The sequence below is a fragment of the Acanthochromis polyacanthus genome, chromosome 10 (assembly GCF_021347895.1).
Source record: "Acanthochromis polyacanthus isolate Apoly-LR-REF ecotype Palm Island chromosome 10, KAUST_Apoly_ChrSc, whole genome shotgun sequence".
Lineage (NCBI taxonomy): Eukaryota > Metazoa > Chordata > Actinopteri > Pomacentridae > Acanthochromis > Acanthochromis polyacanthus.
The window spans coordinates 4,694,989-4,983,346 of NC_067122.1; the positions used below are offsets into that span (position 1 = coordinate 4,694,989).

At 40.4% G+C, this 288,358-nt stretch overlaps 3 protein-coding genes and 2 long non-coding RNA genes across 6 annotated transcripts in view; 2 read left to right on the forward strand and 3 right to left on the reverse strand.

Moving 5' to 3' along the window:
• Positions 1–5,497: 5,497 nt before the first annotated feature.
• On the reverse strand, positions 5,498–38,879 carry mtnr1al (melatonin receptor type 1A like). The gene is made up of 2 exons (XM_051954490.1): positions 38,064–38,879; positions 5,498–11,753 (listed from the first exon to the last, which is right to left on the reverse strand). The coding sequence occupies exons 1-2, from the start codon at positions 38,356–38,358 to the stop codon at positions 10,984–10,986; spliced, it is 1,065 nt and encodes a 354-aa protein (XP_051810450.1). The 5' UTR covers positions 38,359–38,879; the 3' UTR covers positions 5,498–10,983.
• Positions 15,458–16,261, forward strand: LOC127535776 (uncharacterized). The gene is made up of 2 exons (XR_007944612.1): positions 15,458–15,581; positions 15,799–16,261. It is a non-coding gene; the product is annotated as an uncharacterized LOC127535776 (long non-coding RNA).
• Positions 38,880–80,284: 41,405 nt separating the features above from the next.
• fat2 (FAT atypical cadherin 2) lies at positions 80,285–232,399 on the reverse strand. The gene is made up of 29 exons (XM_051954476.1): positions 232,089–232,399; positions 201,373–204,639; positions 199,001–199,312; positions 186,719–186,777; positions 183,945–184,256; positions 182,507–182,714; positions 167,111–167,250; positions 165,229–165,291; positions 163,741–163,953; positions 162,877–163,087; positions 157,485–161,152; positions 155,553–155,949; positions 152,312–152,511; positions 150,561–150,714; positions 148,729–148,962; positions 141,902–142,291; positions 127,682–127,893; positions 126,321–126,458; positions 126,068–126,211; positions 121,329–121,526; positions 118,986–119,586; positions 117,812–118,012; positions 113,247–113,404; positions 104,380–104,833; positions 99,403–99,556; positions 96,025–96,124; positions 95,757–95,908; positions 93,931–94,199; positions 80,285–84,214 (listed from the first exon to the last, which is right to left on the reverse strand). Exons 2-29 carry the CDS (start codon positions 204,629–204,631, stop codon positions 83,718–83,720), a joined length of 13,098 nt encoding a protein of 4,365 aa, XP_051810436.1. The 5' UTR covers positions 204,632–204,639; positions 232,089–232,399; the 3' UTR covers positions 80,285–83,717.
• On the forward strand, positions 104,749–118,325 carry LOC127535775 (uncharacterized). Its single transcript, XR_007944611.1, has 2 exons — positions 104,749–104,867; positions 113,229–118,325. It is a non-coding gene; the product is annotated as an uncharacterized LOC127535775 (long non-coding RNA).
• Positions 232,400–285,250: 52,851 nt separating the features above from the next.
• Positions 285,251–288,358, reverse strand: part of lman2 (lectin, mannose-binding 2) — a 12,531-nt gene continuing 9,423 nt past the window's right edge. For both annotated transcript variants that reach the window (XM_022206028.2, XM_022206027.2), the window contains exon 8: positions 285,251–287,450. In XM_022206028.2, coding sequence (XP_022061720.1) covers positions 287,290–287,450 — 161 coding nt within the window. In that variant the 3' untranslated portion in view covers positions 285,251–287,289. The remainder of the gene's footprint in view (positions 287,451–288,358) is intronic.

The following is a 288,358-nucleotide window of genomic DNA, read 5'->3' on the forward strand; positions in this document are numbered from 1 at the left end:
ACCAGCCTGACACCATGTCAGAGAACCGTTCATACTCGATGCCAGTCGCTTCAGCTGTCGGTGGTTTTAACGTTTCGGTAGATGGTTGTGCGTCTTGTGGATAGACTGTATATATAGATGGACGTAGCATCTGGCTCAAGAATTGAAGCCAACCCGGAAGTGTCAAAAACTTGCAATATCACACCGTCCGCTAGGGTTGGCTCCAAAAAGCTTTTGCTCCATAGACCCCAATTCATTTTTGGAAAAAATAAAATTTGATAGACTGATGTTCCACAGCTCAGGATTTTTTTCCTGTTAGTTTTCATGGTCAAAATGAGAGATCAGGTGGCCGATCTTAAAATAAATCAATACTGAATTTTAAATAAATCATTAAAGTTGGCGGAGCCAGGGGGCGTGGCTATACTTGATAGACAGCAACAGAAGCCTCTGCGGTAAAATGTGGGGGGGATAAGAGAGTTCTCAGCCAATCCTGCCCCTAGTTGCTCTCCGGTCCAGTCTGTTTGATGACGCTTTTTACGTCACTGGCTCCAAAAAATCCAAAACGGCGACCAGGAAGTAGCAAAATCCGGGCTTCATTTTCTCGCCGTTGAAACCAACAGGTGACGTCACGGTTAGTTTACGCCTGGTCTTGTGATTAAAATGTGACCTCAGCACTCTGGCAGAGGGTAAAGTTGGCAGCTGCATTGTGAATGGCATCGACCTGAATCACAACCGACGAACTATACGTCGTCTGACGGCACAAAGCCTCGTGATTCAGTCAGCGCAAACCATTTTCAGATGCCAACACCACAGAAACAAAAGCTCCTTACTCTGTAGCTAAGCTGTACTTTCTGACCTTGTCTGTTGTCTATAGGAGCGTATACCTGTTAAGTCACTGTGTTATACACACTGATTTCACAAAAGTTTCAGAGGGCTTTGTTTAGGTAAAAATGGGGGAAACAGACAGTATACTGCATAAAAGATGGACATAGCCTCCATGATATCACCCATTGTGTTGTGGACTGTCGTTTTGAAGTCTCAGGTTTGAAGTATTTTTTTTAAACGAGAAATAATAAGTGATGGGAGGATCTGGCTGAGAACTTGTGGACATCACAATGAAGCCCAGCCCTAAAACATATCCTGATTTATCGTCTATTTTTCTTCTGAGCGGGACCACAGTTTCCAAAATGAACATCACACTGTACTGAAGGAGAGAGTGAAATTGTAACTGAAGATAAACTCATGAGAAAAATGTTTACAGAGGTAATAAATCAAGCATACAATTCTTCTTGCTACATTTCTGCTCCTGTTTTTAGGAAGTATGCAGGTTTAAGGCATTTTTACTTCCAAATACCCTGAGGCTACGTCCATCTTTGATAATCAATCTATGAGCTCAAATTTGAGGGGGTTACTGGCCTGTTTTCAGTCAAACTACTAAGTGCTAACTGACAGTTAAAATGCAACATGAAACCCTTCAGAATTTAGCCAAAGTACTTTACAGAATTTTGTTTTAGGTCCCAAATTACAAGCAAGCAAACTCAGAATGAAATCTGAGCGACATATTTCCTGAATTCTGTCTCACTTGACTCCTAATCATTTACCAGATGAAGGATTGGCTGATGTGTTGCTAATGACCGAAACTTTCTAATTTGATATCAACTGACCCTTTTCTCATCAGATTCAGTTTAATACTTTAAGTTATAAGATTGGCTTACTCCATAGAAACATCAAGACTTTTTCTTTCCTATTTTATGCTCGCCTCCTCTCACCTTAATGTTTTCCTCCACTCTCCCTTCCCTTTTCTCTACCTTCTACCTTTTGTTGGCTGCTCTTGTCTTTCTTCCATCTCCTTCCTCCCCATCACTCCCGCATCTCCCATTTCGACTGCATTCATCTCCCCCTGCTCTGTTCCTTCCTCCCCCGTCCTCCTCCTCTTTATTTTAATCTCCACTCTTTCAGCTCGCGCCGCTTCCTGCAGCACTGATCTGTGCAGCATCACATCAAATCTTGCTAGAAAGCCTGCCAGGATTTGCACCGTCCTGCAGTGAGATCCTTCACGCCGCTGGAGCGTTCCATGTGTTTACTGGCACATCAGGATAATCTGGTGCCTAATGTCTGCGCTATATTCATGTCTAAATTCTTCTGTTGAATTCGAACAAGCCCGTTGGTGATGCTGTCTCTGTCTTATTCTTCTGGTCTTCAATCCAAACTGGAATGAAAAGACACATTTTGGCTTTAAGTTTCTGAAAGTTTGAACCGTTTGATCAATGAGACACATACTCTGTGTCATGAGAATTACTTTCAAGTTTCCTGTGATGGAATACAAAGATTTTTGTATATTGAATGGATGTAACGGCTGGAATGTTGATACTGAACTCAGATCCAATAGATTACTGCCACTTTTAGACTGCTTATTATTATACATGTGTTTAACTCAGTGAATCTGGGGACAACACACATCACAGCAACTATACAAGACACTGAAATTTCCCAATGAGATAGTCATGTATGCAGAGACAAATGGACAAACATGTGGTTTCTCTCGTCAGCCTGATTATTTGCCTTACCCGCCACCTACAATTCTACAATTCTACAGTTTCATTTAGCAGACGCTTTTGTCCAAAGCGACGTACAACACAAGCAAGAATTCAGACATAAGGAAAAACCTGTAGTAAGTGCAAAAAGTGCTTCAAGTGCGATTGGTCAAAGGTGTTGCCATCAAGTTGCAGAAGAATTGCCAACCCCCCCACCACCACCACCACCACCACCTCCCCCCCCTTTTTAATTTTATTTTTTCTTTGTCAGCGCTAAATAAATGCTGGGTTTTGGACCACCTGACTTATTCTACCCCTAAGGTGGAGTCAGATTAAGTGCCAAGGTGTTCTCTAAACAACTGAGTCTTCGATTGTCTTTTAAAAGTAGAAAGGGACTCAGTAGAATGCACAGAGTTTGGTAATTTGTTCCACCATTTGGAAACAACAGAGGAGAAGAGTCTCGCTAGAGATATCGAGGGTTTTGGACCACCTGACTTATTCTACCCCTAAGATGGAGTCAGATTAAGTACCGAGGTGTTCTCTGAACAATTGAGTCTTCAATTGTCTCTTAAAAGTAGAAAGGGACTCAGCAGAACGCACAGAGTTTGGTAGATTGTTCCACCATTTGGGAACAACAGAGGAGAAGAGTCTGGCTAGAGATATCGAGCCGTGCTGGGCTGGACACCTTCACTATATCTGGTCATTCCAGAGTTGGAGGACAATTTACGTCCCACCCACATCAAACTTCAAACAATCCATGTACAAAATACTAAAACATGCAGTTGTTGTGTAAATGTACTTGTCCTGAGACCACACATGATACATGATATGCTGGAAGTAACACCATCAAACAGTTATCTAAAAGAATGGGTAGAGCAAAGCTGTGTCCTCTCTTCTATTTTTCATATTTTCGTGACATTGTCAGCCTTGATTGAATGTCTCACTCTACCTCATGCAGCTCTGTTATGCATATTATAAGGATGAGACAAATTCTTTTTACTTTTCTCCATCACTCAGTTTGTCCTCTTGGTCAGCAGTAACAGCTAGCTAAATATCTAGCTTCTACTCCTGAGAAAAGCTAACATTAGCATGGATTAGCAATCCTGTTACTGTGATTAGAGTAGGGTTAGCAAACAAATAAAACGAAAAATAAAGATAATACCACTGATGTGTAAGCTGAGCCAATCAGGCCTTTGATAGTTTATTACCTATTATTGACGAATATGCAGCAAAAAAAATTGTAAAAGAGAAGGTTTATTTTTCAATTTCCAAATGTCCTTGAATTCTGGAATGACCCATGCATTTTCCTGCTTCACATCCTGCTTGGTGACCCTTAAAAATGCCAATACTGGCTCCCTTACCTTTTTACCTAATTTGGAGCCCTGCATGTGGCCAGTTTTTGCAATTTGACAGCAAAAATGAAGACCTGACCAAATTAGACATCCTTTGTCAGTTTTGAAGACAGGAGTCAGGGTTTTGCAGTTAACAGAGTAAACACATGAATCTATTGGTGAGTGGATCAGCGCGCTAATTAGCTAATTAACGGTGTAGTAAGCTTGACCGGCAGCCTGTTGTGGCTGGAACAGAATGCCATCTCTAGCTGACAAAGTTTTCACCGCTGGCTATTTTGTGAAAGACTTTCAGGCAAGCTGTCTCACTTCGGGTTGGAGACTTAAATCTTGCAATTGACAGTTGCAGCAGAGCAGATTATTCGAGGCGTTTACTTGATTTTGTAAAGACACTCTAATCTTCTGTCACCTCCTCTGCCGTCTTATCTAACTGCCCCCTCCGCCTTCACTCATATCGGTTCTCCTCTCCCTGATTTCCCTCCTCGCTTCCCTTTATCTCGCTCCCCATCGTCCCTTTTGATTCCTTTCCATCTCTCTTCTCCCCTCGGCGAGGACGATAGTTTACCAGCGGTGTTGCCCCCGGCGACAGCTCCTCTAAAGCGAGAGGACAGCTGTCAGATCGTCCTGTTACCGCGGCAACCAGCCTCAGACAACAGAAGATGGTGTAAGGATGGAATGTGTTTCGCTGAAGAGAAACCAGACAGCTGTCAGTCTGCTGGGAGGTTCCCGCAGACGAAAATTATAGAGAAAGAAACTTGAAGTGATTTATATCGTTCACCAGCTTTTCTCCTCCTTTTAACTGTTGCCGTCTTTACTGTCAAACTTCTTCAGCACTCATCTGTCAAATCATAACCCAGATGTGGTGTTTTGTTCGTTTGATAACCCCTCTGTTCAAACATGGTCTTGATGTTTCTGTAAAACTTCTGCAAAATACACTCAAGTGAATGTACAATATGCTATCACGGCTACATGTTCTCAAAGTCACAAAAGAATAACCAATGATTGAGGTGTTTTATAGGCTTTGTTGTAAAACTCAAACAGATGCACATGATTTAAAGACGATTACTGTTAACTTGTGACACTTATACCTGTCTAATAAAACTTTTTCTGTCGTAGGTCTATAGTTTCTCATTTCGCATCATATTCATGGTGTTTCTAAAGGGTCAGTCTTGTGTCCATTACTGAACATCAAAGTATTTTAACCCAATTTACTGACCGACTTTTGAATATTAATTTGTGGACCTGTCAAAATTCCTCAGCCTTTATGATGACAACATTGAAATGCTTGTTTGTCCAATCATACTGCATTAGGCCAACTGCTAAACATTTGGATGTCTCATTTCATGCTGGCCTTTGTTTTAAAGTCAAGATGCTTCAGTGCTGTTCTTTCACCTTAAGTTAATTTAAAAAAAAAACATCCTTCCAATCATTTAAGGATCTTCACAGATGTGAAGAAAAAACACTATTTGACCACAACAAAACTGCCTCTCTGTTGGTAGAAATGTTCAAACAATAAGCCCATTTTCAGCACAGAATTAAATATGAAATGTTTCTCAGCTGTGGCGAGCTTCGTTTACAGTAAACAGCGATGCGGAGTTGGAAGCAGCGTGGAAATAAAGCGACAAAGCCGACGGCTCACAGTGAACGTTCTTTTATTAAGACATGTTTTCGGGGGCTTGGTGGGTTTCTTTTGTCTCATCAACATTACAGACATTCAGAGGAAACATTCTCCACGGCGATGTGCAAAACAGCGTATGAAAGGAAAACAGGTACATTCTCATTTACTGTTGGCTTCCATTGCAACTGGCTGGCCTTCAGCCACAGACACAGACACATTGTTTATTATATTTTCTTTTTTTTAACTGCTCCAAACACACAGACGACAACAAGCTTAGTTCATTGCATTGATTTTAAGCACTAAAAAGAAGAAAAATGAGATCTTTCGATGCACACGACTACAGGTGAAAGGCAGATGCTATACTTTTCAGTCCTCAGTGGGCCAATTATATCTGCTGCTGTCCTCATCTGGCTTTTCTAACCAGCCCACACCAGGGGTCCATTTAATGGCTGCAGCTCCTGTGGATGTAATTTCACATCTATCTGCACAAGGAAGGTGGGTTTCAACACTGTGAGCTCATTCTTTGATTTAATATTTCATTTTCAAAGAAAAACAAACCATTTTTTCAGCCTTCAGACTGATTTCTTTCAATCCCTGGGGTCATTAACTGATAGGAAAATTTTGATCCTTTGGTTTATAATTCATGACTATAACTCAGTATATAATCTGATACAGACTGAAGTAATAGTTACATGCGATCTATATGTCTAAATGTCTTGCTTGCTTTCTTGCAAACATTTAGATTCTCGTGTATGTTTATGTTGCAGTTAGTTAGCCTAGCTTATCACAAAGACTGGAAATGGAGGGAAACTGCACATCTGGCTCTGTGTGAAGGTAACAAAATCCACTTTCTAGCTATTTGTAAGCTAACTAATTACACTATTTCATTTGGTTTCCATGGGAAGTCACAGCTCCCTTCCAGGAAAGTGTTCCCTATAGGTGTAAATTGTAAGTTTTGCCTCATTTTTGTATGAAATAGGCAACAAAAAGAAAACAAAATCATCAGGTTAGCATTTTCCTTCAGCTTCCAGTCTTTATGTTACGTAAATCTAATCATAATCTGGCTCTAGCTTCATCTACTTTATCTAACACTTGTCATGACGACAAATAAATGTCCTTTAGCAATGTTTTTAAGCGGAAAAAATGACAACCCTATGGAGTTGATGGAATTCCCATGTTAAGGTCAGACACCGTAGGCAAAATCAGCTTTTTCATGCACCGGCTAATTTTGAGATTTTGGATATTTTGCTTTCATGTCACATTTCAGAGGAATGGAAAGAAAACATCCAAAAATACTCACATCTCAGTGTTTATACTTTGGCTGTTTGAGGCTGTAGATTCCCGTTGCAAGACAAATCTTCAAAGGCAGTTTCCCCAAATTATTCTAATTTCAGTAGCAACCAAAATTTCCTGTTTAGTTCCTGTCTATGTTCTGGAGGATTTTACAAAGAGGTTTGTTCATATATTATTCATAGCCTGCTTCATATAACATTTTATTTGTTAAAACATCACAAAAAAGGATTTCTTTTTCCTATCTATTAATAATATTTTCTTCTAATTTATGGAGAAAGATAAAGAGACGTCTAAAAACCCCCTCTATAAAAGCCTATGACTGAACTTTAAACATGGCTTTATCCAGTGATCAGACTTCTGTTCCAGAAATGCATGCAGTTTTACAGATGTAACAGCTCATTTGCATACTTAAACATACCATCACATAAAACTTGTAATACAAAACAATAATGTAAGTAATACACTGGGAAAGTTTAACTTTTTCTTCACCTTATTCACCTGTAGTGTCTCCTTAGTGACTTAGTTAATCAGTTAAAAATACAAGTTGACATTTATTTGTTAAATATCTTTCACTTTCTTGCTGAAATGAGATTGATGCTGGTTAGAGCAGCTTGGCATAAAACTGATCTGACTCATGTCCAGCGGTAACAAAGTCCATCAGCTAGCGCCTGTCAAGCTGTCCTATAAACTTCCCAAATTCAGTTTCATATGTTACGATGTTGTTTTAGCTGTAAATTACCCAGCTAGTGCTCACGGATTGAAACTAAAGAGCATTTCTCTTTAAATTTAAATTTCTTAACTAGGTTTGGAAATGGCAACATTTTGGCACGGAAATGGAGCGAAGGCATAAACACACTTCCAACAGCTGGCCCTGTTGCCAGTTTAAGAACCCTTAGTGGACCTTGAAACTGGGGAAGAACTGATCCCAGAGCAGCTGGATCCACACACACACACACACACACACACACACACACACACACACACACACACACACACACACACACACACACACACACTGTGAGCTCATTAAAATGGGTCTGAAGCACAGGCAGATTATCACAGCAGCAGCAGCACTCCGCTTATTCATACACAGGCTATATTAATCTTCCACTTTCCAGGAGTGTGAAACACAGTGATGTGGTCAGAATACCGTTCAGAACAACTGCAATTTAATTATTTATATTCAACATTTTATTTTCTCTTGCATTTTTTTTTTTTTTTTGCTTGTAATTCTTGTGATTTATATTCAGATTTGAAGGGTAAAGTAGATGCGCTCGCTGCTGGGCGGGAGCTGAGCGCAGTGAGCGAGCGCTGTCGAGTTTTTGTGTGTTTTGGGAGCTCAAGCTAGGAGTCTGAATGAACGAGGACACAGTATTGCTTCTGAATGGCAGCGACACCGTGTTTCTATCCTCCTGTTTCTGCTCGTTTTAGAGCACGCAGACACGCCTGTGAGGAAACATGTTCAGATGGGATTAGAGCAGGATGCAGCAGAAGCACAGAATCCTTCACAACTGTGCGTGTTCGTGTCCCAGGTATAAGGAGGCGGTCGTGCGACGAGGCGAGACTGTCCTGGAGGACAAACAAGTCGGTGCCTCGGGGGAACAAAGCAACACAGCTTTCAGCAGAGAGGAACAACTCCGGAGGTGGTGAAGAGTTTTTGTTTTCCAAGTCATAGTTTCAGAAGTTGGCACTAAAAGTCCAGTCCAAGTCTTTAGCTTTGAGTCATTGCGGGCTTCTAAAGTACCAATTAAAGTTTTGCTGCTGTTGATTTGTTTCAACCAGCAGTTTTATGCTAGTAATTATCAATAAACCTTGAAAATTCAATCAACACATCTTTTCCTTCTTACCTTCTCTCAATGAAATGTGACAAAGTGGAGAAAGGGATAAATTAGAGGCTGTTATAGCAGTTTGTGTGTCTTATTAGACACTGTTGGGCACTGTTTGCTGATTTTGCATGAGAACTCATTGCGCATGAGGCACAAAGAATAACCCACAGATTGCATGTATGTACGTAAAGGTGAGCATAGCGAGGCTTGTGGTCAGCAGCATTGTAGCTATTTCACCCGTCACTCTGGACCAGGGGAGTAGGTTTTGGTTTTGCTGGAATATTTGGTGGTGTGAGCTTCTATTGGGAAATTTTGAGCATCAAACACTCCATTTGATGCATTCTGCTGAACTTCTATGAACCAATTTCTGCCCCGTAACCACAGGGTGTCCCTAAAGTCTGGACGCATGGGGAATCTCATAATTTGTTTTTCTTTGTCAACAGCAGAAATGCTTGAACTTGTGGAAGTGAAGGATGGACATATTGAAAGATAGTAGATGAATTTAATTCACGCCATCCAAGTAGAATTCCACTTGGCTTTTCCATGGTGGTGAAGGTGGTTAAAAAGTTTAAAGGAACGGGCAGTGTTATTGACAAACCCCATTCTGGATGACCAGCTGAAACTAAAGAACTGGTCATAGCTAAAACTCATACTAGCTCCAAAAAGTCACTTCTCTAATCCTAACCATAACCCTAACTTTTGATATGTCCATTTGCGATGTCTAAATTTGGCACATGCGCACTTTCTGCTCTCTGCAACCTGGACTGGGATCACATCTGATCATTTGTCTGATTCATTTATTTATTACAGACACCCTGGTGAACTAAATGGCAGCTTTCTGAGCCTTCTATCCCTATTAGCCAAGCCATATTTTACAGCACATCTATTAGCCGGCACCAGTTTAGTAACAGCAACCCTAATGAATTAACTGCTGAACTGTGAATGACATCAATTAGGGTTTTTTTTTTCAAGCCAGCAACTAGTGGCAGTCTGTCCATGTACACTTTAAGGTTCTTCCACATTGATTCCATCCTCATAAGAGGAAATGTTTGAATCTTAGTGAACTTACTTAGAGCTTGAAAAAGCTTTTTTCATGTGCACAGTATCATCGCAGTGTGGATCTTGTTAGACAAACTGACTGCTTTCCTTTCTTTTCATCTCACAATCAGAAGGTATCCAGTTTTTCTTGTGTTGATTTGAATGTATGGAGTTGGGATTATGGTTGGTACAGCATGTCTAACGGCAGCTCCATTGATTACCAGCACCGTCACAATACTTGACTGGTTCATGGACAGAACACAATGTTGCTTGTAATTCCCATGATCGTGGAAGAACAAGGTGTGCAGGCTATGAAATTACATCATAGATCCATTCTTTTATAAAGAATTTTCCGGCATTTATAAAGGAGAGAATTGTCTCGAAACCTCTCAAATCACTGCTGTGGAATTTTTACTTGTTTTTTTTAATATCTTTGTGCTTGTGAATCTAATCAAGTCATTTCAGGTCCGAGAGTCACTGGTCGAAGTCCTTCATCCTTTTCTCCCTTTTTGTCTTTCACTGTTCTTGGCTCAGTGCTCAAAAATAATTCATATTGAATTTAAAATATCCAAGTAATTACTGTAAATAAGCAGCCAAGAAGACTCTCGGCTCCTATTGGAGTTCATGTTAGATGTCAGTGTTCGAAATGTAGCATCTTCAATTGCTTCTTACTTCAATACACTACTCAAATCTCCCAGAAGCACCTGTTTGTTTGTTCTTTCATCATCTTTGTCATTTTGTCTTCAGTAAACAATCAGGAAACAGAAACAGGCCTTTTAAAAAATCACAGTATTGGAGGATTTCTGCCTCGAATCTAGTTCACAAAGGATGTTATGCATCAAAATGAATCCAATGAAAGAATCACAACGTTTTCAGAACCCAACATCGAATTGAAGTAGGAAGTTGGTTAAAAACATAAGTAACAACTCATCAACGGTAATTCATGACTTCATTAGCAAAGAAAGTCGTGAAGAAACACATTACTAAGTTAGGAGTTTCTCCCAAATTCTGGTCTCTGCCTCCCTTTCTGCATTTTTTAAGTCTCTCAGTTTCCCTGAAGGCATCACTGATAACTCAGTGTGGCCTCATTTATTTCGCTTCGTCTCCACCCTCCACCTCTCCTCCTCCAGCTATTAAAGTTCTTCTATTTTTCTCACTCAAAGTGTTCTTATTTTCCTCTGCCACAGCTCCTTATTTGTTTTATTTTCCTTCCATTAGTCCTGTTTTCTTCTCTTTGTCAAGGTCAAGTTCTTCGTTTTCTCTTTCTCATGGCTTTTTAATGGTGTTTTCTTGTCATTTAAGTGAAAATAAACCCTATTTGTAGCCTCTGTTCTAAGCGCTTCATTTCAGCAGTGGAACTTGAAGATGATCAGAACGATCCTCTTGTACTCCTTCCTGAAGTTGTGGTTCAGGACGCCGTAGACGACGGCATTGAGACAGCTGTTGAAGTATGCCATAAAGTAGCTGGCCGTGAACAGCCACTCCGGTATGGCCCGGCTCAGCCTGGAGTCCAGCGCCACCGCCAGGCCGATCAGGTTCAGCGGCGCCCAGCAGACGGCGAAGAGCACGAACACCACAAACATGGTGAGGAAGTTGCGGAGGTCGTGCGGCTTGATTTTTGGCCGCGAGTCCGGCTTGACCCTCCGCCTCACCTGTATGACCAGGATCCAGATGCGCAGGTAGCAGTAGGTGACGATGCCGATGGGCAGGATGAAGTGCACCACCACCACCGTGATGGTGTACAGCGAGCTGACCGACTGGGCGAAGGTGCAGGAGTAGACCCGTGGGTCATACTGCAGCGACTCCACGAACCAGTTGGGCACGATGGCAAGGATGGTGAGCGCCCACACAAGCACCACGTAGCACATGGTGTTGCTGTTGGAGAAGAGTTTGTCATACTTGAGGCTGTGGCAGATGTAGCAGTAGCGGTTGATGGCGATGCCTGTGATGTTGAAGATGGAGCCGATGACGCTGAGGCCCATGAGGAAGCCACTGATCTGACAGTGGATGTAGCCGGCGATCCAGCCGTCGTGGAAGATGGCCGTCAAAACCAGCGGGTAGGGATAGATGGCGACCACCAAGTCAGCAAGGGCCAGGCTCACAACAAAGGCGTTTCCTGCATAGCAAGAAGACAACAACAACAAAAAAAGAAGTTAAGTGAAGTTAAATCTCTACGTGAGTCAGCATATGGATGAATCAAATTAACAACACAAGGAGTTCATAAAATCACACAAAATGCATGCTGGACAAACCTCAACCACCTCCACTCAGAAGATGTTTATTATATGAGTGACTGCATGATGAAATAAATCAAGCCAGTTCCTAATCAAGAAGAAACCAAGAACCAAGAATTATGACCATGAATGCACAAGACCTACCACCCTTTGTTAGAGTGGCCACTGTTAAAGGGGTGGTTGCTATGTGGAGAAGTACAACGGAGTTCTGGTCAGGCAGAGACCTCAAGGAATTGGATCACGCTAAAAATGGACTCCTGTCGAAAGGGAGAGAAATATTGGAGTGGAAAAGAATAGAAAATACGTGTGTGGTCTGTTGGAGACTGACCACCCTAGCGGTGCAATGGAAAGGACTCGGACAGGAGAAGCCAAACCAGGTCAGAACAAGAAGAAGAAAGTTGAAAGATCCACCCAAAACCGATCATATAGGTGAAGAACAGTCATCTATATCGTTCACAAGACACTCGTTGAGGAGGACAGAATCCTAAACATTGACGTTTACAGAAAACCTTCACAAACACCATCATTTCCTGTTTGATTTATAATCTGGGGCTAATCGGGACTTTACAGCACCGAGCTGAGAATGCCCCATGCAGACTTGTACTTAAATCTCCACGAATGCTATAAACTGTGTTGCTACTTCACAAAACTGAAGACCTTAAGGGGATAAAATGAAAATTCATTCACTAATAACGGAGATAATGCAGAGTTTTTTTTTTACCACAACCAAGGCCATTTAAAGCTCTTGTTCACTGATTGTATTTAGCTTTTTCAATATATAGATCTGTGTGAACACAATATCTTGTTTTCATTTGAAGGATAACTAATTTCTGGATGTGGACAACCAACCACAATCGCCTTCCATGATGTGAAAGAATTCATTGACCGATTTCTATTCAGTCTTTCAGTGCCTGTCCATTCCTTTATAACAGTTCTGCTACCTCCCTTGCATATCTGTTTGTGCTGTCTCAGCCTCCCTCCATCCTGTTTCCTCTCTCCTGGTTCTTTTGGTGAGGATCTGCTCCTACCAATCCTAAAGCCTTTTCCCCCACAGCAGCTGTTTAACTTATTTCTCATGAGCGTCACACTTGTTTTCTTCTTTAATGAACAAATCGTGGTCCTCTTGGCGACAGTGTGGTCCTTGCTCATAAACAGGATCTTAGACAATTATTCCATTAACCGATTATCAGGAGAATAGCTCGCAGTTAGATTTTGATGACCGGCTACTTGTTTAGTTTGTTTTTCAAGTTAAAGCAGTTAAAAATGCCCCAAATTCTCAGTGTCGGCTCCTCTACGTAGCACACCGATTGACTACATCAAATAATATTCTGCAGAATAATTGATGATGAAAATCTGCAGCTTGCAAGTTCCTCTTACGGAGCTGATTCTCTAACAGCATTAGGAAGGCTGCCAGCGGAGATCGTCTTTTCAGATGAGCATCAGTTTCTGATTGTGGAAGTGCAGCAGAGCAGCAGAGGGTTCTCTTTGAAACATGACTCACAGCTCCAACGATGAAAAGCACCGAAAGCAGACGCCGCGTGAAATTAATCGCTTTCTGTCTGAAAGTCCACACTGGAGAAGTTAACTGACAATTTTTCTTAATTTATTATGATTTATGGTGCAAAAACACCAAACATTGTTCTGTTCTCAGATTCTCCAGCGTGGGGATCTGCAGCTTTTCTTACTTTTATATAATTGGAAATTCAATAACTTTGAATTTTGTATGATTATTTGACAAATTACAATATTATATTATATTATATTATATTATATTATATTATATTATATTATATTATATTATATTATATTATATTATATTATATTGGAGAAGCCCAGGGACCTATTCCCAAGTTCTAGTTTATTGGTTTAGATATAACTTTGCATTGCGTTGGTGTCATAATATTGGCAATTGCATTAACTTAACGTTGTTGATTATTAAAACTCAAACTGGCTGTTTTTGTTTTGAAGACTTAAATATTGTGAGTAATAGCAGTTCAAAATTTTAAAAAATTTAGTTAATTAGACAGATTTTGTTCACTAAGGCTACCTCATGAACAAAAACATAAAAATGTCAAATATTAATGAAAAAAATCTAATTGGAGGAAGTAAATTTCCTTAAATATCTGTCAGCTCATAATTTTGTGCACTTAAAAATTTATTTTATATAATGTGAAATTTTTCAGTTGCAACAATTTAAGTTTTACGAGGAAGCATCTATTGTGCCAACCATATTTTTTTACAGTGCATACCCACATATTTCTAGTAGCTACCGACTTTAAACACACAAAGCCTCTCATGCACATCATGATTCTGTCAATATCAAATGGGAAAAAAAGGGGTTTCCTTCAGCATGCAGCATCTATTCCTTCTTTTTGGAGAGATGTAGAGGCAGCTCGCAGGTTTCAGGGCAGCAAATGTAAAAACAACATAACAAGGTGTAAAAAAAGTTCCTTCAGAAAAGCTGCTGAATGGAGCAGAACACAAACAAAAGCCAGACAAAAGAAGGAGCACCGAGCGCAGAGCGATTGTGAACAGGAAGAGCAAACAAAAATAACAAGTCTTAGACAAGTAAACAGACGCGCCGTCGGCAAGCAAACACCACGGAGGCGAGCTCCCAGTCGGATCACATTCCCCTGCAACTTCACTTTAATAGCATCTGGATCATTAAGCTCTCCAAACCTCATCACTGCTGTTTTAATGGCTCCACCGTCATTACAGTCTAATGAATACAACTGTCCAAAGCTACTTGTGTACACATTCAGTCCAACAATCTGCACTCTAATCACTTTAGACAGCGCCAACGCACGCCGTCCAAAAAAGTTTATAATAATAGACGGTTGTTGTTTCCCTGGAGAGGCCTGAGCACAAGCTTGGAGCCACAGTCGCAGGTGGATTACATTTTATTCCAGCCAAATACTGTATTCTTTGAAAAAAAAAAAAGAGCTGATGTGTTGTAAAGGTCTGTCTCCCACATAGGGAAATAAAGTTTGAGGGCCTGATTTAGGAGCTTAACATTTACCTGCTGCCCCGAGTGAACCGTGCTGCATTTCAATTCTATTTTCTCACCGTCATTGTGCAAAGCTTCCTTCATGAAACCGTCCTGTGTCTGAGCTGCATTAGTATTGCAGGCAGCTTTCTACCTCAGACATACAGTATTTAGCCTGAAGTGTAATGGATTCTCCGGTTCAGGTAGGTTCCTTCAAGCAAAGTTGTTTTTGTAACCCAAACTGAGCCGCTTGTTTTGGTAATTCCATCCATTGTTCTTGTCATGTCCCATTCCAGCTGATTTTAAACACGTTTAGATAAAATTCTCTCTGTCATCAATGGGAAAACTAACTATAAAGACTAAAAAACTGTTGTAAACGTGTTTACCTTTGTTGCAGAGTTTATATACGGCTGTTTTCATCTGGAATAAACTGTCAAAACATACAAAAAACACAACTTCATGTCCGTGGTAACAGCGAAGATGTGTCTTGTATCTTGTAAATGAAGGCATATCTAATATCCCTTTACATATTTGGTAACTAAACTGTAATTTAGGTGATTTATGTATGGGTTTTATGTTTGAAAGAAAGAAATGGTCTCTTCTGCAACAGACATAACTCTCATGGATGAGTAATTTGAATTAATAACTTGCATTTCAGCTACAATGTGAGGACTGCAGATACTTTTTTAGCAAGTGGAAGGTTCCTTTGAAGCTGTTTCAACAGGTAAAAACAAATGGATTTATTTTGATAATTAACTATAATATAGATGTTTTCTTTAGGACTGTTTGACTCAGATATTAATAATACGTTACAGTTTACATCCATCATATGGAGGATTAAAGGAAAACACACAATCATTAACTAATATCAGTTATCCTTTATTAAGTTACTGATCAATTATGGTTTACTCGTTTGTTCCTTTTTTCTGACTCACCTGTAGGACTAATGTTTGGGAGGAAACCGGCCAGCACTTCCTGGACTTATGCAGCCTCAGAGTGACATCACTGGGCCATACCAAGTTCTCTTTTTTGATTTGGATGTTTCTTTTGTATTAAAAGCCATCAGTCAGTGTTGATTTCATGAGTTTAGCTTTCAGGGAGTCATTTAGAAATGCCTGCAAGCTTGTAGTGTGTACAATGACGTTGTTTACAGATTTGTTTGCGTTCAGGTAGTAGAATCTGCCACCATTCTGTATGATAGTAGAGCTTAAGTGAGTAGTTGTGAACTGAGCAGCATATATAAAGAGTAAAGATTGTGTTTCCTCGAGGGAGGTGAAGCTGTGATGCCAAAATGTGACTTGTTTTGAGTAATTACAAGTTAATTTCGAGATCATTTTGTGTTGGTTTAAGTCTCACATTAATGGAGAGGCACTGCAAAATAAAATTTCCCCTCTTTTACACACAGTAAGTGTGCTGAGTCTGCCTGCCTACCACCTTCCATGACCTTTTTGATCAGACTACTCTACAAACGGCGCAACAGCTGTAGATGCATATAAACTGGGTGATAGAGTTGACCTTTCACAAGACCCCTGTCTTTGCAACAGCAGTGCCAACATGAAAAACACTTGTTGAGAATTCCTCTATTCTGTTTGGCTCAGATCATCCAAACTTCTGTTCTGCACATCCACTACATGCATACATACACACGGCAGATGGTGTTAAATGAAATTTGACTTGACGCACTAAAACAGTTTGACATGTCGGATGACGCATCGTCTGACAGCGATCCGGTTCCATTAAAGTTTGACATTTCAGGCCTTAAGCAGGATGTCCAATCAGGACAAAATTAAAAATGCCCCGTGTGTGAAATTTCAAGGTTGGCCGCAGCTGAATTAAAACCCTCCGATGGCTGAGAGGTGTGTCTCACGTCTCAGCGGCTGCTGAGGTAATGGATATGTTTTGGTGGAAGCTTTTATCAAAGTGCATACTTGGAGGGAATGTGGTCGTGAGCTGCAGCGGACTTAATAACACCTTGTTCTACCTGCGTTCGCTATTTATCACCCCTCGACTCCATCTTCATAATGAAGAAGCTTCATCGTTGATATTCTGGACGACAACACTTCGTCTGCTGCACGTCAGAGTTGGGGAAGAGCTGTGGCTCCCAGCACAGAGGCAGGGGACTTGTTAGCCGCCAGTCAATATGTATTAGTCGTTTGGTTCTGTCTTTATTACTGCGTTTGCCCTTTGCAACAGTACCTCTCCTCTTGTGTAAGCTGGAGCTATATGTTAATAAGAGAGGAAGAAGATTGCTGTTAGGGTTAGAGGTTCAATTCCCCGTGCAGTTCAATGACTGAGGAAGACATTACGACGGCATGAGTCAGTCTCATTATAGCCATTTGTGTTATAAATCTATAGGTGGATTGTTCCTGAAGGTGTAAAATTGTATATATTTACTATCTGACATCCACACTGTGAAAAGAGAAAATAAGTCCACAATGGAAAAAAAGGTCAGCTGTTAAAAGCAGAAATATTTGCTGTCTAAGCAGTGAAGTTATAAAAAGAAGCATATTTATACATAATATATATTGCTGGTGTAAAGGAAAAATTACTCTTTTCTCTTTCTAAAGTGTTTCCTTGCAGCTGTTCGCTGACATCATGCCAAAATTATCTTCTGACAGGCAGAGACTGTAGGAGGAAGACATGCCAGGACTCTCTGCTCTGGTCAAGATTAGATATTGTCTATTCTGACGTGACTAAACAGATGAGTTATCTCCATATTGGTCTGTAATCTAAAGACCAATATGGATTCAGGGAGAATCCTCAGAACTGATGCTAGCGTTGCTTGCATGTACTGCTGCTCTGTTGGTGTCACTTCTCCTGATGCCAGCAAACCTTCCTCACAACTTAAGTCATCTGAGTATGAAGTGTGTCTCTCTGTGTCTGCCTCCTCATCCTCTCTAGACCTTGCTGAACTTCCACAAGTGCTGGATTATTATTATCAAAATTATGGATTACGCTTTCTAGAGCAACTCACATCGTCACATCGTCGGTAAAGGACTTTACGTCAATAGGTGCTTTGAGGTATTTCATCGTTATACAAACAGCTTGACCACGAAGAATATTCCACATAAACATGCTTTCTTCATATAAGCCAGCTTGGCAAAACCTAAAACCCCAGTCAGAGATAATGAGTGGCTGTCAACTTTCCTCGTTTACCAGGTTTTCCTCATGTTTCACGAGTCATATGACTACTTCTGCACTAAACGGGCCAATCGTGTGATGCCTCCTCCAGTCAGGAGGAACATGTTGCAATAGAGAACTATGAAGAATATATAAGAAAATGATTCCAACAAATAGCATGGTGGTAGAAAATACCTAATCATATAAGATAATGTATTTGTTAACCACTGACAGCTGGACATCAGAGGTCTTTACCTGCAGAGACGATGTCCTGCAATGAAATCACTTTAGTCTTTGGTCAAATCAAAGTGAAATTAACGCTACTGATTGAATATTCTCTGTGTGATCTGATCTGTTTTCTACCATGTGCAACACCAGCAGAATAAAACAGATTGGTTCAGCAAATCAGGACTAAGTATAAAAACACATTCATGCATTTTCTGCGTCCTGTGGAAACTTGATGCACACACTTACTCCTGCTTTGAATCTCAAAACTCCAAAGCAAATCTAGACAAGTTACAAGAGAGCCACCTTCAGGAAAACTGTGGCTTTAAGCTCACCATAACTGATAATTCATTAATCCCACTTTGTATTGCAACTATTAGGATGGTTGGTGTCCAAGTAGCGCTTGTTGATGCCTCTCCAGCCTCTGCCAAGATGTTCTTGATGATCTACTGCCTGTCTTAGTGGTTGAGAAAGGGGGAAGAGGCCTGTAAGAACCCTACAAGGTACTTCCACTGGTTTGCATCATCTCCATTCATTGTCACAACACTGCCCAACACTGTGCGTTATCGTCTTCATTTGTTGTTTCAAGAAACAGAGCAATAAATGGACAAGGGAAGATTATACATTCAGGAAGCTTCTGGTCCTTTTCTGATCCCTCCAGCCCATCTGTCAAATGAAGCTGCTTTTTCTCCTCTACTTTAACAGAGCCAATAAGCTACATAGTTAGTTGTCACGTACATGCTTCCTGGATCTCTGTGCAGATGTCCAGGAGTCTTTTGCTCCCAGAACTTGAACATAGCACCGGCACCACCAGAGCTTTGGACAGCAGCTTATTATTAGTAGTAGTGTGGAAAAAATAAAAACTATTTGTCAACTGAAGATTTTGGAAAGTGCAAATACAGGCGGGTAACATGGTTAGTTTAATAATCAAAAGAATAAGCATTATTATTGTTTCTGTTCTATTTCTGTCAAAAATTATTGTATGTGATGTAGGTGTAAAAACCTCAGGTTATTAATAATGTGTTTTAGCCAGTATTTTGAGCCAGTCCCTTAATTTGCCTTTTCTCTCAGGAGAATTAGTACCTCAAATTGGCCACAAGGTGATTGTAGAAGGCCGTTATTGTCTCTAAGATTGAATTTGACAGGCTTGTTTAGTGCGCGAAAAAGTGCTAGGGGTGGTCATCTTACCGAAATATCTTTTCTCTCTTGCCTGAACCCAGTCCAGTGTGGATGCTACGATTGAGCTAGAGATGGATTTACTTAGAAACCGAACCATAAAAGTGGTATTTTGACACCGAAGTTAACCCCAGAAGTTACAGAAGTATAGATGAGAATCATCACACATCAGAGATAGAAATCGATACTCCGGTGAGTTACGGGTGTTCAAGGTTTTACGGTAGCATGCTAACGCTAGCAAAGTGAAGCTAAAAACGGGAAACACGAGAACAGTAGTCTGTCTAAAAAAAAAAACACTCGGGATAACATTAATAGGAATGAAATGATTTTCCATTGATGCTGTTAACTGTTTAATGTGTTTACTGAGCTGTATGTTGTTGCTACTTGAATAATTTACTGTGTAATTTACTGCATCGCCACTCGACAACTGGCTAGTTAAACGCTGGACATGTTCAAATGCTAAAGTTCCTTGGAGCTGGACTGTGAGTTACTGAGTGCTAGTAATGTGTTATCTGTAACAATGTGCTGCCTTATCGGCTGTAGGCTGAAGGAAGAATGTAGTTAAATTCAGGAGGTTATATTGTTTGTCTATGATATGTTGTATTTTTATGTGTACAGCCTGTTACGAGCCAAGACAGGAGTGGCAGAATGGTGACTTTATTGGACACTTGTTATGGATTGTATGAGTAATTGCCCTGCACATCAGTGTAGGCTGTTTTTTTCTTGAGGATTCTCTTCAGCGGGACTTCTATCTTCATCCATCTTCCACTGTGCTGATGTCCATCCACGTCCATATCTCCATCTCCATCATGCTGGAACCCACCATCACCTTGGATCGTCTCATCGGACATTCATTATAAGGTGGCAGTAGGATTTTTTCTGAATGCACTCAACATTTTTTCTGTTTTATTTATTTTTTGTTTTGTTGCCCAGAGGTTCGGGGTTTAATTTGCCTGGCCGGCCAGTTGTGAGGGGAAAAAGACATTTTAATCCTTGGTACTGTTGGTGAACTGGATTGCAATTATTGCAAACTGTCATTAGATCCAATGTTTTGGTGGTTTCAACATTCATGAGCTCAATTTTATACGTAGGTTCAATATACTTTTTTCCTAAAAATTTGCAATCAGTTGTCATCGTGTGTTTTTGGGGTGACTGTATTTCTAACAAAACTCCCTCCCAAACCTAAATTGCACCTTAAGGTGCTCGAACCGATAGGGAGGGTTACACAGGGATTGGGTTTAACAAAGACATGCTATCCAGCTGTATTATGGGAAGTGTAGGATCCAGTTGGGATATCTCAGTTTCTATCTGGTTTACTTTTTAACTTGAAAGGGTCTCCCATGAATCCTCCAAGTGCAAAACATTACACATCAGTTCTTCCCAACACATTTAGCACCAGGAGAGCTCCCTAATGATAAATGAAACTCAACCCGCTATGCTAATCAGCCTGTTCATTAAGACAAATGACTTAATTAGCAAAGATTCCTATCACTGCAGTGTGATCTTTGCCTCTTTAACGCACTGAGAAGTTACAGTAGTTTCAAAGACATCGGTTTTTCCACATTGAAATGTAAATGTATGCAGTGAGCAGCGCCAAAATCTAATCAGATCATCTGCTCTGCAGAGGGAGCAGCGCTGTGAACTTTTTCCTGTAACGTGGTGCTTCTGAGCTGCTGTGTTCATAACGGCGTGCCCCACACAGAGGATGACAGCAGCATGGTGGAGCTTCTAGTAACAGCAGAGAGACTGTTTTGAAGCGAGTCTCAATTTTGTTCCTTCACTCCACTTGTGTGTTTTATTTGTTTTTCTCAGCAGAACCGCCGCTGCTTCTGATCCTGACGGCAGCTCAGACCGTCGCTGCTGCCGGCACCTCGTTGAAGTGCAACAGCAAACACACACTGTCACCCACAGACCGAGATCAGGCTTCGGATTCCAGGTAAAAATAGTCACTTTTTCTGGCAACTGGCATCCTTTGCATTTGGAGTATTGTAGAGATACATGAGCTTGTGCTGCTGGTTATAAAGCTGATGTTGGGAGCATTTAAAGCAGGGGTGTCAAACTCTTAGGTCAGGGGCAACATTCAGCCCAATTTGATCTAAAGTGGGCCAGACCAGTAAAACCAAAGCATAACTTACAAATAGCACCAAATTTTCCCCTTTGTTTTAGTGCAATAAAATTCATTCTGAAAATGTCAGAGTTTATGAACTATCTTGCTACAAAACATTATGAACAAATTAAAATTTCTGAAGAAAAATTAGTGCAATTTCAATGAGAATAGCACTCAAGAGTGCAGTACTCCCCCAAGACTGCTCAGTTGTTGTATTATTTCTGACGGCTGAAGTCTGGATAAAATTCATGGCAGAAATCACAACATTATAGAATGGGGCCATTTAATATAGATGTACCCATAAACCGAATGACCCTGAGCACAGGCGTGTGCTATGCATGCGTACATTATGACCAGATACCGAATTGCATGACCTAAATATGTAGCAGGCAGTGGGAATTGATGATACTCGGAAACACCCCCACAATTTCATCAATTGTTCCTTGTATCATTTCCGACGGATAAGTCCTGATAAGTCCGCCCCAGCTGATTTGTAGTAGGATCACAATCATGTGATTGTCAGCAGGCAGCTGACGAAGCGTTCACTTGTCATAGCTGTGGTGCCGCCGTGTTGCTATCTTGCAATGATACAGAAATCTTTAACAAATCCATGGATCCAGACTATAAGCTGCAATAAATCTAATGAGATGGTCCTTGTGTCATTTCTGACCTTCACTGAAAATTTCCTCCAAATCCGTCAGTCCATTTTTAAGTGGTGTTGCTAAAAGACAGACAGACAGAAGGACAAACGTTCGCCCATAGTCGCATAACTCCATTGTGTTCCTTGGCGGAGTAACAACATTATGTCTCAGTTCATCATTTACACATTGCGACTTACAGATCACAGTGTATCTACAAAGACCCCATCACTAAGAAAACAAAAACAACCTCCAAGCAGAAACTGTCATGCTGTAAAGGGCTAGTTTTTTTAGTATTTTCACCCTGCTATAATACACGCCTGCTTATTTCGCCTCTCTGTATGAAAATGTTTCACCATAACTGGTCCCCCAAACACTAATTTGCAGGGACACCATCACTGCATCCTGGGCTCAGCACCACACAAGAAGGTGGCGAGTGGTTTACAGAGATGCAAACAAGCCAGAGCTTTGTTTTCCTACAATGATGATATAAGGTGCAGCCAGGATATTCTGTGGATATACAGGACTGGGCTTTCTTGGTTCTAGTTTAGGTCTTAACAGTACCTGAAGCAACTTGTCCACAACACAGAGCTGTTTTTTAGACAGCGGCACTATATGCCCACAATCATCCGAAAATGACAGAGTTGACCATAATGGCTGAAACTACAAACTCCTTTCATAAGAATTACCGCGGAAGATTAGTTTGAACACCTTGTTCTAGTACAAAGTGAAGACCGGACATACTTAGAACCCTGTTTGTAATTCATGCTGTCTCCAGCTCATCAGGGCTGATGCTAGCCACCTAAACGCTTTACATCAGCACAGCATTTGGCTGCTGCTGAAGCTCCTCAACCTTTGATCAATGGATGGCTTCGGTAGTTAATGGAATGACGCCGTCTGTAGTGGAGAAATGCATTAAGAAAGCTGATGAAGAACACAAGAAGGCTAATAGGTCTTTGTATTTTATTTGTGTTCAAAGAAATATTCATTTGAGTGAGTTGTGATAATGCTCAGATTTGTATTCTGTAAGCACTTTCCTTGGCAGAGAAGTGTGCTTTTTTTTGTTCCGGATTTGCTCTCATATTGTCCAAAGAAGCGACTTCTGTTTCAGTCCTTAAAGGTAGCAGAACACCGGCTGGCAGAGGACCAAACTCGGCACATATTCACCCCTGTGCAACTGCCTTAAGAATATGCTTCTTTGGGGACCCCATAGCCAAACGCTCATGAAACATACAATGATATATAGTAAAGGTCCAGCCAGCTGGGAATCAAACCAGGGACTCACTGTGGATGGCATTTGTGCACTCATTCCACTGCTCCGTGTCCCCACATTTCCTTTGTCTCAGCAGCTCCTGTACTATATAGGGAAATACTAAAGCAGTAATCGTAAAAAAGTGCTTTCCAATTCTGTGTGCGCTCCAGCTGGCAGCCCGACAAGTTACAGTTCACCTTTGTTAATTTATTCTGCAAATTTGGACAGTCAGCCAATAGAATACGTTATCTTCAGGCATCTCGTTTTCAAAAGTGAAGGACACGCCACCCAAAATGTGCATCATCATCTTGATTTGCACGAAATGACACGATACGACTGCAGTGTCACCCTCGTAAAGAGTTTAGTCGCTGCTGATGCCTCGTTCCTGCTGTCAGCCTGTGAATATCCCTCATGTGGACACTGAAGTGGTGATCATGACCGAAAAGCTCAGGTTTTTCATGGAACTGCCTCAAAACCAGGCAAATATGTGATCCCACATCAGATAAGCTACATTATTTTTGGTTATTAAAGTATTTATTATTAAAGTATATTGTTGTTTAATGGATATCGTTATTGCCTTTTTATCGCACAAATGTTTTGAGCCGCAAATCTTTCCCATTCCTGCTGTCCATCCCATTTATCAGAAATAGGACATTCGTTAACGGAAATCTGCTGCGCATTTATTGGGAAAGCAGATGAAGCCTTGTTGTTGTGGAAGCTTGCTGATCGGTTCATGTCAACCATATAGCTGCTTCCTCAAAAAGTTGGTTTCCTGACTAGTTTAACGTTAAATTGTACATTTAGCTACCGTCTTGTTTCTCCTCACTGGGAAAATTGTCACCAGCTGCGTTTCCACTACCCGTAGATATGCGCAAAATGTAAATAGCGCAAAAAAAACTGGTAATGGAAACACCTGAATTTCGAAAAAGGACTAAAATATCGCTAAAAAGTTTTTACGCTCTCATGAGGTGGTTTTTTTAGACGTTTCGATATTGAAAAATATCGCAAAAGCGCAATGGAAACACTTTTTCTGCAATTATACGTCACAGGACGTGACGTACCTGGTCACATGACCAGTTCTCTCGGAGTAAACATGGCGCGGTACGTGTGGACAGAAGAGGAGACCGAGACTTTTCTTGCCATTATTCTTGAGAAAAACATCACTGCCATACGAGACAGCAAACAGCAGAGGAATGCAGAGTGTTAGAAGGAGATAGAAGCGGAAATGAGGGTTTTGGTTTTGGGCGTCCATCTTCCTGCAGTGAAATCTCGCGGGATGATATTTTACGAGAGTTACGATGCTTCTGCCCAGAACAACCTTCAATGGAAACACGTTCAAAGCGCAAATATACTTTGTCGAAATTTTAGAAATATCCCTTTTATTTTGCGAAAAACTGTAATGGAAACCCAGCTACGGTTAGACTCCACTGTATGCACAGGGGATCCAGACGGAGCTAAACCTCCCTGATCAACAAAACATCAAATCCTCTGCACCTGGCTTTCAAACCTACAGAGAGTCAGGTGTTTGATATCCAAATATGAATGTGGACGTTAATGTCTGTGAGGTACGATCTGAATTTCACTCCAATGACAGAAGCAAACGCTGTGGATGAATTTCTGAAACAAATTTATTTCAGGAGTCAGGATCTGAGGGAGCAGTGTTAAAGATGAGCGGGTTGTTGTGTCTGAAATGCCTCCAGCAGCAGCAGCAGCAGCAGCAGCGTCCTCGCCAGTGCAGACAACAGACAGAAATACGGCGAATGATAAAGCATCTGAGCTGTTAAAGGAAATTAGACAAAATAAATCACGGCGCCGCGGCAGCCCAGCCGAGCGTCTAGAACCTCGGGCAGGTGTGCGACAGCAGCGGGACGAGGTCGGGCAGGTGGCTGGGATCAGGTCAGCCTCATCAGACATGTTGTCAGGGAGAAAACAGAGGCCGTGACTTCATGTCGCACGCCGCAGCCGAGCACATGCCTTCGGTGCTCGGGAGACGTTCGCTGGGTTTTGAAGCTTCCTGCCAGCTGTTGTTGTTGTTGTCAGAGCGTCTCTGCTCTCTGTGGATCAGGAAGTGTTGGTACTGTGTCTGATTATTTGGAGGTAACCAAAGCTAAAACTCCAGATGCAATAGATTTGAGCTGAAAGCCAAGTCCTGGAGCGAAGCAGTTCCTAAACTGAGGGTTGGGAATCCCCAAAAGGTCATGAGATGATTTCCAGAAATCAAATATAACTAAGAAATATCACATCTTTCACATTATTGTTGTAAATTTAAATTGTCTCCTTAGTGCTACGGTTAACATGTGGAAATGATTAATTTTAAGTAGGAATCCGGGCCAAATAAGACATATTTTATTATTCGTTATTGGCTTTAATCTAAGCCTGTTCTTTAATTTTATCTGCTGATGGAGGTCTTTAAACATAACAGAAGTCCTTGTCATGGTGCCTGTTGCTAGCTTAACCCTCTTCAATGCTGTAGTCCAATTGATGTCTCCTAATCTACAACACACTTTCTGATATGCATGTAGAGAATACAGGTGAACAGTAACTCTTTTCCTCCTCCTTCCTGTCATAACATCTACTGCCACTAGAGGGCACTCTCACAATCCAAACCGTAATAAGCTTGAATGGAAACATAATTGGAAAGTCTTGAGTTGAATGTGTCATTTGAAAATCTCAACAGCAGCGTCTCTTTCCTTAACACAGTGTAAACAGCTTTAATAAATACTAACACAAAACGGAACCATGCGAGAGCTTGTGAAAGTGATAAAGTTAATCAAAGTAAAAGTTGTCAAATTAAAAGTTTTTTCAAAGTTTTCAGCAGGTCAGTTGTTCAGCATTTCGAAGACGTTCTGCAGTTGTTGTGTGGATTCGGTCAGACTGATGAAAACTTCATTCCTGGTGCAAAGGCAGTATCTACAAGCTTACCTTGTAAATTATTTCAATCCAAGGAGCCATAATGTGAAAAAGCATTTCTGCCAATTAGACTCTGAGGACACAAACATCTCTGACCTGTTTGCAGCTTCTTTTCAAAGCTGCTGCTTTCCAAAAAATCCTGCACACAGTTTTAATTTCTACCTTTTGGCCTCTGTGGATTTTTTTTATCAACACAAACAGCCATCTTAATGGGTGACTCTCTTTATCTGTCCCATGATATAACACTTTAAGAAGCTACATCAGCCATTATGCACCATCATTACCAGTGATTTTATAATTCTTTCCAAATGCAAAACACCTTAAATGGGTCCCAGCATTTACTAAATTGGTAAATCAATTAAGTAAAGTGTCACATTAGAGAGAAAAAAAACACCTGGAGCTCATTTTTAACAATTTAAAAGGCTACAAAGTGAAATAGAAGTTGAGCTTCATTTCAGTGCTTTGCTACGGAAGCCTTTCTACTAATTGTGCATCACTTAGCCCCCTCTGCTGCACTAAGCCTCAAACCAATGTTTTAACCCTCTCTTTCAATACAAACAGGGTTCACGTTATACTTTTAGCAAGCATTTGGAACTCTAATTTCTGGAGGTTGGTAAAAGTTCTCTCCTATGATTTTTTTTTAAATTGCTGGATGACCTTGACCAACCACTTTTCATTTAATTTCATTTTTTTCGTTTACAACAAAAATTGTGACGGATTAAATGGCAACAGAAGACCAACAGAACTGTAAGTTGACTTAAAGAAAAGTATAAATTGTTGTGGAAGTTCAGTGAAGTTGAGAGAAGTTGAGGAGGCAGACACAGAGAGACACACTGGAGACTCAGATGATTTAGATTGCGAGTAATGTTTACTGATATCAGGAGAAGTGTCACCGACAGAGCAGCAGTACATGCAAGTTCTGAGGATTCTCTCTGATCTTCATGCATATATTGTAGTGGGGAGAGGGGTCAGATTTAGATTACAGACCAATATGAAGACAGTTCATCTAGTTCGTCACATCCAAATAGAAACCATCTAATCTTGATCAGAGCAGAGTGTCCTGACATATCTTCTCTCTACAGTGTCTGCTTGTTGGAAGATATTTTGGGATAACATCAGCTAACAGCTGCAAAGAATGTTGCACCCAGATGTTTTCCAGTAAAAATATTAGGATTGGCATTACGCCACAACCAAACAAGCGTAAATACTGTGGTTAAGACCCTAAAATGTTATTAATGGTGTGATTTCACATGACTAATTTACATATTAGGGATTGAAACCCTACAAAAATGATGTGATGACTTGTGGAACCAATCCATTCGACTCTCATGGTTTTGTGTCACTATCTGCCCTCAGAATTGGCCCAAACCCAACCAGAAAGTCAGGCTGTCCAAATGTACTTCAAATATAATCATTAAAACAGTAATCCACAGACAAACGCACTAAATTTGTGCTTTTGAGTGTTAAAAAGGTTCCATTCTGTTGTTACATGGTGTTCACAAAGGAGGCCAAACAGGTAATTTGCTTCTTGGAAATCGAACGGGAGCTAATTAGCGAAGTCCTGTTGTGCTGCAGTTACTGGTTGCCTGTCCTTCAAGTGCTCTAAAAGCTGAAGAAGATGCTTTCACTGCAGCGAGTACCACACAGCCTTTTCCAAAAGTGTGTTATCTGAAAACCCAGAGGGAAGTTTCCATAAATATTACTTTCGCCCGCTGGCCAGCTGTGACCTTGCTGGGGCGAGCGCACTCACCCAGCGCTGAAGCTGTAACGGTTTAATGACGGGGTGGTGTTGAACTTTACACCTCATCTTCTCCCGAACTCTATAGTTAACCAGCAGGACTCATTCAGAGAGAAGAAAAGGAGAAATTAACTGTGGTATCTACCCTCAAGGCCTTTTAAGTATGAAATCAATTTGTGGATCCATCAGTGAAACTCCCACGGCCGACCATTTTGCTACGGGTTAGCAACTTTTACACAGACATTACCATTAGTTTCTTAAATAGTTTGGCCAGAGACGATGCAGTTGATCTTTTAGCAGCTTCCTGGTCTCTGAAAGCTGGTGTCTGTGCTCTGCAAATGAGCCACAAAAGAGGGTTTTTAAAAGTCAGCAGCAACACTTGTAGTGGGATCATTTGTCTTCAGGCAAATATAGCATTTCCTGATAGCTCTTGAACACACCACCAGAGAACCAGGTCGACTGCTCCCATGACTGATGGTATATAAAGTACCTGTGGCATCATGGCCGCCTTTAGTCTCTGCTTGCTGGTTCCCACATGCTCCTTTATGACTCTGAGGTTGATTTAAGTTGAGATTGTTTGAAGGGTTTGTCTGTTTTCAAGAGTTTAGTCATTCAGATGCGAGTGATGATTAGGTTGCATTTGACATTCTGCTGTTTGGATTTGTGACGCCAAGTTTGTCTGCTGATTCCATTCTAGCCTGCATAATCAAGACACCATTATACCAAGTACCTGGCAGGTCACAAACATCCAGCTGCAGTTTAAAGTTTTACACATCAGCTCCTGTTAAACTTTTACAAAGAAATAAGCGACACTTTTGCCATCTTCAGCAGCAACCTGAAAGATTTAAAAGCTGGAAGAATAAAAGTTAAACTGTTGATGTGTTGATGTTTGTTGATGTGTTTTCTTGTTTTTTGTTGTATTGTGGGTTTTAATTTTGCCTTTGCATGTGCTAGCTGTGTCTTAGTATGCTCTGTTAGCCTTTGATCTGAATTTTGGATTGAGCCAACTGGTTTCTTTTGGTAACTTAACCCCCTTTTAGTGGATCTGGTTGCCAGCTGATGGTGGAGTTAAGGCTTTCTAGTGTGTTTTTTCTTTCACAGGCTGTCGTGGGGCATCTTACCTTTAACCAGTTTGGAGTGGTTGTGAAATGCTGTGAGCTCACGAGTGGTTGGTGGTTTGACACTCCACGAACACTTCAGTAATTGGCCACTTTCCCCCTGCTGGCTTCCATCTGCCCATTTTATTCTGGAAGCGCTTCTTCCTAAAATTATTTTACCAGGAATCCAGCATCCACTTGTTATGCAACCAATTACCAAGTAAATGTAATTTCTTCTGATTTTAAACCACGTCTCTGTCTTCTCTCAGTTAAAGAAATTGTGTGACAAATGTGTGACTAAGGTGGTAGTCCAGATTTAACATAGTAGTTCTTGTGTAAAAATGACAGAAGACATTAGCTGCAAATTGTAAATTTGTAAAGCTATACATTTAAAATTATTTCTAGAGCATGACAAATTGTTTTGCTCATAAAGTAAAATACTATGTAGCTCATTGTTCTTTTGCCATTTTGTGTCTCGTTTTTGTAATGTTTTGTCTTGTTTTTTTGTCTGGCTTTTGTCATTCGTCTCATGTTTTTGACATTTTGTTTCTCATTTTGTCTTGCTTGTGATTTTTGTCTTATTTTTGGCTTTTTGTGTCTTTTTTTTGTCTCGCTTGTGTAGTTTGTCCATTTGTTTGCCGCCTTGTGTTTGGTTTTTGTCATTTTACATCAGATTTTTGTAATATTTTGTCTTTTTTTTTGTCTGAATTATGTTTTGCTCATAAAGGAAAATGTATCGTTCAGTTCTAGATACCTGTGAATGTGCTTTGTGCTTATTTAGATAAACTGTGATCTGTAAGTTTTAATGTGTAAATGATAAACTGAGGCATAGTATTGAACTTATTTTGTTAAGAAATTTCAGGTTGTTCATGATGTTTTGTAAAGAGATAATGCCTTTAAATGTGAACATTTTCAGAATGTACCTTTTTTTGCACTAAAGCAAAGGGAAAATTTAGAGTTGTCATTATTTATGGGTTATTATGCTGTGACTTTACTGATCTGGTCCACTTGAGCTCAAATTGGGCTGAATGTGGCCCCTGAACTAAAACGAGTTGAACACCCTTGCTCTCATGGTTCATTTTAATGTCTTATTTGGGAAAACTATAGTTGTCAAACAACTGAACAGAGAACATTTACCATTTTACTGTTTAAGTGTCAGGTTTCTTGGGATATACTGACCACATTGGTAGATTGTGCCACAAGAGCTTCTGGGGATTTTTGTTTTGCTGCAGACTTTTAGAATGACACGCTTTGTTCAGATTACGTAGTGACTCAACGCTGTAAAATGTTGGCATGCAAGCTTTAACAAGAGCAGGGCAGGTACTGCTGTAGAAAGGACCGGTTGTCAGGGCAGCTGTGAACTCAGGTAATAGATCAGTTTGTCTGCTAATTGCCGGCTTGCCGATTCAGTCTCTGGCCCTTCCACTTTATAAAGTCTTTGGATCATTGTCGGGCAGCGCACTGAATTCTAAGTTGCTCCAGATTGCGAATGGGTAAATAAGAAGCACATTGTAAAGCACTTTGTACAACCATGCTTGGTTTAAAAGGCATTTAAGGCCAATGCATTAAAGGGAGTGCAATGTGTTCAATTAGATTACACAGGGAACTTAAATTCGTTAGTTAGCATGACTTACCTGCCATGGGCTGCTCATTTTAGATGACTCTGTCTGCTATCTGCATGTCACCATGTTCAAAATTACCTTTATTAAGCGAAACATCAACCCAGGAAACTGCTACACTAAAAAATTCAGATTTTGCAAAGGTTTTTGTTTGTCCTTTTTTGTGTGGATTATCCATTTTAATGACTGCTCATCTCCTTGTGTGCAAATGTGCAACAAAAAGACTTTCACTTCTCACTATTTTGAGTGATCACTGAAGCTGCTTCCTTTACTTAACTCTGCCCAAATCAACTGTGACTGGTCTGAAGAAATGCAAACAAAACCCCACATAGCAGAATGATGTTGAGGTGCAGTTAGATCATCTTGTGCTACAGAATAGACTGGCTACAGCAGGACTAAATCACAATTAATATATTATTATATCAAACTAGCACATCAAAATGATGTTTAAAACAAGTGGGGAATTTTTATCTTGCAAGCACCCACATGGATCAGTGGTGGGATTACGTTCCCTGAGTTACTTTATGGAGTGTAGAAACATTACTAGATAAACTAAATGTATCACTCGTGTGGTGGTAACTGTGCTGTTTTATATCAAGTAGTGCAGTTGCATTTTCCTAAGCATTTCTGAAGTTACAAGCACAGCAAAGCATTTAATGCAGTTTGAAATAAACTCACCAACCAGCTGACCACCATATGTCAAAAAATAATGTGTCTAAACATAAGCAAGCTGTACTGTAGCAGATACATGTCATATTTTACACCTCAGAGCTCGTTTTCTGGTTTTATCTGCCAGCTGTGAACATTTATCAAGCCGCTGACAATAAATCTGTGTGTTTGTTCTTAAAGCCCCTCTCTGGTCATTGATCGAACCCCTGAAAGTTCATCTCTGTGCATCAAAGTTACATATAGACTGTGTTTCAACAAATATAATTGCTTTAAAATATCTTATATGTAACTACGTTATTGCGTTCTACGATGTGTAGATCTATGAAGTTCTTGAAGCTCTTCAGCACCCCCAGACCTAAATATAGCTTCTATCTGTACGTTTAAATGTGGTCATCAGACCCCCCAAACAGCTCGCTGCCACCTTCTGCAGCGAACTCCCTGATTTACATAATAAGCTTCATTAGGTGAAAGCTTCAGGGCTCCTTGAAATCCCTCAAAGTGATCTGCTATGCCATGCCACCACGAAACTGAAGGTCAGAGAAGAATCATGAGCTTATTTTCCAAGCAAATCCCCTCAATTGGTGGTATTTCAGCACAGACCCCCTTCCTGCTGGTTTCCAGCTGTCAAACTGGTTGGTTCTAGATTCAGCATAACGCTCAGAGAGCAGCCATCTGCTGAGCTTCCCTTCTTACGACGCAGAGAGTGACACCACCCACCATCCCGACGCTTAAAACTGACCAAACTCCATCTGCGAGGGACTGCTGACATTCATCACATGACGTAAATATTTGAGTATCACAGATGAAGAATTATCGCGCTGCTTTAGAACAGATAAAGTAAGTAGTTTTAGGAAGTTGTTCTGTCGTCAGTTAGAGGATTTCAGACTGCTTTTAATCCAAAGTCTCCATCAAGAAGTTTTCAGCCACTAGTTACATCATTGACAAATGCTCTGATGAGTCTTAAAAGTTGAGGTGTTGCCATTTCATGTGGAAATGGTGCCGTTTCTGGAAATTAAAATAGTTTTTCAGTCGAGAAGCTCTTAATTGGTTGGGTAGTGTGGTCAGTTCTGTTGACACAAGCTACATTTTCTGAAGTTTCGAGCACAGCGGAGCTTTCAACATGCTCTCATTTACATGAAGGTTTACTCAATGTGCCTGAGTTTAGTTAGTGCAAACTGGCACACAAAAAGGCACAAGGATGCAAAAAATGAAACATTTGATGCACAAAACTTTCTAAGTAAGTATGCCCAGACACCTGTTTAATGTGACCCCTTCAGTATTTGAGCAAAATCGAAGTCCATGTGATTGTGACAAATGCGTAGTCTTCGAACACTAACAGCTAACTACAAGGTAGCTACATGTTTTTCACCATACATGGATAAAATAGATAAAATTATATGTAAATAATGTATCTTCTGATCCTTTAAACTACTTTTGCCATGGTTTGCAGCATTTCTCTGGATGCATCATCAGTGAAGTGAGGCTTTGTTTACTGTAGCGTAGCGACTGAAACATGCTACTCAAGCTTGTCAGGTGCTCGTCTACCTGTTGTCGCTGTCTGCTGCCAGTTGGGGGCAGCACCAAAGATGTGTTGAACAACTGGAAATGTGGACAACTCTTGTTTGTGTTCATGCTGTTGTTGGTCTGTTTGTTTTTTTTCTCACAATGGAGTGAAACCTGTTGTATCAGACGTCACAAATGTCGTATAAACATATACATTGTTCATCACACTGAGAGACCCTTTATCATTTCTGGTTTGAGGCGGCAGGCGGCAACATTCAGGGGTGAAAAATGAAGCCACTGCCCAAAACCTTCAGTCCCTCCAATGGTCACTTGAGGCTGGCTCAAAAGCCAATTCAATCCCGATGTTAAACTAGCCAGCATTACCACAGAAATAAACAGGACACAGCCTCATATAAAAACAGTTATGGTCTCTATAGCAAATTTTTCCTTTCATGATAACAGTTTGAGATGTACATTTTTATATAACTCACCTATTTAAGTTGTATTAAGGCTAAGAAAATATGCAGCTCCACTCACACTTGACTGGGAGTTTGGAGAAGTCGGGTTGCCAGCATGCTTTCGTCTGAAGCCATCACACTGAGCTTCGCTGAAGATTTGTCCGTCTTTAAATACATTCTATGGTTTGAGCCAACTTTTCAGCTAACCATTTTTTGACCTCTGCATTATGCAGTGTCATCGCTGAAGGTCGACGCACCGTTAGGTTGCTGTAAGACTGCATGCAAGTGCATCTTTGTAGCCTCTGCATTAATTGAATTCCCATAATTCCTCACTTTGTGTACATGGGGATCTACACAAACAGACAGTAAATCCTCCGTCAGTGGCAGCTAAGCTCTGCAGGTAGCTTGCCAATCAGTAATGTTTCCGACCATGGCGATATGACAGACATTCCTTTTATCCAATAATTAACAGCTGGGAGCATTAATGTGCTAAGAAACACAAAGGAAAGGAGCATGAAAACCACAACCCTAGAAACAACAGAGTAAAAGAAACAAGTTTTGAAGTCTTCAGAAAACTGCTTGGCAAATGGTCTGTGACGGCGGAAACGCACTCACATTTGCTCAGCCCCAAGGATCCACACAGTGGGCCACGAGGAGCAACAGCGAATGTAAACATCAGCTTCTTTGTTTGCAAGAAAACTCCACATGCAGCCTCTGGATTCTGAAAGGGCAACGATGCATAAAGAGGCACAAAAAGCAGCAGTGTGCTTCAACTTGCATGACTGTTTTTGCGTTTTTCCCAAGCCGTCTCTCCTTCAGTGTTTAAAGAATAAACATACCAACTTTTCCCCGCTAAGTTCTGAAATGAGCTTTGCTGCACATATGCTCACGCCACACCAAACAAACAAACTGCGAGGCGGGGAATGCACCTGTTCGCAGATGTTTCTTAAGCTTCATCTTCTACTTTGTGCTCCAGTAAACACTTTGTAAAAGATGGAATACAAGCAAACGCAAACCCTGAGTTTTCTTAAAAGGAAGGAAAATCCAACTAACATCTCCACATAATAGTTTTTCCTCTGAGTTTTCTGTAATACGAGATGATGTTAAAGATGTTTCAGGAAGCTCTAATGCATCTGAGCTGCAGAGGTGCTTTTCTGGACCTACAATCTAAAGACACTGTGTAGCAGCTGGAGCCCTGCTTGGTGCTATTTGCGGTGTCTGCAGTGCTAATGAAGGAAAGATGTGTTTAAAAATGCATGTTCATGAATGGATCTGGGTGACATTTTGAGATCATCCTGAGCCCAGTCTTCTGTGGATTACTGTGTCCAGGTGAGAATGTCCTCTGCTTCAGAAAAGGTTGAGCGCCGCTGATCCGCTGGCCTCGAGGCCGGTCGAAACAGTTTGACTCATTCCAGTTGCTTTCCAGCCACACAGAGCTTGAAAACTGGTTGATTTTTAGGTGTTTTTTTGTAGCCCGGGCAGGTGAAATAAGCATTTGAAGATTATGAATATAGGCAATCTGTCAGGTTTGCGCAGATGTGGAAACGCTGACATGATGAAGTGTAACAGGACTAAACTGATGATGGGTTAATGTGTCTCTGATGGGGCAGATGGAGATGGGAGATGGGTGTAGTGGGAGGCCAGGAAAATGGAAAAGAAAGAGAATAATTCACCAGTAGGAGAGGGGAAGGAGCGGGAATTGAAAAAACAAGAAGATGAGAGGCCTGACGGGACAGGAGAGGAGGACAGAAAAGAGTGATAGAGGGGAGAGGAGAGTCATTTAAAAGTGAGGAGAGCGGAGAAAAAAGAGAGGACACAGAGGAGAGTGGAGGAAAGGTGAGAAGACGAGTCTAAAGGAATGAATCAAGTGGAAAGGACAAGAAAGGCAGGATCGGAGATGGGAGAAGAATTGGAAAGGCAGAAGATAAATTGAGACGAGGGTGGAGGAGATGGGATAAAAGGGGAGCAGGGGAGAGATAAGGGAGCAGGAAGGGAGATCAGATGTCTGAGGAGGTAGAGAATAAATGAGAGGGGTGAACTATTCATCCAGTTTTCCAACCCCAATCGTTACGCTCCCGCTCGGGGATCCCAGGGATCCAGCGGCGCATTGATGGAACGGCAGCAAACAGGCGATTCATCTTATTTTGACTGATGCTACAGGACAGCTTTGATGAGCTAAAGGGAATGACAGAATGTGCGCTGATTTATGCTAATTTATCACCATGACAAAGGTGGAGCTGTGGAGTGTGAATGACTGGAAGCCGCACATTTCAGGTGACAGAAAATTATCTTGGATAGAGGTGAAGATGATTAACTTCCAAACTCCGCCAACTCTCAAATCCCCTTCAGTTTCATTTCTTTTGATCTGTTCAGACAGATTTTTTTCTGATATGGTGTTTCTACAGGTGAGAGGTTTGTGTTGCATTGTGGCAGTAGCTCAAACAGGGTGCATTTAAATGAAAATTCGTGCAAGTTTAGAATTCTTGACATCTTCTGTGGGTCAGAACGAGGCGAGATTTGGCTACGGAGGGCGCACAAAACATCTTTTTGAAAGATGTTTTTCAGGGTGAAGTGGGTCAGAGATACTGACTGGCACTCAACACCTGAAAACATTCACTTTTGGGACATTTGGCCCGTTAAATCAGGAAGAAGCACGTCAAGAAATATGTGCAAAAATAGCTTAAAAATACCTTGCGATCTTTAATTTTGCATTCTTTTAAATAAGCATCTGAAGAAAAGAAGAATTAGTGAGCTTCAAGATGGGCTTTTGGTACAAAGCTCTAGAAAGATACTGTTTGTTCTTTAATTAGAAATGCAGGAAAAGCAGGAACCAGGTGAAGAAATTACCTTTAAACCAAGCAGCTGCCAACTTTTTGTTCTTGAAAGCTGCTCAACTTTCAAGGCGATTGCACTTTTAAATTAAGAAAACGTATATGAAGGAAAACGTAAAATCTGGCATTGATTACTGTCATGGCTTCACATTCTTCTGTGTTGTAGCTGCAGGGTTAGGGATCTGACACGTGTTTATCGCCTTGTCCATTGCTTTTTCTACTTCTACGCTGGCTGCTGTACCAATGCGACTGCACCTCTGGGATTCATACCCAAAAGTCCTGTTTTAGTCAGACTTTAAGGACTGATCTGTTTTTACAGAGGTGTAAAGATGAGCTGCTGAAGGGGAAACGCTTTGCTTTCCAGGACCTCTCCTGCTTTTATTTTCCCACATGCGATCTTCTCAGTGCAACCTCCTGTTGATCTGAGTCCATTAGCACACAATCTGTGCTTCACTAAGTGTCATTCGAGGCTTTTACGTTCACTTGTTTTCCAATTCCTACATCCTGTGAATTGACTTTCCTGTTGCTGCTGGAGCTCACAGGACCTTCAACGCTGCAGGATGAGCATAAACGGCACAACAAGTCATCATATTATTGTTTTATGAGAGCAAAATCTTCACCATGCACTTGATATTTTCTACTTGGGACGGTCCTGTGTGAACATGCTGCAAAGCTAGGAATCACAATTAGAGCCCAGATTGATTTTCATTGTGTGTATGTTTGAGTCATCTTCAGTGCCCGGGTTATTTATGCACAGCAGTAGCTCTTGAAGGTTTGTAGTCGGTCTGGGGGCTACTATCATCAGATTTACACATCGATCAGTGACTTGCCAAGCACGGCTGGACCGAGAGCCAGAAACTCGTATCAGAGCCGGTGTCACACACTGATGGTGACAAATTTTCTGTCGGCGTTGCATTTTTCTAAAACCACGATAACATGTCAGCGTCGGGAGAGCGAACATCTGCGACAGCCGAGCAGCTTGTCGGAGTGTCTTTGAGTGAAATGTCAAGGTCTCCCAGAGTGACAGCAGGCAGGAAGGATGGAGAAAGTTACAGAGCGGAGGAACACATCTGAAACCTGATCTGCCCTGTTAATAATGTCACAAAGGAGCGAGGACAGCTGCAGAATGATTTCATATCACTGGGCAGGTTCACTTGACATTGTAGTTGCTTCTGCTAGACAGTTATTTATACAGTACATTTAAAATAGCTGCTGTTGCAACCAAGTGCCTTTTGGGTAAAGATAGAGAAAGTATTATTGGTGTTGCAAATTATCTTACAAGTTTAAATACTGGGGTTATAACCATGTAGAGTTATTTTTGATATGAATTTGCTTGAGTAATGTACATATTTAGGATTTAAGTCCTAAAAAAACTATACAAAATACTACTTTAACTGGTTGTAATACATTGTATATTATATTCAGATGGTAAATCCTACTAATATTTTTTGTTTCACAATACTGAATGTAAAAGGACATGGTAATATTTGTTTTTTTTTCAATTTCTTATAATGTCCCTGCAGGAAAATAGATGTTATTCCATGTGATAACTCAAGATATCAGGCTCTTTTTTTTTTCTTTTTTTTTTAAAAAGGATTTTCAAGTTTTTAAAGATTTAAAGGTAGCTATTGGAAAAATATAGGAATATGCAAAACTGTTGGTTTAACTTCACTACAAGCGCATCAGTGGCACTTCCTCCGAAAATGGAATAAAGTTTAGCAATAAACTCCTCGATAATAATAAATTGTAGCTACTGTGTGGATTCCACGTTGTCTTTACAGTGACCACAGAGTGAGCTCATTTGAACTCTCTCTGTGGAGTTTCGTCAAACATCTGTCTCCAACAAACGCTCAAAGCACGCACCTGCCTTCCTGAGTTTCCTGTTCCTGAACACGGACACGATGACCAGCAGGTTCCCGATAACATCCACCACGATGGTCGTGATGAGGACGCCCGCCAGCAAGGTCACCACCCAGGGGAAAGACTGGTGCTGCTGACCCGGGGCCCCTTCCTCCCCTGCGGGCGTGGTGTTGCGGGGCCCCAGGGTCCCCTCCACCATGGTAGGCTCATGGTCCTCCAGGGACATCAGTTGCGGAAGGTGCCACGGGTCGACGAGTCGCATCGGGTCGTGGCCACGGAAGGTCGGTCCATTCAGCATAACGCACGGAGGTCAGACTAAGCGCAGCCTGGAGCTGTGTGCATGGCTGCGCGCAATGGCACCGGAGCAAAACGTCCTTTACGCACCCACGTCTCCAAATGAGGCATAGCGGGACATTTCAGCGAAACTACTTCAGTTTTGTCTTTGATCAGTAACCAGTCACAATATGGCCATTTAGCATTCACCAGAAATCTTCCCAGCCTCCCTCCTAGTTCCAATTAAAAGTGGAAAAATGAATGAAAACCGCTTCTCAGATCAGCCGCTTCGCGATGATCGCGTCATGCTGCGCAGCTGGAACGACGTTTCCGCTCCCAGTCTTCATTCACAAATCCGCTCTGTGATTCATGGCGCTTCATTGAGCTGCAGATGCCGCCGCCGTGTCTGTCAGCCTGCCGGTTTCACGGTCATTCACACTCACGTGCTGAGAGCAACTTCAGCTCTGAGTCTCTGCAGAGCCGCTTTGCGCGCCTTATAGCATCCAGCGGCAGTGCGCGCGCTCTCTCTCCCTGCCTCACCCTCTCTCTCCCTGCCTCACCCTCTCTCTCTCTCTCCCTGCCTCACCCTCTCTCTCTCCCTGTCTCCCCCCTTTCTCTCTGACACAGTTTCCGCCTATTTCTGACACACAATCGCTCCTCATTCACCACAGATTCGCTCTGTTCTGTTTCTCGGTTTTTATTCCTCCTCCTTCTCTTTCCAGGGTTTTGATCCATCCTGATGTTCTCTTTCTCATTCTACTACAAAAAATATTAATAATAACTTTCCGCTGATGCCCTGAGAGATGCTCACATTTATTTTATTTTTCTTCTGCATGAAGTTTGATTATTTTTCCTTGGTTTTGTAAACACATTAAGTAAAATGCTCTTTGTCTTTGCTGCTTTTGGATAAATGTTCCTCATTCATGAAACTGTAACTCGTCCCATTGTTACGCTTCATTGTTTCAGGTGTCTTATGAGCAAATTTATAAATATTAAACCGAGTTGGTAGAACTCAGGTCTCGATCACAAAGAATTAAAAAAATTATTAGTCATGGCGTATGTCTGCAGGTCAAATCAGTGGCTGTACATTATGAAGATGTTTTAGTTTGCAGGTAACTACAGTTGAAGTTAAGGATGATTGCAGTGGCAGCACCATCTAAATACAGTATGTATGCTCACAGAAAAACAAAAAACAACTTTTTATGTTACAGTTTAAAAAGTTTGTAATTTTGTTAACATTTAATCGTAATTTGTAGAATTGATCAGTTTGTTGAATTAAAATGAAATCAGAAAAATATTAATTTACATATTAATGTAAAAAAAAAAAAATAGGTCAAAACGGTTAATGTCAAAATGTTTGACCTTAAAATTTCGCCAATAGACCTCATTATTAAGCAGGTCAGACCCGCTACAACAAAACAGAACAGTGTGAAAAGTTTTGTTCATTCACACCGTTAGTATTTTCAACAGCCAGCTGTTCATGGACTTTTTTCCCTTTAACTGTATTTTTTTTTTAAACTGGTGTTTTTGCTTTTAACACTTGGCTGTATTTTTGCAATATGATGTGCACCATCAGACATATTTAAGTCTGGAGAAAGTCATGTCATTCTCAGTATATTTCTTATCTCCCGCTTCATTTCCTGAAACGTTTCCTTTTAAATTGCTGATCTAAAGAACCCGATTTTAACTTTAGCTGCTGTATGTATGTGTGTGTGTGTGTGATCTATATGGTTGGATTTGCTGAAGGATTAGCCTGTGTGTGTGTGTTTTAAGTGCCTGTGATATCGTATCAGATTTAAAGTGGCCTATCATAAATTACAGAGGCCACTGTAAACTGTCTCCTGAGTGTGCCTCAGACACATTATGCAGCTGTACAGAGTAATAATACCACAGGAGATATTTGGCTGTTGGATGACAGCCAAGCAGCTAATGGCAGATAAAAAAATGTTAAGGCCATTATTATAAAGCACCCTTCACTGTAATTGCCTTTTAAATTTTGCTTTAGGAACAGTCAGAAGGTGAAAAAGCCCTGATGCCGATCTTAAACTAATATTTGCTTCCAAACCTTATCTAAAAGTAAAAGGATGTTTTATTTTATCCTGTCTTGAAGGGAGCAGGTTCAAGGGGGCATAACTGGATTTCTTTCCAGAGTTTGTTTTAAACTAAAGGAATAAATAAAGACAGCTGGAGCAGCCTGAGTTTCTGAAGGTGGTGCTGTTTTCTCTGTTTACCTTCCTCATTCGGACCCTACGCTCTTCCATAAGTGGGTCAAAACTGACCTGTATGAGGTTCAATGTGCTTTTACACCATTTTTTTTGTCATTTTGGTTAAAAATAATCATTTCTATTATTGTTTGTATTCCATTTTTTCCACACAGGAATGATTTCATGTTTGAAATATGTTTATTTTTCACTTTGTAACAGATTTTGAACATTTTGTTAGTTGAAAAGGAAGAATATTACACAGAACAACAGAAAAATGTCCACATCCATTTTGTGACATTTTTTCATTCTTTCCATCCAGCTTTTAACTTCTCCATCCCTCTAAGTTTGCATCACCTCTTGTTAGGGCTTGGTAGGACTTCTTTAGTAGGATATCTAAGCTAACAGCAGTAACTTCATGTGCGTGTCTCGTTCTCGACATGAGATGCCTTAAGATACGAGTCTGCTGTGACTGCCGAAGCAGCTTTGTCTTCAACAAGTGCCTCCACTCACCCACAGTCTTTGAGCCAGCCTCCAGTCACTTTGAGTCCAGTTGTCTCAATACGCACTCCTCCTAGGAATATGATGACTTTATCCTCACCAAAGCTATCTGATCAGGTCCACTGCACATGCGAATTACAACTCCTTTCCGAATAATGACTTTATATATTATTTTTTTCCATTTTGGTGCCATTTTGGGTGCCATGTTACATTTATGGGTCACAATGAATTTTTGCTGTTTTTAAAACCTCGAAAATTGATTCTGCACCCAAACAAGCCACAAAATCAATACCCAGCTTAACAAAATCAGCTCAGGGTTCGGAGAGAATTTTTTCTGACACAAAGCATATTGAAATGGCCGCCATAGTTGACAGGGGGCTTTACGTTTTTGGCTCCATATCCAAAAATATTCTCTGAACCATCAACGGTAACTATGCCAAATTTCATACTTTTACCTAAAAATGCACAATTCTTAGCCGCACTTACACATATCTGCCTAGCTATATATGATATTATCAGTGATAAAGAGCTTGGGGTAGTGACACAAATATCACAGTTTCTTTCAAAGTATAAAAGATGACTTAAAAAAATTAAAAAGGAATGATATCTGTAACACGTTTTTGAGGAATAGCTGGAATATGAAATGGCAAAATGACTGCAGCAGTGTTATGATGAGAAAATCAGAAAATTCCAGGACATATGGCATCACACTTGGAAGATTTTTAAATCCAAACTGAGTTCTTGAGGTAGACTCAAAACATCCTCTTTTTTCATCTCATTTCTTTATTTATTTGGACAAGACAGTGCATATTAATGAGTGTACAATCTCATAAGTTTACACAAAATTGTAGTAAATAAGCTGGATTTAGCACAAGGCTGATTTCCATCCGTTGTTCCAAGCATAAAAGAAAAACATGCAAGCTTACAGATGCGTGAAAACAACGTAGTAAAACAAAGACAATGGCAAGAAATGAATTCTGGCTACCCTAAAATGCTATTATTTTAGTAAAGTGCTTTCTACGCAGAGCCTGTCAATGTGCTTATAGTTAAAGTTCGTAATTTTCGAAATTTGCTTGTAAATTTAACCTTTATGTTTGTTGTTGTTTTTTTGCCAGTGTTTTAACTGTGTTTTGTCGTTGGTGCCTCCTATCTTGGCCCAGGACTCCCTTGAAGAAGATCTTCTTGGCGTCACTTGTTTATGGCTCCCGTCATTGGTAAATTCAGTGTAAAAGTTTCCAGAGATGCAAAGACAGAACAGAAAGGTGGTTTTCTACAGTATGTATCTTAATTATCAGATTGCAGCAGTGTCTGAATGGAAACCCACTCAGGACAAACTTTATATCGTTCAGCTTCTCTCCTGCTCTCTGTGCTCACGTATACGGCATTTAAGTCCAAAATCCTGATGATGCTTTTTCTTTCTGTTGTCAGACAGATTTTCTATTTTTTTTTAATTTTCTGCTACTAAAGTTAGAAAACAATCATACATTAAGGAGAAAGCTGTAATTGTTCCTGGTTTTTGTTTCTTTTCACTGCTATGTTGCACGTCTTTGTGTATAATGCTGCTTTTTGTGAAAATCTGATAAAGATTGAAATGTCTTAGTTCAACCTACAAATTCAGTACAAGAAATCAACTAATACAGTGATTTATAACAATGCTGCCAACAGGCAATTAAAATAATTAAAATAATATCAATCTTTAGATTAATTGAAAGAGAAATAGATGTCAGAAGCAGCCCTTGTTGAATCTATGAGTGAACATTAAAGTGTTCTGTCAAAGGCTTATTGTATTAGTTTTTAGCAAACCCTGTAGCTGCTGTAAACATGAGGAATTTGTCATCTTTACGAGCTCAGCAGTTTAACTTTATCATCCAGGGCTCCTGTTCAGAGGTGATACAAAGGATGTGAGTCCAGCTCTCTGCTGTTCACACTGAGCTGGGCTTTTAGGTTTCACCATTCCCGGTGAGCCGTGAGGTGACAAATGAACAAAGTTTTCAAAAAAAATTAATTTTAGCCCATCACAGGAGCTCTCAGATGAGTTGTTTGTGAAATATCACACACAGGCCCCAATCTCCTGATTTTTTAAAAAAGATTCATCACTGCTGTATTTCATAATGAGCCTCTGAAGCCCCAAAAGATAATAGAATTTTATCTTTACGCACAAGGTCTGAGCTTATTCCCATTCATAATTATCTTGTGCAAATAAGATAAAAATAATTCATCTTTCCGGACTCGGAGGGCTATGTGTGTTGGCACAGGATTTTGCTGTTTAATTATAGTTGGACTGGCCGGTTGGGGCTCTGTAGCTCCTCATCAGCAGCACAAATTTGAGCCTCGGGGCACCCTGCAGCTGAACGGCAAAATTGCATTGTTGGACCTCTCTCTGCCCTGTGTGCTGTCATCTGTCCGGAGTCAGTAACAAAGACATAAATATGCCCAAAAATACTTTAATTGACAAGTAAAATGCATCAGTGGCCGAAGCCCAACTGGTGCCGGTGAACCATAACATTAAAACCAACTGCCTAATGGTGTGTAGGTCCACCAGAACAGCTCTGACCCATTAATACACTTTAATAGGTAAACCTTTGTGTCCATTTCTTACTGTGTTTGTCTAAATAAAATGAACCTAAATGGTTATTTTGCATTTTTAGAGAAAAATCAACCATTTTAATCCAATTGCTTAATTGTGAAAATAGTCTACTTACTATTATTAATATTATTATCTCTGTGGGTGTTCTGTGGTGTCTATCAGCAAAAAGTTTGGTTCCTGTGGGTCGGAGTCTCTGTGGATTATTAAGTAAGTAAACACCTTGAGCTCTTGGTCGTGTTCCTCAGTGGCAGGGGCGTCAAACTTTGTTTACTTCAGGGGCCACATTCAGCCCAGTTTGATTCTAAGTGGGCTGGACTAGTGACATCACAGCATTATAACCTATAACTAACGACAACTCCAGATTTTTCACCTTTGTTTTAGTGCAGAAAAAGTGTATTCTGAACATGTTCACATTTAACAAACTATCATTTTACAAAACATTATGAACAGTTATATTTCAACAATATTATGCCTCATATTTATACACATTACAACTTCAGATTACAGAGTATCTACAAAGGCACAAAACATTTAGTTACAGGTATCTGAAACTGAACAATATATTATTTCGCAACTTGTCAAGATCTAGAAATGATCTTAAATTAATGTTCATTTCCACATCTGCATAGTAATCCTGACCACCTGAACTGACACACCACACAAACTAAAGTGGGGACTATTAAGGGAAAGGGAAAGTTGTCTTGCGGGCCGGTTTTGGCCGCATGTTTGACACCTCTGCTCTCGGGCTTACTGAGCAGGGTTTGCACTTTTCATTGTCCTGCTAGGGAGATGTAACAGCTCCCGAGGAGTGCAGTTTTCATGGGAGAAATGTGCATCATCTGCACAGTGTTTAGACAACATCTGCATGCAAACCACTGGATTGTAACAAGAGGATCAGCTTCTCCTCTTAGTGGATCTAATGTTGGACATTACTTTATCCTCAGGCTGTGCTGCCTGAGGTTAGAGTAGTGAACCACCATCAGCACGATAAAATGAAGCACAAATTGCAAACGTTCTGAGAAATGAGACTATTTCTAATGGAATGCATACCTGGCATACAGTCTGCTTATGAACATGTTGTTAATTATGTATTTTCTGTGCTAATTCTTCAATTACCAGTTACAGACAGGTCAGTTTTTTCTCTTATTGTAATTTATCTATTTATATTAACATTTTCAAAATTGATCTACGGACAATTTTGAATCACCAATTAACCTCTGCATGTTTTTGGACTGTGGTAGGAAGTTGGAGAACCCCTTGAGAAAACAGGGAGAACATACAAACTCGACACAGAAAGACCCGAGGCTGGGAATCAAACCCAGGACTTTCCCAGCTGTGAGGCTACATTGCTAAAGACTGTACCAACATTTACAGCATTAACACATTAACAGACTGGTACAAAAAACTGTTTTGATCTCGATAGCAAATTTCTGATGACTGTGCAGTTGGTGAATTTTTTCATAAGTCACCCGTTTAAACCGCATTAAGAGTTACATTTATGCATAATATAATTGCTGAGCCATTTTCGGTGACATGTGGGAGCCATTGTAAGACAGTCTATGGCCCAGAAAATGCCTCAGTTTTACTCATGTGTCACTTTGTATGGAGTCAGGCACTGCCAATATAGTGATGGCAGGAAAATTGCTCTTAAGGAAAGCCAATAGGCACGGCAGTGGATGGTTTAGTGTGTAAAACTGAACTACGTACGTATCCAGATGTAGCTACAAGCAATAATTGCAAAGCTAATGTGACTGACTCACTGCTTAACTAGTTTGCCTTGACCCTTATTCGCTCCGGTCTAGCCCTATCCTGTCACCCTCTACCTCACTATCCGCTAATGTCTTGTCATGATTAGTATCCCCACCGGACTCTGACGGAGGTCCTCAAAGTAACCGTGAATTATATTTTGACAGACTGTCTTTCTGCTTCCTTATCTCTGCCAACTTTGCCCAGAGAGCTGCCGTCTGTCTCAGCTCTCTGCAGGCCTCAGTTTAGGAATGGGTGTCTGCAACTTAAGCAATAAAAAAGAAGCCACTTACTTGTTCGTGTTATCAACAGCTGCAGCCCCGGAGGAAATATCATTCTTCCAAAATGGAATCCCAGAGCTTATCTGATCTGTTGGTTCGAAATCTGCTGTAGGTGTTCTGTTGGGTTGACTGTGGAGGCCAAAACATAAGATTCACATCATTTTAATGCTCATTAAACCACTCAGTGAGCCCTCATACCCTACAGATGGATGTATCACCATCCTGGAAGAGATTACTCCCATCGGAATAGAAATATCACAGGTTAAAGGTGATCTTTTAGAAGAACTTTGTATTGATCTGCAGTGACCCTTCCCTTTAAGGGGACAAATGGACCCAAACATTATCAGCAAAAGGGTTCTGGTTTTCCCTTTAATTTCTCATCGGTCTGTACAGTTTGGCTGATAAATGAAACACCAGACATGCAGGGGCAGAATTTGGGTGCTACAGATGTGGTTTGGTGTGTTTTCAATCCCAAGCATCAGTGTGTTTATATCAATAATAGTGATGACCCTCACAGGTCAGCGACACATCTGCTACAAGTCCAATTTTCAAATGGTTCTAGCAGTAATGCACTGCTTTATATTCAACATGCGCATGAGAGCTGTTCTTACCTGTGCAGTAGGCAAACTTCCAGATGTGCCCGTGAGCTGCTGTTGCATCACATAAAGCAAGAGTGTATTTTAATGTCAGTTTAACACTGAATATTATCTTAAGGCTGGTTTTATGTTAAACTGCAGGAGTTTTAAATCCTACCACATTTTGAAAGCAGATTGCATCACACACATAAAGAGCAACTTCACAGATATTCTTCTGTCTTATCTCAGACATGCACACGCTTCTAGTCTGCAAAATAATGGCACATCAAACTCTACATGATATGAAGATTATGGTGGCGAGGGATGGATACTTTTTTCATCCTCTTGGGGAAATTCTTGGGGAAAAGTAGGAGCAGCCAGCGGGCATAGCACCACCTCAGATGATCTAATGAGGAAGCAGATGTACACAAAATGGTGCAACAACTTTACAGCAACCAGTCTGGATGACAAAATGTTTGGGCAATGCAGTTACCATGGTTTGTCTGTTCTTCACCAAGAACTGGAGGTTAGATTTTAGTCATCAGTTTCAATAAGTTTAGTTAAAGTTAGCATCACGAGCTACAAGGTTTAGCTTCTGCTCCTCTGGCACTCTTCTGATCATCTGAACCAAGCTAATTTTAACTTGTAAATATCAAACATGTTTAATATTACTGAGTGACCGTAATGAATCTGGGAGCAGACTAGATCAGTAAACTCCTCACATGACCAACTAAACTGGGCCCAACACTGGTTAAGACCAAGACTTCTTACAGATTCCCACAGATTTCTCTTACACATGGTTTGGAAAGTGAAACATGTCAATCAGCCCAAACCTCCTATAGGCTGAACCCATAAACCCACTTTTTCTATCAAACTATATTCAGCTGGCAAATGTCTAAGAATAAAAATGAGGGCATTTTAAAAGCACTACTGACCTGATTAAGGGATCTGAGGAAAGCCACGAAACACAGTAGGGTTTTTTTCTGGTTCAGAATGTCTTTAGAGGGGTGGCTGTGTGTCAGTAAATGTGACTGGTCTGAGTTTAATGAGTTTGTGACCATTACATGACAGAAACAAATGTCATTTTCTGTTATTTCTGACCATTTGATAATCAAAAAAAATAATCCAAAAAAAATCTATAATGAAACTATAGCAAAACTGGCTACAAGATAAAGCATTTTTGTGTATTTTGGCATTAGTGATTTTCGCTTTGCAGCTGTATAAAACCTCTTTAAGAGGTTGCCATGCAGGAAAAGCCCTGTATAATGTGAGTGAAGAATCTGTTCCAAGGCTGGATATTTGTTATTAGCATAGTTACAAATAATTTACAGTGGGAAAACTTGTAATGGCACTTCATGCTGTCATGTTTTACTTGCTCTGCAACTCTTCCCTTTTTTTTTTGAGCTTTGGGGGAAAAAAATGCACAAAATGGATACTAACGTTTTGCATTGGCTGAATCACAAATGGAGCACAAATTTAGAGAGCTATATATAACAGCACATACACTGGGGTTACAAGAATGTGTGGGTTGGAGTCAACAAGGAGATAGAGCTAGACCATTGGCAATGGTCCAAAACAAAAGAAGAAGAGTGCTGGGGTGTAGGAAGACAAGATGGTGCCCAGAGAATCTGAATCATTCATTTCCACATCAAACGCAACGTTCGGCAAGTCTTTGGGTTTTCATCCAAACAGGCCAAATACTCTTGTCGTCTTCATCTGACATTCACTTTGTTGGTGCTTTAAACGCCGAGTTCTGCAGTGAATAATGTGGTCCGGTGTGTATTCGCTGCATGTAAGCAGTCACCAGCACACATTACACACCCAGGATGTGCAAATGCACCTGATCTTCTTTGGGATGATTGACTAAACACTGTGAGCTTCGTGATTGTTGACTGAGAGACACATTCCCGTGTGATACACCTAAAGAAAAACTCATATACACAGATGAAAAAACTCAGCGGTTGCACCCCATTTACATATTCCATCTCCTCGTGAATCATGCATAAATAAGGCTACATTGATTTCAGAGCACGTTCACACTCAGCATGTTCTGAGAGGTTTATTTAGACCCCGAGGCGTTTGCGCCACGAGTTCAGTCAAAAAGCAACAGAGACTCACCTGAAAATGGTAAATCTATGTATGATGACCAGCTGTTGGGCTTTTTAGAAAAAAGAAGACAAGAATGACGAAAGCGTGGACTGAGTTCAAAGCCAGTGAAAGATCAGAAAATCCCCAAAGTTGATTTATTTTGTTGCAGATGCTTCACTGCAGCAGCGGGGGTGCATACTTTAACAAGTGTTATCTTGTTTTTGAACTTAAGCACTTAAATAAGTTGGTAGTTGCTACCTTCAACAGAAATCTATGAGGAAAATCTGGTTCAAAACTACTTTGTTCATGATGGATTGTGATCACGATTGCAAACAGTCGATGTCTGTTAGATGTTTATACACCAGAGACGACTTCTTGCTGTAGCTTTTGTATGAGCACAACAAGGATATTTGAGAGTATATTATTCAACACTGGTAACTGGTCACCTCCCTCCTTTTACCAGAAGCTGCCTGATTTTGTGGAAACTCAGCAGCTAGAAGTAAAGGAGCATCACCCTGTGGAGTATTATGAAGAAAGTCATTTTAGTTTAAGGATCGGCTGTATTTAGAACAACCAGAGTCCATAGACGGGGAGCTACATCAAATAGAAGACAAGACTCTGAGAGTGAAAGCAGAGGAAAGAAAATGATGATTTTCCTGCACTTGCTGCTCAGTCACAGAGAGAAATTGTTGCTGCCATGAGTGGAACCTGTTGATTTCAAGCACGTAAAACCTTCACGTGTCTTTGGATGAGAACAACCCCTGCTGTGGAACTACAACTTATGAAACTGCTGCTTTGATAAATATCCAAGGGAAAGTGTTTCAAAATGAACTGGAACAATCAGCTAAACGGAATTCTCATTCTCTATACCAGGAGTGTCAAACATGAGGCCTGCGGGCCAAAAGCAGCCCACCAGAGGGTCCAATCCAGTCCACAGGATGATGTGATGGACTTTTAAACACTGACTAAACCTGTATCTTCTTGAACAAGAACACAAAAACATTCATCTATTTTAAGTGTCTTAACAAGCAACCGGCACTGTCATTATAACGTTTTAAAAGCTTGTGTAATTTTGTAGCTGTCTAATAAAGTGCTCTGAATTACTGATTGTGAAAATGTCATGCAGAAAGCATATGTATACTCTACTAAGTGGAAACTTATTACTGCAAACATGCCAATCCTTAGCCTAGCCGCGCTAGACAACCCATGGCAATGAATTTAATTCTCTGCCAGGGTCGGTCTAGTTACCCTCGGTAAGCCTCGAGGTTGGATGCTCCTAAAACTGGCCAATGAATCACCATGAAGTATAGAGTCAGAAGGCGGGCGTAACTAAGTGACGACAGAGGCGTGACGATTCTGACAGAAACAATCGGAAACAACCATAGAAACAAGGATAGACAAGAAGATGGCTGCGCACAATAAACAGTTATCTTTCGACTCGGTTTTGGCCTCTGCCCTTAAAGATTTGAAGCTAAAATTCAACTTGAAAGATAAACAAAGGATAAGATAAGAAAGATAAATAAGGCTTCACTGAACTCCAGCATCCTCTGATTTCCGGCGCTCTCGGAACTACATCAGCCTGTTCGTTGCGCTGATTGGTTGTATACCTACCCAATTGCTGTAGAGTGATTTGAAAGACAACCTTTTAGCCCGCCTCCCTCCCTGTCGAGAGTTCCTAGACCCTTGCGTCTTCAGACCTGGGTCTAGCGCGGCTAGGCTAGCCAATCCTTCCAATTTTCTTGAAACCACTTCCTTGTCCTGCTTTTAGTAAGTATCTAAACTCTTTAAAAACTAAAAAAGGAGATTATAGAGAGGAGTTGTTTGCTTATGGGTTTGATTTTGCTAATGGAAAGAAAAGTGAACCAATAAAACATATTTATATTTAATATATAAACTGAATCATAACAGTAATGCTTCCCTGTGTATATTTTATGCTTTGAATACAGGCCAAGGTCTCTACACTGAGCTGCTACCTGTTGCATTCAGAATGCATCACACATGATGCACTGAAAGCTCACATAGAAATGTCTCAACACAAACATCCTCTTTCTTACAGATAAATATGTAACAGCTGTGACACTTTTAGCGACCTCTCTTATTGACTCGACATATTTCATGTAATTCAGGACCATTTTGCTGCCGTAAATCGCCCATTGTTTCCATTGTATACGGAGCTATAGGTGCACAACAATGAGGGATGTTTTTAGACTATATTTGTCAGAAATGGCTGCCGCCTGATGGGAATGGCATGGGGCTGTGAAATCATTTTTTTCTCACCTTTGACCCTTCCCTCTGTCCTCTTGGCTCATTACTGCCCTACCAAATTGTGCATGAATTGCTGTGCCGTTTCCACAAAACAGATTTATTAAAGTCCCACAGCAGAACTCAGTCTCACACGATGATCACCGACAAACATGCAAGCACAGATACACACATATTCCCATGAATTCTTAAAATGCACGTACGCATGCTGCTGCAGAGCTGTGTGAACTACATTAGTGCTCTACATTAGCATTTGATTTTACCGAGTTCTAAGAATCAGTGCGGTGCGTGGCTGTGTTTGTCTGAGAGAGCGAGGCGGGAGTTTGTTCGTTTCAAAGCATCTACAAACGGAGACACAGTCTTACTTTTTATTATGATAAGTAGAGTCCAAATCTGCATATTCATAAGCATCGTTAGGCTCTGAACCATTCATGATCTATGTATTGATTATACCCAATCAGGTGTCCGGGTTTTATTTTAATTTCACAGCTCCACTCTGGGCATATACATACATACCTATTAGTGGCTAATGAATAAATCAGCAGAGAGACACGAGTGCAGATACTTTCATATAAGTCACAGGTGTTACTGAATGGTTCAGTTGATGTAATGTGATGTGTGCAGTCTTTAGTCACCTTGACCAGATCCAACCTGTGTGAGATTCTTGAGAGATCTGTCACCACTGTCATCATCAGTATCATCATCATGCCATCATCATCAGCATCACCATCATCTTCAATGTCATCATTGTTAATATCAATATTATCATGAATATCAATATCATCATCCTCAATATCGATATCGTCATTATCATCAGTATCTCCAGTATCATCATTATCAATATCATTATGGCCAATATCATCACCACCAGTATCATCATCACCACTATCATCTTCATCAATGTCAACTTCATCAATATCATCATTGATATCACTAATATCATCATCATTGTCGTCATCGTCAACTCCAATATCGTCAATATCGTTGATATCGCCATCAATCATCCTCGACATCCATCATCATCATCGACACCCAACATCATCGACATCCGTCATCATCATCGACATCCATCATTATCATCATCATTGACATCCATCATCATCATCATCGACACGAATCATTATGAATATCCACCATCATCATCATCATCGTCATCGACATCCATCATCATCATCATCGACATCAATCATCATGAATATCCACCATCATCATCGACATCCATCATCGACATCCATCATCATCATCGACACCCAACATCATCGACATCCATCATCATCATCGACATCCATCATTATCATCATCATTGACATCCATCATCATCATCATCGACACGAATCATTATGAATATCCACCATCATCATCATCATCGTCATCGACATCCATCATCATCATCATCGACATCAATCATCATGAATATCCACCATCATCATCGACATCCATCATCATCATCGACATCCATCATCATCATCGACACCCAACATCATCGACATCCATCATCATCATCGACATCCATCATTATCATCATCATTGACATCCATCATCATCATCATCGACACGAATCATTATGAATATCCACCATCATCATCGACATCCATCATCATCATCATCGACATCAATCATCATGAATATCCACCATCATCAGCGACATCCATCATTATCATCATCATTGACATCCATCATCATCATCATCGACACGAATCATTATGAATATCCACCATCATCATCGACATCCATCATCATCATCATCGACATCAATCATCATGAATATCCACCATCATCATCATCATCGACACTCAACATCATCGACATCCATCATCATCATCATCGACACCAATCATTATCATCATCGACACCAGTCATCATGAATATCCACCATCATCATCGACATCCATCATCATCATCGACACCCATCATCATCATCGACATCCACCATCATCATCATCGACATAATTAATCATTGTTTAAGTTCAGCAAAGCCAGGATTTCTTTGCGTTGTCTCTACCAAATCTGAACCCCACTCAGAGATGATGGATTTCACAGTGGTGTCTATCAACATTCTTTGTTTACCAGGTTTTATCAGGCTCTGAGCATCTTATTGTAAAACTTGGCATTTGATGCATCATGTGATAATTAGAATACACAGCACTGTTAATGCAAATGATGCAAAAGCAGAAAGCAGCTAGCAAATTGGTAATCAAGTAAGAAACCATATTTATATTCTCAGTGCGGCAGCTCATTTCTACCATGACAGCTGCACATTAGAGCTCCCAAACTTTCAATTTCATACATTTAAACATGATCCTCAGGAAGTGCATTTAATTAATATATTCATTAACTTTTATTTAACCAGGAGAAATCCCATTGAGGTTGAGGACCTCTTTTCCAAGGGAGTCCTGGATAGGAGTCCAAGATAGGTAGGAGAAACTGTCAATTTACTGCAAAAAAAAAAAAAAAAAGTATATATTTGAACTGGTATCAAGAGGCCTCTCATTTACAAAATGTGTTAGTTCAGCTGTTGGGCTTTTTTTGGGGCTTGTTTCCACAGAGCTGGTTGCTTGTTTCTATCGTGAGATCTGGCGGCTCTGGTCACTACATGCATCTTTTACATACAGTTTACGATCACAGCAATTTTTTTTCGTTTTCTGTAGTTTTCCAATATGATAAATCTTCCTCTTAAATTTAAGATCCGCTTAGATCTGATGACAGAGGTTGCTTTAAAAATGAACTCTTAGGGATTGTCGTCTCCCTTCGCCTGCGTAACAGTGGTTAGATTAACTCATCTCTCATAAACACACACACACACACACACACACACACACACACACACACACAGGTGCAGTGGCCGCTCTAAGTGGACAATGAGGACGACACCCGAGGTGCTGAAATAATTGAAGCTGTTTGATGTCTCATCAAATGTTATTCACCCACATGCACACACCTTTGACACGCACACACACTCACGCATATGTATGTTAACGTTTTCCCATGAGTATGATGAACACTAAAACACACACATACTAGCAGGATCACAAGTGAAGACTCGCACACACCTCAGCTGTGCTCGATAGACGCCTCATCCCTGATGCTGTTCAGGGAACTTCAACAGACGGGTGTCTAATGCGGCCTGACAGGCGTGTGTGTTTGTGTGTGTTAGACGTCTGTGTGCGTTTAAGGGTGGATAGATGGCTTTTAAAAGGAGAAAGAAAATATACTGACGGTGTAAGAAAATGCAAACTGAGTCATATTCATTGTTGCAGAAGGTGTGCCGCTGATTTGCATGAAATAATAATGTTGGTGCAGTGTCTGTTGAAATTCACAGTCCTTTTTTTTGCAAAAACATCTCCCCAGAGGTAGACTGAAGCAGCTCATTTCTAGCCAGCTATGCATGGGCTTTTCCCTTATTCGCCCTGCGATTAGATTGCATAGCGATAAGAAAATCTCAAGATAACTGTTTGCACAAGACGAGGAGTCTATCAGCATGATAGTGGCTCTGTGAGGCTATACTCAGAATATATATTAGTATTTTAATGGTCGCTGTGTTATTAGGATGTTAGAATGCTAATGTAGTCAAGGGATTATAGCTAAAATATGGTCTGCACTAGTGGAGAGAGAAATGTATTCTATGTATCGGGTTATTTAATGAATGACTGAAGTGGAGTGTATGTGCTCATATTCAACTTTATATTATCTCGAATCTTCATATATACATAGAGAGAGGTTAAGTCTAATCAGATTGGAAACTCCCTGTTGCAGTTTTGGGAAAAACTGAATTAAAGGAGAAATTCGGGGTTACACAGGAACCTTGAATTTCTCTTTTCCTGTGTTCCTGTGTAACCCTTAGTAGTGGACGTGCCCCTCAGCTGGGGTTATCTCACAGTCTGACATTAAAACCATCTTCAACACAAAGCAAATAAGTGAGTCCTTGATGGAAAACCAAGAGTCCTGTAACTGTACTCAGAAAAAGTAGAAGCGCTCAAAATGATACAAGCTACGCTGAATGTATGCGATGAATTCGTACCACGTGTTGGGTACTGAGGCAGCTGTGCCATGTAGTGCGGTTAAGGTGCATCTTATCTGTAAATAAGTGGCACCATAACATTTCAAAAGCATTACATATTGTATGAAAGTGACAGTATAACGGTACAAGTCGACTTTGTTAAGTAGCAGTGACTTAAGGAGTCCATAATGAGCCCCAATACAAGATGATCAACATGGGCCCCACCCATCACAACAAAATACACTTCCCTCCAAAAGTACTGGAACAATGAGGCCAATTCAGACATTTGGGTTTGACATCAAACAATGAATATGAGACAAGAGATCAATATTTCAGCTTTTATTTCCAGGCATTTACATCTGGATTTGATACACTATTTAGAAGATAGCATTATCTGTAACGGAACAACAATTTTTTAGGTGAGCAAAAGTATTGGAACAGATAGACTCCAAATAGATTAAAGTGAATAAGACTTAATACTTAACTGCAATACCTCCATCAAGCCTGACCCAGTGACATTGTCAAAATGCAAATCTATAGGATTTACGTCTGGAGATTAACTTGCCAAGTCTAAAACTTTCCACTTCTTGGCCCTGATGACTTCCTTTGCTATTTTGGGTCATTATCTTGATCTCTCAATCAGTTTGGTTGCATCTTTCTTTAAACTGACAGACAGAATGTTTCTGTAGACCTCTGAGTTCATTTTGCTGCTGCCATCACACGTTCCACCATCATTGAAGATGAGTGAGCCTGTCCTAGAAGAAGCCATGCAAGCCCAAGCTATGACATTACCTCCACTGTGTTTAACAGATGAGCTTTATGTTTGGTATCACAAGCAGATCCTTTCTTTCTCCAAACTGTAGTCTTGCCATCACTTTTGTAAATTTCATTTTTGCTTCATCAGTCCATAAATCTTTGCCCCCAAATTTTTGAGGCTCAATCTTTACTTTTTGGCAAATTCCAACCTGGCTTTCCTATTCATTTTGCTAAATAGTGGTTTGCATCTTCTGGTGTAGCCTCTATACTTTCGTCCATGAAGTCATCTGCTAATAGTAGATTGTGATTCCTTCACTGCTGCCCTCTGGAGGTTGTTGCTGATGGCACTAACAGTTGTTTTAGGGTCTTTCGTTACAGCTCTCACAATGTTTCTGTCGTCAACTGCTGCTGTTTTCCATGTTCTCTCATTCGTTATGTGTTTTGTGATTAGCATGGCAGACAAAGTGCAATTGAGGTTAACTGTTATGATCAGTTATTGAGGTATTTGATGATAAACCAAAGCATTTGACTAGATCAAAGATGTCTAACATTCTGTTTGAATGTCTGTTCAAGATTTTGCAGTAATCCAGTGTTGTTGAGACCACAGACGTCACTTAAAACTACAATTGTCAATCTCCTGGTGGTACTAAAGGAAATTTCAGTGGCATAATCTGACTAATTTCAAATTTCTTTCAGAAAATTCATCTGTAAATCACCGTAGCAACTAAAAGATAATCACATCCTAGCTAACTTTCTCTGGTAGTGGGGCCATGTGAGGATCTAGTTTCTGTAATGAATATTCCCAAATAATTCTTGTTAAATCAAATGCCCAAAAACTAATGGGCTATGACGAGCTGGTATTAATTATGCTGGATGTTTTCTGAGGCTCCAGGCGTAACGTAATGAAGCTGCCACGTGCAGTGAGCTGCACACTTGACACGACACGTACAGACAGAAGCAGAGGTCACGGCTCGTTTTTGCTCCGGGGTCTTCTGGTAGATCAATTCAGCCTTGGCGACAGCAGCGACGAGCTCAGCACTCTGCATGTACAGATAAGCATAGAGATCAAATGCTGTCTACGTCTGGACACCTCTCCTCCTTCGACCGATCTGTGGAACGAATAAATCATCACAATCCTCCATGCTTTGGCATTTGAACATTGCTTGTTTTAAGTTTTTTTTTTTAGCTGTAACAACCATGCTGTTATTGGTCTGCAGAGTTGAATCTAAAAGTTTAGAATTAATCAGAATATGAATACTCATTTTTGGCCTCTAGGAGAAACATATTTCTGATTCTATTTTGTAAATTCAAAGTTTGCTAACTTGCTTTTTACTGGAGATTTTGTTCGTGTTCGGCGGCCTCTAATGAGAAGTTGGGTTGCAGAATGAAAGCGGAAAGAGTGAACCTTGGGAATATTTTAAACATTTTTGGTCTCGTTATTTTGTGCAAAGAAAATTGCACAGTGTCAGAAAGCTTTCAGGTTATTTCGTTCATCTAGACTTTCAAAATTTACCTTTCCCTTCCACCTATCCAATGCATGAAGGTGTGCTGCCCTTTAAGGTGCACCGTGGAATAATTTGAGTCGTACAGGGTGCAATTATTCTCATTAGATATCCTCACGGTGCTGCAAAAAACATGAGAATGGTGAACACTCTTTGGTCACAGTTAAAGTCCTCAGATTAAAGGAGAATCAGCAACATGTTTAATAAATGGAATTAACTTCAACTTTCTTGTGCCCAAATTTAACAATGTAAACGTCAGACGTGAAAATAAAACACAATAATCACGTCATAGAAATATGTAAAACACACACAAACTCATTTGAATCATATTGTCCGTCACTGACAGCAGAACATAAAACAGGAAGTACGCCCAGCCATTATCAACAGCTCCAATTATTGGTCGTTAAACAGGACCTCTCTCGTCAACCTCTAGCATTAGATGAGTCACCCTGAGCCTTTAGCAGTTTGATAGCCTGAGAGACAGATTCATTTTTGACTCAAGCTCTCGTCAGTAATTTGACTCGGTAAAAAGCAACAATGACACACTTTTTTGAGAACCCGGAGGGTTTTCAAACTGTTGATGACAAATGAGCTGCTTTCTGTCTTTATATATATATATTTTTGACAGAGTTCATACTTTTGTTGTTGATGATGGTTTCAAATTAATACAAAATTAATATTAGAGATAATGAAATTTACTAAGTACATACATGGATGCTATCTTGATTGTATCGGTGCAAACCAACCAGGCCTCTTCTGTCAGATTTTGCTTGTGTTGTCAATATTCCAACTTTACATTAGACAGATCTAATTGGTACCATCCAGTATTTTAATTATAATAAATCATTTCTTCTATAAAACTCAGGTTGAACATCTCACTGGATTCTTGTTATAAAGAACCTCTGGACCAGACAGTTCTTCAAGATCTGGAAGGCTGCTGTGAGAGGCTTCCCCGGATTAAATGTTCAATAATATTGTTGTGTCTGTGAAGATTCTCAGTCTTCCAGCTCATGGAACTCATCGGAGCTTCAGTAAAAATCAACTGAACTTCTCTTGTAGATGTTTGAAGACAATTCAAATCTCTTCCAAGAGGCTTCTTCAGTTCTCAACTGAGAAGTGAAACGTCTTCAAAAACTTGCGAGAGAAGTCCAATATTGTTGTGTTTGTCCTTAAGTTAGTGATATGTGCTTTGATTTAAAAAAAAATTCCAAAATATCTCCCACAAGAGATCTTGATCTTAACTATTTATTCATTTTTATTTATTTTCTGGTGACTGACTTCACTCAGTCAACATATTTTGTTTTATTGAAAAGAACCGGTCCTGACCAGTTCCCAGCAAGTATGTCTGCACAGTTTACGTTGCAATTTAGTATACCATATTGTATTCTGTATTTTTGCACTCTATTTTTGTTGTCATATTTCTCTGTTTCATCTGTAGCTGTTGTGTCAAGTAAATAAAGGTGATTTTTTTTAATTATTAGTGGTATTCCTCAAGTGATTTCTTTTAACTAGCCCTGCTTTGTCGTATTAATTGCTAGTTATTTTGATCCTAACATTTTTGGGTCTGTTGTCCAACTCAGCCTTGTGTGATGCTTTTTGTATTTTTTTTGTAATATTTTTGATCCGTTAAAGGTATTTTATCTGTTTGGAAATTAAGAATGTGTATTTGGATAGGTGCATATAGTTTTCCTTTATAAGTTTATGATTTTAATGTTTCTTTTATTTGAGTTTTTTTTTTATTGGAGGCTCTTTTTTGGGGATTTGATGGCTTGTATAGTTGTATATCTACAAGTGGGATGTTTGCCATCTTACATTGTACTGTTTTTCCTCAGCTCATCACACACAAGAGCTCAGAGACCATAAGAGATCAATGAAAACTTTCTCTTCTATCACAAGTTGCCCTTTTTATTTCACACAAACATTTAAATGTTATAGAAATGAGAGAGACTGCAGAATCTTAGTGCAGTTCATTCATCATTAATACCACTTTCTGGGGAAAAAATATACATTCCCACTAAATTTTGTTGCTTGGTTTTGGGTTTATACTCATTTCCTTTGACAGTCTGTAGTGTACAACAGCATCTGGAACTTTGAGAATTCATTTGTGCATGGATGAGAAGTTATTGCAAATAGTATTTAACATTTATGACATTAACAAATGAACACTCAGATGCATTCATCGCTGTTTTGTCAGTGTTTTCCACAAAACTGGTATAAATGCAGAGCCTAGAGACATCATAAACGAGGGTGTCATGGCGCAGGTGTTTTCCGCTGCCTTCGGGCTAACAGCCGCCAGCGATCCTTTATCACTTTTTAACACAGTGGGGTCAGTGGCAGCCGTCAAGTCTTCCCAAAATCCCCCATCCATTGTCCTCCCCACCTTCTGCTGTGGCCATCTTTGACTATAATACTAAGAAAATGAAGTATAATGAATAACTGAGCTTGCAAAGACAATCGTCACTGAAATTTCACAACTTCATCAACGTGATCATAGCTGCACTGCATCTGCAATGTGATTGCATAATTGTCATCTCAATTATGAGAGGATTTATCTGTTTTTTTTGATGTGTTAATTATGGTATACATGCTGAGAGTGCAGGAGGAGATGGAAGCACTGAGGCATGAGCTGAGCACAAACATTTTTATCTGGAAGAAGACACTTATCGTACGTTCATCATCATAATTGTATTCCCTCATGCTGGTATGTTAAAAGCAAATATAACTTCCTACTGAAGGCTCAATGTATTTAAAGCTGTTGAAACGAAGGTTCATGCCAGACAGAGGTTGCCTCAGGAGGTACATGAGATCACTGATGCTGTAGACCAGACAAAAATAAAATGAGAAGAATTGAAAACGTCAGAAACATCCTCCGTTTTCACTGTTGTCAAAGTGAACACCATGAGCTGATTCTGAAATACAAACTACAGTCATCAATTTTTCAGAGTTTGCCTATTTGTCCTAGAGATGTATTTAGCTGCTTTACAGCTGATATTATGATGTGCATCATCAGACAGTGTAATTTTGGCATTGTCAGAGATTTTGTCGCTCAGTTTTACATTTAATTTTTTGGCCTTTTGTTGGCTTTATTCGATAGGTCAGTGTAGAGAGGCAGACTCAGAAGTAGGGAGAAGAGTGGAGGGAAGACCTGCAGTAAACGGCCGTGATCTGGAATCAAACCGCTGCGTTGGGAGCTATAACCCATGTTTATGGGTCGCCCGCCCATTCAACCCATTGAGCTATCTGGGCACCCAACGTTCACGTATTTTTGTGTCAATTCGAAAATCAGTCTTGTGGTTCTGATATACAACCCTCTACCATCGTCTGCTCTTTGGGAACACTCCAGCTTCTCAGGTAACAATGATGGTGCACAAAAACATGCAAAGGGCAGAAGCTGTATGCTCTTCATTTCAGATTTTCAGATATTGCATGAGTGGTACAAGAAAAACAGTGAGTGCTGTGCAAACACAATGACTTGTGACATCTAAGAAGTCCCATTTTTCAACATTTCAGCTTGTAAGCTGTACCAGCCCCTCATAAACAAACATAAATTAGTCTTTTTCTGTGTCATTGCTCAGTTGGGAAAGCTGTGCACAAACTTGTTTATGGAAGAATTTACAGATGTTTCCTAAATGTCTGACAGTTTAGCGTGTGATCGATGATGTGCTCAGACAATTGTGTGAGCAAAAATTACTTCAAAATCATGATTATTATTCGTCCCAGCTCTTGTGCGTTTGCCATTGTAATCAAATGTTGCCATTTCTTCCTTCACCGATTCAGTCAGTATCTTTCTCACTGCACCTGCGATCATCAGGTGTGTCTGAGTCAAACTTCATATATTTCAGCTCAACATACCTGCTAATCTCGCTTCATAGCACAACCCGCTGGTTGTTTCCTGGCGACCATTTTGCATTTTTTGTGCCATTTACCTGCTTATGTGTCAAAGACCTTGCGTGACCTTTCCTTTTCTTCTGTCTGTCCATTTCTTTGGTTGACTTGTTTAAATGGTGTCAGTAAGGAAGCAGGCAGATGGTTGTTATGTGCGTTGCCAAGATGTGTGACGATGTGATTTCCTGTGTGCGAGTTCTTCTACCAGGAATGCTGCAGTGGCAGTAAGAGTCCAGAATTGTGCGAGGTCCATCGGGTCATTTGTGTTTGTGTTATTACCACTTGTTATGTTGACTGTTCGCGGCGAGCCAAAATGACCTCGAGGCCACGGAAATGCAGAATGTGCATCCAAACACATTATATCTGATTGCACATCTGTGCTGTAGTTGCGTCTGGCTTTTAAGGCGTAAATTCCATGCCTCGGTGTGACTACATCATGCCTGTTAGGGTGCGAACTCACAAACATGTAGTGTTGTTTCTTGTCTGTGAACTCGTCACCTGGCGTATGAACGCCCGTGCAGTCTGACACCAGCGATCTGATGTGTTTTCACTGTGTTTGCTTCTGTAGTTGACACAAGAGTGATTGACGGCTGGTCGGAGAGGACAGGTGGCTCCACAGCTGGGGTCTAAAGACATGCAGTGTGTTGTTTCCCGTCAGCAGCTGAAGTGTGTTGTGTTCCTGTAATCTGGTTCATTAAGTTCATAAAACTGTGGCTGGTTGACGTTAATGTAATGTTCTGGAAACTTAAATGTAATTAAAACATTAACGTTAATGTTCTAGTTGTCAGTAGGGCTGGACCCGAATATCCGAATATTCGTTCGCTACGGCGGTATCCGGATATTAATTTTGGTATCCGAATATAAAATAGTATGTTATTCAAGAAAACATCAGAGTATAATATGTGGTCTAAAAAATGCCACAGAATAATAGTTCATTGCACAAGTAAAAGTATAGTCATTTTTAAAACTGTTCAAATTCTTATAATATGTTGCTAGAAAACAGCAAAAAAAAAAAAACTAAAACAAAAAAATGTCATAGTAAAATGTCAAATAAAAAAGCCTGCAGTGTAGCAGGTCGCTCTAAAAACATCATAGTGTTAACCTGGCAATAGCCAGACTAATAATTGCGTAGTACTTGATAGTACTCCACAATATCAATCTGGGACCGCTCCATGTAAATCCGTTCGGAGGAAAGAGGCACGGATTGGACAATGCAAAATAGCAAATGGGTGTTAGTAAAATAAAAATAAATCAACAGAACTAAAAGTGAACTTCACGTTGACATTGATGGGCATTTCAACCAGGAACAAAGTAAAAGATCATCAATACAAAAAAACCCCTCTTCCTGTTCACCTCTTAAAACCCAACAACACACCGCAGTAGCACCCTAAACTAAAACTACCAATTGTTTCCTGTTTTCCTTTCTGAACAGTTCAAAGGTCGCTCTCTATCTCCCCACACATCCACCAACCACTGGAACACATCTCCAAAGTTCTGCTGAAGCTCAGCTTCCCCTCAGAAGAAGTGCCGCCAGATGAAGGAGTCTTTTGAGAGGCAGCTGGCATCATGAGTGGGCGGTACTTTGGTCTGATCCAATCCAGCTTCAGCTCCAGAGACGGCATGCGGGACGAGTCAACGGAGGCCGGGTGGACGAAGGCATGGAGCTGAGTATAATCCAGAAAACAACAGAGGAGGAGAGCAGCAGCCCAGAGCCAGAACAAACAGAGTAGCATAGTATGTCTCTGAGAAAACATCATAGTGTAGCCTTTGGTATGATAAAACGCCATCATATGCATCATATATTGTACAAATAAGTCAAAGGAAAGAGACATAGATTGTAGAATTGTAGTAATTATGGGCTGACTGATTTACTGATGATCAGTATTTTATTTTTTACTGATTTACGGTAATAAATCTATTTAAAAATGGCGCTACTTTGGCTCTGAACCTTTATCTAGCTGTGGTCGCTCTGTCTTCTGGAGTGATTTGATTGGTTATACGTCACAAATAAAACTCCTTAAACTTAACATCTGTAAACAAAACAACAACGTATCAACAAAGTTTTCTGTTAGAGTTTGTGTTCTTCTAAGTTTAACTCCAACAATTTAAATACTTTCATTTACTGCAAATGAGTATCTCCTCCAAATGTCTCACTAATAATCATTATCGGCCTTAAAAACCCACAAAACACCTCTCTATACTGGACCACACTTAGTACAGCCCTTCCGTCGCCTCCAGGAGATCAGATATTAATATCTTCTGTTCATAAGTTATTGTGGCAATTTTATCGTAATGCCGGGCGGGGACTGTATTGTAACTGTCACTCATTTGTTTGAACCGCCAGGCCTCCAGGGGCCATAGTTGTCTCATAGTTGTATCTTTTTTTGCAGTCAGTGCTCATATGATGGTGCTGCCTCGGCCAATGACCCGCTCGACAGGAAGGGCTAACAGCTTCATTAGCACGAGAATGCTAGTCTCTTTTCACCATGTGCCAGTTCGTTCGTAACCATCTGAGTGGCAAGATAACTGAGTAGAGATGCTGAGGATGTCGTTGGAGTGTGTATTTGTAGTTGCCATGATATATTTGCAGTGTTGTGAGTGTCAGTCTGGTATTATGTTTTTATTTATACAACCCCAATTACAGGTCAAATTGTCTCAAGACGCTTTATTTTTGTATTTTTTTGTCATATTTAAAATATGACAAACTAAGAATTTTAAATCCCTTGACTAATCCAATTTATTATTTGGTTTTTAAGAGACTAATCGACAATTAAAATAACTTTCTCCACTAAAACTAATAAACATGAGGTCAAATAGAAGGAAGAGTTTTAAATCCTGCAGTCCCACGACGACAAGAATAAAGTTTGTCAACAAAAACTAAATCTGCTGGTGGATTCCATTAAAGTCCTAATAAAGTGTGGTACTAAAGGTTTGTGGTGCTAAAAATATCAAGTTAAACATCTGGATGGAGGCTGATAAAAGTTGACCTCCCTTAATTTCTCTGGAGCGACTCCATGGATTTTAGGGATGCTGGTTAAAGACCTGCTCTTCTAGTCGTCTTCCTTCTAGTCGCTGTAAAAAGTCACTCCATCCTCGCCATCAACACCTCTTCATGACAAGTTCTTCTGCCTCCAACCTGGTGGAAACTCCAGAAACCTGTCGAGACTCGAATTTTCGAAAAACTCGTTGGGTGGGGGAAGGTGTGGTGGGCGGTGGGGGAGTAGAGGGTGCCAGTGGGGGGAGGTGGGGGGGTAGAGACGGGAGGCCGACATCACCTCCCCACCTACTCTCTGCCTTGATTCCACCCATGTGGTCACTTGGAAACTACGATGTCAAAGGGATGACGAAATTATGTTTTTTTATCTGATCTGTAGCTCAGTGAGTTAAGGCTATACCTATGGAGCTGCAGATTGCTGGTTCAAGACCAGACCCTTCATAAATTTTCTGAGAAACTTTAGACAAAGAAAGAAAACTGCCAGTAGTGGGTCTTGAACCTGCTGCCTTCCACTTGGTAGTCTCTCTTCTTACCCCATGAGCTACTCACTCAGATACTACTAACTTTTCTTTTTTTTTTGCGCATTTATCATCGATTTTTTTCTAGTTTTTTTTTTTAACTCGAGTCTCGACTCGACCGTTTTTCTCAGGAGGTTGGACTTCAGCCTTTGTGCTGGAGGGTTGAACCCTCAGTTCCAAGACTTTCCAAAGCCTCCACACCTCCCGAGTCCTCAGGACCTGAGCTTTCACGCAGTCTGAGGGCTGAAATTTTCTACATTCCTGAGCAGTTCCTTGTTAGTTTGAACCTTTAGATAGTTGGAGGACTGAAATTTTCCAAGTCCCACAGTAGATCTTTGTTAGATTTAACTTTCAGACAGTTCAAGGACTGATATCTTCTGAGTTCCTGAGCAGTTCTCTGTTAGTTTGAACCTTCAGACAGTCTGAGACTGAAGTTTTAAAAGTTTCTCAGTCCTTCTATGTTAGTTTGAACTTTGTGGTTAACAGAAGCCTTAAAATAACAGAAGCCTTAAAACTTGTGACCATAAGTCTTGATTTCACATTTAGACCATCCATCTGAGTTCTTCTCAGACCTTCACCTGTGGGTTCTTTAGAAATCCTGAACAAACTTTGATTCTCTTCACTGAACAGTAAAGTTTGTGGAGATCAGAAGGTAACATTAGTTTGATCGATGCCTTCAACTACGAGTAGACTTTATCTGGAAAATAGTTTTCTGAAATGAGTTCTCAGTAAATCTGTCCACAAGTTGTTTGAAGAAACAGCTTGATGTTTTCATTTCAGACTAGAAAATGCTTTAAGACCTTTATCTGTTTTTGCTCTTTTTGATCGTTTTATCGTCTCTTCTGTTTAATTTGATCTTCTAAAGTCTAACTAGTGTCATTTCGAATGTTTTGTCTTTAGTTTGATGCTTCTTAAATGTTTAGTTTTGCTCTTTTCTCACCTTTTATTCTTTTCTAATGTCTGATTTGATTTTGAAATGTTTTGTCTTTTTAATACTTAATTGTTTTTTCAAATGTTTGTTTCAACAGTTTGAAAAATTTCCTTTTCTTTCCCAATGTTTAATTTTTAAATGAAATCTTTAAGGTTTTTCTCTTTAAATGTTTTACCACCTTTTAATGTTTAATTTTCTTTTTAAATGCTTCATTGTATTTTCTGTTGAATTCCCATTCAAAGTTTTACTTTCTAAGACTTAATTTTCGAATTAAACATTTTTAATTAAATGTTTTCTTTTTAAAGGTTTAATAATCTAATTAAATGTTTTTTTAAAATGTTTAATATTCTTTAATTGTATTTCTTAAATGTGTAATTATCTATAATATTTCATCTTTAATGTTTAATATTTGTTGAAAAAATGTTTAATTTCATAATTACATATTTTGTATCTGTTTAATGATCTAATTAAATATTTTGTCTGCTTAAAATTTTATTGTATTTCATGTTTAATATTCTTTTTACAGGTTTTATTGTATTAAATGTTTATTCCTTTTATTTAATTGCTTTTTTTTAATGCTATTTAACCACGCCTGACGTACGTCAGCGGGGTTACTGCATTCGCTTCGGTATCTGGCTAGGTAAGTATGTGTGTTCAGTGGCTGGTAATGTAATTAGCATTCTGTATTTACAGTTCTGTTCAGTTGTTGTCATTGTTAGTGGTGGTGTTGACTTAAATAACTGGAATAAATAACCGAGCGCAGCACAAATAAAGAGCACCTCAGCTAACACAGAGAGCCATAATTTAATATAAAAAATAATGTTATCCTCATTATGCTAAACAGTCAGCGGAGCTCCATCAGACAGCAAAGCTTTCAGTGACAGGAGCTTTTGCAAACTGTCATCTGTCAACGCTTCAGGGTCCATCTGCAGCTCAGCAGGTGATTAACGGATAAAACCATCATATGTTCGCTGTAATTAATCAGAGAAGGACCTCACAGTGTTGGGAATTAAAACAGAGCCAGTTTGCTTTACAAGTTGGGAAAAGAGTACGGATGAGATGCTCAGATCAGATGGAAGACTGAAGTTAGATTGATAATCAACCCAGTGAATCAAATATTTATCCAATGTTCTGCATCAAACCGAAGCTACTTTAAGGTTCGTATTGATGAGTTGTCAAGAAAGCTGCACTGGCTGCAGTTTTATATCGACATTGTGTCATAGATGGAGATGTGTTTTGAGGTTGTAGAAATCAGTGCAATATAATGCTGTACTTCTGCTTTCATGGTTGCAGAAAAAAATTCCCTGGTCAGTGGTATTCTTTCTGTTTGTGAAGTCGAGCGTACAAACTGGCATAAGAGATGAGGAAATTACCAACGTACCCCTTCAAAGTGCAAGAAATGCTCAGCATGCATGGGAAAAATAAATGTACTAGCAGCAGAAAATCAAGCCTTGATTAAGTATGCATTTACAGATTGAAATTGCAACCCAGTGACCTTGGCACGCCGTAATCTCCAGTAGCAACTGAAGGTTCTAGTTTGGAATTAAAAGTCGATCCTCCTTATTTATTGATATGACATGAATATGTGTACGTATGTTTTTTTTACTGGGAGATTCGAACAGTTGGCACTGACGAGGGGGTTTTAGATTAAAAAGACATGTTGGACTTCGTGAACTACAGAAATACTTCACATCAGTGTAAGTCATGGAAAGTGGAGCGCCAACATCTGGACTCTATTAACACTTTTATTTACATTTCATCCATCCGAAATATGTCAGCTGGGAGTACTGCACTCTCTGTGCTTTTCTTCTTTAGTATGTCGTCCATAATATGAAAAAAACGTCATAGTTTAGCATGTGGTCCAAAACATGACCAAAAAAGTCCTAGTTTAGCTAGTCGTCCAAAATATGTCAAAAATGTTATAGTTTAGTATGTCATCCAAAATACGATGAAGAAGTCAGAGCTAAGGATGTGATCCAAAATGCGACAAATGGTTATATTTATGTAGCGTTTTTATCCAAAGCACATAATACATCACGTTCACACACTGATGGTGGAAGCTGTCACACAAAGCACTAACCACAACCCACCACAACACCTCAATATGAGCTCGACAGGCCGAGGATCGAACCGGCAACCTTCCAGTGACAAGACAGCCACTCTACTCACTGAACCATGCCGCCCCGTGCAAAAGCATCATAGTTTAGTATGTCGCCCAAAATATGAAAAGAACGTCACAGTTTAGTATGTGATCCAAAATATGGTAAAAAAGGTCATAATTTAGTATTTCGTTCAAAATGTGACGAAAAACGTCATAGTTTAGCATGTCGTGCAGAATATGACAAAAACGTCATAGTTTAGTATGTGATCCAAAATATGAAAAAAATATCATAGTTTAGTATGTCGTTCAAAATGGGACAAAAAATTTATAGTTTAGTATGTCGTTCAGAATATGACAAAAACGTCATAGTTTAGTATGTCGTCCAAAATATGGAAAACAACGTCGTAGTTTAGTATGCCGTCCAAAATGTGACAAAAACGTCATAATTTAGCACGTGGCCCAAAAAAGTCCAAGTTTAGCTAGTCGTCCAAAATATGTCAAAAATGTTTTAGGTTGGGGGCGCGTGCCTGTATAGCTCAACAGGTTAAACAGGTGAGCCATGTATAGGGGCTGGTGTATGATGCAGTGGCTTGGGTTTGAGTCCTGCTTGTGGCTCTTTGCTGCATGTCTTTCTCCCGTTTCCTTTCACTCTCTCACTTTGGCAATCCAATTAAGCCGAAAAAAAGGCCATAAAAATAATTAAAAAAAATGTTATACTTTAGGATGTCGTCCAAAGTACGACGAAGAAGTCAGAGGTTAGGATGTGATCCAAAATGTGACAAAAAAGTCATAGTTTAGTATGTAATCCAAAATATGGTGGTAAAGGTTATAGTTTAGTATGTGATCCAAAATGTGACAAAAAAGTCATAGTTTAGTATGTCGTCCAAAATATGAAAAAAAGTGACAGTTTAGTAAGTCACAGTTTAGTATGTCATCTTTTTTATGGTAAAAAAGGTCATAGTTTAGCAGGTCTTCCAAAATGTGACAAAAACGCCATAGTTCAGTATGTCCTTCAAAAGGTGAAAAACATGGGTGCTTGTATAGCTCAATGGGTTAAGCAGGCAAACCATGGATAAGGGCGTGTCTGTGACCCAGGATCAATTCCCACTCGTGGCACACTGCTTCATGTCTCCATGCAACTCTGCTCCCCATTTCCTGTCTATCTCTCATGTCAAATAAAGGACAAAAAATAATTGTGACAAACATGTCATAGTTTAGTATGTGGTCCATAAGGTGACAAACAAGGGTACCTGTATAGCTCAATGGGTTAAGCAGGCAAACCACATAGAGGATCAGGTCTCTGACGAGGGTTGGATTCCCAGTCGCGGCCCATTGCTTCATGTTTTCCCCCAACTCGACTCCCCATTTCCTGTTTATGTCTATCTCCCATGTCAAATAAAGCTAAAAACAGACAAAAAAATTGTGACAAACACGTCGTAGTTCAGTGTGTTGTCCAAAATATGGGAAAAACGATGTCATTGTTTAGTATGTCGTCTAAAAAATGACAAAAACGTCATAGTTTAATATGTCGTCCAAAATGTGACAAAAATGTCATAGTTTAGTATGTCGTCCAAAATGTGACAAAGACGGGCACCTGTTTAGCTCAATGGGTTAAGCAGGCAAACCATATATAGAGACAGGTCTCTGACCCGGGTTTGACTCCCAGTTGTGGCCCTTTGCTTTATGTCTTCACCCAACTCAACTCTCCATCTCCTGTTTATCTCGACCTCTCCTGTCAAAAAAGGCCAAAAACAAATTGTGACAAACATGTCATAGTTTAGTATGTGGTCCAAAATATGACAAAAACATCATAGTTTAATACGTGGTCCAAAATATGACAAAAATGTCATAGTTTAGTATGTCCTTCAAAACCGGACAAAGCTGGGTGCCTGTATAGCTCAATGGGTTAAGCAGGCAAACCATGTAGGTCTCCGACCCGGGTTCGATTCCCACTTGGGGTCCGTTGCGTCATGTCTTCGCTCAACTCTACTCCCCGTTTCCCGTTAATCTCTTTCTCTCATGTCAAAGAAAGCCAAAAAGGACAGAAAAAATTGTGACAAACATGTCATAGTGCAGTGTGTTGTCCAAAATATGGGAAAAAAAGATGTCATTGTTAAGAATGTTGTCTAAAATATGACAAAAAATCATAGTTTAGTATGTCCTTCAAAACAGGACAAACCCGGGTACCTGTATAGCTCAATCGGTTAAGCAGGCAAACCATGTCTAGGGGCAGGTCTCTGACCCGGGTTCGATTCCCACTTGGGGTCCGTTGCGGCATGTCTTCACTCAACTCTACTCCCCGTTAATCTCTCTCTCTCATGTCAAAGAAAGCCAAAAAAGGACAGAAAAAATTGTGACAAACATGTCATAGTGCAGTGTGTCGTCCAAAATATGTGAAAAAAGATGTCATTGTTTAGTATGTCATCTAAAATGTGACAAAAACATCATAGTTTAGCATGTCGTCCAGAATATGACAAAAACATCATAGTTTAGTATGTCTTCCAAAATGTGACAAAAACATCATAGTTTAGTATGTCGTCCTAATTGTGACAAAAACGTCATAATGTAGTATGTCGTTGAAAATGTCACAAAAAATGTCATAGTTTAGCATGTCGTCCAAAATATGACAAAAACGTCATAGTTTATTATGTCATCCAAAATATGGAAAACAACGTCAAAGTTTAGTATGTGGTCCAAAATATGACAAAAAATTTGATAGTTTAGTATGTCGTTCAAAATATGATAAAAACGTCATAGTTTAGCATGTCGTTCAAAATATGACAAAAACGTCTTAGTTTAGTATGTCGTCCAAAATTTGAAAAAAAAGTCATAGTTTAGTATGTCGTAAAAAATATGACGAAAACGTCATAGTTTAGTATGTCGTCCAAAATATGGAAAACAACGTCATAGTTTAGTATGTCGTCCAAAATGTGACAAAAAAGTCATAGTTTAGTATGTCCTTCCAAACGTGGCAAACATGGGTGCCTGTTTAGCTCAATGGGTTAAGCAGGCAATCCATGTATGAGGGCAGATCTCTGACCTGTGTTCGATGTCCATTGCTTCATGTCTTCCCCTGACTCTACTCCCCATTTCCTGTTTATCTGTATCTCTCACTTGAAATAAAGGACAAAAAAAATTGTGACAAACATGTCGAAGTTTAGTGTGTTAACCAAAATATGACAAAAACGTCATAGTTTAGTATGTCATCCAAAATATGACAAAAACATCATAGTTTAGTATGTGGTCCAAAATATGACAAAAACGTCATCGTTGAGTATGTCGTCCAAAACGTGACAAACAAGGGCGCCTGTATAGCTCGATGGGTTAAGCAGGCAAGCCATATAGGGGCAGGTCTCTGATTCAACGGCCCAGGTTCGATTTCCGCTTGCGGATCATTGCTTCATGTCTTCCCCCAACTCTACTCCCCATTTCCTGTTTATCTCTATCTCTCCTGTCAAGAAAGGCCAAAAAAAAATTGTGACATACACGTCGTCGTTTCGGATGTGGTCCAAAATATGGACAAAAATGTCATAGTTTCGTATGTGGTCCAAAATATGACAAAAATGTCATAATTTAGTATGTCGTCCAAAATATGGACAAAAATGTCATAGTTTAGTATGTGGTCCAAAATATGACAAAAATGTCATAATTTAGTATGTCGTCCTAATTGTGACAAAAACGTCATAATGTAGTATGTCGTTGAAAATGTCACAAAAAATGTCATAGTTTAGCATGTCATTCAAAATATGACAAAAACGTCATAGTTTAGTATGTCGTCCAAAATGTGAAAAAAAATCATAGTTTAGTATGTCGTCCAAAATGTGACAAAAACGTCAGAGTTTAGCATGTCGTTGAAAATGTGACAAAAAAATTCATAGTTTAGTATGTCATCCAAAATATGGTAAAAAACGTCATAGTTTAGTATGTCGTCCAAAATATGATAAAAATGTCATAATTTAGTACATCGTCCAAAATGTGACAGAAACGTCATAGTTTAGTATGTCGTCCAAAATATGATAAAAACGTCATAGTTTAGTATGTCGTTCAAAATTTGAGAAAAACGTCATAGTTTAGTATGTCGTCCAAAATATGATAAAAACGTAATAGTTTAGTATGTCGTCCAAAATATGATAAAAATGTCATAGTTTAGTATGTCGTCCAAAATGTGACAAAAACGTCATAGTTTAGTATGTCGTCCAAAATATGGTAAAAAAGGTCGTAGTTTAGTATGTCGTCCAAAATGTGACAAAAACGTCATAGTTTAGCATGTTGTTGAAAATGTGACAAAAAATTCATAGTTTAGTATGTCATCCAAAATATGGTAAAAAAGGTCGTAGATTAGTATGTCGTCCAAAATGTGACAAAAACGTCATAGTTTAGCATGTCGTCCAAAATGTGACAAAAAAATTCATAGGTTAGTATGTCGTCCAAAATGTGACAAAAACGTCATAGTTTAGTGTGTCATCCAAAATATGATAAAAACGTCATAGTTTAGTATGTCGTCCAAAATATGATAAAAATGCCATAGTTTAGTACATCGTCCAAAATGTGACAGAAACGTCATAGTTTAGTATGTCGTTCAAAATATGATAAAAATGTCATAGTTTAGTATGTCGTCCCAAATATGATAAAAATGCCATAGTATAGTATGTCGTCCAAAATATGATAAAAATGTCATAGTTTAGTATGTCGTCCAAAATGTGACAGAAACGTCATAGTTTAGTATGTCGTTCAAAATATGATAAAAATGTCATAGTTTAGTATGTCGTCCCAAATATGATAAAAATGCCATAGTATAGTATGTCGTCCAAAATATGATAAAAATGTCATAGTTTAGTATGTCGTCCAAAATGTGACAAAAACGTCATAGTTTAGCATGTTGTTGAAAATGTGACAAAAAATTCATAGTTTAGTATGTCGTCCAAAATGTGACAAAAAAACATGATAGTTTAGTATGTCTTTCAAAATGTGACAAAAAAGTCATAGTTTAGTATGTCATCAAAAAATGACAAAAATGTCATCATTTAGTATGCCGTCCAAAATGTCATATTTTAGTATGTCGTCCAAAATATGACAAAAACGTTATAGTTTAGTATGTCGTCCCAAATATGATAAAAATGCCATAGTATAGTATGTCGTCCAAAATATGATAAAAATGCCATAGTTTAGTACATCATCCAAAATGTGACAGAAACGTCATAGTTTAGTATGTCGTTCAAAATTTGAGAAAAACGTCATAGTTTAGTATGTCGTCCCAAATATGATAAAAATGCCATAGTATAGTATGTCGTCCAAAATATTATAAAAATGTCATAGTTTAGTATGTCGTCCAAAATGTGACAAAAACGTCATAGTTTAGCATGTTGTTGAAAATGTGACAAAAAATTCATAGTTTAGTATGTCGTCCAAAATGTGACAAAAAAACATGATAGTTTAGTATGTCTTTCAAAATGTGACAAAAAAGTCATAGTTTAGTATGTCATCAAAAAATGACAAAAATGTCATCATTTAGTATGCCGTCCAAAATGTCATATTTTAGTATGTCGTCCAAAATATGACAAAAACGTTATAGTTTAGTATGTCGTCCCAAATATGATAAAAGTGCCATAGTATAGTATGTCGTCCAAAATATGATAAAAATGCCATAGTTTAGTACATCGTCCAAAATGTGACAGAAACGTCATAGTTTAGTATGTCGTTCAAAATTTGAGAAAAACGTCATAGTTTAGTATGTCGTCCAAAATATGATAAAAACGTCATAGTTTAGTATGTCGTCCAAAATATGATAAAAATGTCATAGTTTAGTATGTCGTCCAAAATATGACAAAAATGCCATAGTTTAGTACATCGTCCAAAATGTGACAGAAACGTCATAGTTTAGTATGTCGTTCAAAATATGATAAAAATGTCATAGTTTAGTATGTCGTCCCAAATATGATAAAAATGCCATAGTATAGTATGTCGTCCAAAATATGATAAAAATGTCATAGTTTAGTATGTCGTCCAAAATGTGACAGAAACGTCATAGTTTAGTATGTCGTTCAAAATATGATAAAAATGTCATAGTTTAGTATGTCGTCCCAAATATGATAAAAATGCCATAGTATAGTATGTCGTCCAAAATATGATAAAAATGTCATAGTTTAGTATGTCGTCCAAAATGTGACAAAAACGTCATAGTTTAGCATGTTGTTGAAAATGTGACAAAAAATTCATAGTTTAGTATGTCATCCAAAATGTGACAAAAAAATTCATAGGTTAGTATGTCGTTGAAAATGTGACAAAAAAATTCATAGTTTAGTATGTCATCCAAAATGTGACAAAAAAATTCATAGGTTAGTATGTCGTCCAAAATGTGACAAAAACGTCATAGTTTAGCATGTCGTCCAAAATGTGAAAAAAAAATTCATAGGTTAGTATGTCGTCCAAAATGTGACAAAAACGTCATAGTTTAGTGTGTCGTCCAAAATATGATAAAAACGTCATAGTTTAGTATGTCGTCCAAAATATGATAAAAATGCCACAGTTTAGTACATCGTCCAAAATGTGACAGAAACGTCATAGTTTAGTATGTCGTCCAAAATATGATAAAAACGTCATAGTTTAGTATGTCGTCCCAAATATGATAAAAATGCCATAGTATAGTATGTCGTCCAAAATATGATAAAAATGTCATAGTTTAGTATGTCGTCCAAAATGTGACAAAAACGTCATAGTTTAGCATGTTGTTGAAAATGTGACAAAAAATTCATAGTTTAGTATGTCGTCCAAAATGTGACAAAAAAACATGATAGTTTAGTATGTCTTTCAAAATGTGACAAAAAAGTCATAGTTTAGTATGTCATCCAAAAATGACAAAAATGTCATCATTTAGTATGCCGTCCAAAATGTCATATTTTAGTATGTCGTCCAAAATATGACAAAAACGTTATAGTTTAGTATGTCGTCCCAAATATGATAAAAATGCCATAGTATAGTATGTCGTCCAAAATATGATAAAAATGCCATAGTTTAGTACATCATCCAAAATGTGACAGAAACGTCATAGTTTAGTATGTCGTTCAAAATTTGAGAAAAACGTCATAGTTTAGTATGTCGTCCCAAATATGATAAAAATGCCATAGTATAGTATGTCGTCCAAAATATTATAAAAATGTCATAGTTTAGTATGTCGTCCAAAATATGACAAAAATGCCATAGTTTAGTACATCGTCCAAAATGTGACAGAAACGTCATAGTTTAGTATGTCGTTCAAAATATGATAAAAATGTCATAGTTTAGTATGTCGTCCCAAATATGATAAAAATGCCATAGTATAGTATGTCGTCCAAAATATGATAAAAATGTCATAGTTTAGTATGTCGTCCAAAATGTGACAGAAACGTCATAGTTTAGTATGTCGTTCAAAATATGATAAAAATGTCATAGTTTAGTATGTCGTCCCAAATATGATAAAAATGCCATAGTATAGTATGTCGTCCAAAATATGATAAAAATGTCATAGTTTAGTATGTCGTCCAAAATGTGACAAAAACGTCATAGTTTAGCATGTTGTTGAAAATGTGACAAAAAATTCATAGTTTAGTATGTCATCCAAAATGTGACAAAAAAATTCATAGGTTAGTATGTCGTTGAAAATGTGACAAAAAAATTCATAGTTTAGTATGTCATCCAAAATGTGACAAAAAAATTCATAGGTTAGTATGTCGTCCAAAATGTGACAAAAACGTCATAGTTTAGCATGTCGTCCAAAATGTGAAAAAAAATTCATAGGTTAGTATGTCGTCCAAAATGTGACAAAAACGTCATAGTTTAGTGTGTCGTCCAAAATATGATAAAAACGTCATAGTTTAGTATGTCGTCCAAAATGTGACAGAAACGTCATAGTTTAGTATGTCGTCCAAAATATGATAAAAACGTCATAGTTTAGTATGTCGTCCCAAATATGATAAAAATGCCATAGTATAGTATGTCGTCCAAAATATGATAAAAATGTCATAGTTTAGTATGTCGTCCAAAATGTGACAAAAACGTCATAGTTTAGCATGTTGTTGAAAATGTGACAAAAAATTCATAGTTTAGTATGTCGTCCAAAATGTGACAAAAAAACATGATAGTTTAGTATGTCTTTCAAAATGTGACAAAAAAGTCATAGTTTAGTATGTCATCCAAAAATGACAAAAATGTCATCATTTAGTATGCCGTCCAAAATGTCATATTTTAGTATGTCGTCCAAAATATGACAAAAACGTTATAGTTTAGTATGTCGTCCCAAATATGATAAAAATGCCATAGTATAGTATGTCGTCCAAAATATGATAAAAATGCCATAGTTTAGTACATCGTCCAAAATGTGACAGAAACGTCATAGTTTAGTATGTCGTTCAAAATTTGAGAAAAACGTCATAGTTTAGTATGTCGTCCAAAATATGATAAAAATGTCATAGTTTAGTATGTCGTCCAAAATATGGTAAAAAAGGTCGTAGTTTAGTATGTCGTCCAAAATGTGACAAAAACGTCATAGTTTAGCATGTTGTTGAAAATGTGACAAAAAATTCATAGTTTAGTATGTCGTCCAAAATGTGACAAAAAAACATGATAGTTTAGTATGTCTTTCAAAATGTGACAAAAACGTCATAGTTTAGTATGTCATCCAAAAATGACAAAAATGTCATCATTTAGTATGCCGTCCAAAATGTCATATTTTAGTATGTTGTCCAAAATAGGACAAAAACGTTATAGTTTAGGATGTCGTCCAAAATATGATAAAAATGCCACAGTTTAGTACATCGTCCAAAATGTGACAGAAACGTCATAGTTTAGTATGTCGTTCAAAATATGATAAAAATGTCATAGTTTAGTATGTCGTCCCAAATATGAAAAAATGCCATAGTATAGTATGTCGTCCAAAATATGATAAAAATGTCATAGTTTAGTATGTCGTCCAAAATGTGACAGAAACGTCATAGTTTAGTATGTCGTCCAAAATATGATAAAAACGTCATAGTTTAGTATGTCGTCCCAAATATGATAAAAATGCCATAGTATAGTATGTCGTCCAAAATATGATAAAAATGTCATAGTTTAGTATGTCGTCCAAAATGTGACAAAAACGTCATAGTTTAGCATGTTGTTGAAAATGTGACAAAAAATTCATAGTTTAGTATGTCGTCCAAAATGTGACAAAAAAACATGATAGTTTAGTATGTCTTTCAAAATGTGACAAAAAAGTCATAGTTTAGTATGTCATCCAAAAATGACAAAAATGTCATCATTTAGTATGCCGTCCAAAATGTCATATTTTAGTATGTCGTCCAAAATATGACAAAAACGTTATAGTTTAGTATGTCGTCCCAAATATGATAAAAATGCCATAGTATAGTATGTCGTCCAAAATATGATAAAAATGCCATAGTTTAGTACATCGTCCAAAATGTGACAGAAACGTCATAGTTTAGTATGTCGTTCAAAATTTGAGAAAAACGTCATAGTTTAGTATGTCGTCCAAAATATGATAAAAATGTCATAGTTTAGTATGTCGTCCAAAATATGGTAAAAAAGGTCGTAGTTTAGTATGTCGTCCAAAATGTGACAAAAACGTCATAGTTTAGCATGTTGTTGAAAATGTGACAAAAAATTCATAGTTTAGTATGTCGTCCAAAATGTGACAAAAAAACATGATAGTTTAGTATGTCTTTCAAAATGTGACAAAAACGTCATAGTTTAGTATGTCATCCAAAAATGACAAAAATGTCATCATTTAGTATGCCGTCCAAAATGTCATATTTTAGTATGTTGTCCAAAATAGGACAAAAACGTTATAGTTTAGGATGTCGTCCAAAATGTGACAAAAAAGTCATAGTTTATTATGTCCTCCAAAATGTGGAAACAAACATTATAGTTTCGTATGTCGTCCAAAAAAGTCTTAGTAGTCTTAGTATGTTGTCCAAAATATTTAATTCTCCAGTATCAAAAAGGAAACTATGTGTGAAATTAATCCCAATGGCCACAGTGTTTTTGGTAATGCCATGCAACCAGACCAAATTTTTTATATATTTTGATCAGAAAAAGTACCAATTCTAATCAATAAAGAACTGACAAATATTAACGATCTGCCAGGCTGATGCAATAAGCTCAAATCTATGCCAAACCGAAATCTCAAGTTTTTTGCTTTGAATGAGTTGCTACATACCTGTGATGTCTTTCAAGTGTCTACTTTGGAGAGGATGACTGTAAATATAGATGATGGGATGTTACATCTAGACATCTGAGGCTGTAATGAAAGAGTCTGAGAGCAGGAATCATTGACCATTGACTTGTTCAAAGGATATTTTTTTTTACTCTGACTTGAAGCCCAAGTACAAGAAGTTTGGGAGAAAGTAGGTTCACCCAAACAAATTTAAAAATATTGTCATTACACACGATGATATATGTGAGGTCTTCGGGGGACAGAAATTAGAGCAGTGAGGAGTGTTTGTCGCCTCTGATATGCAGCATGTTGCAGATACGCCTGAACACACCTTATCAGGTAACGTCAGAGTCTGGCAGAAAGTTGCAGACTGGGTCAGATAAGAGCCATTTCTGTTGTAATAAAGAGTTTGAAACACACAGACACTGTCACCCCTTTAGCTCAGCACCTCCATCTCTCACTTTCCTCTGTTTTACCCAAACACACATTCTGTCATCCCGTCACACTTAAGCATTCACTGAATCTCAGACTAGCAGGCATCCAATGTCGTTCTGCCTTTATCTCACCTCATCCGCTACATGGCCTGAACTGCACCCGTCATTTCACAAATGTCTTTGTGGAATTCTATGATTATTGCATCTTCTGCTTCAAACCAGTCTGCAAAAGATCACATCCAAAACCTTCTTGGCAACCCTCCAAAAACTTCAAAAGAACCCATTCAAACAACTGTTTACAATGGAAAGCTGAAACACACAGAAAAAGCTCCAGGTCTGGACAGTATACCAGCCAAAGTTTGGAGAACTGGGGCATTCACTGGCATTCAGGCCCGGACTGGCAATCGGGAGAGGCGGGACTTTTCCCGGTGGCCTGCCTCCTTATTGGCCTGCCTGGACAGGCCAGCCACGGACTGGCAGGCCAATGAAAAAAAGTTGATCGGCTTTTTGGCAGACAGGCCAGAGACAGCAGCGCTAGAAGCCTTACAGAGTACACGCCCACCCTCCTGTCACTCACACAAAGCAAGTGCTCTGAGCTCTAAATCAGAAGGATAGGGATTGGTCAAAGTGACATTTTTTTTCGAAGAAACGTGCCATGATTGGTTAGTTGCTTTATGGCCCGCCCCTTCATAGCGAGAACGGGGAAACATGCACTGCAGAGCAGCGAGAGAGTGGAAGGAGCGAAGATTATGGAGCACTTTTACTTCAAATAAGTTTACAAACGGTCGGCTCTTCTCACAAATGCATCATCAGACTTCAAAGGCCAAAATATAATAAAAATGTCTGGCCCAAATAAGCTCCACAGGTGTCAGGTGGGTTGCAGGAAGCCTGAAAACGTTTGAGACCCCCTCTTCAGGTAGGATAGGCAGTGAACTTACAATTTTCAGTTATAAAATGAACATTGGTGTTTGCATATACTATTAGCTATGACCAGCTGACATCTAAATGATTTGCTGACAAAATAATATATATATATTTTTTATTCCACATTATATAAATAATAAGAAAAGGAAAACATTGGAAAAATTGGTGAGGGTAGTGAAGAGATTACAGAAGAGAAAAGTACTGGACCGTATGGAGCTGTCGTTATGGTTGTGTTTAATAGACTTACTGTCTGTTTAGTAGTGTTGCAATTGCTATAACATAACTGTAAAAGGCATATTTTTGGAAGGAAAAAAACAAAATTTTGTTGCATTATCCCACGTGACACAACCCTTGCGGTGGCGGAAGTGGCCTGACTGATTGGAAATCTCCGGGCCTGAATTTCTTTCCCAGTCTGGCCCTGCTGGCATTCTTCTTCATTTTTTGTAATTTACAGTCAAAACCCCATAGTAAAATGGACAGAAATATGTATCGCCCTTTTCCCTAAGAAAAGTGATCGAGGACGGAGGAATAACTTTGAGACTCCAATCGATGCTAAGATTTCCAACACGATGCTGCTGAATCAGATTGGACCAGAATTGGAATCAATATTGCAAAACAACTAAAATGGTTTCCGGAAGAATGGCTCCAAAAAAAAAATGTTCCTGCAGTACTTTCATTTGTTGATTTCTCTAAAGCATTCAACTTACTTCCTAGAGACAAGATGCAGCCACTTCTTATAGGAAAAAAGAAGAAAAACACTAAAAACTACCTCGAGAGTCTCTATGTAGTAACTGATTAACTAGAAAATAGAGTTGAAGCTATACATTAATTTGAAAATATTGCACTGTTATGATTTAGTAATAAAAATCTAAATTAGTTGCAGTCGGCCAGTCGGGAACCAACTCAAAACAAGGATACAGAAGCTCTTTAAAAATTGTTTTTATCATGAATTTAATGAAACTTGTGCCTGAAGTTTTCTGATACTTGTTAACATTCCATAAGCCATTATTTGTGTTTCAAAATTAATATTCTCTTCCAACACCTCTCCATCTGTGTGATCTTGTCACCTTCTCTTAAGTCTGAAGGTCTGTGAAGTACTATTCAAAGCAGAGTATTTCTTATGTATCATGATTAAATCTTTAACGGCTTTAAAGGGCTTCTTCGGTCGTCTTCATCTAAATTGCTTCCTCCATTCAATACAAATTGATCAGGATTCGAAAAGTTCGCCTCAGGAAATCGCTCAGCAGATTTGTTCCAGACCAGCCCAGAAAATGATTGTACTGTCTGGGTGGACTTACATCACGATGTGCATGGACAAATTCAAATTACCCGTGATTTCCTGTGATAACGCTAATCCTGTCTGGATGGGGTTTAAAGTTTTTTTCACTTTACCTTCCTGGCGGTGATGGAAACCCACAGATGTGTGCTTTTAAACCTTGATGGACGCTGAGAACAAGAATCCCGATCTTCAAGCACTGTTTATAGAAGATAATATCTTTATTCATATTCTCTTTACAATATTGGAAAACAAAACTAAAAGACGGCATCTTAATAAAATCTCTCACAGAGAAACAACAGAGCAAAACATGGGGAGGCCCACATTGATACAAAAATAAAATTCATGAATGAAAAAAAACCCTCATGTGGCGTACATTCAGATGATTCATATTCTGCACAACAACAGCGACACACAGATAGCGACTGTACAGCACAATACCTGTCGATTATAACAACTCTTTTGTAACAAAATGTTCAAACAGCAGTCACAGTCAAACCAGCAGTGATAGAAAGACATTATTCATAACCCTTACAGAATGTGCTGTCAGATCCACAGATTCAGATGAGAAAGACTTGTGTGAATCAGATAAATAGAAGTAGAAGAACACACTGTGGTAGCCATTCAAGTCTCTGTTTCCAAAGCCTACTTCTTTTCTTTTCTTTCTTTCAGAAATAGAGCCAAAGCTTAGTCAGCCTCCTGCAAAACCTGCAATGATTTAACATGCACAGGAGGTCCTCGGTTTACGACGTCCTCGACCTAAGTCATCTTTATGAACTGGTTACATGGAACTAGTTGGCGAGTGGAGCGGACGAATACGTCAGCGCTCCAAGACGGCTTTGTTTCCATTCACCAGTTGTATACCACCTTACATTCATTAACTTTTTGCCCTTCATTTTGGCTCCCAAGCATGAGTTAGACTCTTCTGATGGCAGTGCTTCGAAGGAAAGGAAAGCCATCTCCATGGAAGTAAAATTAGATTAAAAATAAAATGCTTGGAACATGAATTTTCTGAAGAACTGATCGATATCGTGATGCACGTAACGGCTTTGTTTAAATTTTCGCCAGAGTTCTGACAAATGGCGAAAATCGACTTACGTACGGAACTCCAACGTAAGTCGAGGCCCCCTGTATTGACATTTGCAGATTGATTTAGCTTCTTAATGTTGCCAGATGGGCAACAGACTGGCGACCTGTTCAGGGTGTCCGCTGCCTTTGCCCGAGTCAGCTGGGATCGACTCCGGCACCCCCTAGTGAGGATAAAGCGGCGTATAGAGAATGGATGGATGGATGTTGCCAGATGGGAGAGATTTGGCAGTTGGGACATTAAGAACCAAAGAAAAAGTTGCAACAAATATTTCTTTTTTATTTTTTGATATCCTTTGAGTTACAACAGACACTTTTCTCCAGTCCAAGCGCTCCCCTTGTGTCTTATCTCCCCAACTGCTGAGAGCTGCATAAAAATTCAACTGATATCGGCTTTGATTTTTTACAAGTGACATCTGCATCCTCGGCACGTGGCAGCGGCGCGGTAAACACAGCGTACACGTTCACCCCGTGCTCCGTCATTTGTGAAATCACAAACTGTCCAAACATCAGCGAAAGCAGATTTGTCCTTCAGTTCTGATCTTTCTGTCTGCGCTGGTATTTCACAAATGACCTGGTCGGGGAGTGCGTGTGTTTGTTTGGACGGAATAATCACCTTCTGACATTGGTTGCTAAGGCGATGGGAGTTAACGGATAAACAGGAGTAATGCATGGATTCTGTTGTACAGATTATATCAGGACGTTCCACATGCGACAATCGTGGTGTCACGGATTTGGGATGTGAAACTGAAAGATGGACTGAAACATTTGCTTATCTGCACTTTTACATTATGCTTGTGGCTTTTTGTAGCTCTTCCAACATATTGAGCTAAATAAAGTACAAACTGTGTATTTATTGAACTCAGAAACGGGTACAATGCATCGCTACCACAGTGTGCTTTGTTTAGTAAGACAGCATGGAGGAATGAAATCCATCCATTTTTCTTTACCTTTTTCAACACATTGCCTTTGGTTTTGGGAAAATGGGATCTTTTTCTAATCAGCAGACTAAACAGTAATAAAAATATTAGAAAATAAGTCATAAAAAATCTAGTGCAGCATTATTTTGTTCAGATTTAGTCGTGGATATTGTAGCTCTATTCAGAAACTGATGATCAGGCTAAACATTAACTCTACTATTAACACATTACACATTCACTTTTTAATCCGCTGCACACTGCACAACAAGCCTTTGACCAAAACAAGCATGTGTTTTATCTGAGAGTTCTACATTCGCACCATTTAAAATGGCTGCGTAGACAGCTTGTTACTGCTGCAGAACATTTTCCACATTTAGAGAATGCTTTATCATCGAGGGCAGCAACACTGCATAGCGGGACTTGATCACAAACACGCAAACGTTTCCTCCAAAGAAAAATACTGTAATCTAGTTCAGACTCATTAAAATCCATGAAGCGATGTGTACAGACTGTATAAATCTACAGAACTTCTACAGTATTGATAACAGTGTAACACTTAGTTAAAAATACTTCACAAATAACATCACCTTATATCACTTTTGTGTTTATGACTTTCATCTTTTTTGTCTTTTTTTTGGTTTATTTTTATGAGGATCCGGCCCTCGTCATTATAGTAGACACTAACAATAAACAACAGCAACAGTAAGCAGATTAAAGAGTTCACTGAAATGTTGATCCTGCATGAAATGTGCTTAACGTCACTTTTAATAAATCTGAAATAGTGGATCAGGCGCACAATAAACTGGTGTGTTTTCTTGCCATTCTTGGAAGTCATTTATGACCACATAAATCTGAGGAACACAAACACACTGTAGAATGCGCATAAGATAAACCTTAATGGTGATTTATCAGTGCAACACTTCTTATTAAACCTCTTTTCTCAGGAGTTTTCTCATTGAGCATTGTTGTCTGAACATCACACCGTCGGGACAACAGAGTTTTCTTTGTGCCTGCTGTCTCATGTTTATGTACAATGATCGGTATAACACAGTTGACTTTAGAGCGGTGGGCTTGTCGTTGTAGTAAAATGCGGGACTGCTACACAGTTTGAACACGTTTTGAATGTGGTCCGTTATTCCGAGAGGCAAAAGCTTTATGTCGAAGCTCATAAATGTCTCACTTTGCCCCAAACAGAGCCAAGTCAGTAATACTGTTCAACAACTCAACGAGTGCTCTTGGTGGTGTCTCTTAGACAAACCCCCCCCCCAAAAAAAAAAAAAAAAAAAAACGATAAACTTCTGCTGAACTTCCTCCACGGAGGCAACCGGGAAGCTCTGAATGAATCACCCCATCTAGTCTGGCACAGCAAGACTACTACTTTAAAAAGTCTAGCAAATCAAAGACAACTGAACTACTGTTTCATGTGTCGCTTTCATCTCCATCAGAGTGAAAAAAAAAGGTCAGATCTCACAGCCACAGACTGCAGAAGAAACTCATCTGAGAAGTTTACTTGTACACAAAGCTGCCTTAGAATGGAGGAGAAGTGGATTGGTGGCTAAAAGTAAAAAACCTCCAGAAATGATGCAAATTGCCTCTAGGCAGGCTAGGCTTTGAGCCCAAAACCTGTCCTTAAAACATCACCTCCTCGCAGCTTCCATAATCGCTCTCCACCATGCTGGACCCGTCGTAGCTGCGTGGGTTCGGCCCTGCAGGTCTGGTTTGAGGCTGGGCGGGGTTCGGCGCAGGCGGCGGGCTGGGATTCTCTGCGTACGACGGCATGGCGACGCTCAGGCGCATGCTGAGTCTCTTGTAGCCGCCCGAGACGTTGTCGAGGCTGCGGGTGTGCTGGGTGGGGTAGTAGCTGATGGCGGTGTACTCGTTGGGGCACTGAGAGCTGGGAATAGGAAGCCCGTCCGGACCCAGGAAGTCGTCCAGGTTTTGGTTGCTGTAGCACGGCGGCAGGGGTGCGCGGCGGTCACATCGGTCCAGTGGGAATGGGAAGCCACCAAAACGAGAGTTCCTCCGAGAGTCCATGGTGGAGGTGGAGTAGGTGTCCTCTACAATGTCAAACTGGGGGAACTCCTGGACTGTCGGGCGGCCGTAGTAGTCCGGGTCAGCTGGGTAGACTGAGGAGAGAGGACAGATAAGAAAAACATCAGAGTCATATGTCCTGATACTTTCTGTAGATCTGCCAGTCTATATGTTTGTCACGAAATGCTACGAAGAATTTAAAGTGTTTAGTAAAGAGAACGGTTTTCTTTAGGACCAGTACCGACTACTGGTCATCGTTATGGCGACTGACAAAGCAGGTTCATAATTAGAGAACATCATTAAATGACAGTCAAACCATACGGGATCGATTGTGACCTCAGAGGACAACAGGTGTGATTACATTGCGTGAACAAGTTCAGGCATTGTCAGTTTAATGGCTAAACTTGTCACGTTCATGTAAGATTGAAGCCAGGCTGATAATCGTTTGATTCATGCATTGATTGGCAACCTGCAATCCAGAACTTTTGTCTCCCTCCTCTGGCAGTGGGAGTAATTACACAAACAATCATCACTTTCTGTGTTTTTCCTGCTAGTCTATGTTGCCGTTAACTGATGTCGAGCTGCAGCTGTAGCCTTTTGGCTTGAATGTAATGGACGATGATTTATCCTACAATGTCAAACATTTGGTCCACGTTTTCAAAGTTTCTCTGTGATTTCTGTTTTAACCACCAGCTGGTCAAAACAAGCGTTTCTCAGGTCATCAGCCTGGGTCCTGGGTGGATGTAATGGACATTTTTTACCTTCTTTTGCACATTATATGGACTGTATTACTTGCTAAATCTATCATTAAGATAACTGTTAGTTGCAGATCATAGTAATCAAATGCAAAAAAGGAACAAGAATGATGAATAATTCATTACTAAATAGTATTTGCAAGTGAGATAAAGTGGAATGTAATTTTCTGACAGCTGGATTTGGCCACACCTAACACTGACTTCTTTTTTTGGACTAATCAAAAACAAGGTACTTAGTTAGCTAAATTTGAAATAATGTTTGGGCAAAGATGCGTCTTCACTGGACACAATATGACCGAATGAAGATTAAAGCTCCTAAACTCTCCTAAGTTTGCACAGAGATTAATGCTAATGCCAAATTCTTTATTATTATTATTATTAGCTGCTTTCCTCTAGTTTAAAAAAGACAAAAGGCAAAGTTGTGCATGTTAATTTGCAAAAACTGGCACTAATACACCCACCAAACCTAGATTTTTGAACTGACCAGACTGATCAACCCCCTCAAAATCAACATCTGGTGTCACTGACAAACACCCAGACAGTTGGAGCTGTGTGTGGTAAGACAGCTTTAACTATTTGCATATTAAATCCTTGAAAGTAGATTTCAGTAATGTGGGTTTGATTAGCAGAACAGGAGGAGGAAAGGTGTCTAAAGAAAGCTCAGTGTCTCTACATTTTACCTAAAGGCAGATGACGGATCCAGAACTTCTAATGATGGCAAAGCAGAATAATCCTCTTCTGTCTGCTACGACCAGCATTAAGACAATTCAAGGGGGACCCTCAGGATAAGCTTCTCAAGCTTTTTATTCACCTCTTTATTGGTTAAGTGTTTCCCAGAAACTAATCTCAAGCTAAGTTCCCAACCTTGAAATATGTATTTTATGATAAAGCACTCTTTTTTGATCCACTAATCCTGAATAAGAAATGGGAGAGGGTGTCAGAAGAACGATTGTTTTTCTGAGTTTGTTGACAACCATGCAGTAATTCATACTTTTGGTTATTTTCCCTTGCAGAGTATCGATTGATCATTTCAGAATATCCGTATACGAACCATTGCTCTCTGTGTGTCAGGATGTTGAATGTAATTCAAAAGTCTAGATAGATTATGATGACATAAAATTATATGATATTGTATTAGCATTTTTCCATATTTTCTAACATCTAGAGGCCATAATTATTATTCATTAATCAGCTGTTCCTGTGGTATAACCATGTCTAATATCCCATCTATCAGAAGTCACTGCTTCAAACATCCGTACAAGCACAGATACACACTTTTGCTCTGACAAAAAAGTCTTTTTTATTGTCAAACTTGAAGAAATTATCTTTTTTTGTCCCAAGCATTGAGGAGAACCTAATGGATTTCATGGGTGTAATGTTTCTGCATATATTCAGCATCAGGGAACGTCTAGTAAGTCAGGAACATTGTCTCAAAAACCTGAAAACATTGTCAGTAATATTTATTCTATTTCTTCTTCTCTAAAATGTGCTGCTCAGACTATCCTACTACCCTCTTATGTTATGTTTGAGTTCTGTTCCTACGGCCTGACGTAAGTCGATTTTTGCCGTAAGTCCGAACTCCATCAGAAGAGCCTGACTTATGCTTGGGAGCCATAATGAAGGGCAAAAAGTTTGTGAATGCAGCAGAATCCAAGGTGGCATACAACAGGCAAATGTAAACAAAGCCGTCTTATAGCGCTGCATGATGACTTATTTATCTGCTCCGCTCACCAACTAGTTCCACATTACCAGTTCCGATGTAACAACGAAATGACATAGGTTGAGGACGTCATAAACCGAGGACCTCTTGTGTTGAATTCATTGGCTGATGTCGGTCTACCGCAGATTTATCGATAGCGTATATAGCACGTTATCTGTCTGCTCAGCTGTGATGCACACTCTGCTACATGTGCTGCAGGCAGTACTGAGAGGAAACACTGGAGCTGGAGATGCTCTGCTGGACAAACAATTTAGGAAATCAACCAAAAGCATCTCCTTTGTCAGACAGGCATTGTTTAGGGTTGGGGTTAGGGTTTTAAACTGCATTTAGCTTATGTCAGGATTTAAAGATTTTAAACGATCCCCAAACCGCTTAACAGCAAATCCAACAACAACCGTAGCAACAATAAAGAATCGCTAATAATCCACAAAAGGTCACAGCTCTGCTCACATGGTGTGATTGACAGGAAACACCCTGCAGCAACGAATGCTTAGCAGAAAAGACAGGAGGTGGAATCTAAAAAAACTAAACTAAACTAAAAGCGGATTCTCGAGGATTACCCTTTCAAATTCCTGGACTTTCATTCATCAAAATCTCAAACTAACAAGGCAGATGTATTATACAGTTTGTTCCAACAAAGCAACATTAAGAAAGACCCCCGCTATCGCTGGAGTTACCGAGAATACTAAGCAGAACCCCAGCTGCTCGTACTGCGAGACGGAGATGAGAAGAGAGACGAAGTGGCAGGGGGAGTTGGAAAAGGAGATGGTGGGAATGAGATGAAAAACAAGAGACAGAGAACAACTTGGGTGGGAGGGGAGAAAAATGAGACGAAACAGAGAAAAATCAACAGTAAAGATGGAGGGAGATGGAGGAGTTATGGTGAAATTATTCAACACAAAGATGTAAGAGAGGACTGGGAAAGATGGAAGAGGAAGACAAAGTGAAAGATGGAGAAAGGGATGAAGATGTTTCCAATCTTAAGTAATGAAAACAGCAGAAGATCGACAAATCTCCCTCTTAACAGACATCAAAGGCAGCGTTCATTCATCCGGACTCAAAATCTATGCTCGTGTTACTTCCATACTTTGCACTGTTCAATAACGTGTTAAGCACAAGAGCCGTTCTCGTTATGAAGCTGCAGAGAACAAAGTGTTGGATCGCTGCCACAGGCTGCAGCGTTGATAACAAATGTTAGAAGTTCTTTGTTGACTTCAAGGTGAAGTCTGTGGTTCTGGAGAGTAATCAGCTACTGACATGCACCAGATTAACCGTTTCAAGCCATTTTGTCGGTTATTTGCAGAACTAGGATGAGATATTCAGTTAAATTTAGCACTTCTAATCCAAAATGTATGCACTTAGGAAGGCAAAGGCAATGGGCTAACTGTGACTGCAAAGGATTGATAGGAAAGCGACACTCAGGGAAGCTTCATCTATTTTATGGATGGACGGATGGACGGACGGACAGACGGACGGACAGACAGACAGACAGACAGTCTGTTTACTCAAACTGTATTTTTACATAACCAAACTTTTCAGCTACATGTTTTATGCATTTTTGATGTGGGAAACAAACATAATAAATGTGAAATAGTGACTGATATGCAGCCTCTTAATCTACATTTCCAAATCGCTACTAAAATGCTGATTTCAGAACTGTGACATTGTCTGACAAACTCACACTTATACCAGAAGTAAAAGACAGAAGCAATGAATTTGGCAACTGAGGACAGTGCTGGTGTCCATTCCAGACAGCATCAAAGATTTGCCCATAAAGTGACTAGATTTGCTTGTAGATGCTTTTTTGGAAAAGAAAAGGAAATGCTAAAGGAGCTTCATGAGGCACCGATATGGAAACAGCATCAATGGGAAAAAATAGTTGCTTGGACCAATTGATGCAACACTTCTCAATCATGTCTAGTCCAAATTTAAGATTTTTCTGCTATCACATGCTCTGGATGACTTGTCATAATTAGAGCCATGATCTGCTCTCCATCAGAAAATCCTCCTGGAGAACATCCACCATCAGTTCATGACCTAAAGCTCAACAATAATGGGTTCTGCAGCAAGACAAAGACTCAAAACATGCAAGTAAGTCCACCTCTGAGTGGCTCAGAAAGAACTAAATGAAGGTTCTAGCTGGCCCAGTCAAAGTCATGATCTAAAACCATCTAATGTGACTGAATTAAAACTATTCTACCGAGAAGAGTGGAGCAGAATTCCTCCATGGTGATGTAAAAGACTGATCAGAAGCTGAAACAAACATTTAACTGCAGTTGTTGTTGCCAAGAGACCAACCAGTTATTAGGTTTAGGGGGCAATTACTTTTTCACGGGGGTGGAATGAGTTTTAAATAAATCTTTGTTAAATCATCATTTAAAAACTGCATTTTGTGGATTGTCCCTGTCTAATACTGAATAAATATAAACATCAGTTTGAAACAGGTAAAAATACATAGCCAATTTCTGTCTTCTAAACACAACTACTGCAGTCAGTCAGACCAAATTCCCTCCCTGTTTTTTCCGATTTTGTATTAACACAGAATCTAAAAATCGAAAAAACTGAACCTATCCTTTAAACCAGACTCACACAAAGATTTATTTATTTTTATACCAGACTGACCTCTATTTAGTTTTAACCTTCTATCTGAAAGTTCTTTCTTTTCCCAAACTTAAGTCAACTTATTATTCAAGGTCTCATAAAACTAAAATACTCTACTATGCAAATAGATAGTTTGAATTTGTTAAGATCTTTGTGTTTTACCTGCAAAGTAATGAATATCTACAGCCTCTAGGCCTCTCCCTACAATGAATAAGTCATACTGTGTGTTAAAGGTAAAATAAAAATCATAATTAGTGTCAGAACTCATCATAGTGCACGTTTCTGCGTGTAGTCAGGGGTCACTTTGGTTGTGTTTGGCTGGAAAGTCTTAGAAATAAGAACCAAATGTTCATCATGATTCACCAGTGTTTTCCTTTAGCAACGTTTTTAAGTAGTTTCCCCAAATTCTGGATCTAAACAACCTTGAAAAACACATTAAAAATCCTGAAATTTCCCTTCTGCCAAATATGAAGCCTCTTCTATTGGGCTTTGCAAAAAGCTGGAAGGTTCAAGTGAGGCTGACCACGTGAAAAGAAATAATCAGATTCGAGGGCTGGATTTTAAGGTGGCCATCCGTGACTGTCGGCATGTGTTAAATACAGATCAGTGTGTCTGCAGCCTTTCACTTTTACTTTATATCCCAGAATTCATGTAGACATACAGAAAATAATAAAATAATTTGGTGTCTACGTTAATCTCTCTGCACAAACTTAGGAGAGTTTAGGAGCTCTAACCTTTAATTAAAAAAAAACTGAGCTCAAGTGATATGCTTAAAAATTCAGACATTTCAACATTTATGTGTTCTAAAACAGACGTGAATTTCTCATATATTGACCCCTATGCCGTGCAAGCGATCATGAACAAAGGCACTCATTCCGTCTGTTTGAGGCAATTTAAAAATCTTGTTTTTTAAGATTTGCATTTTTGTTAGGAATCAGTGGGCAGAGAAGTCAGACTATTTGAAGACAGGCTAACAAATTGTTGGTTTATGTGACCAGCTCCATCTTACAAGAATTTTAAAAAATGGCAATGGTGATCGAACACAAAGGCCCTATTTTTTCAGCATGGACTGATATACTCATTTTGTGTTTGTGTTGTGAGTCCACCCACTTATTTAACCATTTCTTGAATATTTCAAACACATGAGAATCGCGTGATCTGCCCGCAAGACAGGTGAGGTCGGGTCAGTCGCCATAAGGATTTACTAATGGGGTCACGGTGCAAATTAAACACAAAATGTTGAGGTTTCCCCTTTATCAACGCGTGAGATAACAAGTGAAGTAGTGTAGGAATGTGTCCTTTATCCTCTGTGATAAGGTTAAGCAGATGAATGACCTGCCAGCCTGGCACTGCCTGGGGACTGATGGCATGACCAACGCCTGATCTGCCTTTCTTCATCTGCCTCAAGAACATAGCAGTGGATGTATGAGTCACGGCTCAGTTGTATTGATCCACTACATGAAGAAAGAAAAAAAAAACCCACAGTGCTGCGCATAAAAGGGGAGAGAGTGAATGCGAGAAAGACAAGGACGACAGAGAGAGAGCTTAACAAAAGGAGAAAGTTTAAGGGTAACGGCAGGAAAGAAAACGACCAAAGAGACGGATAGCGAGAGAAGGTAAAGAGGAAGAAAAGCAGTGGAAAAACAGAGACAATAGGCCTTATGCAAGGACACTTTTGTATTATTCTAAATCCCTTTTTTCAGCAGAGTAAAAAAACAGGTGTTCAGATGTAGCGAAATCTTTAGGCTGCAAACAATGTAAGAACTATTTTCTTTTTTATCAAGCAAACTGAATTCCTTTGCTAGCAAATCAGGTGCCCTATAAAGGTACCTACACGACTACTACATGTGCTTTTACTTGCGCAAAAATGAGAGTAAAAAAGTGGAACTTAAAGGAGAATTCCAGTTTATTTCAACCCGGCACATTTCCTACTGATGCGTCTCTTCTTGTCATGCTAACTTCTTCACATCTGTTGCAGAGATTTGGCAAAACGGTGTTGAAAAGACAATTAACATGAGCACCCTGCAGCGTCCCAAAGCAGGTTTTTACAGCAATCATTCTGAACGCTTATTTCTGACTATTTCTGACTGAAAGAAAAGGCTGAGATCAGAGCTGAGCTTTAAGTCTGTTCTGCTCTTTCTGCCTCGGTCCTTACAGCTAAAGTCAGCCTCTCACATGCACACAAGCCGGCATATTTTTATTTCTTCACTGACTCTCTCAGCCTTCCTTTTCCCAAAACGTGGAACAAATGTTGTGTGTTCCAAAGATGAAGCAGTCTGAAGTTAATTATTTAAAAAATATTTATAAAAGGGAGATATTACTGTTAAAGAAAATCAGCATGTTCAATTAGAAAGGCTAACACAGCACTAGAACTGCTAAATTAAATATTATTAAACACAATCAATGATTTTGGCTTCACATAAGTCTATAAACACTCTACTCATGGGCATGTAGAAAACAGAGCAGGAAGATAAAACCACTTGGTTTTAGTTTGGGTAAATCAGACATTTGAGGGAAATATTTCACACACGTGTCTGAGTGAACTGCAGCTGCCTATCAGCATCAGCCCCTGCAAGCGAGGCGTTTGAGAACATTGGTAAATTCCAGTGCTCTTCAATAAGAACTTCGAGGAAAAGACAGAATTAGTGCAATGTCTGACTGAAATATTTTGCATATGTCAAGTCACTTTCAACCTTTACATCATTTACAATACCAGGATGTGAAATATTCACGGTTAATACCATCCTGTACCAAAAACAAGGATCAAATCATGTCGTCGTGGAAAAATAAGTCTGCAGCTCTGTATCGCTTAGCTATCTGCTGTAGGGTAAAAAACACTCAGGTGGGGCCAAACGAAGGATACGCCTTTAGTTTCATCTCACAAGCTGCTTTGTTGAACTTCCGTTTCCCCTAAAACTGTGCAATGAAAGTGTAAAGTGCAGATTAACATGACCCATAGAGCCAAAAAATAGCTGCATTTATGGGCAATATGGACTTGGAACTGAGCACTAATTCAGTTAGTAAATGATGACTAACATTTAATTTCTAGTTGTACGTTTAGATTCCTTTGTTTTATTTCGTATTCCTTATTTTTAGGCGAGTGTTTCTGTTCTGTTGGTTTGGCTATGTTGTGTTTATAACATAATTTCTGTTACTACTTATTAATTATTCCCAAGATGCATTTTTTGTGGGTTTTTTTGTGCTTTTGATGATGAAATCAGTCAGCCAGGTTGTATTAAATCACAATTTTCACTAAACTTCAAGGAGGCTGAAACAGTGAAAATGCACATAAACGATTTTCTGTTTCCACATCCACAGTGAGAAAGTGCACATAATGTAGAGCAGCATCCACATTTCTAGAGCTATGTCAGTGTTGACATAATGAGGAGGAGATCTAATATGAGACAGAATGCAAATAATCAAAACATTGTGCTGTACACTAATTTATAGCACGCCAGTCAAAGCTGCACTTATGGCTGAACTATTTTGTGCGCTAAATTTCAGCGCATTTCCTTCATCCCCTCTAATGCATCCCTTCATGTTAGGGACAGTGTTCGGAAAGGAGGTGACAGAAAAACACTGCAACAGAAAAAGATGCGAGGGACCGAATCGAGACATACAAAAGGACAACGCCGAGAGAGAGGAAATGACAGACAGAGGAGGGAGAAATTTAATGGGTTTGACAGGACAAAAGCAGAGAGCGAGAGATGTTGAATGAGGGAGGTCGCACACGAACAGCGAGGGGAGAAATGGAAACGTAAAAACGTACAGACATGAACCACGGAAATCACGCTTTACTGATGCTATTGTGTCCGGTTGGCCGCGTCAAAATTGCCTTTGAATAGTTTTTACTTTGATTAAAAGTGAGACAGAAGCACAAGGAACCAGCATTTTCACCTTAAGCTGCAGCAATCCCTATTTTTCTACCAATAACTGATCAAATTATGTGCTGTTCCTCATGCTGTTCCTTGCGTAGCGTTCCACTGAGGTCGTCTCGTCTATGAATGTTTCATCTTCCAAAGTTTAAACAGCGTCGTGTGTTGACACATTATTCTAACAGCAAATACACGTCTATAATCACCTTTAATGACTGATTTAATCCATCTGTTCTTACTTCTTCAGTGATTTTGTTATTTTTTTGTTTTATTTCTTGTATTACAATTATCTGCTTTCATTACTGAATCTTTTTCCAGTCGCTGTTCGACAATTAATATAATCGGAAGTCAAGAAAACCTGGAAGCTGTGACAACTAGATGCATTTTTTATAGAAAGAAAACGACATAACCAATCAGTTCAATATTGTTGCCGATAAAGGCTCAGTCAATTAGTTCACTGATTGTTCAAGTTCTTTGATGGATAATGTCGTCAAAAATCACTTGAAACCTTCTTCAGATAGTTTTTACTTTGATTGAAAGGAAGGCAAAAGAACATGTAACCAACATTTTCACTTTAAGCTGCAGTAATCCCTGTATTTATATCAAATTATCTGCATCATGCTGTTCGTGGTGTAGCGTCTCATTGTTTCTTCATCCCTCGTCTACGAACATTACATCTTCCAAAGTTTAACTGCATGACTCTACAGACAGCCCCGTGTTTCCCATCATGCACCACTCTCACAATAAACATATAAATACCTGGCAGGCTTCAATCATTTTGATGTCCAGCTGATTTATTGGTCCTGCACTGATTTAAACCAAATCAAATGAGGGTTTCAGAGGCAAACATAGATACACACCTTCGTAGTCCCAGTGGTTCTTCCTGATGGAGTCGTTGTCGGAGCTGGACGGCGGCCTGGCAGGAAGGTTGGGGGCCACGCTGCACACCACCGGCCCATGGGTCTTTGGAGACACGCCTCCCGACGAGCCGATCTGGCTGCGTGGCCGCAGAGACCTGAACGGCGAGTGGTCGAGGTCGTCGGCTCGGCCGACCAACGAGTTCAGCTCAATGGGGTTGACTTCTTCAGAGTTAGCTTTGAGACTCTTGGCCAAGCTGGGCTGGAAGTAGCTGCGGTTGACAAAAGAGACGTGTTTAGTCCTTTTTAGACGCAGGGTATGTATCACTGATGGTTTGATCAGTCTGGTAAAGTGAAGGCTTTCTGTCATTCAGGTCCCTGTTGATGTTCTTCATGCATGTGTTCCTATACAACAGAAAAGACTTTGGGACTTACAGGATGTTTGTCATAAGATTACACTGTACATCAAGGATGAACCAAGGACTAAAGTAATAGTGTGACATTATTAGCATGATACTGTAGTGTTTTCAGTGTACATGTGTGGAGTGCACAATTTATACACGTGTCAACATAGCATATTACTTTCACATTGTATATATTGTGATATTTAACACATATATTTTAGATTTTTTATTTTTTACCAGGCCGACGGTGAGCCAATGCACTGAAATTTCGTTCAAATGTGCAACAATTAGCATATGTTATGAATGACAAAGTGGCTGTTCGATTCTATAATACATATTTAAAGGCAAACCTACCTTTTAAGTCATACTTCTGATTGATTTGACAGCTTTCATTTATTACTCTTTTGATTTCTGTTTATATTTACATATGTCAGTGTATTTAATGTATGTTTATTACTTCATTTTTATCATTCATGATTCTGTTTATATATGTATATATCATACCACATTTTATGGATTTATCTATATTTATATCCATCTCTATTTTAATAATTCACTCCAAAACAACTGAAGACGGTCCAGACTTGACGTTTCTTTGTCTGTGTTTTCTTTATTTTTTGCCCATTTTCAAAATCCCTGCAAACAGTTAAATGGAAACACAGCTACAGTCTCAGAGCAGGGTATCTGCAGTAGTAGTGATTACTGCACATCAAATCTATGTGCAGATATATTAATGTGACTGCATGAAGTTCAGACTTGCTCAAAGCGATACCAGGGGGCTGGTTCAGACATGAAGCCCACACCTTCCCATACTGTCTACATAATGGAAAGGAGCACAAGTCTGTTTGTTTTTTTGTTCTATTTGAGAAGAGTTCTTTATCTGTGGACTGGCTGGACATGACTCCAAATGGCTGATAATGTCGCTAACACTAATACAGTATGTTCAGACTGTGTGCACGTCGGCAAGTTTTCTACATTTTATGCCCTGTTGTATGTTTGTATGTAAGTGGATGTCTGGGGAGATGCAGAGTGAACAAATCAATTCTGAGCCTGGTCTAGTGTTCTTTCTTTTCTCCTCAAGTGCCTCTACAACTTTGCAGATGTATAATTGAAGAAATTCCATTACTGCTGGGATCAGATTCCCCCCCCAGTCCCTTTGTGTTCCAGGTCAGCTACCTCCCCTCAGCCTTTATTAAATGCACTTTTAATTCTGAACTTCAGAACAGTACACGGTGCAAAAAGTCAAGAAAGCTGTTGCTACACTTGATTCGTTAGCTTTTCAACATATTATAATAGAAGCAGCTGGTAAACATGGGGCTTTTACAGTCATTAAGGTCTGTAGGATAAAGGATCACATTATTTCATCACATGACTTACAGGATATCATCATCAGGATTTACTGTGGACACAAAAATTCCCTCTTACCCATTGGAGTCCTGCACACAGACGGGCTTTTTCTTCTTCTGCTGAACATATCGTTTTCTGATGCAAACGAAGACGCCGACCAACAAGAGTAATCCAAGCACGCTGGCTCCGATCTCTATGATTTCCACATAGCCAATCACCTCAGGAGACACCTGACGGACGGACAGCACGAGCTTAGAATGACTTAAGACACCGGTGGAAGTCTAATGTCGTGAACAGAACTTTAAGATTTGCACGAAACCATGAAAATCCATTTGTTCTGACTGACCAGATGCTGCAGGTCGCAGTGGATGGAGCCGTCGGTGACTTTACAGTCGAACCCTCCAGGACACAGATTGGGCGAACAGACTTCAAACTCGTTGTGGCACCTGAACGATTAGAAGACAGATTTATGTTGAGTGTGTTTGTAGTGTTTAATGGTTCAGTCCCTGAAGGCTCAGTGGCTGCATCAGTAGCCCCACAAGGTCCCAAAACATATTATTGTAATTTTTGTGCCTCTACTGGGGCAAATGTCTTGCCTGAGGGTGACACCAAAGGAAATTCTGTTACATTAGTCAGATATCACAGACTCAGCCTGTCTGCACTGTCAAAACCGCTTCGACTTTTGTCCGTTCTTTGTCTACCTCTGCTGTGGTGAGATTCAGTGGAGCTTTGAGCTGAATAATAATGTTAGTATGCTAATGCGCTAACACCCACAGTTATTGAAATGCATTAGATTGCAGACATCTAGAATGTTATTGTCATGGGTTTAGCATTGCAATATCAAAGTTTGGTATGTAACATTCTGCACATACAAATTCTTATGGATGTTAACTCGGAAACAATGATCAGTCTAACTCAGTATGGCCTCCAACAGAAAACTGTTATACATTTGAAAAGAATTTCCACACTTGAGCGGAAAAATTCGAGACGGGTGCATTTAAGATCTTCAAAGTCGGCAGAGCATGAGCTAAGTAGGGATGCATGAAATAGTTTTCACTGCCAATTGGTTTTCACATTGTTTTCTAGAATAACTGATCAACAGTTTGGTGTATAAAATGTCACAAAGTGGCACAAAATGCCAGTTATTATATCCAAAAGCTTAGGATTGCTCACGTGTTGTTTTAGGCAAGGCAAGTTCATTTTTATAGCACAGTTCATACACAAGGCAAATCAAGGTGATTTACAATGGCAAAGAAACACATTCATCGCAGAACTTTAGAATTAACGATAAACATGATTTAAAAGTAGACATCAAGACATTAAAATCATAGAAGAAACATAAAAGTGCATTAAAAGACAAGAAAACAGACTGAGCATCTAATAGAAAGCTTCAGTAAACAGTCTGGTTTTAAGGTCTGATTTAAAAGAGCCGACAGTTTGAGCAGACCTCCGGTGTTCAGGAAGTTTGTTCCACAGGTGAGGAGCATCATAGCTGAATGCTGCTTCACTGGTCTTGAGTCTGAGAACACACAGTAAACCTGTCCCTGATGACCTGAAGGCTCTGGATGCTTCATATGGAGATAATAAGAACAGGATGTGTTTTGGTCCAAGAACATTCAGTGCTTTGTAGACCAGGAATAAGATGTTAAAGTCTATCCTTCAACTAACAGGAAGCCAGTGTAGTGATTTGGTGTTAGTTAGGACTCTGGATCAGCTGCTTGACTGTAAAGACACCACTGCAATAATCTAACCTACTTAAAATAAATGCATGAACAAGTTTCTCTGCGTCTTCTCCAGACACGAAACCCTTGATTCTAGCAATGTTCTTCAGGTGGTTATTGGCGGATTTAGAAAGCGGTTGTTAAAAATTCAGGTCTGGGTTAATAATGACACCAAACTTTCTGGTTTGTCTTGTTTTTTATTCACATCCCAAGGAGAAGATAAACCAATTTTCAAATTTGAGAGGCTAAAATCAAAGGCGTTATTTTGTCTTAAAACGCATTTAAATGAATTCATTATTAATCCAATAATCATTTGCAGCTCCAGGGTGAAGAATGAGTTTAAAATTACCCTCAAAGTTGTGAATTTTTGTGTCGAGCTAGACGGAAATGAAGTTATTCTTTATGATAAATCAAAACATTATAATTTAAGTTTTGCCATTAGTGGAATTGTGTCCAAAAACCTAGAGTTTCCCTTTAAACAGCTACTTTTAATGCCTGTGAGTGCACGAATGTAAACAGGAGCGCTGAGCAGCACAAAGGCCGCCACCTTGGCCCTGGAGTGAAGGTTACATTTGGCTGACAAAAATAAAAGCCTGGATGCGGCCCTCCATCTTCCAGGCCCAGGCATGGAACACCACCCCGAGGACATACTGGCAGAGCTCTGATTGCTAAGTGCTGTTGCCGCGACACTGACAAAAAGCTATCATTTTGTTTTACATAAAACTGCCTGGCGTTCGCTTTTACCCGCTCATTTCCCTGGTGCTAAATTCCCTCGCTGTAGTTCACTGAAAGTATATTCCAGCGGCACTTTTACAGAGCAAAAACGCAGCGGACATTTATTAATTTTTCCTGCGAGGAAGCAGCTTGAAAAGACTTTTTGATGAACAGAGTTGACGTTTCTTTTTTGTTTGAGTTCCACACCATCTGTCATGCAGGTCATCCTCCTCCTCCTCCTATATGTGCTGCTGTACAGTACGTGGCATGGTAAAAACATATTTGCCTGTTTTTACAAATCACTCCGCAAACTCACACTTCCTGCAATTACAGTCCACCAGCGGTCATTTTTTCATTCGCCAAGTTAATCAAAACCCCACCTGGAACGTGCGTGCAATTAGACAGGCGGCTTTAATGAAAGGAAGAATATGCAAATGCAGCCGTAATTTTGTCACGCGGCCGCTGGTGGTGTGAGTGGAATACAACTAGCTGGTTTAAGAATGAGAGTGTATTTGACAGTGTGTGTGGAGTATGTAAGTCCAAACACATATACATGCAAATTCAACGCCGTGCACGCCGTTTTTCGGAATGCAGGCGTGTATTTCATTGCAAGTTATGTTGCATATAATGAGGGCTGTGTTGCATTTAGCCGGCCTTGGTGGAATCATGATAATATCTCTGGGTATTTAATTACAAATTTGTGGATGTGTGATTGCCATCCGTTCGACCACAAACACCTGGGAGGTTGCAGGTCTTCAACACCGATTACGTAAAACAGCTGAAGGAGCATGAATGGAAGCTGTGCCATGCAAATTTTATTCAAAAAGACACGATTAATCAATTCTAAATTGTTAAAGGCTTTTACTTTATGATAAAGAGTAAGAGGTAAGCACATTTTAGTTCAAACAGTTTTTTGTTAACAGCATTAAAATTCATAAAACTTGTGAACAGTTTGGTGGAATATCGCTGATTTTCAGTCACAGCTTTCCTACTTTTGCCACCCGTCTTTCACATTGTTGTTGAGGGACTTTATGTCAAAATTCAAGCAGCTCAGTTATGCTTGATGGCTTGTGACCATCCATCTTCCTCTTCATCACTTTCCAGATGTTTTCAGTGGAGTTCAGCGAGGTATGAATGAGGTGGATGAATGAAGAATGAAGTGTTGGAATGGAACGGCTGTCATCCATGTAGAGATGCTTATTTCAGAAAGATCTGCAGCGGTCTCTCATTTTTCCCCAGACCTGTATTCCTTAATAAATTAACAATGAGGTGTGTGTGCACGTGTCTACCTTGCTTCAGCGTTGTCCAGCGAGCAGTTGCACATGTAACCCTGAGCCTTGGGAACGCACACCCTGCCGTGGGGACACGACTGGGAGGCGCACGGGTTGTCGGCCAGCTCGCATCGGGCGCCGTGGAAGAGTCCCGCACACCTGCAGCGCAGCTCTGCACAGTAAATAAAACACACCCAGACATCTGAGACAAGCGCGACTGATCAAAGCCTCGGCGAGTTTCCCCTAAAGGCAGAAAATAATCAAAGCAAAGGTCAACCGGATCTAGCCAGAAAACATTGGAGTGTTTTTGGTATTAAGAGGAATAATCAGCCCTAAAAAACATGCGCCGTTCTCAGCAGCACATTTCTCCCTGTCTCAGACTCTAACATGGACTGTCTTCTGGGCAGAGTTTTAGAGTTTTCTGTCAAATGTCAATAGTTAATGATGTTCATTTAATTATGAGAAGTCAAAAATCATGATTATGATTAGCTACCATTAAATTCTGCAACCTCTGGCATCGCATTAGTCATTGTGTTTTAATAGAATCCCTTTTCTTCTTCACTGGGTCAGTCAGTATCTAATGCCTGCAGCTGTACTCGTTATCATAGGAACAACTGACTGCTGCCAACTTTCTCTGCTGGGTTTTATCTACATGAGTTTTTCTTGTGCAGTCGATCATCTTCAGCTAAATGTCGGGAGCCAAATTCGTGATCTCTGTTAATAATATTTGTTTCATTTTGCAGCCCCAGTGCGGTGTTCACCACTATGACTGAATGGAGTAGACTGCCTTTTCTTCATCATCAACTCAGTCAAACTTTCTCTGCCTGCACCTCCTCTCACTTCTCATTAAACAGCAACATGTTTCAGACATCAGGTCAGACTGAAAAAAGGAGTAAAGAAATAAGTACGACCACCAGCCACATCCCCTCATAAAGGAGTTACCTTCCCAGAAATGCAACCATGCAATGATTTGACTCTTAAAAAATGGTTGCATATGCAACGATTTTGGCAGCTGTATGAAGTCATCTACGCTACCGTTCAAAGGTTTGTGGTCACCCAGACACATTTCACACTTGTATTCATCTGCTAATATAACGGCACCAAGGTTTTCTAATCATCAATGAGCCTTTCAGCACCATTAGCTAACACAATGTAGCATTAGAACACAGGAGTGACAGTTGCTGGAAATGTTCCTCTGTACCCCTATGGAGATATTCCATTAAAAATCAGATGTTTCCAACTAGAATAGTCATTTACCACATAAACTAGACTGGATTTCTGATCACTGCAATGCTATCTTCATTGAGAAAAACTGCTTTTCTTTCAATAGTAAGGACATTTCTAAGTGACCCCAAACTTTTGAATGGTAGTGTATGCCAATGATCTGCTTGATTTTTGACTCTTGCTGGATGACCTACGGCTTGCTCCCAGTCATTGTTGTGATCAGTTTCAGTCTGGAGTTTTACCTACAACTTTATAACCACGTCCCATTTCCTGCCCAAAAGCGCCAAAAGCTACCGGATAGACATTAAACGCATAAATTATTATTTTTTGCTTCTCTTTCTGGTGCTGCCAATCTCATTTTAGAGGGATATGTTTGACATAATAAACCAGTATCTAAAAAGGCCTAAAGGGATACACACACACACACACAAAGAAAAAACAAAGCAAGTTAAACCCTGCTATTTCCTTCCATCTTGTTATTTCCTTTGACTTTTTACTTTCTCAGGAAGCAAACAAAATTGAAGCCTCGGATACACCGTTGGGGAATGACTACACATTCCGCAGCAAAAAGAACCATCCACTGTCTGCATTGTTGTTTACCGCCTGTCTGGTTGTATTTCCTTGACCTGGAAGGATGTTTTGAGAAAGAACATGCATTTGTTGTTCCAGACCGTGTACTGAGTTTTGTGCCTGAAGCGTAACTGAAATGCGATTTGACGTGATGATGAATAAAACCCGAGAAAAGTAATACCTTGCTGTGAACCTCTGTCCTCAGAGCCACAGCAGACATTTTGTACAAAAGGGGGAATAAGAAATTATGCAGCTCAATGACCTAACGGCTAAACCCGCAGTAAAGAAATAACATCAGGCCGAGAGTTTCGATATCAGCTTTAGGGTTCTTTTGTTTACAATGTTCTTCCAAAGCACAGAGATTTATATCTCTTCAGCTTCATGTTTGGTTTCATATCCACCCTGCTAGAAAGAGACAAACATATTGCCTGCACTCTGGGCCACAGTTTCACAGAGACTCGTGAGAATAATATTTAAAAGCCCCTGGTCTTTTATCTATAAAATTGCAGGTGTGCCTATCAGCTGCTATTCAGGTAAAGAATAAGTCAGACATCCTCTTTTGTGATGCACAATGCAACAAACAAGACACTGCAAGCCTCTCTGACATCATTTTTCTTTTTAAATTTTGTATGCTTTGTGAAGAACTGATGCATTGGTCCAATTAGTGACAACCTAAAATGGTTATAAGAAAACATGTCACATAAATGGGCCAAAGAGTCAGATAAGGATTTCAGGCCAAACACATCTTGAACAGCTGAGTTTTAACAGTTTGAAAGAACTTTAAACAACAATAAATGCAGAAAAAGACCCAAAAAAGGAAACTGCAAAACATTCTACTTCTGCACAGTTACAGATGAGTTTGAGGGAATTAGGTTCTTCTATAATTATGCACTGCGGTCCAAGAAACAAGTCGCACACTCTAATATTTCATCGGACCGCTTTTAGCTCTGAGAATGACACACATTCACCACGACATCATTTTGATAAGCTTTTGCAGTGCCACAACATTTATTTTTGTCCAGAGTTGCATCAGTTTTCACCAAGGTCTTATATTGATGATGGGAGAGCTGGACCGCTGTGCAGAGTCTCCTCCAGCACATCCCAATGATCGTCAATGGAGCTGAGGTCTGGACTCTGTGGAGGACAATCCATGTCTCATGCTCCCTGATCCACTCATTCACAGTGTGAGCCTCATGAATCCTGGCATCGCTGTTCAGTCCCAATTTTTTGAGTTCCCTTCGCATTGTGTGCGTTGAAATGCTCTCACTTCTACTGACAAACAGCCGTGAGTTCTACTGTTGATTTCCTACGATCATCTAAGAGTTTGCTCCGACCGCTTTTGTTCCTCAAAGATGATGGTTCACCACTATCAAATTTTAATAATGTGTTGCATGGTTCTTAACCTGATTTTAGTTTCAGAAATGCCCTTAGTTGTTTTCTTTGCTTGATGCAGGGCAATAGTTTGACCCTTCTGAGACAGATTAACATCCTTCCTTTACCACAGGATAGGACTTCTGACATGGTTGTTTTAGAAATGAGAAGCTACTCACAGCATCAGCTGGGGTTAAAGAAGTAATTGCCTTCAGAAACAAACTCATCACTGCAGTTACTATTCAGTGGAAGGCTCTTATCTATTTGCTTAGTTAAATTAAAGTGGGACAGTGTTTTACAGTGAAGAAAGCGACACAGACTTTTGTCATATATCTTGCAGCTTGTTGCCCAAAGAATTTCATCAGCAATTGTCTAAAAAAGAAAAGAAGTTTTAGCATTTGTTGGGTTGAATGGTGGATAAATGCATGAGTGTTGGAGGCAGCATGACGACGTTTGTCGTCCAAATAAACTCCACTGTGTGGGTTCATGGTAATGAAGGAACATGTCATCCACAGCGAGGCTTACTGACGTGTTGTTTTTAATAGTTTTTGTTAAAACAACAGAGCCTCGTGGCCCAAAGGAATGAGATCTATCAGGCTTTGTAGACACAGACAATAGTTGTTAGTCGTAGCGGCTCATTATTAGTTTCGGCCTTGTCATACCAGTTTGTTGCAGGGTGACAGCTGACGAAAGATGCACACTCATTTCGACCTCGATGCAGCCTGCTAGCCCGGGTCTGTGTTTTTTAATAGAGCAAAGCTGCTGGAGGGTTTTTTTTGGATCATCAAGTGTGGGCTCGGAGCTGTCACCACTTTTTATCCCATATAAGACACCAGTGCTGGTTTAAACGGTAAGTTAAGCAAAATACTGTTCTTTTTTCTCTGCTGCTTTTAATTAATGTGCTGCTTTTGCATATTCTATACGTTGTTTTATTGATTTGTTGTTTTTCCACCTCTTTTAGACATTTTAATGCAATATGTAAAACACTTTGGATTCCCATTGTTTTTTTGTTTTTTTGGGGGGAGGTTCTTACACCTAAATGTAATCTAATATTATATCTCTACACTCTAGGAGTAATCTGTGTCAGTTAAAAATCTAGGTTATGGTTTTATAGGAGGAAAATGAAATGTACAGCTGTTGTTTTTGAACTGTTTCTGGATTTATTTCTAGAGGTGATCCTGGATGTTGATGGGAAATTATACAGACCTTTAGGCCAAATCTGTGCTCGTCTGTGAGTGTGTACATGAATCACTGTGTATTTTCTTCAACTGAACACCCCAAAGTTTGATTCTAGCCCACAGAGATAAAAGGACAGCGCGTAGTGGAGAGTTTTCTGTTACTGCCTTCAAAGTAGCTCTGAGATTATGTGTCTATCAAGCAATGAGTGAATCTCTTTGGTAAAAAACAAACCTGTTTTGTTAATATGCACGACTATTTAAAAGTTTGGGGTCACCCAGGCAATGTTTTCCATGAAAACGCACACTTTTATTCATGTTCTAACATAACTGCACAAGGGTTTTCTAATCATCAATGAGCCTTTCAACACCATTAGCTAACACAATGTAGCATTAGAACACAGTTGGTTGCTGGAAATGTTCCTCTGTACCCCTATGGAGATATTCCATTAAAAATCAGACTTTTCCCAGTTAGAATAGTCATTTACCACATTAACTATGTGTAGATAATATTTCTGATTCATTTAATGCTGTCTTCATTTAAAAAACTGCTTTTCTTTCAAAAACAAGGACATTTCTAAGTGGCCCCAAACTTCTGAATGGTAGTGTAATTAGAGAAAATGAACCAAAAAAAGTCACATTTTCATTTACTCACCTCCTGCAGCGTCTTCCTCGCAGACCCCTCCGTTCTGGCAGGGGTTGCTGCTGCAGGCTGCTGCCCTGCTGCAGCACTGGTAAACCCCAAACACCCTCCTGCTCCCTGAGCCCATCCAGTCCGCCGTGTCACCCGCTCTGATGGGCTCCCCGTTGAGCTCCAGGCCCTCGAGGCAGCCGGTGAAGTTTTGTAGATTCTGCTGGGCCTCTGAAGTTGGGTCATGGGCGAGAGAAGCGAAGAGCAAAGCTCCATGGGCTCGCATCATCCGGCACGGCTCAGTCAGGTCGCTGGAGGCCGAATGCTGCTGGTCCAAGATCAGCCTCAGGGAGGTGGAGTTGACCTCCAGCAGGACGTGGTGCCAGAGGCTGTTGGACACCGTTTCAGATCTAATCAGCAAAGAGCCAGGGGAGGTGTTTCCACAGCTGTATCTGAAGTGCAGCTCTCCGTTGGTCAGCTGAGGAGGGAAAACGAGCAAGAATCCATCAACGGTAAGCAAAACTTTTTATATTTACAAGAAGAAAGAAAGAAGTCCCCAGTCAAGTTATGACTGAATGATCTGAAATCTCTCACCTTATGCAAGCTGTTTTGTTGTTAGAGTAATGGAAAAGTGGGAGAAGTTACAGACAGGGAAGTGTTTAAAAACTGTAACTTTAACAAACTTGATATTCAGTCCATTTTTGAAACACTCAGAGGAATCCCTCAGATAATGCTGTACTATACCATTCACAATAACTGCTGACATTATTTATATTTCATCCTGCTGTAATGACAGTGCAATCTATTACCTTCAAGTAATAAATGTTCCGTATTGTTGTCCACCTTCAGTGTAGTTCTGAGACTTTTTATTGAGATAAATGAAGCTGACACCTTTGGGTTAAAAAATAAACAAGCAACACATCTGTTAGGTTCCCATGTTTCTGCTGTTCCTCCTGTGCAACACCACGTAGCGCTCAGAGTCGTTCACATTTGCTCCGCTTTTCATCAACAACAGCGGGAGCCTCTTTGTGTTTCTGCACGCTCAGCGTTCCCAAAAAGTAACGAGCCAGCAGCTTTTCCCTGCATCTTTTATCTATTCATGTTTTCTTTATGTGAAGGAATGCTCCTCATATCAACTCAATGGAGTGTGTATTTTGCAAATTGCCAAGCATGGCCGGGTCGGACGCTGAAGGCCGTGATGCATTATTGATACCGATCTTCTTGCTGCCGCTTCTTTAACTGCTGCAGGATGAAGCGCTTTGTTTTGCATGCTTATTTTGTTGGAGTGTTCATTTTTTTTTCCACTTCCTGACTGAACAGGTTGTTCAGCATCTGTGCTATTCTCTGGGTGATGCTGCTTAGCTTTCTGTCCCTGCCAGAGGTTTCTGTTTGGTCTCTTGTGGCAGGAACAGTGGGAAAAAAAACAAACACAAGAATGATTCATTCCAGAGGGATGGACCTGTATAATTCTTCTCATGGATAAATGACAGCACATAGGCCAAGTGGAGGGAGATGAGGGCTGCTCCGGCTTGGGCTTATCATGGGAAGATGCTGAAGCGCTGGCAGAGCAACAAGAGAAAATAAACGTGTCGCGTGTCTTTTAATCTATTTGTGTGATGTCTGGTGTGATTTATAGAGGATATTTCAAGAGAGATAGCACGGTCTGACGCACTGAGGATTTTACAGTATCAGCACAGCCAATGTAGCACAGGCACCATGTCAAGTTCATCTCCACAGGGACCGAAGCTCTACGGCATCACTGCTTCATGACTATAAATCACAGACCCGCAGCTTCAACACTAACGCTGCAAGCTTCCTGCAGGGAGCTCTAATGCGGCTGGGCAAAGTTCAGCATGCGACAGCGGCTGCAGTGTTCCGTTAGCATGTGATGTGCAGTTTATGCAAACCCACATACTGACAGGTATTGCGTTAAGTCAAGGCAGGAGGCAGCAAGGCATCTCTGGAGTGATATAAGCTCTACGGATTGCAATCTCTTGGATTGCTGAACATAGTAAAACTGGGTAACATGGGAATAGCATTGCCATTTGGGGCTACATTTATATGCACACTAATAAGGCAAAACAGACCAACTGCATATCCAAATGCACTTTTGCATAAATGAAGCTGGGAAGTCGTGCACTCTTGAGGGACGTAGTTTGGACTGTAACAGACCAGCGACCCCTTGTGGTTGTAAGGACTTTTGGAGTGACAGTGAGAACTGGGAGCAAATTTAAAATTGGGAGCAAATGTAAGATTTCTATTTTTTTTTTTAGTCTGCGAAAGCTAAAAATTCTTCATGTGGATGTTTGGATAAATCAGACTTAAAGGTTTTAATCACCTTTAAGTTGATCTGACATTATTTCATCTGTAAACTGACCAGTGCTGATGCTTTTCATGGGGCATTTATGGACAAAAACAGTGAAATGAACGTAATTTAGTTCCAAATGTTTCTTAAAATTGAAAATGGCTAAACTGGGTGTTAATGTTTTCAACATTGATCTTTCAGGTCTTCACCATTATTGAGCCTCTCCGCGACTCTGTGGACGGTCATCCGGCTGATGTTCAGCTGCTTGGCTCTGTCAGATTTGTGGCCAGCACGAAGGAGAGCAGATATCTCAACTCTTTTGACTTCCATCTTGATACAACTTCACCAGAGAGCAAATTTGTATTAATGACACCTGCCTATAAGGTAGAACTTTCAGTTTGTTTAATGGAATTTTTCACTCCGACATGGAAACGTCTCTAAAGATCATGAAACCGAGAGTAACAGAACTTTTGCAAAGCCCGGTAGTGGTATATTTAAGTATAAGTAAAAGTCAGTTTATCCCGAGAGAGATATGAATGCCTAAAAAAAATTAACCCATAAAACTCATTTCTACATATCAAAGTTACATAATTAAAAGCTTCTACCGTGAAAAAAATCCATGCCTGCCTTAAAATAGTTAAGATGTAAGTCTACACATTATCACAATTACTGCAGCTCGACCTCACCAGGTCATCAGTAAATTTGTCAATAAATTTGCTCAAACATTGCAAAAGTACTTGAGTTATTCCAGGATACATTTTAAAAATGATACAGAAAGCTCCGTCCTGCAAGCTGACCGATTTGGCTCCTGAAGTTTGTTGCTGGTAAATCTGAATCTGTTTTGAGACTCATCGGTAAACTGCAGTTTCTGGGTGGAACTGTTCAGTCATGAGATTGACTGTGTAACTTGCTCATGTGGTGCCTTCCTGCATATATGTGTATATATATATATATATATATATATATATATATATATATATATATATATATATATAAAAAACACCAAATAGACATGCCAGTGAGGTAAAGAACAACATGGAGGCGCCAAAAGCTGCAGTTCTTTGAAAGTCCACTAACGGCTGCCTGTAAAAGTGAGTCAAATCCCAAGGACTCCCAGGTTAAAACTTTACAGGAAGGCATAAATGCTTAACAGTCCACCTGGTGAATGACTGAAGATATTTCATTCAAAAAAAAACATTAGAGGTGCAGGAGAAAAAGTAAGAGGATCATCACAGGATTTATCAATAAACATTTGTCCAATAGCAGTTACGATTTTTCATTGGAGTAGTTGACCAATGAACTGACAGAGAGGTTGAAAGGTTGATGTTGCTAGGAAATGCAAAAATCTAAAAAAGCTAAAAGACATAGCTAATGAAATTTTCTAAGTTTCTGTTGTGCTTGAAAATTGGAAGCAAATGGTTATGTGCTACGTCTGGTCGGTCGTTCGTATGGAGTGGAAACTTGGACATTGAACAAAGAACTGACAAAAAAGACTAGAAGCATTTGAGAAGAACTTTAAGCATCAGTTGGACAAGAAAGATTGGCAATGCAAAGGTTTTGGAAATGGCAAATGAGAAGCGCAGGTTAATGGACACTATCCAGTCAAGAAAGGTTGCGTGTTATGGTCACATCTTGAGAAACAATGAACGGTTGCATGTACTTATTGAAGGCAACATTAACAGGAACAAAATAAGGCGTAGGCAGAGGAAGATGTATGCAGACCATCTGCCCAAATGGACAGGGACTAAGAGAAAGAGTACTATCATTACAAATTAGAAAGAAGCTCTGAACATGACCTCTTACCTCCGTTTTGAGAAGACGGAACTAACCTGAATCTGAACCTGAATTTCTAAATCAATGGAATTTGCTAAAACAGGGTGTCTTGTCAGCCCTGACAAGTGTCTGTTAAGTGAAATGTCTCAGGTCTTTGAGCAGCGATTTCTCCCTGATCACTCGCTGAGACAAAAGCCAGAATTGACACGCAAGTCAGTTTGTGTTACTGCAACAAGCATAAGAATCGAGTGTTGGTCGGCTGATTCTACACCAGCATGCGTCCACATCTTTGTCCACCGTGGAGTGTGCAAACCGCTCTGCTGTCAGATCTAAGCTGTCAGTCATCGAGGACAGTGTTTTCCTTCCACTGACAAGTCACCTTTCCTTGGTCTACACAGTTTACCACGACAGCTTTTCATTCAAGCAGACACAATTTCCATTTCAAAGGTGATGATTCAGAGGACAATGTGTGCAGACATAAAAAGGAATTAGCAGCAGCAAATAGGTCTGAACTTAAGTCAGTATTTTTCTTCTCAGAGGTGCGGCGCATACTGATGAGATCTGACAGTTTGTAAGAAACTACTGCGATCCACGGCGGCTCACGTCCCGAGGGCAATGAAGCGTGCAAATAGCGTCTTGTATCTCCAGGAGAGTTCTCTCAAGTCATCACAAAACCCTGGCGAGGGGTCCTCTCCGATGACCATGCTTAGGAATTCCTTTTGAAGCCATTTATGCTCACAATGAATCAGGCAGGTTCTTGCATGTGTAGAGCCGAGATCCAAAACCCAGGAGGTAGAACCTTGGGAAAGACTGAACGCTGCTTTTGAAGTTTTCTGAGTACCGGAATGATTGAATATTCAGCCCGAGAGCTCATGGATGTCACACAAATGAGAAGATGCCACAAGGGAAAGCATCACGCAGCATATCAAGTCCATATCAAGCCTCTTTTTTTGTTATCTGTTTAGAGAATTATTCATGTCTCTCAAAGAACACAGCAATTCATTATTCTCTTTCAATGCGCCCATTTAATACGGTACAGTAGACGTTGTATTGTAGCACCGAGATGATTCTCCCTTTCCCGTGACAATTCCACAAAAACTTGCCAATGAATCTTGAAGATAGCGAGGCTGTCACGAGTCTCACCGCTTCCTCCTGTGTGCATTTCGAGGGAAAAGGGCAATATGTGGCTCACATGCAGCGCCGGCAGACGTCGCAAACTTGAATTAAAAGGGCACTGATGAGCTGATTACGCCGGAAAACAGCAGAATAATGAGGTAGACTTGCACTGCCGGCCTCCTAATCCAGTGTGGAACTTAAAATGTGTGCGGGTTGAGAGTGTAGCGCCACCTCTGATATTCAGTAAGGCATTTAGCACATAAACACACGAGACAATCTGCCACACCGAGATAATGGTGAGAAATGCCTGATGTGCTAAGATTCAGTGAGATAGAACCCGTGTGATAGAGATATTTATTACTCCGCCAAGGAATGTGGAGTAATCAGTCCAAGCAGTTTGTGTGTGTTTATTTTCCTGTCATATTTCCTGCACCACTATGAAATCATTTTTTCATGTGACTCTTGATCACAGCTGAGGTAGTAATGGCTTCCTGTTTGCGCTGATGAGCATAGACTTTTTGGCATTTACGGATTCTCTTCAAATTTTTTAATGATACATCATCTAAAGTGACTTTAGTGGACCCTGACCTTATGGAATTAAGGACAAAACTATGTGGAAACAAAGCATACAGACTTTCATTACTCTGCCAAGGAAAGCAGAGTTATGTGATGATCTGTGTATGTTTGTCTGTCTGTCAGTCTGTTTGCAACATTACTCAAAAACCTACTAACAGATTTGGATGAAATTTTTAGGGAAGGTCAGAAATGACACAAGGACCAAGTGATTAGATTTTGGCAGTGATGCGGCTTATAGTCTGGATCCATGGATTTGTTAAAGATTTCTGTCTCATTGCGAGGTACCGGGACATCGTCACTGTAACTATGACTACAAGTGAAGGTTACCTCAGCTGCTTGCCGACGATCCCATGATTGCGATCGCCCCCTACACATTGAGGTTATGTGATTCGGTATCCCTACATAACATACACATGCATAACACACACCTGTGTTACATCTATATTAAATTGCCACATTCTATGTTGTCGTGATTTCTGATCGCCAATAACTAATAAATAAATGCTGCATTTCTTAAAAAAAAGAAGAAGAAGTTACACTGCTGGCAATGCCATATGGGGGATTGAACAGTATTGGCGGAGTACAGCGCTCTCTGAAGGGCTTTTCTTGTTTTGTTTTTTTTAATTTATTCTAAATTATTGACTAAAAAGCAACAATCTCATGTCAACTTTAGCTGTCAGCTCAGTGGATATGAAAAGGCCCAGGACACAGCTGGTATTTCACAGCGAAAGAAGGCCACATTGTCTCAAATGTCAGCGTTGCCACACAGAACAAATTTAAATGGAGTTGATTTTGTTTGCCGAGTTTCGGCGTGTCAACAGGTGCGGTGTGATGCTGACAGAGTTGACCCAGATATGCAGCAGAGTGTCCTGCTATTCTGGGATTTTTGTGTTTGCAGTAAACACAGAAAAAGACAAACAAGAGATTAGATGCCAAACGTAAGACGAACGGCTCAGCACACATCAAACATTTCAAAAAGCATGACACCTGCACCGATAACATGGCTGCTGGCACGGAGAAGCAAATAAAATATTGGTATTTAAGATGATATCAGTCTGCAGAGCTGAAGCCAAGCATCAAGTCTTATTTGTGAATCAAAGCTGGAAACGTTCTGGAATGAAAAGCTTCACTTGTTGTCAGCGTTCCCCGGTGAGAACTCCCTTGGATTAAATCAGCAGCTCCCCCATTTTATCATTCTGCTAGTAAATTAGTGTCAAACAACAATATTACACTAACAGCATCTGAAAATTAGGAAGAGATTTAATCTCTCCGCCACAGCAACACTAGAGGAGCGAAATAAATTAAGCCCCACCTCAGGGGAGAGTACAATAAATATTTACACTTCCCCGAAATGAATAAAAATAATGATTTTGTGGTTCCTTTCGCTGTAATTAAATTGCTGCTCGTCGGTTGCAGTTTAATCTCATTTTATCTTCCTGAGCTGCTACGACGTTTCCAACCAAGACACAATGAGATGCATTTCCCATGTGAACACACCACTGACATACAATTCGTTTCATTCTTGGTCTGACCTTGGACTGGTTTTAAATGAACGCTGTGGTAACGAATAGCACGACTTAATTAGCTGAAGATGTGAGCTAGCTGCTTATCCTGCAGGACGGGATGTTTGGGTTTCCTGTGTGTTCAAGGCTCTGATTACTTCACCAACAATATTTAGTTTTGCTAAAGCGTTTGTGACATAACAGGGGTCATATTCCAGCATTGAAGGACATTTGGGCTTCAAAATTTTTGAAAAACAAACCTTCTCTTTGACAATTTTATGCTACTTATTCATCAATAATAGGTAATAAACTATCAAAGGGTTGACTGGCTCATCTTACACATGAATTTAACCATTTTTGGTCCATGTTTTATTTGCTGTTTGCCAACCTTACTTTGATCACACTAACAGTACTGTGATCAGAGTAAGGTTAGCAATTCAAGGCTAAGGTTGCTAATCCATGCTAATGTTAGCTTTTTCTCAGCAGTAGAAGCTAGATATTTAGCTAGCTATTACTGCTGACTGAGAGGACAAACTTATTGATGGAAAAAAGTCAAGAAAAGTGTAAATAAAGAAACATTTTGTCTCATCCTGGTAATATGCATAACAGGGTTGCTTGAGGTAGAGTGAGACATTCAATCAAGGCTGACAATGTTATGAAAATATGAAAAATAGAAGAGAGGACATAGCTGTGCTCTACCCATTCTTTGGGAAAACTGTTTGATGTTATTTCCAGCGTATCATGTGATTCACTGTTTTCTTCTTCTTGTACTAGCGAAAAAGGTCATGCTAACAGGGTTGTTGTAGGACACACGTTCCATGCATAATAATTGCTATTTAAGACATTATGTTGATTAAAAAAAGTTCCCAGAATTTAGAAGAAACATCAGTGAAAGATGTTAGATTCAATTTGGTCATCATCAGGGTGGGCCAAGAGAAAAATGGCGTTTTAGGGTAAACTCCGGACTTATTTGGTATTTTAAAAAATATTTTCAAACATTATTTTCTCCTAGTTTTTTTTATTTTTATTTTTTTTTAGATCTGGTCTCAGGACAAGTACGTTTACACAACAACTGCATGTTTTAGTATTTTTTACGTGGATTATTTTAAATTTGATGGGTGGGATGTAAAATGTCCTCCAGTCCTGGAATGACCCAGGAGCACATTTGTTTTCCTGTGTCCTACAGTAGAGTACAGTGAAGAGCACTTGGCACAGACATTTCATGTGTCTACAAGCCAGATTCTCATTAAGCCTGATTGGTTCAAAGTTGCAACGCCGTGCTGTAAAAAGGTCTGTTATGCTGAATCTAACAGTATCTGTGTAATATAACTGCACTGAGTAGGCAGCAGCTGGCTGAGGAGGAGAATTTCTCAATGACATTACGTTTTGCCGGACAGTGTATTCTACAACAGCAATGAATCATATTTTGTGAGCTGGTTTTTGTATGTGAAAATCTTGATCCTGAAGCAGAAAATGGAAAATACTGAACTGGCCACACTACAGGACAGAGCAGTAACAGAGCAAATAAAACTAGGCTGCACTTGTCTGTTACTGTGTCATTATAAGTAAGTCCTGGCTTCTGATTCTGTCTTTACATGCAGCATTAGACGGATAAATACCTGTAAAGTTCCCCAGTCCTTGGTGCTGGTCGTGGACACGATGAGGCCCTGCTCCTGGTAAGTCTTGAACCTCAGGGACAGTCTGAAGTCCTGGCTGTCCTCGTCCATCCTGTGAAGATACTTCAGGTAGGACTTGCCGTCGAACCTCAGCGCCGACTCTGGAAGACAGAAATAGAACAACATCCGACGGTGAATCATCCATAGATGTAGAGAGGCACAATTCTGCTCAATGCAACACGAATTAAAACATAAACAGTCAAGTAGAATACATGAACACACACATAAGTTCTGCTAGTTTTGCCTGAATCTGCCCTTTTGCTCAGTTTAATTTGATTTAAAATCAAATATCTTTGGGTTTGGCGTCATTGTCCGGACAAACCCAGACATCTGCTTCACTTTGGGCCCTCTGTGCAAATCAATTCATTAAATGACCGATGACAGTTTTAATAAAAACGTGTCTCTGTTAAATAAACCAAGTAAGTTAAAGACCAGCGCCTCCCTCCACAACCATAGTTTATAGTTATTCATCTGAGCAGCATATATTGGCCAATGTTAACCCATCCAAGTAAATGCAAATACACCTAAATGTTTAATTTTGAGCTCAAATTTTCAGCTTAGTCTATATGTTGTTCACAATTATTATAAATAAGAAGGATTTTTGAAATTAAAGCATAGGTAAAATTAATAAGTTGACTGTTAAAAGTAATTGTCAGAAATATGGTCTTCTTGAGTAAATGTTTGACTGGATACATCTTTGGGTCTGTCTTTGTCATCTTGGGAAAATATATAGATTCATGTACGTAAAATAAACCATTACAGATACTGAAGACTGTTAGTGTCAACATGTCTTCCCCCAACACATCAGATGACTTTCAGTCTTTGCAAATTAGTCTTAATCAATTCGTCTTAACTAATTAAAGTCTTCTACAGAGTCTCCAACCACTAGATCTTTGCTAACTGAGCCTTGAAGGCACTAAATACCTCCAGAACAATTCTAACCAATTCATTCTTGTGTTTTTTCCAAACTGATCATCAGTCCTGAAGACAGCAACGTTACTTTGAGCGAGATGTGACAGCTTAGTCTTTTAGTCAGAAAAAAAAGGAACAAAAGACCGGAATAAAGTAATTTTGCACAGGTTTTGGCATGGTTAAGAACAAAGGCAGGAAAAGACTGAATGAATTCATGTACGGACAAAAATTCGATGAAACTTTAATAATGCCCGTGGGGACGTTCCCAAGGTCTGCTGCTTAAAAAAAACTTTCCTCTTCGTTGGTTAGAAACTTTTGTTGAGGTGGAATCTGAAGCCTCTAACTTTAATTTGTACATTCTGCTCCACCAGACCAGTCGTCTTAAAGGCCACCGGATTAAAACCCTCGCTGGCTGGTTGGACAAACAATAAGTCTTGTTCGTCAGCCGCCACCGGCAACACAAATATTAAAGCAAGAAAACACTATAAACAAACAATAAAGATGAAAACTTAATGACAAACACAGAATGTGCTACTTAATCAAACATTGCATGATAAAAAAGGTCAAAAACTCAATCACTGTTTGTGTAATGACTTGTTTGTTTTAGTGGTTGAGATTGTTGTCAACTTTCTGGGACAGCAACGAATTATGTTTTTGTTACAGATTAATCTGGTTATTATTATTTTTTTCAATTACCGAAATAAAAGTTTAGTCTATAAAGTTGTAGAAAACTGATCACTGTGGTTTGGTTTTGTTGGACCAATTTGAACTCAGCTCACGATTGGCAGTTTTGCTGAATAAATCACTTAACTAATGATTAAAATTGCTGGTGGTTAATTTCCTGTTGACGATTTAATTTAATGAACTAATCGACTAGTTGTTTCAGCATCGACATAACTGGTCATTCAAAGCAATCACTGAAAAGCCATTTCAGTATTGGAAGATTAGATTTAAAGCACGTTTTAAAGTAAATACAGACTCTTCTATATTCCATTCATTCCTTATTGTTTGAATTGAGTATTTCACAGCTCTGTGAAACGATACGTAGGCATCAGAGACATAAAACAGTTGGATAGCAGAGCTTTGAAGATACTTGTATGCTCTGTAATCTCACTCACGGCTCACAGCTTATCAACAAACCTTTGAGTCTTTTAAGACTGAAAGGCTATCGGATATAGTCAAAATACGGTGGCGATAACACAATCAAAAGATTTTCCAGAGGCAAAACTCTAAATGAGATAATGAGCGTCTGTCCTGGTGAGCCCTCAGCTGACTTGACTTCATTGGGGACCAAACTAATCCTCGCAGGAATGCCGACACAAATCAGCAAAGTCGTTCCAGATGGCGCCGTTCTTTAGTGGTTAAGAAGTGTTGTCTAGAATTTAAAAGATGCTCTGAGTGACTTGAATGAAGGGATTTACAGTCTTAGTTCACAGTATGTAACAGGTAAGAAAAAAAAGGCCCTTTGATCTCTGAAAAAGACCGATATCTTCATTGAGTTGCCTGAAAATACAAGTCAGAGCAACAAACCAAGAAATGGAAGATGGGTAAAGATGCTTGAAGCTCCCGTAGAGTTGAGGGGAAACACCAGGAGAGGATGGTGCTCATAAGGGCTTCTTCAAATATTCACCAACACAAACAGCACAGAGGATATTTCCTCACATCAGTGCCAATCTAAACTTGTCAAAAAGTATCATAAAATTTTCCAAATTGACCTAAATTGACTCAAAAAGATATAAAATGATGCAAAAGTGACACGAAACGATGTAAAATGACGGAAAAAATATACAAAACTTTGTTAAATATAACTCAAAAACTGCCCATAAATGAGTTAAATTTGTCAAATTTACTTAAAATTAAAATATTTGAGTCATCACGGAGAATCTGAGTCATTTTTTAATATGTTTACTGACATTTTATACAAGGTCTAGTCCAGTTTTGAGTCTCTGTTCATCAGCTGTAGAAAGATGTTTCACCATGCTCAATGTATCTTCCAAGAACTTGTTGCTCTGTTCACTGTTTTTGAGGCGTGCTGTGTTTATTCTATTGATACACTATGTTTAAATGTGCTCCAAGTCTAAAGTTCTCCACCATCCTTTGAAACTTGTTCAAAATGATTTGAGACTTGCCCAAAATGATGTAAAAATTTGACCAAAGTAACATAAAATTGTCTAAATTGCCCAGAAAATTTGTGGCAAGGAACAAAAATATTAAAGCTGACTCAAGAATTGTCCGAAATAACTGAAAAACAAAAAAACAAATAGAACTCTTGCTTAACTAAACCCAACGGCGAGGCTTAAGATTATGTCACAAAATACAGGATGTTGGGCTGAGACTCGATGGCCCGATCCCCAGGCTCAACAGTCAGAGACTTGGAGGTGTAGTCCCAAAGTGAAAGTAAAGAAAAAAATGAAGTACACAAAGGAAGATGCAAGTTTTTTTTTGCGCTTTCTTTGAGTGAATTTACGTACAGACTTGACCATAGATCACAGCAAAATTGGTGATGTATAAACACGGCTGTGTCCACAGGTGCATGAAAAAAAATCCACCAAGAAGTTAATCTGTCAGCATCAACATCTGGCTGCTCGCTGTTTGGTTGGAGTTATTAACTGCACTTCTGCGCTGTTTTACATTTTCAAATGTCCCCGACAGAATGGTCAGATTATAACGGCTCCCTGAATTTTCGGTAATATGCATAAACATCACAAACACATCAGCTGATAAAACTGTGAATAAAACAAGCGCATGCAAATAAGACTACTCATGCAAGACACATACTACAATGTTTGCAGCAGATGCTCATGACAAATGACAAACTGACAGTAAATATTTCAGCGTTAAACTAGAATTAATGCTCATTTGCATAAGCATAGGATTTATGGTGTAGATGATTTATGACAGTATACTGCAGCAAATATACATGCAGTATCCACAGTGAACAGTATGAAGTGTGAAATTGGGTCAGATGGAATGAAGTAAATAGGGAACTGATACGGACTAAATGGGAAGAGTCCTGATTGGATGAGCGATGGAAAGCTGGACTGCAGAAAATGACTTCTAATAATGACTTACAACTATACAGCAGCACCGTGCAGCAAGAATCAAACTGTTTCTTTTTATATTTAGTCCCCTAATTGCTTCTATTCCTGCGGGTACTTTCTCTTGTAGTTGCCTGTACCCTATACATATGTTGAAAGAACAACGTGAAAAGCTTAATTTTCCTCCATTCTGGCAGAATAAACAAAGCGTTTTAAATTGGGCTTCACCTCAGTTTTCCTCAGCTACACTTTGTTCTATACACAGTTGGATGAGAGTCAGTCGGGGACAGCATGCACTCTGTACTCTTTGTGGAAGTTGAGAGAGTCGGCTGTAATTCCTGCCGGTTCACACGTACAGCTTGTTTCTTTTATTCAACACCAAACTTTGGAACTGGATCAATTGTCAGAGCAGCAGCAGCAGCAGCAGCAGCAGAATCGCCGGCTGCAGACTCGTCCTGCTCGAGCTCTGTGACAGTGAACCTCAGACATGTCATTAAACTCACGCACGCACTCGGTCATTAGCCGAGCTCAGGTACATTCACTGACAGGCGGACATACCGTTACAGGGGCAGACGCTCTCCCAGGTGTGCAGCGGGGTGATGTAACCGGCTCTCGCTGTGGTGAAATGACTCAGCCTCTCCCCTGACAGCCGAACAGCATTCCTGCAGCCTCGTGGAGGACAGCCGGTGCCCAGACAGCCGTTGTGGCTCACCCTGAGGATTCTGAGGCCCAGCGAGTCCTCGATGTCTGCTAAAATCCCTGCATCAAAGATTTCAACATCTCAAACTGTGTACATGCAGCGCCCTCCATAATTATTGGCACCCCTGGTTAAGACGTGTTAAAAGTCTTAAAATAAATTCAATTTTTATTGCAGAAGCATACTCTCACACTGAAAATTGTACAAAAAATGTATTATATGAGAAGCTTATGTGCTGTTTTGTTGGCAAAAGGGGGTTGTACGAAATAAGAACATTAGGGTTACTAATAATTTTGGCACACATGATTTGATGTAAAAGAATTATTTCATAATGTGTGATTTTTTTCCCCACTGAATAAATGCACTTGAATTATCCTCTTTTTTTCATTGTTGCCGTATATTATTTAGAAAAAAAATGGGGTTACTTTCAATTGTTTCTGTATTACAGATTTTAGCATAATATCTCTTTGTATTACCTTTGATTTGTCCTTAAACTAAGTTTGACTTGATCTGTGCTCCATAAGACACCCTGGAGGTAACCAGTCTATCATAGGGCTACATATAGAGACAAACAAGGACAGATTCACATCTGCCAACAATTTAGAATCACCAATTAACCTGAGGATGTTTTTGGACTGTGGGAGGAAGCCGGAGTACCAAGAGTAAAACCACGCATGCACAGGGAGAACATGCAAACTCCATGCAGGAAGAACCCGGGAAGGACGGTACGCGAAGAGTTTTCTAGCTGCAAGGCTAAAGTCCTAGCCACCAAGCCACTCTGTAGCCTCAGCTTAATATGTCTTTGTATTTTGCCTAAATATGTGATGTAATCTTGTTTAACATGTGGTATATTTTGGCCTGGAGTGTTATATTCCAGACGAGGCTATTCCAATCCCTGGGGTATGAAGTGGCCTAGGCCAAAGAATACCCAGCTATAAACTGGTTTAATCTGGCCTGTTACACCGGAATACTAATAAACACCCCACTGTCGCAAACTTTGCATGAGGACTTTGGGTAAAATTCTTCAACATTTACCTGCGAGTCTGCTGGTTGGCAGAGACTGGATGAGTCCATTCTGAGGCTTCCAGATGAGCAGGGCCTCCAGGACCTGGGCATCGGGCGGCTGCTGCAGGCTGGCCAGGTGAAGCTCTTGTCTGGGGAGACCCAGAGCTTGTCCGAGGCTGCGCTGGAGGCCTCTCCAGTGATCGCCCAGAAACTCCTCTGGTGTCATCCCAACCAGCTGCAGCGTCAGGCCCGAGTCCAACGCTCTCTGCTTGGCCGTCCACACGTGAACTTTGACGCTCGTCCACACGCTGAACTTCCCATCGCTCACGCTGACGTTGAGCGCATACGAGCCCTCCTCCAGGTTTTCGTCTGCCCAGATTTTGCCATCAGCCAGGTCTATGGAAAACCTTTTCCCATCAGGGTTTTCTGACACCAGCTTGTAATTGAGGACGTCCTGCAGGTCCTGGTCCGAGGCGTGGAGCCGGCCGATGACCCGGTTTGCAAACAGTCCTCCAGATGTGGTTATGAAGACCTCTAAGGGCACCACAGAGGGAGCGTACTTGCTCTGTTCAGTGACGTTGATGTTGACCACACAGATGGAGGAGAGGGGAGGGTGGCCGCTGTCTGTCACCTGAGTGAAGATACATACAAGAACTTTAATTTTTGAAAAGTCACAACTGATTTTATAAATGTAACGCAGCAGACGATAAGTGTTTTTTTTCCTTTTTGGATGGTGACTCCTTACAATAAAAAGCTCATTTACTGCTGACCAGGAATTAGCAAATCTTATTATATTTTAGAGATCTGAAGGTGTAAAATTGATACATCACGTAAAAAAGAAAGACAGGATTAGGGCAAAGTTTGAAAAAGTAACATCGTGTTGTGTTTTTCTGTTTTCCTATCATGCCATTCATCTTGTGGCTGGTTCTGATCCAGGGTGGATCAGTGTAAAGCCTGGCTCACTGTCACGGTCTCTGGGTTTGGTTTTATTAGATTCCATCCTGTTAGTTTTTCTTCTTCATGTCTTTTTGACTTCCATGTTTGCGTCTCCCCCTGTTTTGTTTATTCAGAATTTACCTGGGCTTTTAGTTTGGATTTATCCCTCGATCACCAGCCGCTTTGTGTTCGTTTCACCAGTTACCCTTCCAGTTAGTTACTTTATTAATAGTTAAGATTTTCCGTGACCACAATCTGTCTGCCTTGTGTCTGCACTGCTGTCTAACAGAATTTGAAATGAGGCTGCATCACACACGAGGAGAAATCATTCTGTATCATGTATATGCCAGACATGTACGCACAAGATTTGGAAAAGAAGGTGAATCACACTGCAGGATATTAAGATCATGGGAGCAGTGCACCGCCACACATTATCTCATGGGGGAAACAGAAGGAAACAAAATGGAGACTGTGGTGCAACAACTTGCTGTGATGCTAAAAAAAAAAACTAAAACAAGATGATGGGAAAGATGCAATTAACATAGGCTGTCTGTCAGTAAGAATTGGAGATGACATAATATCAGTTTTAATATCTAGCATGTTGAGCGTGGGTCTGGGTGGTAGTGAGATCATAACCATAGTGATTTTAACTCAAACGTGCTCGATATTATTGGACGACCCACTGAGTCTGTGAGCAGGTTGGGAGCTTTAGGATTAGATCTGCAAACTCCCAAAGCAGATTTCTATTCTGATTGTTGGAGGGGTGAAATGAACTTAAATCACTGTGAAACCCCTGCAGAGTGTGTCTGGTATTAGAAAGAAAAAAGCAAACTCTTCACAATTACTGGGCCCTGTGCCACAGAGTCCTGAGTATAACCTGCCAAACCCAGGAACAAAGCAGTTCATTTCATTACCTTCACCTCTGTATTGACTGTTTGAAACTGATTATATTGCTTCATTTTCCTCCTGAGCTCTTTCTGCCCAGTGATTCTCTAAGTGTTGTAAATATGTGATTTTTTTTTCATGATGGAAATAGTCAAAATAAAAAATACAGCATTTGGACCAAAGTATCATTTATCAGCAGTTTTCAGTGCAAAACACCAGGCAGTCCACCTGTATGCATATTCAGCTGTACCCGAAAACTTCTGAAAGCTGCAACCTCAGAACAACCTCTTAGACTTCTCATTCTTCATGAACTGCAGTTTCCATTGCGTAATATGTTTAAATTGAATTGTTATGCTGTCAGCAACTGAAGCCATGAGGGGAACTCAGCAGTGCATCAGCATGCTATCGCTGGAGCAGGATTACAATGCACTGCTGTATTCAAAGTGCATAGCTTCGTGCATAAAGAAAAAAAAACAGAAAACAAACCTAAAAAAGTGCAAAAGGTTAAGGTAGAGTGAATCACACTTTTGGCTTGTGCTGCAGACCTCTTACCTGTATCTTCAGCTGATGTCGGGGTTTTACTTTCTTCCTGAGTGGAGCAGAGAGAGACAGCAGGCCGCCCTGGTCGACGTGGAAACGGCGGTCCTCGTTGCCGCTGACGATGTGGAAAGAGAAAGGCGGGCCGTTCTTGGGCGTGTCTTTGTCCGTCACCACGAGCTGGAGGATGCTGCTGCCCAGTGACTCGCCCTCCTGCAGGAGGACAGGTTTATTGGTTCATCTTCTACATTATACAGTTCCACTTTAACAACTTTATGGAGGCCATAACGTTTTACTGGTTTTCAATACTGGTGCATTCAAGTTATACAGCACAGAACAGGCGCTTAAATCCAGCGTCCACCTCCAGAGCAACACAGCTTCTGTGTTTGATTTGGCATTAAAGAAACATAAATCTTGAGGGCTCTTTTTTTTCTTTATTTTTATTGAGACTGCCTACAAACTGCATCCTTTCTGCTCACAACTTCATTACCACAGGACAGTAACTTTCACCAAAAAAATAATAAAAACCATAAACTGTTCGCTGTGATGGATTACCCATCTCAAGCGATTTAAGAGAGTCCGCGTGTTGAATTTCATAGAGCACTGAAAATAATAAAAAAAACAGCAGTTCCCTGGAAAATAGGTTATCAATCTAAAAACCTACAGCACGCTTTGGGATACGGGTGTCAGGAAAGTATACACAATTTGGAGTTAATGGGCTAAAACATGCAACACCTCCGGTGAGAACTTTCAGATTTCACTTATTGCACGCATCACAACACACAGTCCTGCTTTGTACAGCTCAGTGGTTCAAGGCATCAATGATGGAGAGGATTCACATCCTCCACACAGGTTTTCCACGAAGAACCAGTTGGAGATTGAAGCGGCAGCCGGCAGATTGCTTCTTGTATCTCCACTGTGATGTCAGAGATCCCTGAGAGAAGTGATTGAAGCTCTAAAGTTGAGTAGAATAGGTGCTTGGAAGCTTGGGCAGTTAAAAAAAAGGAACAAATACCAATTAATGAAGACAAATGGAGACAGTGGGTTTGGGGTCGCCCAGACAATTTCATGTTTTCAATGAAAACTCACACTTTGCTTCATTTGCTAACATAACTGCACAAGGGTTTTCTTACCATCAGTTAGCCTTTCAACAGCCTTAGCTAACACAATGTAGCATTAGAACACAGGAGTGATGGTTGCTGGAAATGTTCCTCTGTACCCCTATGGAGATATTCCATGAAAAATCAGCTCTTTCCAGCTACAATAGTCATTTACCGCATTTACAATGTCTAGACTCTATTTCCGACTCATTAAATGTCATCTTCATTGAAAAAAATTGCTTTTCTTTCAAAAATAAGGACTTCTCAAAGTGACCCCAAACTTTTGAACGGTAGTGTATAGAGGTATTTTCTACGACAGTCAGTCATTGCACGAGTTCATAATTCTCAGTTTGAGAGTAAAAATGGCATTGTTGCATCTACAAGTTACGTCCTCCCCTGAAACGTATGCCGAAACTTTTTGAAATTTCTTCAAACACAATGAATTACGTGTGCATTTGCTGCTACTCAATTTTGACTGCAGCCCACTGTGACACCGACACTTTACCACAACAGATGTGCCAGTTGTAAAAGTGGGCATCCAAAACTGTCAAACTAAGACATGCAATCTCTACAGGAGGAAGGACGCTGCCCCTGTCGACCTGCACAACTGTGAGAGGAAAAAACACAAATAAATAACAGAACTGCTTTCCCCTGCTTCAGCAACATCCATCTGCTCAATGCAATCAGAGTTTCTTCATCAGGAACAGCTGGCTGTGGAGACATTATCGCAGAGTTTGGATTCAACACCACACGTTTGGCAGCGTTTTGAATGAGCTGTTCCGCGACTAGACGGGAATTTTCGAGCTGGCAGAACTGAATGACGGAGAGCTGGCACGGAAAACGCTAATTGTCAGCGAGCACGGCTAAACACTGACGTGATGTCGCTGCCGGAGACACGAACGCACAACCACGGGCGAGTCTGCAACCCCCGTGCAACTGCAGCATCAAGCAGCACGAAGCTTTCACGCACACAGAAGTAGAAGTAAATTGCCTGTTCAGAGTTCTTCCACACCAGCAGACTTGGCCGCACAATTCGAGGTTTTAGGTGAAAGGGTGGCACTGAAGTCCTGCAAGCAACACACACACACACACACACACACTATCAGATACACAACCGGCAACCAATCGTGACAGCTGATCTTCCCGCTGCTTTGATCCACACGAAGTTGAGAAATCCTGCCCTTGTTATGCCTCCGTAGAGTTTCACTCTTGAACTCTCAGCACACAGTTTTAATGAGCTCTGGGCGCCGCGGTTATGATGGAGCAGGTCAGCACATTTTCACCAGAGTGAGAAAGTAAGAGTCGATGCAGAGAGATAGCCCGACTGGTAGAGAATGACGGATCTGCAGTGATTTCTCTTTAATCCTGTGCAGTCATTAGTTCATCTGTCTTCATTATCACCTCGTAGGGCCGTCAGGAGCAGAGCAGGTGGAGTCCTACTGCCTTGTTCTCAGGGAATATCCTATGTTCTCTTGGTTTCATCAGGTTATTGAGGCAAACAGAAACTGACTTGTTTCATTATCATTTTTTGAAGAGTTGCATGTTCTGCTCACACTCACAGTCTCAGAACAATCCCATCGCGCTTCCATTGAGCTGTCACATCTCACACACGAGTGCAGCTGCCGCGTCCGCCCCTCAGGACACTGCAGGATCTTGGTGGGAGCTGATGAGCAGGCGGTTTGTTCCAGGCGCGTTTATGGACGAATTTATTTTATTTATTTATTTACTCCCTTGCCTCAACAAATCAACTTTTTTGTTGTTGTTGTTGTTGATGAAGTGGTTTCTACGAGGTCGGCATTTTTTTCCCCCCACCAGAGGCAGTGTAGCGGCAACTTTTTTTTATTTTTTTATATATAGCCCTCCAGGCTGCATATGTGGTTAGTTTGAGTTGGTACAGAAACACAGCAGGATCTCCCAAAATGCCTATGGTGTCCTGCAGGGGTCAAATGGACCGATGAAGCAGAGTTCATTCAGAGTTGTAGGCAAAATGAAAAGTCAAATATGATGAAAAGGCACAATTTTAACAAGAAAGTCAAGCTTTTTGGTGCATTTGAAGATAGAACAGAGGGAAAAGTTAAATTTTTCCAATTCTTTAAAAAACATGACAATAGCACAGTTATTAGTTATTAGGCTGAACTGTGCTATGTTTACACAGATAACAGGTTCTTAAGAACTTTTTCCACACTTCTTCTTACTTCTCTGTCCTACTTTAGTCTTGCTTACAGTAAAACTTTTAATGGAGCAGCACTGACTGCGCTGTCATTTCATGCCTGTAGCACACCGGAGGCATCATCCACATGAAAGAAGAAGTAGCCAAGGTACAACAGGGAGCATCTGCCAATCCAAGGAGCAGTTAATACTCAAACATCAGCTTTCTGAAGAGCCGATACTCATCAGGGTGCATTTTGTGGGACACTTGCAATCATGTCTGAAAGCTGTCAGGTATGAATTTCATTTTGTATGCTGTAAGATAGTCAGACTCACTGTATGCAGATTTCAGTGAGTCCGGCAGCTGTTTGTGCTACACATTCAACTCAGCTGATTGTGGAATAAGGCAGGCCTGCTCAGTTTTGTGGTGAAATATCCATGTTAATGATGTTGCTGAGCTGAAATCTGTAAATGCCAAGGAGTCTGCGCTGATCAGCACAAACAGGAAGTGATTGTTAACTCAGCTGTGTAGCTTGGAAAATCCAAACTGAATCTCCATGTAATCTCCTATCTCCATGTTAGGAGATACAGGAGAGTCAGTTTGGCATTGGGCGAATTGAATCGCGTTTCCCTCCCGGGAAAGTTTGGTACGACCAATCATAGCACGGGAGGCGGGAGTTAATGCTGCGTCATCTTCAGCGCCTGGATTACCCATAAAACACCTGCGCACCTCCCGTAACCAAACACAAACATTAACAAAGTTATTTCTAACACCGCTAATCATTCGGAAGGAGTCTTTTGTTGCGTAGCCTTTTCAAAAATAAGTGTTGTACTTGAGAGTACCCCATGTATTCGCAGATTTTTGTGACAAAAACGGCAGTAATCATTCACCGCGACGCTTTCTCGGCTGCATCCCATTGTTGTTTGGACTACATGGACTTCAAGGTCGATTTGTTTGTGCGTCACATCCGTGTTACGCTGATTGGTTCTTTCTCGTTCAAGCTGCATTCGTTAGCCCCTCCTTTTTGAAATTGTCTCGTATCATCACAATGCCAGACTGCCTTTATTTGTATTTATATTAATACATAAATAAAGTCAGTCTGGATTTTCCAGGCAATTAGCTGTGACCAAAAGTCGTGTGACAAACCTGTTTCCAAAGAGGTGCAGGACTTTATATTCCAGTTAAAAATGAGCTCACAGTGTGTAAAAATGTGACCGGGGAAAATAAACACCCAAAAACTGCTTGGGGTTCAAAGAGGTAATAATTATATGTTCAGATTTTCCAACTTCCTGGCACCTGCTGGTGAAACCGTTGTGAAATCCTCAACAAAAGTTAACATTTTTCAACATATTTCAGGCAAATTCAGACCAAAGAAAGGGGACTTCTCCAGAGATTACAGAGATTGCTGTAGGAATAGACTTCTGCTTGACACATGTGCATATTCAAAATAATATGCAAGTAACGAAGCGTCAGTATGTGATCTGAGCGACATTCGAGCGTCGTACCTGCAGCAGCAGACTGTGGTTAACCTGAGAGAAGACGGGCGGGTTGTCGTTGACGTCAGAGACGGTGATGGTGATGTGGACCGCCGTCGACAGAGGAGGGCTGCCTTCATCAGCCGCCTGCACCGTCAGAGAGTAATGAGGGGTCTGGAGAGACAGGAAAAGTATTATACATTTTTTTTGTTTTACTTTATTGTGTCTGTGAAATGCAACAAAATAAAAATAACTTCATATCTGCTATCTGACATATGCTGACCTCCTCTCTGTCCAACGCAGTGCGGACAGTGATTTCACCGCTGCGAGGGTGAATGGAGAACTGCTGCAGAAGGTCTCCGCTCACTATGGAGTACCGCAGCAGATTATTGATAGGACCATCCTGATCGGTGGCTGTTACCTGGGGGTAAAGGAACAGAGGCAATAATACCTTATTCCATGCGTAGAAATTGTCTGTGGATGTCAGAGGCACATATCTACATTTAATCCAACCACATTTATTACTGAAAGCAAAGACATTCCAGTTCAACACTAGGCAAAGACGAGTCATTAAAATTCCTAAAACTGTGTTCTGTTTCTCTCTTTGTGGCCATGAATCTAGCTCCCTGCAACACGAATCCCACAACTTTCTCCGCTGACAGATAACGCTCTCTCCTAATGACAAATTAAGACATTTTCTTTTTTTTTTAATGGCGGCACATTGCAGTTAGACAGTGAAATTGGAGAGATGTGAACAGATGAAGGCAGAAGAAAAATGTCAAATATGAGACCGTATGATTACAGACTCATCATCCAACCGTGGTGCGACCATCAGTGAGCCAGTGAGCTGTGTTATTGCTGTGTTATCTCTGCTGCTGGCCTGACAGCTGACGGCTGACATGCTGTCGGATAACTGCTCGTGTGTTGTGTGTGTGTGTGTGTGTGTGTGTGTGTGTGTGTGTGTGTGTGTGTTTAAGCTGCCAGATCTCATACCGTTATTGTGTGTGTGCAATTAGAAATATGTGTTGTTTGTATGAGCTGAATTCTCTGCTTGTGTGTAATCGTTTCTTATTACCTGAAGCGTCTGCAGGCTGCCAGGTGTCAGACGCTGTCATATTACTTACACGTGTGTGAGTTCTGTGTGTTTGCTTTGGGGGGGCGGTGGGTGCATGTGCATGCGTGATCATGAAATATTTTCAGAGTTTTATTCCATTACACCTCTGATATGTGTGTATTTGTTGGCGCTTTGAAACCCCTGCAAGAAAATTCTATTCTAAAGATATGGATAACACAAAATGACTTGCCATCAAAGCCAACCTTGAAAATACATTTAATTCAAAGTCCAATTCAGTTCAGTGATTCTTTTCAGATTACTGATGTTTGTGTGCCTGCGATGCATGACTGTGCACCACAGTCTGCATTATGTGTGTGTATATACTTGAAGAATTCATCAGAAAGTAATTTAATTTAACCTTCAGTTTGCTGTTTGTCTTCAGTTGCAGGTGATGAAGTAATCCTTTCTTATCAAAACATGTAAATGGTCAAGTTTTAGCTTCTAAAAAGACCGACTCAGTTGCTCAGTTCATCAGAACACTTAGACGTATCTCAGAGTGGAACAGCTTACTAGTGAACCCTGTCTCTTACCTTCATCACCAGGCTTCCAGGCGTCAGATCCTCTGACACCTCAGTGCTGTAGCCGGCCCGTTCGAACGCCGGCGTGTTGTCGTTCACGTCCGTCACGTTGATGATAACCGTGGTGACGTCGGTGAGGGACGACTTGCCGCGACTCCCCTCCACAGACAGGTAGTATTCCCGGGATACCTCGAAATCCAGCGGGGCGATGAGGGTCAGGAGGCCTGCAAGATCACAAAATCATTATTTTTCAGAAGAAAAAAGAAAAACAACTGCACAGTAATCACAAAAAATGAACTACTGACACCATGTTAGTACTAGGACAGGTATGGTTATAGATTCTCTCCCTATGCTTGTACTTGGAGAGTAATTCATTTGCCAAAAAGAGATAATACACACAAAAAGTTTTTTTTTTTTTTACACTTCTACAGATATTTAAGTAATATAATTTTTGTGAATTCTTTTGGCCACAATAATTGTGTAGTAAAAACCTGATACTGTGATGAACAAAGTCTAAAACACCACAGATGGATCAGCAGCTGAATATCAGTGTGTCGCTGTGCAGCAGTTCATGTAATGCTACAGTATTGCTGGGAAGAAAGAAATACTTTACACAAAGTTTACTGTGCATAGTGCCATGTACAACGTTCAATTTAAATGTTATTTAAATAATGCCAATTGCAAATTAGATTGTCTCAAGTCGCTCTACAGAACCCGTAAGGCCTGAACCTCCAGAGCAAGCCCTAAGGCTACAGTGGCAAGAATAAAAAGCTCCCTTTTTAAGCCGTGTAGGATTAATGACACATGTGAAATGTGTTGATTTGGATGAGATCAGTTCTACATCTGTACTTTAATCAGATCCACCAGTGGGAACACTGTTCAAAGAGTTTTAAATCCAAGTTTGGATGGTAATGTTGTCAAAGATGGTAAAAAAAAAATTAAAAAAATTGCATTGCACATGTAGAATATAATGACTTTTTTGGTTTAGTATTGAAGTCCAGGGGTTTATTGATATTGATGTTATGTCCCCAAAAAAGGACAGGGTGTATGTGCGTTGCCTCAACAGGGATAGTATTAAATAAGAACAGTTGATCTACAGGAGAATAATTTTTTGAGAGCAATACAGAATACCTGAGAGCTTCTAACCATTACATTATACTTAGATTTTTTTTTCTGTTCATAACAAGGGTATTTCCACCCTAAAGTGGTGCAGAAAAGCAGGAAATGAAATGTTTGATGATCAAAATCTGTTCCCATGGTGAGTTAAGATTTAACATGAGACACTGAGCATTTTTGGATGTTTTTATGGTGCTACTTGGATATATCGTGTATTCAGTACAATAATTTAGAGGTTTACTATTTAGGATGCTGATGCTAATATCGTAACAAATATTTAGCTCGACTGGGCTTAAATGTGGGCATCAGAATGAAGAACGTTATACGCCAGTCATCAGCTGTAACTCAGTGAAGAGCAACAACTGTGACCCGTTTGTTTGTTTCTAATCCACTTTCTGTAGTTTTTGAGAAAAACGGGTTCAAAGTTTTGTGTTTTGAAAGAACGGGTTAACATTTGAAGCACCACTGTAATGCTATATTTGGGTTAGACTACTTTGCCCCTAAAATCTAGACCATAAAATATTACGGAAAGTAAATAAAACTCAGTTTGAATTTTCTGTGGGTTAGACCACTCTGCTTCTAAATTCTCAGTTTAACAAACTCTGTCACTAATGACGGATTCTCAACCATTTTGTTCTTTATTCAGATCTTACACCATGCATTCCCTTCCTGACTGCCATCCCTCTCCTCTACATAAACCTCTATTTTGCAGCCCTGCTTGAATGCACACTGTACTGGAATGCAGAATCAATATGAGTGGCAGACAGCACAGGCCTGTAAAAATGGATGTTGTTCTGGAGCGAGGACGGTGCTTTGGATGGTAATCTGCACCGGAAGTGGAACGCGTCCTGTGCGTGTGGCATCATGTGACATATGTAGTGAACTCTTCCGTTTGTCAGCTCAGTGAAGCTGTGAGTTTAACCTTTCAGTGACTATAAATCTCTCCACAGCTGGTTGTCGTCCTCACGTGTGAAGTCTAAGCTCGATTTATGGCAGCGATGAAAGAGGCGTCCGAGGGAAGTACTGTGTCGTATCCGCCTTTTTTCTTTCTTTTTTTTTTGGACTGTTCTTGAGTCATTCCTTGTAATCCTCCTTTATCTGACCTGCCGGAAACCTGCCCTAAACACCCCCTGTACTCTCTCCTCCTCTGGCCATTTCATCAATGGACCCTTGTTTCATTTCTAGTGGTCATAAATTACACGTCTCTGCGTTGGAGGACAAAGAAAACACACAAGTTTCAGCGTTTTACGTTTCAAAATAATGACCCCTTTTCACATGTGGTGTTATTCTTCTCTTCGGTGATTACTAACTGAACATTTTCTGATTAAAACAAGCAGTTTTAAAGACATTATCTTGGCATTAAGGGAAATAAAAATGTCATAGATTAAGCCCGGGCTTGAAAGCAATGTTTTCTTTAAAGTTTAAATTTCATCAGAGTGAAAAACTGTAAGACATGTCAAATTTTCACCTTTCCAACAGTCCTATAGTGTAACATGCATGGTGTATGATTCAGTCGGACAAAATAAAATAAACTGAAAGTTGGTTCTTTTTTATGATTTGCTGTGTAATAACTGTGTCATATGCACAGATTAGCTACTGTGGCGTGCTGTTTGCCTGTTTTTTAACTTTCCTGTCATGTTGCAGGTCAAATTGACTCACTTAAAGTAAAAAAAAAAAAAAAAATGTTAAAAGTATTTTTTTCCACATTAAATTTCTTCTGTTTGGCTCAATAAGCGTAATCAACATATAAAATGGTCCATTTAACATATTTGCACTTTGAACAGAAGATGTCCCATGTTATTTATCAACATTTATCACGCCATAAAAATTTAAAATCTGAAATTAAAAAAAAGTCATGTAACACTATTTGATTATATATGTAAGTTTTAACATGTATTTTTAAAATGAAAAACGAGTGAATTATCCTCATTGAACCCTGATCTGTGAGAGGTAAAGAACACCACTGGACTAAATATAGACTGAAATGGTTAGTGACAGAGGTAATAATGAGATATAGAAAATGTTCATTGGGGATTTTTTGGTTTCTGCCATTTTTTGGATAACTGAACATGGAAGATCATTTCTGTTCCTGAGAAGCAAACCTAACAGGAGGGTTAAAATAAAACAAAAACTACACCAGGTCTTCGGTTCAGAACGCCTTCAATCTACAGGGAATCGGGTGTTATGTCACCATCTGCCATAAAATTATTAAGAAAATCCTGTTCCATCATTCTGACGTATGACGTTTGCGATGTTAAACTAATTTCACGCGAGCGGAGTGGATGAATACGACGTCGCGCGGCGCTCTACAAGGAAGACGGCTTTGTTTACATACGTCAGATGGATTGTGCTACATTTGGTTTCTTGTTTATAATTTATGTTTACTGTACAGTGTTTTTATGTCCTAGATTATGATTTTACCACCTTGTTAGTGTTGGTGAGTGACACAGATACTTATGTACAGTATGTGAGGTCCGACTTACGGCAAAAATCCCGTTACGTCGCGCCGTAGGAACGGAATTCCGAGGTAAGTCGAGGATGCCTTGTATACGCTTTTGACCTCAGTTTGCAGTAGAAGCTAGAGCCTCAGACAAGGTAGAGCAGTCAGGACACACTGAGGGACTAACACTAACGTATTGTTAGTGTTTGTGGGATTTATCGACACTAAGAAAAATATAACAACTCCATCTTTATCCTTTAAGAAAGAACAGCTGCATTCTGCCAGGCTTTTGTGGGATTAAAGTGCTATAAAACACAACAGGCTGATACACAGAGATCATAATTAGGAGCAGCAAGTAGCGTCTTCCACAATGGGGCACTTGTAGTAGTCACTCTCGTTGCTTATTTTTTCTCTTAAATCCTTGGATAAACTCCTGTCCAAACCACGTATCTGTCAGGAGTCAACAAAGCGAGTCTCAATATGTAATTGGTGTTTTAGCGAGGCAGCCACCAAAGGCTTTTACAGACTGTTTGCAGTCGGGGGGCTCACTGCAATTTGTTAACTTTTTTTAATGTTTGCTGAGCTGAAGATGCCTCTCAGTGAGCTTATTCTACCACTCAGAGCCCGAGCGTATCTGCCTCCTGCCTGTTTTGTTGGGCTGCCAGCCAGTCTGCTCAAGCCATACTTCATTAAGATAAAACACAAATGAGAGCCAACAAAAACAAGCTTTCTACCTCAAACTAAACACCTCCGGGTGAATTCCCCCCCCCCCCCTACACACAGCACACTTTTATTGATTTTTCTGAGATCAAGCAGATTTCTGCAGCCAGTCTGAGCCACAATCATCCAAGTTGTTCTTTTGTTTTTTTGTTACTGTGAGAAAATTGGCGGAGCTCCAGGTTTTTCTTTCTATCAGTGGCCCGCATCTCATTCCCAGTCTACTTTTATTATCACAGAGCAAGCCCCACTGTTTATGTAAATGTGATACGGCAACAAGAAGCCTGGCTGCCTTGCTTAAGAGCACAGATTGGAGCTGATAAGGAAGAAAAATGGCTCGTATAGTCACAGGACATCTGAGTGACATTTCTGAGCCGCTGATTGAAATTTAGGCGAAGTCACCGGATCAAAAAGTGACAGATAGACAAATAGTGCTATAGCGCTGCGTCAGCAGTGGAGAATGGTCTGCTGCACCTCATCATGATTCTGCTAAAGTGAAGGAAAAAAATATATAGTTCTTGTGTTTTTTGAGTTCCCTTCTCTTTACACATGAAGTCAAAATTGGATAATGCGTCTGTTTTAATATGAAACAAGCTCTCTTTTCTTCTTCAAATGCAAGCCCTGGCCTGTTCGGACTTCCTTGCTTTGACTCGACGAAAACACGGCTGCATTTTTGTGCTGTTACCATAATTAACTTCCATTTATACAACAAAGCGTCTACATTTTCCGGCCTACACGTGTAAAACGTAGAGGAGAAACCAGCACAGACATTCCCTCCCTCTAAAAGCTGTGTCTGTGCAGGTAGTCGTGGTGGCGATGTGGCGGATTTACTGCAGCAATGACGTTCCAGTCGTGCACAGCGAGTCGGTGATACTAAGCAGAGTTACGGTTTGTGTTCTTGTCCTCCAGGCTGCCAGCTTTCTGTCAATAAGGGCGCGTATCTGTGTTTTGTGTTTGGCTCAAAGCTTCCCAGAAAGAAGAACTGGCTGAAGGGCGATTTGTCACCGTGTTTTGTGTTTTTTTTTTCTGCGCGTTTCGCTGTTGTACACACAGCGAAGGGCAGGTTTTAGAAACTGCAGAACAAAACGCTAAAGATGATTTAATCTGACATCACTGGGCTACAGCAGTTATGATTGATTTCAAATTAAGAAAAGAAACCCACACAGCTCGTAGACAAAGCAGAAAAAGTAGATAAATCAGGAATGTGTTGACCGGAGGAGTGAAAGTGACAAAAACAAAAAAGAACATGGAGGTGTATCCTGACGAGTCGATACACATCTACGCATGTATGCTGGTGTGTGGGCTCGTAAAGAAAATAGCGAGGCGAGCCAAGACGTCACGTTCAGACTAGCCTCACTTCTATCAATCTACTGCAGTCTCTCATCACTATTTCTTATATTATTACTCTTCTGTAGAAATATTCGGAAATGCCAATGTAAGTGGAATCAGGCAGATGTACCGATCACATGGAATGACCGTCCAAGTCAGACGAATTCAACTATGAACTAAGGTTTTTAAAACTAAAAACTTTTCTTCAACAATTTACTGTTGTTTTACAAATGTCTTAGATATTTTATATTACAGACAATAACTGGTAAAATCAAAGGAAAAAGGTATTCTTTGACATGTTAACCATAAGAACAGGCCAAAGCTGTTCATAAAGTCCACATTCTACTAAATGCAGAAAAAAACTGCTTCTTTTTAGTTTCTTTCTTTCTGTTAGTTTCTTTCTTTCTATTGGTTTCTTTCTTTCTCTTTGTTAGTTTCTTTCTTCTAGTTTGTTTCTTTCTGTGATTCTTTTTTGTTTTCATTACTTTTTCTATTCGTTTCTGTCTGATAGTTTTCTTTTAGTTTGTTCCTTTTTTCTTTTTATTAGTTTCTTTCTTTCTTTTAGTTTCCATTTGTTTGTTTGTTTGTTTCTTTTAGTTTCCATTTGTTTCTTTGTTTCTTTTAGTTTCCATTTGTTTCTTTGTTTCTTTCTTTGTTTCATTCTTTTAGTTTGGTCCTTTTTTATGTTAGTTCATTTCTTGTTTGCTTCCTTCCTTCCTTCCTTTAGTTTGTCTCCTTCCTTCCTTCCTTCCTTCCTTCCTTCCTTCCTTCCTTCCTTCCTTTAGTTTGTCTCCTTCCTTCCTTTAGTTTGTCCCCTTCCTTCCTTCCTTCCTTCCTTCCTTCCTTCCTTCCTTTCTTCCTTCCTTCCTTTAGTTTGTCTCCTTCCTTCCTTCCTTCCTTTAGTTTGTCTCCTTCCTTCCTTCCTTCCTTCCTTCCTTCCTTCCTTCCTTCCTTCCTTCCTTCCGTTTGTCTCCTTCCTTCCTTCCTTCCTTTAGTTTGTCTCCTTCCTTCCTTCCTTCCTTCCTTCCATGTACAGAAATCTTTTCAGCTTATATTATTACCCGTCAGGTAGCTTTGTCACATTTTCTAATCTCTTTTATACCTTATTTATATCCAGTAACTAAATGTGTGTGGCATAAAAAGGTGCAGTGTTTATCTCTGGAAGGTAGGATGTAAAAAGCTGCATGCAAACCCCCTTTTACAGTTTTCTGAATAAATATAAACCTGTATATGAAACACCGCTGTCTGTGTTACTGCTCTATCCTTGTCGTCGTGCTGCGTCAGTCGAGGAGTTCATCCTGCTTTGCGACACTTTAACTTTGAGCCAGAGATTTGTTGACTGTCGAACGCTGTGATTCAGAGACGCATCGCGGGTAAGCCCCGTCCATCAGGCACCTGCAGGAAGATGTGACAAACCGCAGCGTGTCGAGTGTTTGAAAAATACCCCCTAAACCAGGGCCAGCGGGGGATTTACTGTTCACTACTGGGTCCTGAACAGCATCCTTGGAGATGTTTACAGATAACAAAGAGTCTTCGTAATATGGATGGCAAAGGATTTCTTACAGCTCAACCAGGACAAAACAGAGATGCCCGTCACAGAGAGATGAGTTTAGTTCACACCTGCAAACACTCTGGCATTAAAACCTTGCAAACAAGTTAAAAAATCATGGAATCATCTTGGTCTTAGCAATCACATTAAAAATATGACCAAGATGGCTTTTTTGTGACGTAAAAAATATTGAAAGACTGCATTCAGTCCTCTCTAAAAAATAATCTGGACACACTAATACGTTTTTATTACATGCTGGATTGACTACTGTAATGCTTTCCTATCGGGACTCCCTAGAAAGACGAAATACTACATACAATTATGTCAAAACTCACAACTTAAGACCTGATTATAAAGTCTCTGCACTGGTTACCTGTCTCTTTTAGATCCTTTTGTTAGTTTAGAAGTTCTTAATGGTCTTGGTCCTTCATATTTATCAGATTTGCTTCGATCTTCTGAACCCTCAGGTCTTCTGGTAGTGGCTATTAAATTAATCTAAACCAAAAAAGTAAACCCAAGACCTGCCTTTTGCGTCAGGCTTTCAATGATTTGACAGATTTTTATTTATTAGTCTTCCTATGACAAATTTTACCTTTATTTTATTTATCTATTTACATATATGAATGTTTTCAACATACAGTTTATTACTTCATTTTTATCATTTTTTTATATTTTCAAAATTCCATTTACTCATTTTCTGACTCTGTCTCTATTTTAATAATACGTATTTCATTTAATGTATTTCTTAGTTATTTATCCAGCCTATTTTATTTCATTTTACCCCATCTGGTGTTTCCACATTGCATGTCTTATAAAGCACAGTGTTTCCTCAGTTCCTCAATCCCTGTATTTTAGAATCCTTTATTGATAATTTGACTGTAAAAAAAAAAAAAAGTGTTTGTACTGTTTTAATGTTTTTTTTTTAATTTCTATTATCTGTAAAGCGCTTTGTGTTGCATTGTTGTGCTACATAAATAAAGTCTGACTGATTTATGTGTATCTCTGAATCATTCATAAATGAGCTACTGCCGTGCCAACAAGCCAACGAGTGAGTCGCTTTTCATCACGCAGGGGACGAAAAATTAATATTGATTGAAACTCAAACTTGCGTTGTTGTGATAATCAACTTTACCGCCAACTATACTTTCACTGTTACCGAGTTCCTGCATTTCCTTCAGCCAGAGGAGGGATTTGAGCTTCGCTGTGTTCATCTCTTGTTTAGCAGAGAGCAGCACTCGTACAGATGGGACAGTAACAAAGTGAGCTGTCCAGAGCAGCGAAAACAAACACTCAATGTTCTGCTCTGAAATGCCTCTGATGACTGCACTGCATCACGACCTGCCTTCAGGAATTTCCACCCCTCAACTTAAGACGGCGTGAACTTACACCTCTGTCCAAGCACTGTTGAAAATGTTTCCTGCATAAAACAGAGGACTCACCGTTCGAAGGTCAAATAAAACTAAAGTTTGACAACTCTGCAAGACTTCTCCCACTCACCACAACATTGACCAACCTAAACTTGACCTCTCTATCCTTAAAAGTACTCATAGAGTTGTCCTTTAATCCATATGTGACAGTAAACATGTCCCTGATTTAGGGAAACATTCTTGTTAAGAGGTAGATTAGAAGTTTGACGACCTACTCAGGTATGTATACTCGAGATAAAGTCTTGACACTGTTAGTTTCACTAAGCATTTAGACTAGAAACAGGCAGCCTGAAAAAAAAAAAACACCTACAAAGTTCACCAGTAAGCCCTCTGAGCCCCAACAATTTTCGTTTTTTTGCTCCTGTCACATTTTTACTCACTGTGGGCTCATTTTTCTCTGCAGTATGAAGTCCTGCATCTCTGCGGAAACAGCACAGAAGCAGAGTATGACAGACATAATGCTATCGATCATTTAAAAACATTTACAAAAATGTTAGACCTTGGAATCAACGTGTACCAAATTTCCACAGATGCTAACAACAGTGGACAAAAAAGTGATGAAACATGATGTTTCTAGCTCTGATAAATGGTGCATTTTGGGTGTATTTGAACTGATTACATCTCTTTTAAACCTGGTTTTGGTGTTCTGAGGGTTTCGTGCTGCATTTTGTTGTAAAATTGAAAGGCTAGCAGTTTCCCATTGTTTACAGTATTTATGCTAAGCTTGGCTAACAGGTGTAGCATTACATTAGGCCAACAGTCACCCCAAAAGTGTTTAACTCCTCTTTAATTGTGACTTTAATCTCTGCTTTCTATTGAAATGTTAGCATACACTTTAAAACTACATCAGAATTAGGTTCGCTGTCATTCTGGCCGCACTCATCCTACATATTGACGATGCAGAGACAGAGAACCCGTCCATCCAAAAGTTTTGGGTGAATAAAAAGGGAGGATGAACACAAAAGCACTGAGCCCGATCACTTATGGTTTCACATCTTGAATCAATTTCTGCTGCATCTTGCACACGTGAGTGTGTGAGCTGCTGGGTTCTTTTTGAATTTTCATTATTATCACTGACATGTCTTTGCACAAACACTGGCTCTGCAGTTCAGCCTGGTTAACGCCCATCACACAGACACTCTGCTAATTTGCATTTGCTACACTCTGACGGTGAAGTAAATTGGGTAAATTTGCCCGTGATGCATGAAATTCAAACTTCACATAAGAAACTCTGGACTGGTGGTTAAGTTTACTGACTGATAGTGATAGGTCTGAGCATTTATTGATTAGCTGAAGCTACAGAGACAGAACAGAAAGAAGTGATCAGCATCACTTTTAATAAACCCCTCTAACAAATCTACAACATTTTAACTCCCTTAACGGTCTGCAATGATTACTTTTAGTTTAGGTCACTTTCCAAGTTTAGCCAAATGATTTTCATCTCGGATTCTTGTTCGAAACACAAAGAACAGACCGCCGCCTGAGCTCACCTCGGCCGTTCATGCCCCCAAACACAGATTTTTAATACCCCTTTGTGGTTTGCATTTCCACTTCAGCGCGTCTCATGAATAAATATACATTCATATCGAACCAACAATCTTTAAAACGCATTTGTCTAGCTTGGCTTTTCCTTTTCGGCTGAATTCAATACGAGATTCTGATCGTCTCGTCTCTGCTTCTCAAACTTTTAAAGTCTCCTCTCTACCTAAATAATGAAACCTAATGCAGCGGACAGTGATCAATGAGTGCAGTTCTTCTGACCAGCTGGCCTTTAATGATTTATTGGCAGCAGCCGGTGAGACAGTCCCACACTGTCCAAAAGGGCAGACTTCACTCCCGAGCTCTAAAAGTTTCGAAACCAGCAGGGGACAGAGCACACGAAAGGTCAGAAACCCATTTCTCCAACTCCAACTTCAAGGAAAAGATTATCTTTTTTTTTTTTTTTTTTAAATCTACAGGAGGATGGATGACAGGTTCACTTTGTTTCAGAAGATTTGATTCACATTTATGATGGAGAAAATGCGCCTCTGAACAGGAAAAACATAAGAAAACATACACAGATATGACGTAAAACTGTGCAAAAGAGAACATACAGTGATTTATTCTATTAATAAGTTTTAAAAATTAATGTATTATGTGGATAATTTACAACTGTGCCCAAAGCACTTCACACTGAGTCCTTCACCAGGGAACTTAATGTGTTGCATATTCATACTTGTGGCTCCTTGCTGAATAGACAGGAAGCCTCTAAGCACATTGGAGGGAAATCAAATTAAACTTTTTCTCTCTTTTGTGTGTGTGCGCTTTCATAAAATCTTCCTTCTTTGTGCTGTGAAGTAATACAGATGGATGTGTTTAATTGCTCTAAACTCCACCCTTCAAGAGCAAACACGTCTGAAGTTCATATTTTTCAGTTTCTATTGTGAAATCTCCTGTTTGTCTACTTTATACCGAATCAAAGAATAACATGGTGCTTGCACTTGGGGGTAACGAACCCTAAAGTTATTGTATTGTATAAAGTATATTTCTCTATGTATTTGCAACTGAGTGATATGTGAAAGGAGCTGCTTCTAGTGATGAAACCACCTTTCAAATCCTTTTAGCATATTACCGCTAATTATTTAGGTTTTACAGCCTGAAACTGCAATGCAGAGCTGGTGACAAAAGTGGACAATCCAGCAGATGGAGATATTTCTCTTAGCAGTTGGTGAAGAGTTAGTCTTGCTTTGCCATACCATTCTGTAGAACACAGTGGTATGTGACAGTATCATTCTACCATAAGAGAAAAAACGGGAGTCGTCGTGAGCGAGGCTAAGCGAAGGATGCAGCTTTGATGTTCCTTTAAAATAACGAGGGGTGGTGGAACATTTGCATGCAAGGAGACAAGCATGGTCAACATAGTGGATAATCAACCCCCCAGAAAACAGGATTTCTTTACTGTCTTTTACCATCCATATCCTCTGCAAAACTTTATGTCTTCAATGTTGCAGGGCAGGTTGCTGCTGAAAGAAAAATAATGCACAGATGGTGGATTACAACCACTTTCTACATCCAGTGAGGTCAAACTAGTAGAAATCAAAAATAGAGACAGAAAAGTAATGACAATTGCACCAAAATGGTTCCAAACAAAAGTGAACGTTGCTAAGTTTCTTGTGCTGACCCGGAGTGGCTAAAAAACCCCAAGTTATACTGAAAAACAAAAAAAAAAACATGAAAAAGTTATACTACCAAGTTATACTGACAAAAAAACAAAACAAAAAAGAAGTTATACTGACAAAAAAACACAGCAAAACAAAAAAAAAACATGAAAAAAGTTATACTACCAAGTTATACTGACAAAAAAACAAAACGAAACAAAAAACACCAAAAAAGAAGCTATACTGACAAAAAAACAAAACAAAAAAGAAGTTATACTGACAAAAAAACACAGCAAAACAAAAAAAAAAAACATGAAAAAGTTATACTGGCAAGTTATACTGACAAAAAAAACGAACAAAACAAAACAAAAAACACCAAAAAACAAGTTATACTGACAAAAAACAAACAAAACAAAAACAAGTTATACTGACAAAAAAACAAAACAAAAAGAAGTTATACTGACAAAAAACAAAACAAAAAGAAGTTATACTGACAAAAACAAACAAACAAACAAACAAACACGCCAAAAAACACCAAAAACCAAAACAAAATAAAAAACACCAAAAAACAAGTGAAACTGACAAAAAAACCCAAAACAAAACAGGAAAACAACCCAAAAAACAAAAACATGGGCACTTCAGACCTACCAACACTCGGGTTCATCCAAAGCACAAAACACCCAAACAAGCTGAGTAACGTTGTAATTGCAGTCCAGTGCATTAAGGAGTACACAGACATATGCTGGTCTATATGGGGAGAATAAACAACAGCATCTAAAAGACACTTTATGGACAGTAATGTTCACATTCTGGACAGAGAAGACAGATGGTTTGAGAGGAGTGAAAGAAGCCATCTATGTTAAATGTGAAAGGCCTTCTCTTACACCACTCATCAGGTATGTATAATAAGATCCCTCCCCAGGCGGTTCAACCACCTCGAGTCATGTGAGTTTGTAAATGAGCCTTGTGCTATGTGAGCTGGGATTCACCTAGTAATAAAGAAGCCTTTCAGATGAACTGTGAAACAAGAGCAAGAAAAGAAAGTCCACTTGCCCTCTATTGAAGCACTGTGACTGAGAATCTAACAAAGGAATACTCCAGTGACTCTCATCAAACACAGCAGCTCAGGTTGAGATATCTTGACTCCTGGCAAAGAGCCAACTTTCAAACTTCTAGTGTGTTTTAACCTTGTAGTCAGTAGTTCAAGCTGAGACACATCCACTGATACCACTACAATACCAGCACTATTTCCTCAAACTTTAGAAATGTCGTTGCCTAACTTCAATTCATTTGTTTAAGCCGTTATTTTTGCCTTTGGTGGTCAGTAATAGCTACCTACACAGCTGAAACAGGTGGCTTTTAACTTTACTGTGGATAGGAGCTGGAGTGGTGAATTGGCTACACTTGTACAGATCTTTGTTTAAATCCCACAGGTGTCATAAAGGAAGAGCACAATTCCTCCTTTTCTTCTTTTAATCGTTTGATGAGCAATTTTCAAACCGACTGAAAGGTGTAACCGCCCAATTTTAAATCGGAAAATGAAAGCAATCCGACAGAAACTTGTCACATTTCCAGTGCAGACAAGGAACGCAGAAAGGAAGATAATTCAAAAAGAGAGAAATTTCGCTCGAAAATGCGACAAGGCCAAAAAGGTCCACGGATTTTGGACACATTGAACCTCACTGAACTACATTTCATTACAAGGTTCCTGGTGAGGATTAAGGAACAGCTTGGATGCAGAAATGCATTTTTTGTCTGAATGTGTTGATAGTTGTCAAGTATATATGGATTATTGGATTAATTTTAATAACTTTTATGTACTTAAAGTATGTACAGTAGGTCCTCGGTTTACGACGTCCTCAACTTACAGCATTTCATGTTTGCATTGCCATCTCCTATAAAGTATTAAAAAATCTTGTTCCATCATTCTGACGTGTGGCGTTTGCGACGTTAAAACTAGTTGGAGAGCAGAGCGGACGAATATCATGTGGCGCTACATGAGGAAGACGACTTTGTTTACATTTGTGGGTTATATGTTACAGCATGTGAGTTTCTACTTACAGCAAATTCCCACGTAAGTCGAGGACCCCCTGTATTATTTACGAGAATGTTACTGGATTGGACTCAGGGGCAAAAAATAAATTAAAACAAGAAGTTTTACCAAACTTGGACCGCCCGGCGACAAAGATGCCCCCTGTGACCTTGAAAATGAGGCCAAGGTCACTAAATGCGAACTTGACCTGTGTCTTATTATGGTACACCTGTGTACCAAATATGGTGAGGCTACATCAATATTTTATCGAGTTATCGCACGGAAACCAAATTGTTACAGACAAACAACCAACCAACCAACCAAGACCATGCAGCTCAAAACAATACCTTCTGGAAAACGATGTTTGCCGGGCGGTAAAAACACAAAATCCGACATAAATAGTATTCCTCATTATTATAAAAGGTCCAGTATATTGCACAATGCTTCAAAAGGAGAGTAAAGAGTGAAAGACAAACCGTTCTGACCTGATTGAGAGTCCAGCCGGAACCGTCCGTCTTCATTTCCGGAGATGACGCGGTACACGACGGGATCCGGCCCGCCGCCGTCTCTGGTGAGGGCGGAGACACTCAGCACCTCCGACCCGACCGCCAAAGACTCCGGGAGCTGCGTGACGTACTCGGACCTCAGGAAGACGGGCTGGTAGTCGTCCAGGGACACCACGTCCACCGTCACAGTGGCGACGGAGTAGAGGTGGCGAGGAAGGCCGCGGTCGGTGGCCTTCACCTTCAGCTCGAAGGTTGGAGGGGTGTCGGGGCCCAGAGGTCGCTCCAACCGCAGGATCCCCGAAAACTCGTCCAGAGAGAAGTAACCACTGTCACCGGACAGAAGGGAGTACTTCACCTCCGAATTTATACCTGGAGCACGAAAACACAAGCAGATAGAAGCTTAGAAGCTATTAAAGTCCATTCCATTTACTAAAGTCTTAAATCTCATCTCTCGGCTTCTCTAAGCTGCTGTCTGGCAGTAATGATAATTTCAAACAGTTCTGTGTTTGATGTTAGACGCCTCTGTAGGAAGCTGTGAGGTCTGTTTTCTGTGGACAAATTAATCATTTAAATCAATTAATTCATCCATTTTCTGCCACTTATCCAGGTCCACGTCGGGCTAATTTAATCAATGATGTAATTAGGAGTTATTGTTGCACACGGCTGGAAAATCAAGTGAAAAACGATGCAGTAATAAATAATTCTACGTCATATTCCGGCTCCCGTTATACTGTCATTGTGTTTTAATGTTGATGGATGGAGATCTTTACAGAAGCTAAACAGTGCGATTGTAGTTCTCTTTGAAAACTGCATTTGAGAAGATAATCAGATTTAGTGATGTGACTTAAAATGGATTTAAAAATAGCATAAGTTAAGAGTATAATCTCCAAGCTAGTAGGATTACAGAGATCTGTATTGGCTTTAATAGTCAATGGTTAGTGCAGGTAGCAGAGCACAGGACTCTGAATTAACTCCATGTTGACCATGCAACGTTGGAATTACCCAACAGATTCATGCTGGTTGCATCTAAATCCATTTGTGTCACTGCAATGTTTTGTGGAAATTCTAGTTGGACCAGTGTGATTCTGAAAAAGGTGTAAAACCACCAGTGTAGCAGCTCTAATATGCACGGTTTGCTTCGGCTTTAGTCATGTAGCACGACTTGAACGTCTCCACCGGCAGACAAGCTGCAGCATGACGCTTGGATTCTTTTTTCGAGGAGGAAAACCAAAATTACACAAGACGCTGCTACTGGTATCAACCACATGTGGATTACAACAAGCTGTGTTGATGATTATAACTGAAGATGCGATGTCTAAACACAGGGTGGAAAAAGCCATCAAAAACAGCACGTCACTTTCAACCCTGCAATAAAACTGTTAAGATTTCGTTTGGCAAAAAAAAACAACAACATGTAAAGACAATTACTGACTGTTGCTACACAAACAGCTGTTAAGCATCAAATAAACATCTGTGTGCACATGTTTACAGTTAAATCTGGCAGAACTTGAAGGGACGACACCTCCACTTGCTGTCTAATTTTGAAGTGGGAGCTAATGAAATTGAAGCAACTGAAAAACAGCATGAGTGCCAATAAAGTTTTATTGTCTTGGTTTTGGCTAAAGTTATTGCACAGATGGAAAACAGAGCTTTATTTGTAGGCCATGCAGAGAATCTTAAATCCACCAGCGTGATGCTAATGAACTAGTAACACAAAACGAGCTATATATACATCATACTCAAAAGTTTGGGGTCACCCAGACAATTCCATGTTCTCCAGGAAAAGTCACACTTTTATTCATGTGCTAACATAATTAAACAAGGGTTTTCTAATCATTAATTAGTCTTTCAACACCATTAGCTAACACAATGTAGCATTAGAGCACAGGAGTGATGGTTGCTGGAAATGTTCCTCTGTACCCCTATGGAGATATTCCATTAAAAATCAGCCGTTTCCAGCTAGAATAGTCATTTACCACATTAACAATGTCTAGACTGGATTCCCGATTCATTTAATGTTAACTTCATTAAAAAAAAACAAAACAAAACATTCTTTCTAAAATGAGGACATTTCTAAGTGGTCCCAAACTTTTGACTGGTAATGTATCCTCGTTTCATTATGGCAAACAGATCTTTACAGAGGATGTGTTGCTGTTAAAACTACCGGAGGCAGTTTTTTCAGATTTTTGAACAGAAAAATGACATATTTCACACCTAAAATTAAAACATGTGGCAACCCCCGGGTATGTAAAAGCGCAAAGCAGGGATAAAAGTTGAACATTAGCAATAGCCAGAGAGCCTTTATGTAGCACATTAGCTTCATGTATTATCATAATTGCATCAATCATCAACAAACCTTTCAACACCATTAGCGAACACGATGTAGCATTAGAACACAACCCCTATGTAGATACTCCATTAAAAATCACAGTTTAAGAAAATGTTTCCAGCTAGAATAACCATTTACCACATTAACAACGTCTAGACTGGATTTCTGATTCATTTAATGTTATCTTCGCTGAAAAAAGATGCTTTTCTTTCAAAAATAAGGACATTTCTAAGTGACCCTAAACTTTTGAACACTAGTGTAAGCAGTTGTATTAACAAGGTAGAAAAGAACAACACCCTGAAAACACTGCTACTCAGAGCAGGAATGTTCAGTAAACTGCATCATCTGCAAATCCTGCTCTGATTTTTCTCTTTTTAGCTGTACTTTTTCTTCTCTAAACAGTGCACCCTGCACTGGAATCCACCAAATTACCAAAAAGCAGCAACTCAACTTTGCTAAACCACGCAGGTTAATAAGCACCTTCACCTCCCCGACACAAACCTGCAGCTCTCATAAACTTGTGGGGCTGAGTCGAGTTCAAGAGCTAAAAAGCTCCGCGAGTCAAGTTTTAGGATAATTGCACAGACTGATGGGAGTGCTGTGATTAAAGGTCAACATTTTTACCTCGAACAAAGCTTTAACCAACAGATGGCTCGACTCTGATAAGCCTTGGAAGGGAGATGCATTTTTATTGTGTGCTCAAGAGTTTAACAAACTAATTGGCCTAAAGATGGCACTACTGTTAAGGACAAACATTAAATGCTAAGAGCATGACTAGGTATCTCTTTTCCCAATGTTTCCTGATTCTCTGTGTTAAAAAAACAAGTCTGCCAGATGACAAACGCCCCGACAGTTTAATTCTGAATAAACATGCTAATCATTCATCCTGTTACAGATCTGTCTGTGTGTCTTTTGACTCCTGCAGTTTGTCAAAGTGATTTTAATTCATTTATTTGGCAGCTAAAACACCCAAGAAATAAAAAAACAAACAAGGTTTGAGTCATTGTTGTCTGTGAGAAAGTTGTCAGTGTTGAGAAAGAGGACAAGCTGCTGCACATCTGAAGGAGTGTCTGACCTGTTCTGTCTGCTAGCTCAGAGTGTGTGTGCATTCTACCTGTCTGAATCTGTCCAAACACACCAGCTGCTGTGTGGGCACAATTTGTATTTGTGGGTGTCTTGTTTTTGCACTTTCCTGGATCCCGGCGTGTAAACTGTAACTATTTAAGTGCGCTAGAAACCACCGAGCTCCTGAATGGCACATCAAACGCCACGCGGGGCCTGCGCCGACTGCGACTTTCATCTTACTTTACTGTTCTGCCGCCTAAAAAACGAGCAGCGATCAAAAGCAACAAATGAATAAAACATGCCAACGCTGCAGTGGAAACTTGCACAAAACTCTGCTTAATCAGAAGAAATTGGTTCGCATTAGCTTGGCGTTTGTTCGTAGTTAAATCAGGGAGGTGAATAAAAAGCTGGAGACAGAATGTGAAATGTGGAGATTATAAAAACAGGAGGTATGCATGAATCACCTGGGAGACTGCAGGTACAGAAAGAAAGACATGAAGGAGTAACACAAAGGAAATGAAGAAGAGATTAATGAAGGAGTGCTGCTTATTAGCTTTACCCCTACAGGAATGATTAAAAACTTTTGTCATGTAGGCTCATTCGTTATATAATCCGGTGTGAGGAAAGATCATTTGTGTCCATCAGACTATGTGTCTTATTAACATTTAACCTGGGTTGTGACTACAAGAAATTTGTGACTGTTTCTAGAGTCATTACTCTGACAAGGAGGTGGAGCCTTGGTGGAGCTACGTGACAATCAGTCTGTTTGTTAGCAACATTAGCTGGATGACATTTTCAGATAAGGTCAGAAATAACACAAGAACCAAGTGATTAGATTTTGGCAGTGATGCGGCTTATAGTCTGGATCCACGGATTTGTTAAAGATTTCTGTATCGTTGCGAGCTAGCGGCACGGCGTCACTGTAACTATGACTACAAGTGAACGCAACAAGTAATCTCATGATTGCGATCCTACTACAAATTGAACGCTGCAGACTTCTCGGGACTTATCCATCAGAAATCACACAGGGAACGATTGATTCAATTGTGGGGGTGTTTCTGAGTCCCATTAATTCCCAACGACTGCTACATACTTAGGCCACGCAATTCGGTATCCATACACATGCCTGTGCTTAGCGCAAGGTCATTTTGTTTGTGGGTACATCTATGTTAAATGACTATGGTGCCGTGATTTCTTTCATAAATTTTTTCAAGATTTCAGCTGTCGGAAAAGACACGACGACTGAGCAGCCTTGGCAGATAGTACTGTGTCTCTCAGTGCTTTTCTTGTTAATTCTTGATACGACATTGGACCCCGACCAATCAGAACTTGGCATCTTTTACGACTTGTGTGATGTCAGCGGTCAAGACGATACTCTACAATGTGACAGAACGAAGAACGAGCAAGAAATGAATCTGGAATGCGTTGTTCTGAACTCCTAGTCCTGGACTATATGAAGGGTTTGGAAGCAGAGTGGTCTAATCCAGCTTTGGAGAAATGGTTGAAGAGCCTCTGCAATGTTATATTTGGATTGTGGATTAGACCCTTTTGCCACTAAAATCTATACCATAAAATATTACAGAAATGAAATGGGTTAAACCACTCCCTCATACAGTATGATGGCTGTGACAAAACTCATCTTGCTGCGCCTGCATGGACTGCATCAAGGTAGTGTGGATTCACCCATGTCTCAGTAACTGTCATGAGTCAGGAGACCATGTGACACTGCGATATCAGTACCAGGACCCAGTGTTTTCTCCATGGCATCAAATCCGTGTCAACCTTCATCTGGTATCTTAACACCTGGGTAACAACAATCGGGGTATGCTTAGTTCCTAATCATTATGCAACATACTTTTATATTAAGTTGCTGCTGATTAACAGATTAAAACACTGAATGGCACAAAACAATGACTATTCATTCACTACTGTCCCTGTCAGTGCAGCCTGAAAACAACATTTAGACTCTGTGTGCACTAATTTGGTTCTTTCCATGACATTTGCAAATGTTTTGGTTATGCTCCTCCCTTTTCCAATGCTTATAATCTTTTTTTTTTAAAAGATCTGGGCACCCACAATCAGAATTCAGCGAGCCCAAAACACCTAAAGAGGTCCAAGTAGAAAAATTCTGCTATAAAGAACAACTATAAACCAGCAGAGTTCAGCTTGTGGTCTTCGGCAGCCTGGAACATTTTAAACACAAACACATGAATGTATTATAAGCTGCTGGAATAATTTGCTCAAATTTACAGACTTTAATTAAATCTTTTTTGTTCCTTTGCAGAGCCAAACTAATGAGTGAAATATCCTCTTACATTTTAGCCCTACCATGAGACAATCTTGTGCCGAATGTCGTAAAGCAAAAGCTTAGTGCATGCAAATCATAAAAGCAGAAGAGCAACAAGTGAAGGGGAAGGTTATGCAAAGTGCTGATCCTGACGTGAACACATTCCTCAAGAGGCAGTTATTCAAATTAGCATGAAAATGGACATGCAGAAATACAGAACAAAACAGAATAAACAGCTATGAACAGCGCCAGAAACAGACAGTTTAAAAGCACAACACAATCTTAGAGCACTGATGAATTTACATTCACATGCTTTACATACTAAGCAACCACTGGGAGTGGAAACACACCAAGAAATGCACGAATAAGCACGAAGAAACAGGAAGGAATGAGAAGGCAAATATGCATGTAAAAAAATGCAGGTTTTAGACTAATCAAAACTATTGACTTTGTAAATGTAACATGAGGACAGAAGATGTATTTTAATGCACGGTGAAGACACAAAAACATTAAAGTCCACAGGGCAAAGTTTAAAGTCAAATACCAGGAACATTAAGATAAACATCTTTATGCTTCTAAGACAAACACTTTGAGTTATTGACCCTTTGTCCTTTCCTCTGGGGCCACAATTTACATTCCAAATACCTGAGAGGCTCTACAAAGCAGGAACACTAGCATGTTAGCATCTGGAGATGAATGCTGATTACGATCACGACTGACAGGAGCTACGAAATGTAAAATGGTTGTGACCCGATGAATAGAGCGAGCTGCTAATGCTGCCAGGGTTAAGGGTTAAAATCAACGTGCAGCACATAATCATCCACACAGCTGGGAAGGTATCAAGTGGGTGTTTCAGAAAGCAAAACTCTGTAAGGAATGGCTTAGCCCCTTATTATGTCTGGGATCAGCAAAACCACATTCATACACGAACACACTGTAAACACACAGAGGCAAGCCTGTGCATTAGGCTTTAATAGTGCAAAAGGGATTTCAGATCGCAGGACTAAAGGTTTGTGACAACATGTTCCAACCTGAGGGAAACAATGAAAGGCTCTGCACGGTGTTATTGTCTCAGTTACATGTTGGCTGCACCCAAAATGATATTTAAGGGCAGGAGCAGCTCACCTGTGTCTGGATCTTTGGCGTATATGACGGCGACTGGCGTGCGGACCGTGGTGTTGTCAAACACGGTGACCTCGTAGTGGCTGGAGGAGAAGTGGGGCGGGTTGTCGTTCATGTCCTGGACCATCAGCAGGATGTCGGCCTGACACGACCGACCCCCGCCGTCCGTCGCCTTCGCCACCAGGTTGAACTCCAGCTCCTTCTCACGATCCAGCACGGCCAAAGTGAAAAGCTCACCTGTGAACAGGCGGATTCTGACTAACTTTAGTTTCTCGGACATAAAATACACTGTAAGAGCAAACAGTAACATATTTCTACATCTAAATATCGCTTATTATTTTACGCCCATCAGCCACAACATTAAAACCACTGACAGGTAAAAGTGAATGAACCAGATTCTGAGACCGTCATGCAGAAGATGATTTAACCTGCAGTTTCTGATTTGTGAAACTGTTTTTCTATTTGTGGAAATGCAAAAAAAAAAAAATACTGGAGATTTCACTCTATTTTTCATCATTTGGACCACACTGAACCAGGTCCAGATCAAAAATCAGTCGGCTTTGGTGGGTCGACTCTTAAATAGATTGTCATGCAAAGGTTAAAGACTCTATAAAACTTTCTTTTTTTACATGAAAAACCTTTTTTTTTTTGCGTTGTTATGTAAAAACTTGGAGATTTTAGTGCATTTTTTGCATCTGGACCGTTTTAGACTAGGTCCAGACCAAGAGCCCGTGAGCTTAGGTGGGTCAAATATTGAATGAATTGTCCTACAAAGGCTAGAGACTCTATAAAACAGAAAGACAATATGAAAAAAACATGACTTTTGTGCAAGAGTGTACAAAAAATGATTTTAGTGTGTTTCTTTGCATCTGGACCACATGAAATTCAGGTCCAGATCAAAAACATCTATGCTTAGACGAGTTGAATCTGGAGTAGATCAGATTTTTGCACCAGAACAGTTTGTACCGGTACAAGCCCGATCTATGGAGGCCTCATCCAGGAACCCAGTGGACCGAAGGGATTTACTGTCAGTGTGCTAGTGGCAGACATAACAGGACATCCATAGAGGTCCCATGTTTTTATATATATATACACACAGATTGATTGCATTCGATGCTGTTTTAAGCTACAGAGACATAATACAAGCCACAAAGGCACTTACATATACCACTGGGATATATTTGAATTTATCACAACCTTTGACAACACTTGTGCTCTATCCGGACATCATTAACGTCACAGGAGACTTTGTCATGGTGCCCCTTTAGTAGTGCTTGCTACGATATTAAAGAGGAACAGCAAAGTTCTGCAGATAATCTAAAATATCTGAAATGTGCATTATCTAGAAAAATGGTATCAGCAGACACTGAATATCTGGATCAGGAGCAAAAACACTTCCAACCCTAGCTGCAACCTTAATTTATTCAGCATCACGTTTCATCTTGTTTGATTTTCTCCGTATAAAAGAAACAAAAACATCTCGTGAAAACTGATTTTCTTTATTATAAATCAACTATTTGGCTTTATGTGTGGACATGTAGGAAGGAAATAATAACCACCCGGTAGAATCAGTGTGGCTAAAACTGTCTGATATCTTGCAGGCAATCAGGTGGCAGCGAGGGCAGGAGACGAAGATGTTCTGACAGAACTAAAGTGTGATGGATGTCAGTGAGGTGCCCCTGAAAACGGGGCGAGGAGAAAAGACAATAGCTTTTGGCTCCTGTCGGCTAAGAGTGTCTAAGAGCAGCTCCAGAGGGCTGATGCTATCACCTCACCTACTCCAACACTCACTTAGCAGCAGAGCGTGTTTTGACCTCAAACAGACGCCATCATACCTGTTCTGTGTTCCAGATGGAACTTGTCTGCGTTTGCGCCGTGCAGCGTGTAGGAGATCTGTCCGTTAGCGCCTACGTCCGGATCCGAAGCCGAAACCTTCAGCACGAACACGCTGGGAGGCGAATTCTCCATCACTACCTCTGTGTAGACCAGCTGGAAGGACAGGATAACGACAATGATCAGGCCTCCAATTTCATAGTGCTATGAGTAGCAGGATAAGAAAATAATAAAAATTAACAGCAGCTAGTTTTGCATGCAGAATGAGCAGAATCATAGCCTTATTCACTCACTAGAGATGCTTCTGATACTCCAAAGAAAATGAAAAATGAGCTTTTCAAACATTTTAGCACTGGTCAGTTACATTTGAAACAACAGATCCTCACATTAGAGGTTAGGTTGGAAAATAAAGTTTTAAAATTGTGAAAAAAAAAAAAAGGCAACCTGACACAGATGTAGCTCAAGCAGGGTTGAAGAGACAACTTCTAATAATGTGGACAGTACTTCTTTTTGGTTTGTTCCGAAAGGTTTCGCAGTAAGAAAATATAAACATGATGCAGACTTACTGCCCTATTCTATGAATTCAGATAAAATGTAAAAATCTAAAATCAGCCACAGAAATAAATTAAAGCTAATCAAGAAACTTTAATTTTCAAATTAGATGATTAGGTAAAGGATGAAAGCAAATGGTTAGACTTCGAGTAGAGTTTTAAGGAGATTTTTGGTGCTTTAGTGACATCTGAGCAAACCTCTCTAAGTTTCCTTGAGTTGGTGATCAATTCTACTGCAGTATTTACCACCACATATATTCAGAAGGAATCAATATAAAGCTGTTTCTACTTGACAAAGTGGCACCGGTGCTACATTTATACGTTTGGACGCAGTGCACTTTCCTCTCAGAATTGATGTTTGCACAACATTGCAGAATAAATTCAAAAATGAGGAAGTGGATCTGAATGCTGGTGCTGCAGATTTGGATGAATGTCTTTAGGTTTGAGCCAATAACAAATGATTTGATGAATATAGAAATATCTCAGTGGGGTTAAAGCAGGGAAATGTTTCAGTTTTGCTGACAGATATATTTTTTTTTAAAGTAAAGCTTCAGTTCAACATTCAGTGCAATAGATTCAAATCATGTGATGGAGCATTAAAACATAAGATACCATCAGAAATGTCACTCAAGGAGAATTCAGTGAATCCTAAGTTGCACTGCCTTCGTGACTTGTTAATTGTTTCAGAACGTGATTTTGATATGAGATTGATTTCTTGTTCAGCCCCGATTTATGAAGTGCAGGTTGGTGGCGGAGGAGCAACATATGAGAGTGAAAAGTAATCGTTTTATGCATTCTTACTATTTTCCTCACAAAAAAAACTCTCACAGTGACGACCCATGAGGTTTTAGGAGGCACTGTGAGGCAGGCTAAGTGAATTACTGCTCAATTTACTGCAAACGTGACATCAAGAGAAGTCAAATCGTATATATTCTAGAGCACAATATCACAAATATGCATTGGGGTGCTTTGGGATTTGTACTGCATGAAACAACTGCTATCCTCAGAGTGTCAAAGATGGGAAAACTGTATGAAAAGCCACATTGCTACAAACTTTTATGTGCTACTGGTAAATAAAATATGTAAAAGACAGCAATAAAAACCCATATTTTAACCACATTACACTGCTCTGGGTGGTGAAGTCTATAACACATACAAGCCCCTCTGTGAGGTGAGCGTCACAGGTATTTCTCGTCACTCACTTGTTCACACAGCGGACTGTTGTCATTGACGTCCAACACGTGGATGTCCACAGTAATCGGGGCCTCGAACTTGCCGTCGGTGGCCGTGACTTTCAGCGTGTATCGTTCTTTGGTCTCCCTGTCCAGACTCTCCTTCACGATCAAACCCCACTGGCCCTCGTCCTCCTGCACGATGGCAAACTGGCCCATCGGGTCTCCATCTGTGGGACCAGATGAGAGGATAGTTTCATGTTTTAAAGTTTATTCAGGGCGACAAATGACTCAGAAGAACGGCAGCAGCTTATCCTGAAAACCTTTAAATCAGTCACAATGTCCTCAAGAGCACAAAGTTGTCCTATCATGTCCTGTTTTGTTGGACAGACCGTCAAAATATCGAATTTACGAGACAAAGAAAACTCAGTTTGTCACAATTTAGAGGCTATAGCCAGGATCTGTTCACTGTTCTTGAAAAAATGACCTAAAGGATTAATCAGGTACAAAAATAGTTCATTTGTTTGTGTTTTTGGCTAAAAGTTAGTCAAATTAAGTATATTGTGTGACAAAATGCCACTTTCTGTCAGTCCTCGTTTTTCTAAAATGGACTAATCAACCAACAGAAAAGAAATCTATAACAAGTAAGTAAATGCATTAAATTTGCTGTTTCAAAAATGCTGAAACATTTTGTAATTTCATGGTTTACCATCGTAAAGGAATACATTTGTATTTGTAAAAAACAGATTTTTTGTATGGATACTATTCACTGTTTTTTCTGTTCTTTTATAGTTATTTGTTTGTTTTTTACATTGTTTTTTTTTTTTTCCCCAAGTCAATTTGTAAATTAATACTTTTTTCTGAGATTTTTACTAAATCCAGAGCTGGTAAAAAATATTTATCATTTTAAAAAACCTTAATATATGTAAATTATCTTTCAAATAGCTGCAAAATAATGATATTTCTTAGCCGATTATTTACTAGATTCCATCTGTAATTTTAAAAAAAAATCAGTAAAATGTACAAAAATACAGACACGTTAATGGATCAGAACATATCCACGTAGTTTTGTAGCAACCGGTAGAATATGGTCTTTAAACACTTGATAAATAGGAGTTCAACTGTATTATTGATCCTAATATTGAAAACTGTGCATCCCTGCATGTAAATCTTGAATTGAAGATGCCTCAACGATCCTCCGTGTGTATGAGACAGGAATACATCGCCACCATTGATTGTGTTGCTGTATTTAGTGATATAATCTTCTCTGTGCAGTAATATTTGTTTTTCACATCAAAGGAAATGGGGTATGACTAAAGTAACTGGAAATATTTTTCTGTAAGTGCTTCCTTTGTTTCTCTCTGATTAATATCAAGTGTTTTGTAAATTCCCTGTTTCCTTATTTAATACAGCAGCTTCTTTGATAGTGAGCAGCGGTGCCATGTTCTTTTCAGTGAATTTTTCAGTAACCTTGCCATCTTTCTAGTGGATATTTTAGTTTGACTCGCCTGCATTTGCCTGTTTTCTTTTCTCCTTTAATACAAAAACTGTTTCCCTCAGATTTTCTTCTAACTATGCTGCTAGTACGTCCTGCTAAACGTGGCCATCAGTCTGTGTGTTACAGCAGATTGCATCCCGGTCAGCCACGCACCTTGTTTGACAGGTGATGTGTGCAGATGGAGCCGCTATAGGAGCCAGCTCACTGAACACATGTTCAGACCTCAGAAAGAAACCGCTCACTGCAGCTGTCGTAAAGGCTTTGTGACGGAAGAGTTCAGCCTTGATGCTGCTCTTCTTTGACAAAGAAAATACTGATAGAATGGTGGTGTACCTAAACAGCCTGCAGCACTGTAAGGAATGAATGTATCCCCCATGTGATGTAAATACATGCAGGGAGGAGGAGGAGGATGTCACGCGTTAAAGTTGGACAGATAGCACTTTCTGAGGGAGTGTTTTGGACTGAAGCTGTATTTAACTTTACAAGATCTCATCTTTTAATGTCTGCAGCAGCTGATCTTTAGGAAAACTGCTCGCACAGCATCAACGTTTTATGCATTTCTATGCAAATATGCTTTTTCTTTTGGCCAAAAGATGATTTGAATAAATCTAAAAATTACACTCACACCTCACAGGGTAGTACATTTTTTAGCTGATTCATCAGTTTTACATAAATTTCTTCAGTAAAATCAGATTTCAAATTAAAAAATGCTACAATTTTAACATAGATCACTTACTCTCTAAGTAGTGTACGTAATAAACTACCTTAACACACAATTACATTACAATTTTGATTAGAATGATAGAAAACAGGTTGTGGCTACCACTGAGGACAGCAAGCATGCATATTTGGTTTTGGTTTTGAGAATTTGGCAGAGAAATTCTACAAATTATTAATTGCATAGTTGCACACACATTCCACAGGGTGCTTTTGGAGGCTTAATCCAGTATTCAGTTTTCTTTGATTCTTGTACTAAGAATTTGCATTCTTTACAATTTGGAGACATTTCAGAAAAATCTAAGAAGTTTATGAAATTACACATGTAAATAAGTGAAATGTTAAAGCATATATTTGGGAGAATTTTATAATCCTTTCTATGGTTAGAATGCAGATGAAAAACTGCAGAAAATGCCAGTATTAAATTAGAAGTTCTTGACTCGTCTGAATAAAGTCCTCACATCAGTCATACTGGTGGTAGGCAGCTTAAACATTCAACATTTGCTTCTGTGTTTGTTTCCTTCTGACAGCCAAGTTGTAGCATCAGCTGAACCCTACCATTATAAATAATTCCAATGTAAATACTCCGCTCTTACAAAACACACTGTTGTGACAGAGAGCTCCTTCAGAAGGGTTTAACTGTCTGGGGGAAAACAGAGGATTTGCATTAAATCATGGCTTTGTTTTTCTTGTTTGCTGCAGGGCATCCAGTTTGTATTCTTGTCTCGTCTTCCTACTCTTTGTGATTAATCTGTGGCTGAATAATATCACGACTCCGCTGAGGACGATTAACATAGATTTCATTTCACCTCATTAATGTCTCGATAAATCCCACCGCGCAGCGAATCTTCAACGGGACAGTAGCTTCCCTGATAAACACATGCACAGGCATCGCTCTCGCAGATAAGCACACAAATGCACGATCACAGGCGAGTTTTGTGACACACAATTACAGTTCTGAGCACACGTATGGATGCAAACTTAATGACCTGTTCAAACACACAAGAAAAGCAAACAGGAGCAAATCCATGAACATGCACTTAGAAATACACACACCTGTGATGTAACACGTGACGAGGCGGTTCTCCAGCGCCACATCGGCATCTGTGGTCGTCATGGAAACAATGGGTGCAAAGGGCGTGCTGTTCTCAAACACAGAGCCACGGTAGACGTCGTCGGAGAACTTTGGCGGGTTGTCGTTCTCGTCCGTCACCACCACCTCCACCAGGACGCTGGACGACAGCTTGACGTCGCCGCCGTGGTCGGTGGCGACCACGTTGAACCTGTAGAGCCTCGTCGCCTCACAGTCCGTCTCCCTCAGCGTGGTGATCCAGCCGGTCTCCCCCTCGATGGAGAACACCTCAGTGATGTCCAGCGTGGGGTCGTCAGGCAGCGACTCCAAGCTGTAGGTCACAAGACCATTGGTGTCTGTGTCCGGGTCATTGGCAGTTACCTAAGAGTCGAGACACACAATTAGTTGTCATACTCAAATTTTAGTTCAAACTTTTGCATATTTGGTAAATACACTGTTGTGCTACTAGCAATTAGATGAGAAAATCAATCTATCAGCTTGCCCCTTAAATCATATAAGCTGCACTGTGGTGGACTTTTACGTTTTTTCTCTTTATTGTATTTTTGCATGCCTTTTATCTTTCGTGTGTAGATACTACTGAAACTTGTTGATTTCCCCATGGGAAGGAATAAAGTATCTATGTAATGTAATCTATCTCGAGTCAATGGTGCAGGATGGCTAATATATGCTAAAGCATTAGGTCAGGGTAAGACAGAAGGGGAAAACAGGAAAACTTGCAGATAATCCGACTTGTCATTGCAACGGTCACAGCAGACACTTAAACAAAGGATCATACTTGGGAACGTTCCAACACTGATCGGTTAAAAATTGTCTTGAGCGGCACCAGAAAATCCTTATTGGTTTTCTTTATATGCAAATCCTGACAGTGAGTGATAGCTGTGGAGAAATTCTGCTGCTGGTTTGTATACTTTTGGTTACATGCAGTTGTGAAAACTCTTAACAGTTTAGTCAGAATTAAAACCGGGAGAAAGATGTTGATTTTTACATCTAACAACCTCTAAGGATCTCTTCTTTACATGTCCCTCATTGACTGGCAAGCTATTCATCAGTCAATCTAAGAACTACCTGGAGTTTGGTCATCGTTCAAAGTACTACACGAAATCAGTGGTACAAGCCGCTTTTGTTCAGTAAATAAGTACAAGATGTAAGATAACCGGTCAAAGCACGATAACATCCCAGATCATGTTGCGACAAGCACTAAACAAGGACATAAAGAGTATTATTATCTGGAGGAAGTGAACGTTGCTGTAATCATCATCCTCAACTCTACTTTAGTGTTGTTGGGCTAAACTAGGCTAAACATGTCATGGATCCACCCATGTGTTGACCACCCAGTAGATCCTTTAACTTTAAATTCTCAAAAACTGTTACCTAGGTACTTTATGGCCTGAAGTTTCTCCAGTGCATTGTAATTTGTAGTTACAAATACTGCCCAGTCCAATAGTTCTAAAATCTGGGCTGCTCCATTTTGATTAATGTAAGCTACAAACTACATGCAAAAATGATTTGTTTATGATTGCAGAGTAAATTCAACCATAACTGACCAAACCCAACCTCCAAGGTCCCAAATATTCAGGAAGTGGAAACCACTAAGTACAGATTTTTGTGAAACAAAACTATCTTTAATAAGTAAATTTTAAACCCATGTTTCTCTGGTTGAAATGTAGGAATGAAAAGTCTATGTAATGGAAACTGTAAAGGGGTTCTTCTCATGTAACTCCAAGAACAAAAGCATGTATTTCAGGAAAAGTATAAATAATAGAACACAATTTTCTCATGTAAAAGCAGCTGGAAGTCGGATATTGTCTATCTGTACTAATGAAACCCCAAAGTATCAACTCACTATCTATATCACAGAGCAGTAACTATATACAAAAAAACTTTCAGCAACTCACCTGGATAACAGTGGTTCCAGCAGGCATGTTTTCTGCCAAGAAAGCTCTGTATGGACTTGCATCGAACACCGGCTGGTTGTCGTTCACATCCTGGACCTGGATGCTGACAGACACCAGAGATGCCACATCGGTTCCATTGTGGTTGCCCTGGGCGATCACATCTATCTGGTACCACTTTGTCTTTTCGTGGTCAATGGTCTTCTGCAACAACAAAGTTCCACTTTCTCTGTCCAGGCTGAACACTTTGTCCTTGTTGCTTTCAACTGTATTCCCATTAACCAGGCTGTAAATGAGAGGCATGTCAGAGTCCGCCCTCACCGAGCCGATCTCGGTCCCAATCTGGATGTCCTCTGCAGCTGAGAACGTGTAGAGAGGCTCGGAGAACTTTGGAAGGGGAACCTCAGGGGGAACCACTTTCACCTGAACGGGGACTGTGGAGTTGTAAAAAGGGAGGCTTCCATCACGAGCCTTGACTTTGAAATTGAAGATCTTGTTCTCCATGCCAACAAGGCTCTCTTTGACACTCACAACTCCAGTGAAAGGGTTAATCTCAATCACGTCTTCTGTTACCTCTTCGGCTTCATCTACTGTGTAGGTGACATCGGCATTTTTGCCATCATCTGCATCATAAGCCATGATTTGAATGACCGGGGCGCCTTTATTCACAGTTGACTGGATTGAAACCTGGTATTCTGACGCTTTAAACTGAGGCACGTTGTCATTCTCATCAGTGAGAATAATTTTGACGGTGCAAAACGCCACTTTTCCGCCACCATCCTTAGCCATCACTTTGATTGCGATGACTCTCTGGGTGGGGTTTTCTCTGTCCAGGGGTTGAGTTGTGACAATCTGCCCATCTTTGCGGATGGCAAATTTCTCATCCGCTAGCTTGTTGATGATGGTGTAGTCAACGCTTCCATACGGCCCGTCATCTGGATCAATCGCTGCTAATCGGATCACACGCGTTCCTGGCTCTGCATTTTCAGCAAGCTCTGCTTCATAGATGTTCTGTTTGAAGTACGGACTATGTCTGTTACTGTTTATCATGTCTATAGTGACTGGTGCAGTTTTCTGAAACACTCCATCTGACACCGCCACAGTCAGGTTATAGTGAGGCTCCAAATTCCTTTTGCACACATTTGAAAAGGAGATGATCCCTGAGGATTCGTTGATGTTGAAGTACCGGCCTTCATTCCCTGAGAGGATTTTGTACTTGAGGTTGTTCAGGTCGCCATTGTCGGGGTCTGAAGCTTGGATTTTGATGACTATGTGACCACATTTTGCCATTTCATCCAATTTGGCTTTATACTGCGAGCTATCAAAGTCGGGTGGGTTGTCGTTGACATCTGTGACATTTACAAGAACTACGGCCTCACTACTGATAGGAACAGTTCCATTGTCGATTGCTTTGATTTTCAATTTGAAGTGCTTTTGCCTTTCATAATCCAGCACCTGTTTTGTAACAATCAACCCACTCCGAGGGTTTATCTCAAAGTAATCGGTCTCGTCCTCATCTGTTTTCACCATCTGGAAGGTCAAGTCTTTATTTCTACCAGAGTCTCTATCAGAGGCAGAAACCTGTATCACAGAGGTGTTGATTGGAAGCCCCTCAGCAATGTTCACACTGTATGATGGCTTTGAGAAAACTGGTGCATTATCATTCACATCCTCCACTTCTATTTCAATTGAGGCCTCTGAAAAAGCTCCAGTAACAGCATCAGTAGCTCGGACTGTCAACAAATGCATTGTTTCACTCTCATAGTCCAGAGGGTTGGTAAAGGTCAGCACACCGGTTTTGAAATCAATGTGAAAGTCTTTTGAGGTGTTCTCCTCTTCAAGGTTGTAGACGAGCCGATAACCTTCTGGGTTCCTTGCCTGAACGTGCAGGATGGTGGTGAATGGGGGCACATTTTCAGGAACTTTCAGTGGATAAAGAAGAGTCTGGAAAACTGGGTTGGTTCGATTCCTTACTTGAACGCTGAGCTGAGCCATGGTGCTGTGACTGGGTTCACCCTCATCTATAGCAAAGACTGTCAACACATATTTGTTCAGGGCTTCAAAATCCAGAGGTCTTTTAAGGGACACATCACCCACATCGGGATCTATCCTGAAGAGGTCGTAGTCCTCCTCCAGTGAGTACATGATGGATCCATTCTCTCCCAGATCCCTATCAATAGCAGTTGCTTGATACAAAACATCTCCTGGTTCTGAGTCTTCAGAAATCATCATTGAAAAAGGCAAGTTAAGAAACTGTGGAGAGTTGTCATTGACATCATCTATAAAAACCTTGACCTGGGTTGTAGCTGTTCTGGGTGGTGATCTCATGTCTTCGACTTTGACCACTACATCATAAACATCTTGCTCCTCACGGTCAAAAGGGATACCTGTGGTTTCAAGTACGCCTGATGTCTGTGAAACTGCAAACCTGCCCATTGGATTTATGATAGAATATGAAAGAGGCTCATTAAAAAAACATCCTGTGACTTTCAGTGCTGCCAAGGTTTTGACTGTCTTTAGGTTTTCTGTAACACTTGCCGAATACACTTTCTGTTCAAATTCAAGATCACTGGCGGTTATGTTTGTTACATTGACCTTGATGGCAGCTGAGTCCTTGTAGAGGCCATCAGAAGCTTTCACAATCAGTTGGTAAAATGGCCTGAATTCGGACACATTGTTCACAGTGATTATTCCAGTATTGGGGTGAATTGAAAACGCATTGTGAAGGTTTCCCTGAGAGATGGTGTATGAGACTGCCGAGTCGGCATCATGGGCCATGACGCGCACAACCTCTGTATCTCTGACAGCAGGGAAGATGATGGATGGTTCGTACACTGGGGTGCTGAATTGTGGCGGGCAGTCATTCAGGTCCAGGACGCGAACAGTGACCTTGGCAGGCTCGGCTGCATACAGTGATGGCTCTCCTGAGTCCTTCACCTGCACCGTGAAGTGATACTCAGCCTTGGCTTCAAAGTCAACTGGTGAAATTAGAGAGATGGTACCCATACTCGAGTCTATCTTGAAGACTTTCAGGGCCTCCGGTTCGAGGATGTGATATGTCAGTAGAGAGTTTGAATCTCGATCTGCATCTGAGGCTTGAACAACCAGAGGAGTGTTCCTTTCTCCCATTACCATGCTGTTTACATGAGCTGACTCACTTATTTGCCCTAGGTACTCCCCCTGCTGAAAAACAGGAGCGTTATCATTCTCATCAACCACATAGATGTGGACAACCGTCCTGGACGAGGCTCCGGCTGAGGTGGAGGCTGTAACTTTCAGCTTGTATGACTCAGAGTTTTCAAAATCAAGGCGTTTTTGGGTAGAAATCAACCCAGTGTAGGGGTTGATATAAAATGTCCCATTTGAGTTGCCACTTTCTATCCCATAATGCATTGCAGCTGGACTGGAGGCTGAAACAGTCACCACTGGGGTACCAAGAGCAGCTAATTCGCTGACCTCTGTTAGGTATTCATCTGAAGGGAAGGTGGGTGGGGTTTGTTCAGAGATGCGGATACTGATGTGGATGGAGCAGAGGTCACTGCGCTGTGGGAAGCCCTGATCAGTGGCCTTCACTGTCAGGTGGAACTGGTCCTGAGGCTGAAGGTCTAAAGGTTTGGAAACACTAATGGAGCCCAGCTCTGGATCTATGGAGAAGGTGTTGTCGATGTTACCTGCAGAGAGAAGGAAAATTCTATGAAAAAGAAGTCCAAAATACATTTAACTTGATTTTTTTTTAATGCAGGGCTCAGTGTGATCATTCTGTCAAACACCTGCAGGTCCGAATGTTAAAATCTCATTGCTATTCTTAAAGTAAAACATTTTGGGAACTACGCATGTTTTCTTGCCAGCTGTTAGAAGATCATTGCTCCCAACCAAGGAAAGACACTTAACTATACTAAGTTTAACCCGTTACGCTTCAGTGTCCCGCCCGCGGTACACTTTGAGATCTGCATAAGCAATTTGCTAAATGCCTGATACTGCAAACGCGATTATACAAACACTATACACCGATGGAAAGCTTAGATTCTCATGAATCCGCCGGTATAAACCACTTTCAGATGTGATTACCACAACGGGTAATATAAACACATTTGTGCAACAAACAACGAATATCCATCCATCCGTTCTCTATACACGGCTTCAACGTACACAGCGCGACTCACATTTCCGGGTTCATTATTACACACAGATGAAAATATTCCACAAAAAACAGCCATAATCCAACCTTGGACATCCAGATGACACAAGCCAGTAAAATATTTTGTCCAAAACATGTCTTGAAGTCGGTATATAATCCACGAATAGGTCGTTTTCGAGGAAATGCACCTCGCGATGCGCGTCCAATATTCCCTGTATTTCTTGTCATATTTTTATTTACAAATAGAATATTAGCGATTTTTTTTGTACTGAAAATGGCTGGAATTGACTGCAGCTTAAAGGGCTACACAAACCAAATGCCAACTAGTGAGGTGCATTTGTTTGCCTTTGCCAAGAATCAGGGTAACCTTTTTCCTGGGTTTTCAGCTAACTAGCGGTCTGCTACAGCTTCCTATTCAAACTCTTATATATGAGATTGGCATCAGTCTTACCCTTCACAAGACAGCAAATAATTCCCATATATAGACCCCTTTTTTATACAATGGTAAGTTAAGGACTGTAAAGGTATCTAATAGTAGGTAGACATGACTTTGTTTTCAGTATCCATTTTTGTTTAGATAAAATGTATAATTTTGTTGATTCTGCTGCAGTGATATAAACTAAGCAAACTGCACTGTCAACACTGACATTTATTTCGCCCCATTGCCTTTATATTTTTTTTACTTGAAAGACAAAAGATATCTGGAAGGCTGAATCTTAGAATAATGGTAGAGATGGATGTTCTTTGCTGGATAAAATACACTGAGCCGGCACAATGCGTTGCACTGCAGCAGCCGGGGGTCATGCACCCTGCTCTGTCACATATTCCCCCCACCGCTTTGATCACACATGATCAGCAACATCCCCTGGATAAATCCCACTCTGCTGCAAGAGAATGCAAGTGGCCTGCCCCAGCTGTGCCACAAATCTCTCAGAAGGTCAAGATGCTTCACAGTGATGTTTGATGTGAGAAGCAAACACAAGACAAGAAGAGGACTGAGGGCTGGATGCTGAAATTCAAATCGCAGACGCTCTCAGACATCATCACCGCGCCCTTGAACCCGCTGCGTCAGTGGAGCTCAGCGTTTGACATTTAAAGGCCGTGGTTGCAGGAGGGCAGTTCCCAGTGCTCAAAATTTGAAAACGGTGGAAGTTCCCAAGTGTGAATATGTACAGCTAAATGAATGTGAAGCAGAGTTAACCTGAAAAGGACCAAGAAGCATAAATAAAAGACAAAAATAGGCTCTTTGCTTCTCACCGGAGTGCAGAGAATAGCTGATGTCCGCATTGCTTCCCATGTCTTTATCCAGGGCTTTGACCCGGATGACCTCGGAGCCTGTGGGGGCCAAGTTGGAGATGCTGGCCTCATAGCGGGGGCTAAGGAAAGCTGGCGAGTGGTCATTACAGTCCTCCACATGAACCACCACCTTTGCAAAGTTCCTCTTCACCGGTATCTCCTGGTCACGCACCTGAGGAGGAAATATTTAAGGGTAAGACTCCTGAGGCTGTTTGAGTTCTATTTGGTGAAACAATAGAATCTAAAACATGAAATCATGAACATTGCATGGTGTGGGCATTAAAGTTTATTCATTTTTTTCCAATTTAAATCAAAAAATGAGAAAACTGGTTGCTTTTCTGTTTTCCCAAAGACTGTTAACAAAATCAGATGGAACAAGAAGGAAAACTTTTTCTATTTTGGTTTGGTGTAGTCTCATTCTACATTTTTTCTCTGTTTTGAACTAAAAATCATGAGAAATAAACTAGAAAGAAGGGCTCCATTTTTCATTTTTCCACCATCCATTAACGTTCATATACCCTGAGGTTGTGATTTGAACTATAGAACAGAAGTTCCAAACTTTCTCTTCAAAGTTTTGTTTTCAGGGCCATTTGAAAGTAATTTCAACCGCAGTTCAGTTCATTTTTTTCAATTTAAAGCAATAAATGTTTTTTAAATTAAAATCTAAATAATTAAATGGTTGTTTCTTTTGTTTAAAATACATGGATTAATTTTCCCGGTGAATACAAAGGAATGAAAAACACTTGCATTTCTTAGAACAAAGATATATTTAAATATTTTCCACATCGTCCTACACTTATTCCACTGATACCACTGCATAGTTACCATGATGATGAGCGTATGAACGGAGCTCATCTCATAGTCCAGCTCCTCCGTCATCACCAGGACTCCACTCTTGGGGTCGAGGTGGAAGAACTTGGTGCTGTCGGGGTGGAGGCTGCTGTGGATGGAGTACAGCAGCTTGCTGTTGGTGTCGGCATCCTGAGCGCTGATCTGCAGGATGTCCTTCCACGGGGAAGTATCCTCAGGAACCCTCACCTTAAACACAAACAAACAAAATTTTAACACTATTTTGATTCATAAAGGTGGTGTAGAGACGAAAAAAAACATACTGAGGACAAGAAATTGTTAGAGCCCTAATTTCCCCAACCAGAGAGACTGAGAGACTCTGTGATCAAATCTTATCTTGTAAATCCAGAAAAGGATGTTTGAATTTTTCCATCGTATTACATTTGTAAAACTGAGGGTGAAGGTATTGCAGAGGAGACATCTTAAGTTGAACAGGATTGTTTCCCAACAGCAAAACGATGCACAAACTTCCATAATGTAAAGAAAAGACACTGCTGTGGTGAACCTTTTGAGCATTTCATTCTGACCGCTCATAATTCCAGTTCAAGATATCTTCACAACTTGGAGGCAGTTCGCTTCTCCAGCATGGCACTGCAAGTGTAATTACATTGGACAAGAAGCTGTTTTACTGCTGAAGTTTTCTAATGAATGAAGCTTTCGTTTGTCTCAAACTGTTTGCTGATGAGCTCCTTCTATGTCACAGCATTTTCTCACAAACGTATCCACCACAGCCGCCACCATAACTTCTGCTAATGCTGTTCAGTTACTTTGCTGGACAAATATCTAACAAGACGGCTTGCACGAGCAGCATTATAAAGAACTCATTATTCTGACTGGACAAAACTACTTGTTGTGTACAGTTCATGAAGCTCTAGTTTACAGCCTTTTATTGCCACAATTCCTTTAGACAAAACGATACTCTGACTGAAAGACACAAACACACATTAGACATTCTGCTGTCTTACAGAAGTAAACATCCAGAAATTCACTTAGTGGCCACAGGATAAAGATGGTATAGAACTTCAAAAATTGACAAACAATGCTCACATTTTTAAAGTTTGCCAGTATAAAGAAATCCAGTAATAATCACCTACACATAACTGCAAACAGGAGCTGCTAATAGATAATTCTTCTTCCAAAATGGGAACAAAGACAGGCTAAAAATTCCAACAAGATAATCAAAGGCTCTGTTTCTCTAAGTTATTGTTAGTCTTATTGTTTCGTAAAAGTCAAAGGGATGCTGTTTGCATAAAACCCCTTTGGAAAAAATGCCTAAAAACTTGTAATTATGGCGTGTTGACATTACTTAGCTGCTTTTTACACCTGGTTGTGCCTCTGAAAGACCTAGAATTATCTGTAAAGAATGTCTTTTGGGGTATTATTGCCGTTAAAAACTAACCACTAAGCCCAATAACCTAAGTTCAGTATTTAATGAGAATCTGCTTGATCTTGAAAAACTCTCACCTCGTACAGCGTCTTCAGGAAGACGGGACGATGCTCATTCATGTCCAGCACACGGACGTAGGCCTGCAGTTTGGAGACGGAAAACACAGGGTTTGAGAAAATGGATGCTCAGCGTGAACGACATAAAATATGGACGGCAGCGCTTCAAAAGCTGCCTCACATGCGGCATTTGAGCCACGGCTGCCTGCAGGATTTCAAATTAGATTCTAAACAAACCAGAGATTTTGAAAATACAATGAACACATAAATAAAGTTGCAGGATGTTCTTGTTTGATGCTGCTGGTGCATCACAGTGGGCTGATATCCACAGTAATTTTAAGGGGCCAACACACTGACTTTTCTTTGATCTCAGATATTCTGATGCTCCGTTGTATTAGTTTATATTCATGATACTCAACTACAAGCCAACTGTGGCTTCAGGAAAATAAAAATAAGTCACTGCTCAAATCAGATTTCAGAGGATAATGTGAAATGAATACGCAACACCCACATGGCAGTAAATAAATCTTAACCGTAGAAACTTTTAGCAGCCCAGAGAACAATAAAAAAACAACAAAAAAATCAAGGCTCGTCAGTGCTTTGAATCGCAACCCATCTTCAAGAACCAAAAACTTCAGACAACTTCCATCTCGTTTGATCACTTAGCAAATCTCAAAGACATTGATCCTGCTTGCCAGACATGGATTAAACCTAGTCCTAGTCCATCGAACCATTATCTATACACAGTTTGATCCTCATTAGGGTCGTGGGGGGGCTGGAGTCTATCACAGATGACTTTGGGTAAAGGTAGGGGACACCCTGGACAGATCATAATCACAGGGCTTCATATACAGACAAACAATCACACTCACATTCACAACTACGAACAATTTAAAATCCCCAATTAACCTCAGCATGCTTTTGGACTGTGGGAGGAAGCCAGAGAAAACACACACACACACACACACACACACACACACACACACACACACACACACACACACACAGAGAGAACATGCAAACTCCATGCAGAAAAATCTCAGGAAGGCCGGGTTGTGAACTGTGGATCTTCTAGCTGCAAACAGAAAGTGCTAACCACCAAGCTACTGTGCAGCCCCCTACATGTAGTTTTTAAGAAACAGTTTCTGGACTAGGATTAACCCAAGCCTGGGAAGCTGAGCAAGACATTGCTTCTGCACACATTTAAATGCAGATTTTCACCCACTAATCCGTTAAAATAATGTAACAACTGCAACCAAGAACATACTGATCTTTTTTTTTTATTTTGCGACACTAAATGCTAATATGATATCACATTTTTACAGTATTATATGTAAAGAACAAATCTGGGGGAAAAAATCTATTTCTGGAGGAAGAAAAGAAGGCTTCTTGTTTTTGCATACAGTACCGTTCAAAAGTTTGGGGTCATGCAGGAAATTTCATGCTTTCCATGAAAACTCAAACGTTCATTCATGTGCTAACAGAACTGCACAAGGGTTTTCTAATCATCAATGAGCCTTTCAACACCATTAGCTAACACAATGTAGCATTAGAACACAGGAGTGATGGTTGCTGGAAATGTTCCTCTGTACCCCTATGGAGATATTCCATTAAAACACTTCCAGCTAGAATAGTCATTTCACATATTAGCAATGTCTAGACTGTATTTCTGATTCATTTAATGTTATCTTCATTGAAAAAAAAAAGATTTTCTTTCAAAAATCAGGACATTTCTTAGTGACCCTAGACTTTTGAATGGTAGTGTATATTTTTATTTGTTCATCCTGTGAGACACCGTACAGTCCTGTCTCGCTAACATCTCTTTGTTTTTACATGCACAGTTTGTGGTAAATGTCTACTTCTGTGTGTGTTTGAATCTGGAGAAACTAGTACGATTCCTAACCTGCGTGGTGGCGCTGTGGTGGCCGTCGGTGACCCGCACCGTCAGGTTGTAGTTGGAGCGTCGGGCCGCGTTGAGCTGACGGGCGATGGAGATGGTTCCCGTGTTCTTCTGGATGTCAAAGTCTTTCTCTTCGTCGCCACCTGAGAGAGAGATGGATGAGGGGAACGGACAGAAAGAGAGGTTCATTCCGTCAGGCGCCGATGCTACACTATGTGCTGTTATGGATCAGGCCATGTCCAGCTGTCACCTGCAATATCTCAGATGATGTGTCAGACTCTCCAGGTCTCAGTTTGACTGGTTGCAGGAATGATGCATGTTGGCATCGTCCTCCAGCACCTGAAGAATCTCAGATATTTCCCTGAGGGAGCTGCTAGTGGCCGTAATTAATGATCCGCTGTCTAACTTTGAAAGACCCCAAGTCTTTCAGCATCAGCCCCAGGGCAGAGAAACACTCAGGGATGATACTACTACTTCCTATTCAATTTTTTAAAATTCTTTATGCAATTATAGACACTGACAGTTGTGAGCGATGAGCGTGAGGGATTAATGAAGTCAGTCTAAGTTTAAATAGTCTCGTCTTCTCCCAGATTAATCGAAGAGACCGCCTGTTTTGTAAATATATTTGTGTCTGATAAACTCACGCAGCTGGAGTTATTGAATTAAAATAGTCCAAAAACAGAGAAGAATTGAGAAAGTTAGAGAGAAAAATAGATTTTCTTTGCTTCATATGAATCCATCCATCATAGTGGGACATTTTGATGGCTTTTTATTTACAGACAGAGTTGAGAAACCAACCGAGACACGCAGACTGGCCACAACTACAACAGCACCGTCCTCTCTGTTTACCTGTATCGCTGCTGTTTAAGTCGATGTTTAACCTTGACTTCTTTCTGTTTCATGTCCTGCCAAAAAACAGTGGCGGGTGAGGAAGGAAATGAGCAGTTACGTCTCACGGTACAAACCTTTATTTAACGCCTAGCAACTTCTTACGAAAACTTCGCAAAGCCAAGGTTAAGTGTGGGGATGTTTGTGATGTATGTCTGCAGTTTTTTTCCCATGTTATTGATTCTCTTTTAGGCTGCAATCATTCTCCTAAACGGTTTCCTTTTATCTGCAGCAGCAGAAACTTTTACTTCTTAGAATGTTTTTGCCACTGCTTTTATTAAACCTCTCTACAATGGTTTTGATTCATTCTAATTAATTTTTATATCTTAATGTATTCATCTTTTACATGTTTTTATTTTTCTTTTGCTTTATTACACAGTACATCCTTTTTAATTAATTGCGGGCAGCCAGAATCCTGATCCTATATAATATTTGTTTAATTTTGTAGAACCTTGCACTACAGAGTCCATCATGTACTGGACAGAGTATGTTTCTTCTTCTTCACTCACGCAGTAGGAATTTTTTCCGCCTGCTTCTTCTCTATTCATCATCAGGAGTATCTGAGTCCCTCTCCACCAGCCTCCTTTATCTATCCTCATTTGTTGTTGTTTTTTTGGTTTCAAATAATCAGCTATTGATCGTTTCATTATTGGAACACTGCGACAGTGAAATGGATTGTTTCACACGCCAGGCAGAGAGAGGCTAACAGAATTAATGGAGAGGAAAATGTACGACTTCCAGCCACAACAAAGCACAAAGTCTTACTATTCGACTCCCCCAAACAGTATTTGTTGCATTGCATTATCCAAAGCGACATACACTACCGTTCAGAAGTTCAGGATCACTTAGAAATGTCCTGAGTTTTGAAGGAACTCTCAGCAGGACAATGCATGCCGACACACCACAAAAACTGCTCATGAGTGGCCCGGAGAACACAACAGAGCTAAGGTGTTCACCTGAGTTCCACACTCCCCAGATCCAAATCGTACTGAGCATCTGTGGGATGCACCAGGATAAGCCTGATCTAGGTAGGACCCACGCAGCAACCCACAGGATCCACAGAATTTACCGGTGCCACAGGATATCTCCAGAGGTCCTGTGTCCATGCCCCACTGGGTCAGAGGAGATTTAGCAGCATAAACAGGGGTGAAAGTAAGCCGGAACGGTCCGGAACTGCGTACCGGCAAAAGATCTGGTGGCGGAACGCAGTTCCGGGAAAAGATCTGCTGGCGGTATGCCGCTCTTCCACCGGTATCTATGGGTACGCCAGTACGCCGCCCGGCCTGCCTGCTATCCATAGATATCGACCGGAGTTCACTCAGCAGTACGTGAGTGCGCATGCGTGTCTACTTCCGTAACACAGCGATTGTTATGGCCAGTCGCAGCCAATAGCAAATAGGTGCGCTTGATTTATTGCACTGGGACGAGCAATAAATTACACGTGAAATTCCACACGTTCTTGTGATTGGCTGAAAAACTTTCAACAGGATTTACAATGGTTAGCATCGACGGAATGGGGTGAAAGTAAGCCGGAACGGTCCGGAACTATTACTAATAGTTCCGGCAAGAATTTAAAACTACTTTCACCCCTGAGCATAAAGAAGACCAACACAATATTAGGTAGGTGGTCAGGATGTTATGTCTGGTGTATTTGAATATAAAAGATGGAGGAAGCTGCTGTGGCGTCACTCTTCGGTTTATGGGCATCTTCAGAGCCTTATGTTTGTCATTTGATTGTGAACATCTTTAGCTTTTTGGATGCGATGAACATGGATTTGTCAATCAAAGGTAGACCTGCTCAAAAACATAACCTGCTTTATTGTCAATTTTACCGTAAACGAGACCTTAATTTACCCAATAAACACCATGCTATATTGAAACTAGTGACTGAGACCATGAAGTCATTAAAAAACGCTGAGAGATGAGAGGAACAAAGCGAGGGAGAAGTTGGCTCATATTCCTCATAGACTTCTATACAATCTGACTTCTTTTTACAACCAGAGGAGTCGCCCCCTGCTGGCTGTTAGAAAGAAGCTTCAGTTTTCAGAAGAGGAGACAACATCCATCTTTTATAAACCGTCTACGATTGCACCACAAAGACATTATGTACCATCTGTCCTTTACCCTTTATCTTTGTTATGCTGTGTGAGGCAGAGCGCTCTGTTCTCCTCCTGGTTAGCGTCAACTCAAAGTTGCCACAAGGCGGGAGGTAAAAAAAAAAAAAAAAAAAAAACTCTGACAGGCCTATCTTTTCATTGAGACAGATGAGACACCTTGCAACGATGACACATTGGCTGCTGTCAGCTACGGCACACCACATGCGATTAAAACACGTTACAGATCTTAAAATTTCCGCGTCGATAGCGTGGAGCCTAAACCCGGCATCATCCAGGCTCAGAGTTGATGGGGGATTGTGAGCACCGGCATCACTGCAGAGCAATATTTTCACGAGATGGTGTTTCTAAAAGCATGGGTGAGCATGCCGATGATGTAACGTACACTCAGTTTCCAGTTTATTAGGTCTGCCTAGCTGAGACTGATGCAATAAATCCACCCCGCTTGAAGCTTATAATGTGCAATTTGTGTTGAAATAGTTTCTGGAAGGTGTTAACTCAACTTTATGGTCATTTTGAGGCTGCAGTTTGAGGTGCAGCTGGATTTATTCTTATTTTGCACTGCTGGGTGTTCTTTTTATTTTGTCCACTCGTGTTTCTGCCCACAGCAGAGAACAGTAAGGCATATTTGACAGTAACATGTGGTAAATTTGGCAGTGACCGACATATAAAAGACAATAAACTGATTAAAATACAGCTTTGATGTGCTAAAAAATTGCAAATGTCACTTGTTTACTATAAACTCCACAAAGCTCTAAATCTTCACGACAATCCCTGATTTCTGGATGTAAAAAGATGTCTTCTTGTTACTAATATATGTAACTCACAGGTGTTCAGAAGAGTTTCCTTTTTAATATGCGCCACACAGTTTTGTTGGATCCAATTCTTAACTTCGAATGTGTTAATTTTTCCTCTTTTCTTAGTCAGAAATGACCTAACTTTGAAATACACGGTGCTTTTGCATTGATCCTGACTCACTCTGACCATCTGTTTTTATCTCTCTTCCATCCTTTTGCTTCCTTTATCCTCTCTTCCTTTTCTTTCTTGCTTTCCCCTCATCCCTTCCTTCTTTTTTCTTGCATCGCCTCGCTCTTTATCCTGCACTCCCTTGTTTTTCCTCTTTCTCTCTCCCCCAGCAGGTTGTGTGTTCACATGTGAGAAGGGTAAACCTCATGCCTGCTCAGCCAGATGGTGTTTATTAAGAGATCCACCTTGCAAAGAACTAAACACACATGCGCACACATATGCACCTATATCTCTGTGTCATGCCAGACCTCATTCTGTCACTGCTTCATTTTAGTTTTTGCATTTACATGAAAAGCATATTTGGATTAACATACTGTTATTTAGCCAGCTTTTTCTAGTTTATATACTTAGCATCTTCAGACCGCAAACTGTTCCTACTGCATCCTACTGTATATATTTAAACTCCACATCGTCATTCCATGCAAAATCAATCAGCGTCTCCAACCTGACCTAAGTAGAACGAGCTGTTTGGTTTTTTGTGCAATAACTTTAGCATATTTAATGACGCCATGCAAAATTTTACCTTCCCTGTGAATATTTGCTACAGGCCCTAAAAGTACATTTTCACAGCATTTTTGAGTCTTTACATGATATAATCTCGATATCCAACACTCCCCCAGGCCAGGGAAATCACACAATCCCAAATGTGACCTTTAAAAGCAGCAAAATATGTCAAGCTTGGTACATAATTTTGACACAGAAGGAATTATGGTTTGAAGATGAGCCTGCTATCAAACTGTAGTTAAATGATACATTTCATTTGCTATCATTTGTTCTGACCAACCACCTATCCCATGTGGTGATTTGACCCTTGAATGTTTTTTTGTTTTCCAAATGTATGAACACATCCTGGGTATTCGCTCTTGTTTTCCACTCTGCAGAAGAGTTTTTGCTTATGGAACTTTGATTTATCTCATGATACTGACGTCCAAAGAACAAAAACATGATTTCGGGTTCAGATTGTGACACCTGGAGTGAATCCATGCTGGCTTATGAAGCTATGAGGGCTCAAAAATGCTGGGAAGAGTAGATTTGAGTTGATTTTAGATTTTGTAGTGATCCATGTTACTGAAAAATCTTCGCCGTTCATATTTCTTTGCTCATACTGCATACACCGATCAGCCACGACATTACAACCACTGACAGGTGAAGTGAGTAACGCTGATCATATTAGTACTATGTGGTGTTCTGCTGGAAAACTTTTCGTTTTGGCATGTGTTTTGATGACGCTTAGACACCAAAATAAACATCCCAGAACATGCACACTCCCTCATGCAAATGGAAATCCTACAGTACATGTCACTTGCCTACCGCCGAAGGAAAATACACTCCCACAATGCAAAAAAAAATCAAACAATCAGGAACATCTTGGTGAATAGAACAGAATAGCGTTACTTTTAAACCGACGGCTAAATAAGGAAAATACGGTTTTAGCTTGCTGACATGTTTTGACTACGTCTGCAGTCTTCTTCAGAGCATCATCCGACATGTGATGACGTGTCCTTTTTTAGCAAGTGACCGGGGCGAGGGGGCCTATACCCTCTCACCAGAGACCACCAGATGGGAGGAGACGTGGCCGGTCTGACAGAGTCTGACAGATCTGTCAGACTGATCACCTTATTAAAAAAAGGACACGTCGGATGTCGCTCTGATGACGCTCTGAAGAAGACTGCAGACGTAGTTGAAACATGTCAGCAAGGTAAAATCATATTTTCCTTTAGTTGTCGGTAAAAAGTAACGCTATTCTACAGTAAGAAACGACAAAATGAACATAATCCAAACATCCTGGGGAACATGACAATCGTCCAAGATGTTGATTTGACCTCCAAACTTCCTAGACACCATTCTGATCAAGATTCAACAGGTTGCAGTGGAACAAGATTGATTCCCAGAGACCCCAAAGGTCCATTGTCAACGTCCTGGTGCCAGACCCCATAGGACACTTTGAGAGGTCCTCTGGTCCAGGCCCAATGGTTCAGAGCATTTTTGACCACATAAGGGGGACCAACACAATATTAGGCAGGTGGTCACAATGGTATGGTGTATATCTTAGCACATTCATATGGCTCTGAAAGCTATTCTACTTCGACATTTTACCTTGCAACGCACTTTTACTGCTTCTTTTGCACTTCGGGTTAAATGCTAAACTTCACTTTGTTGTGTGAGCACTTGCGCTCTGTGCAATGACAGTAAAGCTCAATCTAACCTAATTTCACGTAAAATAAAGTTGGCATAAAGCACCAATCCATTATTATTCCAACTTCTTCTTCTCTTTTCTTACAATGCACAAACACTCTGCTCCCTGTTTGTTCCCGATCGATAGATAATTGGGTCATACTGAGGTCTATTTCTGTCAGTTACGCCTCAATGATTAAGCTGAAACACTGCACTAACCCACCACTTTGACAGGTCTGTGAAGCTGATTTAGATCTTTAAATCCCACGGATCGACTTCCTGTAAGATGCATTTAAAAGAAAAAGGATGCGACACGGCTTCCGCATCGCCGGCTGCCGTCTCAGCACACGGAGAGGAAGATGTACTGTAAAGGCAATTTTTTACTTTACTGATAATCTCCAAAAAAAAAAGATATCCCTGCTAAGGTTGGAGGACCCTTTCCCACTGGGGTCGGTCAAGCAAAAAGTATCTGTTACTCGTGATACTCATTTTACGTCAAAAAAATGTCCAACGGGGAAAAAAAGGAGGACCTCTAACGCAGGAATTTCACTCACATTTTTATCTAGCCATCGACACATTCATTTTCGTTTACGTGGGTCAGGGCCATGGTGGCAACAGGACAAACTGAGTGTCTTGAAGCCCATCCATCATTCAATGAGCCATCCTTGACTTTACTCAACATTTCCTTTGACTAGAAGATGGGAGGGTCGAGGTGGAGGAGAAAACACAATTATCAGATCAGAAATAAAAGGGGTTAAACATAAGAGAAATAATACAAAGAGCAGCAAATTTGTTCCCCCGATCAACAGTCTTAGGATAATATCATTTCATCTACTCTTGGACGTACATCGCTTTGGATAAAAGCTTCTCCTGAATGAAACTGTAGAATTGTAATAAGTTTTTATCTGTAATTCAGTGAAAATCAATAAAAATAACATCCATCCATCCATCCATCCTCCATACACCGCTTTGTCCTCACTAGGGTCGCGGGGGGTGCTGGATGCAGAGACTCCAGTGGAAAAAGGAGAGAAAAGTTCAGGAAGATCAGCTAAAATGACTATGAAACTGATGACCTTCTACTGTGGTTTCCTCCTGTAATTCCTCCCAGGCAAAATACTGGGTGGCTTAATTTGCTTCATTGTCTGCTGCAGGTACCAGATCAGTCCGAATAGCTCTGTCATGTTCACCCTCTGCCCTGCCCAGAGAGCCAGGTCAAGTTTCCTGCTGAGAAAACATCCTTCTTTCCGATTCGATATGCTCTTGTATTCTCTGAGTCACCGATCAAAGGATGCGTCAGCTGGTGAGGGACAGGAAGTAAGATCGACCGACTCCTTCCTTTAACTGTCTTCACTCCTGCTGTGCAGTGGAATTACAATGGCATCTATCGCAGAGGGGCAAATGGTAAATTTGATTATAGTTTATGCTCCTCCACACCCAACGGACCATAGAAATTTTCTTTGGGGAGCCATCGATATCACCATAATGCTGTTTTTGTTTGCTTTGAATTTGAATATTCAATTAGTTGAAAGTCGATCCACAATACTCTTGACATGTCAAACAATCTCAGATTCCAGCTTATATCCTAAAAATTGCTGCTTTTGTCATATTTTTATACGTTTTTGAATGGCAGAATAGATTTTTTTGTATGCTTTTAAGACAAAAAGTAATCTTAAACTATTATTTTACTTTGCATACTAACTGGCTGATCTATTAACAGAAGTAACACATATTATAATGCAGCAATAATTACAATTTAGATTGTATTTTGTCAGATTCATTTCAATGCTACAAAGGTTATGAGTGGCGCTTTGGGTCATATTAATTCATTAAACTCAAGTGTTTCTGGCCTGCGGCTCTTAAAATGATTTAAATTCAGCTCACAACCTCTTGCCAAGGTCATAAATCTCTGATCTGTGACCGCTTCAAGAAGAGGGTGGTTTCTACTTTCTCTTCAAGCTGCTTACTTTTAATTATTAATTATTTTTAGAGCCTTGAAGAGGCTACACAATCCCGTGTTTCATGAGACAGAAATGCAAAGCAAAGAAAGTTTCACAGAGCAGAAACATGTTTCTTGTTCTTTCTGATCTTTTTCAAACATCATATGACCCTGTGGTTAATCCTGGAACTCCTGGAGGGCTGCTCAAGACTGGAAAGATCAGAGTGAAACTTTGACATATTTATGTCAACTCAGAGTCATCTTGCTTGTATTTTACTGAAGCACACATTCTGGTCTCACAGTCTTCATTAGCGAATTATTTCGTACTTTTTTCTTCTTATAAAGGGAGGACGATGTGGCTAAGAGCTCTGGAATACACTAGTACTCCATAAGAAAATTTCATGTTTTGGTCAAACTCATTTGACCTCATTTCTTAAGGTTACGATCTCTCATGCTAAACTGAAAAAAATTTCTGGGCTTGTAAAAGAAATAATCTGTTATGTCATGGTATCATCATCACCGCAACATGCTAAAAGCTAAAGTTGCATTGTCTATGTATTTGACTGGATAAAAAAGATTTAACGTAGCCTTCAGGTCTGAAACGTTACAGCGATGCTTAAGTGCCTTAAATCGTCATGCTTTCCGACGGCCAACAGGGGGCGACTCATTTGGCTGCAAATAACCAGTCAAGTTATGAGAAAATGATCAGACTTCTCCCTTGATCTGTTACCTCAGAAAGCATTTTACTGATGAGTTTGTGTTCTCAATTGCTAGTTTCAAGTGTTTTTGAATACAGTGTGATGTCCATTTTGTAAATTCAGGTCCCATGTAGAGGAAAATGTAGAACAGAGAAGCTCAGGTTCTTCAGTCAAGTTCACCTCTCTCATTACGTTCAATAATGGTTCCAAAAACCCAAGACAGCTGCAAAACAGTCGTTCACGAAGCAATTGGTGACATTACAGAGGTTACGTGCATCTTTGACTTACAGTCTAAGGTTCATGGCTGCATCACCCATTCCTAACTGCTCTCTAGATATTCTATATCAAATGCTAGCATGAGAAATGATCTTTTCACATATCGCAGCTTGTTAGGCTTAAACTCGACCTTCTGATCAATAGCTCAAAGTTCTAACCTCTGACACACACCTACTTTATTCACAACCCTGTTTGAGGCACTACTGTCCTATTATATTGCACCGTTTCATTTGCTACACTTTCTATTCAAGTGGGTTTAAGCCTTTCTGTGCTTCTATCTCGAGCTACCTTGAAACTCTGCTGAATTTAGACCAGAAGAGGTGCGTCTTTTATAGTCTGTGTTTTATGGCTGTATGAGCCAGCCTTAACTGATCTTTAGATATTCTGCGTCAAATTCCTGCAAGGAAAATGATTTCCTTTTACAAATCTCAGCTTGTCAGGCTTGAACTTGACCTTCTAAACTGTCGCCCAAAGGCTTAACCTCTGACATATACCTTCCTTATTCGAGTCTCTACAACCCTTACTCTGTACAGTTTGAGGGGGAAACCAACCTTTACACAAGCAGAGCAGATTTGTTACACTTTTTATTCTAGTAGGTTTATGTCTTTCTGTGTTTCTACCTGCAGCTAACAAGAAACTCTGCTGAATTCCAACCTGAAGAGGGGTGTCTTTTTGTAGTCTATGGTTTATGGCTGCATCAGCCAGCTCTAACCGATCTTTAGATATTCTACGTTAAATTCTTGCAAAGAAATTTACTTCTTTTTTACATATCGCAGCTTGTCAAGGTTGAAACACAACCTTCTGATCCGTCGCCCAAAGCCTTAACCTCTGACTACCTTATTCAAGTCTCTACAACCCTTAATCTGTACAGTTTTAGGGGGAAACCACCCTTTTCACAAGGAGAGAAGATTTGTTACACTTTTCATTCAAGTGGGTTTTAGTCTTTCTGTGTTTCTATCTCGAGATAACAAGAAACTCAGACCCAAAGATCTGCATATTTTACATACAGTCTAAGGTTTATGACTGTATCAGCCAGCCCTAAGTAATCTTTAGATATACTATGCCTAAATCCTGCAAGGAAAATCTTTCTTCTTCTTTTTTTAATTATTCTTATACTCGACCTTCTGATCTGCAGCTCAAAGCCCTAACCTCTGACACACATCTACCTTATTCACAACCCTGTTTGAGCCACCACCGTCCGATTACACTGTATGGTTTGAGTGGGAAACCAAACCTTTCACAAGGAGAGAAGATTTGTTTTTATTCAAGTCGGTTTAAGTCTTTCTATGTTTCTATTTGGAGCGAAGAAGAAACTCTGCTGAATTCAGACCCAAAGATGCATGAACCCCTGCAACCAGGGCAGATGCTCAGCGCTCCCCTGCAGCGGACGGAGCTCGTCCTCCAGCAGAGAGCCGAAGCCTCGGACCTGAAGGTGCTCACCCTCATCCACAACCACATCACACCCAGCTGAGAGCCGCTCCAGAGCACAGCACACAGATCACAGTCTGGAGAAGCTGGAGGGACGTCACATCCATCAACAAACAGCAGAGATGCAATCCTCGCCTGAACTCCGATATCAAGTCGGTGTTTCTGTGTTTCCATTCAGCTCTAGACGCAGCGTGTTGTTTTTCTGCAGATTTACAGGAGGTGTTGGGAGTTATTTTGACAGAGAGGGAAGTCTTCATTTGTCTCCCAGAGTTATCTCGTGGCCAGAGAGCGATGATAGGCATCTGGTGTTCTGCTTCTGGAGAGGAGGAAGGTAAAGCAGGGCAATAAATACCTGATCATATCTGCATGGGAGAGGAGTCCTGTGGAACTACAGCCCTCATCTGCCAACGCAGAGATGAAGGTCAGAGATATACGACCGAGGAGCAGACTGGGACGCGCTGAAATGGACTAAAATAAAACCGAAACACGGCAGCCCGTCTCCAGTCCTGTCATGTTGCAATAAAACTAAGAGAGAGGAGAAGATGGGAAGAGGGGAGGACCAGTTGATCTGATGGTTGACAGGCCATAGGTGGTAATTACTGCATTATGTTCTCAGACCACACGAGGAGAGAAGCACACAATTATCCAACACCACCATAAACACTTCAGCTCTGATTGATTAAACACAGAACCGTCAAAGCTACTCCAACCGCACGCTGCAAAACATTAAACATGGCAGGAATGCAGGTTATTTACTCCAAAGCACTGCACTCCACACAAATCCAGCTTTTTAACTCTTAACCTCTTTACTCCCACTACATTCACCTTCACCATAGCTCAAGGTTATATTGCAGATAAGGATTTTTCACTTGAAACTAATTATTTCATAAAATATGCTGTAGACTGAAATAGTAACAGAACATTACAATATGACTGACACTTTATTTGACCAGTAATTACATTGGTGATCATTTCACATGAGCCTCTTTCTATTGTGGTACTGATAAAAAATAAAACTTTGTCGACCGTGTTGACTCATAACGTCCCAAATCTATGTTAACACTGCAGGATCCGGCTGTTAAACCTTTCCCAAGCTGACCAGAAAGTTGGTTTCAACTGAACGCAAATCTGCTCCGATGCGACAAGTTGCCTTTAGGACAGAATCTGCAGCAACCGCAAAGATGATTTCTATCACAAACCACAAACAAACAACAAAATAAGAACTGTTGCTGCTGGGGGGTGTCATTTTAAACATATTTAAATTCTGTACTGCATCTCAAATCAGCTAAAGCTAGAAGCTGCTGTGTTTGGAAGAAGCTTTAGAGAAATGCTGTAAATCGGAGGAACTCAGAATTCATTTCTACAAACATCCATTAATTTATAATCTCAAAACTTAACACCTCAGAGGGAGGCTTTACAATCAAACACCTTTTGTCTTTAGAGACTTGATTTGGAAATGAAACAAAAAAGATCTGTTAGATATGAATAAATGACTTTTAATGAGTTCGGGCAGATCAAATGTTGATCCATTAAGCTTGATTTATTACAACCCACATGGTATAAGCAATTATACTCGAACAACTACACCACAACAACTCGAGTTAGCAGTGGGGTTTCTATACCACTGTGCTGAGTTTCTGTATGTATTTCAAACCATGGCGACCAAAACAGAGCGGATCAAGTTGGAGTTGGAGCCAATAAGTTTAAAACAACAGTTGCTTTCACTGAAATTACTATGAAGATAAAAATCGCTGATACCAACTGACTCTGTACACAGATTGGAGCTATGAAATCAAGAAAAGAGCACGACTGCACAGGCAGAACTCTGGCTGTTGTGTTTGCGTTATCAACAAATAAGACCGATAGCCTGTTACATATTACATTATCATTATGCGTAGATGCTTTTCAGGGGAGATGAACCGAAGATAGGGAGGAACCGACTGTGCAGATTCAACATAGGTGTTAATCAAGCTTGATTTATACAGAACCGTTCTGAAGTTTGGGGTCACCCAGGAAATTTCACGTTTTCCATGAAAACTCACACTTTTATTCATGTGGTAACATAACTGCACAAGAGTTTTCTAACCATCAATGAGCCTTTCAGCACCATTAGCTAACACAATGTAGCATCAGAACACAGGAGTGATGGTTGATGGAAATGTTCCTCTGTACCCCTATGGAGATATTCCATGAAAAACTACCTAGGATAGTTTTTTTTTTTAGCACATTAACAATGTCTACAATGCATTTCTGATTAATTTAATGTTATCTTCATTGAAGAAAATGCTTTTCTTTGAAAAATAAGGACATTTCTACGTGACCCTAAACTTTTGAACGGTACTGTATACTTCTGTGTTGAGGAAAAATCTGAAAATCTGAGGCATGAAACGTCCTGTTCTGGAAGATCAGGACTCCTTCGCTGCCCAATCGGACGGCAGAAATATAGGACGGCTGACCTGTTGCAGTGCCTTTTTTGGTTGCTCTGTAGAGCCAGTCAGGTCATCCTCTCTCTTTATTCCCAAAGGAATAAAACCAGCCATCCATTCAGATTTCCACTTAGGGCTATCGAGATATCATTCTTGGAAGATGGGGATGCTATTCCAAACACTGTGGTGTTGATCAGTTTACACCGTGGAAAAGGACACAGCTTGTAGATCGCAAAGGGGGTATATTCTGCATATTTTTCGTGGCACGACGACTGCTACCCACAAATGTCACCAGACGTAACATCCGGCGTCAGCAGCTCCGAGACAACTGAGCGTCTCCTCTCGGACTCAGAGATTCTCTGTTGATTTCTGGCACAGACTGAGCTTGGCACAGCGAACCGAACAGGAGGAACCTCGGTCTTTCTCTGCACGCGCCGCCCAGCCCGGCAGGAAGCAGTTGGCAAACGCTGATGTGTTTTCCTGCGAGGCTCGAGGGGGACGGCACGCAGACTCACCTCCAGAGTCACAGGGCCGATTTCCACTTCAACTGAGAATGTTTTCGGGCCTTTTATTTTCTACAAAGCCCTCTGTCACAGTCCTCCTCTTAATGTTCGGTGCCGAGGGGAGGACGACGGGGGACAAGGAGGAAGAGGAGGAATGGCCAGCCGTCCCTCCCGTGGTGATCTGGCCGCTGATGAGAGGAGGAACGCTGCTGTTTTATCCTCACAGAGAGAAAAGTCCTGCTGCTGGCGATGACACCAAGACCTTTTTTCCCCTCGTCCCCTGCTCCTCCACTTTCCTCTCTTTATTCATCCATCACTCCGGGGGCATTTAAGCTTCTGTGATGGCAGGATGATAATGTTTATCTTTAATTTGCATTTAATCATGTTTAACCTAAACATCACTTTCAAATATAAAGTTTTATGAGCATGTTTTACATATTTATAAAGCGAATACATGAATCAGGAAGCAGGAATTGGACACTGCTAAAGTGAAACTGATGTAAGGAGAATGCTAAGCCTCACATTGCTCCTCAGAAACCTCTGTCTGGGAGGTATTTTAAACGGCCGCAAAGTGTCTTTTCTACGGATTAAACGATCAGCCAAACAGAAAAGAAGCAGCTCCACAATCTCCTAAAAGCACCTCGAACATCCTCGGAGCTTTCCCCCCAAATTCAAGCTCATTTTCCTCCATCGCTGGTCACCGTGTTTGTTTCTGTTGTGATTTTGCTTCAAGTTTTTTAGCTTAACGACCGGATATGGGGGGCTCGTAGAGAAGCCCCGCAAACGCTCGGTCTTTTTCTCACAGTAAAATAAAAGTGATTCAATTCTGAAAAAGCCAAAAAAGTGCAGTTAGACATGTAAAGCTGAGGGGTTCTAATGTTCCTTATCTTCACTCTAGTCGGCTACGTAGACATCTCAGAAAGGTCCTTTAGAATGATTTGTGTGTTTTTAGTGTTTTCCTGCACTGTTGAGTAGAGTTTAATACCACAAAATCCTCAACCAATCTAACACATTGACACAATCATTAGGTTTAAATGTTAAACACACATGCTTGAGGATTGGCCTGTCTTCTCAGGTTTGTTTACCTAAATACTCTTCTATATACTTACACCTGGGCTAGAAAATAGTAGCGATAAATACTACGATTAATACAAGCTTAGTGCAATTTAAAAATATAGCAAATTAAAAAAAATACTACTGAGATGAGGAAGAAAAGCTTGGTGAAGACGCAAACAGCACAAGTTCTGGACGGCCAACAAACACTACTGTGGAAAACCTTTGAGCGAAGTGGATGATTTAGAAAAGGGGTGTTGACCAAAGAACTAAATAGCACCACAGAAGCACATCTGGAAACACAGAGATTTACAGATGTTCCTCCATTAACACTCACTCATGTTGTTTGTCCCGCCGTGCTCGAGCTCTAATGCCATTCACTGTTGCAGGACTTTGCTGACCTTTAGAAAATAACTTGTCTGCAGTTTATACGGAGGCTCATAAGGATGGATGATGACTGTAGCCCGTTTTTCTCTCTCCAGTTCGAGCCGGCGCTCTACAAGTCAGCACTTTGGAGTAAGTGGCAATATGGTGAATGTCAAATATCATTTCCTCAGCAGCGGGAGTTTAACGTCACGCGGAAGCACAGACGGAGAGGCTCCGCGTGATCTATGAAATGTCATTATTCAGTGATCAGTGAGTTCTGATCTCAGGTGCTTTGTCTGACTTGTTTTCTTCCCCCTTTGTGGGAAATTGAGCGTAGAGTAAAATAAATATTAATAGCATTTTTATCCGTCGTTTATCTTCTTTTAGGGATCGTTACCCTCATTTAAGCGATGCTTGTTTTTCATCAGAACAGCAAACAGATTCGATCAATACTCGACTCAGTTCTTTGGAGTTCGTCTACGTGCACACGTGTGTTCGTTTCCCGCTCACCTGTGATCTCGAACCACCTCTGCCGGTGCGGTTCTGTCATGATGATGCCCACCATGTGAGTGACGGGCTCCGTTTCCATGACGGCGAAGGTGAAGTTGGGCTCCTCGAATGTGATTGGTTCAGCGTAGGGCGACGGCTTGGCGATCCACTCGATGTCGAGTCGAGCTGTGGAGGAGCGAGACGGACTGCCCTGGTCCGTAGCTTTGATCTGAAATTAACAAGAAAATGAACATTTCAATAAGAGTTTGAGCAAAAATAAATCTAGTGGTGAACCAGTCACTATGAGACCAACTTTTAATTACTACAGAACAAAAAAAAATGCTCACTTCTAAGTTTTTTTTTCTTTTAGGAACAAGATTTTACTGAGATTTGAAGACTTTAATGATAAACTTATTCAAGTTAAAAGACCTGTCTGACCTCTTAGTACTGTGCACACTGGTGCACACTCTAGCTCGATTGAAAGTTCTTAAAATGTGCACCAGAATGCACATTTTGGGATGTAGTCATGCGACTATACCAAATGGACCTCAACATGAAATTCTTCACACGAGGCACGGAGAGAAGAGAAAACTGTCTGGGTCAATCATAAATGTAAATATGCATCCACAGTTCAATAAAAGTTAAATATTAATGCCGCAATGAAAGCTGGAGCTGCTGTACTAAGCTACATTAAGCTGTGTATACATGATACTGTACAGAAAAAGAAAGGAAGAAACGGACGTAGAATGATAACAGAGTATGGAGTTTAAGATCCATACATCCTAAGTCTGAAACACTCACTGGAGTACCAACTGTGTATTAATCCGCATCTGAAAATAGTCCTCAATAGAGACATTTCATCTTTCTGGCAGAAACCAGCAGGCTTGGGCTGGGAAACTGGGGAATTATTGATATATATTCTAGCATGCTCTTGGTTCTCGTTGTTTTATAGGATTTGTCGTCATTTCTAAAAACATAGAATAATTCTTGCTTTAAGGTTCGCTTAGTAATAAAGATTGAAGGCATCAGGAGACACTCTCTGTGACTGTTTTGTGTGTATTCAAAAGAGGAAGAATTCATTCACCAAACGCTTTGAAATGCCGCTGAGTGTTTTTGTACCTGATTAACCTCCCTTTGCTCCACAATGCAGAGTGATGACAAACACAGAGCATTCACCTGTCTCTGCACTGTCGATGAAGAGCTTTTCAAGGTATTAAACATGGGTGATTTAGTCTCTGTAGCAGAGGTGGTGGGAACCACACCCTCTATGGAGACACTCAAATGAAGCACAACTCTTTGGAGAAAGTATTTACCTAACGTCTGTTGAAGCACAGGCTCACTAACGCCCTCGCTGAAAGACAGGATGTTGTTGCTTCTGAGCCACACAACTCCATGTCGGTACTAGATCTGACAGGTGTGTAAATACCAAAGTACGAACAGGCCTGTTTTGGACACCTACCGTGAGAATACTGTAGTTTCCAGGCCAGAAATCACCATGCGATGTCACCATGCCCGTCACTGGGTCGATCTCAAATTGCTCGTCCTTGCTGTCTTGGAGCCTGTAGGTCACCACGGCGTTGGAGCCCTCGTCGTCGTCACGCGCGAAAATCCTGCAGACTTCCTGTTTACCAGCATGCCGTCGCTGCTCCAGCAGCTTGACGTGGAAGAGTTTGTCTGTGAACTTCGGCCGGTTGTCGTTGGCGTCCAGAACTCGGATCACGACGGTGGCGGTGGAGCGCAAAGACGGAGATCCATTATCAGACACGATCACCTGAGAGTTAAGAAGAGCGTAAAATCATGTTAAATATAATTATTACCTGTCAACCCAACTTTATATTACCATGAGAGCGCTGCTACTTAATATTTAAGACACCAAATTACTGTAACTAACTCTTTTGATGGATTCAAGTGTTTCAAAAAGGTTTTGTTTTTAAGATGTGTGCACAAATTATTCTTGAAGGGTCGATTATGTGTTGCATCTGTTTCCATAAAGTGGAAATTAAGGAGAAAGCTGAAGAAAAGAGCAATGAATTCTAAAGGGATGTCGTTGAATGAGTAACTGCTGATTGCTAACTCATTAACCACAACATAAAACGTTCTAAGGAGGATTTACAGGCCTTTTTGATTTACAATGGCACTAATGGGCAAACTAGGTGTTACTGCCTTGGCAGACATTCATATTGGCAAATTAACTTCTGTGATTTACCAAGAAATTGAGACTATTTTCTTGAATAATACCTATTAAGGAAAATACTCGTGTTTGCACATGGTTTACGAGTGAATAAACCATGTTTCCTTTCAGATTTTGCAGACAGATTACCTGTTTTTGGTCAACACCTTCCTCTGTAGCTGAAATATTTCCATAAAACTGTCGGCGCATTTGTTTTTGCAACCAAAACCAGTGTTCTCGAATTCTTGCAAATAAAGTTAAAAAAAAAAAAAAAAAAACTTGAGTCAGAGTGAAGGCTGTTCAATCGGACAGACTTCTCTCGTTGACTCTGAGAACTATGCGAGTTTTCTTGCTTTCTTTCTTGCATCGAGCAACGGAACATGTTGCAGCACGACGTGTTTGAGTTCATTTGCATTACGTGACTGTTGCACATGTCGAGGTGTTGACACTTGAAGGATATATTGTGCAGCCTTAATCCTAACGCTGACACCCAAACACCTGAGGTCCACAGACACTCATATGTGTGGGACTTACAGCTGCTGCGACTCGTCAGTCAGTTCGTCGATCTACAGGAAATGAACCGCCAAATATTTTCAATTAAATTTCAATCAAATATTTCAGTTAAGTGGCTGTCATTTATTCCCAAGTTTCCCAAGAAGATGAGCAGATTATGACGTTTAATTACAGCAGATTTTTTTTTTATCTTTTCTAATTTGAGTGCCTCACGCTGAGCATATAATTAAAACTAATCTAGCCCAGGTAATTAATTAACTGGCTGTGGGAACTGAATCCACTGAGGAAATCTGATGTAATATGAGGCCCTTAAAAAAAACAGCAGAAAAGGTTATTAGGTGGACTTTAACACTTGAGGATTTCTTGTTTGTTTGCCAGCTGTGGCTCAGGTGGAAAAGCGAGTTGTCCACTGATTGCAGAGGTGGAGGTTCGATCAAGGGGTCCTTGGGCAAGACAGCGAGCCCAAAGTTATTCCAGATGACAGGCAGACATGTTGCATGGAAGCTCTGATGTATAAATGTGCATGTGAATGGGTGAATGTGAAACCTTTAAAGCGCTTTGCGTACCAATGATGTAGAAATGCACTATATACACTACCGTTCAAAAGTTTAGGGTCACTTAGAAATGCCCTCATTTTAGAAAGAAAACCTTTTTTTTTTTAATGAAGAAAACATTAAATTATTCAGAAATACAGCCTAGACATTGTTCATGTGGTAAATGACTATTCTCGCTGTAAACAGCTGATTTTTAATGGAATATCTCCATAGGGGTACAGAGGAACATTTCCAACAACCATCACTCCTGTGTTCTAATGCTACATTGTGTTAGCTAATGGTGCTGAAAGACTCATTGATGGTTAGAAAACTCTTGTGCAGTTATGTTACCACATGAATAAAAGTGTGAGTTTTCATGGAAAACCCCAAACTTTCGACCAGTAGTGTAAGTGTAGACCATTTACTATTTTTGGGGGTAAACCTACAGCTCCTCCAGAGAAGAATGATTTTTTTTATAAGTCACGACCAGTGTGCATTTTACACAGGAATACTGATTATTGGATGGTAAATTTATGTCATTCTGACTGCATTTGAAGCAGGCAGAGAAGGTACACTGAAGTCTTAATGTCAGGATCAAATGATTTTGTCATTAAACAGACTCAAAGCTACTACAAGTACAAAAGGGCAACAGTATTTCCATTTGAGTAGACTTTAATGCTCCTGTTGATATCGTCCTTCATGTTTTCTTTGCTCTCATGGATTTTCTGTGTATACTGCTGATAAACTCTTGCTCTGAGGCTTGGGATTTCAAATCTGATCTTTAGCTGCTAATTCACGATTCTGCCGCACAGCAAAATATATCGACGAGACGGCTTGTTTTCAGCAGCACAACCTGCGCCCCAGCTATACCTCTACAGCCTCTGCAACACGCATCGTTATAGATTTATTGGTACTCCTGGACTTCTGATGTATTTCAGAGCTGCAGGATTTGTTTTTTTCCCCGCATTTCGGCGCCAGTCTAAAGGGATGTGAAGATGTTGTTTGTGAGCGGCTCACCTCGATGCTGTGCTCCTGTTTATCCTCCCGATCCAGAGCAGAGAGAGTGCTGATAACACCTGAGGACACACACACACACACACACACACACACACACACACAAGTCAGAGAGCTAATCACAGCTAAACAAACAAACGTGTCTCACACCTAAGCAAACACATCGTGGTTTACTGGTTTATGGCTGCTATTTTGGCAGCTTTTTTCTGTTTGGTTGTTGTTGGTAGTGTGTGTGTTTGAGCATGTTCACCTTAAAGTGTACCATCCTGAGGGAGTGTGTGCACGGAGCAAGTATATGTGCACAACACGAAACAACAACAACGAAAAACAACGCAAAACTATAAAGATTTTTAATGTTTGACGAGGAGGAGGACAAGAAGGAGAGGTGAGAAAAGCAGTGGAAAAGATAAAGACGATGGAGGAAATGAAGACGAAGAAGAAGATGAAGGAGGAGAAGAAGTCGAAGAAAAATATGAAGAGCAAGAAGAAGAAGAAAGTGAAGAAGAGGAAGGAGAAGGAAGAGAAGAGGAAGGAGGAGGAGAAAGGGAAGAAAGAGACAAAGGGTGAAAATATCTTTTCAAAGGAGGAGAAAAAGATGAACAAGAAGGAGAAGGAGGAGAAGAAGAAGTAGGGGGAAAAGGAGAAGAAAGAGAAGAAGAATGCAGAGGAGGGGAAGAGGGAGACAAAAGGGGGAAGGAGGAGGAGAAGAAGAAAAGGAAGACGAAGAAGCAGGAGGAGAAGAAGAAGGAGGAAGAGGAAGAAGAAAATGAGACAAAGGAGATGGAGAAGAAGTAGAAGAACACTGAGAAGAAGATTGTTGAGAAGACGGAGGTTAAGAAAGATGAGGAGAGGAAAATGAAGAAGGAGGAGGAGAAGACGAAGTAGGTGAAGAAAGAGGAGAAAAGAAGGAGGAGAAGAAAGAAGGAGGCAAAGAAGGAGAAGGAGTAGAAGGAAAAGAAGAAAAAAGATAAAGAAGATGAGGAAGAAGAGGAAGAAGAAGACAAGAAATTAACATGTCAGGCAAAAAAAGGAAAAAAAATGCTTTTTCTGCTTGCATAAAAGAAAGTCAAGAATGAACTTAAACAATTAAAGGATATTTTTATACTAGAAACACTTGATTCACATTAATATGAAACTGTTGAACGAGCCTCTACATATTCCTGATCAAAAACATGTCGCAGCAACACAAACAAATAAACAGTTTTTGCACCAGTGATAATTATGTGACCAGAAAACAATCACAGTGGATGCTGAGGAGGTTTCGTCAGGTTCTGGCCTGTACTGTCACCCTCACCTAGAAGGAGCAGAATTTGGTTAAATTATTCTGAATAAATCACAGAGCTGTACAGCCAATCAGAGGCTCTGTTGATACGCTGTCAGCTCGACTGCAGAGCGGCTCAGAGACGGCAAATAACCGCATGTTTGTTTCTGATACAGCTGCTGAGAAAGAGGAGTTCACACCAAATCTGAAAACCAAATCTGAATCTAATCAGACAGTTTGTCTGCTTGGATTTCTGTTGTTCTTTCTTTCTTCTACTTTTGTTTCAATTGAAGGAATCCCGGTACATTAGTTGACAAATCAGTTGTTTTGCTCTTGGCTGGTTGGGACATTTTCACTCAAATAGACTTTTGATGCTGTTTTTTTTTTTTTTAATGAGAGATTGAGCCACAAGTTATTAGGCATAACTTTGAAATCATTACATTTCTGGATCACAATATCATCCACAAATACAATAAAAATGTCATTAGCAGAAAAAAAGGGTGAAATTATCTTTCCAAACCTACTAAAATAAAGTTTGCCACTTGACTGTTCCAGGCTGCTGATTTTCTCGTTTAGTTTAGCGATGCCCTCTGCTCTCTTTTCTCTGCTGCTTTGGAGAGGATCGCCGGCCCTCATCTGGTCTAATCTAAATAAATTAAGTGTTTTAGAGCAGCTATTAGCTCTAATAGCTGAGACACGCTGGGTAATCATCATGAGGGTCAGGTGAGGATCTGGAGAGGAGGAGGTGTGTTTTTATCTGCTTTAACACCAAAGCAAAGACGGCTGAGAAATTATTATGAATCCTGCTGAACTGGCCTTCTTCTGAAGTATCAAAGACTCTTTTTTTTTAGTCATATAATCAAAATAGTGAGCTTCTAACACAGTCATCCTCGACCACTGGGTTATTGACCAGTACCGACGCACAAAGAATAAAAATCTTTTATTTTATATTTTATTACTAGCAGAGTCCGCAGGGTGTCTTATTTTCAAAAATGACTAGATTGTCTGTGACTGTTTCCCACACTTGATGATAAATGAAGCCGTCTACATGCCAAAATGAATATAAAACCAAATGCCTCTGGAGAGCTTCTTTTAAAAAAGGGATAGATTTGATGCTGACAGAAGACAAAGCAAGTAAATATTTAGCAATAATAAGTAATTTTATTTGTTGAGTCTTTAAAAAAAATCATTATTACTATTATTGTAATAGCATGTACGTTATGGACAGATACAGTGACCGTAAATATGTAGCAGATGGCAGGAATTGATGGGACTCTGTAACACCCACACAATTTAATCAATTATTCCTTGAATCACTTTCGATGGATAAGTCCCAACAAGTCCTCAGCGGTGGATTTTTAGCAGGATTGCAGTCATGTGATCGTCAGCAGGCAGCTGATAAGTGTTCACTTGTTGTCATGGTTACAGTGACGCCGTGCTGGTATCTCTCAATGATACACAAATCTATAACAAATCTGTGGATCCAGACTAAAAGCTGCATCACTGCCAAAATCTAATCAGTGGTTCTTGTGTCATTTCTGACCTTCCCTGAAAATTTCATCCAAATCTGTTGGTCTGTTTTAGAGTAATGTTGCGAAGTGACAAACAGACAGACCGACAACCCAACGGCGATCATCACATAACTCTGCCAAAGCTCTGCCCTCTTGGCGGAATAACAAAGACTGACGTTTTAATTTTCTTCCAGCTAAAGTTACCTTGATATGGCAAACCATAGATGTCCGCATTAATAAGCATCCATTTCAGAACGTAGAGACTAAAGTGAAACCCCATAGATTTCAAACTAAAACTGCTTATCTATCTATTGAAAATGTTTTCTGATTTATGGAGTGTTAAAAAGAGATATCTGAAATTGTGTATTTGACACAGCATTTCGATATGTAAACAGAAAATAACAGAAAGCTTGTAATACAAAAAAAACATTTGTCTTCATGAAAGTAATCAACTGGGCGTGTTTTACAGATATATCTATTTATTAAAAACATAACCTTTTTACTATGTTTAAACTGAAATGCATCAGTGTTGTCTTAAAAACAACAAAAAAGAGTCTGTGCAAAAATGCCATCTACAGAGCAAAGCGTCGATCGCCACCCGTGAGTACGACAGCATGCAGTGAAACACACAAACGGTGCACACTTTCACACAGTTTGTGGTGAAGCACGCAGTAAATCAGATGAAAAGTGACAGTGAACAGCCTGATAGAAAACCGATCTCTGTGTAAAGAGCACAAGAGTCTTAAATGGCCGGTCTTTAAAGTTACAGAAACAGGATGCAGACCAGATGTTGGCTGGAAGCACAGCAAAAGCCTTAAAGTGCCTGTAGTAATTATCAGAAGTGCTTATCTGATTGTCAGATATCTGTGGAAACGCACTCCCTGAACAAGCATTTCTGTCACTGGAAGAGGGGGAGGCAGCGTCTGAAAATTTCTACAACTTCCTCCCAAACTGAGAATGAAAGGAGTCAGGGCTTGAACTGTGCTTTCAATTTGTGGTTTCTGACATTTTCTGTGAGAACAACTGCGGACAGCCTTCCAGGAAACACATTTGTGTTGCCACATTTCCTTTCTCCCGGTCACCTTTACTGCTGCATTAACTGCTCATCTGACAACCGTGTGTAAACCACATCTACAGACAGCTGTCTTCACACGTCAGCTCCACGACGTTTTAGGGCATTCAGTGCAGCTGTACTTTCAAGATTTTATGTCTTGTTTTTAAAATGTGATAGTTATTCAAGTAACATTTTACAAAAAAACAAAACTATATTCAAAAGGTTTATTTAGAAACTATAATGTCATGAGGTTATTATTATATATTTATACAATGCAGTTCAAAAGTTTGGGGTCAGCCAGACAATTTCACCTTTTCCATGAAAACTCACACTTTTATTCATGTGCTAACATAATTCTACAAGGGTTTTCTAATCATCAATGAGCCTTTCAACACCATTAGCTAACGCAAAGTAGCATTAGAACACAGGAGTGATGGTTGCTGGAAAGGTTCCTCTGTACCTCTATGGAGATATTCCATTAAAAATCAGCCGTTTCCAGCTAGAATAATCATTTACCACATTAACAATGTCTAGACTGGATTTCTAATTCATTTAATGTTATCTTCACTCAAAAAAAGATTTTCTTTCAAAAAATAAGAACATTTGTCAGTGATCTCAAACTTTTGGACAGTGAAGAAGTTCAACCATCTACAGCAAAAACACTGTTTTAATAAATGCATTTAATGCATCTATAAATCAATAAAAATTGGAATACAATATATAACTCTGCAAAATGAGTACTTTAAGATTGTGTTAAATACTACTGTCAAAGTTCAGTATAAATTTGAATGCATCAGTGTTTTTCTGTTGTAATACAACTCCTTTGAGTAATTCTTAGAGTTGCAATGATTCATTCATTAGATATGAACTATTAAAATAATCTCCTGCTATTTTCATAAATGATTTATAGTTTTGCATCATTTATAAGAAATAATTGGTCTAAATCATTTGATTGCAGCTTCTTAAATGAATATTTTCAGTTTTTTTTATCCTCTTGTGGATAAAACAAGACATTTGTCATCTTAAGCCAAACTTTTCAGACCAAACATCTAATAAATTAACCAAAAAAAAAAGTAGCTGGCAGATTAATTAATGATGGAAATAATTGTGAGCTGCTGCTCTTTTAGTGAATGCTTTCATTCATTTTGGGTAATCAGTTATACGCAAAATTAATGGCTTATAATTACTTGTTTATGTTACAAATTGCAAAAGTGAATAATTTCAATAGCCATCCGATTCCAGGTAAGAGGAGCATTTATCGGAATTCAACAGCATATAATAACTCGGCTAGCTTGATCCTCTATAGCAGCCGAAGCTGGAGGGAAACAAAAAGCTGGATAGAGGCGTTTACATGTTGGGACCGAGTGCAGGAATGAGAGGACGTGGGAGCTGCCGTCTGCAGAAGGAACTGGGGGTCACGAGTGGAGAGAAAGACCCCGCTGAGGGTCGCTCAATCCTTTTACAACAGTGCAAACAAGCCCTGCTGGGAGGACATCATTAGGACAGGTGGGGCACATTAGAAAGTGTGTTTCTGTCATTAGAGCAGACGTGGGAATCGGCGTAAAGCCTCGTCTCTCCCTCGTCGCCTGTTTTCACTCAGTCGTGCTGGACTGCTGTCAAACCCACGTGAAGATAAACAGCGTTGTCTGGCATTTCGGGGCCCGGTTTGTTTGTTTCCACATGGTTCTCTCCAGATTCACTGCAAGTCTACAACTCTGTGGCTGCTACTTCCCCCTCCCCCCTTTTCCTTTCTTTCTTAATGTTGCTTTTATGTCACACGCTGTCAAATCACCTTTTCGACTGGGACAAGTCCTAAATTTTAGAGAAACACTTTAGAAAAATCAATGAGCGAGGGGAGCCAAAGACTCACAAAGAAAGTCAATCGGTCACACTGAGACACTGAGACAAGTGTCCGTGGAAAGGGAATTTCTTTGTTGAATTAAGAATGTCGAATTCTCTCTTTAAAGATTCATTGATTTGCCACTTCTGTGCAAAAGGACAGTCTAGGCACACGGGAATTCTTGGACTTGAGTTAAGAAAAAATAAAGAAATGCCAATCAAAAGAGGAAGTATAAAAATTTCAAACATTCCATCAGAGGAATGAGTATGATGACTAAATCTGAATGCTCCAAGGAATTAATAATGCACGAACAACTGTCCAGGAAGGACAATAACAAATGTATGCAGGTCAAGTTGTGTGGATGAACAAGAATAAAAAGAGGTGCAAAGAGCTCAATTCATCGCTAACTGCAAGATCAGCTGGTTTAAAAATAATTCACTGGACGTTAAAGAACCCTCTGTGATTCTACCACTACACTCTGATCAGAGACCTGGGAGGTAAAACTCTTCACCTCGTCTCATTCTCAACATGAACACTGTGCAGGGGTGCATTCAGATACTGAATGTACAGATAGAAATCCTTTAAACTTTAGTGGAAAGGAACACATTTCACTAAACCACAGTGGTGACGCTTAAAAATGTGAATTCACACGAGGTCTTGCAAATGTTTAGAGTAGTGTTTGCGATTTCTCTTCTTTTATTATTTCACTTCTATCAACAAAAATAGGGTGCCCGTTCTGATAGTGGAAGGGGTTGAGAATTGGTTCAGCTAGCAAACATTCAAAGCACCAGTTTCGTTTTCGACAGCCGCCACAGAGCTGCATCATTACGCCACCGGATACGTCTGTTTGAACACCTGTTTCTGTTACTTAAGTTTATTCTGAACTTCTGTCGAAGTGCAAAGAGGCAGTTTGTCTCTCCCACGGACTGCTGCTGGAAAACTGATTAAAGCGATTTTATTATGAGAACGGCACTCTGTTGGTTGCAGCTCTATTCATAAATGGTGAAGTTAAACATTGAATGTCAGAAAAAAATAGAGAAATACATCATTGGCTTTCCACACACCACTACTCTGACTTTTCTTCTTTGCTGAATTCAACAGATTCAATATAGTTTGATAAAAATTGAATTAATTTAACTTAATTGCTGCTGATTTACACTACCATTCAAAAGTTTGGGGTCAGCCAGACAATTTCATGTTTTCTATGAAAACTCACACTTTTATTCATGTTCTAACATAACAGCACAAGGGTTTTCTAACCATCAATGAGCCTTTCAGCACCATTAGCTAACACAATGTAGCATTAGAACACAGGAGTGATGGTTGCTGGAAATGTTCCTCTGTACCCCTATGGAGATATTCCATTAAAAATCAGCTATTTACAGCTAGAATAGACATTTACCACATTAACAATGTCTAGACTGGATTTCTGATTCATTTGATGTGATCTTCATTGAAAAAAAAGATTTTCTTTCTCAAGTATGGACATTTCTAAGTGACACCAAACTTTTGAACGGTGGCGTTCTTTGGTATTAACCAGTCAAGTCTTAGTTGTCGCTCTGGTACCAGTTTTCCTGCTCAAAAGCTGATTGTGTGTCAAAATGCAAAAAGCAAATTCAAACTCGGTACTGAACCAGCCCTCAAACCATCCATTGTTTCATTTTTTATACACTGCTTCATTCATTTTCAGGGTCGTGGGGGGCTGGAGTCTATCTAAGCTGACTCACAGTGAAGGCAGGGTTCACCTTAGACAGGTCACCAGTCTGTTGAAACAGACAACCAAGCACACTCACATTTTCTTCTTTAAAAAAAAGGCTTAAATTCCCCAATGCATGTGGCTACTGCAGATTTTCTGGAGGACTATTTTCAGCTGTGGATGAACAGACCTTTGCTTGTGCTGGTGGTACATGTTGGTGAAACAGAGCAGTCAAGTGATATTAAAGAGTTTAACAGGGACCAGTTCATTGTTTTTGCAATTAGATTTGTTGACAACTATAAAGCATAGGATGCCACATTCATCCTCCTTTCAAAACCCTTCTCAGTTTAAGGCCTCTAAATTTAAATCATACGAATCCCAAATAAAGCAAAACAACAGAATTCATCATATCATATCAGTTTAAGGATCTTAGACGCTCGGCAATAAAAATTCTTGAGGAATTTGCTGTTGCAAAATGCTGATGAATTGGGAACATTCCTAACTTGCCTGGCCTTGTCAACAAACAAAGTTTTTCTGTGAGTGAAACACATCATGAAACCTGCATTCAACTTACATAACCAAACCACACTTGTTTTCTGAAGCAGCAGCAGCTCAATAAAAACAGACTGGACGGGATTTAATTTGAATGTTTTCATTGCTAAGCACCAAATCCTGTCCTGCTGAAACTTCATCGGCTAATTGTTCTGGGTTAATTCAGACAGACAGATGCTGTGGCAGTATAAAGAGTATCCATGCTGCAGGAGAACAGTAAGAAACCAGCGTATGACCGTGAGTCATTCTCAGCCTGTCACGGCATGAAAGAATTCTATACCAGTCACCTTGTACATTAGTAATAGCACATTCATTTCTGAAAATAAGACAAGGTGGGTCTTGTTGTAAAGACACGGTTTCAACAGCACATGTATGTTCTTCAAGGGGAAACAATCTCCCTCCCTTTACCCGTATTCATTAGATCAGTTTCTCTTGAATTTGTCATGGTCAAATGACTTTCCATGGCAGGTTACTGTAGTAGCAGTTGTGCTACTTTCAAGTAAAAGGTCAAAGTGAATGTCAACACATCCCCCAAATGATTTAAAGCACATGAGCTAAAGCATGTGGACGATTGGTATTAAACTCTTATGTGATTGCTGAACGTGTCATCCAGAAACCGTGAGCAATTACGGCGCCGCTGTAACAGCCTCCAGAACGGCTCAAAGGATCCGCTCCCACTCAGCCACTGAAGCATCAGGGAGCGCTGATGCTGGGTGATAAGGTCTGATAAACTTCATCCCAGAGCTGCTGGATGGGGTTCAGTTCAGGTTTCTGTGGAGGCCAGTCGAGTCCTTCCACAGCAGAGTGTAGAACCAAGTTCCTGCAACCGGTTCCTCCCTCTAGCAGCAGTGTCTAAAACGATGCTGTTTGGGTCTAATCTTGGTTACATGAATCAACCTATGTTGCTGTGACAAGCAATTCAACTATTATTTCATTTATGTAAGAACTGAGAAGTCTGGGATCCGGCCAAATCACCAAGTAACAATTTAATCCTTTATGAAGAAAGCACAAAATGCTAAAAACAAAAAGAGAATTTCAAATATTACATTTCGATCTACTATTATGTACTTTGATTTTGATTCTGGTGGTTCAGGTAGGAACTTAATATTCAGACTTTACAATTATTTGGCCCTGAACCATGAAAATCCACATACTTTTGGAAGGACAGTCTCTTTTCCTGAGTTTAAATTAGCAATTCATGTACTTGTAGGTTAATTTTAGAGCATAAAGTGTTGTTTAAATCATATTTGTCCAGTTTCTTTTCTCTGTTTTTGACATTTTCAATGTTCACATTTGTTTTATGTGGTAAAAGCAGTTAGGAGGTTCATGCCTTTACTCATGTTTCTTCCTGTTCCACCAGTTATATGTCACCTTAAACCGACTTCTCTTCATCGTTTTATTTCTATTTTATGTGGAGCAAAAGAGGATTAATCTTTGGAAGCTAACAGGGATCCAAGTAAGGAAGAAATAGTAAAGTTCAGGGGGTTTTTCACATATAATTAGGTCAACTACATACACTGAAATGCCCTCAGACCAAAAAGAAAATTAAAAAATGTAAAATTCTGATCTACTGTACTTTGATTCTGGTGGGGTCCAGGTGGGAACTTATTTTTTCAGATTATAGAATTAAGTGGCTCTGAACCATAAAATTATACTTATTTTTGGCAAGACAGTCTCTTTTCCTGAGTTTAAATTAGCATTTCCTGTACTTGTAAGCTAATTTTAGAGCATATAGCATTGTTTAGATCATATTTGTCCAGTTTCGTTCTTGTGTTTGTGACATTTTCAATGTTTGCACTTCCTTTTTTTTGTAAAAGCAGTTAGGATGTTCATGCGTTTACTCGTGTCTCTTCCTGTTCCACCAGTTATACGTCACCTTAAACCAATTTCTCTTCATTGTTCTATTCCTATTTTATGTGGAGCAATAGAGGATTAATTCCTGGAAGCCAACCAGGATCCAAGTAAGGAAGAAAGAGTAAAGTTCAGGGGGTTTTTCACATAAAATTAGGTCAACAACAGTGAAATGCCCTCAGACCACAGCTCGGTCTTGACATTAGGAAATCCTCAGAATACAGAAAGGACAGACGGATACAATAACCTCTTTTCAGCCAAACACATTTCATCCTGTGCTTGTGTGCATGAGTAAATGAAGATCAAATACACCTGCATTTACACATAAAAAAAATGTCATAATGCGACACTCTCCGGCTGTTTCAACACCTCCTGCCCTGCCTTGCTTTGTGTGACGTCTCGCTATTAACACAGCTCTTCCCCTCTCCCTGTGATCCTTCGGTACACTGGCCGTAGGGTGTGGACAAACACCACGGGAGATTAGAAGAAGAGGACCAGACTTGCAGTGACTTGTAGCGTAAGAGCTAATGCTGCGCTCATTTGCTTGAACATCAAAGACCTCACCAGGTGATTCAGCTGCAACTGTCAGCGAAGAGCACACCGACACCCGAGGGGGTTCCAGGCATCTTCTTCTTTTCCCTGCCATGTAAAGTTGTTGTTTTTTTTCTCTCAGATTGCACATGAGTGAGTTTGTGACTGACCTCTAATGGGGTTTTGTATTATTATGAAGTTGCGTTTTGCAGCTCAGCCGTCTCCGCAACACGCCCACGTTCTGCATCGCTTCTCCGCTCAGACTTGCAACAGAGCATTAGCAGATATACTTCATTTTTCATCAACCCCCCTTGTGGGAAATAACACGCAGTTAGGCTTTACAGCCGCGGTAATACCCGTGAATCAAAATGTAAATCTGCCATTGGGCCGTGGCGACGTACGCAGATATGTCGAAACAATTTGCAGGAGAGAAAGACGAGAAGTCCTCCAGATGTCTTATAATCACAAAGGGAGTTTGAATAAAGATGTAAATCAATCAGAAGGGAGCATGCAGCATATATTTCTGCACAAACTGCTTGTGAAATGGGAGGATGACACAGCGCAACCTGATCCAATTACATCCACGTCCCAGGGTTGCTGTATATCTTCGTGTCCGTATGTCAGCCTCCTAAAAGCTTCAATTACATGTTCCAGAGCAGAGAGCCGTGTGTTTTAAAGTAAAGCTGCCCTGAGAATTCCAATGCTGCTACATGTCATTAATTTAGATTTTTCAAACCGTTTTCTCCAGGTATTTTTCGTTAGTTTTATCAATCATCTAAAACATTAATTCATCTATCGAGTCAGATTGGAGCAATGAAACATTAATTTATCTACAAATCACAACATAAAGGTCATTTTCACTCATTGCAGTGGACTGCAGTTCTAATGCAGGTAACTACTGAGTTTTAGGTCTTGTTTAGATCGGAAAATTTCAACTTATTTCTTAGAAAACTGTTTGCAAAATTAGTATGTTCATGTTTTGAGCTGGGCTGCACAGTGGTTAGGCGGTAAACACCATCACCGTGCAGCTAGAAGATCCCCAGTTCACATCCCAGCCCTGGATCTTTCTGAATGGAGTGTGCATGGTCTCCCTGTGCATGCGTGGGTTTCTCCAGCTTCCTCCCACAGTCCAAAAGCAGGCTGATGTTAACTGGTGATTCTAAATTGTCCATAGATGTTAATGTGAGAGTGCTTGTTTGTCTCTGCGATAGAGTGGTTCCCCTGCCTTTGCCCTAAGTCAGCTGGGATAGACTCCAGACCTCCCACGACCCTAATGAGGATTATGCAGTGGATAGATAATGGATGAATGTTTTCAGCTGAACATGCATGGCCAAAAACTGCCCAAAGATGCTCCAATTTCTTCTCCTTTTCTTACTTTGTGTACAGGTAGAAAGTCAGTAGGGCTTGAAACTTAATAGCTCAAATAGGAAATGCACAAAGAATATTACAACAATGCAAACAAAAACAACACAAGTCCCTCCGTCTAGTTCAGAATCTCAGCTTCTTAAAGGACGTTAGCAGACAACATCACATCACCTGGCTTCTCTCCATGTTTTTTAGAATTGATTTTAAGATTTTACAGATCATTTTTAAAGCATGCCAGGATCGGGCCCAAAGCTACATCGCAGAAATATTAACTCCATATCAGGCAGCTTGCAGCCTCAGACCCTCAGGTTGGGCCCTTCTGGCCGTTCCAAGTCCAGGTAAAAATATAAAAGCAGCCAGCATGCCATCAGGGCCCTTTACCTTTGGAATGACCAGTCTGAGGAGGTAAGGCTGCAGAATCTCTTCTTAAAACACATTTGTATAGACTTGCTTTTACGTGACTTTTATCTTTTTTTTTTATAGCTTATCGGGGTTTTATTGATTTTATTATTGCATTTGTGCCCATCATGTTTTCTTGCTGTTTGGACTGTTTCGCTTTATCTATCAAAAGCTCTTTGTGAACCCTTTTGTGCTCCTTTCATTGACTCATAATCTTTTATTTACCTGTCTTAGAATCCACGTCGAAGTACATCCGGTGTGATTCCAGCATCTCATAGGAAAGTTTCCCCTCAGAGGACGTATCTGCATCTGTGGCTGACACCTGGATGACGGAGTCGACCTTGTCCACGTTCTCCTGGACTGAAGCAAAATACACCGGCTGGGAAAGTTCAGGGGCGTTGTCATTAACGTCCAGGACCTCCAGGAAAACATGAGTCCAGGAGATCAGAGGCTCGGTTCCCAGATCGGTGGCGTAGACAGAGAGCCAGTAGTGAGGCACCATCTCACGGTCCAGCATCTCTGTTGTACGAATTACACCTGAGACACATGAAAGAGGGCGGAATTAGATTAAACCTCGTTTTCTCCTGTGAACTGCACAGCGGTGTTCAGTTGTTTCAAACCTGCCGCTGTGCCTCAGGAATTAACACCTATCAGTATAATCAGTTTTACTCTAATCACTGTAACGACCCTGGAGGAAACATCAATCACCGTGACTTTCATCTCGCTTAGGGCGCCTGTTTGCATTTTAAAAAGTCTGGAATGGAGCCCAAAGGTGGGCTGGGAAATATTTAGCATTCCCTGCTCAGTAACATGGATGCCACGTTTGTGTTGCCAAAACTGACTTGCATTATACAAGAGGCCACCAAAGGTTAGCTGTGGCACAGCAGTGAACCCTAAAAACAAGGGAAAGTGACTTTTCTGCATGTTGTTGCCTGTCAGGAGGAGTTTAAATGTGGAAACCCAGAAGCAGAACTTAAAAAGCAGCAACACGGAGAAGAAGATTAATTACATTACAGGTCCACTATGGCAGAGAACTCCATTTGCCCAGATTTTATCTGAGCCTAAAATGCAGCAGCAGGCTAATGGAATGCACCGTGATATGCTGCGAGGTCATAGGGTGTCCTCCGTAAAGGATATGCTGAAGGAAAAATAATCAAAGTACCTTAACCAGCCTAGAGGAAATACCGTGTTGCACAACCATCCATGTGTCATCTTATCATAGGCTCTGGGAAGCTACATGAGGACATGTTTTACTGTACAGATTATAGAGCTTCCATAGAGCTGGAAAAGACAAACTTTTCTATGCAAAACTGAATGTACGCTGAAATGTTAACTGGGTAGGAACCCTCTGAGCCAAAGCACCCACTGACTGGTGAGAATGACATGTTTGTTTGTTTTTTTAAAGTGCTAATAATATACAATTTATCAACCAGAAACTGTGATAACAGGAAGAATTATCAGCTGTTGACTGAACTAATCATGTGTGACCTTTGATTTCTTTTGGAAAATTAATCAAATCAGCATGAAATTTGGGTATTTCATCAAAATCACCTTAATCTACAAGTCAGATTTTAAAAGATATGCCAAAAATAAACCATTTGCACTATGAAGTTTTTTTTTAAAAAAGACACAGAAACAAACAAACCAGGAAGTATGACTGATGCAACTGCAACAAACAGTCATGTTACAACAATTCAGGGACTTTTTTACTAAACTGCAGGGTCTATTTACACAGAGCATGTAGAGGATATGTGTTTTTTTATTACCTGTGGCCACTTAATACATGCTGTACATGATAATCCCAGGTTTGTTTTCATTTTGTAAAATAAATTGCCAGAAATTCAACGTTTGGAATGTGGCAGGAGCAAAAGACGCATACGATACCCGATTCTGACTTTCCTAGTTGAAAATATTGTCTTTGTTGCCGTCTGTTTTTGTTTTTTTTATCTAAACGCTTCAGTTTTAAAGACAAAACATCCAATCTAAACAGTGTTACAACAAGCTCCACATATTAGCTGTTATTGGACTTTCAATCACATCACATAATCTTGGGCGCGACAAGAAACTCCCTCGAGTCTCCACTGATTGTTGGGTATCTGATCTGGCACACAGCTCCCTCATAAAAACTGATTTGTAGCTTCTACAATGTGTTTTTTGTATCAAGTAAACAAAGAAGACATAAGTTTATCTTGTTACCTTTAGACACAGTCAGACTATTTGCTTCCCTCACTTTCCAGTATTTGTGCTAAACTAAGGTAACCAGATGCTGGATCAAGATAAGAAGGCCATATTGAGCTTCTTGTCTAACTCTTAGTAGCAAAACAATAACAAACTCGAGTCTTCTGTTAGCTTGTTCTGCTTGTTTAGCTCTTTAACGATTTGATGCACAACATGGGTCAAGAGATACCCACTTTCCGTTGAATATGAGTGACTTTTGACATTGTTGTGCATCAAAGGGTTAAGCCATCCACATCAGGAAGATCAACTTATGATGAACTATTTCAAAAACTATCAACTCCAGAATGTAAAAATAGAAAAGAAACTACAAAAATGAATCACCAGTTCAACTAAAAAGCAAAAAAGAATTATTACATTACCTGTTTCTTCATCAATGGTGAACACTCCCAGGCCAGAGCCATCGTGGATGTGGTACCTGACAATTCCATCTCTCCCAAGATCCTTGTCAGAAGCTGTAAGTGTTACCACAGATGTCCCCACTGCAGCGTCCTCCATCACGGCAGCTTCATAAACAAACTCGGAGAACACTGGCCGGTGGAGGTTTTCGTTGACATCTCGAACTTCAATCTCCACGAAGCAGGAAGACGAGAGGGAGCGAGGGAGGCCATGGTCAACGGCTCGGACCGTGAGGTTGTAAGACGCCCGTCTCTCAAAGTCCAGCTCCCTCTCAAGGGTCAAGGCGCCCGTGGAGGAGTCGAGGTGAAAGATCCCGCTCTCGGTGTTCTTGAGGTTGTAGGTGACGAGGCCTCCACTGCCCAGATCCAAGTCGACGCTCTCCACCCAGACTAGCAGGGTGCCCACGGGAACATCTTCCGGAACTTTTATCTTGTACACCTTTGGTACAAATTTGGGTGGGTTGTCATTTATGTCCTGCAAAACCACCACTACATCGACAGTGGAGAATAACTGAGGGCCGACTCTCGCCTGGTCTCTTGCTTCGATCCAGAGGTCGTGCCTGGGTGAGCCTTCTCGATCTAGTTGACCCGTCACCGTCACCTCTCCAGTCTGTTCATCAATTCTGAACATGTCAGTAGATGTCAGCAAGGAGTACTGGATGCTACCACTTGATTCAGTGTCCAAGTCTACTGCACGAGCTGTGAAAATAATAGAGTCCACCTCTGTGTTTTCAGGCACTCGTATCACATATCTGGACTGATCGAAAACAGGAGGGTTATCATTGACATCCAGGACATTGACAGCGATAAATTTCCATGCAGATGTTTGTGGCGTTCCTAAGTCATAGACAGTTATGTTCAAAATGTAGAACTCCTTACTTTCTCTGTCCAGAGGGCAAACTAACTGAAGGTCACCAGAGAAAGTGTCAATGGAGAAACAGCCATCCTCATTTCCACTTGATATGGTGTACACGAGTTTACTATTAAACCCTGAGTCATTGTCGGTTGCCTTGAACTGAACAATGGTGGAATTTAACGGATGGTCCTCAGCAATGTCAATTGAACTTGGAATGCTCATGTTAAATTTGGGAGAGTGTCGGTTGGTGATGTGGATATCTGAGAACGTATCTTCTTCCTGATTGATTAAAATGGGCTTGATTGATTCTATCAGTTTATCAGTCAGCTGTTTGACAATGCCTGTTTCCAGGCAGCGCAGCGTAGCGTCATCACCTTTGTTAGTAACAGTTATCCTGACGATTGAGGCTTCAGAGTGATGCTTGCCGTCTGTGGCTACAACTCTCAAAGTGAATGAACTGGCTCCCTGGGGAATCGGTTGTTGGACCGTGACAGCTCCTGAAACTGCATCGATACCAAAAACTTGGAGCTCATTCCCTGACTCGATGACGTACCTCAGCTGCTGCAGCTCATCTAAGTCAATGGCCGACAGCTCAGCAATAGTGTGTCCAATTGGTACGTCTGGAGGCACTGTGACATTGCAGCCCACCCTCTCAAACAGAGGGATGTTATCATTGATGTTGTTCAGGGTAATCGTCACAGGGCATTCGCTGACCAGACTGAAGGGGCTGCCGCTGTCCGAAGCCCAAACTCTCAGGTGGTACCGCCGTTTCATCAGCTCATAGTCCAAGTGCTCAGACGTCGAGATGACGCCCGTGAACGGATCTATCGTAAAAGGAACAGGCCCTGAATTTGCTATAGCATAGGTCACAAAGCCGTTTTTGCCTTTGTCTCTGTCTGAAGCTGCTACTTTCAAAACACTGCTGCCAACAGGCGTGTTTTCATCCAGCGTGGTCTGATAGGATGTGAGTGTGAACTGCGGGCTGTTGTCATTTTCATCTGTTATCTCAACCACAATGTGAGTCTCAGCCTCACCGTGATTGGCTAGTACGTCAAATTCATATCTGTCTTTTCTCTCATAGTCAAATTTCTCTGTAGTTATGATTATCCCAGTTTTGGGATTTATCTTGAAATTAGCGCTGTCTGGGTTATTTTTGAGACTAAATGTAACATTATATGGAACTGGTGTGACAGAAACTTTAACTACGTGAGTTTTAGGGGGAGAAAACTCGCTCAATGTCACAATGTAGGTATCTTCAAAAAAAGCTATTGGGCTGTAATGATGAGCTGGAATGTGGACTTGTGCAACTGGAGAAAGTAAACTTGGTGAGCTCCTGTCTTTAGCTTGAAGGGACAGATTTAGCCCAAAAGGAGATTGAGACCAGATAATCCTCTTTGTAGAGATCACCTGGAAGTCACTGCCCTGCACACCTAAAGGGATTATCTCAAAACACTTGTGGGGATCCCCTCCAGCAATACTAAGGGATTCCACAGGCTTAACTCCTGCTTCCACATGGACATTGATTGTTACTTTTCCATCTGTAGAGATTGTGGGCTTCGGTGGTGGTGTGATAACTGGTGAACCCATGGGCATCTTTTGTATGTTTACTGTGACCCTGGCCACATTACCAAACTTCTGAACACCAGATATCTTTTTTGTCCTGTCCTCGGCTAAAATTGTAAGGTCGTATCTCTGCATTCGGGTGTGATTGAGCTTTTTGATCAGGCTGACTGTGCCTGTAAAGGGGTCAACAACAAAAGGATGAGCTCTGCTGGTGAAAGAGTAATAAAACTCAGCGTTGCTCCCAATGTCGGCGTCTGTAGCACTAACTCTGGCCACACTTGACTTCAGTGGAGTGTCCTCCCTGATGGCGACGTTGTATGAGGCAGGATAGAAAAGAGGCTTTAAGTCGTTTGTGTCAAGCACCTGGATGAACACCTTTGTCTTTGCCTGGAAGTCAAAAGTGCTTTCTGTCGCCTCCACAGTGAGAGTGTAAGTGTCTCTGACCTCCCTGTTGAGGAGAGCCGAGGTACTGCTGCGTGTTTTGATTCTGAGAAAACAGAAATCCCCAATTTGGACTGCCTCTGCTTGGAAAAAGCCGTCCTCGTCGCCCGAGACGACATTGTATTTGATGTCCCAGAGCGGATCTGTCGCTTTGATGCCCATCTTCACGGGCGTCTCAACATACATCCGAGGGGCAGAGTTCTCGTTGATAGTGGCATTGTAGAGATGGTATGTAAACCTGAGCGGAGAGCTGTCTTTTCCTTTATCCATGGTCTCTTGACACCTTGCCACGTGCAGGAGGACTGTGGCTAAAGTAAGGAGCGCTGTTCCTGAAGCTGCCATCTTTAGTACCTCCATGAACATCCACAGATCTGTGAAAAGGAAAGAAAAAGGGATGAATTATAAATCGGGGACAAAAGTAGCCAGGAACAATTACAGTTCTTTATTCTTGTCTTGTATAGCTGCAGAAAAACACATACTACACTCATAACTCTTGAACTCTTTTTGAAACTGACCAATCATGTCCCCTGAGCTCCAGTTCCACAAAGCATACAATACAGACAGAATAAACAGTGACACAACAGCAGAAGGGAAGCCTGTGGCAAAGTATCCAACTCTTGTCCCAACTCGCCTTGATTTAAAAAAAAAAAAGAAAAAAAGTAAAACAACACATTGTTTCAGGACCTGCAAGTTCAAGTTACCTCTGAGCTTCTTCAGACAGGTGGCTTCCCCATAATTATTCCTTTGCAGGCCGAATACTTGCAACAGGCACTCATCAAAAATTATTACTCCTAAGCCTTTGTCATTGCAGAGTTATGAGCAGGGATTTGTAGTCTGATGAGCCAGCATCATGCGGATGACAGTGGGTGGTTCAGACCTAACCTGCAAAACGGTCGCTAGCGATTGCTGCATGTACATTTGTCACCCAATCGCTTAATTTATACCCGTTCTCACTTGCAAAGATGACATAGTCAAATTGCAATATGAAGTATTTAATAACAGTTTTCTTACAGATAATCCCTAATTTGCATAAAGGGGTTCAGAGGGTTTATTTGTCATATTTTACTGTTAAATCCTGACTTCATTACAGCACCGATTCTGATTATTTTGATGCTATCAGTTACGCCACAATAGTTATAACATTCAGTGGCTAAGCTGATTTTTTTTTCTCTGTGCAAGTTAAGTTTGTCAACTTCAGAGTGACACAATGAGGGGAGGAATGTGTCGAATACGAAGAAAGTAGATGTATATGCAGAGCATGAGGCCCAAAGACAACACAGTTTGCAAATAAGACCTCTGCACATCATTCTCTTTAATGCAAAACCCGAATCTGCACAAGATTCATGGAAGTGCATAAGTTACCGACGAGCCCGCGACCACACAACGCCAGCTCAGATTTCACACCAAGCATAGCTGACAGCAGAGAGAACTGGGGGGCAGAACACTTTGCCCTTCACTACCTTCCTGACAGCTCATCCAGCGCAAAAAGCAATCCACACAGAGCAATCTGGAGGGCAGAAAAGCCGTTGCTTGAGATCAGAGCGATGAAAAGATCTCACCCCCTTCCCGCCGCTTCACTCCTCGACAAATATAAGCTTGTTTAGAGATATTATACAAGGAAAATCTACAAATTTTGGCACCATGGTTAAGCCACTGATATCTAGGTGTCTAAAGAAATGTGAACGCACAAAAGAGGCCTTTATATCGTGCCGCAAAGTTATGAATACCAGTGTCATAAATTATCTCATAATTTATATGGGTTTGTGAGAACAGCTCTCCCCCTGGTATACGATACTCAACATTCAGGTCTGTCTCCAGGTAGACTGGCGCTGGAGGTTTCACTGGAGGATGACAGGTATGTGGGTTTTTATCTCCACTCAGTCGGTGACACATCATCAGATTACAACAGTCAGGGTCACTGTTTGGGTTTCAAAAGAGATTTAAGGCATCCTGTAATCTCGCCAGACTTTCTGTCAATTTTCTCTGCATCTATTTTGGGGACTGGGAAGCTGAAGATGAGGTGCTTGAGGGGTCTGAGGGGTGTTCTTGTTAAGATACGGATAGTTCGTCGATTGCAATCTGGCAGTGTGTCTGCCTCCTAGTTTATAGTGCATGCTTACACATCGAATTTCACATTGATCTCCGTCTCAAGGATATGGATCTACAGGATTGTTATAATGATGTATGAAATCGCCAGCGTATTAATTACAGGCTTTAGAGGGATTCTGTCTTCAGAAAACACCTCAACATGCTTATCCCTGTGGACGGAACGAATCTGTCAAATTTCAAACTCTCAAAGCAGAGCGAGCCATGCTCTGCTTAAAGGATCAGTTATTCGAAATTGCAACAAAAACATGCTTTTCAATTTGTAGCGGCAATTAATGAGACTTTTTGCGTCGCTCAGCCATCACTGGGTTTTAAGCCAGAACATCTTTGCCTTCTTCAGGTGAAATGACATTTTGTATTCATTTTGAAGCCACCAAAATAGTACAACAAAAAAACAACAAAAAAGTTAAAATGTGTTTTCTGACAAATCACGTATCTTCCATCAAGTTCCACAAGAGAGTAAATCTCAGCTGCAAGTTTTCAAATCTTTTGCTGTATTCTCACTACATGAATGCATTTACTGTGGCACAAGGTGCCCCTAAAACATTCTAGGCAGAGGTTTGCTTTTGTGGCGAGACGAGGGGGTGTTATGGAGCGGCTGTAGTATGACAGTCTTGGTCAAATCATACACTAACTATATTGTTACCGACAACGCCACCTGGGGAATTTCGCCCCAGGAAGTAAGTTTTCAATCAAGTTCACCCTTAAAGCACACAAGTTCGTTTTACTCAGGGGCGAGGAGACACGTTTCCATTCAAAAAAACATATTCTTTATTTAACAGACAAGTTAAAACACTACAATACCATTCACACAGGGACAAATGAATGGGGGAAACTAAATTAACGCTGAGGCTTACCGGGGTGTGTAGGCTACAGGTCGGTGGAGAATCCCCAACCAAAAATATAAGCACCCAGGCACACGTGACAGTCACACACAGCACACACTCAGTGAGGAAACCTAAAACCCAGGGAAGCACAGCACACGAGAAGGGGGGGGGGAACCCCACCACCAAGTCACCTCCACCACCACCGGACCTCAGCAACTAAAGGGAACAACACAAAAGAAATTAGTGGGGTCACATTAACACAATTCAATTAACAAAAATAATAACCTCTGCCCAGACAAAATATCAAAACCAAAAGAAATTAGATAACAAATTAAGCAAACAGGCAGAGAAACTGAATAAAAACTAATGAGAACAAAAACAAAAGAAATAAACAAATGTGGAGAGGGATCTAACCCCACTATTCACAATCGCCACATTAAAATACCTACATTAAATGCCAATTAAAACCTTGGTGCAAAAGCAACAACCAAGAGACAAAACAAAAGCAAAAGCAGCATAAAAGGAAACAAAGACAAAGCAGCAGCGGTCCCCCGTAGCTGGTGGCTATGTACGTTTCGAGTTCTGGCCGCAAACCTGGTCAGCAGATGCTGACGTCACTCACGCACCATTTGCAGACGTCACTCGCACCATTAGCAGAGGGATCTGAGGACCCGACGAATCTGTCATTAATAAGTTCGCGTTTGTATACAAAAATCAGAGAGTGCAGGAAGCTACCTACCAGTTAGCAGGTCAACCAGTATGACACACACACCACGAAAGAGGGAGAGGGTACCGCACAGCTACCAGCGTCCACCTACAATCAGGCTATAATTAGCCACGGTAATTATCAGCCGTGTAACAGGCAGAGAGGAAGACACTCACCACAGCAGGCCATTCAGATGACACACACACACATGAGCCTGGAGAGCACCAAGTCGGCCACTCTGTAGCACAACACAAAATCATTAGCTCCCTGCTACGCGAGACAAAAGCATCAGGTGAGCAGACAAGCCGCGTTACCTGTCCGAAGCAAAGCGTCCGGTCCGGAAATGACATCACCTGTCAGGAGCAGCGAGAGAGAGATGGCAGGTAGGGATCGCCCCTCTTATAAGTGGGTGCGCCTCGGGTGGTTGGCTATGTCATTGCCAATTAGGCATGACCACCCACTGATGCCTGTACTGCCACATTCTATCCCTCCTCCTTGCATCGTCGCCCCGACGATGGACGAATCAATGCCAGCATCGGTCGCTAATTCCAAGGCTGAAACAAAGCGAAAGCCGCATTTGACACAACCACAGGAGGAGCAACCACCTCCTGTCTAACTGGCTGTGGGAGACGGTGGGGATTAGGGTGGTGGCCGGCAGTGGACCTTGCAGTCCTGCGCGGGACAACACCACTAGGCCCAGCATGGTTCTCTGGAGGGGAGACTAAAGGCGCTGATGACTCAGACGGTGGTACTGCCAACGGACCACCCTCTGAAATGTCTCGGTCGTCTGGTGACACCAGTACTGGGAGTGTAGTAGGGGTCACTGCAGTTGGTCGAGTGGAGGGCACGACAGTTGGGGGCCCAGGGGTCTCTTGCCTCAGAACCATCAAGTCACAGTCCAAACTCCCATCTTCGGAGGATGACTCTCTGACCGGTGGTGAAATGGACACAGAGACAGAGGCAGGTGGATCCACCCCAACCACAGCCCTCAACATCGAGCGATGGACCTGCCTGACCCTGGACTGATCATCCATCTGCACAATGGTGTATACAGCACCACCTCCCCTAGGGGCTCTCAACACCTGGTACCTTGCAGAGCTCCACCGGTCCCGGATCTTATGGGGACCTCTCGCACTGAAATCACGCACATACACCAACTGACCCTCACTCAAAGGCACATCTTTCACATGCTGGTCGTGGTTTCTCTTTCTACGATCAGCTGCCTGTTGCAAGTGTCCTCTGGCTCCATCAAAGGCCACCTGCAAGCGGGCCTGATGCTCCTGGACCCACTCATGAACGGTGCCACTCACCGGGTTCTCAACTCGACCCAAGAGGAAGTCCACTGGGAGCCTCGGTTCCTGGCCGAACATCAGGAGGAAGGGCGACTCTCCAGTGCTCTGATGGGGAGTGGTGTTATAACAGTACAGAACCTGAGGCAAACATGAATTCCAGTCCCTTTTCCGGGAGACTGGCAAAGTGCGCAGCAAGTTGTGGAGGGTGCGGTTAAATCGCTCACACTGACCATTGCCAGCTGGGTGGTACGGGGTAGTGCGCGATTTAACAATACCATACAGGCTGCAAAGCTGTTGGATCAAAGCGCTCTCAAAATTACGACCCTGGTCTGAGTGTAACCGAGCAGGTACGCCAAACTTATAAAACCACTCAGACACAAGGACCTTGGCCACAGTGGAGGCACGCTGATCGCGGGTGGGGACAGCTACGGTATACTTACTAAAAACATCTGTCATCACCAAGATGTTTTCCATGCCGTTCTGGGCAGGCTCGAGACAGGTGTAATCAACTGCCAGGATCTCATTTGGGCGTGATGCCAACAGATGCCCCAAAAAGCTGCGAGCTATTGGGTGGACATCCTTTGCAACCTGACACCGCTCACAGGTCTGGCACCACTGAGCAACAGCAGAGGACATGCCAGGCCAATAACACCTAGCCCGCAGGAGGGCCAGCGTTCGCTCCACCCCTTGATGGCCATGCTCCTGGTGAAGCTGAGTCAAAACCTCGTCGGTCAGTGCCACTGGTAGCAATAACTGCAGCACAGCTTCACCACCGTCTGAACGAAACACTTGGCGATAAAGAACACCATCCTTCTCAATGAGGCGGTCCCACTGCCGGAGCAGAGCCAACGCAGGTAGCGACAACTGTTGCCGCTCCTCGTGGCTGGGACGTTGCCTTCGCCTCCAAAACCTCAACAGCTCCTCAATAACAGGGTCAGCCTGCTGAAGGGCACGAATGTCAGAAGGAGTGTGTTGTGGTAAGGCAGAAATTGCATTTAAATTTACCTCAACCTCTTTTGATGCCAAAGCTTGTTGCAACGCAGTTGGAATGACAGTACCTGGGAGCATAGCTCCCACATCCTGAGGGCCAGGTGGGTGCTGACGGGAGAGGGCGTCTGCATTTTTATTACTCCTCCCCGACCGGTACTTTATTTCAAAGTCAAATGCAGCAAGTTGGGCTGCCCACCGCTGCTCGGTGGCGCCCAATTTAGCGGAGGACAGATGACTCAATGGGTTGTTGTCCGTGTAGACAACACACTTATGACCCAACAAATATTCCCTGAACTTTTCCGTCAGAGCCCACTTAAGGGCCAAAAACTCCAGCTTCATGGAGCTATAATTTGCCATGTTCCTCTCGGTGGGCCGCAAACCTCGGCTCGCGTAGGCTACTGGCCTCACCTTACCAGCTTGCTCCTGGGAGAGCACGGCACCCAAGCCACCATGGCTTGCATCTATTTCCAAAATAAAAGGAAGTGAAAAGTCGGCATAGGCCAGTACTGGGGCGGTGGTAAGCCTGGCCTTCAGTACCTGAAAACTCTCTTGACACTCAGTGGTCCAACACCCAATGATGCCACGCCCAGAATTACCAGTTCTTACACGGCCCCACTCGGCCACAGCCTTATGCAGAGGGGCTGCCAACTTGGCGAAGCCCTCCACAAACCGCCTGTAGTAACTGGCAAACCCAAGAAAAGACCGCAAGTCTGACACTGTGGAGGGAATCGGCCAGTTGGCAACCACCTCGATCTTACTCGGGTCAGTGGAAACACCATCACCAGAGATTACATGGCCCAAGTAATGCACCTCCTTCTGGAAAAAGGAGCATTTGCTGAGCTTTGCTTTGAGGCCTTCCTGTTTGAGCCTGCTTAGCACAACATCCAGTCTCTCTAAGTGCTGCTCCACAGTTGACGAAAACACAACAATGTCATCCAGATACAACAACAGGGACTGACACTGTTGATCTCCAAAGATGCGCTGCATTAGCCTCTGAAACGTGCTAGGGGCATTACAAAGACCAAAGGGCATCCTGTTCCATTCAAACAAGCCGAATGGCGTACAGAAGGCGGTCTTTGGTCGGTCTGTCTCAGTCACCGGTACCTGGTTGTAGCCACTAACCAGGTCCAGAGTCGAAAACCAGCGGGCACCAGACAACGCGTCTAAAGACTCCTCTATGCGTGGCAAAGGGAAGGCGTCCTTTCTGGTTTTGCTGTTCAGCTGTCGGTAATCAACACACATACGAAGGCTACCATCCTTTTTCCTAACTAACACGATAGGAGACGCATAGGGACTGCTACTCTCTCGAATGACCTGTGATGACAACAGCTGGTTGATGTGCTCTTTCACTGCCTCATATTCAGAGGGAGGAATGCGCCGATAGCGTTGGCGAACGGGAGCATCATCAACCAGAGGGATATCATGAGAGACCAGATTTGTGCAGCCCAAGTCTCCATCGTGAGCTGAAAAGACAGGGGTGTATTGCCTAAGCAGGGACCGCACCTGACCCTGCTCCCCAGATGACAATGAGGACAGGTCTATGTCGTCCACCTGCTGCTGCACTGTGGGGGAAACAGTTTGAGACAAGACAGTGGCCACCCCTGACGGAACCTCAGTGACGCCGGATGGAAGGCTGACGACATTTACCGCGTCTAATGTGCCGACAACAGTGCGGGGGTACAATAGCACATCTGTTGAACCCACATTGACGACTGGTATGTATGCAGTTCCCCGACTTACTCGAACCAGAGCAGGGGACGCCAGCAGGCCAGCAGGCAACCCGGAGTCCAATGGTTCAAACAACACAGTGGACTCTGAAAATACCTCAGAACATGTGGCTGCCACGATCTTCATGACACCACCAGGAATGCGCCAAGCTCTCTTACCCCTGACTTTTACCTTCCCTGGACTGTCCTGTGGGGCCTCAGTGCTAGCACGATGGCACTGCTGCAGCGCCCGCACAACAGGCTCTGGGGACCCACAGACACAGGGCTGAGAAAACAAAGCTGCGCCATGCTGCCCAAAAAGTTCTTGGTAGCACTTACGGATGATGTTCATCCCCAAAACGCCAGGCACCTGTGCAGGCACACCACCAGGAGGGTCCCTCACAACCAACACTCCGCAGTGTGACATCAACTTGCCGCAAAGATGTACCTCTAGCTCTAGATAGCCAATATAAGGGATCTCCAGGCCATTAGCAGCCCTAAGCTGCAACCAGTGGCATGATTGAAGGCGCTCCTGACCCCAAGGCTCAAAGTGCTGGCGGAAAAAGCTCTCAGAGATAGTAGACACCATGGAACCAGTATCTACTAAACAGGGCACCCTTACTCCACCCATGTCCACACCTAAATGGGGACAAGACGAAATCAGTTTAGAAGCCTCTAAACTAGCTGAAGCAACCTGTGAGCCAGTAGCGACCCCACCCAAACTGTGGCTCTGCAGTTCGGTGGGCACTAGTTTTCCGACACTGATGCAGAATGAGACCGCGCAGCAGAATTGGATGGGGGCTGTGAATGGGACAGTGAAGGAGGAGGAACATGCACTCGACAGTCCCTCGCAAAATGACCAGGCTGGTGACAGCGCCGGCATATTACTGGACCATTTCGGGGTGGACGACTATACTGGTGAGAGGTCTGCAGGAGAGCAATGCTTTGAGTGAGCTGACTGAGTTGCTCCTGCTGACGCTTGAGCATCTCTCTCAGCTCAGCCATCTCAGACACTGGGGGTGAAGCGGCAGTTTCCTGTGGGCCAACATGAACACCGTACTGAACACCAAACACAGAGGGGACAGAGTGACTGCGACCCCTCGCACCACCAGGCAAACCCTCGCGCTCCCACCGGATCGCCTCTGCCCGGACATCAAGCAAGGTGTAATCAGGCTGTCTACGCACCAACTGCTTCAGCTCACGACGCAGGGAGCTATCTAGCACATGCTCAACAAATTGGTCTCTCAACAGGGCTGCTGAATTTGGCATGTGACTAGGCGCACGCTGCTCCACTTTCTCCATGAGGCCCATCAAGGCTAGAGAGAACTCCTGAAGAGTTTCTCCCTCTTGCTGCCTCCTGGAGAAGAAAGCCTCCTGCAGAGCAACATACGACTCAGAGCACCCATACAGCTCCTGTAAAATGGCCAATACTGTGTCAGGATCTCCCCTCTCTGCACTGGAGCGATACTTAATCTCCTCTCTAGCCTCTCCCTCTAGGTGATCGAATATGAAAAACGCCTGTTCAGACCGGGATAAATGTCGGGCCCTCATGCATGCCTGTATTTCTTCAACCCACTCACCCAACCCTATGCCTGTCCTCCCCCTGAAGATGGGACACTTCCTATCTCGGGGCACGAAAACTAGTCTCTCTGTCACAGGGACACTAACAGTGGAGGGGGCAGTAGGTGGGGCAGATGAAGTGGATGGACCGGCACTAGGGTCAACCTGTTCACGCCGCAAGCGCTCATTGTCAGCTTTTAACTGGGCCACCAATTCCTGGAGTTCCTGCAACTCGGTCTCCATGACTACAGCAAAACTTAACAGGCTAATAAGTATGCTTGGATATGAGGCCGACAGGTGAAGTGTGTGGAAGGGTTCTCACCAAAACCTACGCAAGGGACGACTGGGGAACTACTGCTGCTCTGTCTCCGTAAACACCACTGCTTCAATGTGCCTACAAGAAAAACATCGTTAGGGCACAGGAAAGAAGAAAAAGATACATATATACAAACACCAAGCAAAACAAAAGAGGAACACGTGTCTCTGCCGTTAAATGAGTAAATCCTGCCGACAACGCCAGATTGTGGCGAGACGAGGGGGTGTTATGGAGCGGCTGTAGTATGACAGTCTTGGTCAAATCATACACTAACTATATTGTTACCGACAACGCCACCTGGGGAATTTCGCCCCAGGAAGTAAGTTTTCAATCAAGTTCACCCTTAAAGCACACAAGTTCGTTTTACTCAGGGGCGAGGAGACACGTTTCCATTCAAAAAAACATATTCTTTATTTAACAGACAAGTTAAAACACTACAATACCATTCACACAGGGACAAATGAATGGGGGAAACTAAATTAACGCTGAGGCTTACCGGGGTGTGTAGGCTACAGGTCGGTGGAGAATCCCCAACCAAAAATATAAGCACCCAGGCACACGTGACAGTCACACACAGCACACACTCAGTGAGGAAACCTAAAACCCAGGGAAGCACAGCACACGAGAAGGGGGGGGGGAACCCCACCACCAAGTCACCTCCACCACCACCGGACCTCAGCAACTAAAGGGAACAACACAAAAGAAATTAGTGGGGTCACATTAACACAATTCAATTAACAAAAATAATAACCTCTGCCCAGACAAAATATCAAAACCAAAAGAAATTAGATAACAAATTAAGCAAACAGGCAGAGAAACTGAATAAAAACTAATGAGAACAAAAACAAAAGAAATAAACAAATGTGGAGAGGGATCTAACCCCACTATTCACAATCGCCACATTAAAATACCTACATTAAATGCCAATTAAAACCTTGGTGCAAAAGCAACAACCAAGAGACAAAACAAAAGCAAAAGCAGCATAAAAGGAAACAAAGACAAAGCAGCAGCGGTCCCCCGTAGCTGGTGGCTATGTACGTTTCGAGTTCTGGCCGCAAACCTGGTCAGCAGATGCTGACGTCACTCACGCACCATTTGCAGACGTCACTCGCACCATTAGCAGAGGGATCTGAGGACCCGACGAATCTGTCATTAATAAGTTCGCGTTTGTATACAAAAATCAGAGAGTGCAGGAAGCTACCTACCAGTTAGCAGGTCAACCAGTATGACACACACACCACGAAAGAGGGAGAGGGTACCGCACAGCTACCAGCGTCCACCTACAATCAGGCTATAATTAGCCACGGTAATTATCAGCCGTGTAACAGGCAGAGAGGAAGACACTCACCACAGCAGGCCATTCAGATGACACACACACACATGAGCCTGGAGAGCACCAAGTCGGCCACTCTGTAGCACAACACAAAATCATTAGCTCCCTGCTACGCGAGACAAAAGCATCAGGTGAGCAGACAAGCCGCGTTACCTGTCCGAAGCAAAGCGTCCGGTCCGGAAATGACATCACCTGTCAGGAGCAGCGAGAGAGAGATGGCAGGTAGGGATCGCCCCTCTTATAAGTGGGTGCGCCTCGGGTGGTTGGCTATGTCATTGCCAATTAGGCATGACCACCCACTGATGCCTGTACTGCCACACTTTGTTCATGCTTCATTAAAATGTTTCTCATTTGTTTTCCATTGTCTCCTACGAGGTGCATACTTTATAACACAGCATTTTGTTCACTGAGGCCTTGAAAACTTCCGCCCAGCGCAGACGATACAGCTGATTAGCAAGCTACCATTTAGAAATCCTAAAATACAGACGATGTAAGTGGCAAAATGGTTTGTTCTGGAGTTAAAACAATTCAGAAATTAGTTGCATTGGATTTTATTTATCTGTCCAATGAAGTGAATCGCTACAATTAGTTGTTGTCAGTCACAGATGAAGCACTTTACAGACACACTTGACTGAAGTGAAGACAACACAGCGTGACTTCTTGTTAGGTCTGGATCGATGACATCTTCATGTCAGGGCTAATTTATTATTTGAACCAGTTAATGAAGGTACTGCTGTTGTTCCGCATGGCTAAATGCGCATAAATCTCCAAAACTCAAAGGAAAACACTCCTGCAAACAGCTGGAAGCAACAAACTAAACTTCAGCTTATAAAGCTGAACTTTCATGGACATTTGAGGTTGTAGAAGACATGCTGTTTTGTGATGTTTTTGGTCCAATATCGGTGCTGGAATGTTGATGAGCCTGTCCCAAACTGCTTCACGCAATCTTTAGTTGTCAAGCCTGTGCCATGTTGAAAGTGGTACTAAGACAGTGGTTCAAACTAGAAAAAATGACACTGTGGCTTTTAAATGGCTCATTCGGATATGCAACCACATATTCAGATGTTGCCAGATTAACAAAGGATGTCTGAAAGAGGCGTCAATTGGACAATAGGGGGTTCATACAGACCCCTCTGTCTTATCAAATCTACCGATGGGAACTAATATGATGTAGGCCATCTAGTCGTAAACCAAAACACAGTCAAATATTTACAGTACAGTTGAAAAGGCACCAAATAGAGCACCTGAAAATGTGCCTTATGGAGAGAAATTACCAAACACCCAGTGTTCTTGACACAAAGCGCTGAACACTATTTGGCGACATCATAAGTCAAATTGGCCCATCTAATGTTGAAATAAAGGCGAATCCTTTAGTACAACAGGGTGTTTTAAGCAGAGGATGAGGATGGATTACACTCTGACACATTATCATGAATTCCATTTGAATCTAATGAACTCGGAGCCAGATGTGAAATGAATCTCACAAATCAACGTTATTTGTGTCATTGTAGAGGTAGTTGTTGTCTAAGTGCACTTTTTTTAATCAAATGCTGCACTGGTACATTTGCTTCACATGAAAACTGAGCCGTAAATGAAGATTAAAATCTTAAATAAGTCTCAGGGAACAAAACTGCATTGATTTTTGCATCCTTAACTGAAAGTTTCTAGCATATCAGCCACCGCTACGTTGGTTTTGTCAAACTGAACACTCGCTTCCACTTTGCTGAAAAGCTTTTCGTGGTTTTGCTGCGAGCTACCGCGTCACTCAGCGTCTCTGGGTGCCGTAAACTCAACTGAACCTGAAATTGAGACTGAAAGAAAACGTCCATGTTTTCAACCAAACTTCCAGAGCTGCCGGGCAGAAACCTCAGGCCATTAACGAAGTCAGCTCACACACACCTTCTTCAAACACACTCCCTCCCGGTGTGTGTTCCAGGTAGCGACCTGCAGCCACATGTTCGGCTCCAGCTACCTGGGTCGCGTTTCGACATCACCCCTATAGCTCCCAGTACAGACAGGGAACACTATCTGCAGCTTTTTTTTTTTTCATTCCTCACCTTCGACCGTCTGTCAGTGTGAGGATGACTGGGTCGTTACTCTCTGCTGGAAGCTCCACAAATCTACTGCAAATTCACAGCTCGGAACATAAGGGAGGTTTTCTCTCATCTGTGCCGACTCTCTGCTTCACTTCTTCCTATGAGCACTTTCTGGTAGAGTGGACTAATCTATCAGCAGGGAGATCTGCTATCTGTCATCTTGTACTGTATATATAAAGCTTTATCAGGATGCACATACATGCAGGTATATTTTTTAAAGGCTTCTTCTTTTCCCCACCTAATCTTTGGTTGTATTAGTGCATTTATGAATGCATTTTATCTGTACGACTTTAATTCTGTCTTACATGAACAGCTACAGTCATCGGCTGTCTCATATGCTGCCACATAACTGGAACAAACCACACGTCTGTTGTAACCTTCAGCTCATTTAAACCAAGGCTTTCTGTTTGCCTCCAATCAAACCAAATCTGAGGACTCGGAATGATTTAAACACCACTGTAGCTTTAACATTATACTTTTTCTGTTTAATTCCTTAAATAGTGTTGCGAAAGTGCTACATATATTATCTTTCCTTGCCTTTAATGGAAAAAAAAATATTGTGTTGAGTAGGGATGTCTGATATTGGCTTTTTTGATAATAAGCGATATGCCAATATTGTTCAACTCTCAATTTCCGATTCCAATATCAACCGATACAAATACCAATATATGTGGGTTTCGAAATAATTCCAAACCAGAGACGTATTGTTAGTAAGGAACAGCAAGCTTGTTACTGCAGCCACCTGACTTGGTTACATGCTTCATAACGCAGTTTGATGATGTGATCATTTGCGTGTCGATAAATGTCACTGAAATTCAGGCATTGTTTTATCGGTTATCACGATAAGCAAAAAAAAAACAAACGACAACGATATTGACCGATATTACATTTTTATGCCAATATCAGGCGGATCATATCGCCGGGCCGATATTATCAGACATTCCCAGTGTTGAGTGCTGGTATACAGAAATAAAGCGTGATTTTACCAGATATTTTTTAACTCTTTATTATCTTCATAAAATGCATTTCTGACGCTTATCAAAGTAACTGAATGAATCACGTTATTGGCTGTTCTAAGACATTTTCTCCCAAAAAACATTCAGAATTCATGCAAGTCCAGCTGGAGTTGAATAATATATGTTAAAATGCACTGAAGTAAAGTGGTTTTTTTCAGAAATAAAGCAGTGTTTAGTTATTGTTTTTGCAAACGTGTGCCTGCAGATGTCTATAGCTGCAACCTATCTGCTGGTAAACACAATTAAACACAATTGGTCCATGGCATGAAGCACCACCCATTCCAAGTTCAAATTTTATAACAATACCACATAATTACTACTGCTTTTTTACAGGGATGTTTTTCTAAGTGCATGCTTTGGCATTTTCCAGAGAGGAGACTCATTTGTGCATATAACAGTAAAGTGTTATGGCAAAAAAGCAGATTCTAAAAAAATTTACACACAGCAGCCTTGCATTTATTTTTATTTATTTATTTATTTATTTTACACCTTTTACAGATTATTAGCAATTCACCAGTCTTTACTGCTCAGGCACTTTTTGCCTTCTGCACACAGATGCAGACAACAAAGCAGGAGGTTTTTTTGCCCTCTTTGTCGTCGCTTTGAACCCACTGAAGCAGCATTACCTCATTTTTAAGCGTTTCTTTGGAGATAAAACATCCCAGACAGCAGCTCAATTAGCTGTAACTGGCTGGTCTTTCAATAAAGTAACAGGGACAAACACTGTCTTTCAGCACATCCTCTTGTCTGCTATAATAGTTTGTGGACACAACACGGATGCTCTTATTGGTTCAAGTGAGGTGTTAAACCAACAGGGCAGACTGCAGAAATCCAGATGTCAGAAACACTCAAGAACAACACACTGTAAAGCAAATCAAGAGTTATATTCCCGCCGCTTAATTAAATGCACGATCGCAAGAAACCAAAATTTCTGATTTGGACAAACTACATTATTTTGATCGTTTGGTTCATGTAATAATGTTGGTGATTGCATCAACTTATTATGTGTAATTTAAACTCAAACGTCTGTTTTAAGAGGGTTTAAACTGAACTCAAGTCGAGGTAAAGTTAATTAAATTGGCTTGATAACTTAATTTTTCTTTACTTTAAGTTCAGGATTCCAGGTCCCCTCCTCTATGTTTACATGTCTGGATAATTCAGCAATTACATATAGCTTTTTGTAGTTCGTTGGTTGAACAGAATTCCGTTAGAAGTTATCGGAACTCAAAAAGACAGTTATTTCTTAGAGTGCAGTCCAGGCCTTCTGAAACATAACTCAAGCTTTTCATGGTCGTCCATCTGAAATATATAAGCATAAATAGAGGAAATCTTACTGAAAAGTCCCTCCCTTATTAGCAAAATATAAAATGAACCTCATTCTCAACTTCACCTAAATTACAAAGCAGAAAACGTCTGTCATTCTCAGGAGTGGCATTAAACCTCCCAGCCTCTAAAGCTAATGCTCATGTTCCTGAGCCTAACTGTGCACAAAGGGATCTCTGTGTTTTCCTTAAATTATACTTCACATAAGGTTCCACACTGTATCTGTCCTTTATAAGACAATAAGTTTGTAATTTTGGTTTATACCAAATATAAACAGACCATTTTTATTTAAACCTAAGAAACATACAACTCCGCCTCTCCTGAATATCACAGAATAACCAATTATGAAAAAGAAATGAGTTGTTCAAATGAAATAAAGATTTTAGCTTATTTGCCCAGGGGTGACGATTGGAGATGTCTCAATTAACTATCGGTTTTGCGATTCTCTGATTTGATCTTCATGAATCTATTCCAAAGGCAAAGCATTTGGCATTTACGTCTGACGTTTGGAGGTTCCCATCCCATATCTCCAGTAAATAATAATGTGTTTTGAACTAAATATTTTACTGGTCTGAATCGTCTGGACCTGTGCAATGTAACAAGATGGGGATGTTGTTGATCTTGAAAGAGCACAAGGCTTCATCAGTGAACTTGTTAGTGGTTTAACAGAAGATATCTCAGCTTTCCAACTTCATGTTGCATGCCCACAGTCATGCAGCTTGCACACCATTAAGCGGTCAAATGAAACGTGAATATGCTTTTAAAAACTTGAAACTGTCAAGTTGTCACATCTAAATTTCATGTCTTCAGCAGCCCATCTACATTAAAGGCATGGCTGTGCTGAAAGTAAACTAGCCTGTCATCGTTTGAAGGCAAAAGTTCCGATAGCCGAGATTTAATCTTTTTAAAAAACGTTGACAAAGACAAGCATTTTCAGGTGATCTTTCTTTTAAAGCATATTTAGTGTCACATAAATCAACCGCACCGTGACGTGGATGTAATTCTCAAAACTGTCAGAAACTTGCAAAATTTGTCCAACGCACTTCACAAAAACCACTTAGTTGTACTGAGAAGCGAATGCTGCTTCTTTCACTCTTTCCCTTCCATTTGCCCTCTTCAATTGTGAACGATACAACAGATGTGTGTTTTATGAGGTGGGGATTCAATCCTTTCTCACAACATCGTGCATGAAAGAGAGCAAATGTCACAGTCAGAGGAGATGGGATGTTCATCTCTCGTAGCTGCAATAGCTCATAATTCTCAAACATCAATAGGAAACCTCACAGACAGCAGGTTCATTCATAAATGCATGCCGCAGGGGGATATTTACATCGTCTGGTGATGTGTCTGAACCCCAGTTTATAGTACGTGCTTTTAAATCGAATTTCACATTGATCCCACTGTCAAAGATGTGAGCCTACAGAATACTGAACGCAGGGTTCACGCATTTTTAGCACTCATATATATATTAGATCTTTTTCTTCAATAAATAAATTACCAAGTATAATATTGTTTGTTTGTTTTTTGGGTTCTCTCTATCTACTTTCAGGAAATGAAAGTCTGATGATGCATATGAAGGCAGAAATATGGAAAATTCTGCAGAGTTTGCACACTTTAAAGCATCACTGTAATGACATTTCATCGCTTTTTGCAGCTGTAAATATACTGTAGTGTCATCTGTAAATATCTATCTACTTGCATACCACCCAGGCAATATTTTAATACAATTTTGCACAGTCCATTGGATTGCATGGCTTGTTCTTAGAGTCCTTGTCTTTTTTTTGTTTTTCCACTGTGCCTTGAATGTTTGGATCTTAGAGAAACAGCATTTCAGTCCTGTCTATGTCCTGTACAAATGGCAGAATTGACAATAAAGTTGACTTTGATGTTTGATATATGTCAAAAGTGTAACCTGGAATAATCTGTAGGGTTAGAAATTAAGATTTATGCTTCAGCACACATGTTTTCCAAACAAATACAGCTACATGCAGAAGTAAATTTGAAGCCAAGTGTTCCCCATTTGTTGGTTTGTAGACCATCTGGTTTGTAACTAGTCATGTGCCGGACTTGTTCATACATCTGAGACAGTATCAATTGGATATGAACACCAACGGTGCAAGAAAAACGTGAGTACAGTGCAAATTCTGCTCATCATGACATTTCAGCAGCTTTTACAGCCCTGAACAAGCAACTGTGCTAAACACATGGTGAAAGTAATCAAGTCCTGTTGCCAACCTGAACATCTCAGCCAGCAAGTTACAGCAGCACTTTATTAGAGAAACACAAGCTACAGTTGTCCACAACTTCTACAAAGCATCTGCTGATGAGTGGGCATCGAGGCCATTTAAAAAAGAATAAACTGGCAACAGCGACGGTGAGCTTTTACTTTGAATCCGATAAAAAGCCACAGGCTGAGCAGCAGGTATACCATCACTTGTATGTCCTCCATTGTTACGTTTGTGTCGCACACAAATGACGTTAAGAGACTTCTGAGCCGCTGTGCTATGACAACTCCACCTACGATGAGGTGGTACTCAGTCGTAATGGAAAACGACCTAAACCGAGCCGAGTCGAGCCGCGTAGGTGCTAGTGGAAAAGCGCCATCAAGGTGAAGGCAGGGGACACCTGGACAGGTAACTAGTCTGTCATAGGGCTATACAGACAAACATCACACTCATATTCACACCTACAGATAATTTATAATCACCAAATAACATCATCATGTTTTGGACTGTGGGAGGAAGCCGGAGAAGCCGCTGAGAACCCATGCATGTACGGGGGAACATGCAAACTCCATGCAGAAAGATCCCAGGCCGGGACACAAACCAGGGATCTTCTAGCTGTGAGGTGACAGTGCACAGTGTCACTTTGCAGCTCAAAAAAAAAAAAAAAAGGCAGTTGAATGTTATGTATTTCTTGTTTTCACTGTATTGAAAACAGACCAAACCGTGTCACCGTGCTACCTACTGAACTATGAACTTCTTGTACTGCTGCACGCCCATAAATCAGTAAAGGGAGATAATGGTTCGCTCCAGCTGCAGCTTGTTGAGTCACTATCATTTCTGTAAACATGATCCACTTTTTCGTCAGCTTTAACCACACAGTGTACTTCACTCAGGGTGAAGGTAGTCATCCATTTCCTCTGCGATGACTCCGCTGCACCACGGACAAGTTGAATCATGGATCCATATACCTGCCAGTCTGGCTTTGAAAACCCGGGGGCATTTTATACCGGGAGGGCAGGGCATGTGGTTCATAAAGAGCACACAGCCTGGCCGGTGGCGTACGTGTAATTATCTCCATATGTTTGTACAAAGGTCCCTCACCAGTAAACTGTGGTAGAACACTAAGTGGTCTTATGAGGGACTGAAAGGATTCCAGGGTTTTTCCTTTTGTCACTGAAAACTATCCGACATTATTCCTCCTTCTGCTCCTTCTGTGATTTTATTCATCCCGTCAACCGGTTTCCTGCTTTTTGTCAAGCGATTACACCCCCATTCTTTGGAAAGAAAAGGAGAGAACAGAGCGCTGCTGGGATTCAGCTGAAATGTAATATCTCTGTAATCACATCAAGGTGCTGTTCTGGATGTGGGAGTTTCAAAGGAAGCTCAGAAAAACAGGTATTTAATGTATTTCCATACATTAAAACGCTGCTTTACTTCTGAAAATGATCCGTCTCTACTATATATCTTAACCTACACACATATTATACGTTTTTCCCCCCCCGTTCACCTCACTTGCACCAATGCATTATAGTAAATTAAAGTAATTATACAGCACAAGTATCGTTATCATTTAGTTTTAAGCTTATTTACGATCAGTATGTAAAAAGTTTAATGCACTATAGAGTAGTTTTAGATGTTTATAAAACTAAAAATGATAACACAATATTGCAGCTTTTGTAATTAAATATGCCTTCATGTCTATAAAAACAGAACTCTAAGTATTTATCATTAATTATGTTTATATTAGAGCTGCAGCAATTAATTAATTAGATGTCAGCAAACTATTTCCATAATGGATGAATTGCTTTGAGTCATTTTCTTTTCTCCTCTGTGACAATAAACTGATTATCTTTAGGACAAAACAAGTCATTTGATGTTTTTCATAAACTTAATGATGAAATCACACTAATTTTACAAACAAACAAAGAAAGTATCACACCTTCTAGCACCTTATTAAACTGCATTTAACTGCTGAGGTGCAGCTATAAGCTGTTTGAGTTTAAATGGAGTTTTTCTTTTTGCGAACACCACCCAGAGAATGAAAAAAAACACCAGCAACTGCCTGCATTTTCCATATAATTAGTGCAAAATGACATGTTTTAGTTGTGGAAAACCTCAGTGGAGCCTATAAAATAATGAAAATAAACTGCATGAAGAGAGAAAACTGCAAACCCATATCTAACAAGTGATGCAGATTGCACTATTGAAGAAATAAGACACATTTCTGACCAGCGTTCAGTCATTATGAAACGGGACAACCATGAAAACTCCATATACTAATAGCAAATGCGACTAAATAAATAACATTAAATGTGATTTCAGTGGTAGCAATCATCATTAATTAGCTTTTTGTGAATCGGTTACTGAAGCTCAGATGATATAAATGATACATTACTGCTTTAAAAAGGCCCTATAGCTGCTGACAGGCTGTTAACAAAGCAGCAGGGCTTTTAATCCTGACTGTAAAAATCAAAAAGAGTTTAGAGTTAAGTGGAATCTTTATATGTTTCCTTCTAACTTACTTTCAGACTCATTTGCATAATTGCCAAGTTCAATTTCCTCCGCAGCCATTAAAAAAAAAACAACACCCCCGTCTTTACACTGGTACAATCTAACACAGTAATGAGTCCGTGCTGTAGTATTATGCCATGATGGATGGGGAGGCTTCACCAGGTGTCACTCTATTAAGCGCAACACCCCAAATCTGCTGACTACAAAGCCATGTTTTCTAACTCTCCTTTAAGATGCACAGAGCAAAATAACCCGGAAATGTCAAGTTTGACAATTAAGCACCAAAACAAGGTGTTACAGCAGCTGCTCTCCTTCAGATAAAAGGTTGTTTCAAAAGACACGAGCGAGGTCTTTAGCATTTCAAGCCCGGTTAAAGTTTTTAGGCGCCCAGGAAAGTGTTTTGCAGAAGTGAGGAGCGATCAAAGGGCCACAGCTTAATGTGCGAAACTGGTAAAGCAGCACATGAAAACGTTTCCTGGACAAAGGTAAGAATAGATAAGCAAATTTTAAAGCTTTTCTCACTTCAATATTATGTCCAGTTTGAATGGAGGTGCCTTTAGACGAGTCTGAACCTGTCAGGGAGAGGGGAAAAAAATGAGTTTAGGGAGGTTTGTCCTCCTTTGCCTCCTTCAGAATAACACACTATAATCATTACTAATCCCTATATCGCTGCAAGGCTGCAAATTGTTGGCAGCTATTCGAATTTCCTGCTGTCCTTAGAACATCTTGCATTATCCTCTGCACAGTGTGACGCCAGATATCGTGGTATCATTTGTTTTCTTCACATATCCCTTATGGAAATCCATTTTATAGTATAGAATGCCAAACAGTGACGGCACACAGATTCACTTCCTGCATTTAGATGATGCTTCGTGCATGAAATACATACATTTTTAACCACGCCTGACGTGTACGTCAGTGGGGTTACTGCATTCGCTTCGGTATCTGGCTGGCTGGGTAAATACGTATATTTGTGTGTGTGTGTATGTCCGGTCAGATATCTCTGCACGTGCTGAAGTCAGGATAATCAAACTTGGCACTGAAGACCGGTCTACGGTCCCCTGCTCAGTTGTGGAGTTAGAGGTCAGCAGATCAAGGTCAAGGTCACAGGGGTCACTTAGCACATTTCTTGCATATTGCATCATTTGTATAGGAAGGGATATACGTAGGATGATCAAAACTGATACATGCATGGGTGTGGTTCTGCCATCTACTGAGGGCTTGTCTAGTTCTATATGCAGCTTGCCTCACATACACCTTATTGATCTATGTTGGAGCAAACAGCAAGCTATGTACATGTTAATGCGACTTAGAGCCTCTTAAACCGCCTCGGCACTACTACTGACACTGCAGATATAAAGATCTACATTCTCCAGAGGCCAAAACTCTCATTTCAAATGTATTAGTGAATCAATTTTGGACTAGTGTTTCAGGGAGAGTTTAAGTTGCACCGCTCACATGTATTCGGAAACACCTTCTGCACCAGAAAATTTTGGGTTCTGGAATTTCTGGAACTTTCACAGCTTGTATTTCCAGCATTTTTTCCATCAAATGTAGGAAACTATAAGGCTCAATATATAATTGAGGGACTTTTGAAGTCTATGGGATATATCTTGCATACATTTTTATTAAAAGTAAAAATAACTCATGTTTTTTATGTTCATTATGACCATGTTCTACAGACGTGGACAAAATTGTTGGTACCCCTCAGTTAAAGAAGGAAAAACCCACAATTCTCACTGAAATCACTTGAAACTCACAAAAGTAACAATAAATAAAAATTTATTGAAAATTAAATAATCAAAAATAGCCATTACTTTTGAATTGTTGATTAACATAATTATTTAAAAAAAAAAAACTAATGAAACAGGCCTGGACAAAAATGATGGTACCTCTATAAAAGATTGAAAACTATTTGACCAGAGTGACATGATTAACTCAGGTGTGTCATTTAATTGACATCACAGGTGTTTCCAAACTCATAATCAGTCTGTCTGCCTATTTAAAGGGAGACAAGTAGTCACCCTGCTGTTTGGTGAAAAGGTGTGTACCACACTGAACATGGACAACAGAAAGCGAAGGAGAGAATTGTCCCAGGACATCCAAAAAAAATGATAGACAAACATCTTAAAGGTAAAGGCTATAAGACCATCTCTAAACAGCTTGAAGTTCCTGTGACAACAGTGGCTCATATTATTCAGAAGTTCAAGACCCACGGGACAGTAGCCAACCTCCCTGGACGTGGCCGCAAGAGGAAAATTGATGACAAATTGAAGAGACGGATCGTTGGAATTGTATCCAAAGAGCCCAGAGCAACCTCCAAAGAAATTAAAGGTGAACTCCAAGGCCAAGGTACATCAGTGTCAGATCGCACCATTGGTCGTTGTTTGAGCCAAAGTGGACTTCATGGGAGACGACCAAGGAGGACACCACTGCTGAAAAAAACTCATAAAAAAGCCAGACTGGAATTTGCAAAAATGCATGTTGACAAGCCACAAAGCTTCTGGGAGAATGTCCTTTGGACAGATGAGACCAAACTGGAGCTTTTTGGTAAGGCACATCAACTCTATGTTCATAGACTCAAAAACCAAGCATACGAAGAAAAGAACACTGTCCCTACGGTGAAACATGGAGGAGGCTCAGTAATGTTTTGGGGCTGCTTTGCTGCATCTGGCACAGGGTGTCTTGAAAGTGTGCAAGGTACGATGAAATCTGAAGACTATCAAGGCATTCTGGAGAGAAATGTGCTGCCTAGTGTCAGAAAGCTTGGTCTCAGTCGCAGGTCATGGGTCTTCCAACAGGACAACGATCCAAAACACACAGCCAAAAACACCCAAGAATGGCTGAGAGAAAAGCGTTGGACTATTCTAAAGTGGCCTTCTATGAGCCCAGATCTGAATCCCATTGAACATATGTGGAAGGAGCTGAAACATGCCATTTGGAGAAGACACCCATCAAACCTGAGACAACTGGAGCTGTTTGCTCATGAGGAGTGGGCCAAAATACCTGTTGACAGCTGCAGAACGCTCATTGACAAATACAGAAATCGTTTAATTGCAGTGATTGCCTCAAAAGGTTGTGCAACAAAATATTAAGTTATGGGTACCATCATTTTTGTCCAGCCCTATTTCATTAGTTTGGTTTTTTAAATAATTATGTTAATCAACAATTCAAAAGTGATGGCTGATTTTGATTATTTAATTTTCAATAAATTTTTATTTATTGTTACTTTTGTGAGTTTCAAGTGATTTCAGTGAGAATTGTGGGTTTTTCCTTCTTTAACTGAGGGGTACCAACAATTTTGTCCACGTGTGTAGTCTAGATATTTACTGCTATTTTAATGTTGCTGTCTTTTTTACAGTTCATGAACATTAGAGTTTTTTTATTCATATTTTCATGCACCCTTGCTGCCAGATTTTTTCAATTTTTTTCACAAAATGTTTTTAGAAATTTAAATTTTACAATTTTTTATTGTGTATAAAACACTAGGAAACCTTATGTTGATGTCTAGGGGTTCTTGTCAAACCTTCATAGGAGGAATGAACAATGTGTCCTCGTGTGGCAGCCTAATAATTAAATCAAAATCAGGCATTGGGGGATCTGGCGGTACGAGGTGAGACAGAATGAGCCTGGAAGAGCCTCCATCATTCCCCACTCCTCGCTTCGACTTGTTCATATTTATGGAAACTGCCTTCTAGCTGGTGGCTACACTTTCACTTTATTACTTTTTTCTGACATGACTGTTATTGGTGCTTCACAACTCTGACCCTTGACCTCTTTACAACCAACTTCACTGAAAATCATCGTTCTGTTCTCAGACATGCAGCAGTGTTGGACTACATTAGTAAAAGGACACATTTTTCATACAAACGTGTGCAGTACAGCTTGCTTTTACATTTTTTTTTACATATAATCTGCATAATTCCACCTCCTCTGAGCACTCCTTATATGCAAGTTTTGTGTAATCCAATCTATTTCTGAAAATCAAAGCTTGCTCAAATTTCCTTTTGCATAAAAGCAACGTTAAAGCAATGCAACTTTCACAGCTAATGCTTTTGGTCAAATGCAACTTAAGACCCGACCGCCAGGATTACGATGCTAACCCCCGTCTGACGGGGTTGTAGGGGTTGAGAAGGGCGCAGCCTCCGACCTAACCTCCCTTACAACCGCAGCATTAAGCTCGGATGCAGAGGCCTAAAACCAGAGCTGTGAGATTATATTGGGATGGGTTAACAGCCTGTGTTGCTCTGGTCCGAAAGTACTTAACCCTGTCAGTACAGCAGAGCACTCTGACCCAACCCTGGGAACTCAGACAGACAGATTCCGTCTTAAATAAACGCAAAGAGCAACACATAAACTTGAACACACGTGAGCATCACTGCATAATTCAAACTTGTAAATGGTTGTATTTATATATCACTTTAGATGATATGTCACATTTACCCATTCACACACTGATGGCAGAAGCTGCCATGCAAGGCACTAACCACAACCCATCAGGAGCAATTAGGGGTTAGGTGTCTTGCTCAGAGACACCTCAACATGAGCACGACGGGCCGAGAATTGAACCGGCGACCTTCCAGTTACAAGACAGCCACTCTACCCACTGAGCCATGCCATCCTTGTGGGTTTGAAGTTGACTTATTCTTCATGTCAGCAAGTTCTAAATGCTCCTCATTGCTAACGTTACTAGGGGTATTCATTTCAGGACCAATTTTTAGTCGTCAAGGACCAGACCAATGATCTTTCAACCAATAGTGTTTACTTTCGTCACAAACGTTGCTGGGCAAAATTCTACTGCATGCCACACTTTGGGGTAAAATTCATAGAATCTTTAATCATATAATTGCATTCTGTGATATCAAGATGTATTGTGATATTCACAATGCTAGAGGTAACTGTGACAAAGAGTTCAATGAGAGGACGGTTTGTTTCTTTTGCCATTATGGTCGATGTTCTGTTGTTAATTGCGATTATTTGAGAGGAAACGATGATTCCTGGATGAGGACACCAAGAGGGGAGAAAAACTACATTGTTGTCCTCTGCTCCCAACTGAAAACCCATGAAATAGGTTCTACAGGCAGTTCTTACCTCACAGTGTTGGGTTTGCACTAAAACAGCTTGTAGATACTGTGACAGAAACTGCAAAGACATGATTGATGCACATCTGTATACATAAATGCATACAGTATCACGTTAACTATGTTCCATATAACACTGACATGCAAAGTTTCATCTTCCTAACTCTATACTGCACTTTTGCACAAGAAGTCTGGGTCATAAAAGAACCTCTAAGATGAAAGATGCTAGAGATCAACAGTGATAAAAGCTTCAGCTAATCTTTCTCAAATGGGTTTTTTGTTGTTGTTTTAAAGTAGCTTCTCTGTGCACCACACCCAATATCATTTATGTGTCGCTCTTAAACTTTGACTTGGGATAATTCTTTAAGATGGAGGTAACTGGAATGGAGAGTTCCATTAGAGGAAGGTTTGTTTTGTTTGTCAGTATGGCCGATATTCTGCTGTAAATTGCGATATTAAAGAAGGAAAGACAGTTTCTCAGTTTCTGGATGAGGACACCAAGAGGGTAGAAAAACTGCATTGTTGTCCTCCTTTTTTTGTCCTTTACCCTGGAGTAAGTACTTTATTCTCAACTGAAAACCTTTTAAAGAGGTTTTACAGATGGTTCTTTGCCTCACAAGGTTGGGTTTGCACTAAAACAGTCTGGAAAACAGCTTTCTAATACTGTGACGAACTGCAAAGATTTGACTGATGCACATCTGCATAGAAGAATCCATACAGTACCACTTTTACTGTATTCCATATAACACTGACATGCAAAGTTTGGTCTCAACTTTATACTGCAGTTTTGCACAAGACGTTGGGGTCATTAAAGAATCTTTAAGATGAAAGATGCTAGAGATCAACAATAATAAATATTTTAACTAACCTCTCTCTAATGTTTTTATTTGCTTTGTTTTAAAGTAGCTTCTCTCTGCACCACACCCAGTATCTTTTATGTGTCGCTGTTAAACTTTGACTCGGGATAATTCTTCAAGCTCTCCTTGACAATCGCAGCTTTTACTGTCGCAGCATCTGTGAAAGTTGTGGCGGAGCACCACCGGAGCTAGTCGTAAAATATCTGAGGTCATGGAAATGTTCAGGGAAAGACATTTAAAGTCAATGTGGGAAACCGTACAACAGTAAATCGCATTTATTTAACCCCTTTATATTCATTTTGGGTGATCAAAGTGGAGCTTTTAGCAAAGCCTGAGCATCTGTTCCACACTGACGCTGCTGTAATACTCTTTACAACACAAGTTTCTCTCTGTGAGAAGCAGCAGTCTGCTCCTTTTGCTGTATTTTTCCGAGCCTCTGCTCTTAGAGCTGCTGTTTGCAGGGTTACACCGTGTCGAGAAGGGTGTAAGGTTGAGCAGAGGGGTCGGGGGTGCTCTTTTAAGTTAAATGGCCTCTTCTAAAACACACACACTCCCACAGGGTGACTTAAATTACATGGACGGTCAGAAATGTCTCCGTTAGCAGCCTGTCAGTCGTTCAGGTGGTTCCTTCAGACCCGGCCGTGTGAGATGGGCAGGACTGGAGCGGAGTAGATAAGTGTGTGTGTTTACAACATGATGCATTCAATGAAGTTTTGCCCTAATATCGCACTATTTCTGTTGTTTAATTTCATCGTCAGCCGGCGAGACACTCAGTCCGTCAGATCAAGAGGCCAGCAGGCCAGCGTAATTGCTGGAGGGGAGCATTCATCTTTCCTCGATCACAGGCAGTTCCATCCAACCCTCCAGCTAAATCTAGACTTTATCTCAGTGACTCCGAACAGCCATGTTATCAGCGATGGCGTTAATGAGGCTCAACTTCTGCCAAATTACCCATCAGATAATTGAAAAAGCTCTCAGTCCAGAATGAATGATTTGCAGGTGCTACACTGCAAAGCTGCAGCGTTCCTGTGGAAAATCCTCCAAAAAACCTGATCAGACGGCAAAACCAAACTGACTTAATCCTGCTATAATAAATTCTATTGCCTCATAAAAAAACAATTATTTTCCTAAATGCCTTCAAATTATGCAGTAACATTTAAATGCAATGTAGCCTTTGGCAACTTTCAGGTCAAAGGAGATTCCTAAGAAAGAGCTGTTTTACTTTTCATATTGTTTACATAAAAATAACCGATGTGTCACTTTCCATTATGGAGAGCCAGCTTTGAAAGAAATGAACTGGTCAGTGCCTGAAGGTGATCACAGCGTCCATCCATCAGAAACGCCATCACTGATTGCATGCTTCATGAAAGCACAACCTGCAGGTGAGTGACAGCTCCAGGGAAATGAGAGCCATTTGAAAAGCAACAAATGCTCACCCTGCTCCTTTCACTGCATTGCAACAGATCACTGCTGCAAGAACACAGGACTGAGAAATTTAATTCCTCACACTAAATCAGCCGTAGGACAAAAAACAAGACAAGGAAGGGAACCTCTGACCAAACCTTCAAACATCAAGAGCTCGGCTGCATGCATTGACATGTGCCTCCACTCCTCCTTTGCAAATGCTCTGAGCTAAAACTGTCAGTTTTATGGGTTGAATTCATCATAAAACTTCATTATTTTCCTGCATTTGTCAGATTTACGTGTTGCAATAACTTTACTTCTTCTTCTGAGGCACTTCTAGTCTGTTTATACACCTGTCTGGGTAGTGTTTAGTAATACTATAAGAGTAAATAGTGGTGTTGTTCTCCACAATAAACAGCAGAGTGAAGTGGAGTGAAGCAGCATGCACAATGAGCAACAGGGAAAACTTACCTGAGGCCCAGTTAGGCGACTCTTCCAGGAATATCTGTGTGTTTTTGTTGCCTCTCCTCACGCTTCAGGAACTTTAAAAATCCTTTGACAGGACGGCAGCAACCGGCGTACTCCCATGGCGGTTTGGTGTAAAATCCATGAGGGGGAAAAAAGCAAAGATAAGATTAAAAATAAATCACACATGCGGAGTTGTAGGAGAGTCTCTCTGCTGCTTGCCGCTAACTTCAACTTCAGTGCCTTCAAAAGGCCGTGCACCAAAGTGCTGCTGAGACACCTCAACACTCCCTCAGGAGTCCCATCTCCACCCACTTCTTACACCGTCCCTCCTCTCTTTCTCACACACACACACACACACACACACACACACACACACACACACACACACACACACACACACACCTCTCCATGTGCCCAGATTGTGAGCTGCCTCCCCCGTTTGTTGCCTGTGGGCTCAGGCCTTTGGGTCTTGGCCAGGACTCTGCTTCTAGGGTGTGTGCATATGTATGTGTGTTTGTGTGTTTGATACTGCACAACCACTCTCTTTTAGTCTGAAACAATCCTCAACTTTTACCTGAGTACAAATGATCAGCTGAAAGGCTTTGTTTCATAAAATACTATATTGCCCATGTGGTTTTTTGTCATTTTTGTAATGTTTTGTCTTGCTCTTGTTGTTTTGTCATCTGATTTTTTTGTCTCATGTTCCCTTTCTTTCTTGCTTCTGTTTTTGTCATTTTGTGTTGCGTTTTTGTCATTTTTTGTCTCGCTCGTCATTTGTGTCTTTTTTGCCCCGCTGGTGTCATTTGTCCATTTTTTGTCGCTTTATGAGTTTTTGTCTCTTTTGTTTCATGTCGTTTGTCTCATTTTTTGTTGTTGAAAGTCTTGTTTTTGTCACTTTGCATCTCCTTTTTGTCATATTTTGTCCTGTTTTTGTTGTATTTTGGCTTTTTTGTCTGACCTTTGAAGTTTTGATGATAAAGTAAAACACTATATCATTCCATTCCAGATAGCTGTCACTGAATGCTTCGTACTTCTGTAGAAACACTGTGATTGTAAGTTGTAATGTGTAAATGATAAACTATGGCATCATGTTGTTGAAACTGAACTTATTTTTCTGAAGAAATTTCAGGATGTTCACGATGTTTTGCAAATTCTTTAAATGTGAACATTTAAAAAACATACCATTTTGCACTAAAGCAAAGGAAAAATTTGGAGTCATTGTTATTTTTAAGTTATTATGCGGTGATTCTACTGGTCCAGCCCACTGGAGGTTAAATTGGGCTGAATATGGCCCCTGAACTAAAACGAGTTTGACAAGAAAAACAAACTTACCCATTCCCACCCTTAAACTAAGTCTTCACACGGACGGTTAATGATTTTTACTGAGGACTTGCTTCGTATGAGGTCATCTGTTGGCATAATGCATGCTCTCACCCCTTAATCTAACTTAATTCTAGCTTTTAATGCTCAAAAGAAGTGTGAACCTCTACACAGACAAAGAGAACGAGGGCCAAAGAAAATGTCATCGTTCTCTCAGCAACATTTGCCAAGCAAACTTTGAAATGTACGGCATTAGGTTTGCCTCTACTATCTGCATTGGAGCAAATAAATTAGGCTGCATCGTGTCTCCAGGATGTGGCGCTATAGATGAAGTTTAGCAGAAGAAGCAGGAAATGAAAGCCAGCTATTTGTCAACCACTAAAACGGCTCGATGAAAAAGAAACCAATAAACTTTTGGCTATTCGTGAGAAAAACTGAAGAGAAATTTTCAGTAAGTCTTTAAATCAGAAAAGTCATAGCTAATATTTCATGTTAGCTGGTGTGAAATAAAGACACTGAAAGGAGTGAAAACACCTGATGAGTAATGTGAGATAGATGCTCCCATCTCCCATCATGTGCAACCTCTATTTAGAAAGAAAGTCAAAAATCATCCCAAGCAAGTATGAAAACTGAGTTTTAGTGAAATTAATATATATATATTTTTTTACCTTTTTCAGATGCAATACTTCAAAATGAACAAAAACATGTCTTGACAACCTGTGGTACGTGACCTGGACAGAGCTTACAGGGCAACAGCAGAGAAGCAGCAACGGAAAAAACACTTAAAAAGTTACTTCAACCAAACTACAGATAATTTCATATCTGTGCAGATCTCAGTCATCTGGGTCGTCATGATCTAAAGACAAACAATCACACTCGTATTCTCACCTTCAGACAATTTAGAATTACCAGTGAATCACAGCATGTTTTTGGACTGTGGGAGGAAGCCGGAATACCCGTAGAAAACCCAGACATGTACCAGGAGAACATGCAAACTCCATGCAGAAAGACCCCAGACCAGGATGTGAATTTAGCTGCAAGGCGACAGTGCCAACCACCGAGTCACTGTGCAGCTGCTGGGGACTAGTCATAGCCAAACTATACTGACAGTCAGTAGAAACTTTGAGGTAGAAATGTAGGCAGAATTCTACTTGTAGGGGGGTTGTAATTATTCATTGTGGATTTACTGATGATCTAGTGCCCTGGTAGTTGAGATAATGAGGAGTTGTCATTTTGTCATGATTCATTGCACATGGGTTGGTCACTTTGCAAAAGTGAACCAAATACACACCAAGCAATAGTCAGTGAGTATCTGCACAATGTGAGAATGGGTTCTGAAGGCCTATATAAAGGCCCAAAAAAGGCCACCATTGTTAGTCCAGTGAACAGCATCATGCCGCGTCTATGAACAACGTCTCCGGGCACTGGGTATGGTGGAGGCCGCTTTGAGCTACAGTGATGTATCCAGGCGTATGGGCTGTTCCCAACCCACAATCAGAAGCCTGGTCCAAAGCATGCGCTGACGGATTGCTGCCTGCATCGAAGCAAATGGAGGCCATACTCGGTATCGACTGTTGTGACTTTGTGTTTGGCAGGTGCCGTTTTCTTTTGCGAAATTCTTTATTTTGAAATCATTCTTGAAACTTTAGATTTTTGTTTCTGTATGCCAACATGCTAAACAAATGATTCATATGAAGAAAATTCAGTTTCGGGCTTCAAAATAAAAATTATGTTGAAAAATATGGTCTCAAAGTTTTTAATGACTGTCAGTGTAATTTCTGCTGCCTTACAATTATTTTCATTTCTTCAATTACAGATTATTTGTATTGTCAAACACCAAAAATAGTGACACTCACACAAATGTTCAACAAATACACATTTACAGTCTGACTATACTTGATAAATACACACTTTGGCATGTAGTTAATTAGCTACATGCTGAGTGATTATGAGCCTTTGCATCTCACTTGTTGCTTGCAGACGAGAGTGGGTGTAACCATGTGGCTCTGCACTCAGACTAATAGTCGGTTCAAAGAATCGCAGCCGAATGGGGGGAGGTAATTAGTGTTACAGTGTGTAGCAGCAGCAAAGCTAAGCAGGTTTTGTGTTACAGTTGTGTAAACAGTGTAAATAAACTCGATGTATACAGCTCTCCAACTCCTAGCCTTGGGCCATGAATGGTACAGAAGGAGCAGAATAATGAGGGTAGTGAGGGTGGAATCTAATCTATAGCACAGGACTGAATAAAGAGATTTAATGAAATACAAAACCACTAACAGACCTGAGGCACAGTAAACAGCGTCCTGTATCTGATAAAAATCACAGCTGATTACTGTGTGTCCAGCACATCGGCATAATAAAAGAGCTAATTTCTTACCATGATAAATGCAGTAATACTAGCAATAAGGATTGGTCATTTTCTTTCTGTGCCCGAGATCAGAATGTCTTCTATCATCAAGCCGAGGGAAATTCACAAAGGAGTGATTGCTGTGTGAGTGGTAGCCTGATCAAGAGCCAAATAAACCTGCTGCAGATGCTGGGTATTAGAGTCATTTGTGCAACGGGGCAAAGAAAATCTTGTTTAATGCCACTTCGGTGTTTATGCCAGATGTCGTCTGACAGAGGAACAGATATCGTAACGCTTTGGAGACCTCAGAGCGCCAGCAGGATCAGCTGTGTTGACTTTCACACCACATCCATGCAAAGATGGCCTTTCAGTTTTAGATTTTCTAACACTCAATTATTCGGATTCATATATTGTTTAATAAGCTTGCTCAAAAATGGGTCTGATGCTGCCAGCACACACATTTTACTGTCCTCTACTAGACATTGAATTACTGACTCGTAGCATGTCTGTTGTTTTTGTTTTCTGACAGTTCTTTCTGATTGAACTTTGAATACTGTAACACTGAAAAACTAAGACTGTAAAAATAATGGCAAATATCTGTGAAATAATGATGCTTTAGCTAGTACTACTTATAAAAATAGAGATTTTTACAATTTACACGTTTTAAAATCTTTAATTTACACTTTTTTCTTTAAAATAACAAATATCTGTAAAATACAGTATTTGTTTTTTTCAAATTCAAGCATGGTTCAAGAAAAAAAGCATAATTTAATGGTCAAATGCTATGAAAGATTCTACAATTTATAAAAAAATAAATCAATAAAAATAAGAAAGGTCATCAATGTGGCCATCATTTATAGTCCTGGCCTATTTGTTTTTGGGGGTTTTCATGCAAACTATTATTTTTTTCTCATATATCATATATAGATTTAAATGTAGTAAAAAATTTGCTAATTTTATTGTCAAATGTAATAACAGAATAGAGTGACATTTATTTAAAAAAAATAAAAAAAACACCATCAATATGGCCATTTTGGGTTTTTTTTATGGTAAACATGTAATTTTTTGTTTCCTTCTGTGAGTTTACTTATTATCCATAGCTTCACATGTCAAGGAAATCTGTAAACCAACAATGAATTGCTTAAATACACAGCTGAAAACTGTTATATATGTATAAATTGTTGTTTATTTTTCAGTATGTATATCTAGAGGCAGTGAGTGTTGCATGTTTCTTGCTTGGACACCCTCTCCGCTATTGGATGAATAAAACACCGTACTATCCCTTTAAGGCCGGTCCAGAAGGTGAGCAGAAGCTTCCCCGAGGCTCCATGTCCAGGATTTCCAGGCCAAGCTAGATAGGCCTGATGACACAGAGGAGAGAGGGAGAGAGACCACATGGACCTGTGGAGAGAGGGCAAAGAAGGGAGGAAATGGAAAAATAGAGGACTGGAGGGCGATGGGGTAAATGGAGAGGAAAGCAAAGAAAGAGAAAGTTGGAAGAGAAGGAGGTGGAAAGCAAGGGGGGGGGCAGAAAAAAAAGAAATATGTAAAAGAGGGAGGGTGAGAAAGGTAAACAACACGTGAAACAAATGCCAATGAGGAGAGAGTGACAATGAGAAATCACACCAGATGGATGGAGGGAGTCACAAAGCAAAGGCAAAATGGAAAAATGGGACACAGAGGGAAAGCAGGGAGTTGATAAGAGGAGGGATGGTAGCATAGGAATGAATACGAGATTGAAAAAGAGGTGGACAGAGAAGGGGAGGAAGGGGGAGGAAGACAGATGAACGGAGAGAGGAGAAAGAGAGAGAGGGAGGAGGTCTGGTCTTGAAATAAACACCAACAGAAGGTGGGCATGAAGCCACCGGCAGCAGGTGAACCTGAGCAGAGAGTAGAGCCTGGAGGAAATGAAAGATAAAATCCACCTCATGCAAGCCACCGCTGCTGGATCAAGCTGTTCCCTCCATACCACTCAACATTTACATTTACACCTATACGGTCACTCTGGGAAAATAAAGACATCCACTGACACCATTAACAGTTTTCTACCAGGAGTCCTTTGTTGCATTGTTTGCAGTAGCAGTCCTGTTCACCTTAATCCAATTTTACATTCCTCACAGTTCTCCATTATAACAACCTGCTCCTCTACGCTGAAGCACGAGATCGGTTTGTTTTGTGAGATAGACGAGTCACATGAGTCTGAGGAGGAAAACCTGGTTAATAAAGTTGAGAACCAACAGCGTGATACCATTATCTCTAAATCGAGTCAGATTACATACAGAAAATCTGGCTATGTCAAGCTTGCTTCCTAAACCCACCTGAGTTAGTCTGGAATATCGGTATTGGCGATACTGGCCCTCTAATTACTTGGTATTGGATCAATACCAAATCTGGCAGTACACCACTACTGTTCACATAAAAGAGGACACTTAACGCTTCATGTGGCTCAGACGTCAAGACAGTCGCAGCCAGTTCAGCTATGTAGAAGTTAAACCAAGACACAGCACAAAGAAAATACATTTACACTACTGTTCAAAAGTTTGGGGTCACTTAGACATGTCCTAAAGTCTGAAAGAAAAGCTGTTTTTCTTCAATGACGATAACATTAATTGAATCATAAATCCAGTCTAGACATTGTTAATGTGGTAAATGAGTATTCTCGCTGGAAACAGCTGATTTTTAATGGAATATCTCCATAGGGGTACAGAGGAACATTTCCAGCAACCATCACTCCTGTGTTCTAATGCTACATTGTGTTAGCTAATGGTGTTGAAAGCTGACTGATGATTAGAAAACCCTTGTAAAATTATGTTAGCATGTGAATAAAAGTGTGAGATTGACCCCAAGCTTGTATGTAGTGTATGTGTATGCAAGAATCTCTCATTATAGTGCGCTTCAAATCATTTACAGGGTTACAGCAAACACTGCAATTTGTAGATCTGGCGAGGCTGGAATGATACCACTTTTTAAAAAAAAGTTTTAAAAAAAGCACCCGGAGCCTTTGTCTTTGGCGACAAGTAGTTGTCGAGTAGAGCAAGTCATCAACAAAGCTGTTCTCAGTGTGAGTGCGGGGTCAGCTCTTAGTTCATCAGACCGACTTCGTCCCGTTCATGTTCCACCTTTTCGCCTCCAGACCGATGGATAGCGGAAGGAGAACTGTCACCGTTTGCAGGTGCTGTAATGGAGTGAAGCTGCAGGGCTTCGGACGGTCCTCGGCTGACCTTCAAGACGTGTCAACTTGTCTGTCAACAAGCTCACTGTGCTGTCAGAGGCCACAAGGAATCCGGGGTCGGGAGAAGGACAGGGGCCTGAGGGGGGAAATTAGTCATTAGTCTCAACCGTTTAACAAGCAAAGACGATAAAAAGATGGAAAATGCAATGTTTGATATGTGCAATCATACGGATGAGATAATGCAACTAGAAAGCAAAGGTCACCAGATGGTGTTTCAGATCCTCTTAGATCTTGGAGCCTGTTTTCTGAGAGACTTCTAGATCTATCTAACCCCATCGATTGAATGATATTCTCTTGTCAGTCACTCGACATTCTTCTGCTTTCCCTTCTGGACTTTAGTTAATGCTGATGGATTTAGTGGCAAATGGTGCACAGCCTCACATTATTTTAGTTCCTCCGACAGTTCAACTGTAAAACTCCCATGAGATGCAGATTGATATCCATCGGACAAATTCCTCCAAACAGCAGCGTGTCGCGATATTCACGGTAATGTGAGCCTGGTCTTTTTGTCTTCTAGATTTTATCACCATGCAAATAAACCAAGATAAAATACGGTGGCAGAAATCAGAAAAGGCAGTCTAATCTGGGGTAGCATGTTAAATAAACACTGTGTTTATTTAAGCCCCTTAAAACAAGCAAACTCGTGAAAAGTTGGAGGCAAAATCGATACCTGCTGCACTGAGATTGTCCCTGCAACGTTTGAATCTCATATTTTCACAACCTCCTCCACTTGCTGTAAGTTGTGAAGTCATAACCCCTATTGGGTGAGCCTTGATTTACAGGGTTTGGCCCCCACCTCACTTAACGCCTGCCCGGGCTGCCGGATAAGGATCAGACAGACAGCAGCAGGATGGAATGTTCTTGTTCATCCAACATGAAGAGGAAGCTCTGTGAAAGACACAGCCACATTTCTACGACTGACTTGCCTTTTTCGCAAATCTGTACTTTGAATTAAAACAGGACGGCTAGTTACTAAACAGATACATTATTGAACACGAACCATTCTAACAGACCTGATCCTGTCAAATTTAATCTATCTTTCAAATAAAAGTTTCAATATTTAACCTTGTAATTACTGTGGAAGTAGTTAGATCGTGTTTTTCCTTCATTTTATCAATTTGTTATATTGTTCTTGGATTTTATTAGTTTTTTATTGTGTTTTGAATCTGATATTTATTGTTTTATTTTCATATTTTGCTGTTAAATCTGTTGTAGCTTTTATTTTCTTAATAAATTTTGCTTAACTTGTTCCATCTTATCAGCTCTTCAGTCATAGGTTAAGCCCTTCAAAGAGGTTTGACTGACTCACTGATCTCCAAATCTCTATCTTTGAGAAATTTGGTTCCTAACATCTTGTTGTCAAGGTAGAGGATTTCACCGAACTGAATGGGACTCAGTAAACTGAATTTCAGCTTGTAAAACGTCTGTGGTGTCAGCATATTCTATGTTTCTAGTCAGTTTCTAATGAGTATTAACACTAGTTTTATTTTGGATTACAATTTTTCACAATAAGACGACAGCAGACTTTGACCTGCACGACTTGCATTAAAAGCATCTCCTGGAGGAATAACTACAACTGCTAAAATCTTTTTTCAAGGTAATTATTATTGGAGTAACCGACAGCACTCGTGAACAACAGCTATACTGCAAAGTTCAACCATTACAGGAAGAAACACAGTTTTACTGTGTGGTTTTTATTGTGGTTAAAGAAACCAGAAGGGCTCCCAAGGCTGTATCATGCAATTAAAAAATGAATTACTCCGCCAAGGAATGTTAAGTGACGATCAGTGTACGTTTGTCTGTCCGTCTATTATTACATTTGTGGGTAACATTATTCAAAAACAAACAAATGGATTTGGATGAAATTGGTGCTTTTTTTTTTTTTTTCTACATCTGTGCCTAGCATTTTCTGTAAAGTTACAAGACACAAATCTGTCCATCCCCCTTTAATTTAATTGTTTTTGTCATTTAAAAATCTGTGGCTCAAAAACACATCTAGCATTATGGTCATCCAACTGTTTTTTTCTGTTTAAAGAACTGTAAACATGACCTTTAAGTGTATGAGCTCTTTTGGCCCCTAACATTCTACCCATCCATCTTTTGCTCCCGTCTTTCATCCACATATCTAAACAGAAGTGTTGTGTGAAACTTAAGATGCTGATTGCTGAAAGGACAGAGGAGGGAATGGGTAAAAATGTAAGAGGAGAAAGTGAATGAGAGGAAAGACAGACGATCCTAAGGGAAGAAACACTGTTGCTGTTGTGACTACTATGAGAAATTTTAGAGACAGTAAACAAAGGAAACAAATTAGTTCCCTCAGCTGTGCAAATACGATTATATATGTGTGTGTATACAGATCAGCAGTGCTGTCAACTACGCTCCAAGCTGGATTTTCTTACTAATATTTGCATGCATTCACAGTTTCTCTCCATGCTTTGTTTATCAATTGTTTATTTGTGCAGCATTTGTATGTGTTGTTTGCTATGAATATCAGAGTGTCTGTCTATGTTTGTATTATGCAAAGAAGCAGTGTTTAGTGTCTCTGAGCTTGTTAAACATGCCAGCATGGCATACAACTGTAATCATCTGTCACTGGATGGGTGTTATCTGAATAACAATACTGGCAGCCAAACCTACAAACATCAATATTTACACATCATCATCTGTGGGATTTGAGTGTCTAAGTGCACATACAGGGAAAATTGACAAGAATATTTACAAAGGGAGGTCTGATCAAGTGTCGCATTTAGCATTCATACAAGCTGCCCAGTAGGACCACAGTCTTTGTGATGTTGACCACAAGTGACAGCTGGAAGTGCAGAGAAATGGGAAATAAAAAGGGCAGGAGAAAATAAATAATTCTTAAAAATGACAGCACAGGAAGACAGTTTCCCACTCCAAAACTATTCATTAACTAATAACTGACAAACAAACCAACTACAGCTACAAAACGGTCACATTGCACAACAGCGCTGTCAAAACTGTGCACTTTCAGTAACAAAATGTTTTGAAATATGCATTTCTGAATTTGGAGCTGCCTCAAAATCCCACAAGTGATCATGATAAATGGCTGATGGAAATAAAACCTTAAAGGCATTAGAGGAGATTTAATTTCCTACGACTTTGAACGTAGCATGCGCATGCACACATACAACCTCCCCCCTCTTAACATTTACGAAGAAACGCCCCCCTCCAGAAACTTGTGTAGGACTCGTGAAGTTGCCTGCAGCCACAGTATAATACAATAATACATTTTACCTGTCCAGAAGGAATTTAGCAACCAAGGCATCTGTCTTTAGGTCCATTTGTTGCTTGAGTTGATGCCATCGCCCAAATGACTCGCCAAAAATCACTTTTGTTTTTGCATTCTCGCGATCCAGTTGTCTTTTATTTTCTCTGACCTTAAAAAAAAAAAAAAAAGACTTTCTTTTACGGCTGGGTCCCCCTGGATCTTTATCTGCCATTATGTAAAAAAAGGATGAGCAAAACAAGTCGCCAGCTAACTACGAAGCTATACCAAAGCAACACATACAGAAAACACGTAAGTCCAAGGCGTACGTAATCTACGTAACTAGGCCTGAGCCGGAAGATTTTTGATTGACAGGAAAGGGAGCAAACCAAACGCCTCGGTCCGAGCGCGTTGATTGGCTGATGTTTTTCAGGTCCTGCCATGTCCACAGTTATTTATTTATTTTTTATTCTTTTAGAAACCATACATACAAGTCCACTAAAGGTCAGTATATTAATTTTATGTGAATCAGACAAATTAAACAAAAACATCCTCCATAATGCCTTTAACCATTTTTATCAATCCTTCGTAGAAAGATGAGTTGAAGGAAAGTTCTAGTTCAATGTCTTTGCAAATACAGTGAAATTCTTGCATTAACACACTACAGACCTGCATAGATTATGTACAATTAGCTCATAGCGAGTCACCATATTACCATACCATCTTGGAAAAAAAAAAGATGCAAACATGTGGGTCATTCCAGAACTGGAGGACATTTTACTTCCCACCCATCAAATTTCAAATAATCCAGGTATAAAATACAAACCATACATTTGTTGGGTAAATTTACTTGTCCTGAGACCAAATCTAAAAAAGCTGGGAAAAAATAATATTTGAAAATATTCTTAAAAATACCAAACAAAATACCATTTTCTCTTCTCCCACCCCCAATGACCAAATTGTGTGATCAGATTTTGTGTGGTAGCGCAAAGGCAGTGAAAAGAAAGAAGAATTTAAAGAAAAGCTGTAAAAAGCCTTTCTCATATGGTGGAACTCTGGCAATGCCATCTCATAATGTCCTCCTCAGATGTCATACACCTTTTGTCCTCTGGGGTCAAAATGACTCTGCCTGGTTTGACTGTTATGTCTTACTTCAGTCCAACCCATTACCACAAATTTTTCCCTTCATTTCAGAAATTAGGGCCAAATCAACCTTGTTACATAAAAGTACACGACAGCAAAAGATTTTACTCGGGGTCAGAATGACCCTAAAGACAACACAAGTTCTAAAATGCTTCAGATGGCATTCAGATCTGACACTGCACTTGTTTTCACAGCTTAAATGTTCAAACAAGTTAGTCATGTTGCTTCATCTGGTGGAAACTACTGCAAGACTCTGAAGACAGACTATTTGTGGTTAATGCCATCCCTTCTGCAGTCAAAACATTCACATAAGCAATTTCTTTTTGCAGTTTCTTTTCAGTGTTTCCTGTTCCTCATTCACTTTGCTGTGCATGTCAGCAAACTCACTGCCTTGTGAATAAAGTTCAAACCAAAGAAGAATACTCTCTATCAAACAACTTTTCTTGTAGCTAATTAAATGACAACTGCGTCAGTTTTGTATCAAGGAACAAAAAGAAAAAAGTTTTAACATGTCGTCTGTGGATCAAGTTGACTGCACGTTGTGGTGTCAGTGAATAAACAAATGTTAAAGATTCAGTGCCGAGACTGCAGAAAAAACACAGTATTAAAGTTGGCAATTATATGCGTTTGTGTGTGTCAAACATCATCTTTGTTCCTCGCAGCTCAAGGCCATCAAGACTTGCAGAGAACAAAGAAGTGTTGCATCTCTGAAGTTCATCAGGTTTATCCCTTCTGTCTTTTCCAGTATCAGACAAAGGTGCTCTTTCAGGTGTTATCATATCCTCACCACAGCCTTGCGCTCCTTCACAAGACAAGAAATACTGTTTTGTTTTCTCGTTTATCACCAACCCACGCTTCAGCCATCTGGAAAAAAAAAACACTGTTACTGACAACTGCAGTCAGAAATTCCACAAAAAAGATGCAAAACGTGGATAGTTTGTTGGTATGGAAAGTCTGCTTCCCACTTTTCAGGGCTGAATCTTACAGTCTGGTTTTATTTTTAAATAAATGTATAATTTCCTGGTCATGTTTTATGACTGGAGCATTTTTCGGTGTTTTTGACTGTTCTCTTTTGTTTTAAGGAGGGAAAAGCGATTGAAATTAGGTGCCTGGAACAGACATGCTGCTAACTGCTAAAAGTAAGACGAGTAAGACTTTCCAAATTTCTCTTTGGTGCCATTGACAAGCAAAATAGGCTCCGCCCACTGTAGTGCATCTACAACTCTCTGTTACTGACCACACTGGGAAATCAAGCCTCTTTGTGTGCTTTCCTCTCGTATCTCAACAACTACATGCCCGATGCACTTCAAACTCAGCAGGTTTGTCACTGAGGACTAGAGGAAGAGCTGCATCGAGTTTGAAGTTAATGAGACTGTTTTACGTGGTTGTTTCAGGGCTTTTAGCAATGTCTTTGCGACACCAAATGACATTTGTAGCCAAAAAACTGCTTCACAAACAGCAGCCAAACACAGAAAGCTAACAGCAACCTACTCAGGCTAATTCTCTGGAGTTTAGTTTACTTATGGTATCTCTGTTTCATAGTTAAGTGACACAAAAGAACAAGAAAAACACCTCTCATCAGGGTGGACAAAACAGAAAATGTTCTGCGTCTGAGTAAGAAATCTCCTTATTTGGCTGTCAGAACCAGATGTTCGGCCAAATTGAAGAAACAGAACTGTCCAACAAAGAGCTGGTGGATGAGAAGGAGCAGCTGACCAAAGACATCCACAGCAGCTAGTAAAAAAAACAGCAGGCTGGAAGATCCTCTGAAGACCAAGTCGGAACAACTGGAAGATCTGTTGGAGACAAATAAAAAATAAAAACAAAAAGAGTCCAACCAGCCCAAGGATGAGACCCCAACAGACAATCAGAACTCTCCCTCGATAGTCAAACTAAACGCAAACCTCCAGATGGTGCAGCGGATGAACACAAGCCAAAGACAGCAGAGGTGAAAAAGCTGCAAGAACTGGAGCAGAAGAACAAAAACCGCAAGGAAAAAAAACACTCTTGAAGAAGGAGGAAAAAAAATAACTGGAGGCAAAAATCAAAGATCTCCAGATGCAGAACCAGGGCCTGGAGCCGAAAAAGAACTGGTGGAAGAAGGGTTGAGGAGATTAAGGAAGCCAACAAGAAACTCCAGGAGAATAAATAGAAACTGGAGAAAGAGTGGAGGAAGAAACATGAAGAATGGAATGGAATAATAACCAGGTGGGTGATAAGTGGGAGATGCAACAAGCTCTGCATTATGACAGAAAACAGCTCAAGGCCTCGAATACTGGATAAACAGAACAAAGACCTCAGTGAGGAGACAGAGAACGGGTGAGGAGATAAAAATGCTCAAAAAATAAAAAGAGCACGAAGACACAAAGACAAAAGTCAAAGAAGCCTTTATCAAACTCAAGACAAACCTTAAGAACATGAAGGAGGACACTGAAACGGAGAATCAGAAACTTGGAGATAAAAAAATAGTTGGTGATTCAGAAGGAGGTTTAAGTCCTGCAAGAAGCTGAGGAAGTGAATATAATACTGGAGAAGGAGAACAAGGAGCTGCAGGAGAAGCAGCAAAAAGAGGAAGAAAAGGAAGAGAAGAAGAGAGAGAAGCAGGAAAAACAGGCAAAGAAGAAGGTGGGCTGCTGGAGCTGGTTGTTCTGAACCTTCTCTCTACACCTTCCTCCAATCTCCCTCCCATCTTTCATCCCTTTTTCACACCTCTATACCCTCCTGATCTCCCCCAAAGGGCAGTTGTTTAAAAGAAAAAATATGTATAATAAGGTTTGAAAAATAGTGAATAGTAGCCTAACAAAACTGCACATAATGTCAACATCAAAATCTGTATTTTAATAGATGTAACTTATTCTTTTACAGTGTTCAGAATATATGAATTAAATATGTATTCTGTTCAAATGAAGCAAAAATGGATCCATCCATCTGCTAGCTATACACCGCTTTATCCTCACTAGGGTCATGGGGGGTGCTGGAGTCTATCCCAGCTGACTCGGGTGAAGGCAGGGGACACCCTGGACAGGTCACCAGTCTGTCACAGGGCTACATATACAGACAAACAATCACACTCACATTCACACCTACGGGCAATTTAGAGTAACCAATTTACCTCAGCATATTTTTGGACTGTGGGAGGAAGCCGGAGTACCCGGAGAAAACCCACGCATGCACAGGGAGAACATGCAAACTCCATGCATCTTGGGAAAGCCAGGACGTGAACCAGGGATCTTCTAGCTGCAAGGTGAAGATGCTAATCACCACGCCACCGTGCAGCCCTGAAGCAAAAATACAGACACAAAAACCAATTTCTGTATGTGTCTGCATCTTTGGATTTCAACAAGACTAAAGTTTCTGAAATTCGAAATGATTTTCAATTTTGAAATGCTCGTTTTGCAGATTTTTCCTATTTGTAAACAATTAAAGACAATATCTAGTGAAATCACTGAAGGGAAATTTACATTTTCAGTGAATACATTCATACATGAATACATACAGTGCCTTGTGAAAGTATTCGGCCCCCTTGAACTTTTCAACCTTTCGCCACATTTCAGGCTTCAAACATAAAGATATAAAATTGTAATTTTTTGTCAAGAATCAACAACAAGTGGGACACAATCGTGAAGTGGAACGAAATTTATTGGATATTTTAAACTTTTTTAACAAATAAAAACCTGAATAGTGGGGCGTGCAATATTATTCGGCCCCCTTGCATTAATACTTTGTAGCGCCACCTTTTGCTGCAATTACAGCTGCAAGTCGCTTGGGGTATGTCTCTATCAGTTTTGTACATCGAGAGACTGAAATTCTTGCCCGTTCTTCCTTGCAAAACAGCTCGAGCTCAGTGAGGTTGGATGGAGAGCGTTTGTGAACAGCAGTCTTCAGCTCTGCCCACAGATTCTCGATTGGATTCAGGTCTGGACTTTGACTTGGCCATTCTCACACCTGGATACGTTTATTTGTCAACCATTCCATTGTAGATTTGGCTTTACGTTTTGGATCATTGTCCTGTTGGAAGATAAATCTCCGTCCCAGTCTCAGGTCTTTTGCAGACTCCAACAGGTTTTCTTCCAGAATGGTCCTGTATTTGGCTCCATTCATCTTCCCATCAATTTTAACCATCTTCCCTGTCCCTGCTGAAGAAAAGCAGGCCCAAACCATGAGGCTGCCACCACCATGTTTGACAGTGGGGATGGTGTGTTCAGGGTGATGAGCTGTGTTGCTTTTACACCAAACATATCGTTTTGCATTGTGGCCAAAAGTTCCATTTTGGTTTCATCTGACCAGAGCACCTTCTTCCACGTTTGCTGTGTCTCCCAGGTGGCTTGTGGCAAACTTTAAACAAGACTTTTTATGGATATCTTTGAGAAATGGCTTTCTTCTTGCCACTCTTCCATAAAGACCAGATTTGTGCAGTGTACGACTGATTGTTGTCCTATGGACAGACTCTCCCACCTCATCTGTAGATCTCTGCAGTTCATCCAGAGTGATCATGGGCCTCTTGGCTGCATCTCTGATCAGTCTTCTCCTTGTTGGAGGTGAAAGTTTAGAGGGACGGCCAGGTCTTGGTAGATTTGCAGTGGTCTGATACTCCTTCCATTTCAATATGATTGCTTGCACAGTGCTCCTTGAGATGTTTAAAGCTTGGGAAATCTTTTTGTATCCAAATCCGGCTTTAAACTTCTCCACAACAGTATCTCGGACCTGCCTGGTGTGTTCCTTGGTCTTCATGATGCTCTCTGCACTTTAAACAGAACCCTGAGACTATCACAGAGCAGGTGCATTTATACGGAGACTTGATTACACACAGGTGGATTCTATTTATCATCATCAGTCATTTAGGACAACATTGGATCATTCAGAGATCCTCACTGAACTTCTGGAGTGAGTTTGCTGCACTGAAAGTAAAGGGGCCGAATAATATTGCACGCCCCACTTTTCAGTTTTTTATTTGTTAAAAATGTATAAAATATCCAATAAATTTCATTCCGCTTCACGATTGTGTCCCAATTGTTGTTGATTCTTGACAAAAAAATAAAATTTTATATCTTTATGTTTGAAGTCTGAAATGTGGCGAAAGGTTGAAAAGTGCAAGGGGGCCGAATACTTTCGCAAGGCACTGTACGTATGTACGTAAACAGACATACATTTATACGTGAATATGTACGTAAGTGAATACATAATGTCCAAATTAAAAATCTTTACAATTCACTTTTGAATGGAAAATGTTGAAATTACAAATAATACTCTTATTTTTCAGATATTTGCTGCTATTTGAAAGGGTGGGGTGGGGGGGGACTTATGACTGGAAAATGCTAGATACTGTTTAACTGATGTTTTGCAGAGGCCCCTGTTTTGACCACTGGAAGTCCAGCAGAAATGAGGACAGCAGATACAATCATTAGGACCTCACTTCTATACATCCAGAATATTGCATACAAACGTTGCTTGACAGATGCTGTCTGGAAACAGGTTCTAGAGCATACAGAGTAGCTCTGAAACAGTTTTTGCTGCAGGAACCATCTGAAGTTCCTGCTGTGGAAATGGCCAGCTGCTGCAACTTTAATCATCAGTCTGACCAGTGGTGTGTGAAAATATATGACTTTGATTGCAATTAATGGAGTGGCTTGGATGGTACTGTAGTTCAGAGCAAGAATGCAGCTTTAATGTTGGGCTTCAAGCAGCTTTTTTTTACGATGCAAACTTATTTCTATTTTGGAGGTTAGCCAGTCTCAGTGCGTGCTATGCAAATTTTGGGAATGGTGAAGGTCTTTGCATTTGATTACCACTTGTATGTTTAGGCTGGGGAGAAACTGTGCAGCACAGCTTCAAAACTTCATGTGCAGGCCAAAGTCTGACAATCCGCGATATGAACAAAAGCACTGTTGTTCCACAACAAGACATCTACTGTGGCACAAGACAGCAGAGCTTTCCACATTCCCCGCTCAAGATAAGAATTCAGCTGAACCAAATTAAACAAAGTGTATGTTTTTTGATCATCTCCTCTCTGCTGTTGCTTTATTGTCACCATGCGCACTCTGCACTGATAAAAATAGTCGCACACTCCGTTTGAATAGCTCAAACACAACAAACACTGCTTCCTTTCGTAAAGCTGCTTATTTTCCTTTATTACGTAAGCCGGCAAACAGCATATGCTGCAGCTTCAAGCATGTGCAAATCATTCGCTTTCAACAAATTCACTTTATTCTGCACATTTATTGTTTCTAAGGAACAATAACTACATTTGCTTAAAAACTAAAACTTTCAGTAGCTGAGCTGGAATCTCAACAACAGTTTAGAGTCATTTACAGTAAACCTCTCAGGACAAAACTGCCATTTTACACCTAGAGGGTTAAATTCAACACCCAGATGAAGGCTTGATTGTGTTTGATGGTCATTACATGGGTAAATGTTGCTCTTCTGAAGGACTAGAAGTGTGTGTCCAACTAACACTTTGCCGTGCAGAGACATACATGAGGGAGAAAGACAGATGGACGAATGGACAAAGTGTTGTGTATGTCAGTGGAGCAGAACTGCGCCTGAACCAGCAGATCTGGGAATTTGCCCCTCGTTTCCTGGGACGTGCTGTGTTCAAACACACACACACACTACAAACGAAGTGTACACTCGCATACATGCACACGCACATACATACAGGATTTCTGGGCGGTCTTGTACCTCCTGCTACAGCACCATCTGCCTCCTTGATATACTAGTATACCAACACCTCCTCACACACGCACACACACACACACACACACCTGTTCTTCCGCAGACAGTCATTAACCATGCTAACTCCCTTATCCTTCACCTAAAGTCAATCCTATTTCTATTTTTAAACATAAACTAAAGCTCATAAATCACCACATTAACGCTGTTAAAGTACTTCAGGCATGACTCTGGTTCCATTTGGTAGTTTGGCACGTTGTTGTTCATCCAACAGACCGGTTGCTGATAGCAGAAGTAATTTTGTCACATTCAGGTGTTTTACACAAATAAATGGGAATGTCTTTTGAAAGAAGAAAAACTATCCTTTAATGTGTCAAATTGTAGAATATATTATCATGTACAGGGGGTCCTGGACTTGCGTCGGAATTCCTTTCCTACACCGCAACATAATGTGATTTTCGCCGTAAGTTGGAACTCCGCGTGACGATGTATTTGTCAGCTACGCTCACTAGCTACCTCTCGTGTGAAATTAGTTTTACTTTGCAAACACTTGATGTTCGATTGATGGAACTGGACTTTCTTAATAAATTGAAACATCGTAGGTCGAGGACGTCGTAAACCGAGAACCTTCTGTACTAGCTTTTTGTGCTGCGTTTTATCTCAACAGACCGACGTTCATTCAAGCAACACAAGACGTTGAAAATGCTTCAGAAACTGAGTGGATTGCTGTGAGTTTTGGTAAAGAAAGTCATAATCCCCAACAGCTGTATTGTGAAATCTAGCAACGTTTTGCTTGTCCAACACAGATGTTAGTATGTTAACACACAAACATAACAACATTACACCTGCTTCACATCAGCGTGTTAGCATTATCATTATCATGTGCGTAAGCCACAGGGTGCATTTCAGTACCCATAATACTACATTATACAGTATATGCCTAAAATACCAGGATGCCATACTACATCAGTTGTATTTTGCATTCTCTGCACAACAGAAGACACATGACAGTGTTTCGTATGAGTAAAAACTTGCTTCAGTTGCTGACAGAACAGACAGCTGACAGCTCATTTCCAACTACAGACTGCAGTGGGTAAATCAGAAAGCAAAAAAGGCGATAATGACGAAGTTGGATGTGTCACTTTTATGAACACTGCATGAAACAACACATACTTAAGGTAAAGAAAAAAATAGTGGGGGTGGGGTGGTTTGGAATGCAGCCACAGACTCTACCAAAGATGGCCGGTATGACAGCTTTGTAGAAGTGAAGGCAAAAATACAGGACTGAAGCTCCTCCTCCTCTGGATATACAGCTAAGATCACAACTATCTACATATATTCAGTCACACAGAACTGCTAGCATGACTCTTTTGGATGCAAATTTTTGTATTCCAACATCACAAATATGCCTCAAGGGGCTTTGCAACCTGTAACATCATCTTTTATCCTTCGACCTGCAATTCAGGCACAGAAAAATATTTGAACCTCATTATTACTCACTGTAGCCTCATTTTCACTGTGATAAAGTCCTGCACCTATATGGCACAATTTTTTTTTCAAAAAAACGAGTAAATTATATTAATTATTACATAGATGAGTCAGAATTTTTGTCATTTGACTGTTGGTTCTAGCCAAATCACTCATGGCTTCTCCGAATTTTTAGCTTTTTAAAGGATCTGTTGTTTAAGGTTGTTTTGAATATCTTTAAATGACAAATGTAGAGTAAAGTGATTGCCTTAAGCTTATTTTTTGGATAATTTCCCCATGCGATCTGTTATGGGAGCATTGGAACATTAAAAAAAAATAAAGGATGATTCTTTCTGTGTTGTTTTTTTTCAGTTGTTGACTCTGATAAATGGTGTAATGGGCTTTTTCATATACGTCAATGAGATGTAACTTTCAGATGGGTAAAAATGAAGAGATACAGACGTAGAACCTACCGCACAGAATACACCCATGTAACAGAACGTGCAGTACGTACAGATTAGACCAGCATCATAGCATGGTGTCCTTCTTGATAAAAATCATGGATTGAAACAGTTAGTCCTTACCGGTGTCATTTTCTAACAGAGCAGCACATTTCAAGGACAAGCAACCTTGTGACAGTCATCAGTACGAGTGTTGTCTTGAAGCAAGGGTCCATACAGGGCCTTCTTGAGAGAAAATTAATCATTTACAACAACTCTGACACTTCCTGTTGTCTGACTGCAGTGATACCTGCAGAAATGATGCGTGCCTTTAAAACTTGGCTGAAGAGCTGCCTGCATCATCTATGAGAAAGAACACGTTTGCTTGCTTAGATTTTGGCAACACTTGAAATATTTGCAGCAGATGCACTTCACGGTCGAATGAGAAACAACACTTTGCGTCATCTCTTTATCACCGTCATATCATGTTACAATCATTTCTGCCTCCTTTGTAGTTACTCTCCTCAGTTTTCTCCTTCTCTAACTCTTACAGTTTTCATCACAGGACATTGCAGTGAATGTCATTCTCAGTCTCGAGACTAAAATCAAAGTCCTCGCCTAAATGTTAATGCTTCATATGTCCACAATGTACAAACAGTAGGGCTTACAACTAAGGATTATTTTGATCGTCAGTTAATCTGTCTGTTCTTTTCTCAAGTAATTGATTAGTTATTTGGTCTACAAAATGTTAGGAAATGGTGAACAATGTGGGCCAGTGTTTCCCAAGTAAGTGTAAACAGGATCCGTCAATTTCTCGCATAGCATTCATTGTCCATGTGAAACATACCACGTTGCATGCTGGTTACATTGTGGTGCGTTTCGAGCAACGTTGCAGCCCACCGCTCATTTGCATTAAGTGGTTTGATTTCTACTTTATGCAAATGAGGTGTGGGGAGCAGAAGTCCAACGTCTTGTAGACTTGTCCGTCGTTGAACTAAAACGAGGACAGATTCAGTAGCTTATTTCACACCTCAGATGCTTACAGAAATACTTTTTGCTGAAGTTTTTTGACATAAAAGAGAAAGTTTGCGACCAAGCCGCCCTATTGGTCTGACGCTTCTACCGGAGTGAAGCTAAGTGGTGGTCTTGTGACCACCTAGTGGCCCGCTGGAGCACATCCACCAAGAGGGCGATACTCAGATGCGGTGCAATTCCATGCGAGAAAAAAAAAAAGCCTCTGTGTTCATAGGATCTGTCTATTTCTCGCATCCCATTCATTGTCTATGTGGAACACCCCATGTTGCATGCTGGTTGCATTGCGGTGCATTTCGAGCTATGATGCAGCATGTCGCCCCAGAATTGCCTGCAGCTCATTTGCATGAAGTAGACTTAACTTCTACTTCATGCAAATGAGGCGTGGGGAGCGGAGGTCCTCATGAACCTTTAGTAAAAATGAGCTGTTGAACTAAAATAAGGACAGATTTAGCAACTGCACAGCTTATTTCTCGCCTCAAATGCTTTCAGAAATACTTTTTGCTGAACTATTTTTGTAATAAAGGATAAGTTTGCAGCCAAGCCGCCATGATGGTCCAAAGCGCCTGTAATGTGACCACTTAGGGACCCATTAGTGACCGCCCACCAAACGAGTGATATCCAGATGCAGCGCGTTTCTGTGCAAGGAAAACACCCGTGTAGACATGTACCATTAGACAACAAATGTCTTGTTTTGTCCACAACTCAATCATATTCACTTTACGTTCATAGACAATGAAGGAAACCATAAAGTATTCACAATTAAGATGCTGCACTAAGAAAATTTACTAATTTTTCTCCTAAAATATCACTAAAACTGATCAGTCGATTCTCAGAATAGTTGGTAATAAATGTATTAGTTGACAACTAATCCATTAATCGTTGCCGCTCTAGTAAACAAACAACATACACAGAATGTCAGTGTGGGCTGACCAGGCATAAACTGGTTGGAGAATGATCAATGGATTTAGCAGTGACGTAATGTTAGCGAAGCGTGACCGCCTGTCCTGACCACACAAGCCCATGCAACACACACTCCAACACTGCCATCTGTGCACACACACACACAAAACACCTCTTGACAGATTTATTGAGAGCTCAGTCTTTTCAATGAGGGTATTGGCTCATATTTTTTAACTCCCCATTATATCAAATACCTGCCAGAGTGTCAGAAAGCAGAAACAGGTTCCTCCATGCAAATGAGCCTTTTATGAGACTCCTGAACTCCCGGTGCTACCGTGAAGCTCTTTATGTTGAGCTCAACACAGGTGGCCGATTGTTGGGTTTAAAACCTGTAAAACACAGAGACAGCGCAAGGAAAAAGAGCCAGTACTCGAGCTCTTGTATTTTACTTGCCGCAAGGGGAGAGAGACAGGCTGTACACACCGTAGCATCAGCCACCCAACTCCAAAGAGCCTGTGTCTCCCCTGCGTCTTTTTATTTGTTTCTGACAGGAATGTAACAGAGGGTGGTACCATGACTCAGCATGAGATGACAATGGAAAAACCTTCTTCACAAGCAGTAAGATATTAACAGAAAGACCTTCAGAGGCAGACATGTGGTATTCGCGTCTGCTTGCCTTGTTATCTAGAAGGGCTAGTTCTGGTCGCCTCTCTGTATGTGCTGTGTCTACATGTCTCTGCCATAGAGTACAAAGTACACGTAGAATCATGGTTTAAAATACATACAGAGTCATGGTTTAAAAGGCACATACATTTCACAGTCATTCAATGATAAATTAATGATAATCTAAAAGCAAGTATTCTATTCTAAGTATATTTCTTCTAACACAAGTACTATAAGTATTCTAAACATAATTCTTCTAACACTGATTGATTTTTTTTCCCCTTACAAATACAGGTTGCTATTGTATGCACCCACATGTGACATGAACTAGCCCATGCCACTTACGAGATAAAGAATAAAATTAGTTTTAATAACAGCTCCAAACTTTTCAATGTCATCGCATGTTGTGAAGAATTCTAAAAATTAATTGAGGAGTTCATATACCCACCACACCAAGCTTCACATATTCATGCTTGGCATCCATCCTGTGTGGGAGAGGGGTTTTTTTTTCTTATAAAACTCTGTATAGATGTCAACAAAATCTATAATATGAAGGGGATTTGCGCGGTATGTGACTACAGATATTACAAGACTTTCCGAGACTTGAAGAGTTCATGCAGTCAGAGATTTGTGAAATCAATTATCAGAGATTCTTTCATTCTACTCTGTCAGAGGCTGTCTTCTGATTTTTCTGGCTCTAGTAAGCTCCTGTGTTAAAGTAAAAACAGGCTTCTGGTACTCGAAAAGGACATTTCTCTCAAGTATTTCACATTGAACTGTCTCTTATGAACAACGTCTGCCTCACATACATTTTCACTTTTCCAGTCCAAAAAAGGATGGCAAAAAAAACAACAACTCTATTCTCCCTCTGTTATTTCCGGGTCCTTTATCAAACCTAACAAGAATAGCTGAGGTAAAAATGCTGCATGTATATTTTTGACCAAGCAGATTTTGTCATATTTTTACTTTTAGGACCTATAAGAAAAAAAACAAAGAAAGGAGCAAAAATGCTTCTGTGTCAAAAAAAATATTAGCTGCCAACATGTTTTTCACTTACATTAATTTGCAAATGACAATATTTTTGTACAGTATTTGGAAGCAAGTACTTTTCTTTCTTCATTTCTATGAAAAAGCTATTAGTTAATAATTGTAGGGGGCACATTTTTGCCATTACTGGTGTCTGCATATCATGGTTAGGCAGGTTATATTTATAATACAGTGTTTTAGGCAGGCTAAGCTGTCAGTGACTCTACTTTGACAGCATAGCACCATGTCAGTGAGTAAAAAATAAAAAAAAACACCAGGAAAAAATGTTTTTAATTTAATTAAAAATTGTCCCTGTAGGCTCTCAACTCTTAATCATCCTTTTCAAGTACAAACAAGCTACTAAGCTTTCATCCAGTTCACTTTCAGTATCAATCCCTGTAATTACTTAAGGTCAGGTAATGGTTGCATGGCAACCAAAGGTGCAGTATATACAGAGGACACAGTCTTGCCAGCCAAAAACTTGTCTGGAATACCAGTGACCCTGATATTACAGAGTGTGTTTTCCTGCTCCATTTATGTTGCAAAAGTTGTAATTATATTGTAGAAGCAGAAAGTAAAGAGTTAAAGGCAAATAAATAGGTAGTTCTAAGTTTTTAAAAAAAAAAACTTTTCCAACTTTTGACACCAGTCCACAGCTTTAACTCGTCTTTACAGCTTGTCAGGACGATTTAACTTTTTATTTTAGGTGGAATTTCACATTAGAGAGCCGTTTTTTTCCTCCAGACTGCAACAAGCAGTCCCTAATTACAGCCTTTCCCAAACATGAGCAATCAGCATTTTTCAGTGAAATGAGCCTCATTGTTCTTTGTTGATGCTCTGCAAAAAAAAGAGCTTAGATGTCGACAAGTTGGTTCTGATCCCCTCAGCTCCGAGACAATATCGTAAGTAAGTATTTTGGCAATGCAGCGTTTTCAGGCGTGACGGGTTTGTCCTAACCTGTTAAGTTATGGGGGCTGTCTGGTTTGACGTGATGAAAGAAAGTGATTTCAGCATGTGTTCCCTTGATCTTTTCTCAGTCTGTTTCCTCACATTTCTATTTGTCCATACCTAAACTAATCTCTTGTTTTTCTGTTTTCTTTAAATGGCTGTTTCTAATCTCACCGCACTGTACTCATTGCTCCTTTTTCGTCTTTTCCCTGATACTCTTCACATCTAAATTAAAACAGTCAAGTCAACTACAATTCCAAAGTCTTGTTTCCAGTCACCTCTCTAAGCATGCATTGGATTTGATTTCATGACAACTTATTGGAACTCTTCCCAGGTTTTCACTCAAAATCTGTTCTACCAAGGAAAGTGGTGTAGGGAAAGCCCCTCTGCTACAAACACCGTGGACATGATGACACTAATGCCATAACTGGTATTGTAGGATTCACAATCAATGGATACGCAGCTCTCAATATGCTAGACAAGAACGGACTTGTGACAGTGAAGTTCAATAGAGACAGTGTAGCTTTTGACTACAAAAAGTAACAGACCGTTTGTGTGACAGTCACTGGAATGACTAATCAACTGTCAAAAGATTTAAAAGTCATTATTTTCACTACCGACCAATGTGACAACGAACCAAAAGATACTCCAGTAAATTTATACTGACAGAGAGCAGTGTAAAAACATGAAAAACATTATCAAACTGATGCCAATTAAATCTCTCCCACCTTGACTTGAATGGTTTCAGCTCAAATGGACACCATCTTTGATTAAGCATATAATTATATACGGCAGACTTAAAATGCCCAAAACAACTAACACTGCAAATGAGCAAATCGGCGGTTCCTACCAAAAACATTTCATGTAATTACTTACAGGTACTTGAAGGTGCCAACAGCAGAATAAGAAAATTGATTTCTTATTCCAAAAATAAAGCCATTATCAGAATAAAGGTGACTGACTTCAAAAAACGCTGTACAGCATGGAGTTTAGGGTTTGCTTCAGAAACATCATTACTGAAGCTCTTAATGAGCCAAGTTCTTCTCTTCCACAGTAGGATGGGTGCCTGTCATCATTGCAATTTATTAAAAATATAGATTGAACAAATCTTCCATAAAGATCGAGAATCCCATCACACACTTGGGAACTGGATTACCATGTGCTGTGCTTCCATTTCTTTTGCAGCAAGCCAATGGAAGTAAAAAGCAATGACAGAGTTTGCAAGAGCTTGACAGTTTCTTTGGAAGATATATGGGCTATATAATGGCCAATATGGGTTAGGAACTCCTGCCGTTGCTGACGTAGCCTACATGTTGTGGTTTCTGATGACTGCGTTCAGAAAAAGTTCATTTCTCCCCCTGACAAAAGCGGTGGACTGAGCGTGCACAGTCTGCGCAAGTAATTTTGGTCAAGTGATGTTTTCAGCAGCGTCAGTCGGCCGCTTCATGTGCTCCCAAAACACGTGGTCGCCTCTCTGCAATGTCTCTGACAATGAACAGTAAAAACTGTCTCCAGTGAAAGCCAATTTTATCCCTCCCTCTTCCTGTTTTCATCGGGGTTTTGTTTGGGGACAATGGAGAGTGTCTGTCTCCTGTAATTTATTTATTTTACAAAAGGGGAGCAACAATCGGGCTTTATCCTTCAGACCAACACTTTAGAGAAAATGTCACACAGCTTTCAAAGACGACAGACTTGTGAAGTGTCTCAGGTCAGCAGCGTCTTTGAACAGGAGTAAAAGCAGGTCGAGAAGCATGCATGTTTTCAAGGTTTCTCTATAGAATGGAGTTATGACTACCAAGTTACAGCCATGGCCATAAGTTTGGACACAAGTACCATGACGCTTGTGAATCTTAGAAAATACCACAAAATTGTCACTTACAATACAGTACACAACTCCTGAGAACTATATTAAGTTTCATATTTAAAAAAAAAACATCAAAAGAGTTTGGTGTCATTTTGTTATTCTTACCAAATTCGGTTGTGAAAGTACTGCATTTTTTGTTATTTTTTTCTAATATGTTTTGGGAACAAAGTTGTTCCAATTGTTGGAATTTATTGATAATATTATATCCCATGTTGATTTGTTGACTAATTAAACTGGTGCTGTCAAAAAATATTAGTTATGTTCTGTAATAGACATCAAAACAGACATAGTAAGTCATGCTGTGTCCAAACTTATGGCCATGGCTGTATTACAATTTTAGCTAAAAGACTATACAAGCCTCAGCACCACACACAGCACCTTCTTCATCTTTCACATCTCTTTTTATACATTGTGGAACCTCTTTCAAAACACACACTCTCAATACATCAGAGAATACATCTGGATGGATAAATGTCTTTCTTTGCATCTACAGTATAAACAGCATTTCATATTCACATCTTGCTGAAGCACAAACTGGATTTATTGTGGTAAGTAAGATTCTCTGTGCTGCCCCTTATGGCCACAAGCTTTATTGCAGTCACTGTTTGTTAGGAGGTAGGAGGCAGAGCCTTGGTGTAATTACGTGATGATTAGTGGTGCAACGGATCACTAAACTCACGGATCGGATCGGTCCTCGGATCAAGAGTCACGGATCGGATCATTTTTCGGATCAGCATGTCTATGACATAAACACATGTCGAAAATATTCGGAGCTCGTGTCTTCCCTTCGCCTTCGGCCCACTTCGGCTCATCCCGTCGTGTTCGGCTCATCTCGGCCCCTCCGTTCGTGTTTGTAAACACCACCCGAATGGCCAGGTTGCTGACGACTCTGACGTCACGCTTCAGTTCGTTGTATAAACACAAGACAAGATGCTGAAGACCTCCGCTGTTTGGAAATTCTTCAGTTTAACTGAAGACAAAGCGAAGGCAAAATCTGGACCCGAGACCAGACAAACGGATCCGAATATTCGGGCCGTCTCGCCACAAGCAGCAGCCCCCGCTGCCGCCGCAGCCGTCTCCGCCATAAGCAGTCTCGGCCACAAGCAGCAGCCACAGCCGCCGCATCCAACCCCACCCTCCACCTCCCCAAACGGATCATGGATCCATGATGATCCGTTGCACCACTAGTGATGATCAGCATCAGTCTGTCTGTCTGTTAGCAAAATTACTCGAAAACGGACAAAGGGAATTGGAAGAAACTTTCAGGGAAGGTCAGAAATGACACAAGGACCGAATGATTACATTTTGGCAGTGACGCGGTTTACAGTCTGGATTGTTAAAGACTTCTGTATCTTTGCAAGATAACATCACAGCGTCACTGTAACTATATTGACAAGTGAACACTACGTCAGCTGCCTGCTGACGATCCTACTACAGACTTATCAGGACTTGTCCGTTTGAAATGATACATGGAACAACTGGAGGTGTTTTTGAGTCCCATCAATTCCCAACACCAGCTACATATTTAGGTAAGGCAATCCGGTATCCGTACACATGTATAACACACGCCTGTGCTCAGCGCATGGTCATTTTGTTTGTGGTACATTTATATTAGATGGACACATTCTAGTGCCAATATTTCAGCCGTCAGAAACGATACGATGGCTGAGCAACCTTGGCAGAGTACTGCATTCTGAGTGCTTTTCTTGTTCTTACTTTAAACCCACCACACTATGTTTTGTTTGTTTTCCATGCTGTCTGGTATTTTCAGCACTCTCTGCTGAACTATTTTTATGAACGGGCAAATAGCCCTGCAGGGCTGTGACATGTTGTACACGGCCCTGGATCAGACTGATAATCACATTAGCTTAACATTAAACTGTGAAATGTGGATTTACCTCAATGTAAACTGAAAGCTTCGCCAACAAATGACACGAAACTTTGTCTAACATTGTTCTCACCAGACAATACTGCATCATGATGAATTTCAGGGTTTAATTATGAAAGTATGAATGAATAAGTCCTCAACTGCATACGTGTCTAAACTCTCTTCATGTGAATCCCTCAATCTTATGTTTAATCTTCTTCTGTATTGTGCTATTTACCTAGGGAGGATTTGTACTCAACATTATGGCTTATCCAGTTCTACAGTTCTTATGCAGGTACAAACACATTCACACTGGGAACTGTAACCGTCTCCATGCAGACTGTGCTTTACTAAAAGAAACCTTAGTGATGGCTACAGTGGGAACCTATACCTCCTCTAGATTTATATGTCTTCTTTAATTAAAGAAACGTTGAAGAGGATTGATTCTTTCATTCGCCTGACAGGCACTGTCATGTTAAAACTCTCTTAAGTATTAATACCATCCAGGAGAAAGGTGTCACCTGACATCCACATCGGAAATGACTCGACATGGACAATCCTAAAATGATACAGATAATTAGCAGAAATATATTCAAAGGGAACAAAATATGGAAAATCATAGGTCAAACAAAAGTCATATAGAATTTCCCTCTGGGGATTAATAAAGGCAGTCTAAGTGCACGTTTGCAATCATATTAAGTAACAAACCCAAAAGGAATTCTCAGTATTTCACAGTTTTTTCATTAACTAAACATAGCTCTGATCCAGAGGAGCTGTCCGTGTTTTATCCACAAGAAATGAAGACTTTTTATGCCTCATTCAGTGATCCTGATCATGCACAGCTCAAATATACAATCTCAAACTTCTCAAGCTCCTGATTACACACAGCTTATTATGGGATTGATAAAAAAAAGTTCTATTAGGCCTCAGCCAACTATAAGCCTGGCGGATTATCGGGTTCCAAATAGCATTATTTTTATTTTTTTTATGTATTTATTGTTGTGATAGGGAAAGTGCACATTAATGAATATCTATTTAGATAGCAATAGGCATAAATATGCTGGATTATAGCAAGAATGCTAATTCACATCTGCAGTCCCCAGGCAGGTAGAACTAAAAAATAACAAAAAAAAAACATAACAGCGAAACATAGGACAATAGGTCACAATAAAATCACATTACAAAAAGTACACAAAGAAGTTAAATGGTAAATGGTCTGTATTCATATAGCGCTTTACTATACCTGCAAGGTACCCAAAGCGCTTTACAAGATACGTCACATTCACCCATTCACACACACATTCACACACTGATGGTGGAAGCTGCCATGCAAGGCGCTAACCCAACCCGGTCTCACGGGGATTCGTGAAACTGTCACGTAAGTTTTAGTTTCGGTTTCGTGCGCACCAACACGATTTCGTCATGTTTTTCGTGCCGCTCACCACGAAATGTTTTTCGCTGTAGTAATCACATCTGAAAGTGGTTTATACCGGCGGATTCATGACGATCTAAGCTGTCCATCGGCGTATACTGCTTGTGTGATTGCGTTTGCGGCCGCCGGCCGCCGGACATTCTTGAAATTCCTATGCAAATTGGTAAGTGTACCACCGGCTTATGGTTAGGTTATGGTTAGGTTATGGTTAGGGTTATGGTTAGGGACGATGTCATGCAAAATATAGCGTTGGATTCGCCACGGTTTTACATTAAAAATATAATATACACATTCTTTTGAAATACGTTCTGAGTGGCACGAAAAGTCCGCCGTTTAAAATACATTGGTGCGCATTTCGTGGTGAGCGGCACGAAAAACATGACGAAATCGTGTTGGTGCGCACGAAACCGAAACTAAAACTTACGTGACAGTTTCACGAATCCTCGTGAGATCGGGCTGGCTAACCACATCCACATCAGTGGTCACAAGGCTGGTTCACTTTCAGCCACTGTTTCGGTGACTTTTGAAGGATGGTAATGTGGGACGCTCCCTTATGAAGAGTGGAAGACGTACTGGCATTCACAGAAGAAGCATTTTGACCGAAGGCTGTTTTTCTGTGCCGGACCTCACAGTCCCCTCTAAAGATTTTTGATTATCTCCATTGTTATTTTATATTTTTTTGATCAAGTCCCGATAAAACAATTTCAAAAATCTTCCAAGTTGGCTCTGATGCAGCCTGTGTCTATCTGTAATCTGTGCTATGTGACCTCGAGCAACACATCTGATCAGTTACGACTTGCAAGTAATGGTACTTCAAGAATAAAGGATGAATGCTGCAAAGTTCTGTTAATTAAAGGCATAAAACAGAAAAAAGGCGAACCGTGTCAGCAAAGCTTTATGTTGGAGATTGTGTTGATTTTTCTGAAGAAGTGATTACAAGTTTCCATCCTCCATCTGGCTCACAGCATGGCATGTGTCACTTAACATGAATAATTGTACAGCAATAAAATAAAGACAGAATCTTGATGAAATAGTCTGCAATGCAATTTTTGTCAAATTCTGTGGATATCTCATCACAGTCTGCTAGCTGTCTGCATTTTGTGTGCTGCTCGTATGCTAGTTTTTAAAAACGGGAAAACACTGGCTCACACTGATACACAAATCAGCCATAACACACTAAAAATTTGTTACCTTTTGCGGCGGATTGTGGACTGTGTGCATGAGGAAGTTGGAAAAAAAAAATAGCTAACAGGCTGGTTAGTTGCTTGGCAAAGTTGAGTCAAATTGTCTTAATATATGATCCAAAAGAAATTCATTAAACTAGCTTAACCCGTGCTCGCTGTGTAGCATTCAGCTACATGTGCTGTCGTGGTTCGTACATCTTGTAATAAAACATTTCACAAAATATTCTTCTCTCCTACTGCATGAGGATAACCTCCCTCTTACAGTTGTGGTGAAGTTTCTATCTAGAATGAAATGCATTTCCAATCATGGACACCAAACAAAGCATGTGGAAACAAGGTACTAACTATCTGAATATCAATAATCTTTCTCCAGAAACAGACTCCACCTTTAAAAAGACTGGAAAAAGCCGGTTGGTCTCAGGATTACTTTTACACACACCACTTTCAAGGTCAAGCACTGCCTCTCATCCTGAGCATCTGAAATAACAGCATGGAAGCAGGTCAAAGACATATGGTTTAGCATGGCTTGCTCCACATGGAGGCCGTCTTTGGCAGCACTTTAAAACCGGGTCTGTGTGGTAAATGTCACACAGAGGAAACCGGCGCACTAGTATGTTTGTCAAGCTGTTCCAAATGGTTCTTGTTCATCTCAATAAATTCAAAATCGTATCGAAGGATCCACCTGCAGCTTTGGCCACACACCCTGCAGCTGTTTGATTTTTGAAATATGGAGTTTCTGCTGCCCTCTTGTGTACGTCACAGTTCATGCAACCCTTGGCACTACAGGACATGAGGCGAGCCAATAGGACCAAATGGAGCTCAGCAAGTGAGTCGAAACTCCAGTATACCACATGTTTTAAATTCTAAATACAATTCAGGTTTTGGGATATGTAATCACCCCCAAACCCTGATCCTGCTCAGGAAATACACAGATAAGAACATAAATGGAATTCTACATAGCTACATTCCCATCTGACAGACATTATCAGCTATTGTCTGGATTAAGATCTTTTTCTTCCACTTTAAAGTAAACCACTTCACTGCATCACAATGTTGTTCATTGTCAACACATCTAATGTAAATCTAGACAGGTAAAACAGGTGGATCAGTTAGCAGCCAGCCTGTTGTCACCTGGGGACTTCATTCCAACAGTCTGCTGGATCATTTGGCTGCGATTGGCCAGCTCCGTTTGTCCATCATGATTGGTGGATTCTGTTTATCCAGGCCGACCTGTTGTTTGACATCTGCCAGCTGTCAATCGCATGGTCGACTCCTGAAAGCTATCAGTCAATCAGCTGGCGTTGAAAGACAAGCAGGAGAGAGTGTGAGAGGGAGGAAGAAAGGATGACAGGGAAGAGAATAGCATGAGACAAATTGTGGAAATTGAATTAAGGAAGAGGAGGAAAATAAGACACAGAAGTGGAGTGGTCAAAGGAAAAGAAAAAAGAGGAATGTTGCAGGGTTGAAGAGGGAAGGAAGGAAGAAATTGAGAAAAAAAAATAAGACAAAGTAGGAGATGAAAGTGACGAGGGGGAGGCTGAGACAAAGTAAAAATCTGAAAGAAGCAATGTGGATTTCTTCTTACCCGATAGCCAAACATTTGTAAAATATCCAAAAACAATATTAGTAAAATACCCCCACAGATACTGGATATTTTAATAACACTGTCAGATTTTTTTTTTTTGGGGGGGGGGGGTTACTAGTCTTTTTTAGTCATTATTTTACTAATATTTTTGATTACAATTTTTTTCTTTTTTTTTCCAAATACTTTACCAATACTGTTCTTGTATTTTGTGTTTTTGATTTTAATTTGCAAAATTATTTGTTGTATTATTCACTTGTTTAAATCTCTAAACATTATTTATTTCATATATTTATTTTGTTAAAATATTTTACCAAAGTTTTCATTATGGCAACTTTGCATTGTCAATTTGTATAAATGAGAAAAAAATAAATATTGTAAAGTAATTATTGACACTCGAGTCAGTATTGAGGGATTTAGACTGAGTAGAAAAATATGACCTGCTACTAGCACTGTGCGATTTGAGAGAAGAAAATATCATGTCCCAAAAACAGACCACGCAGATGAATTTAAATAATGTGAAAATGAGGTTTTCTGAAGCAGATCGGTGCCATCCCCGTTTTTCACACATGAAACCTCCCACACAGCTTCCTCTTCTTCCGTCCCCTCTGGTTCCCATAAATAAGAGGGGTAGTAAAAAAGTTAATCTGCTGAGTTATGTCGACAGCTTAAACGCAGACCACAACCCAACCTTCACTCCTAGGCAGGTCCTGTCAAAGCGACTTAATGCAGAACCAGGACAGGCTCATTTAGCTTCAGCTTGCTGTTTATCACCTGCAGCTGCAGGGCTGACTCACTCTTACATTACTCACTGCTTCAAAGCAGCAATGTATAAAAATGAATGATTTATAAAACTTTTTGGCAACAATACATTGTCAACAATTGCATAAAAAGAATCGTTTTCCCTCTTAGCAGAATACTACTGCACACAACAGCTTCTGTGCCAACATTGTCCAGATTTAGATGTGACGTCTTGACTGTTATTGTAGCGGCAGTAAGAATGTAATTTTCTGCAAAGGATCAATAAAGTATTTATGTACAGTGCCTATAAAAAATTTTCACCCTAGAAGCTTCGCCTTTTTATTGCTTTCCAACATTCAGTCTTAGTCGCCACATTTGGCTTACATTGACTGAAGAATTATTTATAAAAAGGATCCTTTAATGTCAAAATGCAAGTATATTTCTACAAAGAAAGGTCTATTAATTAAAAGGATATGATGCAAAATAAGTGATTCATAAGTAATTATCCCTTAAAGCAATTCACCTAATTCAACACGGGTGCAACCAACTGGTGCTAGAGGTCACACAGTAAATGAAACGGAGATCATCTGAGTGCAGTGAATGTATCATAAGTAACTGTAGTATAAAGACACCTGTATCCGAAAGTCCAGTCACTGGTGAATCTGTACTCCTGGATATAACTACATCGTTAAGACAAAAGAACACTAACTCTGTAAGAAAGTTATTGAAAAGCGTAAGTCAGTGACAACAAAATACTCAAGTCAGTGAATGCCCCTTGGGAAGATGGCACATGGTGAAACCTTCCTACAGCAGGCCTCCTCCAAAACTGAGTGACTGTGCAAGAAAGACTAGTAAGGGAGGCCACCAAGACACCTATGACTCCTTTGACAATTATACAAACAGCCGTTGTCCAGGTTCTTTACCAGTCAAATCTTTACAGGAGAGTGGCAAAGAAAGACTCACTGTTGAAAAATATTCATATTAAATCTCAACTAGAGTTCACTAGGAAGCATGTAAGAGACTCTGAAGTGAAGTGGAGAAAGATTCTTTTGCCCGATGACACTATCGGACAACAAACTGTGAAAATTTCCCCGCTGCAGGATCAATAAAGGTTTAATCTATCTACCCATCATCATAAACACATCATCATGAAGCATGGTGGTGGCAGCATCATGATGTGGGGATGTTTCTCAGCAGCAGACCCTGCAAGGCTTGTGACGTTAGAGGGTAAAATAAATGCAGCAGGGCATGGGGAAGTCCTGGAGAACAAATTAATGTAGTCTGCAAGAATACTGCGACTTCAGAGAAGGTTGGTTTTCCAACAGGACAGCAACCCGAAGCAAACAGCCAGAGCTACGCAGAAATAGGTGAAAGTTCTGGAGTGAACTTCAATTGAGAAATTGTGGCTGGAACTGAAAAGAGTCGTTAACTCACAATCTCTGTGCATCCTGACAAGTTGTACGCAGTTTTGCAAAAACAAACAAAAAGAAGATCCATCCACACAGGCTGAATGCTGTAATTGTGACTAAAGGTGCATTTACTACAAGCAACCATTTATTTTGTGTTAAACATTTTAATTTAACTCATATCCCTTTTTAGAAATCTGCTTTCACATTGATATTAAAGAGTCATATTTTCAAAATTTGTGCCAAACAAGCCAAATTATATGGATTTCGATTCCATGTTGAAAAGCGACAAAACGGGAAAATTTTCAAAAGGGTTGAATCCTTTTAGAGGTATTATATAGTATATTTTTTTGCAGTGTATGCCCAAATACATACAACAAATTTGGTAATTATTTTTAAAGCATGTCCAGCTGCTAAACCTTCCAAACCCATGACTAATGCCAATGGGCTACAAAATTCAACTAAAAATATATAAAGTCTCACTGATACCTGACAATTGAATTTCCCTTCGGGGATGAATAAAGTGATTCTGTCAGGCCAGCAGCAGCTGGGCCTAGTTAAATGAATTCTGTTGCTTTTTGTATGTGTTCTATCTCTCCCTCCTATTTAGGCTTGGCTCAGCAGGCAGGAGTGGCAACAGGTGTTCTTGATTCACAATCATGATCAGTGGGCGTGGGAGCAGCTGGGAACGGCTCATCACATCTTCACCAGCTCCTTTATAAGCAGACGCCGCTTGCTTCTCTGTGCCGGATCGTAGCTAAGCAATAGCCACCGCTACTCCTGTAATCATTCACCTGATTACCTTTCCACAGCTCATCCTTGCTCAATCCTAACGCCATTCTCTGCTCCTCTCTCCAGTCTCCGGATCAGCCGCTCCTGTCTCTACCGCACCACGGATCACCAACTTCACTCTGTTCGTTGTTTGATTGAGGAAGCTCAGCTGAAGCGTTCCAGTAACCCGGCATCCTTGCTACACACAGATGGTAGCCCAGTACCAGCTACCGTACGGACCGCTGGTCGACTGCAGACCTCCAACATGCCCTGGAGCCCAGTCCGAGCATCCAGACACCCCCCCCCCCCCCCGTTAAGTACTGAGAAAAACTGACAGGTTGTCTGATGTAGCAAACTAGTATTTTTGAGAACCCCGTGTATGAGTAACAGAGAGATACCGATTGTTTGCCTGAGTTGAGAAATAGTAACCTGCGTATAAGTTGCAGTGAGGAACCGACTGTTCGTTTGAGCCGAGCACCAGTGAGAGAGAGCTTGTTTTTGGATTGAACATTTCTGTTTTGGTAAACTCCACCTTAAGTACCTTTGAGATTGAGAAACATTAGAAACGCTTGGAGTCTAGCTTCGTTGGTATTTGTATTTAATTCTTGTTGAGAAATCTTGTCTGATGTTTAGCACTAGGGAGTTGTTCTCTGAGCCACTAGTCTGAGCAACCTCTGTTGTTTCTTGTTAACGGGATACTTCCTGTTTCTCGCCCTGACCTGGGAGTTGTAGTTTGTTGTAAGAAGAATTAAAAATGTATTCATTTAAGAACCTATTGTCTGTCATTTCCTGCACCTGAGCTCCTCCATTATTCCTAACAGATTCTGATAGAAAGGAAAGTTATGGTTGTAGTACTGGCACTTGCAAGCAGCAACCATTTCCAAAGCTCTTCATGATGCTGCATAGGGGTTTTTATGCCCTCTAAAAGAGGTTTAGTCAGTGCAAAAGAAAAACCACTGCCAAAATGATAGGAATCGATAAGAAAAAGATGCCACTTCCTTTAACGCTTATCCACCATCAAAACCAATAAGAAACTGGATGGATTTCTGTCAAACAAGGTAATAATTTACTCTGCACAGACTAATCATGCTTACTGTTACACATCAAAGCCCAAAGGCCCATTCTTAGCCAGTTTTTGTCACACTAACGACAAAAAGTACAGTTGAAATGGGTTATGTTGTTTAACATTTCCTAAAGGAGCAATCTGTGCCCTTACTGTTTCTTCCGTTTCAATTAACAAGAGCTTATTCTGAAGCTGTACGGCTTTTAATTATTTACTCCTCAAATGCATTGCAGAAGATTATGGATTTTAAAGTATGCTGTACAAAAACAACAAAGAAAAACTTCCTGCTTTATGTTGCTGCAGCAGTTTAGTAAATGATGACAATTAACCGCTGGAGCTGCTTCATGTGTAATTCAAAAGTGCGTGGTCTCAAGGTTTACCGACGAGCTATTCAACTTTCCCTGCCATTCATTAGGCGACTGAGGGCTTTTGTGTTTCTACATACAACCTGAAGGTCACACAGTTATATTCTAGACATAAGTGGTAGAAAAAAAGAACAGGGAAAGGAGGTGTTACCAAGGTAAAGAAAGATTAGTGCAGATTCTATGAACTGAAGATCCACAATTCAATGAAAAGAGGAAATGTGTGGAGGGAAATGAAAAGAATGAGACCTTGACAAGTGTTTCATTGACATGAGTATCAATGCTATGACGCATATCTGTCTTTTTATCACATCAAAATGGATATTTACGTCGAGCACAGAGAGCTCTGGTTATACTTGACAAATACTAGCTTCCTGTTTCCTGAATACTGCACACTGTTCAAATATAGCAGTGGTGTTTACACAAAGAAAACAGCGATTTCCAAACGGTTAATCTGACACTCCTCTAACCTTACACAGATGTCACAATGGCTGTATTGAACATGTTAGGTAATCAGCGTCCTGTAAGCGGTCAGCGCTTCCATTATTTGTTCCATCGTATTCAACAAATGCATTTAATTCTGTCATTACTGAAAGAAAAAATTCAATTTGTGTTTCTCTTATGCCACTTGGCTGAAGACGTTTCTGAAGATGTTCACATTCAACAGCATCCTGGTTTCTTTCAGAGTATTCCAGCTTGGGTAGTCGGGTTTCTCACAGCTGGAGTAAATCTTTATTATGTCTCTGAATTCAGGATATGACTTTTAGACGATAGGAATATTAGTAAATAATTGTAAATTAATTTATTGCTTATAATAATTTAGTTGATCGAAAATATGTTCAGCAATTCGGCAGAAGACGAGCTACACTCAAAAATATAAACGCAACACTTTTGTTTTGGCTCCCATTTTTTATGAGATGAACTCAAAGATCTAAAACTTTGTCCACATACACAATATCACAATTTCTCTCAAATATTGTTCACAAATCTGTGATAGTGAGCACTTCTCCTTTGCTGAGATAATCCATCCCACCTCACAGGTGTGCCATATCAAGATGCTGATTAGACACCATGATTAGTGCACAGGTGTGCCTTAGACTGCCCACAATGAAAGGACACTCTGAAAGGTGCAGTTTTATCACAGCACAATGCCACAGATGTGGAAAGATTTGAAGGAGCGTGCAATTGGCATGCTGACAGCAGGAATGTCATCCAGAGCTGTTGCTCGTGTATTGAATGTTCATTTCTCTACCATAAGCCGTCTCCAAAGGCGTTTCAGAGAATTTGGCAGTACATCCAACCAGCCTCACAACCACAGACCACGTGTAACCACACCAGCCCAGGACCTCCACATCCAGCATGTTCACCTCCAAGATTGTCTGAGACCAGCCACTCGGACAGCTGCTGAAACAATCGGTTTGCATAACCAAAGAATTTCTGCACAAACTGTTAGAAACTGTCTCAGGGAAGCTCATCTGCATGCTAGTTGTCCTCATCAGGGTTTCCACCCGACTCCAGTTCGTCGTCGTAACAGACTTGAGTGGGCAAATGCTCACATTGGATGGCGTCTGGCACATTGGAGAGGTGTTCTCTTCACGGACGAATCCCGGTTTACACTGTTCAGGGCAGATGGCAGACAGCGTGTGTGGGTGAGCGGTTTTCTGATGTCAATGTTGTGGATGGAGTGGCCCATGGTGGCGGTGGGGTTATGGTATGGGCAGGCGTCTGTTATGTATGAAGAACACAGGTGCATTTTATTGATGGCATTTTGAATGCACAGAGATACCGTGACGAGATCCTGAGGCCCATTGTTGTGCCACACATCCAAGAACATCACCTCATGTTGCAGCAGGATAATACACGGCCCCATGTTGCAAGGATCTGTACACAATTCTTGGAAGCTGAAAATGTCCCAGTTCTTGCATGGCCAGCATACTCACCGGACATGTCACCCCCCTCTAAAAACAAAACTGCACCTTTCAGAGTGTCCTTTTATTGTGGGCAGTCGAAGGCACACCTGTGCACTAATCATGGTGTCTAATCAGCATCTTGATATGGCACACCTGTGAGGTGGGATGGATTATCTCAGCAAAGGAGAAGTGCTCACTATCACAGATTTAGACAGATTTGTGAATAATATTTGAGAGAAATGGTGATATTGTGTGCACGGAAAAGGTTTTAGATCGTTGAGTTCATCTCATAAAAAAATGGAAGCAAAAACAAAAGTGTTGAGTTTATATTTTTATTGAGTGTACATGCAGTGTGACAATCACAAAATGCATTGCAAATCTGTTGTAGCACCTGGTTGTACCGCCCGGTGGAGCCTCTTACTGTTTCATGAGATGAAGTTACCGCCCGTAATGGTCCATGAAACAAACACACCTCCTGCCATAGTTCAGCATTTTCTGCATTCCTGTAAAAAGACAATCAAGTATTAAAATTGAGAACACCATCATAACAAATGGGCAAATAGTTTGCATTTTAACAGTATTTTTAAAAATTCAAATTGACTTTTTAACCTCAAGTTACTCCAATTTGTCATATTCAGCAGTGAATTTTCAATTTTACTTTTCATATTTAAATGTATACCTGAAAACTGTTTGCAAATTTTACCAAGTCAGAAGTAGCAACAGGAAATACAGATAATATCACTGTTAATATGATTTCATACATTGAGATATCAATATACACTACTGTCCAGAGGTTTGGGGTCACTTAGAAATGTCCTTAAAGACAATCATGTTTTTCCAATGAAGATGACATTAAATGAATCAGAAATACAGTCCAGACATTGTTAATGTGGTAAATGACTATTCTAGCTGGAAATGGATGATCTTTAATGGAATATCTCCATAGAGGTACAGGAGAACATTTCCAGCAACCATCAGTCCTTTGTTCTAATGCTACATTGGTTAGAAAACCCTTGTGCAGTTATGGTAGCACATGAATAAAAGTGTGAGTTCAATAACTGGCAAATGAAGGTACTACACTTCATCACACTGATGCATAAATCCTTTAAATCCAATAACATACAGCAGTCCTCGCCGATTTCTAACATTGCCCGCAGTGTCATCAAAAAGCCAAGAGACATGAGGATATGAAGAGATCCTATCTGAGTACAACTATACAGCTGACTTCTATAATCTAATATCGTAAATATTATCTAATCGCTCAGCATAAGCAGGAACAAGTAAACATCAGAAAATCAATTTTAAAGTAATGCACTTACAGTGATATAAATGTTTTCCTGTAATGGTAAACAATCAAAACAACTCCTAAACCTTATGTGCACTACATTAATACTGCACAACAAGAGAGAAGAAGTCAGTGCATTTTGACCTCAAAGTTTTATCTGTAGTATCCACTAAATCATTCAGCAACAGAATCAGCAGCAAGAGGAAGAAATATCGGACAAGATATTCCTAAATGAAATATTTTGTAAGATGATTTTATATGCCATCCTCTTTCCAGTTTCTGTCTCTGATAGACAGAGAAGGTTGACTGTGCTCATATAGTTCAGCTCATAGGTGTCAGTGTTTGTGAGACAGACACACTGAATAAGAAGCAAAATAAACAGATCCAGAGTCAAACTTTAGCCTGTAGAAACGCAAGTTTAAACACGTTACAAAGCGGTACAGCTGAAGAAGACTAAAATGACCCATATGGTTGCAGGACTGCAACTTTGTGTGATTGCAAGGGAAGGTGAGATGCTGAGTGTTGCATTTGCTGGCATATGACAGACATGACAGCTGATAACAGTGCGGAGATGTAAAAAATTACACAGCGCTCTGTGGATTTCAAACATCGATGGCCTTTGTCTTAGAATAAGAGCGGCATGTTGGCATGAGGGACCGGTGGGTGGAAGATTGGCTGTCAGGCTCTGCAGGCCCGCTGCTTTCTAGGAACACACAACCGCTGATGGAGCACAAGCTGAAAAAAACGGATGGAAAAGAGAGAAATGTGGCAGCATCCAATACACACTGCAACAAGCAGGAGGGAAGCAAGAGAGAACTAAAAACTAGACATTATTGTAGCCAATTGTGAAGTTGTGAACTGGATTTCACATGAAATCTCTAAAATGGATACAAAACGTTAATTTGTGCAACTAGAGATCATTTCTTTATTAACGAGAAAAGCAGTCGGAGAGCGCAGTACACCGCCAAGGCTGCTCAGTCAGTGTGTCATTTCCAACGGATGAAATCCTGAAAAAAAATCGTGGCAAAAATCATGGCACTATAGAATGTGTCCATTTAACATAGATGTACCCACAAACACAATTAACTTGTGCTATGCATGTGTATGCTATGTAAGGACACCCAATCACGTGACCTAAATATGTAGAGGTCTGCAGGAATTGATGGGACTCTGAAACACCTCCACAATTTAATCAGTTGTCCTCATTTCCAACATCCAAGTCCCGATAAGTCCGCAACGGTCCATTTTTAGTAAGATCGCAATCATGGGATCATCAGCTGGCAGTAGTGTTCACCTGTTGTCATAGTTACAGTGATGCCATGCTGCCATCTCGCAGTGATACAGAAATCTTTAACAAATCCGTGGATCCAGACTATAAGCCTCTGCCATCACTGCCAAAATCTAATCTCTTGGTCCTTGTGTCATTTCTGACCTTACCTGAAAATTTCACCAAAATCCATTTGTCCATTTTTGAATAATGCTGCTAACAGACAGGCAGATAAACAGATAAATACACGCCAATAGTCACATAACTCCACTGAAGCTCCGCCTCCTTGGTGGAGTAAAAACCTACTTGTTTGGTTTATAAAATATCTCCAATTAATGAAATCATCATAAAGTCGCTTCGACCATTTTCTTCAATCAACTGTCCAAAATCAAAAGATTCTCAATTTCCGACCTTTAAAAGTCAGAGAAAGGAGCAAGGACCCCACCCCAACAAAGAAATCGTGGCACAATCTCATAATGGACTGTATCCCTCATGAATATATTACCTGTATGTTGCACTCAACAGTGGACACTTTCCACAAAGTCTGGGAACCATACTTAAAATATATTAGACCTACATTGTCTTCTCCCTTACTATCGGGATGTGTTTGTGTTTTTATTCTTGTGGTTGTTTGGAATTGCTGCTTTCCCTTTTGTAAACATATTTACCCACGGGTACGAATAAAACACTGAACCTTAAACCTTGGATTTCCTAAACTGGCTTATCCTGCATATGTAAACGCTTGTCTGATCTGGATCTTATCAATGTCTTGTCCCACTTGAGCTATTTTTGTTTTGCTTTTGTTCTCCTCGTTATGTTTGTTTTCTTAAAAAAAACAAAAACATATTGTTAAAAAAAAAAAGTCAGAAAAACATAAGATTCATTTGAGAAGCTGGAGCCACAACTTTGGTCCATCATGCTGTAAAACTACTACATTTTATCTCCTCTTTCCATCTTTTGAAGTTTTTTGACATTTTTAAATTCTCAACAGAGGAATGAGCAGTTTTGAGTCGCACTTATCGCGATGTCACACCAGAAAGTTGAATCAAAATAGTTAGGGAGCGTTAGCATAGGCCCACCCCCATCACAAACTGTGCTAAGAATATTCCTAACTTCTGTAGTCAGAGTTTTCATCGTAGCAGCTACAAAGGGAAAAAAATAAATCCTTATCTGATCTCCAGCACACCACCAAAATTATGTCAAGCATAAAAAACACATTTTCATTGGTTGCACCAGTGCATCTGCATTATAGCAGGTCTATGTGTGTGTTTTGGGTGGCCTCTCCAGAAAAATGAACATCACCTGGTTTCAACTCAGGTAAATCTGCCATCAGAATACCTCATGTCACTCTTTTCAGACTTATTTCCGTTTACGCACCTGAACCTGTACCTGCATATGAGCATGCACATCACTGCATTTATTGCAAAGAGCACAGGCAGGCCATTGAAATGTCAAAAAGCAAAGCAGCCCCACTCCAAGCAATGATAGGTCAGATATTACATTAAAATATAACACTTCTTATACTCAGCCAAACTGCTACATTTTGCTAACTTTAGGTTTCAGGTAAAGACAAAACTTTTATCTGCACCTTTCTTGTAACATCTTAAAAAAAAACTACCAGTGTATATCAGAACCAAATGAAAGAGTGACACTCAAAATTAGATTTATTATTTGGCACAAAAAGGTGCACCTCAATAATGTGCTGGTGCATCGCAGTGAAAAAGTTAGGCTCACTTGTGCAACCAGTGTAAGAAGTTGGTCTGGAGCCCTGCTTTTGCTAACTTTTGGATTAGTTCTAGTGCACTTTGCTAATGAACCAAGAAATTAAAAACAGGAAAAAAGGCATCGCAAAACAGACAATTTATGAGCAAGAAAGACCGACAAAAGCTTGGTCACATATGCTGTAATAACGATATGAAAAATGAAATGTACAAAACAAAGCTGCACCAGCCCCCATACTGAAGCTTGTTTCGACAACACACACCGAGCAGGGCATCAACTACAAACACATTCTGTGATATAAAACCACAACTATGAAGAGGAGGCACTGCTTCTCTGGAAAACAACTACTGTAACGCAATAAACGCAATTGAAACGACACTACTGAAGGTAAAACAAAGTGAAGTACAAGTACCAATACTACTGGGGGTTGTGGGGCTTTCAATTTACTCGGCTTGTTTTTTTATTAGTTTGCTGAACAGTGGCAATGAATATAATGTATACTGCAAAAAAGGCAGCTTAGTTTATCCTCTGTAGTCCTTCACTGCTTCATAAATAACTACTTTTTTAACTTTTGTTTTTTTATCTTGACTAAATGCACTTGCTTTGTTAAAATTCATTTAAAAAAAAAAAGAAAAGACACAGGATCATCTTTCTAGTTAATGATGTGACTTGTTCAGATGAAAGAGTTTCTGAAAGTTGCCAGAAATTTAAAACTCACTTATTTCTCTGTCTTGGTTAAGGACACTGTGTATAAAAGCAAAGGCAGGTCTACATGTTGTCAGATGTCAAGACAACAATCTCTCAGGCACAAATTCATCAAAACATTTGTGAAATGTAACAAGTCCAAGTGCCAAAGTTAATATCCTGTTTACCAAAATACAGAAAAACATGTCTTGTGATTAAAATACAGGTTAACAGGAGTAAACAGCAACATTTATATCTCATTTTCTATTTCCACTTACACCTATCAGTCATGTTTTAATTGCTGTAGTTTATGTGATGGATTTACCAATGACTGACAACCACATGCAGGCAAATATCCACTAATTACAGTCACGGTATTTCCTGACTTTAGAAGTTAAGCAAGACAAACTGAAGGCACCAATCAACACATGAGCAGCATGCAGTGGAATTTAAGATACTACCTCGCCTGGAAAATCCAGACTGACTTTATTTATGTATTAATATAAATACAAATAAAGACAGTCTGGCATTGTGATGATACGAGACGATTTCCAAAAGGAGGGGCTAACGGATGCAGCTTGAACGAGAAAGAACCAATCAGCGTAACATGCAGGGCTGTAGCCAGGATTTTGGAGTAGGTGAGGTCCATGATGCGCGCGCAAAGCGCGCGCCGAAAATTTTTCAATGTTTTTTAAAAATATTTATTTTTATATTTTTTTTTAGGCTACAAGTCACACAAGATGTTGTTTAAATATCTTTTAATGATGTGAAATCAGCATTTTCCAAACAAAAATGTGTATTTTTTTCAAAAAAACAAATCAACTTTTTACATCAAAGGCTAGCTGAATCCTCCTGTGACCAGAGGCATCCCACCGTTGAAGGATATTCTCCCGGTTCACCTCCACTTTCTGATGCACATGCATCATCGCCAGGCCTGTCAGTCTGTCGTTGGACATGGTAGATCTAAGCCATGTCTTAAGTCTTCGCATGGCTGAGAATGACCTCTCACAGGCACAAGTCGTCACTGGCAAGGTTAGAAATATCTTCAACATACATTGTATGTTGTCTGATGAGCCAGGCGCTCATCCAAAAAAAAAAAAAAAAAAAAAAAAAAGCGCCCGACGCGCTCTCCGCTGTGGATAAAAGTAATTAAACTCTTTGATCAGATGATCTGACAGGCCGAACTAGTGCCGAATTATCTAAAAAAATATATTGTGGTCACCTTGGTGTAGATGGGCAGGGATGTAGTCTACAAAGTGCTAATAATAAAAACACTAGTTTTTGAACGGGGTTTGGCCCGCTGCCAAGCGCGTCACAGGGCGCATTTGCGGGTACGTGTATCAGCTGATCAAACAGCTTTTCACCGCAACACGCACACAGGCACAAACAGAACACAAAGCCCATGGATGTTTACCACAATTTATAATTTACAAGCACGTTTCACAGAGAGGTTTCAAGTTTTTATGAGTTTATGTTTTTTTCAGTTGGGCATATTTGGCGAAAAAAAAAAAAAACTCGGAAAAAATAGGTGAGGTCCGGACCTCGCTGACCTCATACCTGGCTACGGCCATGGTAACACGGATGTGACGCACAAACAAATCGACCTTGAAGTCCATGTAGTCCAAACAACAATGGCATGCAGCCGAGAAAGCGTGGCGGTGAATGATTACTGCCGTTTTTGTCACAAAAATCTGCGAATACATGGGGTACTCTCAAGTACAACACTTATTTTTGAAAAAGCTACACAACAAAAGACTCCTTCCGAACAATTAGCGGTGTTAGGAATAACTTTAAATCGGAGCCAAACCAAGTCGGTGCGTATGTGTAAAAGTTGCTTAAATTTACTCACACGTTTGGAACGGGATTTTCCTCTGTACAAACAATGGCAAGAAGCCGAAAGTAAGGAGCCATCCACTGCCTCCTCATCGTCGGAAACATCAAGTGAAAAGAGGCAACGACTAACGCCATCCAAAACGCCAAGAGACCACAAAAAGATTTGCTTTGGCCCTCCTCCTCCGGCATCATCTTTATGGGTAATCCAGGCGCTGAAGATGACGCAGCATTAACTCCCGCCTCCCGTGCTATGATTGGTCGTACCAAACTGTACCGGGTGGGAAACGTGATTCAATTCGCCCAATGCCAAACTGACTTTCCTGTATCTCCTAACATGGAGATAGGAGATTCAGTTTGGATTTTCCAAGCTAGATACTACCAAAGTTAACATACATCATCCATGTCTAAGGAACATAATGCCATGAAACACACCACACTGAGCACTTGGACGTTCTCCTGCAGATAATTACTTTCAGTTACGGAGACAGTCAGATCTTCGTCAGGTCAAAGTGTTTAAAAAATGATGTCATAAAGTTGCATGTGAGAGACAGCCACAGCCAATTAACCTTTGTTTTATTGCTGGGATAAATGTGATATTTTGGCCCCCTGACTTCAAAGAGCTGTGTGATTTAGGGCTGTTCAAAAGGAAAAAGACAAAAGCAATCAAACACAAGCTGTATCACAAGCATGTCATTCTCACAGTGGGATCACGTCCACAAAGCAGCGAATCAGAATAAGACGGGAACAGACAGAAGACGGTGGATGATGGAGATTTGGTAAAAGTCCATGTACACAAACATGCAGTATCTACTTTATCGGCGACACTGCAGTCCAATGCAATCCACCTGCTGAGCCCTAAAGTCTAAATGTATTATGACTTTATTAGGCCTATGATAAAAGATACGATTTTAATTATATGTCTTGGCGACACAACTCTAGACTATATTATACTGGGAGGTGTTTCTAACTAGAACTGGACCCAAAATCCCAATATTCAGTCGTAACGGTGGTATACGAATATTAAATTTTGAAATCCGAATATTCGCACCCGCTGTATTAAGCATAATGGAATGTGCACTTTTCTGACAATGTCACTAAAAACTAAGCACTAGAAGTTTCATACAGATAGCTGTAATGGCAGGGCTGGTATACTGGGCAGCATCAGACACTGAATCACACGGACGCCAAATAACATACTGTACGGTAAGTGCTATGCTTTTCTTCTCTAATTCACCTATACAATCACGCAATGATCCCACAGCTACTAACATCATCCACAAAGTTTCAGTCAAGATTTTACAAGACACCACAGTGACATGCAATTAACCTGTAAGATTCTCGTGGTTGTACAATGTTGTTTGTTCTGCCCAGAAAACTGCAAATTCTAGAGGTCACAATATCACACTTTTAGTAGAACTCATTGTGAACCTGCTGAGCTGGCATGTCACCCCTATTAACAATTAATTCGTATCACTGTTGAATGTCTTATCTCTACCGCAGCACCTTTTTTGGTAGCAGAGAAAGTCTTGTTGTCAGCATGACCTTCCAAGTATGTGTAAAGCAAAAGACTGCTGAAAAGAGTTGGTAAATTGGAGAAGATTTAATGAGGAACATGAAGTCCTGCAGCTGAGGTTTGCTCAGAATGTACAGTGTTGCATTGAACATGTTGACATTCACCACAGGGAGAATTTCTTCCCTTTCTTTTAGGAACAAAAACATGAATAATACTTTAATGAGAGCACAGTGGGCAGCAGCATTTATAGTCATGTGTAACCTCTTTCTCTGCATTTTCCAATCAAGATTACAGTAATTACACATGTACCCTAGACCTTTTCAAGGGACCAGAAGTAAATGGACAAACGAAAAATCATAAATCATATTGTCACTTTTAATATTTGGTTGCAAATCCTTTGTTTTTGCCATCTCTCTCATGGGTTTGTTTTGATTTTTCAGCCTAATGATGGCTTGCTTCACTGACAGTGACAGCTCTTTAGACCTTATATTGAGAGTTGACCTCACCAGATTCCAAATACCTCACTTGAAATGAACTCCAGACCTTTCATCTGCTTAAACAATGAGGGAATAACACACACCTGGCCACAGAACAGCTGAGCAGTCAAGTGCCAATTACTTTTGGACCCTTAACACGGTGGAGGGCTCATATAAAGCGTGCTGTAATTCCTATATCGTTCACTTAATCTGGATGTAAATACCCTCAAACTAAAGCTGAAAGTCTGCACTGAAAGCACATCTTGATTGTTTAATTTCAAACCCTTGTGGGGGTGTACAGAGCCCAAATGCTGAAAACTGTGTCAGTGTCCAAATATTGATGGACCTTGGCATGACATAAATCTTTATGTGAATCTGGAGAAGTTGTTCCTGTTACTTCATTCAGATGAAATAATCCTGCAAACAAATAGCCTTGAAAAAACACACTCACAAAAGGGAGTGAAATCAAGCAGGTGGAGCAATTGGAAATTAGTCAATTAATCGATTCAATGGTCTTCAGATAATGAAGGAACGAAAGAAAAGAACTGATTTGGGGCCGTAAACAAATACATTCGGATTTCCAATTAATTTGTTTGGTCTTTCCCCCAGTTACTTGTTTCAACTTTTAGTTTTTGACATGACAGAGCAGAGAGAAAAATGTCAAAGTTCAGAAAGCAAAATTTAATTTTTGTCTGCAATTAGTTGTCTTGTTCAACCGTCCTTCCTGAGTCGACTCAATCAGCTTGTCATTTTGGCCATTAATAAAGCCAAAAAATAAATAATGTCAAAAGAGGGGGGGGGTTCAAGCATATCTCTATCACCTATCATTAAAAACAATAAATTTGACTACTAATTGGACAAATTATTCAGATTTACTTTATTTGTTTCCATAAAATTGCCATTATTCATGACAAAATGAATAATAAATTGGTCGGTAATCAAAACATAACGCGTGGCTACAGCCCTGATTTAAACACGGGGCCCCTCTGTGCTGCGACTAAGACTTCCAGACTCAGGTGGGAAGGTGTAAGCCATCGACCCCGAGGCTACGGCTCGCTCTGTCAGTCAGGTTTCCAGTCAATCACAGCTTCCAGGTGTGGAAGTGGAAGCATAAACTGTGGGCTATTTAAACTATTGCCCTCATCACACACACACACACTCCAGAACACCTATTCAGTCATTCAATGGTGTGCTGGATTGATAGTCTGTGGGGTGCCACTCTGCAGCAATGAAATATCTATTAAGCGCTTGAATACTCTTTCAGCGTCATGTAGAAAGAGATGGAGGATGCTGACGGAACGCTGTGATCTGTGGGAGCACAGTGGTCAGGAGAGGAGATTCAGAGAGTGTGTAACAGATTCATAATAGCAAAATGACTGGTTCTGACAGATAGATGGAAAATATTTTACAGCTTTGAGAAATCCTTTAATGGTTAACAAGGTAAAAATCAATGTTTGTTGGCCGCGTTCATAAAATTAATAGCAAATATTTACATTTTCACAGAGTCAATCACTGTGTTTTTGTTTTTTTTATATGTGAATGAAATTCTGTTCTGCTGGACAGCAGCATAGTGGTTAGCACTTTTGCCTTGCAGCAAGAAAATCCCAGTTCAAATCCCGGGGTGGGCCTGGGATCTTTCTGCATGGAGTTTGCATGTTCTCCCTGTGCATGCGTGGGTTTTCTCTGGGTACTCCGGCTTCCTCCCACAGTCCAAAAATATGCTGAGGTTAATTGGTTACTCTAAATTGTCCGTAGGTGTGAATGTGAGTGTGATTGTTTGTCTGTATATGTAGCCCTGCGACAGACTGGTGACCTGTCCAGGGTGTCCCCTGCCTTCACGCGAGTCAGCTGGGATAGACTCCAGCACCCCCCATGACCCTAGTGAGGATAAAGCGGTGTATAGAGAATGGATGGATGGAAATTGTGTTCTTTGCAAAGAAAGAAAATGGTCCCTGCTACACACACAAAGCTTTGTGAAGGCAGATGGAGGATGAAAATCAATACAATATCACCATCTTGTGGTCAAAAAAGGCAGATAATCACTGATGGTCTCACCTTAACAAAAGCTGCATATTCGTAGAGAGATAGATTACAAACATCATGAGAATAGTGTTGACATACCTTACTGACACCATCTCTCAGCAACACACAAAGCTGTCCTAAGAACTCTCCCCAGAAGATTTAACCACTGTTCACACCTTTCCTCAGGTAAGCCTAATGACTCACATGATGGGTCATAGGTAGGAGGGTACCCAGTGGGCCATTAAATCAACGACTCTCACCAGGCTCCCTCTATTAGCATATTAATACCTCATTGGGATTCAACACCTGTTGTTGAAAGATTTCTTTAGTCTTTCAGTAGATATCATCAGCCTTAGCCCCACCTTCACCTCTAGTGGTTAAATACCTGGGACTCTCCAAACTAGTTTTTTAGAACTGAAGAAGCCGCTCGGATGAGAGGCAAAACATCTTCAAGATCACAAGAATAAGTCCAGTTGCCTGAATTAAACCCTTCACCTTCTCCAAATGATCAGCAAACAACAGAAAAATGCAGATATGTCAAGTAAGGTAACTTTGTCTTTATGTGAACTGATAATGCTCATTGTTATACAGTCACCTCCAAATGAGCATTCTGACCCAGGAGAAACTCTGCATTCACGATGTAGATAAAACAGCTGAAGCCATGCTTATTGATCGATGAATTTTAAGTAGACCTACTACAGCTGCAATGATCAGTCGGTGAGTTGTCATCTATTAAATTCAGTAACTATTTTCATTATTGATTAATTGCTTTAATAATTTTGAAAGAAAGAGAGAAAGTCTAAATTCTCTCACTGCAGTTTCTGCCTAAATATGCTGGTTTCTTTACTTCGCTTTGACCATAGACTGAAAGTCTTTGATTTCAGGGTAGAAGCAGACATCAAAGATGCCATCTTGGGAAAACTGATCGCCAATTTCTGACTTTTTATTGCCCAAACAAATCATCGGGTTATCAAAAAATAAAGATTTTGAGTTGTAGCACTAATGCCCAAGTTACTTTTACATTGATAATTCAACTTCCTTTTTTGGTTTTTAGTGAGTCGCTGCATTTTGAGGAGATTTAAGGAAATAAAATACATAATTCCACCAGTAAATCTAGGGAAGTGAGATGGATCAGTCTAATCCACACAAACCAGGCAGAAGATGATGAAAAGTACATTAAACTCACAAAATCCATAAGTAAGAGTTTGAACTCAGTGGTGTAAGATGTATAAATCAAGATAAATATGCTTGCAACTTTCATTTTGGCATGAAGACAAAACTGCAAATGATAAAATATGTGAAATGCACAAGACAACTGTCATATTTGGATGCTCAGGAATCTCATAAAAGAACTGGCACAGGCCTGCAGCTACACCCATTACAACTGTTTCTCAGCCATGTCAGTCAGCAGCATGAGAGCATCACAATGCACCTGCCAAAAAAAAGAAAAGCCTTGCCAATACTTCAAACTTAATTCACCCATTCAAAGAGAACACTAGCCGCCAGAAAACACCAGAAAAGCTGACCCAATTTGCACTTGGCATGCTCGCAAGGAGCAGATACTTACTTTATGGAGAGTAGTGGTTGTAGAAAAGTGTCGTCAAACAGCCGCAGTGGAAAAAAAAAAAACCTCAATATCCGTCTTGAAATTTATTTTAAAGCCGACTGCGGTGAAATTAATAACAATTAAACCTTCTTGGAGCACCACTTTTGGATCGCTATCAAGCTAACCACACCTGAAATCAATGCTAATCAAAGAACCAGACAGTGGGCGGGGCATTCCGCGTTACGCCCTGCCTCCCTTGGTTACTGTTGCCATGCTTGTCAATTTACAGAGCAGGAAATAAATAGCATCTTAAAATGATGGTGGAGGCTGCCTTATACAATGGAAATTCGCAGAAACTACTTCAATTTTTCAATAATCACAGCCAGAAGGAAACAAAGTAGTTTCTTACTAATGTTAAATAATAAGTGACTCTTAATTTTTGCAAAAAAAAAAATGGCTCCTGTACTTGGTCATTTTTATTAGATGCAGCTAGCTAGCTACATTAGTAGGCTGTAAGAATGGGAGTGCCTTCCAAAACCCGTGCTGACATACTGGAAGAAAAGTATGCAAAAAAATTTAGTATGTCCCAATACATGTTGTGTCCAAAGACCATCGATTAGGCAGAAGTCAGACAGTTTTTGTGACCATTCTGAAGGTCTCTTGTACATCAGAATTTGAGCCACTGAGGGGTAGCATGTGTCTGCAACTGAAGGAGCTGTATTTTCACTAGCAGAATTTTGGCAGCTGAGCATTACTTTTGAATCCATGTATTGGGTTATCTTAATTTCTTCTGGTATATATTGATACAAAAGAAAAAGATCAACAATTCAATCTTAGCATCCTTTGGATGTAGCCCTTAAAATGGGAGACCGCTTCTGATTGTACATAAAGGATGGAAGTAAACTCTGGGTTGCAAAAGTGAAGTGAATGTGAAAGTCTCTCAAAACCTGCATTTTATCTAATGGTCAGCAGGGGGCGACTCCTCTGGTTGTTAAAGGAAGTTAAATTGTCGAGAAGCCGATGAAAAATGGCTCCGTTTCCTGCTTGATCTGTTATCTCTGTAAACATTTTTCAGTCAAGTTAATGCTCTCAGTCAGTGGTTCCAAGATACCTTCAAGAGAACCTGATGTTTATTTTGTAAATTATAGTCCTATTTAGAAGATTTAGCAGAAAAATCAATGACATACTAGGGCACACTTTAGGGTGTGGCTAACTTGTGATTGAGAGGTCGCTACTATACCGGTATGCATAGCGTTCTCAGTCACATCCAGAAAACCAAAATGGTGACGGATGAATTACAAAGTTGAGGCTTCATAACAGTAGTCCACAAACCAATAGGAGTCATATGTGTGGAGTGATTCCGGTGCTTCTGTTCCTCAAAGTGGAAGTGGCACTTTTTTTGGCTATGTCTGCCATATGACAAGACTCACCTCATGTAAACTACGGAGATAACGGCGCACACTATCATCACAAGCCAAACTTTAAAACTACATGTCCAAAAACTTAGTTTTTAATAACCTAAAATTCAGTTTACGTGTGAACAAAAGGCCAAATGCATCGAAAAAAATTTTTTTGAAAATACCCTGCTGCACAATTTTTTGGCAACTTGAATTCATACTTTTGCATACAAATCACACAATTTATATACTATTTTTGATTAAACTACCCAGCATATTGATTGTCATACTTCAAGCAATGCAGAATTTTCAGCTAATTATTCACAAATGAATTTTTACTTCAATATCTCCAACATTTTGGTCACTGAAGACATTTTTTAACAGCTCTGACTACAAAAATGAACCTGTAGGTGCCAATTAAGTTTAAAAAAAATTAACGTTGCTGCTATCTAGTGGACAAAAACATCTGTCATGTCTGTATTTAAATTTCCTGACTTTTCTGAACTATGACACTTCTGCAGTGAGCTGATATCAGCAGATAAAATAATAAAAGGTCAAAATAGCAACCCATAAGCTCAGTATGCATACAATGATGGAGAGCAGACTCCTACAAAAGCAGGAGTCAGTACTGCAGAAAATGCAGTGTTCCAGTTTTCAATGAACTCCCCGTTAGTGTTTCGGTGCCAGTCGGACATTTAAAGCATTTACATGCAATGCTTCAATACACCGGGGAAATTCCTTCAGACTTTACGAATAATCCAATTTAATTAAATGCTCGTAAAAGTTGTCAATACAACACAACTCACAGTCACGCTGAGAGGGTTTTTTTCTTCTTCTTTTTAATACATCATTTCTGATGAGAGAAGCTGTTTCAAGTCTCATCACAGAACTAATTGATGGGCCAAGGAAAACAGAGTGGCTTCAAGCACACAGGAACAGTAATAAAAATGTTTAGTCGAACTGACAGATTTAAAAAAAAGAAAAAACAGAAAGACTAGGGGTTTCAGAAAATTGAAAAACATTTCATCCAATCCTAAATTTTACTTCCAACATGTCAGGACTGAAGCAAAAAAGGAACACAATGGGAATAAAAGCAACAACAAATAAGCCTGCATTGGAAGAAATTAAAGACTAAAGCACTGCCAGCGTAAACATGCCTTTAATCAATCTGTCCATGGATCTAAGGGGACAAAAGACTTCCTAATTAAGACTGCATTTATGAATCACGCTCGTCTGAAGCAGCAGTGTAATACTCATTATGCTGCAGATTTGAATCAGAGACTTTTAATTCCGATTAAACATTGCTGACCGAAAAAAAAAACACTTAGAAAAATAAAGGAGAAAAGGCATATTCTGGATAAAAAGACATTGCAGCTCAAAAAATCCTTCAGAGAAAAGAAAAGAAAAGCTTAAAACATTTAAACCTCAAGGATTCGAGATTGTTCAGTTTCCAAGATCCATCCACTTGTCCGCCGGTGTCATTCCAGAGTCGTCCGTGGTGGAACAACTTCATGGAAAATGTTACTGCATTTATGTCATCATATAACAATTAAACCGGCAATTTTTTGAATCCCTGACAATTTGCTACCCTGCGTCTGATATCTTTGTTCTGTTTAACAAGAATATGAACATGTATAAAGGGTTTCGCATGGAAGAGATGCGTCTCGGTTACGGATCAATTTATATCTATTTCATGTGCCCATCTGGGGTTAATATTTGTATTTTATAAACATGTATTTTATCGTAAATGCTACAGGGACATTAAACACCTACTGAGTCGAGCTACTCAAATGAGAATATTTGCTTGTTCTCTTAGTTTCCTCAGGTAATAAACTGAATCTTCAATTCGAACTAGAAATTTTAATGTGTTTGCCAAGGATTTAGGACACATTTCTGCCGTTATCTGGACCAACAAATTATTCCAGAAACTTCACTGGTTAGTCGCAGCTCTAGTGGTCTATTTGAAGCGAGTCAGCCATGAAAATAAAAAACACAAACTCTAGTAGGAATAAGCGGGTGTGTGGCATGAGCAGAGATACAGTAGTTTGTATGGCTGAGGAGACTAAAGAAAACAATGCACCCCTAACAGGAAATCCAGCGACAAAGAGATGCTCGACACTGCTACCAAAAAAAAAAAGAGAAACGGACTGATCAGTATGGTTGAAATCCAGAACGAATCGACAAGTCCAAACAGGCACTCCTTGCATGTGTTAAAACACAGGCTAGTGCTCTCGAGGTTAACTTTGATTACTCCTTAGTTTCTTGAGTTTATGTCTTATTTTGTTTTTTGTCCTGACAATATCTATTTCAGCAGATCTCCACTGAACAACCACAGATCCTCATTGCCAAACGTAGCGGATTAAATCGCTTTTTCCCGTGCGGAGCTGCTCTCTTTTTCCAATAAATAATCCAGTAAAACAGCTCGGAAGACAAAAATAAAAATCTAAATTGTCGTTTGGTGCCATTGTTAACTCTTTCAGCAGCAGCAAAGAAACGCTGAAAAGACCTGGAGACAAAACATTAACCAATAAGCAAGTCTGAAGCAATTTTTTTTTTTATGAATTAGAAAAACTCTGTTTGCAAAAGACAGAAAATCTAATCTAATCCCGCAACAAATGAACACAAAGACACAAAAACAGCCTCGAGGGTTATGACTTATGACAGTTGCCGCTAGTCCTGCGTCTTCTAAGCAGCACGTCATCACAAGTTACCGCAATCAACTCTCAACGCAGTGCTTCAGAGATATAAACATTTGTACAATCTTTAGAAAAAAATTCACATTGAATTTGCTCAATCTGTCGTTTGGAAACAGTTCATTCCACAGCAAACACCTCGCCCGTGAGGTTTCGTCTCTCGATTCAGTAAAACCTCTTGTTCCTCTCCTGTCTCTTCTGGAAAACCACGGCTCCCACCACACCGCACACCACGATTCCCAGCAGAGCACACAGCAGCAGCAGGAAGACCTTCCAGCCGGTGAGCGGTGTGCTGCGGAAGTTTCCAGTCGGATCATCTATGTTGTCTGAAAAGCAGGAAAACGATTCACCGTCATTTTTAATTTAGGATAAAGGCTCTTCTGATCTGCAGAGGAAATTGGAATTGAGCGCAACATCAGAAAACTGATACCAGGCGCCAAGATAAAGTCGAATATTTGCTCATTAAGGCATCTTCCAGAAGTAATAAAAGGGGTATTTTTGGTTGGTCATGTAGAAAGCTAAAAATAAACTTCTGCCACAAAATATACAGAAATTGTTTCAGGATAGAGAAGGGGGACATCAATTAAGAGGAAAACACAACTTCAAAAGGAACAAAATCCGTACATACAGAAAAAGATTCAGTATTTCATTCTGTGAGGTAAAACTTTGGAACAGTTTGGGTGAGGAGATAAAGCAACCTCCAAACATGCAACGGTTTGATTTAAAGTTCATGTTTTCACAGGATACAGGGATGAAGTGGGGTGTGACAGTCCCTGGGTGTGCACAGGTCACTGGTGTTAATTATTTACTTATTACCGATTTGTTTTCTATATTTATTGATGTGTATTATTAGCTTTTAGTTTAGTTCCCCCCCCCTTTCTGTTGTGGTTTGCTTTTGTCTTTGTCCTTTTGTATCAATGTAGACGGACATATTAGTGTATATTTATTCTACATCCTATTCACTAGTATTGTTAATAAATGGTAGTACTCTGAAGCAGGAAGAACAGATTCACAGTCATTAGTGTCAGGAGAAGCGGTGGGATTAGATAAGTTTGGACTTCTTCCCTCTCCTTTTTGAGCAATTTATTCATTGTCTTTTATTCCCGTTTTCTTTTTTATGTTGAAATGTTCAAAATAAACTTTTAAAACTCAATAAATCAAATAAAATGCACTTAAATAGCATGCTTAAAACACCTTCAGTTGACAAAAGTAAACTGCGTTTTTTGCACCAGAC

Excerpts from the sequence above, each read along its gene's own strand:
- mtnr1al (XM_051954490.1), bottom strand. The coding sequence starts at position 38,358 with ATGCTGAATGGACCGACCTTCCGTGGCCACGACCCGATGCGACTCGTC. Across the intron at positions 11,754-38,063 it reads CAGGAAACTCAGGAAGGCAG|GAAACGCCTTTGTTGTGAGC; the intron begins GTGCGTGCTTTG and ends CTTGCTATGCAG.
- fat2 (XM_051954476.1), bottom strand. The coding sequence starts at position 204,631 with ATGTTCATGGAGGTACTAAAGATGGCAGCTTCAGGAACAGCGCTCCTT. Across the intron at positions 150,715-152,311 it reads ACAGTCCGCTGTGTGAACAA|CTGGTCTACACAGAGGTAGT; the intron begins GTGAGTGACGAG and ends CTGTCCTTCCAG. Across the intron at positions 119,587-121,328 it reads GACATCAGCTGAAGATACAG|GTGACAGACAGCGGCCACCC; the intron begins GTAAGAGGTCTG and ends ATCTTCACTCAG.